This window comes from Pholis gunnellus (genome assembly GCF_910591455.1).
Source record: "Pholis gunnellus genome assembly, chromosome: 8".
Classification (NCBI taxonomy): Eukaryota; Metazoa; Chordata; class Actinopteri; order Perciformes; family Pholidae; genus Pholis; species Pholis gunnellus.
In genome coordinates this window covers 16960238-17243078 of record NC_136534.1, presented here as the reverse complement: position 1 = coordinate 17243078, position 282841 = coordinate 16960238, and the positions used below count along the sequence as shown (strand labels likewise).

Genomic DNA, 282841 nt, shown 5'->3' with positions numbered 1-282841 from the left:
AAGCAATGCTGAAAACTGCCAATCGGATGAGTTTGTGTTTTCAGAAATCATGCCCAAAAATGGTCTTCTGCACAACCAAACACTTGCATGTCGGAAAGAAGAGGAGGAGAGTTCAGATGGCCCTGCCTTACCTGCCAGAGGAGAGCAAACAGCTCACTTAGAGCACTCTCCTTCTGAGTCCACTCAGAGTGTTAAAGACTCCAACGCGAACAAATCGTTAGTTACAAATGAAACAGATGCTGTTATAGGGAATGGTGAGTTAATGAAAGAAGACCGACAGGGCAGCAGTGCAGAGAGAGGAGGTCAAACACCTGGAAAGACCGATACCACGTCATATGATCCTGATAAAGGAAAGTACCAAACTGACTCTGAACACATCAGAGCAGCTGATTTGGAGAATTTTGGAGAAGATTTGGGTTCTCAAAATAATGATGGGACGAAAAGAGAGAATTTACTTCAACACAATGACACTGGGCAAGAAAAACACTGTGACACTGCCGAAAAGGCACCCACTCCTGCTGCCACTCCAACCACTCCAGACTGGGACCCATCCTCTGATGTCTCACTCATCACCCCAACCGACTCGGGCCTGTCACCCATGACTTCCAACTCAGCCGACTGTCTCACACCTAGTGACTCATGGGCAAGCGGTGAAGGAGGAGTTGGAGGAGGCGGGTGGCGAGCTCTAGGAAATGAAACACCGCATCGAGACTCTGCCTATTTCTCAGACAGTGAATTGGAGGGGGAAGGGGTGAGCAGGAGGAGCAGTGATGGACTTTTTGTCTCCAGGCCGGGCAGCAGTCGAGGAGGCGATCGGGGAACACTGACAGGGATAGAGGAAAAAACTGAGGAGGAGGGAGAGATGGGAGAAAAGAGCCCCTTAAGAAAAATCATACAGCTGTCAGATAACAAATGTGAAATTGGAGAAACCATTGAACTGTGTGAGGAAACGAGGACTCCATATCAACATGCTACAGGAAATGCTGTCTCTAACTTAGGTGATGACAAAGATATTCTAAACAAAGGGCTAGAGTCAACACAGAGAGACGATTCTGGCATTTTCCAAAACGAAAGCAAAAAGTCAACACTGCTGTGTGATGATCCGCAGGCCAAAGACTGTGTTGACTTAATTGATGAGTTGTTCTCAAAATTAAACGACGAGCCACTGAAAGGACTCCCACACAGCGGTGGGTATCCGATTGACAACCACTTCAGAGAAGGCGTCATCTCTCAGATAACAGATTGCAAATACCAGGACTCTGCAGAGAACGATTTAAATCTACATTCCAAGAGCCTGGCTGAGACAAATATTTTGATCGAGTCTGTATCTGGCAGCCGGTCAAACGATTGTGTGTTGAGGCCCAGCAATAAAGATTGCACAAGTGTTGCAGAAACGGATATTGATCGCTCTGCACTGAACTCCCTCACATGTGGAAATGACACTGTTGAATATGTAACACCATCCCAAGTTGACAACAGAGAGTCGAGATTATCTAAACTTTACGGGATTCAAACCAGTGAGGCCACTCTCAGCGATGACACCCCGTCAGTAGTCGAGCCAAGTGATGATGGGAAGTCTGTCTGTGATAAAGTGAGTGATCCGACATGTCCTTCCTGGGCCGAGGAGGGTGTTGAAGAGCCTGAGGGACAAGAAGAGAGGCCTGGTCAAGACCACAACGAGCTGGGCCTGAGAAACCTGCGCTGCTCAGATGGAAACGAGCACAAGAAGGTCACTACGGAGACGGAGAAACAGCTGGCTGCCGCAGAGCTGAGTAATGCCATGAAGGAAAAGTCGCCCTTGAGAGGAGCAGCCAGTCGGATTGACGGTGCTAACAATGCAGATAAAGACTCCTGCGAAGGCCTGGATGTGAAGACGAAAGAGTTATGGAGCGCTCTGGAAGAGGATGAAGAAAAAACAGGATCTGGTGTCGTTAGGGGAGAGTTTGACTGCCATCGTTTTTCACAGTCAACGGACTTACGTTTGTGGCCTGATGAAAATGACCAGTGGGCCTCTCCTGAGAGGAGATGCCAAGACATTGAACTGAGATCAGAATTTTTCTCTGGGTTCAGTAATAAGGCCTGGGAGGTGGGGGAGAGGCTCGTTGTGGGTCAGGAGTTTTGGGAGACTGAAGAAAACGACGAACTTGCAGGAAGCGAACCACACCCTGCCATCTTGGAGGGCTGCGAAGAAACCTGGAACGATGAATCACAAGGACTTGCTGGTAAACTTGCCATTGAGGAAACATGGGACTCTGAAGGCGATAACGACCAACAGGCTGTCCAAGTGTTAGATGTACAACAGGAGGAAAATATTGAGAACATAGAAGAAATTGGCCATTTTAACAAAGACCTAGAAAAAGAAACCCCAGATATGGAAGTAGAGAATATAGAAATTCCAGAGCAGGAGTCCTTGGAGAAAGGAGAGAGGCAGATTTTGTCATCCACAGACACAGTCCAGGACAGGGAAGGTCTGCTAGACTCCACAGAAACAGAGGAAAATCTGAATTTTAACAGATGTCCTCAGAATCACCTCAGCATGATCCAAAAAGAGGGACAGACATCAGCTGAGCATGTTGACAAAGAAACAGGCTCTAATTTAGAAAACTGCTTCAGTCACACTTTGGAGAGCTCAAATGTAACTATTTGCATCACCGAAGCTCCTCATGAGAACTTTTCAGGCCTGGAAAATGTTGAATCAGGCGCAGATTCAGAGGCTGAAATGAGACCATGGATTGCTAGCGAATATATAGAAGAGAGCGTAAGCATTATGAACGAAGAAGAGGATTACAGAGACATGCCTCCTCCACCCAATCCAATGTCTTGTCCAAGTGACCTTGATGTGCAGGAGGAGATAGATCAGTCGTATCCACAGGTAGACAATTTCAGCTCAGTAGATTTTCCTAGTCCTCCACCAAGCATAGACCTTGATGTGCAAGATGATAAATTGGAGAGTTTAGACGACTCTTTTCCTAGTCCTCCACCATCTGTTACAGAGGCAGAGGAGTTTATTAGTCACATTAATCTGGAAGACTTTATTGCTAGCACTGAGACAGAGTCGTATATTTCCCCAACTCACAACGCAGATGTCTCAGAGCCACCTCTGCAAGAATTACCACCTGCTACAACTCAAAGTAAAGGGATCTCAGCCAATCTGAACCTTCCCTCTGTGCACATAACCCCGGCCGATGAGAGCGACCTTGCATCCAATATAGAAAAACAGGATGAACATAATAATCTCTTCCAGAAAACATCCTCTGCCTCCCCATCTTCACCCCAAGTTCCCCTCAAAAATCTCCCAGAATTACTGATTTCTGAGTGGAAAGATTTGGATGAGGAGCCCCTGGAGGATTTTGAAAAACTGGAACAACTGTGTTGCATATCTGGGGACGAGGAGGACTCTCTGGGCGACCTTTTTCTGGGGAACCTAGAGCTCCTGGAGTCTTTGAAGAAAACACCTGAGCAGAAGGGCAGCAGTGTTGGTGATAGCGATACAGTTGAAGAGACGACATGTTGCACCTCGACTCCTGAGGGAAGCAGGGTGGATTTGAGGGAGGATCGGATCTCTGATGAATCTGACAAACTAGCGGAATCTGCACCCCAGCTGATCCTTGACTCTGAAGAGGAGAAGAATGACGGACAGAGATCATCAGGCCAAACCCCTGATGTCAAAGATACGGGCTCTCTCTCTAAGATGACAACAAAGAATGGCCTCATGATGCAGGTGAGCATGTTTTTTTGTGGTTTGCTTGTTGTAAAGGTGCTCCTTATATTACCTGAATGTATTCAATCCTCCTTATTGGTTTGTTTTGCTGCTTCAGGTGTGTGAGGAGAGGCTGCAGTTTTCCCTCAGTGAAAATGTGAAAACAAATGTGCTCTGGGGGTCGACTGTTAAAGACTCAGTGACACTCCGGCCCTGGGGGGAACAAATCTCAGAGAGCAGCAGTGCGCTGGTCACTGTCTTAGAACAACAAGAGGATGAAAGGTATGAAGAAGTCTGAACTTGGAAATCTGAGTTTATGTTAAATGGTCGATTCACACAAATTACAAAAAACATCAGCACATATTTCTTACTTTCCACTGGTGGTATTTAAGGCCTCAAAGTCCTGAAACGTTTCTTTTATTCACAAAAACGATCCTCAGTAGTGTGCAGCCAAACAGATCATTTGGGTTTTATTTGCCCACCTTTTGAGATATTAGTTTGCCTTTATGGTGGGGATGAATGGACTTTCATTTGCAAAATCCACATCTCTCTTTAGATGCAGTGTCCCTGTTACTTTGGATACTCTAAAAGACCACACTGCGACATATTTTCAGAGGGACTCTTTTTTGTAGAAAGTAGTTCCATTGGAAACATTTGACAGCAACATCTGTGGATTAAACTAACAGGGATACATACAGTACTATTTAAAGCTGTGAGCACACAAAGGAAATGAAAAAGAGATGAATAATACAAAACATGGACACATAAAAAACAAAGCTATCTGCATGGCGAGATACCGCAAGGGGTAAGGGAAACAAATATGATGTTTTGGTGATCCACCCCTTTTAATATTCATGTTTTAATTAATTGTTTTGTTGTTGTTGAAGCCAAGAGAAGCATGAAAGTTCCCCCAGCATTCAACCCCACACCAAGTCTGATGAAACTGAAGCTGAGCCGCTCACTGTGATTGAACAACCTGAGGTCCCAACCCCTCAGCCGACTGCAAACCAGGCAATGAAAGGTACCTTCATATCGCACTTATTGCTGATATTCATGACTGAGATCATTGAATAAAATCTTTTACTTTTTTTACTTGATTTTGTGACAAAGTTTGTTCCGCCATGCCTAGCCACACATTAGTTTATGGTGAGTTAAGGCCTTACCCAAATTCTGGATGACAGCATGGTGGGAAACGCTATTCGAAGGGGAAACAGACTGCAGCAAAAGAGTTTTAATGACATACAGTACATTTATTGTGTTTTTTGTTTGCTTGTTTTAAGACCAGGAAAACCTTGCAAACAAAGAAAACTAAAATAAAAAACTGGAGTCCATAATTAAGATAATATCTTCAGTCTAAAGAAAAAATCTTCCTGTAGAGGGTCTGCAAACCTCTATAGAGTTTTCTGACTGGGAAGAGGTGAACACTCTGGTCAGGTACCTCTCATATCTAATGTCTCTTCTCTATTCTCATTTTCACAGCAAAACTAGCTCGTCTGTCTCTCACCCTCCCTCCTCTCGCTCTGACTCTTCCCCTCACCACCACCGGTAAAGGGGGTTTTGGGGACGGTGCGATTGGAAATCGGATCGGAAGACGGAGATGTTTGCCCTCAGGAAGCGACCCTGACGACGACGAGGAGGATGAGCAGGAGGACGAAAGCTCCCAGAGGATGATTGTTGTCACAGAAACAGATGTGGACAAACGTGTCGGGCTGAGGAGTCTGCTGAAATCACCCAAAGAGCCGATGGACAGAGAGAGGGACAGAGGAAGAAATGTGTCCTTTTTTGATGATGTCACGATTTATCTTTTTGATCAGGTATCTCCCGTTCTTTCAATGCTTGATTCATAGGAGACTCTTTTTAATATCATAAAAGGAGGCCTGACTGTACTGTTTCATTACAACAGGAAACTCCGACCAATGAGTTGAGCAGTTCGGCGCCCACAAGTCCAGCCCCAGTGTCCGTCAAAAGCACCAAGCTAGATTTGCGTGGTAAGATCATAAACATCTAATCATCTCACTTTCATGATGAGACGCAGAATGAGGAGGTGACATTTTTATGGCACTGTCGGTCAATCGTCCACCACTTCTACCATTAAATATTGTACAGCAAGTCATGGTCCCCAGAGGACAAATCCTACTGACTTTGGTGATCTCCTGACTTTTCCTCTAGCGCCACCAGCAGGTTAACATTTGTGTTAAACCAAGATCGGGAGCATGGTAAACATTATTCCTGGTCTAACCCTAACCCTAACATCAGCAGAAATGTTAGTGTGCGCCTTTTAGCACGCCAACGTTAGCATTTAGCTCAATACACTGCTGGGCCTGAGAGCAGCATCACAGAACCGCTAGCATGCTGTAGGCTCCTCTTATCAGACTACAGATAATGTGCATAAGTCTGACATATGTTTCTTTTTATACGTGTTATCACTCAGTCCCCACCTTGAGCCGGAGAAGGACAAAATAAAATCTGACAGCCACTAACTCATCCCCACCCACCGGAATGGAAAAACCTCAGTTCAACAATCTCTTCTCCAAACATGCAGCCAAAATTAATCTTCTATAATTATCCCCCTCGAAACTGTGACATGTAAAACTGAGCAGCGACATAAATCCTGCACTCAACAATGCAAGCCTAAGCTGTGTTTCCCAACACATTTTCATTTGCTCTCTTGACTTTGCTCTCTCCATTTTGGACCCTGATTACCTCATTTCAAAGAATAATGAAAGTTAGGGCTGTGTGCACACATACAGAAATGCAAAAACTCCAAAATTAGATGCTTTCATGATCTTTCGTAGCCTTAAGAGTTGAAACTTCAAAGCCTTGAAAGAAGAGGATGTGTCCCTTTGAGTTATTTTTAACTAAAAACTGCATCGCTTCAGTATGATTATATTAATAGATATAAAACATTAGTTCATTTTCTGACTTGTCATTGGTTTGGTGCAAATTTTAATATCTTACTCTGTTTGTTTTGAAGAAACGTGCCGCAGTCATTTATTCGATAGGGGGGGGGGGGGGGGGGACAACATGCAGCAAAGGACCACAGGTTTGATTCCAACCCGGGCCGCTGTGCTAAGGACTGGTACATGGGGGGCCCGCTTTACCATGTGACCTGGGTGCCCCCATGTGTCCCAGTCATGATGGATTATGAGACAACAGGCAGAGACATGCAAAAGGTCCCCCAAAATAACATTTATTTTTACAATCAACACTTGAAATGATGAAGGCACTTGCAAATGACAAGGTAGTACAAGATGTAAATCACATTTAGTTTTTTCATTTAGGGGTAAAACATGGACATATTCCAGACTTTCTATAGGTGAACCTGAACTCAGGTGCTGCTGTTGGTTTAAAAGCTGCACCAGAACGTGGCTATTTAGTTTATACTGGAGATAATTGATTCTGGTTTAAATAACTTTTCTCATTTTACTATATTTTAATGAGTTTTATGCTGTGCAGCTGCAATCTGATGGAAAAAAAACAATAGTCGTATTGGATCTGATGGGAAAAGAGAATAAAAATAACAATCAACATAATAATCATCATAATAATAATGATTAATATTCTGATGAGGATCTGGAGCAAAACAAACAGGACTTTCCATAACTGAGTTGTAATGAAGTGAAGCTGACTGGGGGTTCACATAGTGCTTGATTTTGTTTTTTCCTTTCCATCAGGGTCAAACATCAAGAGCAAAGATTCAAAAAGGAAAGAGGATTTATCAATCAAACCGAGGTCGCCCATGGGGGCCAAAACAGTGACATCATCGCGCTTCACTGTCAGCCCTGCCAACGACCCCCACTCGGCGTGATGTTTCATGTCGTGGGAACCTTTAGAGCTGAACCCTCTTGGACTGGCCAGTGAATTAACCACAACAACCAGCCATTCACCCAGAGGCTATTTTTTTATTGAAGAGGCATCTTAAAGAATGAGACTCCCGTTCTAAAAGCTGGACACATTCCAGGTTTTACCAGCGACAGGATTTTGTATGACAGGGGTTGTTGTGCTCCTGCCTGCCACTATTTACAGAGTTTATTCATAGCCTTCAGCTACAAAAGTCTTTGGAAAAGGCAGCATATGCTAGGAGAAGAGGAGCCCGGAGCTTTGTAAAATCGGAAACAGATTCGACAGCTATGCAGTGGGAGTCTTGCTGTGTACCAGCCTACCTTCTCTTTTTCTTCTTCATTCTGTTGTATTGTTCCCCAGATGTGCGGGGAATGCACTTTCTTTGGTCATTCATCTGTCTATGTAAACACTTGGATTCCAGGCCTCTCTTTATTAAAGAAGTTTTTCATTGCAGTCAGTCAGTTGTTCTTGTAGGCAGCTGTTTGAAACAGAAATCGCTTGACTCCTGTATTTGAGAATACTCATTTGCATTTGTACAAATATCATAATACAAGTGAATCCAATATCATTTTAGAGCTGTTTACTTTTAGATGTATCCTTAGACTGCACGAAAAATGAAACAAGCTATGCTTCTTTATACTTTTAGTTCTAAAAAGATTGCTCTTATGTTATTAATTTAAATTATAGATATTTATTATATTGTTTAAATTATTTATGTAAAGCCAGTTTTTATGCAATATTTTATTTATTTATTATTTATTTATTTATTTATTTGCTTTCTGCAATTAACATATAGTAGCTTAGCTATAATTTGTTTGGGACTGAATGCATCTAGGTTATACCTTCACTAAGATCTTCATAACAAATAATTCAAAATATTTTCCCAAACGTGTTAATTGCTAAAAAGGTATTTTGTATAATTTTACTTGTTAATATATGCCGATCTGTATCGAACTATGTGTAAAGTGTCATTCTTTTCCAATGTCTAGGAATTTTTAGCTGTCTTGTCATTATTTTACCTTGTTTAAAGACCGTTAATGTAGCTTAGCATGAAAAATCAAAGCCTTTCAACAGTAAATAACTCCATTTGTTTGTGTATCTGTTAATTTACCCCATTTTCTACTAATAACAGTTCATCCTGCAGTCGAGGTCCAACTAGTCCATTTGTTTAGTCTGTTTAAATGTTGGTTTAAAACCTGTATTGTTTAAAGAATGTTTTTCAAGGGGTAATGTATAAACAAGGGGAAATAAAAACTACAAAATGTGAACCTCTTGTTGAACTGTTTCATGAAAATAAATCGTTTTGTTTTGTAATCGTAAAGCGCTCTATTTATAACTCAGAAGACTCATGTATCTCCTGCTGCAACACCTGTTTGTGCAGCTTATTGACTTTGAGCTGTCTGGGTTGGGGAGTGAACATCATTGAAATATATTTATGCATCGCTAATCTCTGCAGGAATTGGTTATGACTGTGTGGTGCATGGTTCAGCGGCTAAATGTGTGCTGTCAGACCTGGATGATATTCAGGCTGGTGCTCTGAGGGTTTGCTTAGGGGACAGTGAAAATGGCACCAGTGTTCCTCAAGTTGAGCAGGAGAAACGCCCGCTGTAGCTCTGCAGGAAACAGCTGATGGCCAATAACTGGATAAATCTAAGGGGTCACAAAAATGTCATCCATCTAAGAGGTTCTTTGGGGCCTGTTGGTCGAGGGGGAAAGTACAACAACATGTTTTGGGTGCATAGGCAGGGATATAGCAGAACAAATGAAAGTTAATGAAATAGAGTTTTGTCTAACTGTCAACCTGTGAGACCGGATCGAATGCTGCAAAATGCTTGTGTGGATAAGGAGCTACTGAATATTAAGCACAGAAAGAAATCAGCAGATCTATTTCAGGAATATTACAGTTATATACACTGTACAGTGATTACATGCAGCTTTTTACAGACATCCACTCCAGGAGCTACTTACAAGGGAAAAGAGGCCGCAGTAGACTTAATGTCAGAGGAAAACCAGTTATTGTAATCAGTGTCAAGAAACGACAGAAGAACACGTCCTGGTTTCATGCAGGAAATATAAAGACGGAAGAAGGTTTGTGGTTGTAGGACTACAGAGGAGAGGTTGGGGTAAAGATGTGATTGAGGATGGGGACACGGTGGAGGGGAGAAAATGGGTATTTAGGTTTTTGAAAACAACCGGACTATGGACAAGGCTGAAAGAAAATAAGATAACGGTGGACGATTAAATCCATTAGCAGGCAGTAATGCAATTTAAAGGATACCAGTAGCCCAAAAAAACTAAACAATGAACAAGAATAAATGCGTTTGGAGGTGGAGGGGAATAGGAGAAGAAGCGTGGTCTTAACACTTCCCTCTGTGTTATTTGAAAGCAGAATAATGGAAAGTGGGAGTTTTGTGAAGAAGAAGAAACTGTGGATCATGTTTTATTGTTCTTTCAGAAGTACGATTCAGTGAGTTACATTAAAAATGTAATAAGAGAGAAAATATTATTGTATTGTACAAAAGAAAAGTTATATTGACAAATGATGGAAACTTCTTCTAGAGTAGCCTATTTAGTGTCAACAAGACTAATGAAAAGAATTCAAGATTATTTTTTTCTTTCATTGGTTTCCTTTAGTTTGGTTAATTATTTTATTTCCTTTGTTTAGTTGTCGGAGTAGAGAGAAGGTCCTGAGTCCACACTTCAGATCAGTGGGTGGCGGTAATGCACCCGGAAGCTGTTGGCCAACCGCCATTAAAAGCAAAAGAAGAATAAGAAGGAGGTGAAGTGTATTGACTTCATTTCCCATAAAGCAGTTCGAAGGTTTCTACGTATATAGTCTGCGTCAAACGGTAAGACCGTACGCCACAGCCAGACGAGGAAAACATCGCTTGAACAAAGTCGTTTTTACCTTAAAACCGAAGAAGAACTCGATGCCCTCATAGGGCATACTTATTTTAGGCTCTTTGGGAAACCAGAGTTTGAAGCTTAAAGGTAAGTTTGTGTTTCTTATAAAGCGTTTAGTAACATGACCGACTGCGTGTAGCCAACGTTAGCTAACGTTAGCTAGAACATCCAGCAGTCACACATGTTTTGCTCACAACAAATCTCATTTGAATATTTTGTAATAAGTTCTAACTACGATTAGTCGCATTATTGATTCGTATTTGCCCGTTAATTCACTCACCAACGTGGGGTAAAATGGCGAACTTGCCAAACACAAATAGCAAGAGCACAACGCGTTGTCTTGGATTGCTTGTGTTGTTTTGTGAAGGCCCAAATCATAATTAAACCAAGTAACGTTGAGGAGAAACTAGCAGTTATGATGCTGCGCCCAGTCAAACTGCAATTTCCCATATTTGTTGCTTGTTAACCCTTAAAGTTAAGCAATGTGTAGCTTAGTTGTGAGTTCGTGGCCTTAACGTTAGTTGTTAGCAGAACTAAACGTAAAAAAAAGGTCAGAAACACAAAAGAATTTGTGTAGAAAATATTTTTTCCTTTTATGAAACGTGTATATATCTGCTGGTTGCAGATGTCTCTGGCAGATGAACTCCTGGCAGATTTGGAGGAGGCTGCAGATGAGGGGGATGAAGGGTTGTATCCTCTGGAGGAGGAGGAAGAGGAGGGGGGGGAAAGTGATGGAGAAGTAACACAAGGAAGGACAGATGGACTGGAAGACATCCCAGAGGAGATGGAGGTGGACTATAGCAAAGCTGAGAGTGTTGCGTCCATCGCTAAGCTCCGCAATAGCAAACAGGTGAGTTGTATAATATCAGAGCACTTTTCAAGCAGATCTTCTGTTTTGGTCTTTCCCACATAATCTGTTAATTTTCGTCGACAGTTTTCAGAGATTATGGACAAAATTACGATGTATAGTGGAAAGCAGCGCAAGAACTCAGAGGGTGAGTGTGACCGGTTTACATGGTCTGTTGTCTTTGTTCCTCACAGCATTTAATCACATTTGAATATAAACCAAGAATCTGAATAAAGTTGGTATGATCTTGTTGTGTTTTCTTTTAGTCTCTGGTCCATTCGAGTCTGACCCAGAATACAGACTGATCGTCGTAGCCAACAACCTCACAGTGGAGATCGACAACGAGCTCAGTGAGTTGGGCGTTCACGCTTGGTTGACTGAAACTCAAAATATAAAGAGTTTAATGTTGTTCTGCTCCATATAACAACTTTTTTTTTTTTTTTACCTGGGTTTCAGGTATCATTCACAAGTTTACTCGGGACAAGTACTCCAAGAGGTTCCCAGAGCTCGAGTCTTTGGTCCCGGATTCTCTGGATTACATCCGCACAGTCAAAGTGAGAGCAGTTAAAATGTTTATTATGCTTTTATACCAAACATCCCCTTTTCAAAATGAAAGTACGACGACCAGAGTTGCTTTTGCTGCACTTTAGATTATTTGTACTTTTCATTGGACAGAGGACACTTTGTAGTTATAAATGAATGTATGGTTACACATCTGCAAGAGTTTGTGTCATCACAAGTGTGTAGTGTTGAAGAAATTACACTGATGACCTAATGGGTTAATACTATAATTAATAGTCATTTTGAAATGTGAACACTCTCAATTGCTACACTCTCAGACGTGATCATAATCACTTATACTTAGGAACATGTATATAATAACTAAAAGGCAGACCTAGTCTATTATCTCAAATGTAGTTCCAGCATCATGTATATATTCTCTGTTTGTGCTTCCTGCTCAGGAACTGGGGAACAATCTGGAGAAATGCAAGACCAATGAAACGCTGCAGCAAATCCTCACCAATGCCACTATTATGGTTGTCAGTGTCACAGCCTCGACCACACAGGGGTGAGTCCACAGACACCCGGGGTTCATCGGGTTCATCGCTCCCATCCACGAGATGTCTGAGCATCACCGTCACCATTTCCATGCTTATCATTAGGTTGACTTTGTGTGTTTTCATGGTTTTAGGACACTGCTGAGTGACGATGAACTGAAGCAACTGGAGGAGTCATGTGACATGGCTCTGGAGCTGAACCAGTCCAAACACAGGATCTATGAATATGTCGAGTCCAAGATGTCATTCATTGCCCCAAATCTGTCCATCATTGTTGGAGCGTCAACAGCAGCCAAGATCATGGGTGAGAGCTGGAAAAAAGATCCGTTTTAGACTGAAATTGTTTAGATTCTTTGATATTGCACTACAGCCATTAACTGTCTCGAATAAAATATTTCTTGTTATCACGCTCACGTTCTCTCTCTGGTTTCCCCTCCGCTGCAGGTATCGCTGGCGGCCTCACTAACCTCTCCAAGATGCCCGCCTGTAACCTGATGCTGCTGGGATCTCAGAGGAGAACGCTGTCTGGCTTCAGCAGCACCTCCCTGCTGCCCCACACCGGCTACATCTACCACTGTGATGTTGTGCAGTCGCTACCACCGGTCAGTAGATATATCAACATAAACATATTGCAGTGTTCTCTTTTTGTGTACGTTTGAATCAGAACGGGGACCTTGTAGCTCATGCTCTGCTTCCGTTTTGTGTCTTCAGGACCTCAGGAGGAAGGCAGCTCGTCTGGTGTCTGCAAAATGCACTCTGGCTGCCCGAGTGGACAGTTTCCATGAGTGTGCAGTTGGCAAGGTGACTGTCCAAATGGAGCACATACACATTATTGCTGAATGTACAAATGGGCTAAATTCTCTAACATTTTCGTGCCCTCTTTTACATATAACTAGCCTCAAGCGTTGCTATATAGTTATGATTACACCTCCCTGACACTGTCAAGAAATTAACAGTTTTTTAACATTTAGCTTTTGGATGAAGTTGTATTAAAGAAAAAAATAATACATTTTTGACTCCTCTGGTAACCTTTTGTGCAATTTTTTTTTTTTTTGCAGGTTGGCTATGATCTAAAAGAAGAAATTGAGAGGAAGTTTGATAAATGGCAGGAGCCTCCGCCAGTGAAGCAGGTCAAGCCGCTGCCAGCGCCTCTGGATGGACAGAGGAAGAAGAGAGGAGGACGGAGGTACACGTCCTGTCAGCTGAACAGGCCAACGATTTAGAGAAAAGCGTTGTGCAATGCTTGAAGTACAAATGATTAATGCAGCCTTTTATTTCACGTCACACATTCTGTAACATCCGAACACTGAGAAACAAAACGAAGTGCAAAGAGCAGGAATACGCTTACATAGCAGCGTTAAGAATGTCACCATCAACTAAAAATGTTTATACAGCATAACCAACTCCTCTCCTCTCATCACTTCTCCTGAAGGTATCGAAAGATGAAGGAGCGCCTCGGACTGACTGAGATCAGGAAACATGCCAACAGAATGACCTTCGCAGAGGTCAGTACTTATTTCTTATATCGCTCAACTCTTATGATCCAAGTTTTACTTCCATTTTAGCCAATAATATGTTTCATATCAACACTTGTCTGACTGTGATCAACAGTAGTTAGTCTTTCAAATCTAATACTCAAGGAATGTGTTTTACTTATATGCTCACATACTATACAATTTATTTATGATGTACTATTGACTTTTTTTCAAAGTATTATACTGTCACCATTTCTTTGATCAACATACTATTCTATGACTTTTTTTCCACACACTATTGTGACATTTTTCGACATATTACTTTTTTGGGAGTTATTTCATCATACTATGACGTTTTTAGGACTCTCTTTTTTTTTTCCACATTCAATACTAGGACTTTATTGACATGGTACACTATGACATTTTTACATACACTATATTCTAACTTTTAGGACTTTTTTGACACACTTTACTGTGACTTTTTTTTCAACATGCTATTATATTTAGACGCACTATATTTTGACCGACACACTATATATCCTGTTACTTTGTAATGCTACATAATGGATTTCATGAATATTTGAGTCATATTATTCTACAACATTTTTAGGACCTAATACAGAGCTTAATTTGTGATGTGGTTTTTCAGATTGAAGACGATGCGTATCAGGAGGACCTGGGCTTCAGTCTGGGTCAGCTGGGAAAGAGCGGGAGTGGACGTATCAGGCAGGCTCAAGTCAATGAGGCCACCAAAGCCAGAATCTCCAAATCCCTACAGGTAAACCTTCACTCCACTATTAATGGACCTATTTTAATTTATTTATTTTCCCCACCCCCGTCTCTTAAATCCCTGTACTTTTCTGTTGCACACAACAGAGGACCTTGCAGAAGCAGAGCATGACGTACGGAGGGAAGTCCACAGTCAGAGACCGCTCCTCAGGAATCAGCTCCAGTGTGGCGTTCACTCCTCTTCAGGTAAAAAGAGTTTAACATCATCTTCTGTTGAACGTCCCTTTCGCACTGTGCAGGTTTATATCGGTGAACTAACCGTCGTGCTCGTGTCTGCAGGGCTTGGAGATAGTGAACCCACAGGCTGCAGAGAAGAAGGTGGCTGAAGCCAACCAGAAGTACTTCTCTAACATGGCGGAGTTCCTCAAAGTCAAGAAAGAAGCTAAGCTGTGAACACCGACACACATCCGCACCCCGCACATGGACAGTTACACTCAACACTGTAACGTGATCGTATATTTTCAGTCTCGGTCAACATTGTGCTTTGTCCTGTATTTTGTTTTTAATCCTTTTGTTTTTTCCATTTTAATAAAACATGAAGCTTTCACGAAGCGTCCTGTCTTCCTTAGAGAAGGAAAAAAATTGCTTTACTGTACAAGTAAATGCAAACATCAACCCATTAGCTGGAAGTTAATACTCGGCCACCAAGTCTACTCTAAACCAACAGTTTATCAGAACCGATCAAAGCCAAGCTCGTCTATTAGTGGGAAATAAGTGAATCCATATTCCATTTAGGAATGACAGGACTTTACACCACACACTGACTTGTAATTTCTTAAAAGTATTTATTGAAATTTTACAATCCTCTTTAAACCCCCGTTTTATGACATCTTCCATGCAGAACTGTGATGAGAAAAAAATTGTAAATACGTCTTGAAATTCACATTTTAGCAATCTCTTAACTGACCATCCCTTTCTGAAAACCTTTAAAGCCCCAAAAATAGAATCTATAAAAGGCAAATCTCTCATGACTTTGCTGTATTTTCCTCTTTTTTTTTCACATCCTCAATTCACCCCCCCCTTCCCTCCCTCCCCAAAAAAGCCTGAAAACGAATCACACATGAAATCGTTAAATGCAGTCCAGACCTTAACTTTTCATGGTTGCTTAAATGGAAAAATCTGATTCAGTTTAACACTCTCCCCATTCAAACTGCCAAGAAAAGGTGGGATCTGTCCCGCACTAGATTAAGTCTTATTGTTCTTCAGTGGAGCACATGAACAACCACATTTCTTACTTGACCCACAAATCTACCCGCAGACTTTTAGGGTTTGTGTTTTCACTCTACATGTAAACAGTTTCAGTGCACATTCTCTGTATAGGGGTTCACTTAAAATGTCAGGTGGTAAATTCAACACAGTGGGTTTTTAGGATGAAGTGACATCAACAGAATAAAATCTTAATTTAAAGTGGGAAGTTGACTCGAACCAAGATTTGTTATCTAACGCTATCGGTGTATTTTGGGTGATTTGGGTACAGGTACATTCACTGTTACCGTGGCATTTTGCATTGAGGCTGATGAGAATTGCTCGATGGTGCACAAATCAAACATCACATAGATAAAAATGTCTCAAACCCTATTTTTTAAGATTTATTTTACAAGTTTATTAATTTGTCACAAACATGAATGCGCCATAATAATGCATTTTTTTTTTCCCGACAGGTTAACTTAAAAACATTTTATTTGTAAAGAGAGGGAGTCAGAGACCAGTTCAATTGCATAGCAATTTAATCCATGTCCAATAAGGACTCTTTCCCTGTCACAGGGAGAGGCCCCGTGGTCACTCTCAATAAGCGTTTTAATCGACCAAGACAATATCAATAAAAACTATTGATAACCGCTCACTATCTCTAATAGTGACCATATTCAACAGGCATTGTAGGGTCTTAAAAGAAGCCAGTCCTACACACCACGACTAAATGTCCACTGTACCTCCCCGTTCTACTCGACCAAATTACAGGAAATGCAAGATGGCCAGTTTACTTAATCAAATCCAAGGTTTGTTTTGTGTCAAGTCAAAGGCTTCCAGGCTCATGTTGGGTAGGTGGTATAGAGAATCTTGTTGAAACGGAAAAGAAAAGAAAACATGAGAAACATGCATGGGGTAGGCTTTCCTAATGCCACATACTGAGTGTGCACACAGACAGGCACAAACGCAGATCTCTAGTGAGAACCCTACCAACTCGAGCAGCGGGATGCATTCGATCAGGCCCACAGGGCATTTTTGTCAAAAGCAAAGCGCTACAGGAGCAGCGAGGACTTCACGTCGAGATGCAGCCTATACAGACGCCAGTCTCCATTTTAGGAGAGGGTTTCTACTACACATCACAATCTCTATCCACAGTTTGAAGTTCAGTCTCGGAATGTCAACAGCAGCACGTTTTGTCTCTCTCTCTGTCCTTTTGTGTCACTCCGTCCGTCACTGCAGGTCTCGGTCCTCGAGGTACCTGTACTCAAAGGTGAACCCCTCCTTCTTCCTCTGGCCCCATTTCTCATAGTCAAAGTAAATGTAAGTGCCCTGGAGAATCAGCAGAGTGGAAAGAAGAAGCATTAAAAACCTGAAACCACAAACCCTGTGCTTTATTTCAAACTTTTAAGAGAGAAATGTGTACTGTGGTGAGTCTGCACCTGTTCAAATTCATCAGTTATAGTCTTTGGCTCCTCGTGCCTCTGGAACCACATCATGTACTTGGTGTGAAACCTCCATGACTGTTTCTTCAGAGCCTTCGCAGACAAATACTGAGCCTTGGTGCCCTGAGAGAGAGAGAGGAAGGTCAAATACACCATCAAGCTTACATCATTGGGAAACAAACAAAAAGGTTGTCTGGGAAAACCTATTGCGGGGGTGGGTCGATTGTTTTACCTCCAGGTAGTAGAAGATGAAAAAGAGTGTTTCTGTGGACAGCCTCTGGTAGAACTCTATAGAGTCAGAGTGGTGCGGTGGTATCTGATGGTGGAAGGGCAAGGTGGGACACGGATTCCTCATCAGGTATTGCCTTTAGGACAGAAGCACAGACAATTCAAGTAAGGGGTACAACAGCACCATTAAACAAACCAAAGCCATAGCATGTTGAAAAAGGTCATAATATAGTGTGAAAAAAAGTCTGTAGTACAGGGTTCACTAATGGGTCGACCACCTCTTTTTTTTAACCGGCGCAGATTTTCCAGCCTTTACGGCACTCATTCAGCGGTCCAGGAAACACACCGACCAATTACACGCATTGTAAAACATATCACGTGATGCTACTCTAACTAAAAATGGACTCTTAAATGTTAATTCTTGAACGGGCAGTTCAAAACCAGTGTTCAGAGAGGTGACGATTATGTGAAACGCCACTAAGACAAAAAGCACAAATCTTTTGAGCAAACGTACCCGCTCACATCCAACATGAAGGCACAGAAAATAAACTTAAGAGCTCAATATGATCAGAATCCTAACACACGTTTAACTGTCCAACAATGATGTTAACAGAGAGGAATAGAGCTGAAACAAGTGGTTTCAATAACCACGGATAAAGTCCCTGCAAACAATTTGCTCTTATTAGAAGATGAGAAGAATATAACATCGAGATCACTTCACACCTGAATTTAAAACTGCAGGACTATTCAGTTCATTTTTCTAAAATGAAGTACTTGTATATATATATATATATATATATAAAATATATTGAATATGACTAGACTCATTCTTCAAACAGGTTATAACTGATGTGCACATCATGTAATAGAGAGGAGCCATGATGATGTACAGTAAAAAGGATATTTAAACTGGGATAAAAAAAAGAAATACAATATTGTTAACTCAATAAATCCGTACCAAATTATCAAAGCAAATTTGTGAAATTACAGATTTAAACTCCAGCTCTTACTTTATGCATTTCTCAGTATGAAAGACGCATCATATCACTGGTAAATGAAATATGTCGTCACCTGATCCTCTCAGAGTCAGAGGGGTGTGGCATGTGTGTCCATGCGGACTCCTGCATGGCCTGCTGGTAGAGCTGGTCTTTGGGGAGGGGGGTGGGGCCGAGTGGACAGACCCCGAGCGAGGGGGGGATGCTGACTTCCGACACGGACGGCTGAGGGGCGGCAGGTGTGCCGGGCGCTGCAGATGAACTAGAGAAGATATCTGCAGAACAAAAGAAAAAGTGAACGATTGAGTTGATGACACAGATACTGTACAGACTCTTCTGTACTCGTTCAGACTGCGTTTTGTCTTGCTAAAGGAAATATATTTAATAAACTTCTTTCAGGAGCACTTTTCTATCTACGAGTTGTACAGCTGCAACCACCAATTTTCATTATAGACTGTTTACATTTTGTCTAAAATACACTCAGTGTAGCTAACAAAGAGAATACCATTGAGAGAAGCAGCAACTCGTGAGGTTGTAACCAGTTTATGTGTTTACCTGACTGACAAACATTTCATTGATAATTGGAAACTTAAAATCAATTTTCTGTCAGTTGGCAAATAGATTCATAGTTTTAGTACTTTTAACATTGACTATTGCAGCTGTTACAATGTGCTGTGGAGTAAAAGCATCCTCTATTAATCAGTCAGTGTACAAGTGACAGAAGGTTTCCAGTGTAAAACTGTGAGCTGACTATTCTTCACTAAGTCAGTGTAATAAAAACAAAGAGTCTGACCGTTCCGACCTCTGTCTGTTAGGTGCAGGTTGGGAATCTCTCCGTCCAGGCCTGATCCCAGCGCTGCTCTCTCAGCCATCGCCTTCAGAGAACTGAGAGGTTCAGGGGCCTGAGGTGGGAACGAGATCGAGATAACACATGAACTGGGGGGTTGATCGAGGAAAACCTACAGTTATGGGCATTAGAGAGCAGAAGGACAATGTATGGGAGCATTAGAGATGAAATACCATAATATACCAATAACGTATACTAACCAATAATTCTATTATACATTCTGTACTGATACAGCGTAGAACACTGTCTGCTTCGTGGTGTCTAAATATATCTTGACATGATTTCTATCTAAGTGTACCATCGGGTAGATGTGGGCTTCTGTGTCCGGTAGAAATGTGGCTCAGCACAGAGCTTCGTGGGCAGTCAGGGAGAGTTTAATGATGCTATTTACAGCTGAGCTCATCAGCGTTCTCCACTAATTTATCATTTGGTAATATGAAAAATAATCCAGTTGCATAAATTATTAAGACTGGTGACCGCAAGACAGCGGCTCTTCTTCCTCGGCAGACGGGTGAGGTTCAACGTAACTCCAGGATACTCCGCATCGTCTACAGATGCATCATCACGAGTATCCTGACCGGCTGCATCACAGTGGTGTTGGAAGAGGGCCAACAAGATCCTCAGAGACCCCAAAGACCACACTAACGAGTCTGCCTGCTGCCGTATGGCAGGCTAGGGGACAGCTTCATACAATAATAAGACTTTTGAGCTCTTGAGCTTATTTATATTACTTTATTTTTATTTTAGCTGTCTAATTTAACAAACTATTCTATGCCTTTGATTGGAGCCCGAGGTCTTAGATTTTCATTGACAACTACGGCTTCTCTGTAACTGTTTGTGCATATAATAACTGAGTCATTATTAGGTCTTAAGCATCCATTTGAGTTACAGAAAGGGACACTGGATGCATTAATATTTACTCTTCAAGCACTGATGAGGAATCAGTGATGAGAAGCATCCTTTTTGCAATGTGAGGGCAGATATAATGATTAGTGTCGAAATCTTTTTCTCCCACAGCCTGACCCCCATGCTCTGGCCCCTCACCTTGAGAGCCTCAGAGGCCTGTGTGTAGGAGTGGGGCCCGTTGAGGAGACTCCCTCCTCCGGGTGTGCTGTCTGAGAACGAGGGGGACGGAGAGCTGGGAGGCAAGGTGATGGAGCTGATTAAACTGGGACCATTGTCCATCCTGCAGCAAGGAGAGTGGGAACAACAAAGAGACAAGTTAACAACTATCACGTACAAAGAAGAAGAAGAAGAAGTGATCAAGTGAGCGACAGAGAACTCACGGCTGACTGGTTGAAGAACTGAGAGATGAGGGTTGGCTGTTTTGTGACTGGCTCGGTGTGCTTAGAGCTGATTCTGTGGAGTTCTCTGCCACTACAGCACTGTAACCTGAGGGCAGGCGAGGACAACAATAGAGAAAATCTCTTATAAAGAAAGTGGACTTAAACAGATACGTAAAGAGTCACACATGGCCAAGCGCAACAAAATAACATACTTGTGCTTCCGTTTTGCTTCAGTCCACTGGGTGGTCTAGCAGGAGCAGCATTCAATCCTACTCCTCCCACCACGCTGACGTTCCCTCCATTGCCTCCCATCATGCCAACCACTCCGGGGATAGTGCTGACAGAACTCGGGGGCAACTGAGAGGCACCTGGGTCTACGTTTTGCCCAGGAACCAGTCCCAGAATACTCGCACTCAAAGAGCCGTGGGCCGGGCCGGAACCTAGCAAACTGAGCCCTATCACCGCCCCGTTGGTGGTGACTCCACTGGAGCCAGAGGTGGGTATGGAAGTGCTGCTCTCTACTGAAATGCTGGACTGGGTCGTGCTGCTCAAACCCAAGCCTCCCAATGCTGCTGCCTGAGCGTAAGGGGCCGGTGTGGAGCCTGAAATGAGCCCTGCCATTGTGTTTAAAGGAGACGAGTGGACACTCAGGCCCAAACCAGACATTTGGTTGGCACTGCTGGTCCCCATCAGGCCAATTTTGCTCAATCCCAGCCCCAGTCCGAGTCCGAGTCCCAAACTGGATATAGGGGTGGGCACAGATGTGAGCTGAGACTGAGAGTTGGTAGCTGATGAACTGGGTGTGATGGGCGTGGGGAGAGAGGGTGCAGTTGAGGCTGGGAGAAGAGGGTTGCTGGGCGGGCTGGGGGTGTTGTTTGAGGGGGCAGAGGGTTTTGTCTGAGGTGACTGCTGCTGCTGCTGCTGCTGTTGTTGCTGCTGCTGCTGTTGCTGTTGTTGTTGCTGCTGCTGTGGTTGGTTGGTTGGCTGAGGTTGTTGCTGCTGTAGTGCAGGTTGATGCTGATGTTGCTGCACCGCGCTGCTGAAGCTCCCTATAAGACTGCTGCTTGGGGGAACAACGGGAATGCCTCCGACAACACTTGCCATGGACACGAGGGAGGAGGATGAGGAGGATCCAGAGGTGGTGGAGGAGGAGGAGAAGGACGATAGCAAGGATGGGGTGCCGTTCTTCACAGGTGACTGAAAATGAAAAAGCACCAGAAAAAGAAATTTCAGACAAACTTTACAGATGTACAAAGTGTGTGAGGAGCAAAGTGAATGTACTGTGAACTAGTGACAGAAGTCTCCAACAATGGTCCCACAGAGAAATAAACGTCAGCTTCTGTGCCTCTGCAGGACCACGAGTGAAGAGCGCTGCACTAAACTGTTTATCTACCGGCATAGGACAGATGAGAGCCTCTCACCTGACCAACTTCACTGTCTGTTGATCGTCCTCTTTTCTTATCGTCCTCCGAGTTCTCCTATAGGAGGAGATACCTTAATATGACAATCCACTTTCGAAATGCTAATTCTTTAAATCAATTGTGTCAGAATGTACTTTTTCTACCCAGCATCCCTTAAACACATTGACACCAAGTTGTAATAATACAAACACAAGAACGTACAGCAGTGCAAGTGGCCGGGGATGGAGGAATAGGTGACGAGGAGGTTGTGGAAGTGGGAGTGCTGCTGGAGTGGAGAAACATCTCATCCTCCAGATTGCCCTGACCCGATGGAGAAGTAGCAACTAAGGCTGCAGCTACCACAAAACGACAGGACAGAGAAAAGTGCAAGATGCTGTCATGATAATCCACCTGATGTCTGAAATAAGCAGCATCGTAACGGTCCACAGCGCTCTACTCACGGATGTCTTCCAGGTCTAAGTCGTCGTATATGAACTCGTTCTCTTCAAAGTCCGGGTCTTGGGAGGAATCAATGTAGTATTCGACATCATCCTTGATCTTCTGGATTGCATCCACTGGTACCGAGTCATTATCCAGCATTCGTAAAATGGTCTCCAACATGAGAATGTGGAATCGATGCCTCTCAATCAACCGCTTGAGCTCCTCGATACGATCTTGCTTCTTTATGAAAGACAGAATACAAGCATGAGGTCTGTGACAAACATTTGACTCAAACTGTTACCAGACCACATCGGGCTACACTACGCTGCATATTCACAGGAATTGCACAAGTGTGCAGGAGAAAAAAAAAAAAAAAAAGAGTGTCCTTGAAAATAATAATGGTCGACTTACATCTTTATCGCCCTTCTTCTTTTTCGTCTGAACCGAAAGCGATTCAACCTCACTTTCAAACTGATCCACCTGCATATTTAGAGTGTCTATTGTAGTCTAGGGGTGAGGAAGAAGTCAGAAAAAAGAGCATTAATGGATAACCCTAGGTGATAAGTTATTCTTAGTCTTTGACCAAAATGTTCACAACATTATCTAGAAAAATGCAGGCAAACAATAAGTACAACAGGTAGAGACAATAATGGCTGTATTACTGTTAGCCACTGTCCCGTTTCCTCTTTTTCCCTCTGAGCTGGATCCACTTTCTGAGCGAGCCCTAAGCCTTCTTTAGAGTAGGCTTTTGTTTTTGTTTCCCGTTCCACCACCTTGAACCGCTCCATTTGCTAAGGAAAGAAAAATCACATACGCCTTGTTCAGTTAACTGCTTTGATGAACAAACAGTAATAGACCTAAAACAAGAAATGATGGAGAAGCATACCGTCTCTATAAGTTTGCGGTTCTCGACTAGCTGCCTTTTGTCTTTGATCTCGTTCGACGCCACCCATGTTTTTATCTGATCTCTCAATCGCTGGGAAGAGGACAAGACAGAAAGATATAACCACTTTATAACCACCAAAAACACACATTGTTGTTGAAGAGCACACACACACACACACACAGCAGATATGCTTGGTAACTTGACTTACCTGTAGTTTTTTAATCTCTTTCTTGAGGTCAGCTTCATATTTTTCCTTCTGGTTTGCATTGGCTGCATTGTGAAGCTAAAACGTAAACAAATAAATGAGATATTTTAGGTCATGCCGCATAATTTTTTTTTTAAATAGAGTAATAAGAAATGCAGGATGCAAAGATCTCGTACCTTTTGCCAGATGTCTTCAAACTGTTCTACACCTTCAGCTACTTTTTTTAAACATCTATCGATCTCACCTGTGGAGATAAAAGATGTGGTCCAACATTATTGCATACAAATCTGTGCAACACCAGAAACTTTGCTAGATGAAGTCAGTCTGAGTCTCTCTGCAAGATGCCAGGCTGGACAGTGTGATGGATCCTGTGCAACATTACTGATGAATGACACCAACAGTCTTACCTTGTAGTTTTCTCTTGTCAGCCATGGCTCTGACTACGACTATGTCCACATTCCGTCTGTCACAAAGTTAACTATGTAAAGAAAACCAAACGTGCATTCAAACATAACACAAATCCCTTCAACAGAGCATCAGTACATCGGTTTCCAGAGAGTCGAACTGACGTTGCCTCCAGCTAGCTGACCAGTTAACGTTAGCTGCACAAATAGCGTTATATATTCATAATTTAAGAACACTTTGAACCAGAACTTTTGTGTGGTGGTTTGTCTATAGTTATGTTTACGTTGACAAAGCTGATCTTGCTGTTACCAAAATGACTGACATGGTTATCTGCTAAAATTAGCATCCTAGCCAGCTAACGCTACTATTAGCCAGTATCTTAGCATGTCCACCTCGCTCGGCTACCAACTGGCCCCTTTCAAAACAAATAGCGCCAAGTATATTGATGGATGGGCGTTATATTCATGCATCACTATTTTGGGGCGCAGAAAAGCTTGTATATGGTGGATTTGCATGGTGAAAGGCACAATTTAACAGAACCCGTTCTAATCGTTAACCTGCTAGCTAATATGGCTAACTGTCTGACTAGCTAATGCATAAAATGCCAGCTAGCAGCTTAGCTAGCCAGCTAGCCAAATTTAGGTAAAAGGGAAACTGGGTCAACCCGAGCATCTAGATTTATAGTTGTTTACGACATTTACCTAGGTTATGGGCTTTCGTTTGTCTTTTTCAAATACAGCCAAAACTAATTCCAGAAAGTCTTCTTTACTTCCAAATTGTGTTTTCTTTTCGACAAGCTCGCTCACTGTAATGTAGCTGAAGATGGACGGTAGCTAAAATCCCACCTCCGCGTTTAGGCCCCGCCCTAAATTTAATCTACAAGATCTAATTGGTCAGAGCTCACGCCTGTCATTAACAGACATCCGCTGGTATGGGGGCCGTCTGATGAAGTATGATCGACACACAACAAAAGCTGCATCCAAAAGCAGACATTCCCAATATTCATATTTGGAAACATTTCTGTATAGTTTATCTTTATTAACCCCTGACTTCGTAGTATGGATATTTTTACTAAGATATTATAGATTTTTATTTAAGATAGATATTGAATTCCTCGTTATTTCATGGTGACAAGACATTTATAGAAATTGATCTCCATGACAAAGAAAGACTGTGAAATTAAGCTAAATGCTCCAGAAAAAACTAGCAAATCAACCTACAGTTTATTTTTAGAAACATAATGAATCACAGTTTAAATTGTTAATGCAGATGTGAACATGAATAAAGGTAGTTGTCAGCAAAGCCCTTTCTAAGCACCTTAAAAAGGTACAAATAAAATAATTCAAAAACTTAAATAAAAACATTTCATAATAAAGTCTGTCAAATTCCAGTATATTTCAGCATTTACTGAAATAAAATTGTGAACCATGAAATCCTTGATAGTATCCAGGAATGTATTAGGAAAGCCAATAATAACACAAGTTTGCAACCCCACAATCATTTTATTTAGGTTGCCAGATATTTACCAAACAAAACTGTCCGTGACAGTGTGCACGGTTTGCCACTGGTCATAATTACAAGTACAAAAAGCGACAACAGAAAATAATATATACAAAACAAGTGAATAACATCTAATTTTACCTTACATTCATTCTTTATATTCACAATGTTCAAGTAAAACTACAAACAGTGCAACACCTGGCTGAACAGAGGCAAAGTATATACTGAACAGTTAAAGAAACTAGATTGTCCATCATCATCATGTCCAGGGCTGCAATGCAAGCTTAGATTAATGAGACAGAGAAGTTGGGCTGGGCATTTCTCCAAACTGTGTCTCTGCCAACACGGATATGTCTGGTTCAGTCTGGTAAAAAACAAACAGAAAATAAATTATCCTTAAATCTCACTCACAGAAGACTCACACACTCTCGCACTCTCTCTCTCGCACTCTCTCTCTCGCACTCTCTCTCTCGCACTCTCTCTCACACACACACACACACACACACACACACACACACACACACACACACACACACACACACACACACACACACACACACACACACACACACACACACACACACACACACACACACACACACACACACACACACACACACACACACACACACACACACACACACACACACTAGCCGTACAGCAGAGTCCTTCCCCTACCTGTTGGTCTTTATCCTTGTCTTGTCGTGGAATTCGATGCCTCCTCCTCTTCGGTCCGGCAGCATGAGGCATTGCTGCAGACAAAGTGGAACCAGAGACACCGTTGAGACGTTCATCCTCCACTCCAGACGCAGGATCTAAATGGGCTTCGGGCTCATCCTTAAAAAAAAGAAACAGGTGAAAAATCCAAAATGTAAAGGAATTATATAAATTGAATTGAATTATGTTAGTATTATTGGTACATCAAACAAATCAGCAGACCTGCTGGGTAACTGCTCTTGTATCCTTAGAGGACCCAAAGCCCCAAATTAGCTGTGTGTGTATTGGGTTTTGGTCATCTGAACTCAAATATCAACTAAAGCGTGCATTCCTGCATGATTTCCTCATTTTGTGTCTCTGTCTTGTACAAGAGTTCTGTGTCAAAATCCAGAATAAGAGACCTTAATTATTTTAGTTTTCATTGTCCTCGCATGCTAAATTTCCTCTCAAGAGGGGCCTACATTTTTTGCCCCAAGCCCCGTAACAGGTTAATCCACCTCACCCATGATCAACCGCTGTAGTAAAACAAATTAATACAATCTTATCAGGCCTGAATTTAGAGATTATGCAGAATTTTTAATTTGAATATCAAAAATAGGAGATCATTATTTTCAAAAACTGGCCTGATAAGTGCATTTTTTTTCTTCTTTTTTTAAATGTCTCACATATAGCCCCCTGTCCGTCTAATTCTCACCTCTAGAAGTATCGTGAGCTGGGCGTTTCTGTAGTCATCCCCATGACCATCTAAAGTCTTCATGAGAAACCTGCAAGATTAACATAATTGTCAGATGGTCCATCAAAGTGGGAAACGCCAAAAATGTAGTTACTGTTCTGAGGTTTAGTACCGTCTTTCCTTCTTCACGCGCCGTGTAATTCTTTGTACTTGATGAAGACGACCTAGAATCTTCTGATTCACCTGAAAAAAAGACACAAATGGAAGTGAGAGAAATTAGAAACTAAATGACAATAAAGCCAAACATAACCCATATGCCAACCCTGACACACGTATATGCAAGCTTGCACACACCTGTTCAAAATCTTTACATCTCCTGTTCAGAGTCAGACATTTCCTCTTATCCAGAGCTCGTCTCTCTTCATCCTCCTGTGCCGTACTCTCCAGCAGCTCATTGCTTCCCGGGCCCAGCTCCACCTGAAGACACAAAAAAACAACCTAGTTTCTGTTTTGTGTTTGACCGTCTGTGTCAGTGTTCTCAGTGTGTTGCAACAGTTAAATGACCTTTAACCCCAGCAGATCCTTGCTCCATCCACTAAGCTACATAAAGTAATATTTTGAAAAAATGGTCCCATTCGTAGATCACATTCATGGCGCATGTAAATAGATAATGGGTGTGACTGCAGCTTCTTTCTTTAAAGACAGAGCTCATGACTTAGGTGGTGTTAAATCTGGTAATAATGTCTGGTACATTTAGCACTAAGACAGCTATGCACAATGTTTAACTATTACCATGATCATTAACATTAACATAACCATTACCATGATGATCATTAACATTACCTCTACTGGTCCCAGCTCCACACCACCAGGCTCCAGCTCTGCCTCCAGGATGTGTCCTCCAAATAGAGGAGGCAGAGCCAAACCAGAGAAATCCTCCATCATCTGCAAAGGGCAGAAGATTTTTATTATGACAAAAAGCCTTTTTAATAACATTATTTATGCACAAGTGGTATATGTAAGTACAATCTCACTATACCTATAATGCTAATTTTGATGATAATTGTAATCTATAGTGTTAAAAGTAGCAATATTACAGTGTAAAAAATACCCCTACATTCAAACTCTACTTTAAGTAAAAGTATTGAAGTAGTGAGTACCAAAAGTAAAAGTACTCATTATGCAGAATGTCACATTTCAGAATCATATCTTTATATTATTGTATTGTAATTAGTGATGCATTAATGTGTACGCACCACTAATGATGCAGCTGGTAAAGGTGCAGATTTAGGTTTTGTATTAAGAATCTTAATCTTTAAAGTACCTAGTAAAGCTATCAAAGAACTGTAGTGAAGTAAACAGTGTTTACCAAACGTAGTAGTGTAAACGTATAAAGTCACATACATTGGATACACTCAAGTAAAACATTACAAGTACCTAACTGACTATCATTCTAGGTCTCAGTATACACAATACTTACATTTCTTAATGTCCAAACACAAGGGTGTCCTGCGTGTTTAAAACTCCACCAACGGTTTCTAACGGTTAGTCTACTCCACAGACTGAGTATTAGTCTCGAGTTTACACACACAGTTAGCTTAGAGCATTTACTAACATTACATGTTGCTAAAATCGAGCGTAACGCAAAGCACAGCTTCACTGCCAGTCTCGTCGACTAACTAATGTTGTTTTTTTGCGACGGGCGCAACAATTATACGTCAATATAGTAGTTACTACATTTCCCATGAACACCCGCGGGATTGAAACTACATAAAACAACATGGCGGGTATGTTTCGATATATTCATCTTTTGGACAAACAGCTGGTGAAATTAGCTTTATAACGACCTCCAGATAGCATGAATAAATACTTAAACATTTTAAACTACGCTATTTAGCTCTCAGAGCTACTTTAACACATTGATATCCCCTCGAAATTAAACGAAAAACGTGACCTTGGATGCGATGCTAACGTCAGCTAGCCGTGTGTTCAACGGTCAGCTGTGGAGGATTTTAACCTGTCCTGTTTGTGTTTCTGCAGGAATAGCAGCGTTCCTGAAGAATGCGTGGAATAAAGAGCCTGTTATCCTGACAGCCTGTGCTATCGGACTGATAGGTCAGTACTCAGCCTCCTGAACAACACTGTGCTTAATAATGGCCATGATACTAAAGCAACATTTGATATGGAAGGGAATCAGAAGTATCACTTAAGATGGACCCGTGAGATTCCAGTGGCATGTATTTACTGTAACTCAGTTCAGTGCCATTCAGTTTATTATGTAACATATGTGTGCGTTACATTAAAAGAGTAAAACAACAAGACGTCCTTTTGAAAACACTATTTATTGTCTCTCCATTTGTCAAAATTCTTATTTCAAGATGATTTGGCTATCAGACCTAATCTCGAAATTGAGTAAATTTAGCCAAAATGTCAGCATGAGATCATATCTACATGTCTTTAACCCATGTTTTCCGTTTGATTGACCAATGTAGACACACAATGCAATACAAAGTGTAATTAATATATTGAATGTAACAATAACACAACTCTGTGTGTCCTCAGGTGTTGCTCTTCCATTAATCAGCCCCATCACAAAATATACAGCAATGATCAACTCGTCTGTACCGTACAACTACCCAGGTAAACGATGCCACACAAAGCTGATGCCTGTGACACAGCTCTGGGTATTTCAACCACTTACTTCTACACCCGTCTAATCGATTATTAAAGCTCCTCCTCCTTTCTTTCTTAATGCAGTCCCTGTGCGAGATGATGGAAACATGCCTGATGTCCCCGCTCATCCGGGTGATCCAAAAGGAAAAAACTTGGATTGGCTTAAAAACTTTTAACTTCATATTTGCATGATCGACACCTGTGCTTGTTCCTCTTGTTCATGTGTGTCTGCAAAGCTACTCCATTTACCAATGTCTCACAATAAAGATTTATTTACGTCTACATGTGTTCCACACTTTTTGGTTTGGATACATGTTCACATCACATGAACATTTCAGAAAATGTTTTCTTAGTCTATTTGCCTGAGTTGAAGAAGGCGTTTTACTATAACCAAAATCTCTTAACACCAACAAATGTTAAAAGAATCACTTTTTTTTATCACAAAACCTGACCTGGCGTTGAAACTTCTGTTTTATTTTCTAGAGCAGATCATGAGAGTTTTGAAACTAAGCTTGAACACAGGCCTGATCCTCTAAAAGAGGCTTACATTGACAAAGCTGAAATCAGATTAACACTGTTTAAATATGAACTTCTTGTTTCATACCAGCATTATTCTACTTGCATGAGTAAGAAAGGAAGTGGGACAAAATGTGGAGCTTAACGCCTTTAAAAATCCAGATCCAGCTGCTACAGTTAAAATATGAGACTGTATTATTCAATAATAAGATGTAATGCATTTTAACACCTGTTTGTCTCAGTTTGTGCATGTTCTGTATACTCCACCCCCATAGACAGACTCAAAAATATACATGCAGAGCAAATACGATTTCCTTCAGAGAACTTTTATTTCACAAAACTTCAATATTCAGTGATAAAGAACGTCTTCCTCAGCAGTATTCTTCATCTTAATATCTTCTGCAGTCACCAGGATTTGATGTTGATGCAATTCAGAGAACAGACTGACAGGTCTGTTTATGTTGCTTCATATTTTTCACAGAACCTAGGAACTGTGTAAAATAGGTGTGCGATATTAAAACAATATTTCACTTTGGAAGAAGAGTTTTGGACTTTGCACAAGTTCCTGTTTTTAGTAACATCTTCTTGCATAATGTTCCTCCATCTGCAGTTGATAATGCACAGATTCCAGGTATCTTTCAGACATCTACACACATCATTTCTGTATACATTTCCTGTTGTTACATATTCAGCAGTTATATTGTTTTATAAACTAATGTATTTCCTACAGCATATTACATACTTCAGATATATTGATATGTTGTACGTACACTACATTTCTCTGTGTCAATTTCTAAACAATTTTTCATTTTCTAAGGGCAGAATTGCATATTTTATTATAAATGCCACTGTATCACTTGCCCCAAACTCCGCTCATGTTTCATTCTATTTTATGACTCACTGATACACTACAACCAGTCACTGTGACTAAAAACTCTATTCTAATCAGAATTCTGAGTTTAAAACACATTCAGACCAATATAGGTGAATAATATCTTATATTATCACTGTGTCATTTCCTGTTCAGAGTCGGAGACAAAAGTTTGATTGCTAAAACTGACATGCGCAGAAAGGTTTACGGCGCACGCAGCTTTTACAAAGTCAAAATGTTCTACCAAAGTAAAATATCATTTTATAAAGAAGTCAAATAAAAGTCATACAATCACACACGTTTTAAGCCCTATTTACAAGCATGAAAAATCATTAGTTCTATCATTCTACGGTCACCTTTATTAATGATGCCGTACTACTTAAAGTAATATATTTGCTGTTAAGAGAGGAATTACTTCAAATGTTGTTGGCGTTATCTTGAATATTCAAGGTGCTAAAAGGTCACAGAAACGTAAGATAGTTACAACAGGAACATTAAGCATTTCAGTTTGTACAAATACAAAGTTTTCATCTTAAAACCACAGTATTCTAGAGCGCGACTACAGAGCTACAGAATATTACTTTGGATATCTCTAGTTTACCATAAACACTTGCTCAGGACGTTGGTCAACTTCCCATATACTTTCTTCATCACTTTCATAGATACTTTTCCCCTTTGAAACTTAATCTTATCGTCTGTCTCGGCTTTCAGATCTCTCTTGAAGATTCTGCTCAGTCTGATTGGTAAACGTACAACTATAATGAACTAGTCTGGATGTTGTCTAGCTTTAGATTTAGGACTGAATAGGAATCAAGAAGACATCAAATCCAAAGATTAAGCACCCAAATCTCTCATTCTTAACACGTTTAACCCTCCACAACTTGCTACTTTCTAAAAAAAAACAAAAAACACTTTCGGTAATAACACTGTCCAAACGTTCAACTATTAACTCTCACAGTTTGTGTCTGTGAAGCTCATAAACCTTTCTGTTTCTGTGTTTTGTAGGACTCTCCCTGTATTAAATAAGTATTCCACTCGAAAGCCAACATTTCTCATTGAATAATCAAATTTAAGGTAGAGTTTGAGTCCAGGTAAAGAATTAAGCTGATCCAAAAATCTACATCAACCAAACACTAATATAACTTTACAGCAGCAGAATGCATATTGTTAACTCGTATAAACATAAGATCTAACAGACAGGGACGTGAACACTTAAAAAGCGTTGCCCATGTTCAGTAATTTAAGGTTAAAATTAAACAAAAATAACTCACTGTGCCAATTTCATTAAATTATGTCTCTCTCTCAACCAAACAACCACGTTTTAAAATATAAAAGACACTCTGAAGAAATTTAAAAGTCCACCTTCACTGAAACCAAGAAACAATCTGGCATCTTTTCTAAAAAATACAATATTGTAATAGCACTTTTAGAGTAGGAGCCTGTCCTCTTTCCATAACACTTCACTACAGTGAAAGTAAAAGTTCACAACCTGCTATTAGGAGCCAGTCCCTAAATCAGCCCAACAATGAAACTTTTTTGAAAATGGCACAAGAAATAACTACAGCAAGGTTACGTCGAGAAAAAAAAATCACTGTAAAACAGTAAGAGATATAAGCGGCATCTTTCATTGGCCGGGAAAAACCTGAAAATGTTAGTTATTGTGGACAATACAGTATGTCGCTCTCAATCACTAAACTAAGTACAGTTAAACACCTTACTTCTGTTTCATTAGAATTAACCTAGACTTTATTTCAATGTCAGTGTTTCACTCACACAGAAGTAGTCTTGTTTCTAGTTTTGTCCTATAGACTACCTTAAAGTTGAATGGATTGTAATCATATTTATAACAGGTCAGCCTTTACACGCGATATACTTTGATACATTTATACTTTGATTTAAAGATGTTCTATTCCTGCACAAGAAACACAATCTGTATTTAATTCATTTGCGAAAAAGAACATCCAAAGTAAAGAATCAACATCAACCAATGAGCTGTTTCCAGGATTCAACCTGAGGTTTGATGGACTGACAAACCACAGAGAGCAAGGTTGCTGCTGTGGGAATAAATCTCTTACTCAATGATGGGAGCTGAGCGATCGTTGGTGACAGTTCTTCTAAGTCGGACGTGGGCAAATGGATTGGCCCTGAAAGGAGGAAAGAAGAAAAATGAAAAAGTACGACAGTTACACATTATATAAACTGGTGATTAAAGGGGAGCTTTTGCAAATAAGTATTGTACATGCAAACAGTAGGAAATGCAAGAAACAAGCAAAAAGAAACAAGAGTAGAAGTACAGCCATGCTAGCAGCTAGCATGGCTGTACTTCTACTCTTGTTGAGCACGCTAGATGAAAAGTCAAGTGATCACCTCAGTCATTAGGATTCATCCTCTTGGCACCATGAATGTCTGTACAACATTACATGGCAACTCATCCAAGAGTTCATTTTCCACCAAAGCAACAGACCCAGAGCCATGCCGTCAGCTTAGCTAAAAAACTAAATTGAATGCCAAAAACACTGGATTCTACTCGTCCCATGATGACGTATTCGAGCCCATAGCTTCTTATGTTAGACCCTCCTTGCCTGGTAGCTTCAAACTCAAAGCTCCTAGTTTGTAACCCTGCCTTCAGTTTGAGATTGGTAATCCCCAGACGTGACTAGCAAATTGACTGCGACATATAAAGCTGGAGGAATGCCCCTTTAATGACAAACAAAGCACCTTTGAATTGCTAAAAGTTACCTGGTTGGAGAGGGTGGTGGAGAGACCAATTCTGCGGTGATCTGAAATGTGAAGAAGAGATAATATTAAAAGGATATTTTGACTAAATCTCCATTAGTATGAAGCGTCTGTATCTCCTCCATTAACAGTGAGGCTCAGTTTGGAGAACACATTGACCTTTGACCTCCTCCCAAAGGTTTCATGTTTCTGACCTTGTTGCTGTCGGCCATGCTGTACGGGCGCGGGCGGAAAGTGCTGACCCTCTGTGGAGGAAGGGAGTGCTCCTCCTCTGATTCGGGGGTGAGGGCAGGGAGACCTGCAGACACCAGCTTGTCAAGTTGGCCCGTACTGGTGCTGTTAGCCTTAGACAAGAAGAGAGAGCTGGAGGGAAGGAAGAGGAAAGAATACACAAGGAAAAAGACAAAGGGAAACATGAGTTGAGAGATGTTGGTTTTGTGTTAATTCATCAACAAAGCTGTTGGCGTTGGAAGTGACTGTATGAGGGAAAGGGCGGTGGAAAGACTGAGAGGGCAAACAGTAAGTGTCATTCTGCAGTTTATGAGCTCCTCTGCACTTTCTGTGTGGTCCGGCTGAGGATGTTTTGATTTATTGAGAATACAGATGGAATTGGTAAGGGTGTCATATTATTCCCCACATGAAAATGACCCCATTACGTTTTTCTGTGAATAAAGCAATGGAATAACTTCCTACTTTTTGCTGATTGCTGATATAATGAGTTGTAAAACAACTGAAGGGAAGAGAAGGAAGAAGTTCTGTCACTAACAGTGTCAAAGTTCATCAACAATCTCTAAACCCCCAGATTTGAGTGTTTGTTCTTCTTTGACTTACCTCTCGAGGTGATCCATCTTACTGTGCTGTGACTGAGTGTAGGAGAAAGGGAACCAGCCTTTCCTGTGAGGGAAAATTGTATTCCACTGATGAATAATACAACAAGAGTATAAAGCAGCAAGTCAGGGGTGTGTGTGATGAAGAAAACTCTCCATTGTCCTATATAAATATATTTGTTAACCTGGTGACAGAGAGAAGCTTGCACACAGCATGCAATGTGAGAAGTAGTTCTACTTAAACTTGAAAGAAACACAAGGTTAAGGGGAAGTGGTGTCCTTGATTTATTTCGGCTATGGTGACGCCTGAACACACAGCCTTGTCTTATGGCATGAGACATTTCAGAGTCTTCTAATTTTGTGCATCACACCAGTGCAAGACATTACAAGCCCCCTCTCAAGTTATACGGCCGATCATTCTGTGGTTTTCTACATCAATGTGAGATTTGTAAAACATACCGTCCAGTTCGTTCATTTTGACCGTAGTGCCACCCGTCTCTGGGCTCAGAGATGAGCAGGGTGATGTTGTCACCAGGCAGGAAGTGCAGTAAGCAAGCCCCGCCTCCTAGGCCGCCTCCCTCCGATGCTCCGGGAGTGTGAGGGAACATGGCTTCCACACTGGAAGGTCCAGATAAAGGCAGCATCCTGGGGAGACTGGAGCCTTGGGAGAGAAGAAAGTGGATTAAAAGTTATTGTCACTGACAATCTCTTTATCTCACTGATATCAGCGTGACTTTTTAGTTTTCGCTCTCCTACAGCTGTGTCATAAGTGTATTAAGTTACTGCTCATGAAAACACAACATTGACTTATGCTGCTGCTTCACATTAAAAGTATTTTTGTCAGCGGATCACTTGTAAACATTTCTGGGAGTAATTCCTTATAAATACACTGTGAGTTTGTTTGGCATGAATGTTTGCCCCGCACCACAGATGTTGCCAAATCAACAGCTGGAGACAATCAAACATACAGAAGAGACTCGTCACATCTTACCCTGGAAGCCGCCCAGCCTCATTTCACTGACAGGTCTCCTCGGCAGTGGAAGTGTAGCTGTTGCACACATGTCAGCGGTCTTCAGCAGCCAGGGATTATGTGACGGGGATGACGCATTGCTTCCCCCTGGTCCCACCTGTTGGTGCAGTAGCTGCACAGGAGTCATGGCCCTGGAGAGAGGAGCACTGTGGGGCAGTGGCGGACTGTGAGGAGCGCTGTGGGTGATGGGGAGGGTCATGCCGTGCAGAGAGATGCCGGCCGAGGAGATCTGGCTGAGCGTCATCACCGTGGAGGGGATGAGGCTCGGGGAGAGGTTGGATGTGTTGGTGGCCAGGAGGAGAGAGCTTTGCTGGGCCGAGCCGCCGGACGTGGTGGGGGTGGACGCAGCCGGGCTGACGCTGCCACTGGCACTGCTCTCGGGGAGGGGGCTGGCTGATGCACTGAGAGGTGTGCTGGAGTGCTGAGGAGACGCTCCTCGTGATGAACCTCCAGCAGCTCCTCCAGTGGAGAGAGAGCAGAAAGTCTGGGGGGAGCCCTGAGAAAGACAGGCTTCACTCTGGGAGGAGGAGGGGAGTGAGCGCTGCTGGGAGCGACTGGAGTCTCCATTCAACAGAGGGGGGACTTCTTGAACAGAGAGCCTCTGAAAAATCGAGGACAGATACCGTTAACTACCACAAATTAGAAGCCACTGTTAAAAATCTAATATTGTGAATGTCTTATTAAAGTTTTTAGTGTTAAGTTTCCAGGTACCAAAAGTGTGGACTCAAGTCACCTGACTTAGATTTGAGTCAGACTTACAAATCTGTTGACTTTAGACTTATCTTGTCACTTCCAGTTGGACTTCTCTTGGACTTACAGAATATGCATCCAAGATTTTAAAAGCCTAAATGTTTTCTTTTAGAATCAATTAAGAATCAGCGATATCTTAGCTACGTATCGGTCATTGATGGGTTACTGTTCTTAATTCTATAATGACTAATACAGGAATTAAATTGTGACTTGACTCAGAACTTCCGAGCAAGGCGTGAGAGTTACGTGTAACTTGGAAAACAACGACTTTGTCCAAACTCTCTAGATGGTTTTGTGGGTTTTGTGGGTTTCAAGCCATCAACCCACCATGTAATCCTTCTGTGGGAACCACACACGATGCTGAGATTAATACTAAGTCCAAAGAACACATCAGACATCTGACACGGTATAAATAAAAATGACCTGACCTGTTCTGGCTGAGCGGAGCCGATCTTTGTGTGGCGGAGGACCTCGGCTATCCCAGCAGCCCCTGAGCCTTGAGGCGCAGTGTGACGCAGCAGATTCAGAGCGCGCTCTGGGAGTTTTGTGGGCTGAGAACATGACTGCTGCCAACAAGAGAGTTTCTGAGACAGGAGCTCTCTCACCTGGATAATAATCAGAAGGAGAATAATGTTAAAAGGAGAATACTTTAATACATCTGGATTTCAGAATGTTACCTGATGAATAAATAAGTAAATGTGAACAGATCACCTTGGAGTGGTAGTTGATGAGCAGTTTGGTGACACAACACTGTCTGTCCACCAGGAAGCAATATCGTCTCCTTTCCTCTGTGAGCGCGGACTTGTAACCCGAGGCCACCAGTGCGTCCAGCTCGCCTTGGCGACGACTCATCAACTCCACAAACTGAAGGAAACGCCAGAGGGATTTAACTGCAAACCTGAACATCCTTAAACATGCACGTACAGTCCTGCATTCACAACCACATGTAGCACTCAGAGACGGAGTGACCTTTAATGCACATTGTACGGAGAGGAATAAGTGAGGTCATATCCTGCCTGTTGCACGATGATAACCAAATCCAAATCATAAATCTTTATACTTTTTCCCTGGTGACCTTTTTGATCCGACATAACCCTCCAAGTGGCTAAACCCTTTCACCCTGTTATATCGTTCCTATTCCTCCAGTAAAGGCTTGTGCACTAAGTTGCTCTGAGGAATCAGCTGAGGCAGATTGTTCTTTAATCTTATTCACACTGGCCTATTTCTTACACAAATGCTCACACACCTTTTTTAATCTGCTGTTATGCTGAGTGTTACTAAATTGTGCATTTTATTAAAAAATCGGTGTATTAAATCTGTACTTCTTTCCACCACCCACGTGGAGCTCTGGGCTTCACTTACCTGCATCTCTCTGTCTCCATATTTGTTCGGGTGGCGACTGCCCTGGCTCTTCCTGCGGAGTTTCTTCAGCTGAGACTGGCAGCGCTCGATAGACTCAGATTTAGACCTCCGCTCACTCTGATACTTCTTTAGAGTGGCCTGAGAGGGAAGCGGAAAAAAAAATCAGAAGATGTATTCAATAAGTGTTGAATGAAAGGAGGTTTGACAGAGCTAATATTTAAGATTTAAGTGTGGTTGAGTCCACTTTTATTTATTACGGTGAACTTTTTTTTAAAAACCATTAATCAGATACATTTAACACAATTATCCTTCAGTATTGTCACATCATTTATTCAATAATTTCCATTATTAATTTAAATTTAGCTACACAAATAAACTTGCCTCCCACTGCCTTTGCCTTCCAGCCAACTAAACATTTCATATATCAGAAGTGAATGGATGTTTTAACTTACTGTGAGGTATTTAATATCCAGTTCCAGTTTCTGCTCCAACTGGGCGAGCAGCTCAGAGTGAAACAGCTTCAACTGTTGATGAAAGATCCATATGCAGAGTTTTAGAGGATACTGACACTGTGACATCACAATTCATAAAAAAAATAAACTAACTTTCTTAATAAACTAACAATGGTACTCCTGGTCACAAGATATATTTCAAAATGTTTGCTAAAATAATACTTTGCCGATAACATGAAATTATTTGTGCACACAGTCTTACCACGTCTTCCAGCTGCACCTGAATCTGTCTGTGGACCTCGGCCATCTGAAACAGTGTGTCTCCTGTGAGCAGCAGTGAAACACAGGACAGTGAAGGCAATCAGTATTATACATCATTTAGATCATCTGCGTTTATTAGCTACGGTGCATCATTAACCTGTGCAGAAAACCTTAAATCTGTGCTCTAATGATGGCTGTTCACAACAGTGTCAACATCTACAGAGATGCAGGACAACGCATCAGTAGAAATGTCATAAAGCGTGCTGTTTTAACACAGTTTCTCATGTACAAAGTGGCGGTCAGCTGTGTGTCCCTCCCTCGGTCACACAGCTCTGTAGTATGTGGTGGCTGGCATCTCGCCCTCCGAATCTCCTGCCTGCCTCCCCCGCTGTTTTCAGCATTACAATGAGATCATGTGGTGTTGTTAATCTCCCAACAATGACCCTACTCTCTCCCTTTCCCTCTGTTCTCTCCCTCTCTCTCTCTACATTTCCTCACTCCCTCTTGTCTTCATCTCCTCCCTCACCAACACAGGCTATTTTCAACTTCTCTCCAGCTGTCGCATCAACTCTCTTAACTTTATTAGGTCCATCACAAACTTAGTTTTATTTGCTCTTCAACCCGGTTCTTCTCTACCAGCCGCTCACTCACCCAGCTCTTTGGAGCCTTGGCTGTCGCTCGCCAGCTCTCCAAGTTTCACCAGAGCATCAAAGTATCCTTTGGCCGCCACAGTTACTCCTGAAGAAGAGAGTACATATTTGGGAAAACTGAAAGATATCCTGTTCAGTGATTCAGACAAATCAAAGGCCAGTGGCTCCTGAATTATCCCGTGTTTGACTGACCTGTCAGGGCTTTCTCATAGTGTTTCCCCATGGTCACAAAGTTCTTCAGACTGGGGTTGAACTGGTCCAGAATCCCCTGATGACAATGATACACACAAATAACAAGGATAGTTAAATTATTGCAAGCAAATTTGAGGAGCGTTTTCATATTTCAAACCAATTCTCTACACTTGATTATGTTTCAATGTTGGTGCAGACAAGAGAGAGAAATAGACGGAGGAGACATACCTTATAGACATTTTCTGTCATCTTGTTGACCTCTTCTGTTCGAGACATGTTTCTTCTCTCAGTTATATGCTGCCACAATGTGATTTTGTATTGTTTGTTTCTGTTGTTCAGGGCGTTAAGCTTTACAGAAGACAGCTACCCCCTAAAAGAGGAAACACAAAGAACAGATACAGTGAGTGATGATCTCTAACAATGACCCATAAGATTTACCCTAAAACTTGATGAGTATATCCAAATTCAGGTGTTTTTATCTTCATGTCAATAGAGGAAAGATGCTATCAATGCACTTATTTGTGTTATTTTATATTTCACAGCAAGTGTCAATTGTTGCTATTGTGCCACGTGTAAAGAGGACCTGAAACAACCGTATGATAAAATCATTGGGAGGTAGAAGAACTGACTGGAAGTTTCTCCTTTGCTCTTAAGAAGCAACTACAAAAATCTGAAATCCTCATATTCCCAACACAATAAGTGCCATTGTTATCTCTATAAATGACTGTAAGGGTGGGATTTGAACCAGCCAGAGGGTTTTTTAAGGCCATCGAACCATCACAATAAGTGAAGAGGATGTCAGACCGTCTTGTGTTTTGTCTGAGGTCAGCAGTGTTATTTTCACATGGATCTCCTCTGTGTCTCAGCTGCCAGTTTCTACATTATCGCTTCGCAACATTACGGCAACCTAAATATTTCTCCAAGATTTGTGTGCCAGACGAGTTATACCATTTCAGATAAGAACAATGGGCTCCTCCAGTCCGAGTCACAGGTGTCAGAGCACTGAACAAACACGCGACAACAACGTTTCCTCGGCCGAGAGGACGACCCTGTTGCGGGTTTGAAGGACTGCAAGTCTGGATTTTATGGCAAAATGCTCATTCGGTTTTCCCTGTGCAGTCCTCCTTTGTTACAGTGAGATTACAGAGAAAACGTTGACCCAGATCAACTAATAGTATATGACACAAAGAAAACATTTCCAGTCTCTTGCTCATTAAGGCCACCCTGGTGTATTCTGTAATATGTCAGAGGAGCTGTATTAGCTGCAGGAAAAGACAGAAAAGTGGGAGCTTTGTCCAAACTTTCTTTAGTTTGAAGGACTTTAAAGCTTTGCACATCAATTTAAATGATTAAATAAAATACTGAAGATAAATAAAAGATAATTTGCGTGTGTATATTCTATCTTAATGTGGTTTAATTCTAAGACATAAAGTGTCGCTTGTTTCAGGATGCAACAGGAACAGTCTGCAGGTGGTTGGGAAACCGATACAGAAGATGCATTCATGCGGTTTGGCCTCTTTAAATTTCTTCAAACGGTTTGGAAGCAAACATTGCATTTAAAAAACATTAATTAACCATTAATCTCACCTGAGTCTGCAACGGAATAATTATGATCTCCAACCATTTTGATCATTGATTACTTGTTTGAGTAACTTTTCAAGAAAAAATGTCCCCAAAAAAAACCTTTGTGAGGATTCACTGTTTTCCTCTGTATTACATGATGGTCAACTGAACATCTTTGGGTTTTAGATTAATGCTCAGAAAAAACAATTGATTGTGGAGCAAATTATGGTGACTTTCTTTCTATTTTTTGACATTGCTGAACCGAAAAGAAAATTGTATTTAAATGATTTATGCAAGAATTAAAAGTAACAGTTCATTTTGGTGGTTTTGAAAGTGTCTTGTTTTGTTTCATGGTTAAATGATGCCAGATATTCATGCATCTACTTCCTGCCTTTCTCTAGAGAATGAATGGTGCAACATTGCAGCTAAAACAGTACTCCAGCACTAAGTGAGCCTTTTCTTCTGCACCATCTCATCTTATTTCAACAAGTACATCAAAGTCTTTAGAAATACTGAGGCAAATGCAATATAACCCCCCCCAAAAAAAGCACAAGCACAACATGCTAAACCTGCGTGCCTGTGCATATGCACATGAATAAATAAGTTGGGTAATTACACAGTGGATGTTTTTACTTTACGCTTTTTCCTAAGCACCCTGTCATTTGTTCACACGGTGCAGCGCACTAACAGCTACCTGTTGATCTCTCAGCTCCACTTCCATTTCTAAAACAGTAACACATAATTCAGCTACTTTGAAAGAAAGAAAAGTTACATACCTTTTCCGATCTCATTGTGGGAAACGATAAAGGCTTCCTGCGCGTCTTTGAGTGCTAAATGAACAGTACAACACCCCCTCTTTTCTTCCCATTAGGCTACTTTCCCTCTCGGTTAGTTAGTGGGGGGTTGTTTCATCCAGCAGAGCACTAAATCTCCCCTCCACCCCTTTTTCACATGGCCCTCTCTCTCTCTCCTTTCCCTCCTCTCTCTGCCTCTCTACTCTCAGGAATCGGGGTCAGATATTTGGTGCCGTTCAGTACCTCTCCTCATTACTGAGCCGATTACAAACATGCCTCCACGCCCGCACAAACCGGCCAGAAAGAAAAAAAAACCACCGACAAAAACCCCCGCCCAGTACAACCAGCTCCCTGCAGTTGGAAACCACAGTCAGCCTCCCATTCTGTGTCTCCCTCTCTCTCTGTCACTCGGGCAGAATAACAATGAGCCAACGGGACCTCGTCTGAATAGGAGGCAGGAGAATAATGACTTGAACTTTTTAAGCCAAAGACAGAGCAGCACATGCAGGCCTATCGCTGGCCTACATACACCCGGACCTTCACATATTCCTGCTCCCCATTCTCAAAGGGGGGACACAAGTAGGAGGAGGAGGAGGAGGAGGAGGAGGAGGAGGAGGCCCTGCATGGCCCTTCATTTACTGCAATAAAATGCTAAGAAGATTAAAGGCTCATGTATGAATAAAGGTGCTGGAGAGGTTAGAGTGGGGGGAAGTCCTCACAACGTTTAGGGTCAATGGAAAGTAATGATGTACATTTACCTGAGTACTGTACTAAAGCACAATTTTGAGATACTTGTACTTCACTTGAGTACTTTCTTTTTTTCCATACTTTATACTTCTACTCCATTACATTTCAGAGGCAAATATTGTACTTTTCACTCCACAACATTTATTTGACAGCTATAGTTACTTTGCAGATTAATAGAATATATAAATATGCTCAGCCTATACTATTATAGTTTCAGCCACCCAGCAGTATATAAAGTAATTACAATTAGCTCCACCTTTACCAACTGCAACACTAAAGTGATGCACACATTGATACCGACATAATTTAAATCCAGTAATATAATATATATTACTCTGAAATGGGCAATTCTGCACATTGAACTATTTTACTTTCGGTATCAGTTTGACACTTGTGTACTTTTACTTAAACTTGATTTAGAATTTTGATTTACTAGAGTATTTGTACAATGCACTATTACTACTTTTTCTTCAGTAAAAGATCTGAATCCTCCACCCTGCTTGTAGATGATAGTTTTTCACACAGTGTTGGAAAGTATATTTACTCAAGCACTCAACTTTACCAGAGCTGTAACCCTGAGCTACTGATGTCACTCTCACAGGCTGGAAATGCTAAAACTTTGTATTTACTTATCTTATATATATGATATTTATTTGACCGTTGCAGATTCAGATTGATAAAGTTATGATATAAAATATGACAAATAGTTATCCAGTAAATTTAATTACCCAACAGTATAGAGAATGCATGTACTATAACTGTCAGATAATTATAGTGGATGTAAGTATTTCCATCTAAAATGTGGTGCATTGGTCTCAAGTACAGTGTCGGTGCTTTACAACTGCACATTTTGTGGATATGTACATAGAGCCCATAAAGCCAGAGTGGTGGACATCACTTGTAGTGCATTTAGGTGTCTCACTGAAGCTGTCTTTTGTTACAGTTGCAGGTTTTCCCCAGGTGGTGGCGATAGTGTGACATCATTTCCTGCAGCACCTCCCCTGCATCAGACCAACAGCTACAGTGGTGCAACACGTGAAGACTGTAGACATTAACTCTGTATCTTTAAGACCAAAACAGGCAGGTAGAAACAAAAAAATACACCCTTATAAACACATGTAATTCATAATGTTGAGAATTTACCTCAATGTTAAATAAAACCAGTAATGAAACATTCAGCACAGCTATGTAAATATGTTCTACTCAGGTGTTACTTTACAGGCTTCACTGTCCAAACCTCACCTCAGCTCAGTGTCTCTCATGACAACCTGCACTAACCTATTTTGTATGAATGGACACAACCAGAACAAGTCAAACCTACACCAAAAAAACAGATCAAAGTGTCTTTACTCAGTAGCAGGGCGTCCAGGACCTTCTGTCAATTCAAAAGACGAGACCTCATCTCTTCCCGTCATCAGAGTAGCCTCCAGTCTGCCAGCCGCAGCAGATGATCTTTTGGGTTCTGGGTCACCTCGGTGTCGAGGCGAACACATTGGAGTGTCTTTAGTCTGCTGTCCTTGGACCTGAGCCGTAAAGCTATTCGTGTCGGCTTGCTTCCACTCTGGGCCTAATTCACACGTGATAAGGAGATTGACAGACAGGAGAACCCAACTCACACTGACTTATTAAACAATACAGATGACTCATGCACACCTCTCACGTCTATCTATGTCCAAAGAGACAAAGACAGGAGTCAAAGTATCACCACACATAGAAGTAAAGCTCTCTGAGAGGTCAAAACCAGTCCAAAACGTACAAAATATGTCAGTTCTGAAACGAACTCTCTTCTGGGCACTGATGAGGGAAATCCATGTAAAAGTCACGATGCTCATTGATTTCCCCCATTAAACCTAAATAACAAATGAGAAGATGTAGGTAAAGGTGAGATAAATAAGGATTTACACAGTTTTAGATAACTGAGATGGGAAGATACTTTGTACGCTGAGTGTATGCACAATGGTAAATAGTACTGTTGTGTACTGTACTGTTATATAAATGAGTGTGTCTCTTTTCTTTGTGTTTACGTCATTGATCTGATGAGATGCGATACGACTATAACATATAGACAGTCCAAACTAACACAGAATATATCAACAGTTAAAACAAGACACGTTTTATGCCCTTTGAATTTTCACAGTTCTACAAAATATGACATATATATATATATATATATATATATATATATTTCATATTATGAATACAACAAATAATATAAATATCAAATATATGTTTGCAGGGTTTAGTAAATGTAATACTAGCTTTTAACAACATTTACGTCATGTTCAGACACTTCTGAGAAACGTAACTTTCGTAATTAAGATGTAATTACACATAAAGACAGAGTCACAGAACCAATTAATTTTGCAATTATTCAGGTTCTTTTATTGAGAAGGTTTTAATACCCAGAGGCCCGATATATGCCATTGTGTCTAAAACCTGTTGTCTGTCCTGTAATCAACATGCTGGCTCCATTAGCTGGTGTTGAGTGATTTTCTCTGACCTTAAATCAGCCATCTGCTGTCCTGCCGCTGCCTCTCTGGCTGTCAGTCGGACTGGAAGAGACGAGTAATTAATCAGGCCAATTACTCCCGTGCTGAGATCTAGGTGAGCTGTGTGACGTCTCGCTGGAGGAGCTGAGCCAATGATTGTGTCCTGTTAGAGAGGATAATTCTACATCAGAGGTCAAATAAAAAATACAAAAAGTGTTCATGTAGGTTGTCAGAGAAGGATAATATATAACAAATATAAGCACATTTCCAGGATAAAAATAAAGACGATGGAGCAGCGAGTAGGATGTTAAAGAGGCAAAGGAGTCTGGAAGGAAAAGAGGAGGGGTCTTCCAAGAAAAACACAACAAAGCTGAAGGAGGGGAGGAGAGGAGGAGGAGAGAAAAGAGAGGTAGAGACAACGAAGGAGGGATAGAAAGAGTTGAGCTCTTCTCTGGAGTAAATCTCTCTCAATCTGATCAGTGTGTGAGGTGGACTAACTCACTACAGTGGACAAGGACTCACAAGGACTCACAAGGACTCACAAGGACTCACAGGGACTCACAGGGACTCACAGGTACGGACGCTTTTATAGTGTTAACCTTGTCTTATATTAGTTCAAGTATTTCGACGAGGTGTAGCAGAGGACAGTTAACAGTCGTAGTGTTTACCTTTTATCATTTAGAAGCAAAGAAACATAAACATTTTTTCAGTAAGAAATATGAACATTTTGTAATTAGCCAGTCATTCAACTATGACATGAAACAACTTAGATTAGGAAGAAAGAAACATGAGTTTGGGGATTGATGATGTCAGTTATTAAAAGCAACTGCGACTAAATGTAACTGAAGTTGTCTCAATACAGTTACAGAGGTATCTCCAATGATGTCACTGTCCGTCACATTTGCATTTAACAAAACACTAAAATAAATGGTTCACGGAACAATGGATCCTTGCATGTTGATGAATGTATCTCTATCCAGCACTGATGGAAAATAGAGGTAAACTTATATATTTTCGATTTTCTACAAAATATGATTCTTTTAGTTTTCAAGGAAGATTAAGGAATTTGAAACAAGTTAACTGAAGGGTAAATGGAAGAGTTACACTTAAACACATTTTGTTTAATGGATGTTTAAGAGATCGGCTGCAGAGTTTGTTAGAATCCAACTAAGGGGCGATAAAAATCTGTCTTAAAATATATATTTCTACTCACTGTCTGAATACTGTTTGTGTAGCAGGCCATGAGAGTGAACTAGAACGCAGGTGGAAGAGACAACAGTTTCTCTCTGATTCTGAACAGAAATGCAATATATTAAGAACAACCTCTGCTGCCCATATATATCCTATAATGGGCGACGTGACAATCTTAATTAAGATGAAGTAAATAGCATTTAAAGCTTTTTCATGATAATTAATGCTCCATTTTGCCTTATCTTTATTGTCGGGTTATATTGTACATGTTCCAACTAGATTAATTCATTATTCAACATATAATAAAAATAATACAAAAAAAATACAAAATAAAATATAACGGTGATGAGGAGATGCTCTATGTGGACAGTAAACGTCCAAATCTGTTGTTTTGGCATCTCACAGATTTAAGTAAAAACACAAGAAAGACTATTAAGTAGATGAAGCACCAGCAATGAGAATTTAAGTGGATACAATTTACGCTGAGGAAGGCTTTTCTTAAACTTAAAAAAAGTGTCTCAACTAATTTTGGGAGAACCACTCCCCAGAGAAAACGATGTTGACATTGATCTTGTAATGCACTGGGACGTTTATAGTTTTACAATCCAGTCTAGTCTAGAAATAATCAGTTTGTTTACAAAAAGAGAGTTCTCCATTTTGTTTGTCAGAGTCAACAGTTTTTTTTATCAGAGGTCTAACTGCTGCTGTCAGTTTTTAATTTGGGACTAATCGCACAACTTGAATATCCACCTTGACCATATGGTGCAGGGATGTTGCACGAGCCCACTGCTCACCATGGATTACCCAAAAGCACGCGAGCTCACTTATCTCTGGTTAAGGTAGCCAACAACTGTGCAATTAGGTTAATTGAGTGACCTGTGGTAATAAACTCAGGGCTAAACTGTGTCGATTGGGTGTGACACGGTTTTGTACCTCGACCATCTGTCTCTCCTGTAAGCCCCGTTAATCACAACAGGGACTGCAGAGACAGAATGCATTTAAGTTCAAAGGCTGTTTCTTTATTATAACGATAAGTACAGTATAACACTGATGACTCTCAAGAAATCAAAACAAGGAATTATTTCTAAATGAATTCTGAGGCTCAATATCACATTTTTAAATTGGTCTTTGTTAGTTTGTTTGTATGTATTTTTCCACTCTGTTTCATTATTGATAAAGTACAGTGAATCACGTATGAACTTTCAACACACATTGTGGAGGCTGGTCACTGAGAGCAACAGGTGGTCAGTGAGGTTTAGCTGCCACATCACGTGTGTGCCATTTCAAAATGCCGACCCTGTATAATGAAGGACATGTTCCGGTGTTCAGAGGGGTCAACCAGGCTTAATGATGCAGAAATAGGGAATATAATGTGGAACCGCATGGACACATGGATGTTTAGGGATCATTATGGGATCTAGATTTTAAACAATGTACTGCTTTTAATCCCATCCTCCAAGTATAAGACTGAAATAACCACCACATTCAATGTGTGAACCTATATCATGAAAAGATTGAATGGGTCTCTGCAGCCTTCCTTTTGGGCTTTAAGGAAGTCAAAACCATCAAAGTATGTTCACACTACCAACAAAAGTCTCGTGACATTGTCTGGTCCAGTCAGGATGTCACACTTGTGATTTGGACTAATCCTTGTCTGGACAGCCTCTGGTAGTTTGGGCACATGCCCGTGTCATGTAAGGTCACTGGTCAGAAAGACTGCAGCTAACTGGGGCCAGAGACGTTTCGCCGAGGTGTTCATCCACCATCCCATCCTGCTGGGAACAGAAGACCGTTCATATGCACCAGCCTGGTCTAACAGTGTCTCTTTTTTGTTTGAGAAAATTGACTAACTAGAACGGCACAAATAAAGAACAGACATGTCTGTTAACTTGTAGATACAAATACAGGACTCTGGGACAAAAATATCAGATAAATGAAAATGTAATGCAAACCAAAACAACAGCAGCATTATAATTAGGAATAGAGCTGAATAAGCACATCGCTGACTCAATGAAAGTCTCCATAAAACGCTGCCTTTTAGGACACATGATTGTGCTGTTGTGTCCCTCCTATGTCGATGCTACTAGAAAACCATAATCTAAAATCAGATTTTTTGTTTTACAGGTTTATTCCATTCGTCAGTGACGGTGGGAGAGAGGAAGCATCCGAAATAAAAATAAACGTGTGACAAAGAAGATAAAAGACAAAACTGTGATTTCTTCTTGTCATGAGTGGATACTCTGCCGATGGAGATCACGCTCCCTAATGTCTCCTCTTCGACATCAAAGAAGTCAACACAACCTTTTCTTTAGTTGGCCTCACACATTTTGAAGTGAAGCCAAGCTCCTTAGACTTACCGGCTGAACTGCGGATGGAGATTATGAGGAACTCTCCGTCTCTAGACATGTTCCTTGTTCCCATTGGCTTTTCTTTACTTTCACTTCTCCTCTGCCCTTCAACTGCCAGCTCAGGGTCCGACTATGACTATGGAGCCCACCCCCGCTTTGTTTGCACCCCTATTCCCGTGGACGCGGACCCTGCCTGCTTCCCTACAGGGGGTCCAGGTGTAGGGGCAGCAGGGCCCGGTGGACCAGGCCATCAAAGTGCACCTCCTGCTGGCTGGTGGGGGGCGAGCGAGGAGGCCAAAGCCACCATCCTCCACCTCAGGGAGAGCAATGTCCAGCAGAAAGAGACCATCCTGGACCAGAGGGAGACCATTAGAGAGCTGACGGCCAAGCTCGTCCTGTGCGAGGGCCTCGGACGAGGCGCGGCGCCTCACGACGAGTTCCACGGCACAGCCTCACACCCCCATCACACGATCACTGACAACAGGCACTATGGCAACCAGCAGGGTCACCATGGAAACCTCATACCAGACTCACCGCACTTCACCTCTGTGGGGGGGCAACGAGCCGACGGGGGCCACAGCGTCAACCACCAGGGGAAGGATAGACATGTGACACCGGGGGACATCACATCATCACCAGAGCAGACGGAGAGGATGCTGCAGGCGCTGAAGGAGAGGCTGGACAATCTGCAGGTGAGCAACAATGGGGGGGGGGGGGGGACTTTTTCAACCGGCAAACAAAACTAAAGGAAGAAAGACATGGTGGATTAAAGAAAATATAATACAGTTGATGAATAGGAAAGTGGAAGTAGAGGGAGGCTTGTGATGTGCAGCGTGCCCCGATGTGTCTTTTCATTGTTTGGACACATTAATGCTGCCGTCACCAGATTGCTGAATAATCAAGTCCCAAAGTAGTATGCACACTAAGTACTTTAGAGAAAGGAACAATGAATTACTTAATTGCATAAAGCAACTCTCCACATTGGCAAGAGAGTCACTCTGATGGCCCTCAGTGGGCCCCTCAGAGCGACAACAGGCTCAGAGGTGGACGTCACTGATGTAAGATACTCTTACTTAATTCACCTAAGCATTGGATTGACTGGGGACATTTCACTTCAGGTGGTCCCGTTTTCCCTTTAGTTACTCATTGTTTTGACTCTCTTGATACATCTATTTGTCCTTTTTCTGCTCGCTCTTCTCCCTGAATCGTGATCACAGACTGATGTCAGGAGCTGTTGAGTGTGTAGAGGAGATGGGGGGGTGGCAGCACGAGTCTAACATCCGCAGTAATTATCGTAATCTCCCTTGACAGACTATTTAATCAGGGCATGCGCAGCGACAAAGCCTGGATTACCTGAGAGGAAGAGAAGCAGAAGTAGATACAGGAAGACACAATTAATATCTGACTGTTGCTTTTGAGATTGACAGATGAATAGGGAATGTAAAAGCAAAGAAGTAAGAGACACACAACAGACTTGCAGGTGACAGACTATGACACACATGATTCCTTGAGGTCAGTTTGTGTCTATGTCAAAGCACCACTGATGCCTTTTGTCCCCACTGTTGTAAATAGGAAGCACAGGGAAGGAAATACTCATTTTTACCAATGCTTCACCTGTGTGTTCTTCACCTTCCTCAGCAGAAGAGGAACACATCCATCACTTACTCCAGCTCTCTGAAGGAGCTGCTTCAGAGGAAGATCAGCGCTCTGGAGCAGCAGCTGCACCATCGCACCTCCTCCCTCAGCGGCCCGGACCACCACGATGAAGACAGCAGCCACAGAGAGGACGGAGACCATCACGATGGCGACCATCACGATGACGGACACCCAAATGACCACAACGACGACCACAACGATGGCGATCACAGTGACAACAGGAACCACACTGACCATCACGATGACAGCCACAGTGATGGCCATCATGACGCAGACGCGGACCACGATGACGGCCACCATGATGAAGAACACCCCAGCAATGAAGCAGACAGTTACCTTTCACACACAGGGTACAGAGAACCAGGGCCGCGGACTGGTTTCCACTCAAATAAACTGGAAGAGATGCTCAACCAGCTGCACTTCACAGGTACACAAGCAGGGTGGTAACTTTTTAACATGCAGTCACTCCTAACAGCCAATAAGTTATGACAAGTTTAAATTAATGAAGCATTGTTTGGTCTAAGTTGTGTTAGTAGCGTATTCTGCAGCTGCGTATGTTATCAAAGACAAAGGAAGAACTTGCAGTGTGTGGAAGAAACACACAAACAAAACTTGTAATATCTGATTCTTTGGGATATTACATTAGCACATTTATCGACAAATAAAACTGATTTTTGTCAACAAATTCTTTATTTTGGATGGTCAATATTTGAAAATAAGTGTTTCTGTTATTATCTTCTAAGATTTTTTATCAAAACCAAGATTGAAGTAGAGTTTTAAAATGTATTCTTGACCTTGGAAACGGCTGTTAACAAAACCAAAACAAAATGAGTCATGATCAGACGCTCCAGAGCAGCTACTAAATGGAAGTTTAAGATATTAGAAACTAAAATTTGAACATTTACAAAACAATTGCATGACGTCTGGGCAAACTCATTCTGCTGACAAATTCTGCTCAAAATTTCCGACCAGGAAAGGAGTTTCTAAATGAACCGTGACGTGACCTTTGGTGAGATTGTTTTGTCGTCATGGTACGATGTTATTTCTCTTCAAAAACAGGATCCAGCAGGACAAAGTTTAAGAGTCCTGATGCCTTCCAGATCAGCTTCCCCATGAGAACCAACTACATGTACGGGCGGGTGAAGAGGACGCTGATGCAAGAGATCTTCGCTCTGACTTTGTGTCTTTGGATCAAGGCGGGCGTGGGGCCCGGCCTGGGGACGCCCTTCTCTTACTCGGCACCCGGACAGGCCAATGAACTGGTGCTCATCGAGTGGGGGAACAACCCCATGGAACTGCTGATCGATGACAAGGTGAGGGAGGATATAAAGAAACAGTGTCACACATATAATCCCGAACATTTAATGATATAGGGAATTCCTTTAAAATGACATATCTTAAAAGACTTGCCTGCTGTCTAAGCAGCTTCACACCATCTAAAGTGTGGTTGTGGTAATTTGTTGTGGACTTGCTTGTACTACCCCAGGATGTATTTATATCATTGTCTCACCATCCCCAGGCTGTGACGCTCCCTCTGTCCCTTGGGGATGGAAAGTGGCACCACGTGTGTGTGACTTGGTCAACACGGGATGGACAGTGGGAGGCCTACCAAGACGGAGTGCAGAGGGGGTCCGGGTTGAATCTTTCCCCCTGGCACCCTATCAAACCTGGAGGGGTCTTCATCCTGGGACAGGAACAGGTAAAGACAAAGACATTTATTCTCTGTAGATGCACATTGCAGGACGGGAGCCATTGAATGCAGAAATGTATTTGCAAAATTTTACATAAATACCCAACAAAGAGCTCCGAGCTTGAAACATTTATAGTTTTGGTTCTTCATTAAGTGCTTGTATTTGTGCACAAATTGAACATGTTCAATTCTTGTTATGGAAAGCAATGATTACTGCTATTGCTCTCTCTTTCTCCTTTAGGACATTCTGGGAGGCCGTTTCGATGCCACTCAGTCATTTGTGGGTGAGGTGTCGGATGTGCACATGTGGTCACATGTCCTCACTGCCAGTGACATCTACAGCCTGGCCTCCTGCGGCAGCCACCTCAGAGGAGACGTCATCGCTTGGTCCGAGTCAGAGGTGGAGCTTTTTGGAGGCGTCGCCAAATACCCATTTGACCCCTGTCACTAAAAGCCCATAACATGAGCACATTTACCATAGATCAAAATGTGTGAGAGTAAAACAAAAGTCCCTTTTGGCTTTCAGGTATTTTTTAGGATGATCACTCAGCGGCACCAACTCAATGCCTTCCTCTAAACTTAATCAGAGACTGTTTCTTTAAAAAGGAAAATAACAACAAGTCTGATCTGTGTTTACAGCGACTTTGTAGGGACTTAGTGGACTTTGGCCTCAGGTTTTGGGCTCAACTGTAATCATGAGCGAGAGTTTTATTTTAAACAGACAAGTGCTGTATGTGACATATTGTCATATTGTTAATAAGACTTACTACTGTGGAGTTTGTGATGAACTTAGCTGACCTTACATGTGTTCCGTTAGTTTGGATGATAGTTATAGAAATGTGTTGAGAAATCAACTTGTAATCTGGATGCTCCTTTTTTTTAAAAAGGTGCCAGAAAATACAGCTAATTTACCAAAGAAAACTTAGAATTGAATTGTGTTACACGACTTTAAATAATGTATATGTGTCATAGATAGATTGATGTTTTATTTTGGGAGAAATACTGCGAAGCTTGTCAGACTGAACTAAGAGTTCCAGCCTCGTTTTGTGAACAAAATACGTTCATATACTCACAAACAAATCGCTGACATTTGTCCCTTTTTTTCTCCTCCCAATATTTTTGATTTATCCATTTGAAATTGTGTATTTTGTGTGATCAGGTCATTGCACTGTGGCTTCTTAATTCCTTACATGATCTGGCCTTGACTGTATATTTGTTCATGTACTGTATATAAAACACTGAATTTAGGAAAGGTTAGATTTTTGACTTTACAGATTGTGTGTGTGTGTGTGAGTGATTTTTTTTTTTTATGTTATGAAAATGTATATAAAAAGATATAAAAACAGTTGTTTGTCGTCACTTGAGGAAGTCAATCCCAAACCTGACACAGGTCAACTGTTCTAAACATGCTCACATTGCTCACATGCTGATGCTCGGCAGGTATAACGTTAGCGTTATTTCTATGTTCACCATCTTGGTTTAGTGCGTTAGTGTGCTAGAATGTCACCAAAGTTAAAACACATACATCATCATCTCTGTTTACCTTTTATTGTTACACAGTAGTTTACTGGCACCAATGTATCGTTTTCAGTTTGCTACATTTACAGATGATCTATCCATCTTCACCTCACAGTAAATAAAAATAAATAAATACAAAATTAACACTTTCTGAAAAAGGTGGAATCAGAAAAAGAGGTCCAGTTTCAATCTGATCATTTCAGTGTTCAATATTTAGTTTCAATGGAAATATTTGTTGTCCAGACTGTTTTTTTTTGGCAACTTTGCACTTCAAGAATACCCAGAAGGTGAAGGCCTACAGACAGTCCATGCTTTGTGTGGATGCACTCACATGGAGGTTTAAAGTTAGGCCCTTTGTCAGTTTGATGAAGTAGGAAAGTAAAAGGCAATCCTTGATCTGTATTTTAAAGACTAATCACTTGCTGTGTCTTTAAAACAAGCTCTACGTGTTCTGATCAGAGAGAAAAGACCTCATTCCACTTCAAACAACATGATCTTTATCAGGTGAACAAATACTACATGTTGTTAAAAAACAAACTGCTGAAGCTGGCCCTGACCAGGTGGTGGCGTTCTACAGTATTTCTACAGTTCATGGTTCATCCTTCATCATATTGCAGTGTGTGACGTCGCCAGTAGAGGGTGATACGGAGTATTGTCAGTCAAAGTAACAGCATTTTCTCCAAAATGCTAAAAATTGATAAAGTGCAGTTGACAAGTATTTTCACTACTATTTAAAATGCCAATTCAACAAACTACTAGTAATAAGTTTAATGAACTGGATGTCAAGCAAAGCTATCACTGGACACAAATCTAGACTTGTTACTGATTCATTACATCTGGAAATTGTACTATTATATAATGAATCAAAGCTTTCTTAGTGTTCCTTGTTTTTCTTGTCTCTTCATTTCTATCACTGTGGTATGACGGTAAAGTTGTGAACAGCTTCGTCACACTTCAAGTGGACACTGGGCAGAAAGTAAAACTGGATGATAGTTTAACAGAGTGTGAGACTCATCACTGCTTGTGCTTTACAGAGTCCGGTTTACTCCAAAAACCCCCACAGGGTGGTCCAGAGATAACTCAGACTACTAAACATCGCCCTCAATATCTTCTTATTTTCCAATGAAACTAATATTCTAAACAATTCACTCTACGCATAAATCAACCTCCATATCAAATGCAATTCTTCCGTGTCAACAGGGAACACTAACACTTTTCAAAATCAGTGCACTAGCATGATCAGCGACGCGTCAGTACCTACGACCGACACCTCAATTTATCAACATGCAGTCCTACAGTAGCTCGTACAAAAATCAGATTTTAACAAAAGATAAAGAATAAATTAAATCATTTCTATGTGTATCGTAAACAAATATGCTGACATCTATTTACAAAAAAAAAAAGTATACATCGTAATGAGCTGCCTTTGTGATTTCTTTAAAACTCACTCGAGCGGACAGACCGGGCTCTAACAGTTGAATGTCTGACAGAGTAATTGTGAGAAAGATGTCAATGTTCGTCGGCGAGCAGGAAATGATTCGTGGTGCGCTAGAACATTACGTACGAGAGGAGGCGACCGTTGCTCAGTAGAGTGTTGTGAAGGATCTGTAAACAAGCCTACGGACTGGAACTACAGTTTACTCTGCTATTGCTCAAACATGTAAAAAACAAAACAAAAAAAACATGCTGAAGAACACGTATAATATATATTGTCTCAGTAAAATGAAACAAGCAGCTGTCTGGAAGTTGAGGAACAGCTGTCTCCGTTAACTCTGCAGGTGAAGCAACCTTTCTGCCTCGAGAAACGACCATATTTGAAGATCAACAGTAACGAACAGTAATGAACAGTGACATTTTCCTCACATAATGGTTTCAGTATCTAAGTGAAGACGGGAGCAAGTTGTGTCAAAGCCAGTAGGAGTCCTACAGGAAGCAACGGGCACGTCTCTAATCATTAGCTGCTTTGACGGATTCCTCTCGGACCAACAATGGCTAAAAATAAATCTCGTTAGTGTTTGAATAGTGCGTTCACATTTCTTTCTGGGGTCAGCACCGTCAAGAAAAGGCAGTTTCTCATTCAGGCAGCGTCAATACATGTGAAAGACGACTTCACAGGAACCGAAGCTGCTTGCTCCCCTTAATAAGACCATATTCACACTAATGCAGAGAGATGTCAAAAAGAGACGTCGCTTCCAGATAGTCTAAAAGTCTGTCGTGCATAACAAGTAGTATTAAATGAATAAGCATGCACAAGCTGCTTCAGCCAGCAGCATCACATATGTCTGCTGATTTTAACGTTTTGTTTGTGGTTTACGGAGAAACTGCGAATGAGGAAGTAGGAAGTAAGATTCTCACAATTAAATTCAGAGACCGAAAATCATGAATCCTCCATTTCCCCAGCGTTTGCGTATTTGTCCACGTTGGGTAAGCAGGGTGGAGAATGCTTTTTTTGAAATCACACACACAGTGTGGATATGGTCAAAGACACATTTCACAGTTTACTTAAATGCTGAACGAGAGAGGGGAATGTGGTGAGAGGACGGGACAGACGGCGCTCTGGCTGTGTAGCACAGCGGTAGTGTAAGAAACAAGATTACAAGAGGCAGCCACAGCGGGCCGACGCGTCACTCTGGGTGAGGCTTTCAAGAGTCTAGTCGAGAGGACAGCAGGGAGTCCTCCTATCGGGGGAGAGGATGCATTCTTGGGGACGGAGGAAAGAGGGGGAAGTAAAACTGATGAACGGGTAGTGAGGAGCAGGGATGAAAACCTGTGTCCAGGGTTGGAAGGAGGGATGAGAAGGACAAAAGGAAGACAGGGAGAGGATGAAGGGAATACTCTAGGGTTGTTCCTCCTTCTTCTTCAGAGATATACGTTTCTTCCTGGCAGCGAGCATTTCATAGAAGGGATCAACACTGACAGCAGATCTGTATAAGTGACAAAGAAACACTATTGAATTGTGTGGATCATGAAAATATACAGTTGAAAAGACCAGACAGCATTTAGGATGTTTGAATTAAGAAGAGGGGACCTGTTCTTTGGCTAAAATGTCTTACTGGTCTACCACTACCCCCATTTTTCGTGTGACATTATCCTTCATTTGTATTTCCGTACTTGATGCTGTGGATCCATTCATCCTTCTCCTCGGGTGTCGGGGCGGAGATACGATACACATTGTGGTTTCCTTCCACTACTCTCCCATCGGCCTCCGTCTTACACGCCTTAATCAGCTGACCACGGTTGTTGGGGATGTACAACTCAAAACAGTTCTGTTGGGAGAAAGGAAAGGGAAATTTGATGAACAATCGCACACACTAAATTTGTAAAAAAGTACAACTATGATAATTACATATGGCGGTATAAAGAAAATGCAAACTTACAGGTTTTCTTGGGTCTTCTACCTCCCGGATGCTGAGGTTTTCCAAAGGAATGATACCTCGCGGCTCCTTATCCTGTTAGTGAAACACGCAATCACAGCAGATTAGAGCCGCAATAACGTTCAAGTGCCTTTGTTTAAAAAAGAGATAATCCTCTATTAGTCACAGCGGGGACATTTTGCAGAACTACAGCAGCAAAGGATAAAGTGCAACAACAAGAGGCATCAGTAAAAAACAATGAATAAGTAATCAAACAGTTAAGATTTAATAAATGAGTAAACCGAAAAAGTTAAATAAGATATCCTCCTGGAATATGAGTTTGTGTTAATGTTGTTATGGCAGTATGTTTGTGATATGTTGTCTCTCAGACCAGTCCGACTCGCGTATCTTTTGTTACTTTTGTGTTTGGGCCAAACCAGTTTGCCCTCTCGGGATTAACACAGTTATGCATCCAACTCTGGAGTTCAGTAACTTCCTTAAAGATACCGTAAAGTATTTAACCATCGGCCTCAAATAAGCTTTAACAGACAATCACAATTTCCCAGCAGCCTTGCAATTCTAAACATCAGCGCATTATATTGTAAGATAACAACAATGCCACTAATTATTTAGCTTTTTTAAAAATATAATTAGAAAAGCCAATGCACATACAGCAGCAACATCCTGTTAGGACAGTTTAACACAGACTTACTGTGGTGTATTCAAAGTAATAAAGGCAGTTGTCTGTGAGAATGAACCATCGTCGTTTCCAGGTTTTCACTCGTCCCCCTGAAACACAAGAACACAGTCATGTCGATGAGAGGAGAGAAAAAAGATTTCCTTTGGTGGTCAAAGTTGAAAGGATACTATTTCTACATTCTTATAGCTAACTACGGGGCTATTTATTAAAACTACAACAACTGTAAGTACATACCTCCTGAGAAAACAAGCAGCGGCAGTAGAGGGTGGAAGCAGAGACAAAGGGGACCAGAGTATTTAGAGGAAGACAGAGGACAAATAGAGAAAGAGAGACGGACAGGGAGGAGGAAGAGAAAGAGATTAATTAGTGACACAGAGATCACAGGTCCCGCCATGCAAAAGAAAAATCAGATGTTTGCCATGACGGAAGAAAGCGAGTCTCCTGTTCACCATCATGCTACGGCAATGTTCAAATGCCACAACACTGAGAGCGGTTAGTCCAAGTGGAGGCAAAGAGCCAGCAAACCTCAGACAACAGGGCCGGCTCACCATAGCACAAAGCCTGAAGACGGAACAAAGTACACGACTAGCATACAGAACACATCACTGTCTTTTCTGTGTGGAAGTTTACAGTCCCGACATCTGGAATAGTTGTAAGATCAGCGTCCATGTCAACATGAAGGGTAGAAGTACTCTCACTGGCATCATCTCACCAAGTTTCAGAAGCCAGCCCTCTCTGTCCGGGTTAAAGAAGGTGTGCGTCAGGTCGTTGCCGTCGTCTTCTGGGATCTTGAAGGGCTCATTTTTAATGCTGTCGTAGAGATTCTGTAATAACACATAAGATGATAAAATAGCTTCACTGGCTACATGTTAATTGTCACTTATCCATCTCCAAAGAGGAAAGATAACGTAGAGCTCATCGTACTCTGAGCAGGTCCTCGGGCAGGTCTCCTCCCTCGTTGATGCCTCGGTTCATCGAGATGAAGCGGTCCAGTCCGGGTTTGTCCCTCACGTTTGGGTTGTGGAGGCTTGTATTCAGCATAATGATGGCAAACGACAGCACATAACACGTGTCTGCGAACAGGAGAGACATGCACGGTGCTGAATTTATGGTCTGCACAAAAACTAAAAGTGTATAGCTGAACCTCATCTCAAACAATTTAAGTAAATAATGAATGAAAACCCCAAAACAACTGAAACTGGTACAACAGAGAAGCCATGTTTGCAAATTGTCAGTCTCTGCATGCTTTCATATCTGGTCATTTCTGGTAAGTCGTTGTTTGTGTGAGTGCACGCCTTACGAGAAGTGCCCCTTCCTGCAATACGTCATAGGAAAATAAAGCTCGATTCAAGGAGACAGCTGCCAACCACACACAGAAGTCGTCCCACATTATGTTGGTATCAGACTAGACCGCATGAAATGCATTGTAACGTGTTTGTGTTTACCGGTGCTCTGGAAGACACCGGGGTTGCAGTGGCAGTATCTCTGAGCAAAGGCCTCCATCATTCTGTCGATCTTCTGCGCTTCACCAGGCAAACGGAAACTCCACAGGAACTGTCTGCAGAGGACAGGTCGAGGTCAAGTCAGAAAAAAAACAAATTTGGCAATCAACGCAGAGTTAGACAGTCACTACAGCTATCTTGCATCCCCCCCCTTGCCCTGAAAGGACAATGAGAGTGGGACTTTCCATCACGGAGAAGGTTTGTTTATCAGAGTCAATGCCAGGACACTAGTCAAGAGATTCCATACACAGCAAACATAGTTTACCTGAGGGCCTGGACGAGGTTGAGATCCGTAAACTCATGGAGGTCAACGAAAGCCTGAAGAACTTTGATGTTGAAGTCGTCCCTGCAGAACAGCAACAGAGAGATCACAGTTAAAAATGGCTGATACAAAAAAAGAGGAAAAGGACGGGAGACATTTTTAGACCAATCACCGTTCTCCGAGGTAATCTCCTATCGCGGTCTTGTTGAGGCCTTCTCCTTTGTAGAGAAACTGGGAGATGTCCTCTGAAGTATGTCTGAGCAGCTCATTCTCCACCAGAAACACAATGCCCTGTAGAGAGGGGGAAGAGTCCGTCACTACACAGCCGAGACAGAGTGAAGGCGGAGGACACATGTACAAGTATCCGAGAGTTTTACCTTTTTGGGGTCCATATTGAATTTCTTCCTTCCCATCGCCACATGCCTACTTTTCTGAAGAGTTTTACTGCAGAGAGCAAAAAAGTGAAACGTAAGAAAGAATGGCCTTCGTAGCATTCATGTTACATCTCCTGAACAATAATTATAACTGCTCGGAATAACAAATCACTGAAGATCACAAGAAAACGAAACACCAACCAATAATATCCACAACAGTGAGAGAACCTTTCAAGTCACGTTGTCCCAGTAAACAAAGTGATAAAGTTGACAAACTGCCAGTGATAATGAATTTGGGAAATAAAAACCTGTGCACACTGTGGTGATCAAGTAAGCCGACTCTTGTCATTTTGTCCGGATCCGATATTGCTTAGAGTATTGTAGCAATGTTACTGTGGGCATTTTTGTCTTACCTGCCCTCTGTGCTGGTCTCCAGCCCCTCCACCTCCAAAATGGCCTCTCTTAATTCCTCTCGGAGCCTCTGGATCTCCTGCAGCAGGACGCCCTTCCTCCTGCGGATGTCCTCCAGCTCAGAGCGCTCCTCTGGGCTCAGGTCTACGGGGACTGGAAGGGAAGAGAAGAAGAATGACTCCACTACTGCTGCTGATATAACACGTGGTGACTGTGCCCTAACAACATAACAAGGCAGACTGTGTCTTTATTGGTAACATAAAAAAAAAACATCAAGTACAACTATTTTGAGAACTGCAATTGTTACTCCGTCTATCAATATCTTACAGTGGAGAGGAGTGAAAGAAGCGGTAGTAACTTGAATACAAAACGGAGTGGAAAGAAACTGGCCGAGGACACGTTTGTGAAGATAAAATTGCCTCTTAATTTGTAATCAGTCACACTACTACTACAGCACACTTTCAAACATTTTGCCTTCATCTGTCCCTTTCTTGTCCTTCCCACTCTTTCATATTCCCGTATCTCCTTACTGCACCCGTTTGTGCAATCTGTGAAAAGAATACAGAAAACCTGCAGCCTCCTGTTCTGTCGTCTCAATAACATGCATGAGAGCATTACCACTGTCTACTGTCTGAGCTGTGACACACTGATGAGCACGAGGCTACTATAAAGCTCAAAGTCAGAGTTTTAAAACACTTCTCCCACAAATACACGTCAATGAGAAACATCTATGGTTTGATTCAGAAAGCCGATATCAGCTCATCAAATAAGACATTTTTGCTCATCACTATCGGTATCAAGGCGGGGAATTAGTTTAAGTTGTATTTACTGAGTGATGAGACTTCAGTCACAACTTAATGAATCATTATAATTAAGGTGAATGGATTTGTACTTGTTCTGCTCACTGTGAACTGTTTTCATAGCAGCTACAAACCACTGGGGAAGTAGTCCCTTTTAAAAAGCGTTCAAAGTGGAGTACTGTAATCTGTCTAGACTGAATGCTGCTCCGTCACTCACACGATCACATTTTAGATGTGGGCAAACAGGCTTGTGCACCACAGTGCCACACTGGTAAGACAGCAGTTTATTTAGATGATCTCGACTGAAGGATTTTTATGGCATGAACACTTTGACACAATCAATTCTATCAAACCAGTTGTGAGGGATGTAGCTAAAGATAACATTAGACTAAGTGATACATCGACATAATAATCAGACATCTTCTCAGGAATTTCACCAACTGTAAAATCATATTTGTTGTTCATGGTTTCGAAGGCTGGATTATATTTGAGTTACATAATTGTACCCAAACCGGGACTGCCTGTTTGGTCAACGTATCACTTTACATTTCTAAAAATGGCTGGCGTATAAATATCTTCTGACAACTCAAATAAACTGAGATGGATTATAAACCCAGTTGCCAGTTTACACCTAGATAACATTTAAGCAGTATAAAAAGTCAGTCCTGCACTAAATCCCAGTTCTTCCATAATAAATATTGAAATATTCGAGGCCCTGTTAGAGAGATGCTGACTCTTCTGTACTGTCACTTTGCAGACTGTAGTTTGAGGATGTGTGGTATATTGTGATATGCTGTAGAGTTTTTACTATTGGGTCAATTCTTGTCACTGATGGTGGACAAAATATTAGAAACACATCAAAGCATAAAGCAATAGAGACTGTAGTCTCTGAACCATTAATCCGTGACTATCAACTTGAATCAACAACTCCAGTTTCAGTTGAACAAAAACATAACTTTCATATTGCTGAGTTGATGTAATAGACTTTAGCTAGGTGTACCATATAAACTAGCAACTGTGTGTGGTGTGTGTGAAAGCTCCATTATAAAGTTACAATTTTGCACAAAACATTGTGATGATTTATTTTAAATCAGATCACGAGCTCAAACTTGCACCCAAAGCCTCCCAGCCTCCTGTGTTTACTCTGCTAAACAAACAGCTGCTCTAAAACAAAACCAACCACGCCCACAGTCTGGATCAACAGGACGGTCTGATTCATGCAGCAGTCAGGGTAGTGATAGGAGGAGGGTGACGATTTCATTAGTAAAATAATGCCGACTTTAACAAGCTCTTGTGCAACCTGAAGGCTGGTCAGGGTGTTAGCACATATGCCCACCGACATTAGCTAAAACGTTAGCCCCGAGCAGTGAAACAATAAATATTTAGTTGTCGTTAGGCTAAGCTAATGCATCTTTATGGCTTATTTTAACCAAGTGTGGTTTGCGTGTACACCCATACTTCTCGGAAAAGATGGCAGAGGTATTTATATGGTCCATCATGTAACGTTAGATGTTAAGCGGAATGATCTCCGTGTCACACCTGAGCAAATAAACTGAGCCTTGCTACAGCTAGCCACAGTTAGCTTGAGGCAGCCTATGCAAATAGAGCTATTTAGTAACGTTCAGCCCACTTACTGTAGTCCAGGTCATCCATTTTTGGAGCTTTACTTTTAGGCATCAATATTTCAGAGTCGACTGTCATTCAATATCAGAAAACTAGGGATATATGTATAAATATATCCTAAAAACTAAAGGGAAAAAATAGACAACCCCTGGTGTCGAAATGTTGGGCCGGAGACAAAGAAGGTGGCGACACCGGAAACGCTGTCTGACTCTTCCGGTCAGTTGCTTTTCAAAATAAAACACTTGAAGTTGGACATACAATATAATATAAATACATTTTAAAAGTAAACTTTTACATTTGGTAAAAAAAAACACTCAGAAGTGTCTGGATGTTTCCAGCTAGCTGCACACCTCTCAAGGGGCACTAAGAAGATATTTTAATAATGATATAAATAGATTTCATTGTTAAAAAACAATAATTTAAGAATGAGGTCATTCATTGTAAAGAAATACAAAGGTCCAACCACAATGCCCACTCAGTAGCGGTTCTGATGCTTTTATATGTACCAGATTGTCCTCTTGATTTCCTCTGGGGCCATGGGACCTAATGTGTATTTACTCAGGAGACTTTGAAGAAAGGCCTTTTCCAAATGGCACACAAGTATTACAAAAATGATTTCTATTAGTCAGTAATTTACAAGAGTGAGACAGTAAAAGCAAGTTACAGGAATAGTGAAACTGTACTAAAGATATTCCTCTCCGTTGTTTTTAAGTGTACTGTGATTGTGAAAAGTGGAGACAAACTACGTCTTGATCAACGGCCAGTAGTTTAAACACTGCCATTAGATATATGTGGCTCCACCTCTTTATATCACATGAGCACTTCTCGCTGTATTCAGAATTAAAAAGACAAATTAATGTGACAAAAGTACAGTAGATCTGCTCCAGAAAACTTATCAAGTTACATTTATTCAAAAACGTATAACTATTAACTGTACATTGTGTATTTAAATATTTCATATATTCATATGATTTTAGTAATAATTACAATTTCATTACAGGCAGCCCACTACAGAGAACTTAATGGCATGATCAATTGAGGGGCTATACCCCGACATTGTGATATCAATTTGGTCTATAACACCAGAGTCCAAGCTATCGCCATCAACGACAAAATGTTTAGGATGGTAAACTAGTGAATATTGCGAGGAAACATTTTGGCAAAACAACTCCATTCAAAGTGTATATAGATCCTGCTATTTGGGACTGTTACAAGCCTCGACTCAAAATGTTGCATTCACATTCTGTAGCTGTGTGAGCACAGTGTAGTTGTGGTAGAATAGCTGCATTGTGTGCTCGATGGAAACAAAAAATTAAAGAAGCAAAATAAAGGCCTGGTGAGCAAAAAGTTTTACTCCGTTTTCTGCAGTCATGTTTTAACAGTTCATTATGAGCAGCCAGAATTTACAGGCTTATTATACAAAGGCATTGATTTGTCCAGGCATGACCAAAGACATACAGTATGTGGATGGCGATCCAAGCAGTCGGCACAAGACTTTGCACATGCGTATGATTTATCCTTTGTCCAGACCAAATATATCATCAGCTTTTATTATAACGTTTCCACAATTTATTCATATAACATGACAACTCCTAGTGCGGTCTCCAAGATCTGCTGTTTGATTTTAATAAGGAGCACATCGACAATCGGAAAAAAACATTAAGATATTTTCAATTTAAAACCCAATTTATCACTTAATTTAACAGATCAGTCGATCAAAAGTCTGATCTGACAGCACAGAGCTGCTGGACGTAGTATTGTGCCCTTGTTTGTATCTACGGCAAAATAATTTTGTAATCAGTCAGTCCTACTTTTCAAAAGTTTAGAGTGTTCAGATTGAGGCATTTAATTCATTTAAGGCGAGGAATGTAATGTGATCCATTTATTATAGTATCTGGACTAAGCTATAAATACTAGTGCATCCATTTCTAGAACAAACTGTCTCAGATTCTTTGTTACTCTGTGGATGTAAAAGCTACAAAGCCTTCTAGTGTTGTGATTTTTCTGTGCTGCCTCAACTCCAGTTATTGTGCAACATAAATGCACTACTTACTACTTAACAGAGGCATGTGAAGTGCTCTACGCTTCCATAGTCGATTACTCAGAGATAGTGATATTTTCTAGACATCTAAGTGATCTGAACCACTGACAAAGAAGCTCGCTTTGTTCAGATCATTTTATGTTCAATATGTTGCAAAGTTTAAAGTCATCGTCGTGCGGCTTTGAAAAACAGGCAGATTATGTAGAAATGTCAGTAATGGTCACCGTTCAACGGTTCCATTGCTCCTACTGACGTAATGACCCTGAAAAGCTTGATCTAGCTGCTCTACATGGAGTCCCTTCCATGAACAAAATGGTCATTGAAGTGTACGTTTGTCCAAATTTTCTCCACTGATGCTCAGAACAGTGGAAAGTAGTGTGCTCAAAGAGAGCAGTAAGTAGGCGGGTCTACCAGTTGTCTAAGTATACGAGTGTAGCTCTGCTATGATGTAGTGGACGGACACTATGACAGGTGGACAGAGACTCATGTTCCGTTCACACCACGAGCGACACAGGAACAGTCTTCATTTTCATTGGCGGCCTAATGACGCAACAAAGCGTCAACTAATTAACTGCTTGAGCAACACTTCACTGTCGACTCAGCGATAACGTAGCTGCTCACGCTTGGACGTTTTGTTGATTCTGCCGCTCGTAGTGTGAACCCAGCACAGGAATATTTGGGTTTCGTATACATGTAGGAGCAAGTAAGGGCAAAGGTACAACTGTACTGTCCAGTGTCAGATAAGGCATTCCTTTCATGGACGGAAGTTTTTATACTCAAACATTTAGACGTTGGGGTGGCGTTGAAGATAAAAGGTTGGGGCCAATCTTATTTTTTATAGCATTTCAGGTTTACACATATTTCTCTGAATTTGATCTGATTTCTTTCCATCTTATTAAAAGGCAAAATTCAGGTAGCGCTTCTCTGCATGCATACTGCTATGTATACATCCAACACATGCACTATCTGCACAAAAAAAATTCCATAAACATTCGATTGTTCTTCCCTCTAACTATCCCAGGCTGTGCAGTTTTCATGCTTCTCGGGGTACGCTTTGCGTAATCCAACAGCTGTGCAATGAGGCGCATTTTTCATCCATTTTCAAATTCGCTATTAATCCCTGCAGTCGTGCTCCAATGACGCGTGGCTCGGTGGGTTATCCCTTTCATTAAACCCCAGAAAAGCAGTTTCTGCATTCCCGTCTATTTTAAGTCTCTCAGATGCCCCGCCCTCTCTTTCAGGGTACAGATGACAACAGAGATTACATAATTTAGTAGAGCGCTGCATCTGTCAATCAGATAAACCAATCCCTGATTAGAATCTGGTAATCTTCACTCCGGAGTCACCAACGATGAGACGAGCCAAGGAAGGATGAACCTGTGAAATATAGAGAGATCAGAAAATAAAATGATTACCAATGATAAGTCTCACATCCACTTATTAACTTAACTCCACAGCATTAAAACGTAGCACACAATAGACAGAAAAGTTGACGTACCTGTGCTTGAAGAGGCCCATAGGGCACCAGTTCTCCATCCACAGTGAGAGTCCCCCGTGTAGACAGAGGCTGCAGCCTGAAGGCCTTGCAGGTAATATGGCTCACATACGGCGAGCTAACAGAGTGGTGGTTTCCTCTTTCCATGGCAAAGAACAGTCTCAGCAGAGTGGCTCTGGAGATCCCCGCCCGCACAAAGGTCAGGTGGATCAGCCCATCGTCGAACCTGGCCTGGGGCGCAGCATGAAGATCAGCCCCAAGGTGGGTCTGATAGAGGGCCAGCACCAGGACAAAGTCCCCTTCAATGGTGATCCAATCTCTGGTGGGAATCGGTTGGTCGAGGGGGGGTAACAAGTCATCCCGAGGGTTATTCAAAAGTGAGATAAAAGGACGGTTCTTCAGCGGTCCTGCTGGCTCAGCAATGTCAAAGTTAAAAGATGAGGACGGTGTGCGTAGAGATGGCGAGGGCGACGTGGAATTTGGGGTATTGGGACGGGGGACGAGGTAGGATGAAGAGTGTGGGGAGGCACATGAAGGGGAGGATGGGGGTGTGGGAGAAAGAGACAGGGAGAGGGATGGGAGTTTAGGGGGGAGGGAGTTTGAGTGGGAGTGCTGGAGGAGAGAGAGGGGCCTCGGACGAGAAGCATTCTGGTTTTGGTCCAGGGACTTGGGCTTGTAGGAGAAGGGAGTGTGACGAAAGGGAGAGGAGATGGTCAGAGATCGCTCACGAGCAACGTCCAGTTGGTAGGGTTCCTTCTGGTAGTAGGTCCCATTCAGATCTATGTCCTCCACCCCGTATGAAGGGCCCGAATCTGTGTCGGCCTCCTGACTGAGAGGCTGGTTGAAGAGAGTGTTGGCTATCTGGCTTGAAGGTGCTGAATTCTTTCTCAGGGCCTGTCTGGCCCCCTGAAGGCTTTCTTGGCAAGTGAGACAACCCTCTTGCTCTTCGTCAGCCGCTCGCCCCGCGTCCACCCCACAGCTCTCTTCCAGCTCTCCTGCATGCAACACTCTCTCCCCCTCTGCAGAACCACCGCTGCCTCCCCCATCCTTCCCCCTATCCTCCTCCTCCATCTCACTGGAGTCTTGCTCTACCCTTCCCTCATCTTCCCTTTCATCCTTGATCCCGGCCAACCTTTCCACCCTTCCCATATTGCAGTCTTCCCTTTCAGCTGATTCTGAACTCTCCGAACATGTCCCCTCCCTCTCCTCTTCTGCGTCCATCTCCACCTCCCCCTCCCTCTCTCTGTCCTCTGCCAGGCTGCTTGCCCTCACCACACCGCTTCCTCCTCCCCTAGCCCTCTGCCTTCTTCTCTCCCTTTCTCTCTGCCTGTCCTCTTTTTCCCTCTCTCCCTCATCCTTACGCAGGCTCCTCTGTTCACTGATGCCCATGTCAGAGCAGGTGCGATGGATGGGCGTTCGACAGAAGCCCTCCAGGCCTTCTGTGATACTGCGGGAGAGGGGTCTCCTCGGCAGAGGAGGTGTGTCATCTGGTGATGTGGCGCTGACAGACGGAGGCAGGTAGGACAGACGACCCTTGTAGGATCGAAGAGAAGCTATACGCACCAGGGTGCCCAGGGTGAAGCGAGCAGAGCCCAGGCCACGGTACCTGGAGAAATAGAGGATAACGTTTAGATGAGCAAAGCCAATGGTGGATGTTTGAACAGTCTAAGCAATTACACACCCACCTCTCACTCTCAATGTCCACATCGGACACAAAGCCCCAGGCAACCGAGAGGAAAGAAAACAGTCTCCTGGGTGATGCGGCACGGCTGTTGATGGAGGGAGGAGGGCTAGTTGTCACAGAAACCACGTCCATGGGTCGGACACCGCCTCGGCAGAGCAAAAAGCAGCAGTTCAAAAGGAGGGGCTCCCGAAGGCACATGTCATACCTGAGGGAGATACAAAGAACAGCACATCCCGTGAGGAAAGATAAGGAGAGAACTGTGCAAAACAACAGGTCAATACAGAGTCCTTCCACTATTTAGAGATATCGATGTCAAGATAATAAGTTGAGGACGAAAACATCAAGGAAGCGCTGTCTGTCACGTTCAATATGAATAAACTTTGAAAAAACAAGCAAACAGCTCTTTGCAGCCGTGGAGGAGGGGCTTCAGGGCTTCAGGGAGTGAGTTGAACAGGTCGTCTGCAGCGGGCCTTCACAGACCACGACTCATTGACTGTAGTTCACTTTTACAGCTGAATATCATAACATTACAACGGAACAGAACTCTTCTTGACTTCCCTCAAGTCAATGAGCAGTTGAGCAGTTCAAGAACAACATTCGGCCCGTTACGAACAGGCACGCGCTCTCACGATCTTTGAATCTTAATTCATGCTTTTCTGTTCCAGTTGATAAAAGTAACACTTTGGTTGTTGTAGTTGCAAAGTGTTCATTAAGAAATTACAGAGAAGATATATGATAAGATATCCTTAATGAATTTTTCTGTTCAGAGCTGAGTAATTGTCTGGTTTCACATTGGGCTGGAAAACCAGATTTGACTGATTCTCTGTACAGATATGAATGATGCATGCTTACCCTGCATGGTGGTTGATGGAGCCAGCCAGTGCATTCCCAGAGCCACACGGAAGAATACCGACGGGCGTTTTTATTGCTTGTTCCCAGTCGGGACGCTCCATCAGCCCATTAATTACCTGCAGGAACACAACACAATTTAACATATATGTGGTACTAAAACCAGACAATAAATATCTTCACTGTCAAACCATAACCACTAGATTCTACCATGCTCAGCCCAACAAAAACACGACTCACCTCGTGCAGCAGGCCGTCTCCAGAGACGATGATGATGCCATCCCACTCTGAGAGCGATATCTCTCTGATGAGCTCTCTGGCATGGTTCTGACGCTCTGAGACAGATTCATTAAGTTAACACCAGTTATGCATGCGTGTTAATACGTAAATATAGTATCTGACGTGTTACCTGTCTGTATAAGGTTGTAGCTGATGTTGGCCTCTCTGATCATTGGCAGGATGTGGGTCTGACACCACTGCATTGCCTGGCCCTTCCCACTGAAGGGATTGACCAATAACATTAGTCGCCTGGGACGAGGTAGCAGACTTCTGGAAAATTCTGTTTGAAAAAGAAAGGGGGAGGAGCATAAATAAGTTAAAACTCACACAGTTCTTGTCCAGAACAAAGAAAGGAACTAGAGGTTCACTACAAAGCAAGCCTACAGGGAGCTGTCCTTTATTTCACCTCACTGGATCTACTTCACACTGCATAATACTACCACCCGACAGCGTGTTTGTTGTTTATTTATTTATTTTGCAGGGACAATGCCCACCAATCAACAGTAGAACTGTAAGTGAGCCAGTGTGTCGGTCAATCATTTAAATTCAGATGCATGGTGAAACACAAGTACCATTCAGAATATAAGAATGAAATAAAACAAGGTGGTGAAATAATAATAAATCATTCATTTTCTGTCCAACTGGAGTGCAGAGGCAACATTCCCCTTCTCTGCTCTTTCATCAGCCCAGATATGACACTTAGAATAAATAAAACAGCTTTGAAGATCTATCTAAGATTCAGTATCGTACAGATGTTTGCCAGCGGTGCAGGGAAGGAGATGCACTCACAGATAATCCCAGATTATTAAACAGAACACTACTGAATCAACAGAAAACCCAGCGAACCACAGCTATGTTGTTCGGAAGCATAAAAACTCACAGACTCAAGACAGCAAGTGATTCAGAAATGGAGTGATTGGATCAGAGAAATATGACAGACAGATGAGGAAGAATGAAGGCCATGTGAGCAAAGTGGAGCAGACACTAGGGGTGAAACAAAAGGCTGGCAACACTGAGAACTGTAACAGAGTGTCAATGAGGAAGGAGCAGACAAGGGGCAAACAGAGGCTTGGGATAGAAAGACAAAATGATTGACAGTTTTACCTCTGATGGGGGAAGGAGACAGTGATGTGAGAGGTAAAGACTGAGGAAGACAAATTATGGAGAGTATCAAGAGTATTATATGTTAAAAATGAAGTCTAAAGAAAAGGAAAGAGACAGGAAGAGATAAGAGATTCCCGCTAAGTGCAGGACGCATACAGTAAAGATAAATACACAGAGAGAAAGTAAACACTGTGCAGGGCCTTGCTATCTGTTTGATTATTGAGGAAGGGGTGGCAAAGCAGCCTCACCCTCTTGGTCTCTAAATTTGACAGTGAATGTGATACGGACCGTGTGTGCAGGACAGATAAGGAAAACAAACAAAGAAGAATGAGCTAAAGGTAGGATGAAGTCGGGTGAAACAAACATTGAAATCCAAACTAAATATTCTGAATAATAAATCTCACATCCTCTTAGTGTATTAGTGTTAATCCCCCCTTTGTTTCCTACATAACTCCTAAAATGCTTAACTACTCTTAGTTAAATGTGTGTTCTCTGTGACAATATATGAATGCTGTACATTCAGAAAAGTCTTGGTTCACTGTGACATTAAGCTATAATTAGCAAGCATTTACAAAGGAGGCATAAATCAAGGCGGCATGAGGCAGCATTGTGTGGTTTCAAGTAGTAAACAGGAATTCAAGACTTATTCATAGACACAAACAATGAGGTAAGCCAAGGTAAATCACACATCTACGGTAAACTAACAATGTTTTCCTTTTGATAAAGCCTTTCACTGTAACTCCACCATAAATCAAAGGCCAGGATTATTATTGTTGTGTGGCTCCGCCAACCAGTCAAGCTGCAACTTACATCCACGTCTGTCCAAAATGTCATCGCTTCTTCTTTTATCATTTTAGACATTTGTGTGAAATTGTCCTAATAAGAATATAAATTCTTGAGTAATGACCAAATATGTGTTTTGTGATGTCACAGTGACCCCGAACAATTTCTAATCAGTTCATCATTTAACAAGTGCCAAATTTGAAGAAACTCCCTCCGTTTCTGAGATATCACGAGAATGTACCGGACGGACGTACAAGCATACAGATGGACAAACCAAACACATACAGCCTCTAGTGCGGAGGCATTAAAAGTAAATACTTGAAACTTTGACTGAAAAAATATGAGCAAAAGCAAAATGATGTTCACATTCATGAATTGCCAATTAAAATGTAGGCAAATTGAGGTTAATGGGATACAACAAGTATGGTCCTGTAACACCATCCGACAGCCCTCACACACACACACAACACACTCACCTGTGTCAGCAGTGACGGTCACACCTCTCAGTAGACACTGCACGGCAGCCGACCACCTCTCGGCTTCGCTCCTGCTTTCTGCCAGGTAGGCCCTCACTTGCCTGCGCCGAGACACACCTTTCCGTCGTTTGCCTGGCGGGTACCAGTACAGCACCAGAAGAGGGGGCGCCGGGGCACGGGGGCAGCTGCACCCCACCAGCTCCGACAAAGGCAGCAAGAGACGGGCTTCCTTCCCCGACCTCGGTGACAGCCGCTGGATATGTATGTGGGTGTGAGTGAGGGTCAAGGCATAGTTGGAGGCCGGAGTAGGGGAGGCCGCAGGGGAGAGACCCCCCGGACCACCGGGGCTGTTGGGGCAGCTGTTATTGTTGCTGTTGCTGCCTGAAGCCCAGCTGGCAAATTGGCCATGAAGGAGGGCTTCTGCTGTGGAAGGTGAAGACGGCTCTGGGGATCGCATCCTCGCTGCTGAAGCGGACCAGGCTGATCAGGACAACGTTGGTTTACAGAGCTTGAGGGTCGTATTTTATCCAGTGAAGAAGCTTGAAGGGAGGAATCTGGCAGCTCTTAAAGATTTGAAGTGATAATCAAAATGTATCTGAAAGTCAGTCAGAGCTTTATCCCGGAAATCTCCTCAAAATCATTCTCCCTCTTCAGTGTCACAAAAAACGCTGCTCCGAGTTTCTGTTTCCGTCTGTCCATTTAAGAAGTATGTGTTCATTTGAAAAGAAATGAAACACCTCTTCCAGTTTAAAGGTTCCTCTGGGAGAGTATTTATCCAGTGAACTGCTAAAGATCTGTCTTTGTGTCACAGTCAGAAAGCTCCCATCAAAGTTTGATCTGAAGAGTCGTCAGCTTCTACAGTTTACTGCCAGTGGAAAAACGAGTGAGCAACACTTTAACATATTCAAAGACAACAGAACAAGATCAGTTATTTAAACAAATGTTTTCTTCATAAGATTGCATCAGTAAAAAAAAAATATATAGTTTACATTACATCCCAAATCCTCCTATTGCGATAACAATATAAAGCAGCAGAGCAGCTCCTCCAAATTAACAATAAATCTTTAAATAATTACACAAATGGACAAATAATTAAATGGCTCTATTAAGTATGAATAAGACAAACAAACACACCTTGTTTAAACAAGGAGGCTGCAACAATTACATAAAATGAATGCAAAAGTAATGAATATTGCGGAGTGTGTTGCATGGTAGGTGCTGGACGAAATGTAATTAATGCCACAAAGATACGATAAGTGCAGGCGTTTTCAAGACCTTTGATACCTGTATTGCTATCTTTAATCTCAGTGATATAGGAGGCAGACAAGAGGAGTGACTATACTAATAGTCCTCTAGACAGTAGTGTCATACATTAATGTTTCAGCCAAACAAATACTACTTCATTATCTGTTCTCCACAAGAAGAGGGTGAACACCAGGTAAGACAGGTGGAGATTAGACAACAACAAAATTACATAACAGAAACAAAACAAAAGACAAACACGGAGACAGTTCCTGGTCGCTCCTCAGTTTATGTCATGGTAGTGTCCTTGAGTCAAGCCTCACGTTCCCTCCCGAAGATCTTTGTTCCTGTACCAACACAAAAGAGGAGCGGAGGACACAAGTCAATTGTAGAAGTGTAGAAAACAGAACTTTAGTGTATGGGTGATCCACTAAATGAATTGAATATATAATTGTAATTATCTGTAATTCACCTGGGATTTCACTGTGCAAAGGAGAGTATTTCTCAACCATATTTTGACAATTGGAGTCAGAGAAAGTACAGAGAAGCACCGTCACGATAAGAGGAAGAGATTACGGTTACAGGGTGAAGCAATACAAGACCTACCGTGCCTCTTGACCCCAAGTGCGTCTTTGTACATAATGACTAACAGTCACACATCCTCACCCGACTTGCTGAGACGCCACATTATTTTGCATTTAAGGTTGAATGTGGATAACCACATCTGGTTGGTGTTCTTCTTTTTTTCTTGTATTAAAAGAGCTTTTGTGCGACGGGATTTGGGGGAAACAGCGTCTCTTTCGCAATTCAAATCTAGGATTGAGATTTTTCAAATTGCTGACCTAAATGGTGGTGAATTGTAGAGGCTTTGCAATACGCATTAGCATGCAACAATCTTACATTGTTCCCTATAATAGGTAGCTTCATAGTGTGCCGGTTAAAAATGTAATGACCATTAGAAATGCATGTGAGATTAGGATATACTGTATACACTACAACAAAATAGTAACATAAGTGCAAATGTAGTAGTAACAAAGTGCAATTTACTATTATTGCATTTATATTATGCAACAGCTAGATGAGGATCCAGTTAATTAGACTTTAGTGCGTCAAAGTGCAACGACTGGACTATAAATTAATAAACTTGTCACATCTTTTCTTTCAAGTTTCATAACAGCCCAGACACATTATGCAAGATGTGGTGCAGACAAAATCAATACCTGGCTAATGTCCTGTTTTAAATTTTTTTTAAAAACACAAAACTGAGCTCACTGGTGTCCATTGTTGCACCTTCACGTCCTTGAAGTGCTGGGCGGGGACACCCAGAAATAATGTCAGCAGGCTAATTGTGTCCCCAACACAATGAGCCTGTTGTTCAGTGACTTCGGGGTATTTTGGGCAAGTTTCGGTTACCGTATACTTTGAATTCAGGAGCATTCACATACCAGAGGCATGTATACACTTTACAGCGTTGGTATCTTGGCTTATAACCCCGATGATATAAAGTGACATTAAAATGTTTAAACTTTAATACCAATGACATCCAGCGAGCGTTAGCTAGCAGGACGACAGGCTGTTAGCCGGCTGAACAACTTAACTATTGTAGCTTAACAGTCACCTTTACGGCACACCTAAGCTTTATAGATATTTGCATGAATGTTGCAGCCTTTGACATATCTATCAGAAACAAAACGCGTTTAAAGTGATGAATCTTTACGTTAAACAAACGTAATAGACAAACGCCAGCTAATGTTGTGAATACAGTAGCTAACAGTAGCTAACGTAAACTGATGCCTGACAGCGTTGTCAGTTACAATGCTAGTTAGCAGCGGCTAGCAGTGTGGTACTCAACATATAACCTAAGTTTAACCTAACTTACGGCATTGTTAAAACGTTATCCTCTTTGAAATGATTAAACACCACCACGGGTGTGCTGAAAAAGCCCCATGTCACGTTGTATTTACCGGTAGGTTTAAGGAGGTATAACCAAGTTAGCGCACAACGTTAAGCTAACAGTTTGGATTCTCTCAAGCCGGACTAACACGAGCAACTGCTAACATTTAAAGTGATATCTTTGACCAGCACCGGCTTTGAAGGAGTCAAGTTAAAGGTTATTTATTAAAGCATAATTACCTCATCTTGTCTCCCCCCCCTCACAGGTAGTCGCTTGCTCTGGAAACTGTAGCTCGCTGCAGGAAGTGTGTGGAGACGCAGCAGCAGCAGCTTTGAGCGGCGGACAGGAAGTCCAATGGCGATAAAGGAAAACATTGCGACACCCACCGACATTCTCCAATCATTCACAGACCACTTCCTGGGTAAGCAAGTTTATTTTCCCCTCTTGGCCAACTCGTTATCAATACTGATCATACGATTAGTGACGTCAGATATACGTTAAAATGGGCTGAACTGGAAATAATAGGATGTATGTAAAGTTGTAAATAAGAGATATTTTAACCTGATCTCCGTCCTCTCCGGTGATGTCAATCAGCGTGACATCTTCTGCTTAAAAATCAGTGACAGGTGTATTTGCAAGCTTTAAAAAAACACAAAAGACAACTCGTTTTGTACAGTCGCTTTGTTTTATTTGTATCAGATTGCATGGAAAACAGACACGGACTAGTTTTTGTAGCCACGGCTGGCTCTGCGACCACGAGCTCTCTCGAACTTCCTGCCCTTGGAGCGGATGTAGGGCCTGGAAAACAGAAGGAATAGGTTAGTATGACGTTCACATAATACAGTTATGCATAGCATAATATTCATGGCTCCATCAATGCTGCAAACTGAATCTAGCATATTATCTACAATCACTAAAATGGTCCAAGAGTCATCATTAAACACAATTTTCCTCTCTTACTTTGGTGCCAACTACTCACTCAGTGTGCGAGTTCAGAAATCATTGATAGCAACTCAGATACACAATAGCTCAGTGGCATTGGGTTTTATGTCAGATATGATAAGAGGTGTGTCACAAAGGTAAATTGTAAAATGAATGATGAATCTATAACAGAGACCGACATTGTTAATGTTATAGTAACAGCTGTGCTTTTCCAACAAGTCAAAATGTCTGCTCTGAAAACACCAGTTATCTGCAAAACTAATAACTCTACCTTCCTCCAACTACATACCTATGTATAACAGCACAACATACTTTTAAACTACATTGGGTTATCTTGGTGAACTCCCAGAATTCAACCGAACAGCCCGTCTCATAGGCTGATTGATTATAATTTTCAGCTGATTATACACCAAAGAAAACACTTATTATATTCCATTTCTACCAATATATAAATGCAACTCACTGTTGCTTTAAGTAACAAAGTGAAGATTCATGTTATTAGTTAAACCTGTGCTTTTCCCTCTGTGAAAGCTTGATTACTTGCTTCTTAATGGATAAAGATTTCATTGCCCAGGCAACTCAAAATGTTATCCAACCACATGTACACATCAAATTACACCTGTGACCTAAATGCTAAGTTATTTTTAGTGCCGTATAAGAGTAGGGACAAATGCTGTATATATTTAGTCAATATGGTATCAACTAGAACAGCAGACCACTCCGATTGCCGAATGTATAAACCTGACGTCTCGGTGTAGTTTCTATAAGAAAACCATCGCCTTCCATTTGGGCCAATTCGGTGCCTGGTAGATTGATCGATATACTGCTACAGTAAAATAATTTTCTGGGACAGATTAACGCAAACATGTTGCTTTGTGTTTGACAACAGAACCAACACATCAACTATACACATACTTGGTGTGGCTGTGGGGAGTTCCAGGGGCTTTTCCAAAGTGCCTGTACACCTCTCTGCCTTTACGGGGTCCTGAAAAAAACAAACAAAACCATGTTATGATTAAAATATACGAATGATATACAGCTGCTAACATGCCACATTTTGCACATTTGTATCCACTTGTGGCAAAGACTGAATTAAGCACACAATCCTCAAATTACAGGTTTGACGGAGTTTAAGAGTGGCGGAGTGATTTATTACAGTTCAGATCAGTAGATTAAAAAATCTGAAGTAATGTTAAGAATGAAAAGTTATAAATGTGAGTTTCCAATTTAGTGGTTATTCATTTCATTTTGATGTCATGTTTTGACAGTTTCTAAAACCACACTTAATGATTATTTCCAGTAATCTCACACTAGCACTTGATGCTGTAGTTTTTAGCATTTGTGACTTTAAAAAGGAGAAGCCTGTCATATAGAAAATAATGTTGAGACATTAAGGTCTCTTAAGTCTGACAAATTCAAATGAACAGTGCTCAACAAGTAATTAATTGCCAAAAATCAGTTCAGATCACAGATAAAACCTGCTTTCATAATGCTGCATTCACATAGAATCAGGTAGACGAACACCTTCTGGACAGCTTGAAAAAAAAAAAAAACCCAACAAAGGTTTGCCATCGGCTGCCTGATTTCATGTGAATGCAACTAAAATACATGCAGTACTCCACCGTATTATGACATTACAGACTAAGTTCCCCTTTAAGTGCCTCCTTAAATCAAAAGATGTGTGGACTAAAAGGGCAGTCCTCAAAATCCTCTCATGCAAAAAGGAAACGTACATGTTGCCTCTCATTCTTGCACACACACTTGTCTTAAGTGCTTAGAAGTACCTTGAGTACAAGTTAACATGAGTAGCCTTATTGGCAATCTTAACTGCTATTCCCAACTGACTGCTACAGGACTAAATGTGGGCTTTATTTGTAGACCACCATGGTGGACAAAGTTCCCCCAGCACTTACGGCTTACTTTATCTACTCTTATTGCATTGTGGTATATTAATATGTATAGAACCAATGTCTAGTTACCTGACAGCAGCACGGTGCCTTGTCCTTTGGGAGAAGCCAAAGCCAACTGGTCAAAGGTCATCACCTGACCGCCTGACTTTAGGATTCTGCGACGGGCACCATCAGTTACCCTCAAAGCGCAGATCTGTGGGAGAACAAACGGGACGTGAGAACCTTCTCAGAGACAACACAGCATTGAGGAATGATCCCCAGTCGACTGAATGGTATCTTTATGGAGGAAAAACAACATAATAGGTGAAGTTTGCTTTGATACCTTGAGCTTGGGGATATCCTGGATCCTGACATCATCAGTGACTGATCCCACAACAACAGCGATTCTGTTCTCACGGCCAGGCATCCTCATCTTACGGATCTGGATGCAACGGAAGCAAAGTCACAAATTCAGCAACCGACACTGGGCTGAGACACCGGCAACACTAGGACTTATAATCCGGGCAATACTATGCAATCAGTTATTTTAATATTTCTATTTTACAACCAGTTAAACTTTATTTCATACATTTCCATTGTTATCGTTAAGGGGTAATGCAACTTGAAAGCCAAATTAACACTGACTAACAACTTCTATCTAAATTTGACCCAATCCGAACTACATCATGAAAGTCAGACTCAGGTCATCTACTGCTACGCTCTTTCACTCCAATATAAATGTCTGTGTACCTCAATACACAAAATTCAATGTCGCATTTTGAAGTTCACATGAGGCCAGGGACACTGTGGCACTAACATCCAAGTAATGAGCCCACTTTAACTGAATTATACTGATGGTGGTAACACAATTTCATACACTGACAAAGAGACTGTATTTGATTTGTGGATCTATCATATCTGCACTCACACTGATCAGGTGGTTCTGATCTCTGCATCAATAAAAACAGTCAAACCAAAAATGCTTTTCAGTCCTAATATTTTAGCTTACATATCTAATAAGAGCAAACAAAATGACTCATAAGTGATGAGCAGGATGAGAGACAGTTGAGAACTGACCAGGCGGGAGATGGAGATGGGCGGCCTGTTGGTCCGGCTCATGAAGAGCCTCCTCAGGACGACCTTGTTGAAGGGAGCATTTGAGCGACGGGCCAGGAACCGGTACAACTGTAAGAACCCAACAGGACGGTTAGGAACATCATGCAAGACCGGAACGTCAACTCAGAAGTTACTGTGCCAAGATGACAAAATAAGATGCACTTGTAGTGTGAAGCATGTGTAAATCTAAGTTACCTTGACCAGCAGCCTCAGGTAGATGTCCTGGCTCTTTGGCTCTTTCCTGTGCACCTTACGGTCCTTGTTGTGTCTGATGTCGACTCCCTTGAAAAGTAAACAAACACATGAATACAATAAACAGCTATAATAGATTAACAACCAGCTCCTATAAGTATAATCTTAAACATTACACTGAGACTAAGGGCACACAGCCTCCATAGCTACTCTTACATTGAAACGTTACTTTCAAATCTATCACAACACAACATTTAACTACGAGCAGAATGTACATAATAAAATTAATAATAACGATAATGTCTCTAGAGTAAAAGCAACACGCAGCTCAACACGTAATATTAGCACAGGCCAGTTCACACGTTGACTCTACACAGCTAACTGTTAGCACGAGCGGCACATTCAATGAGTTTACACTTCAAAGTGTCTGAATTTTACATTTGGGAACTTGAGTTAATTTTGGGGCAAATTAGAAACCATGAACATAACATTCCGCTTCCTGGAGCGCTTTTATTGCTCGTTTCTGGTCCACTTTGAGGCGTGAAGCGGCTGCCTGGACGACACTACATCGGCATCCACCAGGGTAACGTTAAGCTAGTCTCGTTTAAATGGTCTAATCACAAGAAATCATGCCAGGACTGTAACACTAATTATGTTTAAAACACGTAAACAATGCCACTATGATCACTAGATGTTTTAATTCAGAGGATGACCGTGGATAGTTAGGCTATTGTATTCAACATTTTCTTCTAGCAGTACCTACCATCTTGGGCTCAGAGCGAAAAGGGAAAAGGAAGAGCTGAGGTCTCGCGATAAACACTGCGCTGAAATCTCGGGTTTCTGATTGGTTACAGAGGAGGCGCTTCCTGCAGGACATCGCCCCCAGTGGTTGAGAGGAGAAGTTCATTACTCATTTGACTTTTTGAAAAAAATTAATCTCTGTAATTGATTATAATGACAATTATAGATATAATTAGGCCTAATTATTAGGCTATTTTATTATTTATCCATTATTTTCTGGATCTGTTTATTTTAACATTATATGTTCTGTACTGTCCTGTTACGGACTGTACTGTAATGCCATTCCATTTAAAATGAAATTCATCCAAATATCCTATTTGCAGGCAAGAAATTCTGTCCCCTCTGTTAACCATCTTCTCAATCAATTTGAGGTGCCAAATCAGAAGGATCTAATTATACACAAGTATACAATTAGCTTCTTGATCAAATGTTTCAAAAGAAAAGAATCACCACATAGGAAAAAAATGAAACAATATCTTTTTATTTTTACTTGTATTGGTTAAAAATGTATGGCAACATCAACAAAGTTATTCATAGCACAAGGAAAAAACGTGATGAGGACTTAACAGCTTGGTTGTTACTATAAAATGAGTACCAGCAGGCTTAAATCTGTTGAATTTACATTTGGATACAGTATTCTGTTAGGAGACATGGAAATAACAATAACTCATAACAATAACCCATGCAGGCTGATTCACAGAAATGTGACCTTTATCTTATTCTATTGTTTTCTCAGTTAATGACTTTACAACTAAATTGTTCCCTTAAATAAACCTTTTCTAATGTCACAGTCATTCAAGTTCTCCAGTTTATTCAGGTTTGTGGCCACTCTGCTGTCTGAGGTGACACAGGAAGATAGTGAAAGCCAGTGCGATGAATCCCAGAAACACGGTCCGTGCCACAGGGGGGACCAGAGAAAAGTTCACTGCCTACAATGGTGGAAGAGATGAAAAATCGTCATTCTACATCTCTACATGTACTGTGTGTGTGCGTACATGTCTGTGAATCTGTAGCCTGAAAGTGACCAATGATGGGATGAATGAGAATATCTCACCTGCATTGTTGACCAAAACACCACTCCAGTCTAAAGAGAGGGACAGAAGATGGATTTATAGATAAATAGAGGGATGTTTTACATGGCATTAGGAATACTTAATAGTCTACGGTCAACTGCACCTTGTAAGATGTCCAGAATTTCTGTCTCCAGTCTTCTAGCGGGTCGTCTTTGTTTTCTAATAGACTTAAACCTAAAATGTAGAGGTGGCTATTAAATGTTTCACTGATTCCATTGATCCATCTCAGAAAGCATTCTTCAAACCCACTTTAAATAATATAAATCAAATTCATAGTTTTTTTTTTTATATATATATTCTCAGATGTGCTTGTAAAAATGAAAACAGTTTATTTCACATCGTCATCATTTCTGTATAATTTCTATACAATTTCCTGGAAAAACGGAATACATAGACAACTGTGTTCAACTGGTAAACAAATTAATCAATTGCTTTGTAACCTTAAGAGTGTTTTAGTCAGCAGGTCAGATGAGCCGGCAAAAATGTGAAATACAGGCCACCAATTCAGCGTTCAGTATACAGAGAGCAACGTTTACAATATTAAAGAACAATCACTTTTTACTGGGTTCATATGGAGCATTTTTTTCAAGGACATAACTATTTCCCCAATACTTAGGAACAAATCGGTGGTGTACCTACAATTAAGGACATCATATCTTCTGAATAAGAGGGGAGTTTAGTGACTCTAAGAGGACATTTGAAAATAACACACTTACACATGCAAACAGCTGCATCTTTTAATGGTGATTCAGATTTTTTGGGTTTTAAAATAAATGGGATTAATCAAGTGAAAACAATTGCAATTTCCTCAATGCTATTTGCTTAAATAGTAGTAGTATTTTATTCATGGCCTAAATAAGCTTTGGAACACACTTACCAATATAAAAGGCACTGATAGTGAGAGGAGCTGCGATCAGCTGATCCACCACTACTTTCCCTGTCACTGCCTTGACTCCGCCTCCGGGCAGCATCCTCTCCAGCCATCGGAGCCAGTGGTAGTTGAAGTTCGCATGGAAACAGAAGCCGACAGTCGCCACTCGAGCCGTCTGACCCCAGTTGATGCCAGCCGCATCCTCTGATGCGGATCCTGCAGCATGTTTTCCACCCAGCACACGCTGTTGTATGAGGTCAGCAGAGGCGAACAGCGTTGTGTATCCCAGGACGTTACTGATGTACGGATGAGCCTTGAACACAGCCCAGGCCCGGTTCATGGTGCAAAATCTGGTTAGAGACAATTCAATAAAAATGCAATAAAGCCACTGGGTATGACTGATTTACAATATGGTATTTGAAGTGAGGAATGCTGTAAAATGTTCAAATTAAGCAAATGCTGAGAGAAATTATCAATGATGGCCAAAATAACATGACATGTGTGTCACTCACTGTTACTGATGTAATTGACATGTTTAAAACCACTCTAATTTACAGCTTTTACCCAAGAAGAAGTTAAACCTACCTTTCAGCGTAGCTCTTTTCAACCCTCCTTCTATTTCCAAAGCTCAAAGAGACACAAAGCCCTTTTCTGATTGGTTCTGTTGGACGAGGAGGAGGAGGAGCTGAGATGAAGGTTTTCTCACCAGGTCAAAGTTCTGCCAATGTTGTAGCGAACGAGTGATAAGACCTTTATCAGCCCGCTGGAGAAGAATCTGAGAAAATAACATGTGGGAAACGGCAGCAGAAAGTAGAGAGGTCCTGTCAAGCTGTTTTACTGACACGTAGACTGATATAACTGACTGAATCTCCAGTAGCATTGTCCATTACCTTACCATGAGACTAAAAGCCACTTGAGTCACGTCTTTGTAGAACAATAAATGCAACTCACCATGGATTTTTCTCACTTGGTGAAGTGCTAAAGTTGAGACCACAGCAGAAGGTTTACCGTGCAGCTCTCTGGTCAGAGGCACATGTGGTGTCACTATAAATAGATGCCACTCCTGCAGCAACGCTGCCATGCTTTGAGTAAAGCACCATAAGATGCACAAAACCTTCATTTTGTTAGTGTGAAGAAGGAAGACACGTTGCGTTGTTGCATTAAAGAAAGGTGTTTGAGATAAAGTGTCTTAGTAGCGGTTAAAAGCCCTGGAAAAAAACAAGATGAAGAATAGTACAAGATGTGTGTAACACAATATACTAGTACAACTCACTCTAGTGGAAGGATTTAACTTAGTTCTTCAAAAACTCTTAGGTGGCCTGGAGGCAAACTATGCTTATGTTTTCTGGAGATGCACTAAACTAAAACTATTCTGGGAGAATGTAAAGGCAACTAAAGACATTATCTCATTACGACTAACTGTGCTGTGATGCATATTAAGGGAACATTGAGGAGGTTATTCAAAGAAGAGATGGATATACCTGAAAAATGTGGCTTGCAGCCACCAAAACAATATAAGACATTGGAGTAGTTTAATTCTTTGAATAAAGCCCTTTAAGTTTTTTCTGATGGTTGCACTGACAAAAATGGACATCTAATTTCTCATTTCAAATGCAATGAACAGAGCTTTAAAAAAAAAAAGAAGCCAATCCTCCAGGAAAAGAAGGAAATGTGTTTGATGGAAAAGTTGATCCATCGTTTTAGAAGGTACATTTGAGTTTTATGGTGGAAATGTCACGTGTTGTGGTCTGTTAACTAGTAACAAAAGCATTTTAAGAAGAAACATAAGGACACATTTCTCAGTGGGATGTCAGAAAAAAAAACCCCACACTCAACTGAAAATCAGGGCGAGGCCATTTTAAAAAGTGAAATGTGGAATAAAAAATTAAAAGAATGCACCTAAAGTTGTATTATTATTCCTCTTTGTGAAAAGGTCAGCCTCTTTCTGCACCCACCTGCTGCCATAGATATGTACAATTCTGTATGTGGAAGGTTTGCTATTGAATTGGAAAGGTCAATTAAAGCCAGTAGCAACCATCTTAGCTCTTCCCTCTGAGAATGTGATAATTAGGGCCAGAGTTTAAGCTGATCAATTAAGGGCTTGTTAACTGTCTCAACTGGTGCGTTTGTGTCTCCCAGTATTTAACAAGCTGCCTTTAGTGTGGCACACAATGGAGACGTGTGCCCACACCTCCACGAGCGGTTGACTTCTCAGATAATTGCCTCTTTCTTTTCAGAGCCTCCCATCGTGTCTCACTTCCTCTACCGCAATCAATTTGCCGAGTGGTTTTCTATTCATGCTGCTGGAAAAAAAATGAAGGTGAATTTACATTGGGCGCTTGTGTCGCTTGGACTTTATTTGCACACACAAGACACACACACAATACATGCAAAGACATACATCAGCAATTAAAATTACCACTCCTCTCTCTCCCTCTGAGGCAGCCCGCCACCGTCAAGCTGAGTCCTCAGTGCAGTTTGTAGGAAGATACGAAGACACACAGCCACAACCTGACGAGGAATAAGGTAAACAGGATTTTACTTTATTTTTCTATTGAGCTGAACTGAATGGAACAAAGAAAAACACAACAAACCGCAGATACAGCATGTTTTTAATGTTTCAATCCTCTAGTGATACAGTAATGATAGGCAGTGGGTGACAAGTATTCAGATCTTTTACTTAAGCAAAAGTAGCAATACCACAATGTAAAAATACTTCAGTACATGTACAAGTTCTGAATTCAAAATTTTAAGTAAAAGTTCTTATTTTTATAAAGAAAATGGCTCATATAGGTGTTATATTATTGTTTATGTCAGATATTATTGGGTAAGTATTCCCATTAATGTGTCAGCTGGTTGAGGTGAATCCGTTTTTTAAATACTGTACTTTTGAGTAGATTAATAGAGCAGAGCATTGTATTTTATAAACTCAGCATATGTTTTGTGTTAATCTGCAGAGTAACTAACTACAGCTGTGAAACAAATGTAATAGCGTAAAAGGTTTTACTCTGAAATGTGTTTTTTTAAGGTATAAAGTAGCCAAAAATTGAAATACACAAGTACGAATGTATAAAATGTGTAAATAAGATGACTATAAACTCATAACATGCTGAAACTAGATTATTTCCAAGACAGGGTTGTGTGCTGTTAGGTTGCTTTATATTTTTTATATTTATTAAATGCATAATAAATGTGAGATGACAATGGTATTTTTCTTACTCACTGCAAATCACTTGATCTGATAATCACAGTATTGTCTTTTCTCACCTTTTTTATCCTTTCATGTCTTCATCCTTTTATGTCTCATTCTCTTTAAACGTGTCTCTCTCTTTCAGCCATGCGACCATCGATCTCTGTGACTCTTGAGCCCGGGTTGGAGAGAGGAGTCCCGTGGGGTCGAGACCTCTACACCTTTGTAACTTCAGCAGCGGGTCACATGATGAGGACTCTTCAGAAACCCCGGAAGAACCGACCATCCAAACGGCAGGTCAACCACCGTCGCTTCCTGCACAACATGATCCAGAGGTGTGTGGAAGCATCAGACAAGCACTGAAATCAACTGATAGTAAAAGGAAAAACAGAAAGAACTCAACATTATGTTTAACAGTATTTGTGCTAAGCTAACCTGCTAACAGACACAAGAGTGGTATCAATCTTTTCATTTCAATCTCGGCAAGAAAGCCAGTACGCTTTTTCCCCCAAAATGTGAATTTATTCTTTTGAGGTTACACAGAAACTAGACAACTGTTGTTCAACATTTCCGTGTTTCCTCGTCTGTTTCTCTCAACAGAAAGTTTGCAGACATTGAGGCAGCGAACCATCGGCTGTCATCTGCTCTTTATTTCAAGGATGAGGAAAAAAATGTCTCCTCCCCGCCATCACAGCAGCCGGAGACACTTGACCGGTCAGGTAGCCCCCAAAGTGGTTGTCTACAAGACCCAGATGAATGCAGTGCTCACACAGATGTAGATGGCGTCTCTAAGACCAGGAGTGACGTCTCTGTTGCCTCACATGAAACTGAACTCAGTGAAACGAAGCCGCCAGACTCAGGACATCTTTGGAAACGACACCCCAAATCACAGCGCACCACTTGCACTGCTAGAAAGAACAAAAAGGGCAAAGAGAGACAGAAAAAAGAGACTAGAAATCAACTATCATCATCGTTGTCATCTATGAGCTCCGCAAAAAGTATAGACTATCACCACAGGGCACAGCTCCTTCATACTGTGCGTCGCGATGATGAAAGTCATCTGAAGTCAGCCAACAACCTTCCAGAAAACTCTCAAACAACTCAGCAGGACTCAGGTTTCATCCAGTTCAACCAGAATGTGGACACCTCTCCTTCCTTCTCTCCAGAGCTCTCTCCGTTGTCTCTCGACTTGTGCGACTTCTCCATCCAGATGTTCACAGACATCTCAACCTGCATGCAGGCCCAGAAGAGCATCGCTGGCATTTCAGAGAGTCAGTGGACAGATATCATGGATCTTTTTGGCGTCGGCAGTAAGGATTTAGGAGGCTGCACGGATGTAGAGGCCTATTTTGAAAGTATCTGTGCATGCCAAGGTGACGCCGGGCAGGAAGTCGATGCGGATGATGTGGGATTTGCAGCTCAGTCAGAAAGTTTCAGCAACAGATCTGAGCTGGAGGAACTACACTGTGAGACAGGTGAGTACAGATATCAATACAGATGTCATGGAGATCAAGGATTGTCCACAAACCACTTCCAGAGTGATCAGAGGAGCTCGCAGGCGCCGAAACAAAATGAAGACGCTGCAGAGACACAGTTTAACCATTTTAAGCCAAACCAAGAGACAGACATCCTTCAAAACGAGTCCCCCACATCGATCACCCACCACTACTACGCCTCGGAGCTGCAGACGTACCAGCATCCTCAGGTGGAGAGTCCCTGTATGCTGGTAAATAACCAAAACTTTATACCATTTCAGGGCGTAGCTCAATCATTCTCTGTCCCGCTTCATAATCCTGAGCACCGTCCCATACCAACACCGCCCAATGAGGATGAGTGGCTGTTCACTGATATCTTAAAGGACAGAAAGTCACTCGACTGCATGTCGTTTTAGTGAGAGGTTTGTTTCTTTGGTTACTTAAATGTTGAGGGTGATGGGGCAGTGAAAAGGGTACACACCATCTCTTCCTCATTTTAAAAGGAAAAACAATCCAGCATTTTTTTTATTCGAAGCATTGCTTGGGACTTTCTTAGTCATTTCTACTTTTTGCAGCATAATTTATCCAGAGGTGTTGTTTGCATTTTGCCCTTAATTTGAATGCCTGAATGTCTTGATCGTGATTTGAACACATTTCAGTACAAATCTGACAACGTGAGCTCAACAAGAGCCTTTCAGGATGTGCACTGCCTGTCAAAACATTCTGGTTAAATCTCAAACTGTTTATTGTTGTTGTAAATACTGTGAACAAAAAAAACAACTTATATTATTTAAAAAAAATGTAGCTCCAGCTGCAACATGATTACAAAGTATGTCGGTATCAAGTCCAGTAAAATGACAATCACATATATTCTATTCACTAATATATTTCTTAGTTTTAATTTTTAAAGACCATTTTATTCGGTATTGCATGCATGGTAGCAGCACTTTTAAATGTATTCAATTGTTTTATTGTGTTTCTATTGTTTTAAGCTACCGTGCTGCAAAAAGATCAGAAAGGATGGTATTTCAAATCAATTAGAATTACTTTGTGTGAGATTGAACCTCAAATTCAACACATTCACAAATGTCTTTTTAGTTCAAACACAATTGACTGGCAGTAAATGATAATATATTATTTTATATATATAATATAGACTCAAATACAGTATATCAAACACATTTTTATTTGCTCCATTTTTGCACCAAACCTTTTGTGTGAATATGTGAAAGCTTTCAACTGTTACTTGAGCTGTGTCTCAATGTGTGTATTGATTACAATGGTATTATTGCTTAAGTGTTAAATCTTAATGTTTAAAATCGTGACAAATATTCAGAATGTCAATATGTGAAAGATAAATGCTGTTATAACACTAAAAACTCCTCTTTTCTTGTGTGTTTGTGTGTAGAAGTAATGGAGGAAGTATTCAGATCCTTTTCTGAAGTACAAGTAGAAGTACTGCAATATAAAAATATTAAATTAGAAGTAATAGTTCAGCATTGAAAATGTCATACAAGTACATATGTATTACTGGCAAATTGTACTGAAAGTATCAAGTAGAAGTAGTGCTGCATCTGCATTTTTAGTGCAGAATAAAATGGCCTTTATGAGTGTTATACCACAACAGCGGGCCATACACTGCAGCATATTAATGGACTATTATTATTGTTGCATTAGTGTGTAGTATTATTTTAGAATTGTAGTTGGTGGAGGTATTTTATACTGTTTTGTAGTTTAATCAAAAATACATCCTTTCTTAGAAACTGATGATGTAAAATCTGAGAATGTAGTGCAATGCAAAGTACAATATTTCCCTGTGAAATGTATAAAGTAGCATGAAATGCAAATACTCTAGCAAAGTACACGTTCCTCCAGTTTGCACTGAAGTGAAGTACAGTACTTGAGTAAATGTGCTCAGCTTGTGCTCTCAAAGAAACACACAGAAACACAAAAGATCAAAACCAACGACATATATTAAAGTTAACCCCAGTCAGATGTTTTATAATTACAGCATCATTAACAAAAAGAGGCTCAAACAATAAACAACATTTTTTTCCAAAAATGTTTCAAGTTCCACAGTAGCCATAAAGAAACAAAAACGTGAGAAACAACACCTTAGAGAAGCACCTGCCTCATCTCTTGCTACAGGCGAACAGAAGCGATCTCGGTCCAGCAGTTCAATCCTCGTGTCTTCAGATTTTGGTCTATCAAGGCGTGAACAAAGTCGCCACGTTTAGACGTTGATGCGACATTCTGAGAATACGACATTTAACAGTTGAGTGACAGATCGCGTGGCGACGACACGTGATGTCAGCTCATTTGGCTTAAATGCTTAATGTCGGCCTCTTTGAGATACATTACAACCTGACAGGGCAGCCATGACGTACTGACGATGTCCGGCTCTTTTTCTATCTCCAGTGGTAATGTGTAAAGTGCAGCGTTTACACAATAATAATGAAACACACAGCTTCAAACTAGATCAATTGCATATTGCTAAAATAAAAGAATTGTACATAAATAAAAATCAAACCCTTTAATAGACATTAAATATATGTCGTCAGTAGTCAAAGTCTTTCTTGATCTTTCTTCACCCATCACTAACCGTGATTCACAGTAAACCTGGCATGGCAGAAACAAAGCTCAACATGTATAACGATACGGGGACCTGAGCACTGTACACGCTTACGGTTCTCCTTTTGCAGATGTTAGATTTGCATTGTTGTTTCATTAAAATACACACCGGTTCAATTTAAACAGAAGGAAGGGGAGGCAGCAGTGATGACAACCCTGATTGCCAAAAATAACTGGTTCTGTGCGTAATCAACCACAATCAAAGGTAAACACCAACAGGATCATTAATCCTTTGCCATCTAGTATATATATATATATATATATATATATATATATATATATATATATATATATATATATATATATAACCAGAATACAAAGAAAACATTCAGAGCAACATTTGTAATTTATCTTTATCTTCCTTTAGTTCCAATTGAAAGTTAAAGCTTCAGTGACATTCTTTATAGTTTAAAGAGATAGTTCTACACTTCGGAAATACGCTTATTTCCTTTTTCTGTCGAATGAGAAGAGAAGATCTAAATTATCCTCATGTCTGTAAATATGAAGCTGTACAGCTAGAAGACCTTTAGCTTAGCTTAGCTTAGCACAAAGACTGGAAACAGGGGTAAACAGCTAGCCGGGCTCTGCCTGAAGTAAACTAAACACAACTACCAACATCTCTAAAGCTCAATAGTCGACACATTTTATCTTGCTTAGTAGAAAAAGTAAAATCTAAAAGTGGTGAGCTGTGTAATACGGGCGGTTATCTGCTGGACTATTTCCTGGAGTCTCTGCTTACTGCGTCTTTAAACATATGTATCAGCTTTAATTAGTGAGCTTTAAAGATGCTAGTAGCTGGATTTTGTTTCCAGTCTTTATGCTAAGCTAAGCTAATCAACGGCTGACTGTAGCTTCATATTTACCTTAGAGGCATTTAGTGGTATATATCTCTCCACAAGAAAGCGGATAAGCACATCCCCCAAAATGTTTCACTACTTCTTTAAAACATTGCTATTGGTGTCTAGTTATCACATTGACTTCCTGGACAGCCTTAAAGATATGAGAGGCAAACAGGTGCTCATGAAGGTGCTCAAGGTCATGAACAAAATATTTAAAAAAAAAAGACTGTTAAACAATAAATAAAACATGCTGAGCAAAATGGAGATGTATCAACAAAAGAAAAACACATTTGAAAGCAGGTTTCACAAAAACATTGTCAATTTGACAGCAAGGTGTTTGGTCGACACCACACACGTTGAGTTGATAGCTTGGGTAAAAAAAAAGAATATTTTTGTTCTACTTGCCATTCGCTTCGTAAAAATTCATTCCTCCGTGCCTCCATTGTAATCTTTTAATCTAATACTACTCGTATCTGAGAAACGCTTTTGAGTCTCTTGCTCAGTTATTCTACACAGGAAGTGTCAGCAGAGACGGAGTTTATTCTACTGAGGAAAAGTAGAAAACCTCACCATCCTCTACTCCTGCCATCTATTCTACAGCTACTCTACGTTTACTTATTTAAGTCCCTTTTTCTCATCCATACGCCCACCATTTGGTTAAACACAAAAGCTTTGTTTGATCAATAATTTACACAGATAATCAGTAAAAATCAAAATTACAATGTACAAGATGCTTGTCTAAAACAAAAACAAACAATGTATTCTGCTTTGGATAAAAAGATCAATTAATAAAGTCCTCCAGGTTATTTTTTCTAGTTATGTTGCTGTGGTAGATATTCTTCTACACCAGCAACGAACCAGTAAGACTAGTTATCCACCAGAAAGATCTTTCATGCAAATTCACCTCCGAGACCCGACGCTGTAACACTGACCGGTTCAGGCCGACATCAGCACCAGCAGGGACGGCAGAGATCAGACTAACAGACGCACAGAAAGTAACCAGCGATCAATGACTTCACATTGGATATAAATTATACAAATTCAAATTTCTGAAGCAATATGTTAAGACTTTAGTTAAAGAAACTATCTAATACTACCTATCGCTTTGTCTAACAACAGACCGTTTTTCTAATCTACAGAGAAATTATTTTTTAAATTCAAAACAGCTTAACTGCATGTACGCTGCGTTTTATGGCCAAATGTTTGTCTCTCCACAATTCTGTCAAATTATATGAAAATGATATAATATATTATGGAAGTTAGTGCAACGCTTCCCAGTTTCTGATCAAACATTTACAATAAAAAGTTGAATTAAATATTGGTTACTAATTGCCATTTCTCTTTTCAACCAAATTTCTGCCACTGTGTTTTTTTACCTTTCTGTTTGCCAGATTACTCCAAGTCTCTCTCGTTTCATGTTTTTTAAAACTGACTTATGAAAATGTGAGAAATCACATTCCATGTGTGTATTTGACTCATCTTTATGTAACAGATTGTCTCAACACTTCTCCAGCAGCCCTTTATGAATAATATATATACAGCAGTAAAGCTGTAATATATCTATATATCTATATATAGATATATATTCTCATCAAAGGGGTAAACATGGCTTAGCTTTAGCTTTTAAATACTTCCTAATGTAAAATACGTGACCACCGTAATGTTTTCTGCCCTCTAATTACTGTACAGCATCATGAAATTAGTTGATAATAATTCACATTCCCCTCAGAACTCTGGGAAATGTAGTTTAGTTTATCAGAAATGCACTGTAGAGATGTGTTGTAAAAATTTCCAGTCTTTGTAAAGTCATTTTTTATGTCACAGTTTGTTACAAAATAAAAATGAATTCCAGTTGCCTCTTTGTAAAATCTCATTTTTACACTTTTTCTGTTTTTCAGCGAGGTTGTTTAACAGTTATAGCGCGTGATGTATTCATCTTAAATTTACTTTTAGGAACTACAGTGTTGTCGTGTGCTGTGTGCATGTTACGCCTTCACCCCTGAGTAGTTGAGGCTGTGAGAGGCCGATGTCTGTCTGTGTGTATGTGTTATGTTTGTAATTGAGTCTATGTGTGCGTCACTCTGTGTTGTTGACGCTGTAGGGCGGCGGCGGGTCCAGGCTGTGTTCAGAGGAGGGAGTCGGGGTCCCTGGAGGTCCAGAGGAAGGGGTCGGCGAGGCGGGGGGCTCCTCCGAGTCAGAGTTCTCCAACGAGAGGTCGTCGACCAGCGCTCTGCGTCCACGCAACGCCAGAGGAGCACGCCTGGACAAGAAGAGAGACGGAGTTACAGTTTGTCCGGCGAAGGAACCAGCCGAGTATTGGTCCAAATATCTACAGGAGTCCACACACACCTGATTTTGGAAGATGATCTTTGGAAGATACAAAGCACTGAAGACTTTTTTAAGCTACTCCTGTTTGTCCCTGAGATCCTGTTAGTCTAAGAAAGTCCTCATGCATGAAGTCTTTTCTCTTGAGAAAGTGAAATGTAGACGCAGAATGTAAATTCTACATGTGTGCAGCTCATCTATGAGGCACATACTTGCACACGGTAAACATGATTTTCTCTGGCTGTTAACCGGTCTGCTTCATCAGAAACACCTGTAGGTTAAACTCGGCTGACTTAACACTTTTAGGGCTGACTAACTATACAAGAGAGAAATATATTACGGTAGAATATTGTCTTGTATTGAGCCCAATACACTAGATCTGCCTAAAAACTAAGGCTGCTTCTCACAATTATATCCCCTAGCGATTATATTTCTCAATTAATTAACAAATTGCTCGGACTAAAAAGTAAAATAAAATAGTTAATTGCTGATAACAAGTTCAAAGTGATAGCCTGCTTTGTCCGACCAAAAGATTCTCAATTCAAAGAACGCAGAACATTTTCACATTTCAAAAGCTGGAAACAGAAAATGTTTGCTTGACAAATTATTTAAATAGTCCAAATCAATCAAACAACTGATTGTTTAAGTGCTATTAGTTCTTAGGCGACCAGCAGAAGAACAGTGGAATAATACAGAAGACACAAAAAATAAACAATAAAAAACACATGCACTAAATGTGCATGTGCATTAAGCCTCCACCCTTCCACACACATATGATAAAAATATGACACACACATTGACCTACTGATCTGGCTTCCATTCAGGGATGCTGAGTGTTGGAGTGACGGACACAGATGGACAGTTTGTTTGTGTTAGATGGACACAAACAGATGCAACAAAAGAGCACAACAAAACAAATCATATGGAGTTAATGGAGGGGTTAAAAACAAACAAAACAATAAATTATAATTCAAACAGAAAATACGTGCACACACACACACACACACACACACACACACACACACACACACACACACAGGGTTACCTGAGCTGGCTGCGGAGGGTGGCATTCTCTCGCGCCAAGCTCTGACTGCTGTCGGTGAGCTCCTCCAGGTCTCTCTGCAGCTTCCTCTTCTGGGCATTGGAGCGAGAGTTGTCCTCCTCCACCTCCTCCAGCTGCCGCTTCAGCTGCTTCAGGCGGACCATGGATTTATCCAGCTAGGAGGAGGATGGGAGAGGAAGAGGCAAGGTGGTTGGGGAAGAGGAGGGAAAGGGACGGAGCATATTGCAGAGGTCAGGGTGAGACACGGGATCGGAGGAAAGAAGGGGAACAAGAAGAGAAGGGGACAGATATATAAAAAGAGAGATTAGTCTGGGAACAGGAGGACTGATAGGGATCAGGAGTCAGATTAAACCTGGCAGATTATCACCGATGATGTTTTGGTAGGGGAGTGTGTGTCTCTGCTGTGGCTGATGGATTTATTCTTCAGAGTGGAATACGCTCTAGCTTCCCAATGAACACACAGATGCCGGGGTGGGATTAGGATTAGGTTGGATTGAGCCGGATAAATCACTCATTTTGGGATGATTTTTCAACACTCTCTTTGTGCCCTGGGTCACAATTAGAGCAGCGTTCCTAGCTGACCTGACCCCCATTAGATTCATATTTAATGGTGCGTCTCTGTCTATCCTCTTGTGGATAATGTACATTTTCTTACCTGTTCTCTGTACTGGTCTGCGTGTCTTCTCTCGTCTTCTGCCTGCATCATCACCTCCTTCAGTTTCTTCTCTGTCTTCCGCATCAGTTTGTTAGCAATGGCTCGTTCCCTGAGAGATGGAAATGTTCATTTTAAAATACCTGTTGCACCAAGCAATTCAAGACACCTATAAAATATTACCATCTAATTGTGTTTTAGAAAGTTTAATAAATTGAAAACCTGAATTGCATATTTACCACTGGGACCTTTTAAATATGTAAAACCATTGTACATTGTGCATGTTGCATGCAGCCATGTTTCTACAGCAGCCCAGAAGGGACAAACCAAACACTGGCTCTATACGGAACAATTCATGTTTTTGTTTCGGTCACTGTAGTTCTTCCACACGCCTGGCACAGCTGGTTGCAATCTGCGACCTCCCTGTTAGATGCCACTAAATCCAACACAATGTACCTTTAAAAGTGGCACATTTAATAATAAAAAAAGCTGTAATAGTGGCTTAAATTCACTCTCCCCCATTATGATGTTATTTCAAGTCTGGGTGCCTGTATAACATGACAGATTTATATGTCAATTTATAGGTACTGCATAAGTTAAATTAATAAAATGTATTTTGAAAATTAAGAAAGTAACATTTAATATAGAGTGAAGTTTTATGTATAAAGTTTGCATTGACCCTGGTGTATAACCCCTTATTGTTATTTTTTCAATTTGTATTCTCTTTTGAAGTCTGTCCCCCCCCCAAAAAAATTGAAATATAAAGTTAAAAAGAAAAGAAATATAAAGTTAAAAAAGGGCCTATCTTTGAATGTAATCATCTGTTTTTCTTACGCTCTCTCCTGTTCCAGCTGCTCGTCCATCGAATCTAGCTTGGCCTCCAGGGCCGCGACGCTGAGCTTGTGCTTGCCCCTCACTGCTCCCTCCATCTCCCCCAGTCGGGTCTTCAGATCCTTGTTCTGTCTCTCCAAATGCTCCCGACCCGCCTCAGCCTTTTGGGCCAAAGTCCTCTCTCCCTGCAGCTGCACGGTGAGAGTCTCCACCTGGAATGCGAACAGTGCAGCAATGAGGAAGCTTACATGCCACACATGCCATTTCATGAAGTGACATTGAGAGCGGTAGATGTGTGTGTGTGTGTGTGTGTGTGTGTGTGAAGGTAAATCTACAGTACCTGTAGAGCAGTCTTCCTTTGTCTTTCCGCAACCAGTTCAGAGTTACTCTGCTCCTCCTCCAGCTCCTCCTCCAGCTGACTGATTCGTGCGTCCAACCTCCTCTTTTCTTCAAACAGTACGTTCCTGGACAGACATTACATTTTAGTAAAACCAACACAAGTCCATATACCAACCGACAATAGTAAAGTAAAGTGGTACTAACTTTCCAGAGCTGCTGTTGACCATCTCATCGGCCACCTCGTCTCTCTCCTGCTGAGCCTGTCTCTTCTGCCTCTCCGACACAGCGAGCTCCTACACAGACATGAAGGCACACCCGGTTTTAAAGTCACTCAGAACACAAACACCATTCTAAAAGGATCATATCTGAATAGTTCTGTCTGAATAGTTCTGTTTCAGTTAAATATACGCACCTCAGAAAACTGCAGGACTTCCGCTTCCAGAGTTTGGATCTTCTTTTCGTTGTCTTTCGACTGTGAGATCACCTCATCCCGAGCCAACCTGCTTTCCTCTAGCTCGCGCAGAACTTCCTTCATTTGACCCTGTAACAAATAGACACTTTTTTTTAGAATGCATGCCATTGACAAGTACAGAAAATCAATGTTTATGCGTATGAAAATGTCTTTACCTGCAGCCTACGGAGCTGCTTCACAGCCTCCTCTTTTCCGCGGGTGGTTGTCTCCACCTGGGCCTCGGACTCCTGCAGTTGAGCTTCCATCTGCTTCTTGGTAGTTACGGCCTGAGACCGCTGACCCCTCTCCTCCTCCAGCTGGATCTCCAGCTCCTTCACCTGGCATAGGAAGGAGGATAAGAATACTTTGTGAGATTTGGAGAGAAGAACAGCAACACATTTTCTTCTCTCTCCCTCCTCTCTCTACCTGTTTGCTGAGCGCCCTCCTCTTCTCCTCTCCCTTCTCCTCGCTGGTGCCTATCTCCCTTTCAAATTGAGCCTTGAGCGCCTGCAGGGTGACCTCCAGCCTCAGCCTTGAGTTCTCCGCCTCCGTCAGCTCCTCCTCCAGCTCCTGCGCCTGAACCCGCAGGCTCTGGGCTTCAGTTTCTAAGCTCCTGCGGGTGCGTTCCAGCTCATGGACCTGATTCAGGGGCAGATAATATGCGGTGACTCACTGAGGACCGAGACAGAGAAATGACGAAGGAGTCCCAAGAGGAAGATTCTTACGCTCTTGCCGACGTCGTCCTGCTGGTTTACAAGCTGTTCCATTTCCACACGGAGCTGCTTGTTGGACCTCTCTAGCTCTTCCCTCTGATCCTGGGCCTCCTACACACACACACACACACACACACACACACACACACACACAAACACATTAATCACCGCAATAACAGATACATAACGATTACTGTCTGCTCTCAATTAGTTTACCTGCAGGGCTCGAGAAAGGGCCATATGTCTTGTCTCCTTCTCTCGGCTGTCTGCTTCTGCTCTGTCCTTTTCCTCTGCCAGCCGAGCGCTCACCGCCTTCTCCTCTGCCAGACACTGACGGGGTGACGGAGACAAAGTTAGAGGTCTAGGGAAGGAAATATTTTTGCTGACTGTGCATGGCGGCGAACCGATGAGGCGCTGACCTGATCAAACTTCTTCTGCCTCTTCTCCAGGGCCGAGCAGTTCTGTCTCTCTCTCTGCAGGGCAAGTGTCATGTCCTCTATCTCTTCCCTCAGTCGCTCCCTCTGCCTCTCCACCCGATCCTTCTCCTCCTCCTTCTGTCGCTCCCTCTGGACGGTGCCGTCAAGCTCTCTCTGGAGTTTCCTGCGTGTCTCCTCTCCAACTTCCACCGCAGTGTTCACCTCCTCTGACTGCTTACGAAGCTCTGCCAGCTGAAGCAGAGAGGGGTTAATAATTCATGATAACCAAATAACCATCTATTGTGAAGTATTAAGGGATGTGAGAAACACTTGGGAATATGAGAACGTGGATGTTTTTATGTTTGCATCTACTGTTTTTGGGTAGCTTTGATGTTTGATGCATGTTGAGCTTTGAGGACTGCTGTGGATCTATTTCAAAGAGATGAAGCAGTTCCAGAGTTAAACAAAGCCCGCGAGGGTCTTTTACCTGCTGGGTATGAGTCTGGATCTGCCGGGTCAACTCTTTTGCTCTCTCCTCCTCCTCCTCCAGTCTTTCCATTAGTCCGTTCTTCTCCTCCTCCAGCGCTCGCACCCTCGAGCCCAGAGCCATCTTTTGACGAGTTTCATCCTGCAGCACTTCCTGAGTGAGAAGAAGCGACAAGAGTGTCAACCAAAGTCCGGTGACAAGCTTGTGCATGTGCTTTTGAGAAGACGCTTCAACAAGCTATTGCTACTCTCTCAATTGCTAAAAGTGGCTAAACGTCACATCTGCATCAACCCTGGTGTCTGTGTGTGTTTCACATTGTTACCGTTGCATCGCGGAGCTGGCTCTCCAGGCTGCCGACCTCTTTAGTGAGTCGAAGGGTTTTGGTGTCAGATGAGGACAGATTGGCGGAGATGGACTCAATTTCACACTGAAAAAGCCACAGTTGGGATAAAGGTAAATTTACCAGAACAAAAACAAGAGCATTTCTTCACTGCAGAACCATAGACAAAACATACAGAGCAACACCTATTTGAACACACATAAATTTCACAACTAAACTATGAATTTAAGGTTTAATATCAGCGTGTTTGTATCCATTTTCACCTGTAGCTTGTGCACTCGCTCTTCCTTATCCTCCCGCTCTCTGTCAGCCTGAGCCAGTCGGGCGCTTAACTCCTGCAGCTGACCGTCGGCCCTCTTGCGGCCTCTCTCGCTCTCCGTGCGGCTCGCTTGGAGGCTCTTGAGCTCAGAGCCCAAATTCTGCCTCTCTTCCTCCAGCACTACCTTGGCCTTCTCCAGGGACTGACGTGCCTGTAAGAGAACATGGAGGGCACCTGATGAGTGACATGTTTACACATGCATGTGTGTTTTGAACGTGTGTGTGTGTGTGTGTGTGTGTGGGGTGTCCCTCTTACTCTCTTGCTATTGTCCAGCTGTTCCTGGAGGCTGTCTATAGCAGCGCTGTGTTTGACTCGGAGTTCTGATAGCTGGGACTCGTGGTGGCGAGTCTCGTCTTCAACACACCGCTGGAGAGCATTTAACTCCGTTTCCCGACGAGACCTGCGTAGACGGAAGAGGCAGGAGGTCAAAGAGGTATAATTCTTGCCCTTTTTAATAGACTCTCATTTTCAGTCCCAACAACAGAAACTGAAATATCAAAGTCTATATTTATGATAATTTATGTGGGTATCCTTTACCTTAGCTCCTGCTGCGCAGCTGTGGTGTCCAGAGTGTCCTCCAGCTCAGTCCTCAGAGCCTCCAGCTCCTCCCCCAGGTCTCGCCTCTGTTTCTCCGCCCTTTCCCTCATCCCTCGTTCATTCTCCACTTCCTCCTTCAGCTCAGAGACCTGTGACATGGCCTCCCTCAGCGCCCTCTGAGCTTCTGCGCGACGCGCTCCTTCTTCCTCCAACCTGACAGAAACAGCAAAATACAAAGGAGAATTAAGGGAGGGCTGTAGTGTGAAAGATCTACGACGAGCCTTTATTTGTGTCACTGCGTCTATCATATGTCGTCCTGTGTCTCACCGGCCCTGCAGGGTGGTGATTTCCTTCTCCTTCTGAGCCAGACTGCCCCTCAGCTCGCCAGACAGCATGCCCATGTCTGACAGCTGCTCCTGGGCCTCCACCGAGTCGTTCTCCATCCTCCTTCTCCACTTCTCCTGCTCCAAGCGCCCCTGCTCCTCACGCTTTAGGCGCTCTGCACACAGTTGTGGAAGCAACGGATTATAGATCGCAGTATTTGAACAGTAAAAGTTGGATAACAAGGCTACAAGTCTCCAGTCTCCACTAATGAATTATGACTGGGTGCTAGAATGTAAGATGACTCTAGCTTTGGCTAGATTATGGTGATCATTATTTTACTTTAATACTGAGATATTATTTTTCACAATAATCCACTCATTTTTGGGAGAAAAAGTGTTGTATTGAAGTGGAACAATTTAAAGTTGCTACAACTCCACATTGTGTAAACAACACCTTTAAATAAAAAGTCTTTCAAATATAAAAAATATTACTCAAAATACACATAAAATCAGCATATCCTCTGAATAAAATTGGCTGAGTAATTTGAATCCAATCATAGCGTGCAGCAGGGAACAGTACAGCTGTATGTTGCCTGTGGAATGACATTAGGACAGTTACCCTCTAGGTCAGCGATGACAGCCTCCTGTTTGTTCTTGAGTTTGTTGAGACTTTTGGTTTTCTCTTCTTCCTCGGTGAGCTGATCTGTCACTTCGCTCAGACGCTCCTCCAGCTGTTTCTTCTCCTGCTCAGACATAAATATCAACATTGAATTGGATCATGGAACATGTAAAATTATGGATACTATACAAAACAAACTCACACATGATACAAGATGAAAAAGTAATAATGTGATGCCCACCTTGCTGAGTCGGTCTCTCTGGTCCACTGCAGTCAGCGAGTCGGTTTCCAGACTTTTCACTTTGGTCTCCAAAGTAACCTTTTCCAACAGGAGGCGCTGTCGGCCACTTTCCTCCTCCTCTAACTGCTCCTCCAGGTCCTGACAAGGAGAGGACAAAATTTAAGCAACAGGGAATGGACAAAAGCCCCAAATTAACTTCAATATTCATGCAATGTTACAGATTTTCTTCTGTTTTTATGAACAAAGCAAATCTGGCAGAAAGATAAGATGAGTCAGTATTAGTTTAGATATTAGAGTTAACTTATTTCCTCTTGATCTCCTAACCTGAATATTCTGCTGCATCCTCTTCTTCTCATTGGTCAACTGCGTGCCTCTCTCCTCCTCTTCCACCAATCGACTCTCCATCTCACCCATCACCTCCTCCAGCTCCTGTTTCCGATTGGCCAACCTGGCCCTCATCTCCTCTGCCTCCGCAAACAGCTCCGCCTCCGCCTGCAGCTGGTCAGCCAGCACCGACTTCTCCTCTATCAGCTAGAAGGTGACAAAGAAAGGATGAAGAGGAGTGGTGAGTGAGGCACTGATTCATAGCAGATGGATGTCAGTGGGGTGGACAGGCAGCAGAACAAGATGGACGCTTATTACCTGAGCGTGTTTCTTATCCAGATCTGTGTAGTCCTGCTCCACTCGGGTGAGATTGTCCTTGGCCTTCTGGAGCTCGCTCTCCCTAACCTGGATCTCCTCGTCTTGGCGGGTCACTTGCAGCAAAGGCTTCACCTGGTTGGCACAGAATAAGGATCAGAGGTCAATGTGAGGGACGTCCTCATTCCTGCATCCCTTTTGATTAGATTTCCTGTATGTATTTTATTTTTCTTTCCCTTATCAGGGCCCTAAAGTCATTGTATTGATTTTACAACATATTGTTTCAAATGCAAGGATCTTACACCTACTACACACTTTATTTATTGTGAGCTGGGATGTCAGATTTTTGTCCTTCCTGCACCAACTAGTAATGATATCTCTCTTTCTACATTTGTATTGTCATACTACAGCACAACCTTTTAAACAATGCTAGTTTGATTTACTAGTACAAAGAAACTAAATCAAAGTTCTAAAAAAAAGCTAAATAAACTGAAATGATTCAGCTGTGTCAGAGATCACTTGCAGATGTGTTTATTGTATATTTGATGTCTTTGTTGTAATATGGTTTTGCGCTCAGTACCTTGGTGAACAGCCGCCACCACTGCCAGTTCCTGAGTTTGAGGTAAGCAGCGCAGTTCCTCTGCATGACCCTGAGAGCACTCAGCTGCTGCTGCTTCTTCAGGAAGGATCTGAGAAGTAAAAGAAATACCACAATAAGTCAACAAAACCACATAAGTGAGTGCAGATAATCTCTGAAATGATTCAAGGCAGAGCAATGACCTTTCAGAAACAGAAACTACAGAACTAAATAGATGTCAGGTATTAGCTCTTTACCCAAAACCAACGACAAGTTAAAACGCTGAGCGTTAAGTGAAATGTTTTAATAACATCTGTAGGCATTTGACAGGGTCATTAATCAACAACTTAATGATTACTTTAGTTTTTATTTACTGGTATCATAACATATTTCATTGTCAAGCAAAAAAGCAAAAGACAAAGAAGTTTTATAAGTCCAGGCCATTTAGGACACTTAGTTTTACTTTGCATTTTGATGTTTTAATGCATTATGTAAAGCACTCTGAATGGCCTTTGTGCATGACATGTGCTATTCAAATACACCTTTAATTAGTTAACCACCATTGTAAAAATATACCTTTATTATTGATGTCTTTTACAGGCCAACTAGCTGTCATTGCTGTTGCTATTCCTGAGTAACTGATAGGGGCTGACAAAAGATTAAATATTAACGCTCCTTTAAGAGTGAAATACAAAACTGCATTCTAAACAGCAGCAAGTGAGTGCTCCTTATAGAGAAACCCCATCAGTGTTAGATGTTTGTCTTCTACTATCCTTTTAGTTTCAATTAGCATAAAGCTAACGTTGACTGATAACTCAAGTTACATCAAGTCAATTAATGTTTAACAAACATTTAAACATTACCAACAGGAGCAATAATTCAGTATCTATCATACCTATCTCTCTCTCTGCTAATGTTTTATGTTTTATCTTAGTAATGCTCTTACTTGCGAGCGAGATAGCCTCTGGAGGCGCTCTGGAAGCGTATGATGGTGTCGGTGATCTTTAGGTCTCTTTCTTCTTCCAGATGAGCCAGGACTCCAGCTCTGAAGAAGACTTTACTCTGACCCACCCTGAACAGGTTGAGATCCAGTTCCAAAGCTCGGATCTGAACGAGGAAACAGTGGTTGGAGATTTCCACCGTTTGAATCAGTATGTTGAATTCTTTAAACTACGGAAAATTGTCTCACCATGAGTTCTGATGCCTGTTTGCCATCCATGAAGGTGCGAGGAATAGCATTCGGAGTCAGGATCTCGTATCTGGAGGACAAATTAGACCAAGAGACACAAGATTAAGCATGTGTAAAAAGGATCATTAGCAGGAAGAAAGTGCGTGATGAAGCATTTAGTGTGTGTGTTGGTGTCTGTTGTTTAGTCTATTCTGAGTTACAAAAATACAATCAACACACACACACACACCTCTGTCTGAACTCCTGGAATGGGATGCGGTTAGGGAAGCCTTGTCTGCAGATACGGATCCCCTCCAGAACTCCATTACACCTCAGTTGGTCCAAAACCAGATTGGGAGACAGTTTCCCGGGCTGACGACATGCAGACAAGAGAAGGTAAAGAGTGAAAAGAATTGAAAGTTTAATTCAGACATTTCTCCAGCTTTCTTGCATTTTTTGATCTGTCTTACCCTCTTCTCGTGGTTGGGGATGATGCAGCGCAGGAAGTTGGGGTTAGTGTTCCTCAGCGTGGCCATCAGCTTGGTGAGTGACTCCTTGTAAAGCTGACCAACGGTCCTGAACATTCCCTTCTTCGTCTTCAGCCCTGCCGATCCGAACGTGACCGGCCCGCTGTTCTCTCCCGACGACACCTGGTCCAGACCCACAATCCTGTCCACTGGACCAAAACATGGAGCAGGGCCTCAGTTTCAGCAGCAATTATCAGTTTAATGGAATGAAGAGAGTGTTTGCCAGATTTGGCATGATGATGTCTGTGTGAAGGCCACACTAATGCTATGGGCAGCATGATTTCACAACTGCTTACACATCTGCTATCAAGCTATCGACAGATGATTTCAGATGGTAGACAATGGAGGAGTTCAGTAGAGATGCAACGACATGGTTTGAAAGCCAATACCAACAGAATATATTTGCCCAGACATATCGGCCAGTAAGACACACATACACAGTCTTAGTACAGTGCGGGTGCCTAAGAAGTTGTCTAGCTTAACCTGTTTTTAAAGATTTAAAGTATTAAAGTTGTAAACATGTCACGACAGGCATGCCTGCAAGTGTGTCTGTCTGTCTGTCTGTCATTTAAAACAAAAGCAAGAGAAAGATAATATATTATGTTCCTCATTTGACAGTTGCGTGATATATTTGCCAATTCCACAATCAGCCAAACATCTACAATAATAATACAATTTGACCAATATCGTGGTTGCTATTTGAATGTTAGTACTGAATGCCAACGTGTTGCATCTCCAGAGCTCGGTCGGGATCACATTTCTGCCTGGCTGGTTTTCATGAAAACACCCCAGTGGCAGTTGGTTGTGGCAGTATTGTGCAACACAACCGTAATGTGATCCTGAATGTGGTTTTTTTTTTTTGTGACTAATAATGAGCATGCTGCTACCTTGACACTTTGAAATTTCTACACAACCAGGGTGGACTACTCCTTTATAAATGGAAAAAGCTACATCACACAAGCACGGCACTGTCACTAGAAGCAAAACACTCGGTGAAAGAGAAAAGCGACTGAGCAAACAGCACAGTGACAATATGAGAATCAGACAACATGTAACAGCTAATGACACTACAGCACAAATACAAACTAAAATATCACACTACATTCAAACAGCGGGCAGACAGAATACAGAGGAGTAATGTAAGCAGAGGTGGGAGTGAGGAATGCGAGTGTGACACACAGAGGAGGAGAAAAACCTACTGTCGGCGCCATTAGCCTGTAGTGTGGCATACGAGTCAAAGAAGTACACACGAGGAAGAGTTTGAATATCTGATGCAGGAAGGAAGGAAGGAAGGCACATGGAGAAAGAAAAAAAGGGTAGGAAAGATGGAGTCCAAGCGAGCACCGAATTAGTGGAGAGGGAAGAGAAAAGAACAGGAGGAAAAGAGCAAGAGGACACAGGAGAGAACCAGAAGGAGGAGAGATGAACAGAAAGAGAGAGAGAGAGATAGATAGAATAGTTGCATGATAAAGAAAGAGAGATAAATACAGTTAAATTAGTACATTATGAACCAGAAAGCTTTATTATTTAAACTTGACAAGCTTGAAAAAAAAAATACAGGGCATAAAAATATCTTTCAGTTAAAAGTACTTTTTTTTTTAATGCTGTACGCGTATCAAGTCTACACTTTAAAGGTTTACTGAAGATGGTGGTGAAAGAACGTGAGAGTAAATCAGTCTCACCCTCCTTCCAAAGCTCTGAGACAAAATTATCAGACGACTGGTGGAGAAGAGACGCCACGTTGTCGTTCAGCGGGTCCATGTTCTTCACTAACCAATCATGTGCCTTGTAGTTCACCTGAGATACATCACAGGGGAGGATTTTAGGTGATGAATGGGAACGGGAAAGATGGCAGACACGGAAAGATGTTAAGAAATGATGGGGTACCTTGCCAGCATAGTGAATGATGGAGAAATCAGATTCCCCGCGTGGCTGCTTTGGTTTGAAGAATTTTGGATGGGTGCCTTGTTCAGCAGACACTTTCTCCACAAATGAGCGGTCTGTCGCCCGCGGGAACCAACACTCTTCGTCCAACAGGGCCAGAACACCGGGCGGGTGGGCCTAACGGAGACGGGGACAAAAACAACACCATATGTTGTGATTCTTTATAATTCAAGATGACAAGGAGTCAAAGCAGAGTGTGTGTCTGCATGTTTTTGTTTTCTATTTATATTCTTTTATTCACTTCTTCATCTGTGGCTGTGGTGAAGTGATGAGGCATCACCTGAACCTGAACTTTAATCACCAACCAACGCATGCTATTTATATGGTAAGTAAATGTGGACTCTCAGCATCTATATTCTAATCATTTAACAGGTAATAATGTGTGATCCTTTAACCAAACAACATTTGTGTTTTTGTGTGTATTTACTGGTTTCTCTATGAGGTCAATGCAGGGCTGCAAGTCAAGGCCAAAGTCGATGAAGTTCCACTCAATGCCCTCCCGCTGGTACTCCTCCTGCTCCAAGATGAACATGGTGTGGTTGAAGAGCTGCTGCAGCTTTTCGTTTGTGTAGTTGATACACAGCTGCTCAAAGGAGTTCAGCTGCAGGGATTTTGGGAAAGCAAAGAAAGACTCAATAATTAACGTGATTTAAACTATGCAACAACATTGTATGCCTGACATTTGTTAAGACATTTCACTGGTGAAATAAAGGAAAATGCTCAGAAATATCCACCATCATCCCTCATGTTAAAACTGTATAAATAACCTACTTCAAACAAACACACAATCGTTACATGAACAAACCTCGAAGATCTCAAATCCAGCGATATCGAGGATGCCTATGAAGGAGGCTCCCTGTCTCTGTCGGCGGTCCAGAGCTCTGTTGATCCTGTGGACCAGCCATCTGAACAGACGCTCATATGTGGCCTTAGCCAGGGCCTCCACAGCAAAGTCAGCCTAGAGGAGGAAGGGTACACAGTTAGATACACTCCACAGGGACAAATGTCCGCTTATCATGATGAGAACAAACGTCTATGCACATTAATCCTACCTGTTCTTTCGTCTGGGCCTTCTGCACATACTCTCGACCCACTTTGATTCTAGGAGTGAGGATGGCCCGAGTGAACTCCAGCACATTGATGCCCAGCAGATGGCACAGCTTCTGAGCAGCTGTGTTATCAGGCATAGAGGCCTGGTCGTGATTCTTCTCCTTCATGAAGGAAATGTTCCCCAACTGGAGCACAGAAGACATCACCTTAAGCATGGCTGGGGAAGAGAAGAGACAGGGAGAGGGACGGTGATTTATAGCAACGATCAAATGACAGAAAGCAAAACTACTTTCTCTTTTCTCTTACAGAGCGACTCCTCCGGGTTGAAGCCCATTATAACCATGGAGTCCATGGTCTGGGTAAAGTTCTCTGAATCGCTCTGACCAGGAACAGGGATGGAGCCTCCGCTGAGAAAGCGGTACTCATCAGCAGTTCCTAAGAGCAGGTCCGCTGGGGATGGGAATAAAAACAAACGGTGAAACGGAGCGATCAATTTAAATAGAAAAGACATTCATTGTTACAGAACATAGAAACACTTCTACCAAAATAACATACCGTATGTTCTGTAGTATAGCAATATTTCATGATCACACTTTGGTCGACTATTGTACTTTACCTTTTGTCTCGTCTGAAGTTCCACACAGCAACTGGTAAAAGATGTGGAACGTCCTCTCATCTTTGGCCTGACGGGTGGCCCGGGACTTTTCAAGGAGGTCTGGATTTATATGGTCATGGACAAATACTATAATATATATATATATATATATAATAATTTGCTGTAAATGAAAGAGCGTGTGTATTCATTTTTATAAATTTGTTGTGTTGTCAAAGGATACAGGTCTCGATGTTGGCACCAACGATGTACCCCGCTACATCAAAATTAATGCGTATGAATTTACCCTGAAGAAGAAGAAAAAGTGGTTTCATGTTTCAGTTGATTTCTATGAGAAATGATCAAACTGAGGATAGATTCAGAAGGTAATAAACATGATCTGTTTGCATAATGTATCTTGTCCGCTCTTACAAATCTAGAGGAGTTGTCATTCTTGACAGTCTTTGCGTTGCCGAAGGCCTCCAGTATGGGGTTGGCCTGCAGGAGCTGTCTCTCCAGCTCGCCCTGAGACACACAGGAGACGTCCGATCAGATTAACAGCACGACAAAGACTACAGCCCCAACATAAACGCTTCCATAGGGCCTATCTGCTAAAATGCACCATCTAATTCTGCTCTCTTTGTAGTACCTACTGATAGGTTATGTAAAACAAAAAAAGTGTGACTCATCCTTGCAGAGCAGTGACACAAAATGGTGCATTTTAGGGCCCAAAATAGCATCAATAAACACGCACCATCCCCCAGACCCCAAAACAAATGATTCTCAACGTCAACAAAAGTAATGAGCCCTCATTAGTTTAGCAATCAATAAGAAGGGCATCAATATGGCAGCGTATTGCTGCTAAGCAAGAAAAAGAAAAAAACGGATCAGTATCATGTTATAACGCAGACGTTTTTTTGTTATAACAAGATGTTTTTCACGTTATTACAATATAAACTTATCACATTACAACATGAAGCCTTTCACGTTATAACAAGATCAGTAGTAGTATTTTATATTGTTGACAGAAAACGTTCCTTGTTATAAAGTGAGAAATATCTCGTCACATTATAATGTTACTGATCTGTTTTTCTAGCATATGCTAAGCAGCAATACGCTGTTGTATCAATCTTGTTTTACATTTTATTAATTAAAATGTTATCTTATTATCACATTATAAAAAAGGCAATCTCTAGAAACCAACAAACAAGAGTCAGTTGAGAACCACTGTTGTAGAAAAACAACGGCAGAGGGAAGCTACAGATTGCTAACACCATGCTGCTAGCTGCAATGCATTACTGCAGCTGTCGCATTGCCAGTGCAGCTCCTGTTGATGCAGAATCAGCACAGCAGCAGCCAGTGTAGGGAGTCACTGCAGCTTACAGTCGTTAGACTGTAGAAACTGTACAAGAATGACGACAGGCCATCCCCATCTCCAGATACACAGACACACATGGTCAGCACACTACACACGTGAACAAAACCACACATTTAAATGTGTACACTTGTTCACTTGCTACATACTCACGTAGATGGGGCAACACAGACACACTTGCACTCATTCTACATATACACACACACACACACACACACACACACACACACACACACACACACACACACACACACACACACACACACACACACACACACACACACTGTACAGTTCATGAGATTAAAACCGCCTCTCCAGCAGAAATGCATGTAAAAACCTGTGGCGTTTACAAGTCACTGGGAAAGGGAAGGGAAGGGAATACAAACGTGCCAAAACTAAAAAGACACAGAAAGAAAAGATCACTTCGCACGGAAGAAATGATTCTCGTTATGCAGCAAGAGAATCATTTCAGCTCTGGTAAATATTCTACAAAAGGTAACTTCCAATAAATATACCCCAAGTTACAATACTTTCATACTCACATATTGCATACTCTGACGAATTGGGGGGGGGGGGGGTGAAGTTTTAGGAGGGAGGAGAAAGGATGGATGGGTGAATATATGGATGGGATAAACAAACAAACAAAAAAAGACAAATAAGACAACAATAACAACAACAACAACAACAACAAATAAAGGAATACAAACAAGCAAACTCAAATATACTTTACAAGGCCTGACTGTTATGAGGAACCACATCAGCCCCGATGTTAAAGTTGAAGGCTACTCTGCATCGTTGGGGAGTTCATTCAGCAGGAAATAGGAAGGGACAAAAGCACAGGACAGGACAACAGGACAGAGTTAACTCACCCTGTTCACCAAAGAACAGCCTCTTGTTAAGGACTTAGAGCCGTCCATCTTAGCATGCAGGAAAGAGAAAGGGGCAACGCAGAAAGAAGAGAAAGAAGGGATTTAATGTTAGATTCCTACAGCTTCACCCTAAGCCATATTTCTTTCTTTCTCCTCAACGCTCCTTCACTACTCCTTCACCATCTTTCCTGTTGTTCCTCACAACCTTCATTCTTCATGTGCCTAGAGGGCCCTTCTATTTGTATGTTGTTTTTCCAGCTGCTCTGTTTAATTGTTTACTTCTGTGGTGTCTCTACTGCGACATACCTGTACAGCTTCCTTGTTTTTACCCAGAGTGCCACCCTTATGGGAGGAGGCAACATGAGCCAAATACTGGATGACTTTCTTAGTGTTCTCCGTTTTCCCAGCTCCAGACTCGCCTCTGGAACACACACAATAAATACCATTCTCTTTACAAAACGGTCCAGCTTAAAACACACACACACACACACACACACACACACACACACACACACACACACACACACACACACACACACACACACATATATATATATATCTATATATATATATATATACTGTATATACATATGCATTTTAAAAAGACAGAACACACAGGAACAGGGGCCAAATACTCATTCATCCAATAAATATAGAGCCCATGCAGTGCATTCAAAGCCACAGGTCTAAACAGAAAGCAGGTGGGGCGGGTACAGGCGGTGTCAGATTTGTTGCTTTTGGAGACGAACGAAGGAGAATGGAGTAAAAATAGCAGCTGTAAGAGATCTAAAAGAAGCAGACGCCTTGCCCCAAATACACTGATTTAAGAAGAGCCTAAAGTGGGATCCTTGACAATGACAGGAAGAGTCTGACAGGAAGACATGATGACAGGAAGACATGATGACAGGGAGACGGATGGCTGGCGCTCAGGCAAGCAGGTAGGCAGAGAAACCATGGCTACAACCAGACGGGGGGATGCATTCACATTACAGGCCGGACTTTTTTTTTGCTGAGATGTCATTTTTCTGGCCTGATTCTTGAAACCCGTGTTTCACAGTGGCCCATAACGGACATCAGTTTGAACATGGATATGTCCTGCATTTGTACATTTGCATTAAAAAACAACAGATGTATCATTAGCTGCATAGAGACGAATGAGAGAAGCTGAGCAGTGCTCACCCTTTCATTTTGATTCCATATGTTTTTGATCTAGTTACATTTGAATAAAAACAATCTAATTTGATCCACTTGAAATCTGAACGTGTTAGAATTACATGCACACCTAGACACCAGACAGCACACCAGACACATAGACACAAACACTCCAACAGAGCCAGACATTAGCATTCACAGACAGACACACCGGCGTCCTACAGCAGGCTACTCACGTGCAGAGGATTGCCTGGTCTTCTCGGTCTGAGAGAGAAAAACAATGTGAAGACAAATGAGTGACAGGCAGATGAGACGAGTGTTAAACATGTGCTTTAATACATTGCTGACAAGACAGCAAAGTCAACATCAAACAGCTACAAGGATCCCAACTATTTGAAAGTCCACGCGTGTTTGATGCCTTGGAATAACACACAGGCTGCTAAACCACACGACACTGGTCGCCAATGGGTGAACACTGTTTGCAACATTACCGTGTATTACTTAAGATTCCCACACTTTCAGTGTAGAATTCGTACTGGTCCTACAGGTTGAGTCACTGCGCTAACACACCTACAACCTGCCCTGAGGGGGACAGGAGGTGGCAAGTACATAGACACGGACTCAGAGCGTCATCTGGCCTGTTTCATTATCTCAGGAGGACACCCCGAGGCAGAGACAGTCCTCAATCAGATCTTAACTGCTTTTAGCTCTCGCATGAGCTCGACGTGACAGATAGGGCCTTAAAAAATGTCAGTCATGCATTGTCATAATATTTGCTCATTATCATCACCATAACAAATATGCTGTATCAACGTATCTGTGGGAGTGCCACACCTAGAACTCTCTGTTGCAAAAAAATACCGTCTTGCCTATTTGTTTTCACTTTTAAAAGGCTTTTGATAACAGCCACGAGTCAGGAATACGCCACACCTTCAAATAGCGATCAAAGATCAGTCTCATGTTTCAGGCCGGTTGAGCTGATAGCAGATGTGTAGGTTAGCGATAGTGTCGGAGTTAGTCAGGGGTCAGAGGCCACAGATAGTGTCGGGTACCTTGTAGCATGCTGCGATAGGCGGCCTCTGATATGGCGTAGATGTGGGGGGGCATCTCGTGGCGTTTCTTGCCCCGGTACATCTCCACGATGGCCTCTGTGTAGATGGGCAGGTTCTTGTAAGGGTTCACCACCACGCAGAACAGCCCTGAATATGTCTGGAAAAAACACACACACAGAACAGAGAGGTTTACAGTGACCTAATCGTCACAGTGCAGTCCTTTTATCAGGCCAGTCAGAATAAATCTGCATCACTTTGCTCTAGGTATGTTTGATAACCTACTGTTTTTGACAGAACTCTCTCTCTCTCTCTCTCCGTCCACATGCTCAATCACTTGAGTTAAGTGGTTTGCGCTCGATTCAAGGAGACTGTCAATAACTGTGGGTGGCTTGATAACTGCAGGGAGTAGCATATTGTTATTAAACTACTGCTTCAGCAGAAAGTGCAGCGGTAAACCAAGCGTGAAGCGCTCAATGCAACTCTGCCTGGTTCAATATATTACGCAGGCCAGCGGTATTGTTCCTCATTACATTAATTAACTTATTGTGACACAGGGAAACCTTATCGGAGCAGTCAGGGAATTTTAAATTAAACTGATTTCAGTTTATCATCCATTTCCAGACTGCTGCTCCATACACAGAACACCAATCACATCACAATGTAAATGGTCTGTATCCTCATTACACATTATCAAAATACAAAAAAACAGACTCCTGCATCCGTAAATGTTCAGATTTTTGTAAATTTATAAATGTTTATTCAGGCTCATGTAAATGCAGCCAGTGATTGTATGTTCTACACAGCACTACTCAGCACTGTTAGTCACATTCTCATAACGATACATAAACCATAAATCTTATCATATTGTAACACGCCTCTTGAAGCTATTCCAACAACCTATCCCTGCTCCTCCCTTGTTCTGTACTCCATGATCCTCCTTCATTCATCCCATTAAAAGGCAGCGTAACTACATTTCATTGCCTATGTATTATTCTACTTTATTATGCTTCCTGGGTATGTCAATTATCATTGGCTTACATCACTATAACTTCCACTCCTATATATACTCATATCTCTTCTCTGCGCTCTCCTCCCCCTTTTCTGCAGGAGAAACTGGAGATGCCTCCCACTGCCACCACACACAACTTTGTAAACGGACTCCTCACCTCTCTCACATCCCATATCGGTTACACAGGAGATGCCAGAGGAGCAGACGCATGTACTGTACAACACAGACTGAATGTGCACAAAAACATGCATGTATGTGAACATGTGCTTCGGCCTGAGAACCGTGTCCACAGGTTTCTTTATTCGTTATATGCTGCGAACGAGTTCTTCATCGATTCGTCGACTCACATAGATCAAGCCAGAGTAGTATCGCTCTCTCAGGTTGTGCAGCACCGAGGCTTCGTTGAGGCAGGTGAGGTCGGCCATGTCCTCCACTTTGCTGAAGCGCGGGGGGTTCATCCGCTGCACCTCCTCCCTGGACAGAGTCACCTTCCTCTGGCTGTCTGTCAGCTCGACCTCCACCTCATCACCGCGCTCCTCCCGAATACTGGCCGACTGGGGAGGGAGGCAGAGAGAGAGTTAACGAAGACAGTACGGTAGATGAAGGAAGAAAGTGTTTCTGTCCAATGTGAGATTCAATTTGCAGAGACTTTAAAACGTGCTTTAGTGAACACAAAGTCTGCATGTATCGCTGTCAAAGTGCCAATTTTACAATCGGGGGCCAAACAAGCAATGCATTTAGGAAATATGCTGTTTGTACATCAATTCCAGAATAATAAATAAATAGTAATCAATCTTTTAAAGCGGTTATCATGAAACATAATAATTCTTGCATTGACTCAGATCCTCTCAGACGTTTTAAATCTGGGATTTAGCATCTTCCTTTGATGCACCAACAAGAGTTTCGTCAGTAATTAGATTAAAAATAAAACAGACCGAACTGTGAAGCTGTGCTGAAGTTACAAGTCTCAAGATTTTGAAAAAGTTCATTCATTCAGCGCAGAACACAATAAAACCTAACAGCTACCCAGAAGGCAGAACATCGATTAAAAAAATGTATCAATGAAAAATGAAATTCGGTGTAGCCATAGTGTGTATTTGTAGGTACTGGGCTATAACACAAAAAACCGACTTTAATTCTACCGTAACCCAGCAGGCCTACATATAAAATGAAGCTAACATAAATGTATTTGTGCAAATGTTTGACAGAATCTCTGCCAGAGAGCTTTGGAGTAAGAGCAGTCATTGTAGCCGACAGCAGACGAGAATAGATGGCGACAGCAGAGAGGACCTCTCTTGTCCTGCTGTTGGTCTTGTGCTTGTTGGACAGGAAGTAGTACAACTCTGATTCTGACCAGGTCACAGGACTCTGATCTGCTACATCATGATCAGAGTCACGCTTTATTCTCTCTGCTTAACATGCACAACACGCAAACTATGTGCTTGTTTGTGTTTGCTCGCGTGTGGGTGTACATTAGTCACAGATTGAACTACATGCTCAGAATATTAAAAGTCTGTGTGTTATGCTGTATGAATTTCTATATTCGGTATGTGCGCGCGTTTGTCCTACAGTGCCATTCTCAGATCATGAGTGTGAAATGAAGTCAGTGTCGCTACAACGGCCTCTTAACATTAGGAGGCTGAAGGAGAGTATTGTTCTATTCATAGAGCTCACTGTGACACCAGTGCAGAAGAGAGAGGGAGCTTCAGATAGGACATCAAATTCATATGTCACATGCTACAATATGCATCAATGAAAAACTCATAACGTGCATTACACAAGTACCAAGTAGAAGAGGAACAAGCGATTATTACAACCCAGGCCTTGTGCCAGTCATTAGGCCTAAACGTGTGAGAGAGCATCACAAGGCATATTAAGGAATCTAAAGGACGAAGGAAAGCATGGAAAGCAGGGTATTGTCATGGGAACAGAACCCTCTTAAAATACGGTAACACACACAAACAAAACGCTCACACACCCTGTGCTGCTCTGCCTCACCTGTTTGACACGCCTTCAATTGAAGGCATGCACTTGGAGCTAATTATTTACCAGAAGATTAACACTAAGATAGTGGGGAAACGGGATAACAAGTTGTAAAAATAAATTACATTTAGCCCTGAAATTCAACATTAACTTAAGTTGAATCTATTTACATGCAATATGATTTGAAATTTGATGTTGGAAACAAAAAACATAAAGTCGCCCATTTCGCCCACTACCCGCCTTACCTCAAAGCCATTCTTCTCTGACGGCACCCACACCAGCCTTTTAGCCGCCCAGTCGGCCTGGCTGGCGGCAGAGATCGTGGAGTTGGAGGTGGGAGACCCGGGCATTGCCCCAGACGACAGGAAGTGGGTGACATCGTTGACGCCGCCCCCCGTTGGCTTGGACATGGCTCGTTCTACTGGCACTAGAGAGAAGAGACGGGAGACCAAAAAAGGATGAACAATAAAAAGTTAGCCCGTTGGTCACACGACTACTGTCTTGTGGGAGGCTTAAAACTGGAGCACGGAAGATGCAGTGAAGGACTGTCAGACAGTGACATTGATGTGATTCTGTGTCAAGACACACACACTCTCCATGTGCACCCAAACATAAAAGGAAGAGCAGTAGTAGCACGCAAGTAGCATGCAGGCCATATCCAGCTCAGAGTGGGTCAGGAACGGCCTAATTCAAAGACAGCAAATCAAGGAGAAGAAGGGAGGAAGGAAGACGGGGAGATCGGTGGGTGGAGAGGTGGAGGGTGGAGGAAAAGCGAGATCCATCAATCGACTGAGTAAACTGACATGACAGTGAGAGGGGGAGGGATGGCAAGGAAGAGGGGGGGGGGGGGGAGGATAGAGGAGAGAGATGGACTGAATCTATTGTTAACTGGATGAAAATGAAGCATGCTTCTACTGCAGGCCACTCAGTAGAGCTACAACTCTAGTGAGTACCAGTGGACACAGTGGATCCAGTATCCTGTGAAAGAGGAGGTGACAGGAGCTAGCAGTGGTTGCTACTCTGAAAACACAAAAGGCAACCTCCAATCAGAGTGACTGTAGCGCGACAACAGTTTATAGATTGGCTCTGACAACTAAGAAATTATGTTCAGCAGTGATTTGGTTCTTTTGACTCTAAAACTTTCCTTTGAGGCTAGCAGCAGTAGCATTGTTTCTAACGGGCTAATTGCTACTCGGCCCAGGGCGGCACATAATTACCGTTAAATTGTAACTGTCATCCATGCACAGTACACCCAGCATGAGCGATGGCTCAAGACATTCTATTTATTTTTGTTATGTACGTAAATATCTTTGGGTTTTAAACTCGCAGTCATTTTGAGACATCGCCATGGTCTCTTAGAAACCAGGAAAAGAAACAAAATAAACACATTTTACCATATTACATCATCCAAAATCATATATATCTCCCAGCCCAACATTAATGAAGCTAACAGTCTAATTAATGGACTCATTACATAGCAAGAAGACAGTTCTCACGGATAGGTTCATAATCTATGGAACCTGATGACCTGAATTTCATGTGGCAGCCAAAATAGACGCAAAAAAATGAACCCTTTAAGGCGTCCCACTGGAACTCTGTGGCTTGCTGTTGGATTGCTGTTGGTTGCTGTTGGATTTCATTGGCTGTTTGATGAGATAGCTGGTGATATCAAAATGACAATCATTACGGTGATCAAAATGAGGCTTTGTGGAGGAATGATTCAACAGAACGTCATCTTCAGTATATTCAGGGAATGAGAACGTCGACTTTAAAGAGACAGGTACGCTATTGTGCCGTTCTGGTAAATACTAGGCGTCTCCACGCCTCTGCAGGTATGTCATCTGGCTTGATTCCTGCTGTGTGTCTCAGTGTCTGTTAGGACTCTGGGTGTGGATACACGTTGACAAAAGAGTTGCCACCACCCAGCTACCAAGTATGGAAAATATGTGGTCCCTCAGTGGTACAAAACATCTGTGCATCTGTTCTTAATGGCTGGCATTACTCTGGATCTTATTGTCAGCAAATCCCTTGAAAAGACCAAAATCAACAATGCGGTAGTCCATCTTTCAATACTTTACAACTTCTCTACGTTTGTGGAACTGAATCCCACGCCCATTTTTTTCCCAAGACATTTAGAAACGGTGGTTTTGTGGCCTTTGATTTACTACAACAGTAGTGCATCAAGGTTTTCAGCAAATGTTACTAAAACTAATTTCATACTGCAGTGACTATTTACCTCACAAGGACAAGATGTAATATTTTAGTTCTTGGTATTGAAGAACCCCTGATGTGTGTTAGTTATTAGACTCAACAGTGGAGATGTACTTAGAAATGAAATAACTAAATGTCAGGCTTTGGTTACACAGGCAATACTTCTTCATCATTATCACCACCATAAACATTGTTAATTTCGGTCTAAGTTATAATCAGCTATAACAGCAATCATAAAAGAAAACTTTGCAAGCAAACACATAAGCTGCAATGCAGAATGCTGCTGACTCCCATAGATAACATGAATTCCCCTAAAGCAAGTATTCACACACACACACACACACACACACACACGTTGTCGCAGTACAGCCTGGACTGACCGGCAAACTCGTCCTGCAGCAGCTGGAGTTGCCAAAACCTGACTGCTCTCTACTCCATAGCAACAGTAGGCAACAGCCCACAGACACCACCTTAGGTCATTCAATGCGGGGGGGTCTTGTAGGGTGTGTGTCTGTGATTAATGTGTGGGTGCCTGGGCGTGATTGTGCGTGTGTTAAACGAGTGGAGGAGCAGGAGACGCCTTTTTTTTTCTTCAGCTTTGCATCGGTGATGATATTGTGTGATCGGCGCACTATAGCCGACTGTGAGGAGAGAGGTGACATTATGAAGCCACACTGGCTACGGTGATAAATACAGCGGCTGCAGGACAGCACAGCTGCAGAGTGACCCCTATAAATTACAGGCGTTTCAGGGGATGAAGCTCCAACACAGAAACTGACGAAGGCAACCACACCTTGAACATAAGACGTGAACAATCACGAGCCTTTAATTGACTCTGTGAACCGCATACATGTGGGAGTCACATAACCAAGACATTTCCACTGAAGAAAAAAAAGACTAAGTATGATTAATATATGACACAAAGATCACAGTAGGCCATTACCTATTAATTATATAGGTATAAATCCCTTCTGACGTGACCATTAGACAGACACCGTTTTCCTTGACTTCAGGTCTTCTCGATGTTAACATAAACATAAAGATCAGACCAGAATGAACGCCTCTAGTCCCACCAAACGTTTCATTTTTAGGCGTAAAGCCACCGCATGTAGCTTGACCAACCTAGCGAGGCTAGCCAGCTCCACTGAAATATGACACTTTCAGGATATTACACTGTCTATTTACGAGTTGGATTAGATTAAAAGGCAATTAAATGTCTCACCTTCAGGTTCCGCTTTGAGTCGTGGGTAAGGCTGCGGTGCTAGGAGAGCCGGGCTGAGGTTGTTTCGTGGGTATTTTCCTGCCTGATAGGTGTGTAGCCTACCGCATATGCGGCTTTTATCATTGCACCGCTCTCTCGGTGGAGCCGCACTCACACTTCTCGATGAGAATAAAACAGACAGCAGTGGGGGCAAGGCGGCGGCTTCAGTTCAGGACACTACTTCCTGCTTGGGGACCAATCAGGTGCGAGGAGACGGCTTTTAGTCAAGCCTCAGAGGGAAATACGTCCAATCAAAAACTACAACTGAGCACTACACCCGCCTCATGAATACGACGGGAACTTTCCGCCCCACGACTGGCATGACACGCGAGCGGTGACGAATGGTGTTAACGGTAGTGCAAGAATATCCTCCATTAGCCAATGCTAACGGACAAGAGGCGGGGCTAAGTGTGACTGACGTGTCAAACAGCCAACTGGAGCGCTGCAGCAGGTGCCTGTGCGGCACTCTCGCGCTAGAGTAGGGAGATTTGCGCGCCCTTTGTTTACCACTCAGTGGAGGCGAGTGTCTGCAGACACAGATCTGGGATCGGATTTGTTAGAATCCCCAATCAAACACAACCCACGGTTTGCTTGGTATGATCTGACTCCAGGCGCGTGATTCAGATCATACCACAAAATCCGAATGAACCCGAGTACCCGAGGTGCCAGGGTTCTGGTCTCTCTGTAAATATTTACACCAATATAAAATATCATGGAGTCAGAGCTTAATCTTCTGAAATGTTTTATATCAGCCATGATTCTAATGTTTGTTTTTTTGCACTTCTCAGGTAGTTTTCTTGGGCTACACATATTTAAAATGACCATTTGACAAATAATGGCAGGACTATAGTCCCATGTTATGTTTTTTTTACATAACATATAGATTATAAAGATTAGTATACGGTCATTATAATTTTTTTTGCACATGGTGGGGGTATATTCTGATTTATCAACAGTTTTGCAGAAGCGTACAGGTCATTTTGACAACACAAAATAAATAAAAACTTAAACTGTCAAAGTTGTACAATTCTGTCATGAATAGATTTATTTACATCAGAAGGGTTTTTAACATTCTTCCACATGTTCCAGTAAAAAAATAAAAATGTAATTGGTTGGTTAAGGTTTAGGCCCAGGCGGTGTTCTGTGACAGACAGGACCATCAGTGTAACATATAGTTGTGGATATTACACAGGAAAAAGAAAGAGTGAGGATATTATGAATATAATCTGCATCCACGTGTTCTTGTACTTTTTGTTGAGAAAATTAGAGCACTTCAATGTAGATACAAAAAAGTTGATGAGTAAATTACACTTGCCACCTGGATGAGATTTTATAAATGCTCAGTAGATATGACCCACGAGCTATGCAGAGAATAAATAAAGAAGCAACCAATAATTGCAATTCAATCCCCGTGTTTTATTTGCTCTACAACACAGTTCAGTTTCATTTTGAAGTGCTCTGTGCCTGAGGCAGTTCTGAAATTACATTTCAGTGTAAGAGGGTTTAGATTTCTCTTTAGAAGTTTAACATAGGAAAGGTAGTTACAGCTTTTACCGCCAGTTATATGTAGTATTACAGTGTACTATGTTTTTTTTACACTATGTGTATTATAAATAATATGATTTAAAAAATGTGTGCACTGCGGGGAAGTGAGTCCTAAACAACCACTGAAATGACCGAATAGTCCATATGTCTGTTTCTTTCTGGGATTTTTTAAAAAGCGCTATCGTATTTGAGGTATGTTCAAGTTACAAGTGGAGGCAGGGTGAATGACATGGCCCACCATGCAGCCTATAAATAGAACATGGAAGCCATAAAGGAGAAGTGTATGGGAGGACGCAAACATAAAACAGCATTAACACTAATTGTAATAGATAATATGTTAACAGTACCTCACCCCCCGAGCTTACTATAAAAAAAATCTTTCAATAACTGAAGTGAAACACTGCAAATGTGCTGATCCAGCAACACCACTGTGTTGTTGAAGAGCTTCATTAGTGATATTATTCTCCATATAATACTTAAGTGCAAAGTACAAAGAACAAGTTCCCAGGATGTGCATTGGATAAGCTGATTATTGGGCAACCCCTGACACTCACATGTACCAATACCTTCTATAATCAAACACTGAAATACTCAGGTGGCATAATTGACCGCAAATCATTACATGATCTAAAATAAACATTCCAAGTGCTTTGTAATATAACTACAAAGTGCAACTATTACAGTCTACAATATAATACGGCTAAAGCCTCTTTATGTTATCAGTGCATGTTCATATTGAGGCTACTCAGTTACAGAGCAGATTCACAGCATAGACATTTTTCTCCTTAGAACAACATCCTGCAAATGTTAAAGCGATTGAAAAAAAACCCCTCTCTTGCATAAGTAGCATTATGCAAATAGACACAATAAAAATAGCTTTAAGCACATTTCAAATGTGAAATTAACTGCTGCAGATGAAGGGCCAGTTGCAAAATATCTGGTTTGTTATGAAGGCACCACTCAATACACTGTTCTCACAATTTGTGAGAGAAACCAACTGTAACACATTAGAATTAGAGTAGGGTGTCACACGACTTTATGGGCACAAAAATACAGAATCATTTATATGACCGTGGTGTAGTTTCCAGTTCAATCCACGTCCGTCTATGCAGATGTTAGACTGATGTTTTATTCCTCAGAAATGCAGACACGGCGAGCCATCATCACAACATCTCTCCCACTCAGTTCAGTTATGTTCAAGGGATGTTGGAGGTGTTTTAGGCCTTCTGTGCATTAACAGAGTCACTGAGAGCAGCCCCTCAAACCTTGGATTCAGTCCGAACCATCTTCAAAGTGCCAAGACACTCAGAAGATTACAGTGTCATAGCTCAGTCGTGAAGTACTACAATCCAAAAGCAACAGAGCAAAACAATAGAGAGTGCTTGTATTTAGCAACGCCACACATGAGAAGATACTGTAGATCATAGTGCAAGAAAGAATGTATAGTAATTAGCTTATCTGGAAACAGCTAACATCCTCTGTCATTGTGTATCACTGCAATAGTTTAGAAGCACTACAATGCGTCCTCTGCCCACATGGCATTCAACTCAACACATGTTAGATTAAATTAAGCAAATGTTGGGGAAAAACATGGGAAAAAAACTGCTCAAAATCGCTGCTAGTTTTCAGCAGTTTCTCCATGTTCCTGTTGCTAGTTTGAGTTTATAGCCGGATAACTACATTATCAACAGGCCCCACCAAGCTCAGACTTTCACAAAATGTTCACTATCCATACTTACCATACGGAAATAAAACATTCACATTTTAAGTCAGCATCATAGTGGAAAAGATCCCTGAGCTGTACCTCAGAAGGTACACTACCTAACCTAACTATTTGAGGTGGCATCATACAGAAGCCACCGCAAATAGAGGTAAAAAGTGTCTGCTCATCAGTTACGTGTTAGAGCCACCATGGGGTGCTGTTGTATATTCTGCCAGTCAGGCATTAGAACCAGATGGGTTTGTTGTGGTAGTGATGGGCCAGAAGTGAGACTTAGCAGATGAGTTTTAAATGATCTTGAAAGATTGCCAGGACCAATCAGACAACATTAGCCAGTGGAGTAACCCGTCTCTACAAAAGACTGACCCCAAACCTCCTACGGTCTCTCTATCTGTCTACTTCCTTTATATTTATCTCTGTAACCCTATCTGCATAGTAGGACTCATCTAAATCTTTTAAGCGTGTCTAGTGACTTGCTTCTATTCTGGACTTTCTTTCCTGTCTAATCACTGTAAACAATATTGCTTCCTATCCTTTATCCCGACACTACTGTTAATCCTTTCTCACTTGGTCTGCCCATTCATACCTGCCTATCCCTTTCTTTTTGCCTGTTCTTCCTCTAAACCGCTGGGTTAACTTCCTGTCTCTTTTAACTTTAGGCCTCCTATTCCACAGGTTCAGTTATAGTGGAGATGTTCTGCCAGGGATTGCCTTCGGGTCGTTGGGGAGGGACACTCAGGGTCTTGGCCAGGCTCATCATCAGGGGAGACGAGCTGCAGAGCGACTTCGTTCACATAGCAGAATGACGAGCGTGAGCTTTGAATGTACTTCTGCTCGGCCAGCTCTTTAGCGCTGCATGAAGGTGTGTTTGGGATTTCACATGTCCGATGGAAGAACGAGTAGTCCACCTGGAAAAAGTACAGAAGAATTTTACACACATTTTTATAAGATAAGAGCCTTTAGCCATGCTAGTGGCTCTGTAAGGCTGTATTTGGGTTTAGCTATGCTTTCAGCTAAATGCTAACGTCGGCATGTATACATGTTCACAGTAACAATGCTAACATGCTGATGTTTAGCAGATTGTTGTTAACCATGTTCACTGTCTTACTGTAGCATGTTAGCATTCTTTTTTTCATTTGATAATTAGCACCAAACAAAAAGTACACCCTTGCAGGTGTTTGGTCATAAACCAAAGTACTCGACTTATTCCAATTTTGACCTAGGTGACAAGTCAGGGGATCACCAGAGTCATTGGGATACATCGTCTGGTGACCATGAATGTCTGTACATGTCTGTGCCAATCAAGCCTTAGTATAAACTACAGTGAAGTAATGGAAACCACTTCAGACACAGCATTAAGGGAAGGAAAGGATCCATATTATTTTTGTACATATCTCCATCCTTCCTTTCTGACCTGGTAGCAGTCTTTCCTCTCAAAGAGCACTGGTTCGAATCTGTGTCCCCAGAGTATTTCAGAAGCCAGATAGGAGCTACGGCACTGTGTGGTCATGGCTGTGGCCTCCACCATGCCCTCGAGTATGACCACCACCTCCAATTCAGAGTCATTCTCCAGGGACTTTCGGTCAATCTCAAAGAAGGGTGACTCGTCATTGATCTCGTGGACAACTGTCACTGGCGATACCAAGAAGATACGGTCGATGCCAGTGTCAAAACCCACGTTGATGTCCATATTGTCCAATGGGAGGAACTCTCCCTCTTCTGTCACCCTTGGCTGAAATTGGCAATGGAAAGTAAAATAAAGTCACTATTTAATATGTTAAACATTCCACTTTAGATGTTGTGATGTTGCAAAATTGATTTTCACATGAGGGATTTTATCAAAAGGAGACTAGCCAAAGGCAGGCAAAACACGATCAAGTAAAGTAAAATGCAAATGTTGCTATAAAATGCAACACAATGGTTTAGAAAATAGGACATTCATCTGTCATCTTTAATATTGTAAATGATGACACCATTTCCTAAGGTCATTTAGACATTAAATGTATCATGCTGACCCAAAAGCTTAGCATTTGGTTATTATATTCAGAGGAATTTGACTATGGAAGTTTTTAGTCATACCACCCGTGCATAGGCTTATCACTCACCCAACCCTTACTATGGAACAATATCCCGTCCCAGCGTTTAGAATTGCATTTCTTTGATCCTCGTAAACTTAATCCCATCTGCCCTGTCTGAACTTTGATATGGTCATGCAATTAAGGGAGATCATTGAGAACATTGCTGTAGCCCCAATGTTCCTAAGATTTTGACCCTTCGGACAACTCAGGAGACACATGTGACACACATGTGACACATGTGACACATGTGACACACCCACAGCATTGTTGACAACAAAACATTCACATAAATAGGAAACATGTTTAAAACCACCCAAATAAGGCCAGTCAGAAAGGTAAACATAAGCATACATACAGTACAATCACCTAACCCACATACAGCCCACATGAAGGAAAATGAGATGACGAAGGACAATGGTTCTCAGTTAAAGAATTGTGGGCAAGTTAATCCATGGTAAATCTTCCTAGCCCCTGAGGGAAAATAAAACAAGCTCTCATTAACTACAGCCCACAGAATACAGGCCAGATGGTCTCAGAGCTCTCTTTCTCTCTACTGCAACCTTTTTTTCCTCTACCGCTAACACTCACAATAGCAACCTATTTTTTGATACAATCATTCTGTCTTTCGGTCTCTTTGACCTTTTTCTCAAAAACAGAAAAGGTTTTTTCTTTTTATCATTGCCAAACGTTCTGACCTCTTTTTTTCTCATCATGGTCATTATCCATCTCACCCACTTACCTTCAGTAGTTGTGCTCGAACATGTGCCTCTACCAGGTGGCTCTTGCGTAGGTTTCCAACCCTCCACATCATGCAGAGTTTCCCGTCCCTCAGCGCCACCACAGCTGTGTTGGAGAACACCAGTGTCTCGTTGCGCTTCTTGGGCTTAGCAATCTTTGCCATTATTGCCCCGATGATGAAGGCGTCAATAATGCAGCCCACAATGCACTGCAAAACGACCGCCATCACCGCCAGGGGACATTCTTCGGTCACGCTCCTAAAGCCATAACCGATGGATGTCTGAGTCTCCAAGGAGAATAAAAAGGCCGCCATGAAGCTGTTTACTTGCAGGAAGCACGGCTCCTCAACCACTGCCTCTCTATCAGACTCTCCTCCAGACCTGGCCTCTCCTGATCCCGGAGAGGAACCCGAGCTGGGGGTAAGCCGAATGGAGAGGTCCCCATGCATAGAGGCAATCAGCCAGAAGGCAAATCCAAAGAGCAGCCAGGAGAGAAGGAAGGAGAGGGTGAAGATGACCAGCATCCAGCGCCAGCGGATGTCCACACAGGTGGTGAACAGGTCGCTAAGGTAGCGCTGGCCCCTCTCGCTCATGTTGACGAAGGTGACGTTGCAGCGTCCGTCCTTGCCAACAAAGCGTTGTCGGGGCCGGCGGCTTGAGCGCCTGGTGCGCCGGCGGTTGTTAGTGGAGGCGGAAGAGAGTGAATCCTGGTCTGAGGATGAACGGCCTTTTCCTCTTCCTACTACACTATTGCCTCTTCCACTCCTTAGCCCTGAGCACATTCCTCCTGCTTTCACCCCGCCTTCTCCTGCATCTCCCCCAACTCCAATGGCACTCTGCCTCCGTGCATTGTTGGTGTTGCTCTGGAGAGGTAGAGTTTTGCCGTTCAGGGCATGGGTAAGGGAGGGGCTGGTTGGGGTCCCTGACCCTGTTGGACTAACCCCTGCCCTAGCCGTATCTGCAGCACTCTGTGCCAGCCTCATGATCTCCTCCTCGTCTACTGGCCCATCCACCACAGCACTAAAGCGGCGTTTCACACGTGCCGCTCCCATCATGTACTATAATGTCACCTTTTGCTTACGGTACTCCGTATTCCTCAGTGGGCCTTGATTTGATTGTTGATGTGGCAATCAAGCACCTTGACAGTTAACACAGGCAGTCTTTTAGTCCTTAAAGAAGAGATAATTGTAAGTCCATCATGGTAAATGGTAACCAGAGGACAATTTCCTCCCAGACCGCTAATCAGTCACTTATTTTCCACACTTTCAATAATGATTCCCAGTAGAGTCTATCTATTCAGTGATAGATCCCTCAGCCAATAAAGTGGGCTTTCTTGAAGTAGGTCCACAGGGTGCATTCATTAACCAATGTCCTTAAGTCATACTCACTCAGGGAGTTGAGCTGAAAAGAAGGATGTCAGCATAGCCCAAGGAGTCTATTTCTGTGACCCCCAGTTTGCAATAATTATTTTGACAAGGAGTAGTAGGGCTGGATTGACCTCAACAGACAACACAAAAGCATGCAAGATTGGTTCTGTTTAGTTTAAAACAATCAAAGGGAAGCCTTGAGCATGGATCTATTGATAAAAGCTATAAACTGATAATGCAATGGAGAAGAAGGATGGAGACATGTAAAGGATATACAGCTCGTTACAGGATACCTTCTATAATATTGTGACAAGATACATCCAAGACAGACAAATGCTCCAAATTAACTTGGGGACGATATGATAATAACATTTCCAACATGCAGTCGAAAAAGAAAAAAAGAAACATGCCAATTCTTACGGTCAAAGTTCTCTCCAGTTTCACAACCCCTTGGCATGGGCATGAAGAAACAAAGAATACAGTGCTTTCAGTACATCAAACGCCTACTGTCATCATTGTACATAAATAATTCAGTGCCAATATTTCTTTCATAAAGCTTTGAATAAGTGTTAAGTTGCAGTTGTCACCTTTGCCCAACAAGAGGGTCCCAACTGAAAGAACGTTTTGTTTGCCATTTCCTGTTCGATCATGCCACTGCCTCAACAATTTGCCATTTCCTTTTTAAGGGTCGGCACATCTGTTTGATGGCCATTGTCAAATTTGTTGAAGACTTCTAATAACTGAATAATATTGACCTGGCTGTTAGAAATCACCCGCAACAGTTCCTCAGACCAGACATACCTCATTACAGTTCAGCATTACGGCTGACAAATCACCTATGCCTGACAAAAAATAAGAAGGGAGGAAAAGAAAAGAAAGAGTTTATTTCATCTATCTCCAACTATACTTGTGTTTTAGCTTCAAGTGGAAGATGCATATGGAGGAAAAAGGCAAGTACACAGGTCACCTGAGGAAGTTTTCTATATTTTTCTGGAGGTCCGTCTCCAAAGCAGATAGATCAGGTGTATGCCACAGAAGGAGAAGAGCTGAGAAGTGCTCAGAGCTAAAGTGGCTGAGAGTTTAACTTGGTTTGTGAATTGTAGTCTCTTATTCATCATCTCTGTTTGAATCAGATCACAAAAGACTACCTGAACATCAGAGATAGTTTCCACAGACAAAATAGAAGATTATCCTATGCAGATGAAATGTGAAAATAACACATGAGAATAACTTTAAAGTGCAACATAAATACTATCCGAGAAATGTGCAAATATATCTGGAAATTAAAAGGTATGCCTTTAGAGTTTACCTTTCCCAAGTATTTCCAGAGACCTCTACTGAATCCTGTCAAGTGTACAGAGTATCCACATCCTCTTTGGAACAGTAGATAGAAAGAAACCCTCAACAGTAGCCCTGCACTGTGGTGAGTACAAAGAGCTACTGCTCTAACTGTACAAATATAGAAGAAGCCATTTCATTCAGCCAGTAACAGCAGGGTAGGAAAACATCTACAACAAATGGAAATGAGGAAAGAGATCCCTCCTGAAGTGTGAAGTGACATAAGGGTTCATCTTCGCTTATGTGTTGACCTCTCTTTATGACACATGTTCAGTAAAAGCATTGAGCTTTGTGAGAAATTCGAGGAAAGCGTTTCTTTTGATTGTCTTTACAGAGATGTTGGTTGTCTGTGTTTATATCCCTTTGGTTTAGGACCTTCTTGTTTAACACACTGCCAGTCTTGAGAAGAAATGAGAGCAAAAAAAAAGAGAATGACAATTAAAGGCAAGGTAGAAATAACAAAACTGTGCTGAAACAGATACTTAAGTAGTTATCTTCTTGTCTCAATAGAAACGATTCTTAAAAGCATTAAAAGCATAAATTCACATGTGTATCAATTAAAATCTTAAGTAAGCTAAATATGATAAAATGCTAAATGGATGTGATGAGAAACAATTTATAGTGTACCTCTTAGGAGTCTTTCATGCAGTCCTTGAGTCGTTAATTCGTCGGTCAAATATTGTGGAGTTATTCCTTCAGACGGCCTTAATTTGAAGAACCAAACTCTATCACGACACAGGGAAAAACGTCACCCAAATGTACCCCTGTGAAGAGAAACAGAGAAAAATAATGAAGTCATTTTCCATTAGTATCTTCCGAAAATCATTTGGGTACCTTTCCGACAAAAAACAGTGTCTGAATATGGACTGAACTGCAGGTCCCTCATTTTGGGTCAGGAAACCAAGTGGTACAGGGTGAGTAATCTTTTTATAAATAAGCAATAGTGGATTTAAGCCAATAGACTGGAAGAATGGGAGGGGATTTTCTTGGGCAAAGGTTGAGACTGGGATTGTAGCTCAGATGAAGGACTGAGGTAAACCGGGACTCTGGGTATGGTTCAGGGTGAAGAGATAGTATGTCTTGCTGTGGAGATGGTGATATGCTTTGGATTACAGATGCACCCGTGACTTTGGTAATCTCAACGATGGTTTTGCTAATCCTTTGAGGACTTACGTAAGAGCCACTATTGCCATAGAAGGTGGCAAGAATATCTATAAACACGCACAAGAAATGTAATGGCATTTACAGGATTTGAGATAATATAGGAAAACGTAGTATAAGGCACCGAATCTAATGACACCCTTCACAAATTATGCAGACAGAGTAAGTAAAAACGGATCAATACTTTGATTCATGCTCCTTGCTATACTTTACTACAATCATAGATATAACCACATGTTCCACTTGGATAAATAAATAAATAAATAATGTAGAGCCTCCTTTTGGCCAGAGTAATTAAATTACAGTCTGCTGCATAGTTGTCCAATGATGTGGTGGATCATAATGCATATACGGTGTTATGACACTGCTGCCTGAGAGCAGAAATGACTGATTTCATACATGAAATTCATGTATAACTCCTCAGATCCATCTCTTATGATATTCCTGCTGTAGCCTCAGCATTGTGAAAATACCATGAAGGTGAAAAGAATGCAGGATTTATTGGGTTCAACTAACTAACTTCGTCATTATGTTAAATCAACTACTTAGGCTTGTAGTATGCTGCTAAAAGTAGTAAAATTGGAGATAAATGTATCAAGATACCTTCATAGACAACACAAATGTTGGAACAATATCAGAACTGAACTCAAACTGATCCATGTGGTCTTTTAAGGTCTTAATTTCCACAAAATACCAAAGACAGACTTTTTCAGGCTTGTGTTTCTCAATGTTCAGTTAATGAACAAAATGTGAGATGACGCAGTCCTGACCTTGAGGCCTCTACTGTAGCTCCTGCCAACTCTACCAAATGAACACGCTCTCACGTCTGCTATCGCCAAGATTGTGTTTAAGTGTCGCCGGACAACCGACGACAGTAGCCAGAGGAGGTGATGAGAGAAGTGTGTGTCTATAGGCATTGTGAGGGTACACTTGTCCTTGTGTTAGCAAACCTTATCCTAGTGAGGTGGCAAATGTCTCAAATAACTTCTCACAAGAGAACATGCAGGGGTGTCTGGGAAAACTGTGCATGTGAAGTTGTTGCTTCACACTGTCAGAGCAGCATCTGATCTGCAGTCCTGCCTTATATGATAAAGGCTGAAATATGTTATCGGACCTCTTATCTGGTGACCTTGTTATCGGGTGGTCCCTTAACCAAAGACCAGCGCCTGATACTGTAGGAACAGGTTATAGGTTATTCATATTCGCTATTTACTTGAGTCCAGCAAGATAAATACAATGACGTTGGAGAATTTCTGCCGCTGTATTGACCTAACAATGAATTGGTTGATCAAGTAAACAATCTGCAGATTACTTTTGATGTAAATAAGACGTAAATTGCAGCTCTGAAACCGTTCTATAATATTTTGTGTAGCTGCAAACTGAATGCTACATTTTGACACATAACAATACACACCACCTAGTTTAGAACGCAAACTACCTAGATTATAACCTAAGACCCGGTTTATGCAAATGAAAGTGACACAGCACACATTATTAAGTACAAACAACATGTATAGTCAGTAACTAAAACACATTTCAAGGTTGTTTGAAACAGCTTGAAGAAAAAGAGCTAAGTTTCTCTAAGTCTTTCAGATATGGGGGTGTTTTTATAACTAATTCACATTAGTTGCTAATTACCACTGATGACGAATGGATGAAGTCTTTTTGGGGTCAACAAAGGGATTGGTGGATAGATGGGGTTAACACTTCTATTAAATCTATTAAAAGCCACTCTGCACTCCTGTGTATTTAGTACCCCCAAAATGCCATAATCATTATTAACTAACTAATTTGGACTTGTAGACACATCTACATAAATTGAACAAACATCATCAGCATAAAATAAATCTTGCATAGCACATGCAAATAAAACATTGACTGGACAGCATCCATTGGCAAAATGGTAACCTAAGCCAATTGTTGAAAACATAAAACAGCTAATGTGCTTTATCATCCAGGGTTTGTGAATTATTTTAAAATAGCCACTGACCACAAGCAGCTGTAGGGACTTCACACACAATGTTGTTGAAGCCAGTCTAATTGTATTACAGCTCTCACTGGTTTGAATTAGCAAGGATTCTGCGTAGTACATTAACCCCCCACAAATGACAGCAAAACATCCACATTAATCCAATTCCACTACCAATCTTTTCCATTGTGGGTCTCCCACCATGTATTCTCTCTCTCTCTCTATAGCACCTCCCCTGTCCTCTTTCTATCCAGATTATCCGACCATATTAAGGTGTTATGTGGCCAGATTAGATTTGGACGGAATATGATTGCAGTGTCATTGAAAAAGGAACTGAATAAGTTAAGTTCTTCCTTTTGTCACTCTCCTCACCAACCGTGTCACATGTCATCTGTCCTATTTCCTGTGCAATTGTTCCAAAAACAACAGTTTTAGTGAAACAATGTTTACAAAATAATGTTGCTCTTCATGGCATATTTAATGCATTATTACATTTGACTGGATGGTTTCATGATGGGGAGTTTAATCAACACTGTGGATGCAGTGTATAGTAAAGAAACTCTGCAATGCAATGCCACAATGCAAATGTGGAGACATCGATACTTGTCATTGATCAATGGAGGTTAGAAACCAGGGCACAGATTGGATCTCGCTATCAGTGTCACATGGCTCTCTGTCTCAGGCCAATTCTCTACATCTCTATTATTTCAGACTTCATCATTGATGAACAAGGATTTTAATATTGTATAATGTGTATAAACGTGCTGCGTCAACTGTCGCAGCTGTGCATATCAAACAAATACGCTGCAGTGACCTTTTGCTGAAATCCTATCTGATCAATACTGTTCTAGTGAAGTGTTGATCTGGTGACATCATTCGTACGCTGCAGGAGCTGCACCACCAATTCACCAACCAGTAATGGACGTTATGTCAGAACTGAACATGAGGTGACATTTTCACGATGGTGTCAATATTTGAAAAATGTGCACGTTTGTATATTTTTTTAAACTTTGAAGTTAATGGACCATTCATGTTTGCATGTTTTAGCTTGTTTGTTATGAACTGCATAGATTTTTAGACAGTTGAAACATTTTACCACATTCCAGCCAGCCACTGGTTTCAGTTTGATGTAGTTTAGAATGGAAATACATTTAGAGAGCCAACTTCTTTAAGATAAGTAAATAAATGAAATACTATTTCTTGGCTAAGTGTGTAAGTCTTGATTATAATTACCACAAAACGTGTAGATGAATTGCAAATGTATGTCACGAAACAAAGACAATTATAGTTTTGAGCATGAAGTACAATCTGATTGTGTTTGGTTATTTTGTTACTCCCTTACCGTAACCATCACAACTACATGCCTAACCCAAACACTTGCCCTCACCTAAACCTAAACCTCTAACCTGAACCCTAAAACCAAGTTCGAACACTCAAACGGCCCTTTGAAGTTCGGTCCTAAAGTAAGGACTGGCCGGACTCAAATTAGTGCTCGCAAAAATAGATGTACAAGTACACACATGCACACACATCTGATAATAAGCACAAGTGCGGTGTCATCTTGGCACTGAGCCTTATTCCATCTAATTGAAACTTTTCCGCAGCCGGCCCTCCCTCAGCTGTGTGCTGTGATCGAGGTCATTGTGTGATGACGACTGACGGTTAATCTGGGGAGTTAAGATGGTGTGGTTTGGTTAAAACTCTGCATAACTCTTTTTCTAATTAAGAAACTACTCAGAACATTGAGAAGTATGCAATCAAGACCAATTAGATTATTTAAATTAGACCAAACTTCATTACTTTTTAAAGATTTCTGCTACTTCTTTAGAATTATTCCCATTCAGTTACACCATCTTCACTCAGTAAATGGGTGCACTGTCATGGTGGCTTCCTGCCTAATTATTATATAGAAACACCTTTTATTTAGAAAGTCAGTTTCTATATAATGCATCCCACTGACCTTTTTCAAAGGTACTATTACTTAACTTCAATTGTTGTGCTAGATTGCATTACAATACTTAGATGTTTCAGTTTTTCAAGTTAGTGTAAACTTTATGGAAAACAATCCCAAATTCATGGTGCCCCCTACTAATACAAAGATCACTAGTCTCCAGAGATCTCCCCAAAGTATTCCGCAAATGCATTTAACATCCTTTTGGAAGTAGAAAGATGGGTTTGAGAGTAGAGTTTGATGTTGTAGCACCATTGTTCCAGTCTTTAAGGGAAGCCTTGGCATTTACGTGTGTCATAATTTGTCATATTTGGAAAAATGCCACACGCGGAAATCAGAGCAAATGTCGTGAGTAAAAGGACACAACTATGGTGCGGTCGAATGAAATATTGGTGTACCGATAGTGTGACAGGGAAGGTCTACCAAAAATATGCTATCGAGTTGTATTATGGAAGGTGTAGGATCCAGGATTTTTGGAGCTTGACCCATAAAAGGGACTAAATGCAAAACATCTTGGCCTCTGTGTCATTTACTTTGGCCATATTTTCTGTCACTCTAATGTCCCCTAACTTTATGACAGTGCAACACTAAATTGCTAGAGTACCCTGTAATTTTGAATTATGGTAACCTCAAAACTATATCAACATTAATAAAGATAGCATGTTGGGTTGACTGAGGCTTGATTTATAATACAAATCAGGTCTTACAAAAATGGATCCATGAGCACCTTTCAAAAGCTCAGAATCAGCTAGAGGAGAAACAGCTGTCATCTTATAATCCTGCACTTTTGTCCGTCCTCTGTACCCATGCATGTGGCTCTCTGAAAAACCCTCAGCAATGTCTTTTTAAACTCATGTAGGCCTACTACCTACAGCACATTCTGCAAAAAAACTGCAGAAGAGCATCCTTTAAAAATGTGTTTTTCTCTCATTATAAACCTTTTTCAAACTGTTTTCTATCAGTTCACACAACTCACACAACCAAAAAAAGGATTAACGTCTCAATCATCAGGGCAAATCAAGCTCTCATCTGCTCAGTACTCTCTGTCAGTGCTTCATTGTTCACTTTCCCCCCCCAACAGTAACATCTTTTGATTTGTTTCCCCTCACCCTCCAGTCCAATAAATTAAGGTCAAATTCACGAGATTTTAATGCAATTCTTAACATTTCCACCACGTTTGAGCATCCTTTTGGTTGAGGAGCATTAATCCTGTTTATGTAAAGAACCATAACCTGGGCCCACACCCACTCCACAAAACTAAATTCAAAGTTACAGTAACGTTTCATAAATAGCATACCAAAATGTTTCAAACTGCATCACCTCTGTCAGATGCTTTTCAGAATAAAATGAAGGCTAGGAGTTCATACTTTTTAAAATTCCACTTCATGTTCTCGGGTTGCTTACGGAACACAAAATGCTATAGATACAAAAATAAAAATAAAAATGTTATAACCAAAAGTGATGCTTTTACAACTTCTTGCACAGATAAATTCAATCACTTACCGGCTGTTGACATTTTTTCTTCCCGTTAATTCAGCGCGAGGTGACGACGTCAGTTTACTTCCAGTCCCTTCTTTAACGGAGTTGCTGGTGGTCTATAAAAAAAAACACGGATTAGAAACCGTGCGCGAGCTGTCCCTTGCTATCGGTCCTGGCAACTGTCCGCGAGCCCTCAGGTGGTGTATGAGCGCCCACACGTTGCGACGCTATCTGTCCCCAATCAAAGGCACGCGCCTCTCTGGACTGCCAGACTGACCTTGTGACAACATCCTGTGTGATTCATCAAGGTTAAATTACAGTTAAAATGTGTAATACACACGAATTATTTATCCCGGATTAGCCCACTGATTTTGTTTATTAAAAAATACTTTAATTTCCAGTAAAATTCACATGTTACATGAACCAGACTTGTTACACATACTAAGTAGTATTCTTTTAAACTTCCAAATTAAACAATTATTTAATATCTGTAGTTTATTGTTGACTTTACTGAAATGTCTTAGATTCATTTCCCTTCATACAGAATAAAAACATTTTTAATACCCCTTTATTAACCTGTTATCTGTGTTGTCCGTGCACTTTTAAATGTCGTGTTACAGTTCTTATTGACTGAATTGTCATGTGAAATTACTGTAACATGATAAGAAAAATTGATTCTGGCTGTTATAAAACTGCTACAATTACAAATTCTTTCATTTGTATTGATAAATACTAATGTTAATATGTTTATGAAGGTCTTTGTCAGAGAGAGACATTGTGACGTTATTCCAGGTTTGGCCAATAAAACATAATTTGAATTTTAATGTATATTTTAAGGGCAGACAGACGGAAAGAAAAAGAGACAAAGAAAGTGGAGAAACAAAGTGTCCAGTGCCCATGTAGCATGATTACCGAGTTGTGTGTGTGTGTGTGTTTGTGTTTGTGTGGGAGAGAGAGTCAGAGCGACAATGTGTGTTTACTAATACTTAATCTGATTTAATCTCCGTCAAGGCGCCCAAGAAGTGACCGATGATGTCATGAGCTCTGTCATTCTATGAAAATAAAGATCAGTTTGAAGATGACCGAGGACAAAAAAAAAAGCAACGTAATGCAGCAGCCACAACATTCTGCTGAATCCAACAACATAATAATGTACACATCCCTGTGCATTTACTGTATAAAAAGAACATACACTGTCACCATAAATCAATGTGTTTGTGTGAAAACACAAATTGTAATTGACCCAATGGAAAATTGATCGGGAAGAGAGAACGTGATGTGGGGAGGCACAATGATGCCAGATGTTTTTGAATGATCAGACAGATGTGAGGTTTAGAAAGAACTATCAGAATGTTATTGATAAAGATTACATTTAGAAGAGGAGAACATACACTCAATCAATCCCTCTATGGTCCCTCCTGTTTGATCTGATCAAATCAGACAGACAAACTGTATCTGCAAATGCTTTCCTGGTTTGTTTTTATTTAATTACATCATTTAAAGCATTCATACTGGGGTCGCCCTGGTGGACTGGGGGTTTAACCGCTGACCATGAACTGTAATTATCCTGCAAGAGACCTTCGTTGAATGTTCCTCTCCACCTTGAATTCAAATAAGATGTATTGGCATTAATTAAGTTATTTTGTTGCCAAAGTTTACATTATTATCGTCTGTCTGTATCTCTCTGCTCATCTTTGTGCTATAAATTCTACGAAGAAAAGGAATAAAAATACATTTAAAATGTGGTAATCTGTTTGCTGTGACTGGATGTCCTTGTGTCATGTAAATACAATTTGACTTGATTTGATTGTGGTAAACCGGTGCAGCAAGCGCAGCTTAAAATAAGCAGTGAGAAATAAAGACTGGTAATGAACCCTAAAACCAACAGCAGCGCTCGTTTCTAACTGCTCAACAGTGAGCCGACATTTCCACTATTTAGATGCAACCATGGGCTACTTTCACAGAGTGGGATTTACAATGAATCATTTGATGTTCAACAGTAATTTGGAATCTTGATATGATGTTAACTTGACTTTGTTTTTTATAGAGGGAATATCTGCAGAGTGAGGAGGGGGATCATGCTTAATTTGGACACATAAGAGCAAGCTTGTGTGTGTCGTTGCTGAAGCATTGCATATTAGTCCATTATTATTAATGGGTGAGTACGTGGGGATGCAATACTGTTCCTGAGCCACCAGTGGGCAGATAGAAACAATGTTTGGCATCCATCAGTGAGCCTGCATTTAAACATCCTCAGCTAAGGACTGGAAAGTTTTCATTCTAAACTGGTGGTTAGCTCGTCAGACTGCAGGTTAACCAGGGGCTACACACCTGGTGTCCGAGGGCTTAATTACAAGCCAGGATTTAAAATCAGCAGCTCTGCAGACACTAAAAGAGCACGACTTCACACCTTAGGGTGTTTTACGACTTCAAAGATGCTAAACAGAGATGACGAGAGAGAAATAATATCTGCTTACACATTTGGTTTTATAGAAATGTCTTTAAAGTAAAAAGATATGTGTGAATTTGGAGTGTGCAACATGTTGAATTTAGTATTAATAATGTAAACTGTGTCATTTCACGTTTGTCTATTTCATTACTTAGTTTTTACACCTATTCCTAATAAATCATGGGAAGGGCATTACTAAACTATTCTGCTTGGAAAGCAAAAGTCCATTTCCCTGCTGGCTGCAATGATGACGCTCCATGTGTTGCCTGTGAAAGGCTGATCGGATTTTTGCAGACGGAGCAGCAAAGTCAGGCTCAGTGTCTTGTAACAGGTTCCAGATTGTGTCATGGTCACACAAGGCCCAAATATAACGCTCTGTGATTTTTAGGGGTAAGCGCATATTGGTTCAATGTGTGGTGTCTGCCATCTGCAGACTTACTTCAGGGGCCAACGCAGAAAACACTAGATATCAAGCTCAAAGTGTACGCAGGTAAACAGACACACCCACGTGAAGAATACTGCTGAATCAGTTCAGCTAAGGGCCATTAGACTTAAATCAAGATCAGTTGTCATTATAAGGCCGCATGTAACAATTACCTTTATTATCGATTAATCTGATTATTTCCTTGATTCATTATTTGATCTAAATGCCCATCACAAGTTCCCAGATGTCCTGGCTGGTCCCACCAGCAATCCAAAGATATTCAGTTTACCTTCATTTGAAATTATGAAACCAGAAAACATTGACATTTGAGAAGCTGAAAATGTATCAATGCTATTGTTGCTTTAACATTTAAGAGAAACTATGTATAGATTATCAAAATAGCACATTCTTTTTCTGTCCATCAACTGTCAATCATTTCAGCTCTGCTATTTTCTATCATCTTAAAACACATCTTACTTAGATCGTATTCAAAAGGCAGATGGAGGCATGAAAATGTATGTTTAAATGTACTTGTTTCAAGATAATGTAAGAAAATGACATGAGGAATGACTCGAGGTAAATCTGGTTGCACAACCGCGTTAAATCTCAGGGTGTCCTGACAAAGTACAGACTCTTTGCTTGGAGGGGGGGGAAGGGATCAATAACTCATCACAAGTTGCGAATCAGCCTGGTCCAACAACCGTTTGTCACAAACAAGAAAATGTCCGCCCATTTAATCAAGACAGCGATACGGAGGACAAAATGGGTAAGCTAATTAACGAAATGTATGAAGAAAGCAAGGACGGCCAGGAAAAGGTTAGAGAGCTGTTAATGTTTACGTGTCGGGGCGTTTGTCAAACTGCGACTACCCATTGATTGGACGTGCTACAGCCCCTTCATTTGGGTGGGCTGCATAAATAGATGAAGATATACAGAATAACAAAGACTGTTTTTTCAAGGGAGTGTGAGTGTGATCTCAAGCTCCATTATGTTTTTACATGCTCAACCTCTTGTGAACTCCCAGTAGCAACAAAGACACCTCAGGGACGCTTTGGCCTCATGATATCCTGAAACCCGAGGTGCAGAAACCCAGAATATAATATGTGGCAGATAACATTTGTATGTGACAAACACACAATTAGTGTAATGAAATGTCAGGTAGGATAGACTCCAGTGTAATCCATTCACTGTCATGTTCTGTAACAGGTTTGCCCCTGTGATACTGCAGCTGCTGCTATGTATCGAGCTGAATCAACTCATTGATTTGCTGATGAACAAAAACAAAACAAAAAGGGCAACAACTTTAATAACGGATTATGTAATTTTCCAAGCTGTAATACTAAACATTCCCTCATTACAGTTTACCAAATACTTCAGTTCTTTGTGTTCTGTCGAAGTAAACTGAATATTATGAGGTTTTGGACCGTTGGTTGAACAAAAAAAAGCAATTTAAAGACGTCACCTTAGGCTTTAGAAAAATGTGAATGGACATTTTTTTGAATTTTCTTAAATTGAATAGACTAAATGATTAATAAATACAATCAGAAGATGAATTGATGATTGAAACAATGGCTTAGGCCCCTGCAAATATTAATAACTGTTATTCCTGTATATGACCAATATAGTCAGTCGTTATTTAGTCCAATTTGAAAAAGGACTCAACAGAAATATGAATATAGATAAATTACACTGCACTTGAAGACTATTTGCAGAAAATAATAATTTAAAAACCTAAAAGGCAAATAAAAAAAATATCTAATCAATTATTTTAATATAATAATAATCTGAAAATTGCAATAAAGTTTAAGATTGGCAATTATGAATTGTACATAGTCGATCCCTTGTATACAGGTATAATCATCGACCCAGTCCTCGTTTTAAAAGCTTCATTCATAATCAGCACAGGAAAGCAATCGAGTAATTTTTCTACGCCTTCATCTTCACATATATATTTGCATACTAAAGATGGATGCAGGATAATTAATAGGGGAAACACATGCGCTGTAGGTCAAAGCACTAGAACAAAGCCCATAGCTCAGGTAAATGTAATTAGAAATTATATAAAGTGTCGGCACAGACTGAGATTGATGTGTTCGGACAAAGACAAATAAACAGCACAGTACTCAGTCTCCTTCAGCCCTCCTTCCTTTTTCCATGTTTGCATGTTGAAGTTAAGCAATATCTGTTTCCAAATGTCACACTTCATAATGTTTCTTGCTCCATTTTTTCCACTTCTATGTAAATTTGAGACCCACTGCACCCGATAACACTTCATTAAAACTTTTTGCCACCTTGGGACGGATATATCTCCTTCTCCATTTCTATCTAATAAATTGTTATACCTGTCCGTGTCCTTGTATAAGGGAGCCTGGGCTTCGCATGCCTCCATGCCCCCCACCCCTTCTATTTTGGCATGCCTGTGCCAGGTATTTGTTCAAATTCCTCACACCCCGTGGGGATAGCTATGTCCCCCCTCCTCTTCAACCCGGTCCCTCTATCATCTTTACAGCCTGTCTCTGTCCATCTTATGTACGCCAGCACATGTATGAAGCAGCAAACGTGGACTCCCCGCCACCAACATGAGGCATACAGCCTCCACATTTTACTGGCTAGTCACAACTAAATCATTTCCAAGTTCTTCAGCCTCTTGAAGCTGGCAAACCACAGCTGTGGGTCCTCCGAGGGCCGGGCCAAAAACAACCCGGCGGATAACAGGCAACTGTGAGTTGCTTTTGATAACTGCTGAAAGACCTGTTTATTCTGTGGTGTTGTCAGGCCACTTATTAGATCTACCAGTTAAACTTTTCTCTGGCATGGAAAAATGTTGATACAGGCAAGTATACTGGATAATTAATTTCCTCTATAATTTAAACACCAAATCATCGTATAAATCCCTTGAGGGGGTTTGAGGCGCCTTGTGGTTGAACATGATGTGATGAGCTGATGTGGTATTGACATTGGGTCAGAGTTGAAGTGCATTAGTTATTACAGTGCGTCATGAAATGACAGCAAATACCGATGATACGTTGGCTCGGTACGTTGGCCTCTCTGCCCTTCCCACAGAGTCTAAACTCTGCAGAGTCAAATTTAGTCTTACTGGAAGAATCAACCGGTGTTCTACTTACATTTTTCAGGTATCAAGCAGAAAATGAGATCTAGTCGCAAACGGGGTCGTGCCAAAGACAACTTGACATGGCTTTTTATTGACTGTTTCTGGTAGGGGAGTAACTCCTTGACCTTTTGGTTGCAGGAGTGATTTTCTTTTAACCACTAATCCAATATATACTGTCCCTATAGTTTATTCTCTGTTTATTAAAGAAGGAGATTAAAGAAAAACACTCCAGAGTCCAAAAGGGAACCACAGATCACTTGCCATTCTTTTACTAATGGGACCATCATGGTCTTAACCTTTGTATCGCCTCCGTATTCACTACTATTATCAAGGGTCATGGTGATGTCATGGTCAATGCAGCATTTTGTTTTTAGTGCCGTTGGCATCGTAACAACCAGGTTTTCTTTATTGCTGAGAGACTAAAATAGAGGTCAGTCAGAGAAATAGGAAATAATCATATAATTATGTATTCCATAGTTTATCTACTTCACTACATTCTTTAGTTGGAAAAATTATGAATCAAAGTACTTTGACAGCGCTTTTACGGAATAAATCCAGGTTTTATGAATCCATCACAATAAATTGGTGCTTTCAAAACCTGCCCATATCTGTGACTTATACAGCACCCCGTTATTTGCCAAAATATGGTGTTATGATACCATTTATGGTCAAATTCTTGACTTTCTTGGAAAGTAGTTCCAGCAAGTTCAATGTGTGATTTATATTTGGATCAAACTTACTGTAAATCCCCCCAGACGTAGCTATAAAATACAAGAATTTAAAAACACACACTAATATTAGCTGTATTTAAAATTCTTATACTCAGCACAGTTGCGGGCTGAGCAGTGTTCATGATTTAAAGTAACTGAAATTGCTTGACTGTAATTACCATGAAGTGAATGTTTTTTAATGTTTCTCTTCCTAGATTGTACATTATTTTCATGACAAGTACATTTCAACCACAAACCCCATTCGATAAGGCCAAAGAGACTCTTCCTGATATTAATTGTTGGACAGTGAAATGTATGATTAGGAAGGACATCGTTATATTTCTGTTGCTGTTCGGTTTCACATGAATGAAAAAGTGTGGGCTCCCAGCACCCCATTTCAAGACAACACATCTTCATATTAATATTCAGTAGCATGCAGGATAAGCCCCCTCACTCAGCATCCCATCCCACCCCCTTTTCTAGTCACACACACTCCTCTCCCGTTGACTCAGACACATCAAAGACTACAGCAGGACAGACAGCTGGGAAGTTTGGAGGCAGATAATCGCCACATATACTCCTCCAGGAGATATAATCCTAATCTTGTCTCTGAAGTATTCAGACGGATATTTTAAAATGGGAACAGAGTTTTTTCACCAAACTAATCCATGGAATATTATTTTTTCAGTGCCTGGGATTAAACTGTTTTAAGGTAGGCCATTTAAAAGCATAAATCTGCCGAATTATTCACTGTCATAGCCTATTTACGATTAAATCTATAGAATTAATGTGTGGATTGTTGGCCTAAAGGCCAACGGCACGTTTTTCTTTCTGATTTGGGCCCAAACAGCAACAGTACAGGATAAAAGGTTTTACTCAGGCGATTTACATCTCACTAGGAAACCATTGTTCTCTCTCAATATTTTAGGCAGTCTAAAATTGTTTGTTTTTCTTGTTTCTTTACTGCTAACAGTGCGCCCTTGGGAAAGTTATGTTGAATTTGCCTGTTTACGGAATTATTTAGCGCTGGGGCTGTAGTAGGCCTCGTTTTACGGAAACATTATGAAACTAAAATGCATAGACCGATTTGCATTCAACATATTAAATTAAATTTGGTGGAATTAGTCTAAAGGCCCCGTTATGAATAGGCTATGACACAGCTGTTATTGAAAGGGAGCCGGTAAAGTATGGAGGCGCGCGGCACCGCGGGGGTTTGGCTGCCCCTCAACAGTTCAACAGTAGCTCTTAACCCCGGTTCAGCCAGCAGGGTCACCATGTGTCATACAGGCCATTTCTGTCAGGCACCCCGCGTCTGCTTTGATGTCTCTGTAAACTACATTTCTTCGGAAAATCAGTCTTCAAAAAGTATTACGCTTGTCTCACGACTGACAAAATAATATCACACAACATCGTAAAATATATTGCATTATGTTCTTCTGGGGCTGCACTCGCTAAAATGTCAGCTTATCTTTTAAAATAAATAAATGTAAAGTCAAACAGTCCAGTCCAGTTCGCTCTATTGCACCACGGACCCGGTTTACGCACCGGTCCACTTCCAAACCACCAATGCGCAAAAACACGCAATATGAACTCAGAGATCTCAACTATAACTTGACAATTTGAATTTCATTTGAACGAAAAAAGATGTTCTCTCTTTTCATGTCTTCATCTTACACTTTGTTTGTCCCAATTAGCCTAATTGTTGTCCAACTGCTGACCTTAAGAAGGAACAGGCTTTGGAGGTTTCCAGATTTACAGCCTTCAGTCGGAGCCCTCCTACTCTGAAAATCCAATTATTTTACTAAAACCACGACAGCCCCGCCTGGCTCCCATATAAAACTGTAAACGCTGTGCCAACCAGAGCAGATTTCAGCTAAAACATAAACCATCCTGGTTTTGCTGACATTTTCATTTCTACTGCATGTTTATGTGACTTTATTTTCTTTATCTGGTGTCATGATTCACATAAATCACTTTGCAGCACCCTCAGAGATCCAAATCAGTTTCAGCTTTGTTGTTCTTAACCCTTGAGTCAAACAAATAAGAGCTCAAGAAACCAGAGAATATAAGAAGAAAGTATTTATGAAAACTAACAAAATGACTTTTTGTTCTTCTCTCCACCAGTTTCTTCCTTTTGACCCAACCCACCTCCCTCCTCTTCATCTTTTACTTTGCATCAACAGACCATCTAACATTTACTGGCTTCCATATTTGTAACATTGGAACCGTTTTAGAATTTCACATTATGGATCTCTCAGGTTCTTTGCCTCCACCGTCCCCGTACACCTTTTCTATTATTCCCAACTTCTCTGTGCCCTCCTCCTCTCCCTCCATCTCTCCATCCCCCAGCTTGGCTTCCACCGCTCTTTTCTGCTCCCTCCTCTCCCTCCTCTCCTTGCTGGGCATCACAGGAAACCTGTACACTATGGGCCTCCTTCTGAGGCGCAGGAGAAGTAGGAGAAGACGTGGAGCAGGGCCAACCTGCTGCCTAATGAGAGTACCTGTACCATCCTGCCTCGCCAACTCCTCCCCTTCCTCCTCCCCCATCTCCTCTTCCTCCCCCTCCTCCTCTCTTCACCTCCAGGTGCTCAGCCTTGCTTTTGCGGATCTGCTCTACCTTTTCACCGCTCCCTTCATCGTGTACGACAGCCTGGCGTCCGGCTGGGCCTTTGGTGAGCCGGGCTGCCGTCTCCTCCTGAGCCTGGACCTCCTCACCATGCACGCCTCCATCTTCACTCTCACTGCCATGAGTCTGGACCGCTACCGGGCTGTGGCCCACCCCCTGCTCACCTCCTCCTCCAACTCCTCGGGCCTGCTGCGTGTAGGCCTGGCCTGGGGACTGGCTGTGGCTCTTAGTCTGCCCATGATGATCACGCTGCACCTGGAGGATGGGGAGAACCAGGAGGGCCAGCTGTGTGTGCCTGCATGGGACGAGCAGAGCTCCAAGGCCTATCTGAGCGTGCTCTTCTGCACCAGCATTCTTGGTCCTGGGCTGGCCATTGGAGCACTTTATGCTACCCTAGGCCGGCTTTACTGGGTGTCTCAGACAAGGCCAGCCTGGGCCAGTGGGAGCAGCACTGCTTGTCCTCCTCGCGCCCCCAAACCCAAAGTCCTGCTCCTCATCCTGGGTATTGTCCTGGCCTTCTGGGCCTGCTTCCTCCCTTTCTGGATCTGGCAGCTGCTGCCTCTCTACCAGCCCGACATGCTGCGGACGGTACCAGTAGGGACACAGGTGACAGTGAATCGGATCCTAACAGGGCTGACGTATGGAAACTCTTGTGTGAATCCATTCTTCTACACACTATTGACTGGAAAAAGAAGACGCAACCGGCAGACGCTGACATCTGCAAATCAGCTCTGCCGTAAGAGCAGTCCGCTGCAGTAGTGTATGCGGATCCAACAGTAGAGGCAATAATGTGAGAGTCTGCATACATGTGTGACAAGGTACTGTATATGGAAGCTTTATGCGTTCCATTATAGGCACCAAAGAGCATTGATTTATCTTTAGCCTACAGACTAAAGAAATACTAAGCAACGATAGCACTTTGAATAAATAAATGCTTTGTGAAAAAACTTCCTGTTAGGAGACAATCAAAAAGACAATCTCTGTAAGACGCGTCACCTAATGAATGCTTTATCTGAAAACCTTTTTCAAACTTTGCTGGTTATATCAGATACTGTGTCTTTAATTGCTGTAGTAACCAAGTTTACATATTGATTATTTGGTTTTAAATGTTTTAATGAGATTATAATTGCGGCTATGGTGAAGTAATATAATGCCTACTACAGTAATTACTTGTGCAAAGTCATTTACACAAATCGACAGATTTAATAACGGAGCGGTATGGTTTATTAAGTCAACGGTAAACCTGAACTGTTGTGCACGCAAAAGCATTTAGAGTAAAACCCTGATGCACTTCTGCTTGATTTCAGAGAACTATCAAAGAAAATGTTTGTTTTTGAACAACTAGCTGTAACCGGTCAGAGCCTCTTTGGGACATTTTTCTAAGACATTGTTTGTTGACCTAATGATTTATGTTTGAGTGGGTCAACAGTCTTTTGTTTGCCTCCCCTGAACCCCGACATATCTAAAACATTATAATTTTTCATAATCATGACCTGCATGTTGGGTTTGAAAATGTACTTATTATTTTTGATTCGTGCAATGCTTTGCATGGCTTCAACTTGTGTTGATTGTAACTGATGTTTATAATAATGCATAATATATAGCCTTGAATAAAGACTATTCTTTCTGTAATTCAGTGTGTGATTGGATCTTTAAATGGGAGAAAATAAGGAGAAAGTGACAACAACTTAATGTTTGGTGATGAACAATAACAGACATAGAAAAGAAGAAAATAAGGAGAAACAATAATTATGAAGTGCGGCAGAAGAAGGCTGAGAAGGAGATGTAAAAGGTGAGGTATGCTAAAACAAAATAAAAGAAAGAAAAACGCTTGTATTCATACTTTTGTTTGTGTGTCTGTGTCAGCATGTCAGTGACTCTGGAAGGTCTTCCCCGTCCTTGTGTATACACTCGCTGGCTGGTGTTTCTGTGTCTCCCTGTAGCAACGGCCCGTCTCTGTCTGTCTGGCTCAAAGGCTGCACTGTGCTGTATCGCAAACCCTGCTGCTCTTTGACGCAGATGAGCAAATATTGTTGTTTGACAGAAAGGAGTAAGGATGAGGAGGGAATGGTGGGACAAAAGGGGGCGGGTGGTATCACAAGAGCAGACATGGTGTTCCTTGGGGGGGGGTTCCTTGAGGTCTAGGGGTTTAAAATGCTGAGCATGTGGCTGTAAGGTCCCTGGTTCAAGTCATCTCCCATCTCTCTCTCCTTGTTTTTTCTCTCTTTATTTCATACTTGTTGGCTCTACACTGCATAATTCTAATTAAGATTTTAAAAAATCTGTTAAAAACTAACAGCAAAAGGTTTAGAATAACTAGGAAACCTGCAGAAAGTTAACCAAAATGAAGACACAAGCCTCAAGATTAAATGTCAGGACAGACTTCAGTGTGTCATAAACTAATCAATCACATCTTGCAGAAATCCAAGTCGTATCAATAATGGCTCAGTCTAACTTACAGTAGATGTTATGGTTTGTAATTAACATTAAATTCTGTTTAGGCTCACTTTCTAAAGCTTTTAGCATATCTGCATCTGTGTTGATGGATGTCAACTTTTCCTTAAAAAGAGTATGCACCTCCTCATGAATAAATAAACAAACCAATGAATAAACAAACCATTAAAAAGTGCGTGAATCGGTCAAATTGTTCCATTTAACATTTTCTTGTTGAAGGTGAAGGTTGATTTTTTGTGTGAATTTAAATTGTATTAATTTTAAACAGCACAAAACCTGAGACAACAGTAAAAACAAATACAATGCTGTAAGTCATTAGTATAAAAATGTGCACAATGTATTCATACTCTGAATAAATAACCCTAACCCTCCAGAAGTAATTTTGAGACAGAGCCGATAAAGAGGTGGCAGTGATCCGTTAACGTTTTTTATTTCATTATCGGGTAATGGTGTTTTTCTTTGTCCACCCGAATCCCACAGTAGAAGCATTAGGCTGTGGTTACCTGTGTTTTGACTTGACATGCAATAACGTCTGCGAGTACATAATCCCCAGGTAATGGATCATTTTTGAATGAGTCCATATTAAATGTAATGTAAAATGAGACTTGAATTATGTGAGTAGAGCTAACTTAAAGCGATGCTTTATTTATTTGCACATTAAGTGCACAGAAACAATAGCTGAGGAGAGGAAAACCTGAGAGCAGCAGGGGAAGCTGCATTGGTAATACCAACAGGTTGAAGAGACACATACCTAAAGCATTTGTCAATGCAGCTCGTGTGCTTCTCTGCACTGTGATGCCATTATTTCTGAAGCCGTAGAGCCCTTCTGCAGACTATGCTGACGACCATGTGTTTCCATTTACCTGTCCCGGCTACTACCTCTGAGCATAACGTTCCCACTGCAGTTATTATCCGGAGCCCTGTGCGGTCACACTACAGGGGGCCCTTCTGTTGTGAAGTTAATGCAATATCCATCCACCTCTCACAGACAACTGAGGCCCTCTCAGTACATTTGTCCATTTCAATGGAATTTCTTGCAGACAAAGAGCCAGCTCCGTGTAAGTTTGAAATCGTGAGCCCTCATATGAGACTTGGTGATTTTTGGACCCCTGGGTCGTACCAAAATGACAGAAGATTGAGGGTGTAGCTTGTGTAAAGAGGAAGCCTTTCCAAAAAAGACACTTAGCAATGGATATTAAAGCACAGAGAGCTTGTTGTTTGGTTTTCTGAGTCTGCATAGTGGACAGGTTTTAGGTGTCTGCGTATTCTAAAACTCAACATATCAGATGATTAAGTCCTCCCTCGGATCTGCGGGGATGACTGAGTGTTTGATAAACTTCAAATACGTGGTGTTTGGTCAACCCAACCAACTGGATGGAAAATATTGTGTCAGTTGGCAGGCTGGTCAATCTATAAACTCTGTGCCGTTTGTGTTGGTAGAGTTGCCAGCACCAAGCCGACTCGCTCCAATCATAACTTTTGTCCTTCTGCGCAACAGACGCTTTTTTTAATTTCATCCTGAGATTGCAGGCAGTGTCCTCCTCCTCTCTAGTCCAAAGGGAAAACACAAGGACAAATATTTTCTTTTCGGAGCGTCGCTCTGTTCTACCTGAAGATTTCATAAATCCAGCACATGTCCGTTTCCTGGAACCGCCAAGCATCTTTCCATCCCAGCACCCCTCGCCCCGCCTCTCGGCCTCTCCTCTTGACCAGTGTCTGAGGCTGCTGCAGGTGCCCCTCCCCTGGGCAGCCCGCTCAGGAAAGCACCCCGCTGTGTAGACGAGACGAGCCCGGCGCCCGGGCCAAATTCACGCTGTGAGGTGTATAAGAGGCTCTCATTCTCTCCAGACATACACAAAAAAGATTCCCTTCGCACTCCTCCTCCGCCTGCCCTTCTCTAAAATTCAATCTTCCCATCTGTTTTCCCTCTCTCAATCACTTTTTGTCCCCTCTACACTTTCTGCCGTGCCTCATTCCTCTGCACGGCCTCACTTTATGTGGCGTTAACGACCATAAGTTTCACGACAAGTTTTTGCATTATGAATAACAAAATCTCTCAAGTGGTACTAAAGTGTCCCAGAACTAACTCCGTCAACTTAACAGACTTCCTACTTTCAACATCTGTAACATCAGCTTACATCAAACAAATTCAAGCTTTACGATACCGGCACATGTAGTCAACACAGTATTGAAAAAAACACGTTTGTAATTGCTGGTTTGACAGCAAACACTGAAAGCTAGGCGCTCACAGTGTTTCTTTGTTCAACCCATGGCAAGCCCACCATGAGGCGCCCCTCTCCCAACCGCCTCCCCTGACTTCACACCTCTGTGTCAGCCGCCAGGATCAGGCGAGACCCAGGCTTGCGTGGCTTGAAGGCCGGAGGTTACATAAACCAACATACACATTACGGTTCACACTTGGGCTCTTACTAGGAAAGACAGTAAATATGGCACGTCTGCGCCTCTCGCTCCTTCTCGTTCTCCCCGTGTTTCACCGCTTCTCTGTGCTCCTCCACCTCGCTGCCAGTAAACAGTCGTCCCTGTCAATTCAGGCGTCAAAGCTCCCCTGACCTCTGACCTGGTGACACTTCACGTATGTGAACCCCATGGTTAGTTCATGCAGGACGCCCATGGCTGAGGAGGGACATTATGCACTTTACATGACACATGCTCAATATCAGAACAAAAGCCTGTGTAGAGTAAGAGGGAACGATTAGTCGATAGGCAGAAAATGCACAACATAATCTGCAGATTAATCGATAATCTGAAGAAAAAAACTGTTTGTTGAAGCCCTATTATGTATATGAATACTAGCGTCATGACTTCCCAAAAGACTACCAGCTTGCTGTGCCAAATGTGCATTTCAAACAAAAGAATGTTTGCTGTGAGCGATTTCATTCAGTAGTATTGAAGTACAATGTAAAAAGCAAGTTGTGGCCTTAAGTATAAACTGGTTTGGACAGCTGTAACATCAATACCACGTCCTTATGTGGGAGTGAACAGCATGGTGTTTAGAATTAGAGCACCACCTGCAGGAGAAATATAAGAACTAAACTTCATATTTCAAACCAACCATCGTTACTCGCTGCTGTTCAGTAGATTCCAGTTCAGACATAGTTGACACCAGTTTGTTGTCACACTCTGCACTAACAATACAGAATAAATGGATAATTTAAAAAAAAGCAAACATTACTCAATCTGTTTTGCATGTGTTGGAATAGTGTGTTATAAAAATGCCAAGTAACCAAAGACAGGAGGACGGTACCCATAGATAGACTCGTCTTCACATTGAATACAATGGTTGTATATTTATACGTGGACACAGTTACTCTTTCAGAGTTTTCTCTGCCTCACTCAGTTCTGTGTGTAGACATCATGTACGTACAAACTTAGTGCTTTGGTTCACTATTGTCGTGGTACAAATAGAATACGGTGTACTTGAACATTTTTATAAGCAGTTGCTATATATAGCAACAGCTATAAAGTGGCTGCACGTGTTCCTCGCTACACAACATGTTCTTCCTCTTGTCCGTCTTTGCACTCACTGGCTGACCCTCCAGCTCAGGTGGCCCAGTAACTGACCCATCCCAGTAACAGAGACGCCTCCCATCTCTCATCCTGAGGGCTCAACACTGCAGAACAAACTCTGTCCACCCAGTAAGGAGCAAACATCCTGCAAAGAAATATGACTTAATGCCATACTGAGCTATTTACGTCTGTGGTTTATGACCAGGCATTTCACAGCACAATGTAGAGTGACAAATAAAAAAAGCTTTTAAAATATAATATATACAAACTATTTTTTACCAAAGAATCCTGCAAAGTGTCCATCACATTGAAGGGTGAAAAATAACTCAAATGAAACCCCACAAAATGAAGTTAAACTTGATGACACTTAAAACAATACAAATGTCTCCACAGTTGTCAAGTCAAATTTCTTAAGTGAACTACTTACGTAAAAATATACGCAAACCGTAAAATGTATAAATTCAGAAATGGCAGCTTAATTTCTGTACTGAAAACAATTCATTACTTCCACTCTTAAATTAGAAAGCAAACCAGAAACCACTCCAGTCCTAATAGATGAGCATGAACAGAGCCAGTGCTGTGATTGGAAACTAATACCGAGTTTCTTTAAACAAGCCATTCCCTCTTACGTACACATGACAGACCTCGATCCTAATCAAAAGTTTTGCAGACCGTTGTCAACACCCTGCAACAGGGAACAAAAGAAATCCAACTCGGGCTGCTGTTTGTTCAATGTATTGATCCATGTCGCCCCCACACAGCGTCCTCACCTTCCACAGTAACCTGCACCTCCTGGCCATGTCCCTGAGCTCCTGGGTGGTGAGTAACTCAACACCTGTACATGATGCTGAGGTCTGGCCTTCAGGGCCGGGCTGTCATCGCTAAGAAAACTGTGCTGCAAGTCTCCAGCTCGGACAACTTTCAACAACTTCAATTAGAGAGGTGAAGAGGTTTGTCATCTATTTCCAAGAGCGATGGTGACCATCAGTTCAAAAGACAAATGAAGCCAGTAAATTAAATCAAAATAATGTGACGGTATCATGAAATGTATTGGCCTTTTTAGAATTTGACATTTTGGTCCACAAAATATATATATTGTTTAGTTTATGTTTGACTTTCTAGTGTTATAACTAATCTAACGAACTAAACTTGCTTTTTTTAAAAGAGATTTTTTTTTTTTTTTAAATGTTATGATATGCCAAAGTTGTTGTCTGTATTGAGCAAATAAGCAAACAGTGGGTCACATATAATTCAAAAGGATTACAGTAAAAACTTTGGTCATGAAATCAAAAATAAAGGCTTATTTGGCCAAATGCTAGCTTGCATTTGTTTGCATTTAAAGAGTGACGTAAACAGCAAAACCCCATCTGTCAAAAACTTCAAGGAGCCACATCACAAATCAACACACACACACACACACACACACACAAATCCTAACACATGTTTTAAAAGCCACACGACACATTTTACAACACATTTTGAGAAATATGGAAGTTGTAGTGGCTCAAACCTACCTTGGACCGCCATGATGCATGTCCTCCAGCTAAAGGCTTCTTCCTCCACTGGAAACTTTGATGCCTCCTCCTCCGGAGGAACTCGCCAAGGAAGTGATGACAGGTGGGACAGGTGGGACAGGTGGGACAGGTGAGGTCGGCAGCACCATACCTGAACCCTCTCGAGGCCCAGCAGAAATATGTGCTGCTATCTGGCGCCCCCTCGTGGGTACGACAGCGAACTGACACAATTAACCGGAGACGGAAACCGTGAGCTTCTTAGCAGAGGCTTGCAACCATCACTGCCTACTGTTCACACGCCAGGGGAGGTCTCTCACCGTTATTTGAACACTGAGAGGAACATTTCCATTTGCTAAGACATTGATGTCATTTTGTGGAACCCAAAACGGCGGGTGAGTGTGTGAACACGGTCTTTTTATATGTTTCTGTGGGATTTGACTCGCCGTTAAGATCCTTTCCGTTAGCCGGCTAGCTAGCCAACGTTAGCCAGTTTATGTAAGTGAATCATGGCGGAGTGTTGTTGCTGCTCCGCACTGGTTCCTCCTTATTTATCTCGTGGTCACATGTAGTAACGTGTTATATGAGATATTTCAGATGGGTGCGGGTTTACAACGTGCCTGTGCTTCAGTACACACGATCACAATAAAGCAAAAATCAAGAAGGGGAAAGTAAGTGAGTCTTGGTCGATTTCTAAGACATGTACAACAACAGTCAACGGCGGGTGTTTTTCGGGTAGTTGCGTTTATACCTAAATAATCAAAGTGGAGTTGGTTTTCTTGTCTTTGTTCGTGATCATTTTCTCTCCCTGCCAGTCGCCGCAGCAAGTGGGACCAGCCCGGGCCTGGCTCCGGTGCGATGAGGGAGGCTGAAGCTGCTCCCACCGGGGCTCTGGATGCTGCTGCTGCGGTGGCTGCAAAGATCAACGCTATGTTGGTAGCGAAGGGCAAACTCAAACCCTCACAGATAGGCATCCCGGGACCTCCCGACAAGGTAATAGCATACTATAGCTTACTATATGCACGGTTAGTCTTTCATAACAAAAGCAGCTCTGATGCAGGACCATCTCAATATGTTGGTACGGGTGAGATTGTACACATTCATCAAGCAGAAGATTTCAAATGCTTTTAATGCAATGTTTGAAATCTCTGTTTGTTCTAATCCTTCGTCTCTTGATTCCCTCCCTCTCTCTCTCTCTCTCTCTCTCAGGCTGTAGGTGTTGGGAAGCCTCCAGTGCTGTCAAAGGCCAAAGACGACCTGGTCGTAGCCGAGGTGGAGATCAACGACGTACCGATCACCTGTCGGAATCTGTTGACACGTGGGCAAACGCAGGACGAGGTCAGTAGCCAATACGGACAATCGTGTCTCACAGAATAAAGTCCATCACTGGCCTTTTATTGACGCGTCTCCCTCGTTTTCTCTGCAGATCAGTAAAGTGAGCGGTGCTGCGGTTTCAACCCGAGGGCGGTACATGGCCACAGAGGAGAAGGGCAAAGCGCTTCCAGGGTGACTTCTGTCGCCTCTCATTTTCAGACACCGATCATAGTCGACTTTAATTATTATATGTTAACACATCCTTTCTGCTCTTTTAAATGCAGGGACCGACCTCTGTATCTGCATGTCCAAGGACAGACTAGAGAGCTCGTCGACAGTCCGTATTTTTCAATACGTTTTTTTATAAATGAGTGTGTGTGTCTTCGTATATCATGTGATTCGACTGATGGTTTTCTTCCCTCGTTCTCCAGGGGCAGTGAATAGAATCAAGGAGATCATCACCAACGGTGTGGTGAAGGCTGCGACCGCCTCGTCTTCGTCACCTTTCTCCCCGAGCGGGGCTTCAGTCACAGTGTACCAGCATCATAACCCACCTCCTCCCTCACTGCCACCCATGATCCACCACAAACCACACTTTCAGTCCGGAGTAAGGCGGTTTCCTGTGGCTTTTTAAACCCCGTGAACTTAGATCAAACGACCATAAAAAGCTGATAGAGCGGACTATTTTTGTACTGACCTACAGTAACGCATGTGGTTGTATTATTGACATTATGTCTTTTATATTTCCTTTTATAGATGCATTATGTTCAAGATAAAACCTTTGTGGGCCTGGAGCACGCTATCCTTGGGTTTGTGGTCAAAGAGCGCGTCGAGGGCCCCGGCTGTTCGTACCTGCAGCACATCCAGGCTGAGACCGGGGCCAAAGTCTTCCTCAGAGGAAAAGGATCAGGCTGTTTAGAGCCCGCCTCTGGAAGAGAGGCCTTTGAACCCATGTACATCTACATCAGGTGGGTGTCGTCCTGTGAATTAAGAAAGATTAAGAACCTGCTGCTTCTCAGAGATTATTCCTGCTTGTGTAATAACTAACAAATGAACGAGCCTGAACGGTTTCTGCAGCGTTGTGGGCTCAGAATAACTAAATGAAGTCGGTTCTCTCTCCAGTCATCCTAAACCAGAAGGACTTGCAGCGGCAAAAACCTTGTGTGAGAACCTGCTTCAGACAGTGAGTGATTTCTTGTTACTGGGAAAAGTTAAACCATGATATCAACATCAACATGGTACAATATATTCTTGACTAATCCAGATTATTAGCCATGAATTAGTAATGAATCAAGAATATTGCTAGTGGCCACCACCGACATTTCCAAATCGTGTTACTCTGTCAAACTAAATCATTGTTACCAACCGACTGGGCAAACAAAGCTAAGTCCGTCTGAAAAAAATACTTCCTTGTGGCATGAATGACATCAATGACCTGAGCTTTTACAGCTGTGCCGGGGAGATAAAAACCTATTGGCACACATCAGTTATAGATAGTAGTGGAAGTATTCTGTATATTTTAGGCCACAAGTTTAAGCTGTTATTTCTTCAGACACTGCTTCCTGCAGGAAGTACAAGAACAAAGTAGAAGCTCAAAGGGAGTTTGTTTCTACCATTTGAGAATTAATAGTTTGAATTGTTATACAGTAGTTTTATACAATATTCTCTCCCATAACATAGTGGCAAGTTAAATTGTAGTTTTTGCTGTCTTAATTAGATTACCTACAATGGTACATTTTCATATTTTAGTTCCTTGAACCACTAATGTACAACGTTTCTCCCTCTCCAGGTCCATGCAGAGTATTCTCGTTTCCTCAATCAAATGAGCTCAATGATGCCAACACAACAAGGTACGATATCGCCGATATCAATACAATTGATCGTAGAAGTCATCGGAAGAGCCTGACTGGAGCTGTGTCCTCCCTCCTCCTCCTCCAGGCTTTGCACAGCCTCCGATGGTGAACGGGATGCCTCCGCAGCCTCCTTACTACCCGCCAGCTGGATACCAGCCAGGCTACGCGATGCCCGTACCACCACCCCAGCCACAACATGTCTCTCTCCCTTACACTGTCCCTCCTCCTATACATCCCACAGTACCTGCAGGTGTGCCTCCTCAGTACTCCCTCCCACTTGTCCCCGTCCCTGCTCCCGCTCACATCCTCGCTCCATCGCCTGCACCCGCTTCGGGCACGATGCCACAGGTAGGACCGAGCCATCAAAGCCACATGTGTATTGCATGCGAAAGCAATAATACTTACTATATGTCCTTCCGTCCCTGCAGACTCTTCCTCCTGTACCTTTTCCTTCATCAGCTGCAGCACCAACTCCCGCCGCTCCAGTCCTACCACCACAGAAGAGACGCTTCACAGAGGAGGTCCCAGACGAGAGGAACAGCGGCCTGCTCGGATACCAGGTGATGAGCAGCTCTTCCACCATTACAACCCCTCATTGTTCTGCAGGGTTTTTGTTTTTCACCCTTCTTTTCTCCACCTTGTTTTGTCTGTTTGCCTATGCGTTTGCAGTGTGTAAGGAGTCACTGTGTTTCATCAGCCAATCATTTCCAATCTGTGTCTGTAGCTGCTCTATTACTTCCCTGTCTGTGATTTATCGACTACCAATTCATCCTTTCTTCAAATGTTTTAAGTACATCGGTTGAGATGGCATGGCTTGCTGTTTCCTGTTGTTCACTTACAGTTTACCTCTTTCTTCTGGTAATAAGGAGTTTCAGAAAAAGGTATTATTAATACTGATAAGCTTAAGTATCCTTTATAATTGCTGGGGAAGTTGTCAGTAATCAGACCAGTGGTAAGCTATTCACGAGGACAGTTTTTCTTCTCACTTTAGTGCTGATATAGTTGTACATATATAGTCATATTAGCTAGTGTTAGGACAGGGTTTAGTAGAGGATGTGTGCTAATCGCGCCTGTGTGTTTTTCTGCTCATAGCATGGACCCATTCATATGACTAATTTAGGTGCAGGCTTCCCAGTGGGCAGCCCAGAGGCTACAGGACCCCCACCGCAGAGTTCCTCTGGCCCGCCGAGTGAGAGGGACAGGTACACAGAGTTTTGTTACATTTGTTAAATGAAATATTAATAGCACGCAAGGGCCAGTAGGCAAAGTTATCTCACCCCGGTTCTCTCTGTTTCTCCAGTCGGCAGCTAATGCCTCCACCTCTGCTGCCTGTGAATGGAGTGAGACCCAAGATGGAGGAGAGAAGGGCAACGCAAGGCCCCGTGGGTAAGGGCATTAACCTGTGGACTCACAAATCCCTGCCCAAATCCAGATCTGCAGTTCCTGACTGTGGACTGTGCCCTTTAAAAGCTTAGCCTGGATCTATTCACAGCCTTAATGTGAAGCTGCAAAGAGTAAAATATAAATCCTCTCTTGGGCCACTAGACTGCGTCTAGATTTAAGTTGTTTCACTTGAGATTGAAGCGGAATATCTGTGACATAAAGGCCAATCGGATGTATCAGGACGCATAGCTGGTCCAAAAAGGTTGTTTGTTTGGATTTCAGTAATGAAGTGTGTGTGTGGCAGATTATATAAGCACTCACTCAGCTTCACACTGGTCTTTATGCTTCCTGTGATTCTTTCAGGATTCTGCTTATGTGACTATAAATCCACAGATAGTGAGGCGGAGCTATGACTCAACATCTTGTGTGCACTGTTCAATCGTTTGTAAAAAAAAAAGATGAATCGAGTCCACCTTACCGTCCCATTCTGATGACATCATCAGTCTGGGGTTGTCTGGTGTTTGTTTTCTTTCCTCACTAACGAGAATCTCTCCTGTTTTTGTGTTTTTCTCTTTTTCTCTGTGTTTTTCTTCTCTTCCATGTGTCTCTGGGGTGATGCTGGATTCTGATTGGGGGTGGGGCACGACTCGTCCTGTGACGCTGTCCTCCCGCTCGATTGGACGGCCACGAAACTGTCGCTCCCCACCAACCAATGTCTGCTTTCAAATGGCTGCCCCCCTCCTCTACTCTTGCAAACTATGATTTGAATCTATTAACTATTTGTTTCTCCCAAAATGTGTTACGAATAATTAACTTGCACCTGTCCTATTTGAAACATGTTGCCGCTGTTGTTTTTTGGTGTTTTTTTCTCTCTCTCTCTCTCTCCATATTTCTCTCCCTTCCTCCCCAAATGTCCCACCTCTTCTTTTTGTCTGCATGCTTCCCCCTTTCTTCTTTCAGAGCCCTCAGGGAAGCGATTGAAAACTGGTTTGGTGGCGTACACCGGCGACTCTTCAGACGAAGAGGAAGACCACTTCGCCTCCAAAGCCTCAGGGCCAGGTAACCCTGGGACAGTTCCCCCCAACTCCTCAGGCTGGACACAGGGCTACCGCTGCCCTCCTCCTCCACCACCCACTCGAGCTAAAACACAGCAGCAGCCACAGCAGCAGCAGCCTATGCCTTTCTGGATGGCACCCTAAAACAGGAAAAACTCCCTCAGTGCTTTGTGCCGAGTCTTACGAGATGTTCACCCAAACTGAGCCTGTGTTTTTCCATCACTCATCACATGGATGACTCTTAACAGCTACGTGTTGGTTGCAGCATAATCTTAGTGCTTCGGTCCAAATGGACAAACTTGTGTTCTGTTACTTTTCTTTTGGTGCACACATTATAGTTTGAAGATGAACATTTGCAGGACTGATACTCAAGCTATTTTGTGGATGTATAGATGGTCAGATGAGAGACATTCTGCCTCCAGTTTTATTTGGAATGGTTTGAAAACGGATGCCAGGTGAAGTGTTTGAATATTGTGTTGTCACAAGGCAATGATCTCTGACCACTTTTCGTTTAATCCCTAGTACAGCTTTTTGTACTTTGTCCCCTTTCCAAGTCACTGACATCATCCTTTCCTATTCTGATCTTTTTGTACAGATCATACTGGACTAATACGTAGTAAACCTATTGGATTTATTCATGCTTTTATGAAATAAATAAACTTAATTTATTGCAGTGTTTGAGCTTGTGATTCTTCCTTTATTTTACATTTTTGCCATATTTCATCACAAACCAAGTCGGTCACATCTGCAAATTAATTGTCTGTCAACAGTTCTGCCTTCCAAAATACATCGTGGATTGAGTGACAACTTTGCTGCAGAATTTATGACAAATAATAAACCACTCATTCTCTTAAGAACATTTTTGAAAAACATGCTGCCTGTAAAGGTTTTGCAATGATGATGAATTTGAAATAAGTTTATTTTTAAGCAGTAACACTGCTACACAGTGCCGTATAACACAATGAGCTGTTACTACTGTTATGAAGGACTGAACGCTGACATGGACACCTGCACAGTCTCAGATCATCTCGATCGCTGGCTCTCTTGGAGGGTTTTTCTTGTTATACTGAGCGATGCGGCTCTCCATGACTGGACGGAAGTGGCGGATCAGTCCCTGTAGTTACAAAGTGAAGGGTGAAGAGAAACAAAAGTTCTTGTTAAAATGTAAATTAGTACTTGTTTGAACTTGTTTCATTGACAGCTTCATGTTTTGGCGACTGGTTTAAAAAAAAATAAGAATCCAGAGATGTCACCTGCACGGGCCAAGCTGCTCCGTCCCCCAGCGCACAGATGGTGTGTCCCTCTATCTGCTTGCTTAGCTCCCAGATCATATCAATCTCTGAAGCTGCCGCTTCTCCTCGAACAAACCTCCACATTATTTTATCCATCCAGTCGACTCCTGAGGGAGGACAAACAGAGGACCCAGTAGAAAAAAGTATTCACACTGAAGAGCATACTTAAACTTTGAGCAATGTTTTGACGAAACACAGATTTTCTTCTGGTAAATACACACATCAAGGGAATTTACAATACTTTCCATTTTGTTTTTTATACTTAATACTAATTTTAAGTAAGTTAAATATTGAATGAGGGGCTTTAACTTGTACCAGAGTATTTTACATTACAGTAGTGTTTATTTTTCCTATAATACTTCTCTCAGCACACAAGTAATATGTGGGTAGTTAAAGCTTAAAGGAGCTCTAATTCCAGTGTGCAGCTACTAGTAATGTATTCATGACTTTTCCATCCCCTGCTAACTCACTAAGGTGTTGTGGATGTGCACTTGACTATTCTAGCCTATTAAAGAGAGAAAAGGCCACTGAAAAACATATTGAGAGTATTAGTTTTTAAGAAGCATCAAAGGGTGAGGTGATGCATTTTCAAACCATTTCACTGCATGGTGACTGTCTTGTATGGATGGATGGATTACTGAATGGAGCTACCGGGTCAGCCTAAAGGCCTTCACCCCTGGCCTTCACCTAAAAAATGTCACTCCAACAGACAAGCACCAACCAGAAAGAGTCTCAAAATGACCACAAATAAACATACAATGACCTCAAGAAGACTACAAAGAGACACAAAACAACTACTAAGAGACGAGAAACGACTATAAAAAGGGGGAAAACATCTATAAAGTCTATGTGTCATGCTCCGATGTAGGAGAGGTGGTGGGGCCTGTTAAATGTCGGTGCCCAGGGGCCCATTGTCTCATACACCGTCCATGCGGTCTCTTAAGTGGTGAATACATTGTGCAGTTCCTTACCCTCTCTGCAGGGGGTGCACTGGCCACAGCTCTCGTGTTTGTAGAACTCAACCAACCGTGCGATGGCTCTGATCACATCAGTCTGGAGGAAAAACACAATTCTCAGATTTATCTCTCCAGACTGATTGTTACTGAAGCTGCAGTGTATTCTCTTATCTACATATTTCAGGGATCTGTTTACCGATTTGTCCAGGACGATGATGGCAGCTGTTCCCAGCGCAGTCTCTGCACGGACCAGGTCATCGAAATCCATCAAAACATCGTTGCACACATGCTGAGGGATGATGGGAGTGGAGGACCCCCCTGGGATCACTCCTAATAGATTGTCCCAGCCGCCCCTCACTCCTCCTACACCAACCGCACAAGAGGAGACAGGAAGTCATGTCAGCATCTCTTATAGTAAACCAGCATCAACACAGCGGTGGACCGTAAACACACACACACACACACACACACACACACACACACACACACACACACACACACACCTGCGTGTCTCTCTATTAGCTCCCGTAGAGGAATAGACATCTCTTCCTCCACCGTGCATGGTGTGTTCACGTGACCGGAGATGTTGAACAGCTTCGTCCCAGAGTTCCTCTCCCTCCCGAAGCTGGCGAACCAAGCGCCGCCTCGACGACAGATCGCGGGCGCCACAGCAACCGTCTCCACATTGGAGACTGTCGTTGGGCATCCAAACACACCTTGAGGTGGAGAGGGATGAAGGAGGGAATAATCACTCAAGAACTGTAATTACAACACAATTTTGTAGTTTCTCAAACCATAATTAACTCCAGTAGGAAACCAGATGTATGAGGCTGTGGTGCTTTTACCTCACCTATGTCTGCAGGAAATGGCGGCTTGAGTCTGGGTTTCCCTTGTTTGCCCTCAAGAGACTCGATGAGGGCCGTCTCCTCCCCGCAGATGTAGGCTCCGGCCCCCCGCATCACAAACACATCAAAGTCAAACCCAGAGCCACAGGCGTTCTTACCCATCAGCCCTGCTTTGTATGCCTCATTAATAGCCACCTGTTTATAGAGTAAAAAACAAACAGCATGAATCACACAGCATCTATGGATTGACGAGTCACCCATCTGGACCTTTGTGTACCTGCAGATTTGAGGACTCATTGTAAAACTCTCCTCTGATGTAGATGTACGCAGCACGAGCGCCCATGGCTCTCCCAGCGATCAGGCAGCCTTCTATTAACTTATGGGGGTCGTGACGCATTATCTCACGGTCTTTACATGTCCCAGGCTCCCCCTCATCAGCATTCACCACCAGGTACTTAGGTCTAAGGACACAGGGAAGAAGGAAACACTCAATACACTGATAGTGTCATTAGTGGTGTGAGTGAAGTGTTTCTTTCCTTCTCCTACCTGCCGTCACTTGGTTTGTTCATGAAGCTCCACTTCATGCCGGTGGGGAAGCCTGCTCCTCCTCTGCCTCGAAGCCCTGACATTTTCACCTCATTTATGATCCAGTCCGATCCCTTCAGCATGATCTCCTTTGTCTTGTACCAGTCTCCTCGTTTGAGTGACCCCTTGAGTCTGTTAAGAAGAGAGAGAGAGAGAGAAATGAACAAGCATGTCGACGGAGTTTCAGGTCATTAAAGACTTCAAACTTTTATGTTTTTACCTCCAGTCATGCCGGCCATATAAGTTGGTGAATATCCTGTCTTCGTCACTCAGAGGACCAAATGTGGTCTTTTTTGGCTTCACCTGGTGAGAGAGAAAGATAAAAGAGAAGTGTGATTGATGAGGCGGCATTGATGGATGCATGAAATTTAGAGATGTCATCACTTAAGGGCTGAAACCATTGTTTTCATTATTGATTGATAATGAAATGATGATTAATCAATTAATAATTTTGTGTATATAATGTCAGAAATTCGTTAAAAGGTGAGTTCTCCAAATGTCTATTTTGTACGTCCAAACAGTCCAAAGATGTTCCGTTTATTCATGTTTATGTCACATCTGAGAAGCTGGAACCAACCATTTTTGGGTATTTTTGCTGAGAAATGACATAAATGATTATTCAATCATAGTTAGCACTTCATTTTCAGTTGATCAAATAATCGTTGCAGCTCTGCATCACTTGTAATTACAATACTGACATGATAGTGAAATCTATGAATTATATGAAATAGTATTCGAATTTCAGAGGCCTCATGTATTTTGTTTCGCATGTCAATATGTGGAATTTTGTGTTCCGACTCAGGAAATATGCATCTTTAGAGTACATGTGAATTAGTACAACTTATTTCTGTGAATTGACTAAATTTGGGTAATTTAAAATTCATGGTTAAAATGTTTTAAACAGTTTTAAAATCACCACGGTATGTTAAAATAAATGAAATCACTTTGTGACAACATCTGAAATCACAGTAACCAAACTGATCTGAATAGCTCAAAATAAAATTATGAAAATAACATTGAAGTAATGTGGCTGGTGGGAGTCACAAAGCATATTGAAATCACTTTGTGTAATATAAATACATGTAATATAAATACATATTACAGAACATGGAATGTGGTAATAACATGTTTAAACATTTAATTAAATATAACCTACCCCTTTAACACTTTCTGTGATCACAAACACTTACAAGAAACCTAAACTCTATTAGAATCGTAATATACATATATACCTGTCACATCTTTTTATATCATATAGAACAATGGGAAAATACTTAAACCCAAACACCGGTTGACACAAAATAGCTAATTAAAGAATATCATCATGTGTATCTCTGTAGCTCTGTTGGCTAATCTCCTTATTACTTGATGCGTGTCAAAAATGTGTCACGCATGTATTTGAAAGTAAACATGTAGGCCAGTGTGCTGAGTCGTAGAGTGTATTGCGTGCTACCTGTTGCAGTGCGTGTGTTGCGGTGTGCATGCAGGCCTACCTGCGACTGGGCTGCAGTGCTGTAGGTCAGACGCGGAGCGACATGACGCGCCACAACGCCCCACGGCATCCGCCGAGGCAGCATCCTGCAGGAGACAGACACCTCCAACCCTCTTCAAACACGTGTATACCCCCAAAGCCTTTTCTGCCCACAGTCTCCGTTTGACTTCGAGTGCAATCAAATCGATTTCTGAAACAGAGCTCCAGTGTGGGCCTGCTGGTTCAGCCTAATTAAAAACTAAGAGGATTAACTAACGAACTACGTCACATCCTATCCCAGCTGCCCGTGCGGCTCCCAACAGGTGCCCAATCTTTCACAGGTGCGTGTGCGCGCACACACACACTTAATTAATTGTTGAGTGTCAGGACCACTACTAGGGCTATCATAAGGGACTTTGTGCATGATTTACAGGCTTATAAATGGATTGTTAATGTGAAGATAACCACTAAATATATCAAAGGTCCACAACTAGTCATTGATTAACTCATTTGACAACAGGCCTTTTTCACAGCAGACATTTTGACTTGTCATATAGGAAAAGTACAGGTGTTACAGGCCTGTTCTTTTCCTTCTGGGACATGTCAGAGTAGCTGTGAAAAAGGCCTACTTCTTTCTATTATTATTGTATGTGTTCCAATACAGATATTTAGTGTGCCAGAAAATTAATTTCAAATACAGTATGCAGCATGCAAGCCAGCATGCTTTTCTGGCTACTCTGACCCACAGTCCTTTGTGCAGCAAAAATATGAACAAGAGGGTCAAGTTCAAGGTTCCATGTTGTGACAAAGTAGTATTTCCCAATTGAATACATACTGCATGCAACAGTGCATACTTTGTCAGGGCAACTGCAGTATGTACTAAAAGTGAAAACAAAAAGTAAGTAATTTGGAACACAGTCCGTGTGTTTAAGATTAAGAAAGCAGTAGTGGGCAGGAAGTGAGCAGTCCAAAAAACTATGGGGTATTTTAAAGACATTTCAATTTAAAGAATGTATTCTACTTTCAAGGGGGGCTAGCATTAATAATGATGTATGTAAATCTAAGTTTATTTCAGAGTCATATTATCTTAACTTACTAGTTTGTCCACCAGAGAGCACAAGTCAACTGTAAAATGTTACTCTGCACACATGTTGGCAACTCTTTAATTACCAAATCAACTTTTTACTAAAGCCCTGAAAGAGTTGTTTTTGTAAAAGAAATCAATAACAGAAACATGGAAAAGATCAAGCTTAGATATCTTTATTTTCTTTACATTAACTGAAACAAATGATGGGAAAATGAATTCATATCTCTGAGAAGGTTCCACTAAAAACGGAAAGACAAAAGTGTATCCCTGATAGCGGGGTCTCTACACAGACCGGACCCCATGTCCCTTCACCAAAGCCAAGAAAACAAACCGCTCACATAGAAACACACACTTCACAGCTGGCATCAGTTAACCCTCATTCATTCACAAAGCTCCGACCGGGAGCACCAACACCCTCCATGAACAAGACCAACCGTCATACTGATATTCCAGTAGGACTAGTTCCAGTAAGGCCAGCAGTTTACTGTCATGCCGATCATTTACCTATTTTTTTTAATCCCACAATAGGTTTAATTAATTTGGTTTTCAACTGTCTGTCAAATGATAAGAAATCTACAAAATCTCGTATTTTCATTCATGTTTATTGCCAAGTATGTTCACACATACAAGGATTACAGACACTTTAATAACATATATATTTTAACATTCTTATATTTCATATATATATATATATATATATATATATATATATATATATATATATATATATATATATATATATATATATATATATATATATATATATAAATTTCCATTTTACTATTGTTTTTTGTTTATTAAGTTAAATTCCTTGCAAACACACTTGGCAATAAACCATTGTGATTGTGAAACTACTGGCCTTAAACTTTCATGAAGAGAGTCAATCACCTGACAGCACCAAACAATTGCTTCCCATTTTATATTTTGTATAATCACTTAGTGCATTGCTCAAGAATTCCTGAGAGTAGTTGCAGCACAAAAAAAATAGAAATTCTAAGGCAACTTCATCCCAATATATATCATATTGACTATTAATTCTGTACTACTATGCAGGAGGAAGAGTATTCAATGTATGCAGGATTTAAAGAAGCATTTCAATCACAATCTTAAATGTTATCGAGTGAGTTAATGGACTAGATATGGAAGGTCAGACAAAAAGGCTTGAAGCTCTCAAATCTCATAGTGCAAATAAACTACAAATAATAAAAAGAAAAAAGATTTACTACACAACAAGGAGCGGATAGTGCACACAAGGCCAGTACAGCGCGACTGCTACAGCATGGTCTGTCTGCATGGGTTTCAAGAGATTTGGGAATAAAAAGACAACTGCCGTTGTTTAAAGCCATTGATGATTGCATCACACACTGCGTAAGGCCTTAATGTACTGGTCTTGGGAAAGCATGATGAAACTAAAAAAGGTTTTTGGTCAAAGATAGATTAACTCAAAGGATAATGGCCCCTTTAGACACAGCGGTGGCCGATCTAAAAGAACTGCCATGTTAACATGTGATACAGTACTATACATGTTAAAATAACAACAGAAAAGCATGCTGAAAATGTCAAACAAAGTCATTTTGTGTTCCAGTTACATCAAAAAAGGTTTTAAACCCCCTGACTTTTTCCTTGCTCAGTTCCCGTCTCTTAACCCCGGATGGAATGTGCCTGTATTATTGCAGTACCTGACAGGGTTTAATGTGCAAAGAATGCATTTGAGGAAGAATTCGCCAAAACAAGACAAGCAGCCCATAAAAAAAGGCGGTAAGTCACATGGAGATGTTGAGTCAAAATCTTTAGCGCAATGCAATGTTTTGTAAGACTTGTGATCTGTGTCCCCTCCTTGGATTTGGTCTCACAAAAGAGTTTCAGCAGAAGAACCATAATAAATAACAATAAATAAATAAGTACAGAAAGGGGGGGGGCGCCATCTCATTCATCCCCTCACCTTTTTCCCCCCTTTTCTATTTTTTTCTTTTCAAACAAGGAACCTAAATGAGCGCATTGGAAGACTGAAATCCTCAGCCTTTGGGAAAAGCAGAATCGTCTTCAACATAATCAACATCAACTCATTGACCCGGACTTTGTCTCTTTTGGTCAGGCATTTAACACAGAGCTCTACGGCTCTGAAACACTCAAACATGGAAGCAGATTCTTTCTCATGGCTATCAAAACCGTTGGGAAGAGTCTTCTCTTCAAACCCAACATTGGCTACAATTCACCTCTCTCCTCTCCTGTTAACTTAGGATTTAAGAAAACAGTTCAACTAAAAATCTTTGGTTTAAGCACCAACTCAAAGCAGAGATTACCACTAACAAGAAAAGACACAACGAACATTATTGCTTTCAATGTACAGAATGAGTTTGATTAATTACACTGCGTTTCCACTGATAACCACCAGAGGACAGCGGGCACACAAACTCATTGTTGTGATCTAGGTGATATGACTTCTGAATTACACCTGAATCAATACATTTAATATTGTAACTACAATCTAACATCTTCAAAATTCCCTTCATGTTGCAGCTCTGGATTTTAGTTTGCATAGTGAAAAGCATCCCAGTTACCACACACGCAACACACGCACGTCCAGCTAGAAAAATCAAACCAAACAGCTCAAAACTGAAGTACATGAAATTAAACAGCAAACGAGAAATAAAATCTAAAAGACGAGTGAAATAAAAACGCCAAGAGCCAGAAGACAAACATTTAAAATATCTAAGAAAACCCGTTTTCCATTTTTTTCTTTGAATATCATTTAGTTGTTTTTATTTTGTAAGCGCTCTCTATGTGGGAGCAGCAGGTCATTAGTCCAGCCACCTGAGTGAGATTTTTTTTTTTTTACTGTGGATGCTCAACCACACAGACACGCACACATACATACATACACACACACACACACACACACACCCTCTTTTTACTATTCCTCTTCCTCTACTTCCTCTTCTCCAATTTCCTCTTCAACTTCATCAGCCCATCGGTCACGCCGCGCGGCCGGCGAGTGGGTTCCTCCTGGATCTTCTCCCTCCGCCTCTCGGCCCCCTCGCAGCTCCAGACCTCGCAGGAAGATCTCCGGATAGCCGGCCAGCCTGTGAGGCCCAAGTTGAGCCAAAGCCTGAAGGGCGAGGGATCGATCCCTCTCGACGTCAGCTGGAAACATCAGCGGGGGGCCGACACCGGATCCGCTCCCACCATCCAGCACCGTGTGAGGGAAGAACGCGGAGGAGTGGGCCTGTAAAGACAAGGCCTCCAGAGGGTTGGACTGCTCCCTCCCGCCTTCATCTCCTCTCCCATCCTCCCCAAGCTCAGCCCCACGTCTGGGCCGACGCGTGCGCAGCTCCAGGCAGCTGTGTCCCTTGCGGTGACGCTGGAGGTGGTCCTCTCGGGCAAAGGCCTTGTGGCAGAGCGGGCACTCAAAGGGCCTCGCCCCGCTGTGGAGGGACAGGTGGTTTTTTAGGTCGTACGAGTGGAGAAAGCGGGCAGGGCAGTGAGGGCAGGGGTATGGACGCTCGCCTGTGTGTTTCCTCATGTGGATCTTCAACTTATCATTCCTAATGAGGGGACAAAAAGGGAAGATGAAGAATGAAGAGAAAGGAAGGGGAAAGTGAGAAACAAGATTGCAATACATTGTAAATCTTTGTGCACATTATATGCGAGTAGTAACTGTACCGGGTGAAACGGACTCCGCAGGCCGAGCACTGGAAGGGCTTCTCTCCCGTGTGTGTCCTCATGTGTCGGGGCAGTTTTCCTGCTCCGTGGATGATCTTCTGACAAACTGGGCACTGCTGGGGCGTCTGAGACTTCCTCTTTCTCCCACCTCCCGCTGCCGAGGCCGCCGCTCCTCGATCAGCTACAGAGGTAGGTACGGAGGTGCTCTCCATCAGCACACCGTCGTCACCGAAAGCCTCCATGTCCTCATCCTCTGACAGCCTGTCATTCGAGGGCGGGACAGCAGGTGGGTGGGCTATATGGGGGCGCTCATGCAGCCAGTGAAGGAGCCCTCCATTTAGTGTGGCCCCTTTCCCTGGCTTTCGGATCGCCCTGGGATCTCCGTTCTGCCTGGATTTGACGCGGAGCTCCTCCTGTTCGGGGCTGGGAGGCTGGGTAGACGGCAGGGAGCGGAAGCTGTCGGACGAAGGTGAAGGGTGCGAGACGGGAGAAGCAGGTGGTGGGTTAAAAACTGAGGAGTTGATGTGACGCGACGCAATTTTTTTCATCTTCTTTTTGTCCATTTTTCTTCGAGACCCTCTCTCCACCCCACTGTCACCCCCCGCCATCCTCTCAGTAGCTGTGTTTTGGGCTCTCTGCTCCTCTGTTATCTCCCCCTCCACCTTCTCCCCCAGGATGTCTCTGCACGCGTCGGTCACACACTGGATGCCCAGAAGCTGAGCCCCTCGCAGCACATCTCTCATCCCAGAGCTGGGGATGGTCAGAGTGGCAGTGTAGGCAAACTCCAGCAGGGCGTCCAGGGCGTCGGGCGCCACGCAGTCGAGCTGGCACACGCTGAAACCTCCTCCGCCCTCGCCGCCTCCCTCCTCCGCCCCGAACAGCCCGCGGAAGTAGAGACTGACGGCGGCCATGACAGAGCGGTGAGTTGGGTAGCGTGCCCCGCGGGATGTCAGAGTGAGGTCACAGAGAAGGCCTGTCCTCCTCTGGTTATTTAGGTGGGACAAGAGCTCGTTGCTGTGCTCCGGGAAGGGGATCCCAATCAGACCGTCCTCTCCTGGAGACATTGCCACCTACGGGAAAGAAAAAGGAAGATCAGGTAAGTGGAGGGAATGAGGTCTGAGCAAACGAAGCAATTGACAGATTTGTACCACAATCAGCATTTAAAATGAATACAATATTTTCTAATGAATTCCATCTTTGCAGTTTCTAACATTGAAAGAATACCCTTCTTCTTCTTCCTCTTTCAGAGAGCCAAGCATAGACCGAAAAGTACCGAAAAGTAAATCTTCCGTAGCGTGACTGACACAAGGAGTTTCTTTCACGTGAGGGACAATTTAAACCGGGCTTAGCAACAACTCTCCCCCCTTATCCTACCCCCCCGTACTTTCCCTCCAGATTACTAAATCAGGAGGCGGTGATTTTGGCCAGCGACATGGGGGTTGAGGCACCGGAAGGCGAATGCGATGGAGATGATGGAGTCAGCAGGAGAGGCAAAATATAACAGCAAGAATGAGAAATAACCATTAGAGCAGAGAGAGAGAGAGAGAGAGAGACAGATAAAACCAAATGATCGATAACGACGTGGAAAGGATGCAGGATTACGCAATGTACGGTATGTGCTGTGGCCAAAGGGCAGTAGGTTAATGCCCGTGTGAAACCCTTATAGCATTAGCCGTTTGATTAAAATACCTGGAGAAGACAGAGAGGGACAAATGGAGGATAGAGAAGAAAGAAAATCAAGCGGGGGACAGGGAGGAAGTCACTGCGGGTGTGGGTGAAAGGGGGGAGTACCAGTGAAAGAATGAGGAAGGAAGAAACAGCAAGATAATGATCACAATCTTTACGACGACTGGAATAAAAGTACATCATTCACAAACTTACTTATAAAAATATGGACAGTTACTATATTTCAATCCTCTTAGTTTTTGTTATCCCAATAAAAAAGATCTTCACCAGTAAATTTGACGACGCAGAGGTACGAGTGTTGGGTCGAAGGTGAAATATCGTACTGCGAGTCAAAAGGACAATAACTTTCTTTATTTCTCTTTGTGAGACACAACAAGGTCTGTCGGTAATAAGACCCAACAACTCTCTTCTTTGACTCCCTAAGCTCGCACCTCACCTTGGCCACACTATACCTGCTCAACAATATCTCTCACACACACACCTGAGCAGACCAGATTTTCCACAAACAACTCACCCTCCAGATTCCCCCTCCCTGCCCTTCATCTCCCTTCCATAGAAACTGGCAGCCCCCTGGCCATCCAATAACAAGTGTTCACACAGTGCCCAGAGGGCTCTGCACGACGACGGTACATCCACCTGACTAACCTGCTCCAAAACACACCTTATTAAATACACACAGAGACAAGAGCACGCACACACACACACACACAAGTAACCGTACACACATTGCGTGCCGATCTGAGGCTCCCCCTCCCACTATTGTTACATTTAACCTGTTCTGTGATGAACTTAACGCCTTTTTTAAAACACATACTTACGTACGTATAAATGTACTCCACCCATTAAAAAAAAAAAAAAAAAGACACGAAAGTACAGCCAGTTAAATAACTACCTAATTTGCCAACACTTCCCATCGCGCAAATCGATATCAAACCTCCCAAATGTTCCTTTCCTCACCCCCAGGACGAGATAAAGTACCCAAATGTTCAGCCTACCTTCTCCGTCTTCATGGGCACGGGCACAGTCAGCCGGAGACGAGGCAGCGCGTGTCTCACGGCATCCATCTTTCCGCGCTTTACAACTCTTCTCCCTCTGCTGTCTTTGAAAACCACTTTTTTTTTCTATTTCCTTCAACCCCTTAGATGTTTAACTTAAAGGACTGATCTCTCTGTCAGAAGTCGGGGTAAAGCGTTCATCCTTGGGGATGTCTACCTCTTTGGCACAGTCTGTCACTCAATCTCCTTCCTGTTGTATCAAAAAGAGGGTTCATAGTGACGAAGGCAGATTTAGAGATACCTCTCCCTCCCCCCCAGGTCGCCTACGCGCCCCTCTCTCGCCAAAAACCCAACGGCCCATTTTCCGAACACTTTCCGATAAACACCAACTCCTCGTCGACCTCTCCCTGTTCAGAAAGAGGCCGACAGGTAGGTCAGGAGCAGTCTATCTGAGGTCATGTCACTGTGGATGGTCTAGAATAAATAACCTTCAGGCTTCAGACCAAACACGTGAATTGAACTGGTTTGACAGGAAGGAAACCGACACAAGCAACCAAAGCACCTCAGAAATACCAATATTTCTTTAGTCAACTCACAGAGTGTCAAAGTTGAACAATCATGTAAGAACCAAAATCATATTGGCATTATGAGTCATATTACACCCAGGAACAAACATTCAGGTAGCTGCAATATGAGAGCAAAACCATATTGCGTTGCACTACAGAGACAAACTGGTGCAGAAAGCTCTTCCTCTGTAACACGGGCTAAACGTCACCGAGTGCTCTTTACAGATAAATAAAAAAAAACACCACGCTCTCCATAACAGACATTTACTGTTATTTTTCAAGCCAAAGCAGTTTCATGAGAGTTATCTCTACAACTTGAGGCAACAAGGACGGCGTGTGCTGCTGCAGCCGCTGACACAGAAGAGTGAGGGAGTTAAGGGGCATGTGTTTGCTTTGTCTCTTGCACACACACACACACACACACACACACTGTTCTTTTCTTTTTGTATTCACACCACATCCCATTTATACTAGCCAATATGCTAATAGATCAATCAAAGACTCCACAAATTCTCTGGTTCCAGATTTTCTGTCTTACATGATTGTAAACTGAATATCTTTAGATTTGGGATAGTCGGTTGGTCAAAACAAGATGCTTAAAAAACTTGTGATGGAGCATTTTTCACTATTTTCTGACATTTTATGGACAAATATTTAACAGAGAAAAGAATGTGTAGATGAATTGTTAGTTGCAGCCAGCTGCATAGTACACAGATGTCCAACAGCATGCTGGAAAAGAAGCATCACAGGGAGAAAGAAACCCACCAGAAGGTCGCCACCTGAGCCTCAGTAGGACAAAGTGTAAAAGCATCCCTTGACCTTGCGTGAGTACAGTTTGTCTCAGTGCAAGTAGACACGACAACAGACCTGAATGTCTCATTTAAGGAACACCATCAACGGTAATCATTGTTTAAATGCATCCACAGGAAAACAGTATGGTTGATAATAATTACTATGTGCATAAATACACAATATATCACGTTTGGCCCAATTTCTGAAATCCCCTCAATGAGCGAAACGTCACTAAAACACAAAAAAACTGAAATCTCAAGCAAAGCAGTGCAGACAAGCGAGACACAAAGGGGTTTCAGGAGGAGCACACAACAACGCACGTTAAATTTCCGGCGCAGGGGAGAGAGAAAAAAAAAAAAAAAGCATCATGGGTGGTTGGTGGTTCGAGCTTGTTATTTTAGGCATATTCCTTAGAACACAGGCGTGTTCGGAAAATAATAAGATTGCAAAGAATTTGCAATGATTCCCATAAATTTTATGTCTGTCAGTGAGTCACTTAATACTGACACAAGATGACACACACACACACACACACACACACACACACACACACACACACACACACACACACACACACACACACACACACACACACACACACACACACACACACACACACACACACACACACACACACACCTCTTTTCCTTCCTTGTCACCTTGTTTCGGTATTTTTGTTGCTAGCCAAGGACATGTCTGCATAAGTTGCCGAATCTTCCAACATATAATGTTAAAACAGCCCACAGGCAGATAACACAAACACATTTTGTCTTTCAAACTAAATAATGTTAGTTTACAAGCCTGTATTCAACTATGATCATTACAAATAATTACTGTCATGGTACAGTTATGTTTATTCCTGCTAATGAGGGATCACTACCTTAAAGTGAAATAACTGATATCGCCTTTAGGTGTCATTTCAAGTAATTGTTCATCTTTCCAAAACACACAACCACAAAAGAAGCTCACTTAAATAGAGTATTTTATCTCAACTAAATTTGCCATTTTATCACTTTTTACGCCCTAACGCTACAGATGTTAAGATATTATCCTTTCAACTATTGTCTCTCATCTCTTTGTTTTCACCTCCTACTCTTTTTGTCAACGGTGGAGGAATTCACCTCCTCTGCAACTCTACGGTTTCCTCATCCCTTGCTTTCATTATGTGCACACTCTTCCTCTCTCTTAACAACAAGGATGTAATATGTTAATAACTACATTTTGAAGAACTGCCAACAACATCTGGATATTTTCTATGATTTTGTCTTCATCCAACTGTCAGCCCAAGTGTCACAAACCTAAAGAAAGAAGTAAGTTGTACGACTAGACCGTAAAAAGTGAGAAAACTCAAATGAAACATTTAGAAGAGAATCCATCGGGGACTGCTTTTTACTGACGAGGAAATGGAAACTTAAATCCACCATTACTGTCCACTTCCACGCCTCAGAGTAACTCACTTGACATAAATATGGTTAGAGGCCAGGAAACTTAGAGCAGCAGGATTGACCAAACATGCACACAAAGATGTATTCTTCAGTATAAAAGCAGGTTATAGGTTTGCACCGTCTATATCATGAAATCCCTCTGCTCACACCCAAGTGTGCGACGACTGGAACTAGAACCGTTAGTGTTGTTTTTATGGGTCTTATTTTCCGTTAAAGGTTGTACGTGTTCCCAGTCCACCTCAATTATATCAGGCTCCAGAGCTAAAGGGGGAAAATATGACTTTACACTATTCACAGAAAACTGTGGCGGAGAGGGAGAAGGAGAAATGCTTTATGAATTCTGATGTCAGATGTTTTCCAAAGTGCCCGTTTGTGACTGTGTGACTGTGTGTGTGTGTGTGTGTGACTGTGTGTGTGTGTGTGTGTGTGTGTGTGTGTGTGTGTGTGTGTGTGTGTGTGTGTGAGAGAGTGCGTGTGTGTAAGTTGGTTAATGTGAGCTCGTACAGTTGGTTGCATGTGTTGCAGCTTTCTCAGTACTTAAATAAAGTTTAAGGATAACTCTTAGTTTTGAACAAAGTCATGAATTAATTTGTATGTAAAAAGGTAATAAGAGTAACATTTTAAAAGCAAATGTAACACAATTTAGCAACAATATTTCATGTTTTTACGTCCAACATGTTATGTTGTAAATACCTGTATGGAGATACATTTCTACATATTGCAGGAGCTCAAATACATTAAAGAATGTATTTATAACAGCAAAATCACAAATAAGGGGAAGTTGTCTATTCTGTACAGCAAATGAAACAAGTGTTTTCATTCAGATAAAACCCACTCCTTGAGAAGTTATTCATAACCACAACATAACAAATGATGTTGCTGAACTACCACTGTGCAAGAAAAACAAGAAAGCGACCAAACCCATGGAAAGTAAGATACAAGCTCATACCGTAGCTCCTCCACACAATCGTCTTCCTCTCACCACTGTTCTTCCTGGCGACACACTGATTTTAAGGGTTAAGAAAGAAGGTTTTCACCCTCACGTCACTTATTTGGGGTAGTGAGTGTGGTGCTGGGACACCTTCTCTGAGGAAGAGTAGGGGAGGAGGAAACGTGGGGGAATGAGAAGAGATGGGAGTACACACATCTGCCAAACCAAAGCTGCCCAACAGAGCACTCTCACAGGACGATCTGCGGGCAAAACTTTCTCGTTTAAGCTACAAATACAAAACTACACTAGGATATACACAAAGCTGACACATCCAGGTCTTCTAATAAAAACGGCTCGTCTCTGCCAGGAGATAAAACACGAGCTCCACCCGTTCTGCGTCCCAACAGTTCCCCCTGGACTGAACATTTGCATCCCACCAGGAGATATAAAAACAGACGCAACCGGGGAGAATTTGAATCTGCATTTGAATTTGTCAAAGACCAGACTTGAGACACCATCATGATAATAAGAATGATTGCAGCCGGCCATGACAGGACATAAAGAGGAATGGAAAGATAGAATAAGGAGTCCAGCGGGCTGATGTTACTCAGCAGAACTTCAGGTCTTTTATTCACGAAGACCCTGCAACCAAGCCCTCCTCTGTCTTTACAGCAACTGGGGCATTATATGTTGTGTGTGTGTGTGTGTGTGTGTGTGTGTGTGTGTGTGTGTGTGTGTGTGTGTGTGTGTGTGTGTGTGGGCGCATGCGCACTTTGTGGTCTTAGTTCCAAGAGCACATTACATTATTCATTTGGCTGGCAGCGCGGAGGCCCTTATCCCCTCGCCCTCACACACCACAAACTCTCCACTGCGAGCTACAACAGCAGCCAGTTTGCATGCCAGACCTGAACAGCAAAGTGAGGATTATCAGTTTGTCCACACACGGGTGAGACGCTTGGCTGCACATATACGCTCTGTCCCGTAAAATTCACCCACTTCCAACCTGAAGTTTAAATAAATAAGAAATAAAACTCTTTGTAAGGGTATCAATTATCCTAATAATGTTAAATAAACGCCTTCAATTTAACAACTTAGTATATTTTTGGGGATGAATATTGGGGCTTTATGAAAGATGTTTTCTCACAAGAAGACTTGGTAGTAATTCTACTGAACTTTAAGGGTTGAATGACAGCAGAGAACAATTATATCTTATTGTAATAAAGCCTTTAGGACCAGTAAAAGAATCTCTACACGATCCCAAGCCTCATATTACAATAAGATATGTAGATTATATTGATATATTACCCTGGTCTATGTGCAACCCTACATACTGTACCATCAATCTTTAATTTACTGTTTTTTTTTACTAAGATATGGTAAAGTTAAACACGAGTGATTTTGCTCACTAGTCTCCATGTTTGAAGCAGGATGCATCCATTCGTGATTATTTGCCCACTTTTTAAAATCATTTTTATACAATGTAAAGCTATTTCTTCTTTACAACTTTTTGACGCTGAAGAGACATTGTATATTTTTTGGTAATTTTTTCTCAAATTAGTGTAATATGTCATATTTCTGCAGTTTGCCACTGCGAAAATATGAAAGAGCAGGAGCAGGAAAATAAATAAATCTGAGGTTGGAAAGAGGAAAAGATTTGAAAAAGAGACAACAAAAAGGAACCCGAGGGAGGTACGTTTTCTAAAAACACACACGTTCTTAGAAATCACACAAGAAAAAGGAGGTATGGGGGAGGAGAAACACATGAGAGTGAGTGAACGGGGAGTGGGTGTAGAGATATACTCGGAGATAAAGCAAAGAAGAGGTTAAGACAGGAAAATCTAGTCCCGGCCTCGAACAATCTGTGTTAGCGAGGAGACATGAAACAAGAGGAGACAGAGTTAAGTTACAAGGGGAGAGGGGAGAGGAAGGGGGGAGACAGAAAAAGAGAAGGGAGAGAAGCAGTGACATGACGACTGGGACATAAAACCCATGCACGCAGTCACAGGAAGTAGCAAGAGTCCTCGCAGGTGTGTGTGTGTGTGTATGTGTGTGTGTGTGCAGATGTGGTAGAAGCCACCTCTATCATTAGCGTCGCCAAAAGCGAGTTTCACCCTCGGGTTCAAAATCATAATCCAAAGTCATTTTACATCGAGCATTCACATGGAGAGGAGACAATGTTAATGTTTTGTAAATACATTTCATGATTACATTATTTTTTGAAGATTAACTTGAGAAATATTTTTATTATAGACCGTAAAAATTGTACATTCACGACTAGAAGTTCCCTGTTCAGTCAGAATTAACATCAAGGCCAATATCAGACTCTTAGTAACCATTAATAATATAAATATATCATTTGTATTCTTAAATACACTTCTAATTATCTTGTTTTACACATTTGATGTAGCTATGAAAATAAAAAGAGTCACAGAGGAGTAACAATCTGCTTTTTGTCTATTGTTGTCTATAGACACTAGAAACAAAACGGACATATTTAGCTGCACTGTCCCTTTAATTAACTTTTTGTGTGTGTAGAGTGATATTAAAGGCCATGATGTCATTGTGTGGTATGTAAGTAGTTGCAAAATTAATTATTTTGAAATATTATTTTATTTATTTCAAAGATGAGCGATGTTGAGTTTAATGAATTACTCTAAAATTATATTCAGGTTTTTTCGTACTCTGATCTGTTGCCATTTTCTACAAATGTTTTGATGAATGCTCTCTTTGAAATAAAATGTAAATAAGCAATTCATAAAAGAACATTAATGAATTCCACATGAACATATACCCATAAACTGTGAAGAAACATTTAAAGTAGCATCAGATTTGACCAAATGTTTGCATTTGTGCATCTATGTTGAAACTGAACATAAAAACAACAACTGACAATATAGTCAACATAATGTAACTATACTATAAATCCGTTTGTGACACTTAAAATATATATTTTTAAATATGTAACTATACAATGCAGTCAAACATAAACTGCGAAAATTACTTTGGAACTGAATCTACAACTCTCATCATTTAAATAATAAAGTAGCTCTCAGAAAAAGGATGTGTGGAGGTTTTAGCCACACAGACACTTTAAACCTATGAACGTGTTCACGTGGACTGTATTATTATTACTGTAGGTGTTCTCCTGTTCCTGTGTGGGTGAATGCGGAGATGTTCGGAAGACACAACTCTCAGTACGTTACGTTTGTTATTATTTAGCCCTGGGTTTGGGTGGTGGGCTGATGTTAATAATGCGTGTTCGTTGTGTGGTGCTCACAGTTTCTCAATGTCAACTCCTCTGCCTGAGAATATATATACATGCAAAGAATGAATAAAGCAAATAATAGCAGCGGTAGCTGCAGAACACAACAATATCAGTTTTTGAACTGAGCTTTTTAGTTTAGAACACGCATTTAGATTAACTTATATATTTTTATAATATTATGATATGACAATTTTGTTTTTCTGAAGTTGCCACATCACAGGGAGGGTCTCAACAACTGCTGCTGTTCTCCTACACAAAATACTGCTATTGCAAAAGCACTGGACACACACACACACACAAACAGAGCGAGAAGTGTCGCAAACTAACTGATCCTGATCAGTTTCCTCTTCCTGTGTCTCAGTAAAGATGGTCGAGCACTAGAACAGATGGAGAGATAAATGGAAGACAAAGTGATACAGAGAAACAGCTCAGACAGAGATCAAGAAAGAAGAAAGCAGAAAGCTAAATAAAACATTAAGATCTGTAGAAGCAGAGAGAAGTAAAAAAGCAAATCGGAGGTCATGAGTGAAAGATGCGTCACCTTCCTGATAAATCAGCTTAACGGCGCGGTAGGGAGGGGAGGAGACGGTTTGATTTTACTGTAACTACAGTCCATGAATTAGATCACAACTTCAGAATAACTTCCACTAGTGCACAACTGCATCGCCCACTGCTGTGCTGTCAAAAAAAAAAAGAGTCAAGAACCAGACAGCTGCGTAAGTAAAACACGACGACAGACATGAGGTTAAACTGACTGATGACTTCTCTCCCAGACGTCTCATAGAAATCATGAAACTCTATTTCACACTCTGTATGATGGATGTTTGATCAGCATTTCTTGAGGAAGAAGCGAAAAAATAAATGCGTATTTTGTTAAGAGAATTTTGGTTCAAACAAAAGACTTTAAAAATATGAATCTGTCCTTTCTGCAACAAAACTAATGGCATTTTTTAATATATTAACGAAACAAAAGTGACTTTATTATTCCAAAAGGGAAGGTATGCGGCCTTTTTGGAATAAAAGCCTCCATTTGCTGCTGGAGTTCCCCTTTGAACATCGCACATGAAAGGGGTCACTTTCAGCAGCAACGACTCCCTTTGCCTGCTGATGTTTGGGTGTTTGTTCTCACTTTCCCTGAAGTGTTGCCTCACTGTACCTATTTATGATAACCGCCCGCTCAATGTGTACAGAAACAATTGCACTGTTACTAGAAGAGCTGAATCATGATCACTCCTTGAGCTTTTTTTATTTTTTTTCTCTCAAGCCTGTTTTTTCTCTCTTCTCAGACTCTTTACAAGAAGAAGAAGAGTCACGGCCACCTGGCGATTGGTTAACGCTGGGTGGCGTGGGATGCGAGGCTGGTGGTCGAGAGCGAGGGAGGGCTGTCAAATGCTACAGAAACTCATGACTGAAAAGAGGAAACGGCAGATACATAACTTCCTCTATTGACACAGATCGAGTGTGGGCAAGACTCAACTGTATCAGCAGCAGACTGAATTACGGACACAGTGGAGTCACCCCTGTGCCCTGCGCCATTACTGCCTCGAAGTGGGGAAACAACCGCTATATATGGTGAAAACGGGCCACCGGTGCAGAGGTCACGGATTTTGCACATTTTAAAAATAAATGGGACTCATAATCATAAAACTAATAAGTTACAGCAGTGAACTAATCACCACAACATCCACTGAAATGTATTGTTCTTTATTGAACTGGAGGACACACCAGTCTGACTGCGGAGGGGAAATGTCTCCTTGTTTGTTGCGTGAATGTGAAAGTAAGCGTAGGGAATAGAGAGGTTTTCTCACAATAAAGATTGTTGCAACGTCGACGAAAAGCCTGAGAAAAAGGGTGAGACACCTCAAAATATTAGGGGCAAAGGGAGAAGCCTTTACTTTCTTCAACTCCTATTCTGCCTCCCCCGTTCGGTCTCTCTCTTCCCACCTCTCACTCTCTCAGTCGGTTTGTATGAAACTGAAAGAACCATGTATGAAAAGGGGGAATTTATATGGGCTCACATGCCCCAATTAAAGCATTTCCTGGAACTGTGTGCATGCATGTTTATATATATATATATATATATATATATATATATATATATATATATATATATATGCATGTGTGAATGTTTGCATGTGTTGGAAGTGTATACGTGTGTGTGCCTCAACTGACAGACCACTTAATGTCACTTCCCCCTACCCATCAGATCACGGACACATGGTTGTCACTAGTGTAGCAAAGCCAAGGTCACATGATATGTCACACCAACTTGCCGACCACGCACGCACGCACACACGCGCACACACACAAATTCAAACTTGACTCAAATGAAATCCAAGCGCCGATGACTTTATGTAACGTATCATCCGTTTTTATGCTTAAAAGAGAGGAATGCACACCACAGCATGATACTCTAAAAAAACTTTACGGTCTATAAATGATAAAGTATTTTGAAATATAACTTCGAAAATGTTTTACAACTGAAATCATTGCGTTAAAAAGCTAAAATCTACTAATTCAGTGTAGTTGGAGATGCTCTTTATAGTCAAATGTAGTATAGTAAATACTATATACACATTCACATTAAAGAACTCGATCTAGATATTCATTACAGCAGTTAGTTTTAGGGTACAGTCTTCTCAGCAAGATAAAGGAATATCAGAAATATGAATTCCTTGTGGTCCAGTTTCAAGTCTTAAAACTTGGAATCATTTTTTTTGAGTTATAGTTTTTCTCGGTTGAAGTAACTAGAATTTTATATCTGGTATCCGTTTAATGATCTCTAATAAAGTACACTATTCATAAATTGAGCTTTAGACAGTCCATAAAACTCACGTTTTTCATTGTCATAATTCATATTCTCTCTCGGTGCATTTTAATTGCAAGCTTTTATTAATTATCCAGCATAGCTTCAGTCTGAAGCTGAAGAAGATGTTAATGTTGTTGGCTTTGGAGAAATGGTCCTAGCTCAGCCTGTTACACTAACATCAATACCTTTAAAGCTTCTCAAAAGCAGCGTTGCATTGTTGTGATTGTATCACATACCAAAAACCTATAAATATCATAAGCCCGTTTTAAACACAAGAGTGTATTTTTGGCATCATTCCCTAACCTTCTTTAAAAGCCAATTGTAGTTTGTCTGCTGCATTCGCTCTATAACTGCAGAGGAGATGACTTCCAGGTTGCCTATAAAATATTCAAAAGTTTGACCACTTTATTCAGCTCATATTTATTGCAAAGACAAGGAAGTTTTCAAGTAGAGCCTCCTCCATCATTTAAAGAAAAACTATATTTAATCAGGTTTGACCCCCGCAACAATGTGTTTGTGGTGTAAATTGCGGTGTGACAGACTGAATAAAACAGATACACATCGCCGTTCTGGATGATTCGTATCAGGAAAATCAGACGACCTCTTTTCTAAGTACATCTCTTCTTTGTGTTACACGGACAGGACGTGCTGAGCTCCATGAACTCAAATGAGTCAGTCCATTTCTTATCATTCAGGAATTAATTTAACTTGTTTTTAAAATCTCAAATGTTTTCATTAATTCATTCTGTTAAAACACACTGGGCATTTAGTGTGGTTAGAACAGCTCATTATACAACGCAAATGAAAACATCACTGACACCTACAACAGTAATGAGATGGCATGTCACTGCATAGCAAACAAGTTGAAACAACTTCAAAGTTGCAAAACATTACGCCTTCCAGCATTTACATTATGGATGAATAGAGAGGACAGGAAACAGCGTTGGCTCCTATTCATTCCTGTACAAGTTGCCAAGTATCGGGCTCCCTTCTTTATCATCTATTTTACTCTAAATAGGTCCATCATTTACTAAATGAGCATCATGTTGTATTAGCAACTAGCGATTGAGACCATAAACGTATAATGTTTTCTGAGGTAACAAATCAGGTGAGAAGTACGGTCATTTTCTCATCGACTTCTTTACGATCAGACTTCTTTGTACAACCAGAGGAGTCGCCCCCTGCTGGCCATTAGACAGACTCTCTTTCACTTTCACTCTGACCCGGAGGTTGCGTATTTTTAAGAGGACATATTTATATAATGAAGAATAAGAAAGACAAGCAGAATCAAATGTTGGGACTAATCACTCCAATACTTTGACAGTGAATTAGTTCCGACCTTCTTTCAGATTCGGCTGCTCGTAGCCACTGAATGGTTTCTCAAAAGTATCTTAAAGACATCAGTAGGATTCAAACAAAGCACCTGTACAATCAATCACATCTTTGTCGTCGTCCCCGACAGCATGGCCACCTTCGAGTGTGGCCATTTGGAGCGATTATTAACACCTTTGCCTTTTGATGTGACACTTTGTACCAACTGCTTCACTTGAAGGATAACACACTCTTAAGATTATCTATGTCCCATTGTAACAAACACAGTATATACGATGAGGGATTCCTACCTCCGGTCCATAAACCCAGGAGAAGATGGGTGCCGGGTTTCTTCTGCCTCTCGCTCGTCCCCCTCCTCTTCGGTCCTTTGCTTGGAGGTCAGCAGAGCTCATACACCTGAAAGAAAAGGCACAGAAGTGTGAACAAATGAACCCAGTTTGATCTCTGAGTCAGGCCTTCACCCGGTATGTGAACAAAGACATGCCGAACTAATTGAGTTGTCTACGCTCTTGTAAAATAGGTTAGATTAAGTTCATGTGAACACACACACACACACACACACACACACACACACACACACACACACCAGGTGTAATTTGGGGTGGAGTGGGGGTTCTTGTAAAAGAGCAGAAATAAAAAGACGCAGATAGAAACCGACCGCTTCCTACTTTGACTTCTTCAGAAAATAAATTCTCTAACAGTCAGTGAGGTTATGAAAGCACCCCCCCACACACACACACACACAAACACACACACACACACACCCACACACACCTCTTTGAGTTGAATGTGATGAACAGCATACTGTACGTACTGTAATGTTATGATTTCCACAGATCTCAAAGAAATATTTTTTTAAATGTAGGAAATGATGTGGCGAACGTGTCTGAAGTGCAGACTCAGACTAAACGCACAACGATGAAGCTTCACGGGGGAAACCGCAGGTATCAGCTAGCAGAAGCATGTAGCAGAAGCATGTAGCAGAAGCATGTAGCAGAAGCATGCCCGTAGAAAGCAAGAGCAGGACGGAGGTCGTGTCAGGACAGCGGGAACGAGGGATGAAGCACAGATGTCTAATTATGTTGCAGACAAAGCTCAGGCAAACAGAGCTGGCATTAAGAATTTATTTAAAAACCCTGATGGCTCCTCCGTATGTGTGGAGTCGTCCCAACACGAGAGAGCATTAGAGGGCCACTCACATGATGGCATGCACCCAGGGAACAAAAAAAAAAAAAAAAAAAGCTTTGAAACTTGTCTTCCTCTTCGTCCACAAGCTCAGGCCGTAGCTGTCAGCCCCATCTGAAGTCCAGAGCTGAGGACAAAAAACTAAAAAAACTCCCAACAACACTTGAGACTAGAGGGCAAAAGGCATTAACTACCTGCATGCACAGCTAAAGATTTAACCAAACAGGCTGTGTCCAACAGAGGGAAACCAAACCCAAGCCGGTTGAGCTTGTTAGGCCGGTCTGTCAGAGGGGCGAGTCAGCAACATATCTACCTCTGTAATCACACACATACACACAAGCCCACTTGCATGACAGCCCTCCCCACCCATGAGGCAGAAAAAAAGCCCTAACCTAACATTACAGCCTGAACACATCCTATTGTAACAGTGACAGGATTAAAATAAAACACTGGGTGCGCCATGGGGAGGAGGATGATGATGAGGATGATGATTAACAGACCACTGAAGGGGGATCATTTAGGTGCAGGAGGCTAAAAAACCAACAGCTCCACTGCGTGCTCTGCGTGCCCATGAGCAGCAGAGAGGCAGGTAATGTGCGTGAGAGCAGGTTAGGTTTTGGATGTCAGCCGGTGTTCTCGGCTATAATTAGCAGCAGAGTCTCCAGAAATGTACCCGCCGACCCTGCTCTCCCTCTCTCTCTCTCTCACCTGGCCAATACTGACAAACATACCAGACAGCGGCTGCAGCACCTGCTGCAAAAAAAAAACACACTACCACACAGCTTACGTTTCAGGTTGTGCATTTAAAAGCCCAGCTGTATTATAACTGGGAATGAAATGTCGACGAGAGTTAGCCTGCCGAGTAGGCTACTCGTGACGTAGTTAGTCCTCCCGTGACCCCGATCGGGAAAGGAAAGGAGAGGAGGGAGGGAGGGAGGTTGAGGCAAACCGGCACTGTCATGGCAAACGGACTTGTCACTGAACCTACATCACATATAAACTTAAAACGTGTTTGTGTTATGATTCACAATTTAAATCAACAGCAGGCAGGTGAAGCGGTTACCTGAGTGCCGGTGTGTCACCTGTTCAGACTCGTCGCCTCCCACCTGACCGGCCTCTACACTTCCTGGATTACTCCGTCCCACCCTGCCTACTTCTTCTTCTTCTTCTTCTTTTTTTAGTGCTCGCAGCTCTTGTCTTTTTCTTCTGCACCGGGGGGTCCTGTCGTCCTCAGCTCGACACCCGCGAGGTTTTAATCTTCGCCAGCTCGTGCGTCAGCGTTTTTTCTTCTTATTGCGGGTCTTCTCGTGTCTTGTCTCTGCAGACCGCAGGTTTCTCGGGGCTGTTGTGACCCCCCCCCCTCTCTCTCCCTGTCTGTTGCCTTCGCTGGCCGACTCCGGCTCCCAGCTCCTTCTTTCTGAGAACCAGGAAGCGGCTTGCCCTACTTACACCCAGCCGCGGATTGGCTCTGGCAGGGCTGGAGAAGAGACCGCCGGGGTGGGCAGGGCACATGGGAGGGAGGGAGAGAGAGAGAGGAAGAGAGGGAGAGAGAGAGAGAGAGAGAGAGGACGGAGGGGGTCTGGCTCAGATGCGATAGGCCAAAAGCGGTGTCTGTCGCCGTAGCGGTGGCGGAGGGAGGAGAGAGTGGGCAGGTTTGGAGACCCCGCTCCTCCTCCTACTCCTCTCTCCCTCGGGCATCACCGCGCGCATAGGTGGGTAAGGTAGGGCGGGCAGTGAAAGCGAAGTGAAGGATATCTACCTATTGCTCACCTGTCCTTAGTGCCCCCCCCCCATACACACCCCACCCCCACACACACACAATCCTCATGGCTCAGCAATATTCCCCCCGCAGCCCTCGTGAAGTGAGCACGGATGGAGAGACGGAAGTGCACTTGATGGATCAAGTTAAACGGAACCTATTGTGATAAATGAAACTTTTACGGAGGATGTGTCACATCCAGTGTGAAGAGCAGCAAAGGGCAACACCAGGGACTTTTTAAAATGACTTGTGGTTAATCGGTGAATCATAAACACGTATCATCCATAGTTTGCTGAAGAGAATAATGCAGTAGATGAGTAAACTCTTTTTTTTCTTTTTTCCAGCGAAAGAAAAGTGACACAGACACCAAACAGCAGCCCTCATTTCACTGTAGAAAAAAAAACTTGAACACTTACGTATATAGCCTACCTCCTGTTTGAAGTGGTTAGGGTATGGGAATCACCTCGCTTTTTAAAATCTCATCCTCGTCTACTGTAGCTCCAAGAGTGTGTGTGTGTGTTGGTGGGATTTTGAAGTGAGGGTGCAGGAAGTCTATATATAATGTTGCGGTGAGCTCAGCCAGCCCACCTATTGCCACCCCCCTAACCTTAAATCTGTGCTTGTTCTGCGGTTGTGCTACCAGACAAAGACGTAAAACTACATGTGCACCACATGTTCCATACATGCAACTGATTCCTCATGTTTGTATTAAACCGTTGGTTCCCAACCTGGGGGGTCACGAGACGATTGGATAATAAAAGCAAAGAGCTGCTGCTCCACAAATTCTGTTTATTTTACTCTTTTATTGGGAAATTCTGGATATTTCATTTATCCTAGCCTCTAAAAATGATTCGTATAAAACAATCTGAAAACTCACTATGAATCCAGTGAATACAACTTGCAGAACACGTAGCCTACACGCGGACTGTGTCTATTACCATATAATGCAACACTAGTGTGATGAGGAATACGATACTCATAAATGTCCGTTTGTAGCCCAAGAAACTCCCTGGCACTCTAGTTTGTTTCCATCGCGGCCCCAGAGTAAAGACTTCCATCTGAGTCTATTTCAGAGCCAGAATGAAGGGCAGCAATTACAGTTTTGTTTATCCCCCCACCTCTTTTCATGGTCTGCCATCATTAACCTCTTCTCCTTGCTCCACAGTGGCTTCTCCTCCTCACATGTCCTCATCAATTAAATGTCCCCCCTGATCTCGCAATTTACTGTAAAGACCCAAACTTAAGAAATATAAAAGGTGCTATTGTGCAAGATGCTCCTTCTTCCTGCTGTGTTGATTATTAAAGTGCCATCGCCATCTAGTGGTCACCATGCAGCCAGCACTCCTGGGTCCTGAAGAGGAAACACTCCAAGCGAAAACATTTTTCATGCACTGGTAATTTTTGAGATTTGGGGTTATTTGCTTACATAATTTGTCTCCTTTTTAGACTAGTGGAGAGAAAACACCAAAAATACACATACTCCTCTTTGTCTGATTGTGTCTGTAGCGTTCTCCTAAATTCACCATTAGCATTACATAATGCCTAATTTACATTATTTGCAAATATAAAAATAGCATTTCGGAAACTAATCCACTGAGGAAGTTTCATGGTGATAATTATACGTATGTTTTTTACCCTATTCACCTGTAGTGTCTTCCAAAGTGTATTGAATTTTACAATCAATATATTTAAAAGCTGTTTTCTCAAGATACATTTTTTTTTCTTACACTCTGAGCCAGAAATACACCAAACCTCCCAGTTGTATTCCTATCTACTAAAGGTTTTTACAGAACAGTTTGTTTATATAGCATTCATAGCCTGATTTATATAACATTTTAGTACTAAAACCTGGCAACATTTTATTGTGTAATGCCTGTTGAAATTTTCTGATTTGTGGAGGGATGAAAAGAAATATCCCAAACTCCCTCCGTAAAAACTTTTGACTCCAATGTTTCAACAAAATGACACAACTGGAATCTACATTCCAGAGGAGCAGAAAGACACAGCGACACATCTAACTGTGAAGGAAAGGCTACAGGAAACTGAGTTTTGATGAAAAATGACATGCTAAGCTAACATATGTTTAATATTATGAAGAGGGCTTTGACATGTGGGTTTTGGACCTTCTGTTGACCGCCCTCTAATACTAATACTCTAATACTTTAAGGAAAAATGGGTTTGGGTTCTTATGGGTTGAATCTACTACAATCAATAACGCTATAGTGGAAATGTAGAAATATGTTTAGAGTCTCTCTTATGTCCCTACTTAGAAATGTAAACGTTTACTTACCTAAAAGCAAAAAACTAAAATATTTGCAGCTACAAGGCAATCATCCTCTTTCAGACAAATTAATGCTGCTTTGTGAGGCTCAGAAGGGGCTATTCAAACAGTGTGCAAATAATAACAAGTGTGAATCCAACATGGTAATGCCTCTTAACTCGTCTAAGAGCTGTTAAAAACCCTTTGGACATTAGTGAGAGAGGAGAGGTAAAATCAATTTGTGTGAGAGAGGCGAAGGTACAGTTGGGAAGGGGAGGCAGGTGTATCAGCCAGACAGTAATCTGCCCTCACAAAGGCGGATACTGACTCAGTTCCAGTGAAGAGCAGGAGAGATTTAAGTGTCCCCACATTCACAAGCTTAACCTTGTATGGATGTGAGTGTGTCTGCCCTCTACCGAGAGGTACAGGATTAGTGCCCGGGATGCAGGAGCAGCAGCAGAGCTGGGATTGAGCAAACAGCTGTAAACCACTCGAGCAGTCTCTCACACAAGAAATCATTTTACCACACACCAGTGTTGAAGTCGAGTCAAGAAACCTTTCGAGTCCCAAATGCTCCGAAGGTCACGAACGAGCCCAAATCATCTGAGGCACCAGGTCGTGTCCAAGCGATGATCAGTAAACTAAAATGAAATATGCAAATAAAAGGATCAGATTACAGAAACAACACAATCATTTTAAGATAGAGGTTCCCAATAAAGGAGTGTTTAGTTGTTAAATTAGTCAAGGCCCAAAGAGTATTTTACAAAAAAAGAGTATGTGCATACAAATTTGTACAAATTTCAATTTGTTCTTCAGGATTTCTTCCAGGGCCGCGTGATGGTTTCCAGCCATGCAGATAGTTTTGGTTTTAAAGGTTTCTCTATTATAGATTACTGCCACTGCAGTACAATAGAGATGAATTCAATTTTGTTCAATTTAGTTTGAGGTCATATCCTCAGGAGGGTTTTTTCTGAGGGTTTTTACAGCCCATTGGGAATTTACACTTTATAAATTACACATGGTGAGTATTTCATATGCTGATTCCTTATCTCTGGATCCAGATAATCCACATTGTTGTTTTATCAGAACGACTTTTTTTCTGATGAAAACTGAAAAGAGTGTATTTTGTGGATACCACGGAAGATAATTATTCCCTGTAAAAAACAAGCAACCTTGTAATCTACTGTACATTTACAGCTTGTAAAGCAGTGTTTTTTGGGGGGATGGTTAGTTATCGATGGCGGTTTTAAATCTCAAAATCCAAAAGTTCCAAGTCATCAACATTAAAGTTTGAGTTGAATTAAAAATCTACATTTGCTATCTTGTCAATACTTGCAAACATCCTCCCTGTGGTTGATGTAGCAGCATTTATATATAGGCTTTATATATGTAAATATATGTTATATACATGTACACAGGACAGACACACAAGCACACATAGGAGCTCATGCCTGAACATACTCAACAAGATGATATCTAAATCCGCTTTATTGTAACATCCAGATATACACCTTCATCATTACCATCGTGGTTGTCAAGAATATTGTCATCATCATCATCATCATCATCATCATCATCATCGCCTTAAACACCACGCTCGAGATCATCATTGTGACAGCATTATTGGCTATTCTTTTCTGTTCAAAAGCTAAAGCTGTGATAAATAAAAAAGAAAACATTTGGTCCTTTAATTGATAGTCTAGGCAACATGGTATCAGGGGTTAAGACAAAAATGTGTTGTTGCTACCCACACAAAACATCAAACATCACTGGGAAATGGTGCTGAAACAGTGTTGTAGGCCGACAGAAGGAAGAGCCATTTGAACATGAGGCTGATGGCCGCACAGAGCAAAGTGTCGGGCAAACCGAGAGAAAGGGAGTGAGTCTGTGAGCGCCAAAGAAGCAGTTAGCGACGGGGGCTGTGAAATCAGATGAAAGGCGGCGAGACAGAGAAGAGATGAAAGACAGCGAAGCTGAGGAGTGAGGAAGCTTACAACAGACCCACAGAGAGGCACGTATTTACAGTTCAGGGAGCCGGGTGAGCCATGGTGCACAGCAGAGCAGTATTGTCTTTCACACACAAAAAAACATGTAGGTTTAAAAGTTTTGTCTTGTTCAAAAAACTAAACACCACACACCTCAGACAACAAAACTACCAGTGAACTGCTCCTAATTGTTCAAATTCATATGAGCATCGACTTTACAGTGATTTTATATTCTTATCATTATTAATATTCTGATGAGAAAATATTACACTTTGGTGTAAAATGGGAGGCAAGAGGGAGCTGGAGCTGGGAAACAGGAAGTGTCTGCTCTATTGCCCGCGTTTGAAACTGACATCATCCAACAGCAGAAAGGTGATTGATTTCTCACATTTATCATTTTGTCATTTCCTGTCTCATTCTGAGAGTCTCAAATGTTTCACATGTATAGAAAATGGATACTTTTTTTTCTCATCTATTGCTTCCATCCCATTTTACTGTGCATACTGTTTCCACTTCAGCTCCCCTGCTTGCTCCAACAATCACTAACAAAGATATGTATGTATACATTTGGATGGTTTTTCAGACTCTACCATTGCCTGCACCAACCACTCAACACACCAAGAAAGTCTCCTCGAGCGATGGCTTGGTTAAGAGTCACACGAACACCTGATGTTCTAAGACAATCACATCCTAGAGTGAATGCAAACAAGATGTACCTGTCGACACGACATCATTGGATATCTGATGCCGACTCTGACACAACTCTGTATAACCCAGGCTCTGCTAATCAGCAGCGGCCACAACATCCTATGAGAATGTCTTACATGTTGGAGGAGGGCAGTTTGTGTCTTAGTCCCTCTGAGTCTTTTCTGGCGAGTGATAGCTGAGGGTCTTTTTTCCCACCTTTAGGGGAGGTGGTGTTGGCAGGGGTGGCTGCATGTGCTGACTGGGTGGATGAAGTGGTGGATGCCTGAGAGGTCTGGGCAGGGGTAGAGGGTGTATTGAGTTTTGAGGAGAAGGTAGGGGCAGCTGTGGTGGTTGGCGTTTGTTTCTGGGGGTGAGCAGAAGCAGATTGTAAACTAGAGGAGATGGTGGAGGAGGAGGAGGTGGTGGTAGCAAGAGATGAGGGGCTAGTGGAGCTTGTGTTTGGGCAGGAAGTTGTAGAGGTTGTAGCTGGGGTTGGTTTGGTGGAGAAAACGGAGCCTGGAGTGGGGGTTGGAGTAAGGACAGGAGGGGTTTGCTTTACAGGATGAACTGTGAAAGTTATTTTATGAGGAGAGCTAGTGATAGCTGGTGTAGGGGAAGGGGATGCAGTTTGGGTTGGGGTCTGTTTTGGGATTTGGCCCAATGTGGGGCCTCTGGTTGAACTAGGGACAGAGGGCTGGAGACAAGGGGTTGGACTCTGGGATTTACTTATGGAGGGAACAGGTTTAACAGGGATGGGAGAGGGAAAAGGTGTAAGGATTAGGGTCTGGGTAGGAGTAACAGGTGTCAAGGTTTGTGTAGGAGTTTGGGCTGGGGTAGAAGTGCGAGAGCGGGTTGTCTGAGTGGGAGTCTGTATCGGAGAAGGGATTGGGGTTGGGGCAGGACTGGGGCCAGACAACGGAGAAGCAGAAGGAGGTGTGTTGGATGCCTTGGCACGGGGGCTCTGGGGTCGTGGTGGGATAGAGGTGATCGAGGGGGAAGGGGGAGAAGAGGAGGTAAAAGATGTCTTGGGCCCATACGTTTGAGGTATTAAAACAGGGGTAGAAACAGAAGATGGAGGCGGTGTGGAGGAGGGAGAGGGCGAGGAGGAGCGGGGAGAGGTTGTAGAGATTGGTTTGGGACGAGGAGTTGATGAGAGCGACAGCGGGGTTGTTCCTGCTAAAGGTGGGGTTGAGCAGGGAGGAGGAGAGGAAGAGCGAGAGGGGGTCATTGGGATTGGTTTAGGACGAGGTATCTGGGGGAGTATAGGTGAAGGTGACGAGTGAGTGGGTACAGGTGAAGGGGTGGAAGAGGAGAGCGGGGTCTGCTTTGGAGTGGAGGAAGATGGCAAAGAAGCTGCAGAAGGCATGTATACAGCTATAGGTATGGGCACAGTGGCAGTGTAAGGAGCAGATTGTGTGGGCAGATTGTGTGCCAGTGCAGCCTGAATAGGAACTGCGGCCTGTGCTTGTGCATTAAACGGTATATTTGTCAACAGCTGTACTGGAACGTTACAGGTCAGCATACCTGCACTGCTTCCCCTAGCCAACTGGCCTGCCAGGAAAGGAGCCGGCAGTAAATTACCACCAGAAGCCTTCCTGTGGAGAGGCGGGTGAGGCTGCACTCCAGCCCAGGAGCGGTGAGGCAGAGTGGGCTGCGAGGCCGACAGCAGCCTGGCCTCCTGGGTGAGTCTGCCAAGTGCAGGCAGACCCTGAGAGCTGTTTCCTCCATGACGTAACAGAGCTTCTTTTGCTCCCTGCTGGCCCGTCACAAAAGTGTTGAAATCTGACGGGGCACCACAACCAGCAGGGGGGTTGGCGGCAGGTACCTTGTGGAGGGGTAGAGTTTGTGGACCTCCACCTGGTGATCCAGCAAACATTGAGGGATGATCAGCCTGGAGGCAGAGGCTGTAATGAAGATTCCTTTCTTGTTGGACAGACGTCGGGACAGAGGAGGCGGGTGTGGATGGTGTTTTAACAATAGGGGGCGATGTCAACCCACCAGGAGGGCCCATGGATGAGGGAGAGACAGGAAATCCTCTTGGGGACAAGCCACCCATGCCACCCATCCCTCCTATCCCTCCCATCCCTCCCATCGTCATCATCCCAATGAGAGAGCTCACAGAGGGGCGGAGGGGCTGTAACACGGGAGGTCGAGGGGGAGACAGAGGGAAAGAGGAGGAAGGAGAGGGAGAGACAAGAGGGGAGGGCAAGAAGAAAGCACCTCCAAGTGCATGCTGCTGCTGCAGCTGCTGTAGCTGCTGCTGCTGTTGCTGCTGCTGGTGCATGAGGGCGATGGCTACATTACTGGTGGCAGCAGCAGCCTGCAGAGGGGCGTGGACCAGCGGCGCCCAGATGACCGGGCGTGGCCGAGGAGACACCGTGCCACTTCCTCCGATGACTCCACCTCTTCCTGCAGCAGCAGCCGCAATGGCATCTTGCATGGCCGACATGCTGTCATGTTTGACAATCTGCTGCACCAGCATGCTGTCACAGGAACCCAGAGTGCTGGCTGCCAGGCCTCCTCCGGCTCCTGGACCCCCTGGACCACGGCCTCCACCGCGACCCATACTGCCCCCCAGAGAACCGCCCTGGGATGACTTCCGCAGGAGCATGGAGTTCTTCCTGCCTGTAGAGGAGAAAATTCATTATAAAGCTTCTGGGATGTTAAGTGTGAATTCCGTTCCAGAATACAAAGATGGGAAAGAGTAATTTTTTTTACTTGAAGGCAAAGTTGTTTACTGAACACAAAGCAAACATCTTTTCTTCACAGAGAACATTGCTCATCCTTTAGTATTTCAGCTTTTTATTTTTCAAAGAGGAGGACAAGGCGCCTGAGAAATTTAGCAGTACTGGATGGATAATTACAAATATTGTGCAAGGTCGTTGCAGATAGAGCTGAATGGAAAATTGCAAGTCCCTGTATAGATAGGATTGTGAGAGAAATTTATGAGCTATTCAGGCATCCACACTTTACCGATTCGGTCCAATCGGTCAACAGCGACAGTTTCGAAGGCCCGCCTCATCATCGGATGTTCCTCCAGCACCTCGTTAAAGTTGTCCACACTGAGAGAGTACACGCGACAGTATGTATCTGCACGGACGCTGGCTGTCCTCCGTCCATGAGTCAACAAACAAATCTCTGAAATAAAAAGGAATAACCTGTGAGATAAATCAATCCTACAGTATACACTTTCATCACCTCCATCTCTATACCTTCCTACACAACTTGAGCTATCTAGACAACGTTATCACCTCCAAAGTATGACCCATCGCTCAGCTTGGTTTCCTTGTTGCCACGGGTCAGCACACTGACTCGCCCATGCTGGATGAAGTACATCTTCCGTCCAACTGTGCCCTCGCGGATGATGAAGTCTGAAGGTTGAAACACTTCAAATCGGAGCTTGATCAGAACGGCAGTCACAAAGTTGGGATCAGCGTTGGCGAACAGCGGCATGTTAGCCACAAGGCTGCGGCAGTTAAAGCTGACTATCTCCTAGAGGAAGAGGATGAAGAGACAAACAGAGAAGTGAAGGAAGAGATTTGCTCAAAGGCCAGAACATTTGTGGTCTCTACGTGTAGATGAGTGGGTGTTTGTGAATTCATTACCTCTTTAAGCGGCTCGCTGAGTTCTCCCAGGATGTTCTCCTCATCAAACATTTTCCCCTGGAAGCGGTGCTCATAGTACTCGTGGATCTTTTGCCGAACGTCTGCAGGAAGCTTATGGAACGACATGTACTGCTCCACCTGCTTGTACTGCAATAACACACAAACACAAACATGCACAGGTCAGGGGTATGCAAACAAACACATTCACTTTAAAAGAAAAGAGCAGAAGAACAATGATTAGTTAAATTGCACTTTTCTTTTGTTCTTTTATGGTAAAGTTTCGGAAACGACCATATGGCATATATATTTTACACTCAGAATTTGGACACATACACAGACAGTGATCGCATTATATGGAAAACAGGGAGTGATTTTGGACACAGTCTGAAAGTTGTGAGAAGTTTGACGAAAGAGATTTTCAGATTGTTGCAAAAATCCACTGGTTCCAGCTTCACAAATATAAAGATCCGCTGTTTCACATCATTGTAAATTGAGCGTGTTTAGGTTTTAGACTGTCGGAAAAAAACAAGAAATTTGAAGATGTCACTATGGGATTAGTGAAGTGGTGATGGGCAATTTTTACTGAAATTTGATTGGTTGATGAAAAAAACAACCCCAAAGCTTCATTGATAATAAATATTATCGTCAACAGAAATTGATTGAATCAGGTTTGATGGCTAAACTATAAAAAGTATAGCAGGACACATGGACGAGCGTCATTTTTCACCTTTTCCTGGTATTGTCGCCGTGAGGAGTCCAGCGACTGGATGAGAGCGGTGGCGTGGCCAATGAACATGGCGTAGCAGGTGGCACCGACGATCATACTGAGCATGGTGAGCCACACATCGGTCATCCCTTCTGGAGCCTGGGCACCGTACCCGATACACAACATGTGGCTCATGGCTTTGAACAGAGCATAGGAGTACTGCAAGCCCCATGTGTCATTCTGTGAGTGGGAGGCAGACAGAGAGGGTGACAGGACGAGTAAAAAGGAGTGTTAATTACCAAGGCGCTGCAGTATTGAACTGTTCTTATTTTAGTCGTGTTACAGGAGGCTTTTTTCCTCTCAGACGCGCTCAGCCACACCACTTCAGAAACTACAGCTGAGATCATAACATGTTGCAACAGAGCAATTTAACTGTCAAAACCCACTTTGCTTTAAAACAGAGCGTCTGCAGAACATTTTAATAAACGACACAGACAATAAAAAGGCAGCTAACTTGCATTATTAAATGAATGTCTAAAGACCGTAGAGACCAGCCAGTGTGCGTGTGTGTGTGTGTGTGTGAGTGTGTGTTTCCTTCTGTTTTAAGCTGAGTCCAATTATACTACGATGTTAATAGTCTGAAGGATGAGGGGACTTTCTCTGGGGAAAATCCCAGCATCAGCCTGCTTAGCAACAGTCACCCTGGCAACTGCTGAGACATGAGTCAGCTATCCATACAGCTGTGTATCTGTGTGTATCTGTGTGTATCTGTGTGTATCTGTGTGCATTCATGGGCGTCCACGTCCATACGCCTGCATGCACGGAGACAAAATCTCCAACAGGGTCCCCGAGGCCTTCGACTTGCGTGCGTTCACACCTTCACCTGATCTCTGCTGAGGTTTTTAATTGGAAAATCTTTTATATTTTCATGATGATGATGATATAGTCAATCTTATTCCAACTGGACATGTTGCTGCATGAGCCAATTAACACAGATAAGGAGCACACAATGTCAAATCTGATAAACAACCTCACTCTGCGCACACACACAGATAACCAAAAACCAAGCTGCTTTTTGAATCTGTGATTTGCATTCATGTGAAATAAAAATTGTGCACACTGTTCAAACAAGTTGAGAAAGCGCTTTGTACTTTTCATTCAACCAGAACTGAATGTCAGGTTCTTTTTTTGTTCTCTGCACAATAAAATCACTGAAACATATTATAAAATAACGTCACGCACACACAGACAGCTGGTTAGAGACTCACCACCATCAGGTTCTTGGAAACCCAGCAGTCAGGAGGGAAGTCCTGCAGCATTGGGACCAGGAACTGGAGACAGCCGTCCCAGTGGCACAGCAGCAGCATCATACCGATCAGATTAACTATCCTCACCATGGCACTGGCAAGGTCATAGGTCATATGGAAGATCTGAGGAGGCGCAGAGGGAAAGATGAGGAGGAAATTAAGAATGCAAGTGAGATGAATAAAAGGTTGGAAGGAGGTGAGGTTTATCTTTTCACAAGGATTTCATTCCAAAATTGTTCAAAATGTATTTCAATGAGGCTTTTCCTCCAGCACAATATGATTTGATTCTATCCGTGACATAATATTTCAAAAGGCTTGTCATACCATACATATTAAATAGGTTTTGAACTATCTCTTCAACACAACTATCTCTTTCCCTTCGACTTTGCTCTCTGTTTCCAGCCTCTGTTTCTCACCTCCTCCCACTGGTGGATGTAGCGGATGAGTCTGGACAGGCGGAGCAGTCGAAGCAGGCTCAAGATTTTGGTGAAGCGGACGATGCGCAGCGCCCGGGCTGTCCGGTAGACCTCAGTGTCGAAACTGTCCACCATCAGGAAGATGTAGTCCACCGGGATGGATGACACAAAGTCCACCAGGAACCAGTTTTTCAGGTACTTCTGTCGGATCGCTCTGAGTTGGTGTAGCATGGAAGAGCAGTGACATTTGTAATTTGGCAATCAAGCATTGTGGAAGTGATTCCAACATTTGGCTGGCATGAAGCAATTCTCATTAATATTCAACAGGAACACGACTGGAACGTGAACAAAGCTCTGCCACCAGCTGCATGGCACCTTTTTTTCCCCATTTCACACAAACCCGCAGCAGACAGCCAGAAGAGCTAATTTAAATGAATGGCGACAGAGCAGCTGTATTAATATTCTCAACCATGCAGATACACATAATGAATGCAACCAGATATGCTTCTGCTGACCTTGGGTCCAGCAGTATCTCAGTGTTGTCTTCCTTGATGATGCCGGTCCTGAAGTTAAGAACCAAGTCGACCATGAAGAGCGTGTCAGAGACCACGTTGAAGATGATCCAGGAGGGAGTGTTCTCATCTCTAAAGAAAGTGATGCCCACTGGCAGGATGATTAAGTTCCCCATCATCAACATTAGCATCAACAGGTCCCAGTAGAATCTAGACAGAGAAAGAACGCATTGATCTTTTTGTTTTCTGTTTCCGTGTCTATAAGGTTGGACTGTAGGTCTAATATACGTGTTTTTTTACTGGCTTTTTATTTTATTTTATCACGTTTCTTGTGTTCTCACTGAAAAGGTGACAAAATGTCTCCCACAATACAATGCACAAAAGAAATGGGAGGGGCTGTTCACAGCTGGAAATGTTTCAGTTAATTGTGGGTGGTGGTGAAAACAACTCCAGAAAGATGGAAAAATAAAAATGCATTAGATCTTGAAAATATTTTTGTGTCTGTGTTTACATATATTTGACTGTGAAATTCAAAAGTCCAACGTCACACATATCCTGGTGCAAAATGGAGGAAATAATCCTGGAAATCTACATTATCCAAAACGGTGGAGCCGAGCCAACAGATTCTCCTGAGGTCTGCCTCATATATATCTCCATTAACTGCTGGTCATCGCTCAACCAACAAAGGCAAACAGTTGCTGTTTCCTGCTCTTTTGTGAGCATTTGCTTACTTCTTGACACCTTGATGGGATTTTTAGCATAAACTTGTCATGATTGTGGGATTGGCACATTCCTCACCGTCTCTGACCAGAAACCGTCTGTTCTGGTGAAGTTAAATGACGTACGTTGTATTTATCTGACTCACTTCTTCATATTGATAGAGCAAGTCAACTGCTTAATAGCCGGAAGTAATAATCAATATTCTAGTCTTTTCTTCCATTTATTCAATCCAGTTTTGTGGGACTGGCTGACATAACTAAATTAAGTAAAAGTAAGATTTAATTTCTAACAGTGTAAGACAGAAAACATTCATTCTGCTGAAGTATATGAGCAACAAGTGTGAGGCCCAGGGAGCCATCAATCAGTCCAATCAATCAAATGAATGCAGGTTTATTCCTTGTTACTATTGGATACCAGTTGTTTGAAGGTATTAATAAATTATTTCTAACAATTCCTAAAATAGGACAAGGAAAGTACACTTTAGGTTAGCGTTACATGGATGTCAATACATTAAACATCTTTGGGTTCTGGGCTGTTAGTTGGACAAAACAAGGACTTTGGGAAATTCTTATGGACAATCTTTAGCTATTGTTTGACAAATTTAAATTCAATTAAGATGCAGGTCTAGTTCTCATAAATAGAAACTAAACTATCTTTTTTTTCCTATTTTAAGATATCATTTCCTGTTGGTATAAATTAGAAAAGAACATAGATTTCTTTTTTTGCTACTCACGAAAGAAGACCATGCATTTTACTCCTTTGTGATGAACATAAAAGAGAGATTTAAAGGGGTACTCTTGAGATTCAGCATCGTATTTACATAACGTTATGAGAGACAGATTCAGGAAAAAAAAGTCAAATTTGAGTCTGCAGAAACTGAGATATCTTTTAGAGTATAGTAAGGCTCCAGCTGCAAAGACACTGGCTCAAATCCCATAATGCATCTGGATTGCGACTTATCTTCCAAACTGCAGATCTCAGTTTGTACACAGGCCCAAGTGGAGATAACCCTGATGACATATCAAGGTCCTTTTATAAGACTTTATTATGAGACAGACAGAGGGGGACAAAGAGAGGCAAACGATCAGTAACCTTGGGAGGCTTTATAAATCTGTATTTCATGCTGGAGGGTATTATCGCCCTCTCATAAAAATGCTGTTAGTGATTTAAGTATGACAGAAAAAGCAATCCAATCATCTGGAGATGATGCCTGTCATCTTTCTGTCTTCTTCCCTCCTAATCCCTTCATCCATCACCTTAACCCATCAATGACTTGCTTTCTACACACTCGCTCTCCTTCTGTGAGAAAATACACTCAAGCTCTGTGGTCGATTGCTATTGAGCTCTAATTTAGTAACACTACCTCATGTGGTGTGACACTGCCGCTAGACTGATGAAGATTAAGTATGAGTCATCACTCGGCTACTTCTCCCTGACTTTGTCACTTACACTGATAGATGTATCACTTCATAATCACTCACAATAAATGCAGGAATTATTTACAGCAACACAGATGCAGCAGTTCTGCAGCTGTTTTTCTTCCTCTGATTTAAGGGAACATTTCTGTAAATCATATGATATTACACATGTTGTTTATGTCTGTCAGTGCTAATCATTTACAAGATATTCTTAAAAATCCAGTAGTTTACAATGGTACTTAATGACTCGGAGCAAAGAGCTTAATGAATTGAAGAAGGACTTTGTTTTTGTTTATTGTACTATAAAGCTGAAACGATTCCAATCTGTTAAGCAACATAGTCTATCAACAGTAAACTCTTTAAGAACTTGGATGGTTGCCCGGACAAAACAAGCAATTTGGATATTTTAACTTGGACTTTAGATCTTTTAGATTAATGGTTAATAAAATAAATCGTTTGTGGCAGCGCTATAATGGCAGAACTGTACGACAGTTTTGAGGTACATGTACTTTACTTGACTTACTAGTATACTTACTTGTATTTGAATTTTATTTAACTTGATAATTCAACTCCGCCACATTTCACAATGACATATAGTACTTTTTTACTCCACTATAAGACTACTCTATTAACTTTACATTTTAAGTTTTTACACAAAAAAAAACAACATACAAAAACAACCTTATTGGCTTACAAAAATGCAGTGTGGTTGGGGCCCCTGGTTAACCTGTTTGAGACCCAAAGTTATCCATTATTTAACAAAATAGCATAGACCTAAATGAAGCCATTTAACCTGTAATGCAGTATGTTTTACATTTTTTTCATAGAGATTATCAACTATTATTTAAATGAGGGTTCAAGTTGCAAGATCTGAGATCGGGAGCATTTCGATTGCCTCTCAACGGTTCTCAACATGTCAGGTACTACACGGTCCGGACGGCATTATCAGCCGTAAGCGCCATATGAGAGCAGTGAGCTGTGAGCTAACCAGTGGGACACGCTCACATGCACTAACATGCACCAAAAGCATTAGCGGCCGGCCCGGCTATGTCGCCGAAGTTTGGATAACCACACATGCAGAGGGAGAGCAACATCATTCTCTGCTCAGGTAGACATTAATCCACTATGTCTTTATATAGTTATTTCTTTAATCTAACCTCAATGGGCTACACATTGTACATGTGACTGCACAGTAATCAGCCTGTGTATACTAGATTTCACTGTTGTCATTGAGATGTGAGGCCAAACAAATGAGAACAACCAAACAGACAAGAGAAGATGTCAGACCCAAACTGAGAAGGATGTGAAGGTTTGTCATGCTGCCTAAATACCTGACAAGACAGAGGACTGATCCAACACTGGCTCACTGTGTGTGGTTGTACGTGCACTTGTGTGTACTCGTGAACACACAGATAGGAATTGCAAATGCAATCAAAGGCTCTCCACTGCCTCATCAGTATTCCATCTTGAACATGAACAGGTGCTAGAGGAGAACTGACCTGCGTCTACCTGCTCAGCTGTTGTCCAACAAAACACTAATTCTACTGTAATTGAGGCCAAGTGTCCCATGAGCGAACTCTGATTGGTTCCCTGCTCGCGGTTGGCCAGATGTCAGTTCTGAACAAGTTTCCACCCATCACCCTGCCAGACGTACAGACAAACAAGCACACCAGCAACCGGCTATTACGTAATAGATCCCTGTTACTATGTAATGCCACCAACCCTGTCTCAAAGCGACACGACTGTGGTGACAGACAAACCGTCTTTCTGTTTTCACCTCTCTCTTGCTGTTTCAGTGTATGAATATTCTCCTTCTGACTCTTATTTTGTATTTTTATAGGTGCAGCAGAAATACATCTTTTCTTAATGAGGTGAGAGCTTATCAGCAGACTCAATAGTGACAGACCCCCCCCCACACACACACACACACACACACACACACACACACACACACACACACACACACCAGCATACATATTACTGCACAGCCTCTTGTGGTCAAGGTCAATACAGGGACAAAAACACAATAAAGGGGCTTTAGCAGTAATCCGTCTTTCCCTCTCGCTTGCTCACAAAGTTCCTCTTCAGACGTCTCTTCAGACTACAGGTACTTAACTGAAAAGTTAGATGACTGAATTATGCATAATGCGTATACTCAATTTGCATAATTTAGGAAGTCATACATAATTAATCCAAATTCAATTGTGAGTCCCCGACAGGTTAATTAGGACTATTAACATTTTTAGATATCTTGCATGAATATCAATATCCACAGCCCTTCATCTATCCATCCTTTTCTCACTGACCTCATTCATCGTATCTCCTGTGAACAGACTCATAAGCAGAACTTGTGAGCGATCATTAAATTGACAGACAATAGAAAACGACTCATTCTTTGTGTGTACTATGTGTATGTGTGTGTGTGTGGTTGATGAGACAAAAGTGGGCCAGGAGCCTTGGGGATCAAGTCATCCATTGTTGCTGCTGCCTGTCTGGAGATTATGAATGCCGTCTCTCCCTCTGCGCTCCACCTGCACATTTTGCATTAACGCAAAGTCTCTAACAGCCAATGACCCGCATGTCTATGGGTTTTAGCGTGTTCGTCAGTAAATATGACATTGTAAAAGTAGGTGAGGGTGAAAGCAATTTGGCCTTGTGTGTTTAAGGCTGGCAGACATTCAAAAAATCCCACTCCCATACTTATACCCATTAAAAAAAGCAGTCCAGAGAAAGATTCACTACAGCAATTAACCACCAGGTCTTTATCTTCATTAGGAGAGTTTCACTCAAGAAAACCAAAAATGAACAGCCTCAATTGACATTTTCATCTCATTCTCGTGCTATTTGTTCCTGCACGGAGCCACCAGCAGGGGGTGCTGTGCTGGGTTCATCCACTGTTTAATAAAGTGAAATACTTGACATTTCACTTTATTAACATGGGAGGCATCTCTCGCTGATCAACCAAACGTCTTGAATAAATTTGTCCTGCTAATTTGCATCTTCTCACATTCATCCTGCAACTATTTTTTTCTGGAAACAATCAGTCTCTGTCGAGTATCTATTCTCCTAGTTGATTAGAGACCTGCCATAGCTGCATGGTGTCCACACTGGAGGCCTTGTCACTACCCTTTCCATAAACACCTCTCCCTGCCTTCATCATGCCCCCAAGGACTTTAAATACACTCCCCTCTTTTCATTCTCCATTTTAACCTTTCATACAGGCTTTGCTTCAATACCACCTGTCAGTTATTCTCCCATTGCAGCTTTTGCTTCTCCTCACCTAACCTCCTGCAAGTTTCTCTCTCCTCCCAGATGTACTCCTCCCCATTTCCCCCAGTTAACTGAGGAGGGTGCTAAATGTATGATATGTTTCTGTCTTTTTCTTCCTTCCGTTACTTAAGTGTCTGTCATTATGCTTCAAGTGTGCTCCATAAAGTGTGCGTGACTTCAGTTTGCTTTGATCCATAATTCAACTGAAATAACTTTAGGTGTCTTTCATGTGCTACAAGTGGCATTTATTTCACAAACCAACAACTGCAGCTCGCTGTGGAGTGTGCGTGTGTGTGTGTGTGTGTGTGTGTGTGTGTGTGTGTGTGTGTGTGTGTGTGTGTGTGTGTGTTCATACCTGAAATCACTGTATGGGTGTATGATCCACGACCCTGCTGATTTCTGTCTCTCCTGCTCCAGTGCCACGGCTTTGTGGGATCCAAACATGCGCAGGCTGAACTTGTTGACCCCCGGCTGAAGCATGGCTCCAAACTGTCTCTGGATGAAGGTGCTCTGGTTGGAGGTGCTGTAGTCCTCTCCGTCCAGCCCCATGCCAAAACCACCCAGTCCACACTGACCCATTAACTCAGGAGAGCCTGCAGCAGTGGTGTTACATGTAGTGGTGGTGGTGGTCTCTGGGCCGGTGGCCACCACCATCACTCCGGTCCCGGTGGAGGAGGTGGAGGTCAGCGTGGCGCGGGTCGTGGCAAAGCCCACTGAGCGCGGGGGAGGATAGGCTGTGGCAGAGGAGGAGGGCGGCGGCGGTGGCAGGGGCACCGGGGTAGTTGGGGTACCCGCTGTTCGGAAGGGAAGGCCATCCCTGGTGGAGCTCATGATGGAAGGGCGGCGGCCGCGTCCACCTAAGGAGGTGCTGTCCGCCCCGAAGGAGCCCCTCTCCCCTTCCAGCGAGGCCTGGGACAGCCTGTAACCCGGAGAAGGCAGGCTGCCCTTACTGCGTCGCTTTGAGTCCCCTCCTTTACGTCTGGGGAGGCTGTCACACCCAGATCCCCCGGTGCCACCGGGGGTACCCACACCTCCCGCCACCCCATCCATCCCAAGTCAGGGATGAGGGTGAACTGGTGACCCTCTGGAAGACTACTGATTTGCGTAGTCGACTTACGTAGATTACATAGGCTATACAATGTCAATGTCAATCTGAATGAATTAAATTGAAGAAGCAAAAGAAAAGTGGTCTCGTATCTCCAGTCATTGTCCTGGAGCCGGCAGCTCACACCTCCGCCCTCACTCCGCTGATGTGGCCATGCTTACCTCTGTGTCCTTGGAAGAAGCCCCATCCAGACATTAAATCCTTCCCCCTGTCAGAGTGACGCCAGCAGCTTCACTTTCCCCTCTTTTCTTAAAGTGCCTCTTTTGTCCTTACAGATGTTTCTGTATCTTTCCTCCTTCCTCGTCCTTGAAACGTTTCCCTCCCCCCGAGGCCCTCCCTCTCCTCTCCACAGCCGCCCTCAACGCTCCAACGCCGGTCATTTTGGCACCGGATTCCCGGTCTTTAGATAACGGAGCTCGCCGCTCATTGGCGTTCGTTCCCGGTCTGTATAGCCAATATATGCCCAGGCTGCTCAGCCAATTTTCTACCTATATCATTATGTACGAGATGAGCGGTAGGGTGGAAGAGTGGGGAACATTCATCCACGGATGAATGACAAGGACACTTGATCCTCTGTCAGGAGGGATGGATTGTTAATGGACAGACGGGACGCACATTACAGGCACACATATAGGCGCTCGTGCTCCAAAGCGCACGGATTCATTCTGACACGCACAAAGAAGAACGGACCGACACACAAGACGGCGAAAACAAGTCAAATGACCCCAAATCGAGCCCATGATCTCACTGAATCCGCGGCACGCTTTCATTTTCAGTATCCGAGCGGAAAGACACTCCTCGTGATGGAAGGCGCGCCGAAATGCTGCCTGTGACAGAAGCGCTCAGACAGCCAGAGAGACAGCCGGGCTCTACAACAGCGCTATTTTGTAAAAGTGATGCCAGAATGAACCTGGTCAGGTGTTCAGAGTCTTCTATTCTGTCAGCCGATGCCATCTATTCCCACTTCTGCCGACTTTCAATGACATTGTGCACAGGGACATTGTGCTCTTTCCGCCGTAATGACACCGAGGACAGACACAATATTTCAATAGAGTCTGCTGCTCCGAGGTAAAAGGATGCGCTCAGTTGAATTATAAAAAATAAAACAACTTGTTGAGCGTTTAAGGTGGCTGCTCCTTCGCAGACTGATTAGAGTAGATGGACTTTTAAAGCTGAAATTCACTTCTCACTCTCTGACTCAGCTCAAGAGGTCGAGCTGGCACGTCCACAGAGGCGCGCATCGCATGCAAATGACATATTAAATAAATAAATGTGCATATAAAGGTCTGGAGCTAATCGGCCTGTTGCCATGGCATCCGCATCACCATCATCCGTCCCCCAAGGCCGCGTGCCCGTCCGGCGCAAGACGCACGCATCCCTCGCAGGTACAGGTCGCGCGTCATCGTCTCTCCCTCTCTCACGAATACGGCGAGCGCGTGCTGGAGAGTATGATGATGAAACTTTATTTAAACCTCGGAAAAAGAACAAGCCTTTTTTCTTTTTTCTTTTTACAACGGTGACAAATTACAGGAAAAAAATAAATGAGAAGACACGAGAGAAGAATACAAAACAATATTAGTGAATGAAAAACTGTAGTTCAAACTAACGCTTTTAAAGGCTATACTTCTGATGTAATAAATGATCTTCCTTCCCATCAGAGCTGATAGTTCAATTAAACGGACTAGAAATGGTTGCCAAATACACAATTAGGTCTCCAATGTGTCACCTGTGAGATGTAAATGACAGAGGAAGCTGCATATACTTCAAAATCCAGTCATGGAAAGTATAGCTAAAAGGTAATACTACCTCAGAATAATTTGTACTTCTCTTCAGAGACAAATATTGTACTTCACATATTTGACAGTTGTATTAACTTGTTACTTTGCAAACTAATATTTAACAGGTTATTAACTGCATGATGCATTTTCATCAAACAATAAATCCAACAGTATATAAAATCAGTGAATTGAGTTGAACGTTTTGAAAGATAAATTGTCAAAACCCCCGGATATTTGCTCATTATAGACAGAAATAGAATCTAAAGGAGGAAGATTAAAGGCACAATACAGCTGGAAAATAAATACTAAAGAAGGAGGAAGCCTGCTGAAGAAAGGCAATGATGTTACATAAAGGATCGGACATGCGAAAGCCCCATGCAGGAACAGATATAATTAGTTTAAGAGAAAACAGTAGGCAGATGTTGGCATCTGGGTCATCTCAGTGGACAAAAGGAAGTAGTTCAATACCCGTCATCTCTGCATCTCCCGGCACCACTCATAATAGCCAAAAGAATTGTGCCGTCACAGAGATAAGCTGAGGACTATACGGTCAGGAATGAAAGCCTCATCTTCAATGGTCACCAATAATGATATGCTTTAACAATGGTCCCATGCAAAGAGAAAATGTTCATTTTTAATTCAATATTATTCCCACAAATAACAGATGAAAAAAAGGCGGCTCATTTAGTGAAGCTAAAGTCCCTACATCAAATAAAAGAACAGTGTGTTAAACTTAATAGTTCAAGTTTTATTTGGAGGGAGTCATCGCTTTCAAGACACATTTAAACACAAATGCAAAATTCATGAGACCAATTTCAGGGGCAAGTGTTTCCCAATCACAATCCGAGTTTAAATAACAACGATGATGCTGCCAAAATGCTTTTGTTAATCTATAAATGACAGTGGTTATTTAATTTTAAAGCGTTGGTTCTCAGATTTCCATCACATTTATACATCAGCTTGTCAGTCAGATTGAGAGTCAAGTAAGGTCGGGTTGTTACGGGACACTGACTGCCCTCATAATGTTAGTGTGACCGGACCCTGGGATCCAGCCTGTCACCACAATCACCATGTCGCCCGACTTGAAGAATCCTCTTGCTTTCCCTGAGGAGGCGGAAGGAAAGAAACAGAGGAGGGTGTGTGAGTATAGTGTCATAGCATATAGATGAGCAGACTCATGGAGTAATACAATCAGACAAACAGCTCACACACACACTGACCAATGTCCATGCCAAAAGTGACCCTATCGTCAACATCATCGGCCCAGACGGGGGCAGGCAGAGGGTGGAAGAGGACAGGAAACACTCCTCTTAACAGCTGAGCCTGACGGGCCACCTGAGGGAGAGGACAATGTCAAGGTTTTGTTACAGTGAATAATTATATCAAATAACTACAAAATGTTTGGTATGAATAAATTGGTATATTTTTCAGACTGCTTGGTTGGGCCTAAAGGCAATACATATCAGTTCATCTGTCCATTTAAGACTTTGACAGCCCCAATGACCCCCTGACCCATCGGTGGTTCCCAAATGTTTCAGTTTGTGACAACATAAAAAAAATGTAATCTCTACAAGAGTTATGATTAGTTCAACCAAAGAGGCATTTTCTTTTTGAGATTGTTTCATTTGATGGGCTTTTAAAGACATGAAGATGTGCAAGTATCCAGTAGCTACTTTTTATTTTTTTAAACAAAAGCAAAAATATGAATATTATTTTGTGTAACAAATGCATCTGGTTTTGAAAGGTTTTCTTGTGACCCCTCTCAGGAGTCCTCACCCACAGTTTGGGACACATTGATCTAACACCTCTGCAAAGCCAATTCACTGACATTTATAAAAAAGGATTATAAGCATCAACTCCACATGACTTTAAAACCATAGGTAATCATAATCTACTTTAAAGCAGTTTGTGACACATTTGGTTTTAAAACAGTCCCATTTAAACGGAAACACACTCCAGTAAAATATCACACATTGTAAATAGTGACAGCAGTAGACAGCGAGAGTAAATATTGACTGTATCACACTCTTCAGTTTTGACAGAAGTGAGTCATCAACAGTAAAGTCATGAAAGACAAATGCACTGCTGCTTTATATGGCAGACTGTACCTGAGGGTTTCTGGTGACGGAAATAATAGGACAGCGAGGGCGATACCTGGACAGGAGATGTGCCGCCCTGGAGAGACGAGGAGAAAATAAGGATATTGTCAATGTATGCAAAGCACTTCCATGTACACATAGATGACCAATTAAAAAGGAAAATTAAACATAAAGTGTCTTAGTTGAGTGTTGTTCCAGCTGCCAGAATGCTCCTTGGCATAGATCTGTCAAGTCTCTGAACTCTGCTGAAGGGATGAACAATGGTGGCGGAGTCCTACATGTCCTCTTTCCCATACATCTAAATGCAGATGTTAATTAAGACACTGGGTCTATTAAGACACTAGTCAGTTGACCAGTTTTTTCCATAGACTGTATACAAGAATTGGGCATAGTCACCGCAACGTCACCCATTGGTTTGTGGACTACCGTTTTGAAGACTTGAGTTTGGCATTTTAGCTGTCGCCATCTTGGTTTTTGACTTTACTCATGTTTTTTTGCAACCAGAAGTAATACAAGAGGGTCGAGCCAAGTACAACTAAACGCTGAACAAAACATTTTTAGGCGACCAAAGCAGAAGACTTAAACATGTAAACCCATGTTAACAATGTTTACTGAGGTAGTAAAAGTAGTGAGGTGTACGGTCGTTTTCTCATTGACTTTATATACCATCTGACATCTTCTTGCAACCAGAGGAGTCGCCCCCTGATGGCTATTAGAAAGAATGCAGGTTTAAGGAATTTATGCATTGGCTTTACTTTTCAGACCGGGACGTTGACGCCTGTTTTTATCTTGCACAATCATCAGGTCAAAATTGTAATTCAGCCTTTTTATTTGGTTAATGACCAAATTCATGTAAAACTGATGGCAGTCCCATCTAATTGGCAAATGTGAGCATGCGAACATACTTTATACCTGTTAAACGTCAGCATGTCATCTTTGTCATTGCATGTCTATATTAGTATTCAGCTCAAATACAGCCTCACAGAGCTGATGGCATCGCTGTAGACTCTTAGACGTTATAATCTTGATCCAAACTCAAGGTCAGCTGCCTTTGCTCAACCAGTCTATTCATGTCACAGAGCATGAGATGACGTAGCATCATGCAGCGCGCTTGTGTGGAACAATTTGTATTTGTTTTGTTTTCCTTTCATTTGTCACCTTCTGTATGTGTTGCCTGTGTATGTATGTATGTAAATGACTCCATGCATATGCAGTAAATCTGTGCACAATAGACAAATCTGTATTTTGCAGGTTTAAACAGCAAGCAGTCAGAACACACAAAAATACACAAACATAAGGGGAACGTAATAAACATTTCAGCAAACATAAAACTCCACCCTGAGGATGCTAAAGCAGGAAACAGTACTGCAATATTCAATCTGTAGCTTTGCTCTCTGATTAAAAAATACAAAAACAAACATGTGTTGCTCCAGCCTTAAAGGGCCTGAATGTCAAGGGGAGGGAGAGGACCAGAATGAGTTTAAAAGTCTACAGTGTGCATGCTTTTGAGCGTATAGAACATGAATGTTAGCCATGTTCTAAATTCATATTGGATGACTCAGCCCTTCGAGCTTTGTGTCCAATGCCACCATTCAGTGGTAAAGCAGGGAGTACTGTGGAGGTCGGGTTGTGGAGGGGTGTGTAGAGCACCTGACTTCCATTCAGGAGTTTGTGTCCTGTTGCAGACCTCCAGTTCACATTCAACTTTTTATTAACGGTAATCACAATCTTTCCCTTACCGTCAGAGAATAATTTGTCATTGAGAAATATGCTTATTTGCAGAGCATTAGGTGAGAAGATTGATATGACGTGCGATACTTTGTTTTTTGTGTAGTAGGCGGACGTTGTTCCCGTCGCACATAGCTGCATATTTACGGTACAAATATGAGTGTCGTATAAATCTTCTTCTCCAACTCTCCAAAAGAAAGTGAATAAGCATATTTCCCGATATGTCAAACTATAAGTCGTTCTTGTCTCAAATACACACCTGCCGCTGGTGGTGAGGACTATGATGGCCCCAGCACAGCATTTGAAGGAAGACTCAACAGCTCCAATGGCTGTGACCTCTGTTGGGTCAGAGGAGAGAGGGGTGAGGCGACGCAACTCCTCAAACAACTGCTGGTGGTAAATGGCCGCCTCTGCCTCCCTGCAGATCTGAGAGATAGAGAGAGTGGGAGAGCGTTATCAGACGGGAAACTATAAGTCAGATATAACATAATGGACATCATGCACGCGCACACACACACACCGAGTGCATCATTGCGACTGCCTCCACAGGAAACAGTCCCTTGGCGGTCTCCCCAGATAACATTACACAGTCGGCTCCATCCAGCACGGCGTTGGCGACGTCACTGCCCTCCGCTCTGGTTGGCCGAGGGTGGGCCACCATGCTCTCGAGCATCTACAAACACAAACACATTAGTCTTTTTGCAGCAACCAAAATGTCTCCACAAGGCTCTTTAAAGGGGATTCGATCAATTACTCCATTAAAACAAGCCACTTGTATGTCCAAGATAGGAATGTAATGTAAGGCAGAGAATGAAGAGAATAATGGCTTTGTGGTTGGTTGGACAGTAGAGGAGGAGAAATGAGAGATCACTTAGACTGAGGCAGGCGAGTAAGACTTTGCAAGATCATTATTGACGTGCCGGAGACTCGGTATTATGAGTCAATAAGCAAGGCAGACAGTTGGAAAATGAGACGCAGCGTTGCCCGAGAGACTGCATTTTTGTAGTAGTTAAGAAGCAGCGGCTGATAAGTGTATGTGAGGGTGGTTTGTGGGCTCATGTATATATATATATATATAATGCCGTCAGTCTGGGTCAGAAGCTGTAGCATAAGCAAGATAAAGCACTGTGACTCAACATGGCTGCAGGCGTGTGTGTAACATGAGGGGTGTGAATGGGAGGAAACGTCTTTGAGGATGAATTCATTCGACAACTGAGTGTGTGTTTATGCGAGTATATAGTGCAAGGTTAATGTGTGCCTGTTAGTTTTTAATCTTAGTTTACTTTGACCCCTCTGACATTTGATTGGACAACACTGTAGTGGAAAGTCTAAATCTGCATATTTTCTAATTTCTGCATCCTTTTTTGTATGTGCTCGTCCCTGACCTGTGTGGCACAGATGACCGGCTTGCCGGCAGAGTTGCAGCGTCCAATCATCATCTTCTGGGCGATGAAGACTTTTTCCGCTGGGATCTCGATCCCCAGGTCGCCCCTGGCCACCATCACGCCGTCGCTTTCAGCCAGGATCTCCTCAAAGCTGACAGACAGATTAGGGGAGGATGAGGAGGCACAGGATTGAGAGTTAGAAAAGAGCACAAAAGAAGGAGTGAGCAGGGATGAAGAGGCAGGAAAACGATGACAATACTGGTTGTTTCTGTGCATTATTCTGCAAAAACAGGATTTTGCTCACAGCCTTTGGATCTTGAAAACAGAGGATATTGTTGCATTGTGATCTACATCCAGATGAAAACCAAATTCATGTGTGAGCAATGCAAACAAGAAAAAAAAATACAGCCGAAGGTGACTTTACACGTCAATACATAGCATCATAATGGTGTAACAATAATCCTCATGATCCGATCTTAAAGACATCCTAATTAGAGCCATCGTTAAACACTGTCAGCATCCAGCGAGCAGCCGGCGGAAGCCAGAGATGAGTAATGGAGATGAGAGCTGTGACATAAATTGTATCAGATATATTAAGTGGCAGCCATAACTCACACAGACAGCCACACAGAAATCGTATCATAGTGTAACATCCAGAGCTGACGTGTCCATCAATCCCTGACGGCTGGCGGTCCACAAGACGGTGGATGAAGTCCTGTCACGGCCTCATTATGAAATTCTCACTCCCTCCAGCTATTCAACCCAACTGCGACTTTGTAATTATAATTCATAAAGGTTTTTCCTGGACTCACTTCTGAACCCCTTGCCGGCTCTCCACCTTGCTGATCACTTTGATGTCTCGTCCGTGTGCCCCGAGAGTTCTCCGCACATCTTTGACATCCTGAGCAGAGCGGATGAAGCTGGCGAACACAATGTCTACGCCCTGGGACACCCCGAACCTCAGGTCGGCCTCGTCTCGCTGGCTGACCGCCTGCAGGCCGATAAGGTCGCAGCCAGGGAGGTTAACGCCTTTACGACTGCACAGCAGCCCGCCCGACTCCACTTCCGTATCTACCCAGTCAGGACCTGAAGAAGAGGGGGTCAATACATGATCCTCAGAGTTGTGAAAACCCTGAAGTGAGATTTTGTAAATTTGAATAATCTTGCAGGAGATAATGCAGATTTAAGCATATTATTTAGTTCAGACTTACTGGAGGAAGATCCTTAAATATATTTGGGATTTCTCAAGTTATGGTGACCCAAAAATCTCAGATATGATCCCGACAAGCACAATGTGGGGAAGCAGATTCTTTTTTTTAAAAAGGGGCTGAAAGACTCCAGAGGAATAATCTTTTCATGAACAGGCTATTTATTTATAAAAAAGTTGCCTCGTTTGACCAAATCTCATTCAGAATGGCTATCATTATGTATATCTATTATGCATTAATGGTACAAATGAATGCATTACAGCAACAAAATAGAGCATAGCACAACATAATTCAATCGTTTAAGTATGTAGTACTAGTATATAATATGTATAGTATGTCTTTATTTTTTCATATTAAAGTTTTCTCTTTGAATTCCTGAGAGATTTTCTGTATTTATTTACACTGCAAAAAAATAACAAAATATATATCCAAAACGAGAAAATAAAAAGGTTACAAATTCAAGCTTGTATGAAGGTTTATGTAAGTCTATCTAATGTGTATTACCAGTTTCTAGTACTTTGAGTCCAATGAGGCCGTCATCAATGTAGATCTTGCCTCCCTTCTTCAGGACTTTGGGCAGGCTGGGGTAGTCCACCCAGATGATCTTCCCGTCTGTCTCGTCCTTGTCACTCTCGGCTGTCACCACACGGACATGGCTGCCCTTTACTAGCACCACTTCCTCCTCCACTTTCTAAACAAAGACACACATACACGCAAAGTGGAAAGAGAGAAACACCGCCTTTAAATAAACACCATTGCCATCTCTATTAACAACACGTTTTAAAGGCAACTACCGACTTCACTTTTTAAGCCAAGTAATGCATTAAATTATTTTTAAGTCAACACACCTCTTCACAAACACATAGAAGGCGTCATGTGTGTTTAGGTGAAAACCTGTGGTGCAAGTGGCCTTTCAAGAAAGGTTTGCAGGAACATGTCTACAGACAGTTTTAGAAGCTGTTGTTTACCATGATCACAAGAACCAACAAACTCACTCATCATCATTCTCAAAAAATAAACCCTCCACTGTCTTTTAATGAATTACAGTACGGCAACCTTCCAAGTTCTGATGCTGTCATCTATATAGTACATTCATGTACCTCAAACTATTGGTGCTCACACAAAAAAAGAAAAATAACGAAGATCAAATATTTGTCTCTCTCATACTGGGATAGAATTTTCCTCGTTTGCTGTTGCAAAACCACAATCTGAACCTGAGCCGGGCTGAAGCCTGCTTTATCCACCTTCACACACTGTGCAGACACACGGCTGTGTGATTTAATGGCGTGCCGAGCTTCAACAAACCTGTGTGTTTTATGACGGCTGAGTAGTTCTGGTAATTCACATCAGAGGTTGTGACGAGATTCTCCCAATGACGATGATAACTTGACAGACCACTCAATTGTTGACAGCTATTTTTGTCTTGCTTTTGGGTTAAAAAGATTTTTATGATTTCAGTTCATAAAAACTAGTATGAGTCATCCTTCCTGTACCAAATCGACAATATTTCTATTTTATCTTCCTACTACGCTACTAAAGAGACTTCAGAAGAGACACAACAAGCAAGAATCAGCGTCATGCAGAGCATTTTGTAAGCTAATCAAGACATGAAGAGATTTCCAAGAGTTTCAAGTTATTTGTTCGATAAAGCAGACGGCAGGCAACAACAACACAAAGACCAACAAAACAAGATGACGGAAAAGCAAATGAGGACACACAACCGGTTGTTGTTTTGTTGCAACAACCTGTAAGAAATGATAAAGATATTTTCAGCATCTTACAGCTGACTGAACGTGACTGGTTGAGTAGGTACAAACAGTTTGATAGATGAAGAATAACATGTTTACCCCTTTCACTAATCCAGTGCGGATCTCTGGACCCTTCGTATCCAAGGCGATGGCAACCGGACGATAATACAAGGGGTCGGGGGTTATTGTCTCCACGGCCTCTCGGATGTTTTTGATGGTTTCACCGTGGTACTGACAGAAAACAAGGAGGGAGATCAATACATGGCTGAAGGAAAGACCAAAACGTGTGTGTTCAAGTACTTTAATTGCATTCTGTACATACCTCATGTGAGCCATGAGAGAAATTCAGACGAGCAATATTCATTCCTGCCTTGATCATCTCATGGAGTTTGGGGATTGATCGGGATGCAGGACCTGAAAGAAAGACATTTTACATTAAAACCCATTTGCTGATTGTTTTTTTTTTCACCAAACTGAATACCTTTTAGTGGTTTTGGACTGTTGATAAGAATTCCTGATATTTTATCATCCGAGAAATGAATTGGATACATTGAAAACATCACAGGCAATATCTGGAATCAGAGCTCTGCAAGAACTTAAGAGCAATTGGCATACAGTCTTTCATTCTAGTTAGTTTCTATATTTTTCTGGGCAGAAGAAAAGCGGAGCATGCTCCACAGCCAAGATTCAAACCACGCCAACAGACTGACGGCCACCCAGTACCAGGAGCTGCCAACGATGACATAGAACAGTTGCCAAAAAACCCAACTTGAAACTGAGACTCACTGTCTGCAACCGGTTGTCACACTCACCGATGGTGCAGATTATGCTGGTGTTGCGTGCTGTGATTGGCTCTTGGTCAATGTTCAGCAGACAGAGATGCTCCAGGAAAGTGTCAGCCATTCTGGCATCCAGCTGCTGGCGTTGGATGAAAGAGTCGGGCAGTGTCATCGCCTCGGAGTAGCGCCTGATGCGAGCTGTAGCAACAGAGAAATGTTGACAGCAGGGTGAAGTCAGTCATGAAAACTCTACTGCCAACTCCAACCAGCGAATACACATGAACTTAACACCTCAAACTGAGTAAAGTGTTTATTTCTGTGAAAGCGATGAGGAAGAACAACACTTAACAGCATAAAAACGGCAGCTTATATCCACAGATTTTGAATGTATAGTCACAGCACCGCAGAGACCTGATGTCAGTTAAAGCGCAGGAAGGTCAACAAGATTTACATGCTGACATTCAGCTCTCAGGTTGAGTGAAAACCAAACACTGGAGTTCTTTGACAAGCAAAACAAAGGAAGGCTGATATTAATGCCATATAGAGGAATTAAAAGGGCTGTGGGTTGACATTGGAAATACAGAAAGGGGTCTCTACACCAGCAATCCGTTAATATAAAGAAGGCTGTAGCCTATTTGAAACAACAGGAGGAAGACATGTAGTTTAATAAGAGATTACCTCCCCCTCCACTGGAGATAGCACTGCTGGAATAAGTGGGCTACCAGTGAATGAAACCAAATGCAGACTACTGATTCATTTCAGGGCTTTATTGATCAAATAAAGGTATAAGAGCTTACAGAATCATGGGCCGGCAAAGGTCAAAACATTGCAGTCTGAGCAGGCATCAAATCCAAAAAGGGTTCGAATCAGAAGTCCACGACAGCCAGTAACAGAAGCTTGAAAGCAAAACTAAATTTCTAACAAACTGGCAGAGAGAGAGAGGGAAAGGGCTGATGAGGAAAGTGGGAACAGGTGTGTAGACTGGCGAGGCAGAGAGGCGGTGAGGAAGACAGAGACAGTCAGAGGGCATCTAGTGGATGGATGGAAAATGGCAATGAAGGGGACTGTGGGATTAAATATGTGTCTGAGGAAGGACAGAGAGAAGGAATGAAGACAAAGTGACATGTCTTGCTTTTCAAACTGAAAGGAGGCAAATTTGGCTGCATTTTTGTTGTTGTCGTGCCAGTGTGCGATCTATGTTCTTCTCCAAACCAAAGTGCTAAAACATTCTCCATGAGGAAATGACAAATTACTAAATGAGAGAGTGGAAAATAAAATTATTATCTTGTATGATACCAAGTTTTAAGGCATGCTTGTTAATCCTGAATTCATTTGTTTTCAGCTCAACAAGTTGGAAATATGACTCTTGAGCTGCTAAATGCTCCAATTTGAGTGAACCAAAACATTAAAATTTCCGGTTGTAAAACCAAAACAATGAGCTGGAACATGCTATAAAAGCTGTGTAGAGCTGCAGGTGATAATTATCTGTGGCTTCATCACAACGAGTGACCCCTTTCAGTCATTTGATGAGGAAATATTGATGAGAGCAGCTTTAAAATAAAAATGTTCAGGTATCTAATAATGTAATTGTTTTGTCAACTAATAAGTCATCTACATTCACTCACAATTTCTCACAATTCTCTACAAATAAGCGAATTTATATATATCTTTTTTTATTTATTTTATGACCTTTCCCCTCTTAAAGTCTTGGACTTAATACTCTTAAAGCCTCTCAACACCCAGGGACACAACCTGTCACTGCTGCTGCATAAACCCTGAGAGCACAAACCAGTCAATGGAGCCGGTGTCTTTCATGCAAAGCATTGTGGGACCTGGTTGAGGGCTTTGAGCCAGTACAATGGCATCCATTTTAAAGGATGACACAATCAGTCAAGCCTGCAATTTCTGCCACCACGGGGGAGGAGAGAGTAGAGACCATGCAGCCAGGAGGACGAGGGCGAGAAGAGGAGAGCCTGAGTCCGACAAGGTCGCTGCTAACAGCACAGCAGGAGCAAAGACGTGAAGACAGAGGAGAGAGGAGAGACTGGAGTGTGAGGATTAATCTGACAAGGAAGATTTCTATTGAGAATGGACATGCAGAAACACAGAAGGACGTCTGCAGAGGAAACTCCCTGATGAAAATGGGGACTTTTGCACGATAATGTGAACCTGCACAGCTCCTACATCCTGTGGATTCGGTAGCTGTCAGTGTGTTCTGTCTCTTTCTCTTCGTGTCTTTTTCGCTCTCTCCACCTCCCTGTGACCCAGTTCTGCCGCACCGCTGCACACATCATTACGTATCCCACTGAGAAATCCTCCTCTGACACCTCCCAGAACATGGGAACACACACACATACACAGATGCAGGCACCTGTTACTGGAAGGCTGACTATAAATAAAGCAGGTCAAAGACAGATGCAAAATATCGGTCGAGGCACAGCTTTTATGGCTGATAAGAGAGGTGAACCAGGTGATGGGCGTGGCCTGTTCGCAGCAGGTCACATTGCTGCATGAACGCAGGTCAGTGTGACATCGATCGGTGAAATCAAGCTAAGAGGGCAGATGTTTGTCCAGCTAGGACTCTGCTCGAAAGTTCAAAAGCACCAGTGAGGGATGCATTATCTGAAGTACAAGTTACAACTGGGTCTGTATGATGAAATAATTTGATAATGCATAGCCATTCAAAAATTTCAAAAATGACAAATGATCAGCCACTAGACTAAGATACACTTAATTAACAGCACACAAAGCTCTTTTGTCCTTGCAGTTCACTTTAACAGTTAATCCAGGAAGATCAATCTCTCCCTAAAAGGTCATTTTGGATTTCTAATCATGCTGAAGTTGTATGATAATGTACAAACCTTGTTATATCTCTGCACCCACAATACAAAGCGAAATCATTGGTCCACTTACCCCTTTTCATAAAACCATCCATTTTCTTAAAAGATCCAAATCAGTTCCTCCTCCTCTATTGGTTTATTTGAGGGGTTTTTTTCTATAATTTTTCTATGTTTCCTCCTCTGTCTCTATGCTCGTCAGTGCCCTTATCATGTTCTAAGTCTTGTGACACCTGAACAAGTCTGGTGCAGTCTCTTTCCTTCATTTTCACACTCTGATCCCTCTGCTGCCCCCTCATCTCTCCTCCCACCCAAACCTTTTGGAGTGGGGCCGCACCGCTTGCTGCAGGCGGATGATTTTAGATGAATTAGTAGCCTGACTGGGCCAAGATGATGCTAAAAATAGAAACAAAACCTTTAAGTGATGGCACTAAACTATCAGGGTGCACTAAATTGATGCATGTCTATTTGCTGCATCGCTGCAGATTATGTAAGCCTGAACCTGAGTTTGACCAAACCAGACACACAATATCTTCGCAGTATTTTCCACACAACTGTCTGTTGTGCTGAAACGATTTCTTGATTAACTGAAAGTTGATCCACATAAAAATAATAAAAATAATAAAATGCCAAATATTTGCTTTTATTTACTTTTTTATATTCTATTTGAAGACACAACTTTGTGCAAAAGGCGATGGACTTTTTTTGATTAACTATCTTTTTTAAGAAGTAACAATTTATTAGTTCAATGTAAAAGAAGAAGTAAATAAAATTAATCAATCATGAAAAACAAAAGTCTTAGTTTCTAATAGGCCAAGAGTAAGTAAATCTATAATTATAAATGTTAATAAATCAGTAATAAATTAACTTTGGCCTTGATGGCCTGCAGCCGAGGTCAGACCGTGGAGGAATCCACATATTGAACTACAGAGATAAAAAGACAAAGAAGGTGTTATAATAACACAATGAATAAAAAAAACTCCGCCTGCAACCTGGCAACCCAAAATAAGTTTTCGTTAATGAATTATAACTGCTCTATATTAGTACAGTATTTATTAATCATTAACTAAAAGCCATTATAAACCAGCCTATGACCCCTTTTTAATAGGTGACTTACTAAAGTGCATTTCTAGGTTAGGATCAGTGCAAGTTTGTTGCAGATTTAGTTTGAGGTTATTGATCTCAGATGATTTTGAACCTTTGAAATAGTCTGTATCATTACTTATTGAACTATAGACTGAAGAGCTGATGTTGTATAAGTATTAGACTTTGGTAAAAAGAGGTGATGTGTCTTCCACTCTGTGAAACAGTTTATTCAGAGTTTCTAGAGGGTTACGCTGCAGAGTTGTATCTATGCACAGTCACGCATGAACCCAGACTGACAGAAGGTGTAAATCGTTAGCCAAAGGACAAACAGACCTTTGTTCCTGAGTTAACGAAAGAAACCCAGCAGCCCTTTGCATGTGGCACATAACTATGATATAATAGCTCTCAACATAATTACCAGACTGGCGTAAAGGTCGGTTTTACGCATATAGAGACTGGAGTGCAATAATATGACAAGCAACTTTAATTTCCATGCTTACAACAATAAAAAAAGGAAAGAATACAAGGAGAGGAAGCACAAGTATTAAAATGTTCACCAACATCAAGCACTTCATCTCCACCTGTGACTTACAAAGGATGAAGTTGCTGTTTTGGGGGAAAATTAAGTCTTTTTAAGTAGTTCGTCGGCAAACAATTGACAAAAGGAGGAAAAGTAAAGTGAACAATCAATATTTGGCGGAGCCACAGTAATAAGCAGCAGAAGAGATTTTCTGCTGAAAACTAAACAATCTAACAGAAAAAGCATGTTACATAAACAGCAGGGTGCAGAAAGAAGTGTTGTCACACTGCATACAGTCCACAAACAGTAGGTGACACAGACACAGCATAAAGCAAAGTTGTACAGTTTAGATCCTTAGAAAAGAAACGACCAACCTGTTTGATGCACGATGCGGGCCAAGACCAAGAGTGGTGAGGAGGGACAAGCGCGTCAAATGTGCATGAATGGGTTAGTGTGAGATTTAACGCCATCTGGTGGACAGTAGTGCTAATGTGGATTTTGCAAGCGTTGCCACAATGAAGACAACAGGAGGACACGATTCAAGTTTATTCATCAGCAATATGAATTCATGGGTTGAACACGAAGCGCATCAGGGTGCAAAAAAGCTCAGTATAAGCTTGAGTGAGTATCATCAGAATATGGTTGTTAAATTAGGGTTATTAAAACAAGCTATATTGTATTGTATTATATTGTATTGTATTGATTAAACATGCCAAATGTTGATGGCATGACTGTCTTCTGTGTGCGCATGTGTGTGTGTGTGTGTGTGTCAGAGTTTTCTGAAAGTGATCCTTGGCGGAGTCTCGGGCTGGAGGATGAGGGTGCATGTGGTTTTGAGGTCCTCTGAGGATGACACGCTGAGATGGAAGCTCAGCAGGATCTAGACAGAGAGAGGGAGGAGAGAGAGAAAGGGAGGAAAAAGGGAAGCAGAGGGGGAGGAGGGGGAGGAGGTGATGGAGGCGTGAAGGTAGAGTGGAAGGGAAGGAGAAGAGCAGATGTTAAGAAGGATCACATTTATGCTATATTCAGCAGCAGCAGTGGTGTATCTACTCAACAGTACTTTACTCCACTACAGATATTTAACAGCTTTAGTTACAGATTAAAAATGTAATTAAAAAACATAAGCCTATAAATTCAACCCAATGTCAAATATTAAACCAGGGATCCTGAAACTTTTGGGCCTGTAACCCCGTACAGTGAAGCAGTCTCTTGGGGCTCGTTGTCACATTTCAGGAGTTGTAGTAGATCCACGAAAAAGACACACTTTCTCTAAACTTTGAAGGGTTTCATTTAAATAACTGTTTGAGGCCCAAAGAGGTAAAATTGTCCAGTATATTAGAGAAATGTCTGAAAAAAATGAATTCAAATGTGTGCAGCAGAACTCTCTTTCCTCTCCCATTCATCGTCTCACGACCCTCCAGATTCATCTTGTGACTCTTTGGAGGGGCTCGACCCCAAAGTTTGAAACCACTGAATTAAACGACCTTATTGTATGTAAAGTAGCTAAAATGCTCCACCTCACCTAAAACAGAGAAATGCTGCTTATGCATTCAGGCATCAGTATTAATACTTAGTTTTCCGTGTAACACAGTATTTTAGCATTGTGGTACTGGTACTTTTACTTAAGTGAAGGATCTGAGTACTTCTTCCTGCCCAGCAAACACAGATTAAGCTCATCTAATCACCCGCCCGTCTGTCCTTCCTTAACTTCCTTCACTCACATGCATGAGCAAGAGCTGCATCTCGTTCTCAGCGATCCTCCTCCCGACGCACTGCCTCGCCCCAAAGCCAAACGCCAGGGAGCGAAACCCCCCCACCCCCTCTCCTCTTTGGCCGTCCTCTCTGCCGCTGCCCCACCGGCCGGGCTCAAAGCGCAGTGGATCCTTAAAGACCTCTGCACTCCTTCCCAGGGGGTACAGACAGGCCTGGACCATCGTCTGAGGGGAGAGTTGATGAGCGTCAAACAACCTGAAGTCAGCGGTAGCAGTCAATGTATACCTGAATGTGTTTGTACAAGTATATGTGACAATCTGATCACTCACCCCAGCAGGAACGTGGTAATTCTGAAGAACAATATCTTTGACCGGATACCGCTGCACTGTGGTTCCCACCGGATATAACCTGACACAACCCAAAACACACACACACACACACACACAAAAAGTCCTGTTTTCGAGATGCTATCTTTGATTTATGACTCATTCCAAACACTAAACACAGGATCACTGGTAATCAATTCTCATTGTTGATGAAAACACTTGTGATGAAAACAGACTTTTAGACATCTGTTCCTCAGCTCAGAGCATGATTTTTCTTTCATGATATTCTATTGATCTGAAGGAGAAAGGAGTTTTTTTTTTCTCCTCTTAAGGGAAGTTTCATGTAGTGTAGCTTGTGTCAGCTGGTTGATTAATTGCATATTTGTTTGGGAATGTGCACCACTAAAGCACAATTTCAGCTGACGCCCGCATTGTAGTGTTATCTTTTGGCTCTATCCTCTGTATGAAAGTTCACTCTCAACCTTGGTCATAGTAGTTTGACAAAACATGCCTGACTCAAGTTCCACTTACACCCATTTTCCAAGGATTGTGACCGCCTCACACAGTCTTCATCAGCTGATGGAGTCTCATCAGTTAATATGGGAGCTCAGTAATTTGTTGATTCCATCCATAGCACTTTTAAAACATCTGAGCTTGCATGTCAGCAGATCCATCTTTAGGACAAATGAGCACACTCCATCCACTGATGAAGACCAAATGATATGATTGAAAGCCCTGGAAAAGCGTGTAAGTGGACCTTGAGTTGGAAATGTTTTGTCAAACTACTATTTCCAAGGTCAAGAATTAAATTTCATGCTTAACATTTAAGCTAATACAGATGAGAGCGTCCTAAAAGTGCTACTGGGGGGAAAAAGTCACAATATTCCAGTATGTGATAACTGGTTGCATTTCTAGGGTTTCTGTGCATATGTATAATGAAGGTGGAGCATGCTGGCTGCTATGTACTTGATAGGAACTGGGAGGCAACAGAGTACTTGCAGAGATGGAGCAAAGTGTGTGCATGTGGTCGACAGATTTAAAAAAAGGGCCCACTAATGAGTTAATCAGGCCAAGAGCAGATGGCTGTGTCTTGAGTATTATGTACCTGAGAATCTCCTTGACTGTGCCTTTTAGCAGTGGCGCACCCTGCAGGGCTCTCTGAGGATCGCCACCAGCTTGTGCCCATGACGTCCTCGCCTGCTGCCTCACCCTCTCCTGCACCTCCGGGTTGCGGCCCAGCTCAAACAGAGCAAACTGCAGGGGCACCGCAGTCTGCAGAGAGGATGGGACCAGAGATGACATGGAATCAGTTATGCTGAGGTATACAAAAACACGCCAAGGAAGAAACACACACAACACACACACCGTGTCGACCCCTCCAGCCATCAGCTCAGTGACGTTGGCTTTGATGAGGTCTAAAGATAACTGCCCTTTCTCCATGAGTTGGCCCAGAACCCCGGTGTACTGGCCCCCAGCTGCAGCCTCAGAGCCCCGAGCCTGCGAGGAAGACATGCGCTGGTACCCCTTCTGGATCCTCGCCTCCGCTGGAAGACGATCAGGACAGGGTGACAGAGTCAGGTGAGATGGGAATAGTGAAGCGGGATACTGAAAAAGTACTGATGAGAGTTGCCCAAGGTGTCCAACGAAGGCTGCCTACCGTGGGCGAAGATGTGGTCCCATGCGCTGGCGTGCTGCGTCCACAGGGGAGCGCCGACGAGGAGCATCAGGCGAGGGGGCAGGTAGAGGAGAGGAGGGGTCGTTGCCAGCATTCGCTCCACGGCCCAGATGAACTTCTGGGACTCCAGGGAGGGAGAAGAGGAGAAGAGGCCAATACGCTCCCCGTAGATCACATGGCAACTAGCTATGGTGGGGGGGGGGGTATAGGTGGGTGAGGGTGAGAGTCAGCTGACATCATTCAAGGTGAGCAAACAATCTGAAACAATAAGGCTAAAACAACTGGACACTGTTTTTGAAAATGTTTTAAACTAACCTAGACTTCAATGAATAAACGAACTTCAGGTTGACAGTTTGTTGAAGTAGATTATAAAACTCATATTTCCATGTTCAAATTTAGGCTTTGAAGGATTTCATGGCACTGTGGGTTGAATATATTCTAAAATGAAGCCCAAAAAAAGGTCTGTAACTGTAACGGCAAGAAAATATTCTATGTTTTTCAAATGCACAGATGACCTTTTTGTTTTCTGAGTGCATACGTTGCCCCAGAGGACTGCCTCTCCTCCACCAGACATCCATCACCTGTCAGAAACGCCAGTATTATATCAATCTCACATCACCGACTGGAATAGAGTTGCTTGCAGGTCTATTCCTATCCCGGCTTAGCACCTGGCTTCGTGTGCTGTGGTCCATTAGGAGCAGGCTAGCATGACTCAAAGTCATCAACTCTCCCTTTTTCACTCTCTCTCTCTCACACACACACACACACACACACACTACACACTACACACACAGATGCATACAAGTGTACGGCACACTGAGTCACACAAGCATTCACACGTGTGAATGTGGCATGTTTCAGATTTAGGCGGATGAAAGGAGCAGACCTGGTGAAAGAATGCTGGAGCTTTGATCGTGTTTGTTGGTGTTTCTATTTTTAAAGGTGTATGTTCTCCTTGACCTCCTACGGCTATAATATATTAATGCAGATATGCCTCGGGTTAAAATGAGGTTTGGCTCTCATGAGAGGTGAGAACATTTTGAATTAACAACAGAAAGAGCAGAAGCAGTGAGCGAGAGGGAAAGATTTTGTTCGTGCAGATTGTGTATTTCCTCTGACGTGAGATGCTTTCATGGCCTACGTCAGCATTTGTGACTCAACTCAAAGAGCTGATAGTTACGGTGAATGAAGGCCTGGCAAAGAGGGAGGTGACAAGAGGAGAAACCCCGGGTGAATAGGGTAAAAATCTTAATAGATATCACCATGAAACTTACCCAGGTGATTACTTTTGTTTTATAAATGTGTGCTAATTTGCACACATTTCAAGAACAGAAGTCTGAACATTGGATAAAGCCAGGTTCAGATCTCTTGTGTCATTTTGTCGACACATTAGAGTCAAAGTTTTTACGGCGAGAATTTGGGATCACATCTGTTGTTATTTTAAAATACTGTCAACAGTCATCAATTTTCGCCATGGTTTTATGAATAAAATGATTTACAAATTAGGGGTTAAATGATGTACGAAAATACACTTCTGTAAAAAGATTATAGATAGGAATGACACTGGTAAGGTTGGTGTATGTTAATACTACTCACATGGAGATTTCTAGCTCACAGTCTGATTATAAACCTCATGAGAAAACAACCTTTAAAGATATGTTTAAATATGCAAATGAGGCATCTAATGCTAACTTTTTGTGAAAAAGTTCTATAGATCAAATAGACAAAGTGTAGTAATATAAACACCTAAAGGTGTATTTTGGATGGTTTTCTTTCCACTGCTCTAAATTATAAACATTAAATGGAAGCAAAATAACCCAAAATCAGTGTTGATCATTGCTGGATGAAACAGTTAAGACCCTCATCCTTCTACTCCTCTCTACAATTAACTCACTTTTCCTGGACAAAAAAAGAGCCACAGCTTTGTGACGATGATGAGTAAATCAAACAGGAATTAATGTGCACTTCAACTGTGCAATCACACACAAGAAAACACAAATAAATCACAGGTCACAAATCAGTGGGGCTGATGACCTCTGACCTTCCAGAGCGAAGTGGAAGAGGTCAGGGCTGGGATCCACGGTCAGGGTGCGCTTCCCCTCCTCGCCTCTCCCCTCCTTCTCAACCTTCGCCCGCAGCATTCGGCAGAAATCCATCGCAACCTCATCAAGCAGGGGGACAAAACGCTTCACGGCCGCACTCATCATCACCTCCTTGTTGAGCAGTAGACGGTCAGCTCGCCACTCCTCACCGTTCCTGTGGAGAGAAGATGTGGAGCGAGGGGTTGAAGTGACCCGCTTCACTTCTGCTCAGTCATTGTGAAGCAAAGAAACTGGGTTGGAAAGACATTTATAATACTGTCCTAGGCAAATGTGCTGTTCTGTTACTTGAATATATATACAGTATATATATATATATATATATATATATATATATATATAAAACAGTAGAGGTGATTTGTCAAAGTCTGTTTCATTATCAGTTTGTGTTTGTGCTTCTTTATGGTCGTTCTGCAGTTGTTTTGCATCTTTCTGTGGTTGCTTTGTATCACTTTGTGATGATTTTGTCATCATTTTGTGTCTCTTTGTGGTCTGATTCGTTCACAGAAATTGTCTGATTTTTTCTACAAACACAAACTCCATCAGAATAATTTGAATGATGCTGCAATCACATTAATATTCTAAGAGCTTTAAAAAGCTACACCAACAAGAGACTAGCTGAATACTTTCCACAACTGATTGGATGACCCAAAAAAATGAGCAGGATTATGATGACACAAGTGATTACATGCACTTACACACACACACACACTCACATTTCAGGGGACATTATATTGACTTACATTCATAAAAACATTTCCTTGAGACTTGTCCTATCCTTGATCATGATAATTCCATATACCATATACCCAACCCTACCTTTAACTAACCTACAATTTATGAGTCCCCACAGCGTGACGGCTGAACAGTTTTACATTCTATTCTCACTGGTTTTAACAGACAACATCACCTCACCCCAAACCTGGCTTCTCTCCATTGGCTCCCTGTTCGTTCCAGAATAGATTTTAAGAGTTTAACGATCACTGTATGAGCCAGCTTGCATCCTTAGATCCTCGGGTGAGGCCCTTCTGGCTGTTCTAAAGTTGAGGCTCAAAACTAAAGGTTATGGTGCTTTTGCCAAAAGGACCCCTCGACGACCTGCCAGAGGAGATAAGGCTCGGAGAATCAGTAATCACTTCTTCAAAAAATAGTTTACAAACTGGCTTTTACATGATGTTGTCTTTTTAGTTTTTATTTTATTAATATTTTATTTGATAAAAAATTTTTTTTTTTTTGCTCTTATTGTATCGATTAGTTTTATTGTTTCATCTATTGTACCGTTTCATCAGTGTTTTTAGTGCTTTTGTTGGACTTTCTGTTGTTTTATTGCTTTGCTTTTGCTTTGCTTTGTCTGTCAAAGCACTTTGTAAACTCTGTTTTCAAAGGTGCTACATAAATACAGTTATTTTTATTATATCACCACAACATGAGTAACACACACACACATAACACATGCACACAGGAGTGGTACCGACTTGAGGAAGACTCCCTTGCTGTGCTGCCGTGTCTCTCGGTGTGTTGCCCAGGGCTGCAGGGTCATTCGTCGGGGGTGCAGGCCCTCTGCGCGAAACAGCTCAGCAATGTCCAGCGGCAACATGATGTTCACACTGCTGTGGGTGCCCATGTGCTCCCTACACACACAAATACACACAGAGAGGCGTAAACTCATATGCACTACTGCATCATAAACATATTAGAAAACCTTGATGATCAAATCTTTCTCTCCTCAATCAAGCGTCAATGCCACACATGAGGCAATGACACCATCCGTCTATCTTCCTACTACCTGTAGATGGGGCCGAGGGTGTTGAAGGTCCTCTCCATGTGCTTGTGGAGCTGCCGGAAACGATCTTCTCTCCAGAACTTCACCAAGTTGATCCAGCCGCTCCTCCCTGTGTGAGGGATCTCCTCAAAGCTTCGCACCCGACCATCCACACCTCTCTTTCTAACTCCTGTACTCTCAGCTCCTTTTCTCCCCTCCAACTTGCCATGTGCCACCGTCCCAGCTGCTGTCATACAAAAAGCTCTTTGTGGTGCGACACCACAAAGCCGATTTCTGGACCCGCAGGTTCCCTGTGTTCTGACACACACAGTCACTCGGATGTACAAGCTCCTCATGGTCCAAAACGAGACGTGTCCTGTCAGCCTCTGCCAGAGTTGTGACACCGCTCGTTGGCGTTTCTGCATGACCGGTTATTTCCCTCCTTCATCCTCAACCTCACATCCTTGAATCTGCTCCATCGCTCTGACGAACTGATAGTGGATGATGATTTATGGATGTGAAGATCAGAGTTCAAGAGAATCACAACAGAGCCAAAACGTCAGCCTGATCCAGAACACACACACACACACACACACACACACACACACACCATATAAAGGCCCAAAAAAGAGAGAGTCCAGCTGGTCGAAGATGTCTTTATTACAAATATTTTGTCAAAGCTCGTAAAGTAAAAATAAAAGGACCATTTTGTGGTGAGTTCTTTGTTTCTGCTTCCTGTTGTATAAAAATCTTTGATTAGGCAGCAGATAAACTAATAAAAAAACTAATTGCTTAAAGGTTCCCTCAACGATATTCAGAGCATTAATATAGCATCAAACAACTATTTGCTATATAAATATAGTGAAGTATTGTCTACCTGAGCAGAGAGCAGGAAGCTCTTCCTCTGTCCCTCTGCACTACCCTCATACGGCGGTTACAGCTGATTACGGCGCCCTAACCGATGGCTTAGCGCCCACCCTCCGGTTCCCCCTCGGGTAAACACTGTTAGCTCTGTCAGCACTGTTGCCGTTGTTTGCGCTGTTAGCGCTGTTAGCTGCGAGCTGCCGGCTCGGCTGTCGCCATGAGAGCTGTGTGGAGACAATAGATAAGCTCTGAATTTCGAATTGAGCATCTTTAAAACCTTGCTTATATACTGAGATACAATTTATATACATGTGATATAGATCAGAGATCATTTACAAAGAGATAGTAAAACAATTTTCAGTTAATCATAAAAAATGAGCCCATTAAACGTCATTACTTGTGTGACAGTGTGATGAAATGTGAACGTGTTTCCCTGAGGTTCCTTACTTGTGAATAGATCACTTGGATCTATGTCATTTAGAGAGAAGTGACAGTATAAAAGAAACTAGCTACAGCAGCTTCTAGATTGCATAATACATAATGTCATGAACACATTATTTTAATTACAACATTAGGCTCTAAATGGGGTGAAATTGTGATCGTCCCTTATACAGAAAATGTGAAAACCTGATTTTCACTGAACGTATCGACCCCCAAATATAACACCTCATTAAGATAAGAACTTCAGTCATTCTATTAGTTAATAACATTTTTAAATCATAACTTTAAACGTAACATAACACTACTTTCCCTGACAGATGTATTCACCAGACTATTATCATTTGCAGGATTGATCACTCACATTGACATTTATCTCATATAAGATTATAAAACTATCTGGCATATTAGTATTATTGCTACATAAGGAGCGTCTGAATGACATGTTTGTGTAACAGAAGTTTGTTTAAGATGTTGAAGCACAGTTTGCGTGTGAGCAGTAATCATGTATGAGGGTCTCCTGTTGTTCCCCTGCACTAAACCAACACATTGAGGAGGTGGTGTACCGATCATCCCTTTGATCACATGTTGATCACATGACTTTACAAGTTGCTGGTGCAGGAGCGGACGTCTAGCTGCGTTTCCTTCCTTTGAGCTCCACTGTGCCAAAGCCGAGGCCTTGAAAGGCGCTCAGCAGGTTAAAGCCGTCGTCCTTAGTTTTGGTTTTAGGATGAATGATCTTCGACAGCTTGTGGGGGAGCGACACTTTTCCTCCAGCAGAATTCAGGTGGTTCGTGTCCTTGGGGCTCTAATCATGAATAAAAAAACAGAAGAAGAAAATAACTTCATGTCCTGAATTATCTCTGTATTTGTCGACATTGCTCTTGCCCATGCTACATTAACAGGCAGCATTGATAGCAAATAGAAAAGCAGGCCTATTTGTTTATGAAGGTTTGACATATGTGAGCTTCAACACAAAAAACACACATACCTATACAAAGACTCGTCTAAATGGATTGTGTTGAAGCTACGAGGAGCTTAAACTTTGTGTTGATTTTGGCGGTAATGTTCCCGAGTACCAGAGTCCCTTTGCCAAGCCTCTTATTTTACTGCAGCAAGGTCTGACAGTCTGACCCGCTCAGCCCTGGTTCTGGTTCTCTGGTGAACCTGCATGATTATGTGTGTTTGCCGGAGTCCGACCAGCACCGATGACAATCATCAGGAATAAATGGAAATAGCCAATCTTCTCGCTGATGGTCACGTTCACTTATGTAGGTCAAATAACGGGATCAGTATTAAAGGAGACATATCAGGCTCATTTTTAGGTTCATACTTGTATTTTGGTTTCTACTACAACATGTTTACACACTTTAATGTTTAAAAACACAATATTTTTCTCATACTGTCTGAATAAACTTGTATTGCCCCTCTGTCTAAAAACGCTCAGTTTGAGCGCCCGTCTCTTAAAGCTTAAAAAATAAAACTAGAGTAAAATCAGTGTGTGTGGAAATGAACATGGGTATATTAATATATACAGTACGTGTTGGACCAAGAAATATTGGGAAAATATTTCATATAAGTGCTTTGTAAATATAACATCACACATTATTTCTTCCCCCAAAACTCCTTCCTTGTTCCATACGCTAGCTCAAATGACCATGTATCTCTTAATGAGCCGTCCCGCTGACTAAACAAACTATAGCAAAAACATGAATTATTAATGTTTTCTCTCATTCTATTAGAAACATTAGCACCGACCTCAGACAGCTGATATTTTCTCCTGAAGTGATCTCTCATCGCTGCTCTCTCTGCATTCTTCTGAGCGTTCATTGCTTCCCGCAGCTTTCTGTAAACACGGCAGACAAAACACAAATACACCTGACATATTGCAGACAGAATATAATTAAAGCAACATCTCTGCCACAGCAGTGACTCAGGTTTGTGACTCAGAATTAATTTGATTTCCTTCTCTAATGAAAGCAAATACAAGCAGCAGCAGATGGAAACATTATGAAAATGTCATATTTAAAAACAATGTCAATATAAAGCATGTGTTGGTTTATTTGCCATGAAGTATTTCAATTTACAGGTTCTGTAAATCTATGTGTGTTTTCAGTATCTAAGTACATTTACTCAAGTACTCGATTTCCATTTCATGCCACTTTGCACTTCTACTGCACTACATTTCAGAACGGAATACTATACTATAATACGAATTTGTACAACATTTTTCAAGGAATACTTTTACTGAAATACCATTTTTAATGAAGGACTTTTACTTGTAATAAAGTGTTTTTACAGCGTGGTATTGTGTACTTTTACTTGAGTAACGGCATGATGTGTTTCTAAAGTTGTCCACTTGCCTCTCCTTCTCCAGGTCCGCCTGGAACGGGCAGATGATTGGCGGGTCTTTGGGGCGTGATGTTCGGAGAGGAGGTGTCCTCCCCAACCGGTTGCATCCTCCTCTTCCTCTCCGACCTCTGGCCCTCTTGTTCCTGTGTTTGGCACACAACTTGCTCTCCTTCACCCGTGACACCCAGCTTGTCAGCTTCCTGATGGGTGTCTTCAGCAACCTTTTCACTCTCACCACAGACTCCATGATGCACCGGGACTCTCAGAATGGGAGGGAATGACCACAGCCCTACTTCTTAACCAGATTGTTGGGTGAATATATAAACGTTTTCTCCTTCGCTCATGTTGCTCTGAGAGGACAAACTCAGGACACACACACAATCTCAGGTCCTGTGGCGGCTATACCTCAGATTGAGACCTGCCAAGGACAAGGACGTCAGTCAGACAAGGCTCAGACTCACAGACTTAGTTAACTCTTTCACAGATGAAGTGTTTGTCATCTTGAGGAAAAGGGAATATACAAGAGAAAGATGGAAACCACATGGGGACAAAAAGTCTGACTCAAATGTACAGATTCTTATTCGGGTCACTTATCACTATTAATCTACACACAACATTAACATTAATCATGTTTGTCCAGTCCACAGTTTACTTACCCATGCAGGTGGTCACAGTAGGCCAAAGGCTCACAGCGTAAAATCCTGATAAAGCTCCAGCCAGATGGCCTCCACCGCAACCAGACAATCCCCCAACGCTTCAGAGCACATCAGAGACAACCAGAAGAAACAGCAGAAGACTCTCCACAAGATGTTGTTCCTGTGCTCCTTGGCCCTCACAGGAGAAAATGACTGTTTGTTGGTCCAGGTTTCATCCTCTTCTTCTTCTGCTGCTTGAGTCCTCCAGACTCACTCCACTCATCAACAGCCCCAACTCTCCCAAACAGATCGCTACTTAAAGGACTTAACAAAGGGAATCTCGTTAGCCTTTGCAGGTAATGAACCCGATGACTCATGTGTTTGTGATGAAGATTTAGAGACATGAGCTGATGTCATGTTGAGTGACACACGCATGCATTCACAGGCGTGACGTTAGTGTTGTTCCTGTTGGATCTCAATTGTGCTCTTACCATGCTGCATTTTGGGGGGTTTTAATTAAGGAGCAGTTCAGCACCTCATTTGGGAAGGTGACAAAAGAGGTAGTGGATAACGTTCTTCAAACTCCAACCAGCCAACCAGAAAGCCATTCAATTCAGACAATTATCAAGATATAACACGCTTTCAGTTCCTTATAAGAACATAATCAGTATTTGGCTCTCTGGATATCCAGAGAAGAAGAGATGATCACAGATTTGGGGAGAGGAAATGAAACAAAGGGACACCTGCATGGAGAGAGTCTGGCCTGAGACAGCAGCATCTGAGTCTATTAAAGAGGAAGGGACAAAGTGAGATCATCCCTGAAAAATGTTTATAAATATATATATATATACATATATATATATAAAAGAATACACAAAAACATGTCAGAAAATGCCACCTCTTCTGACGCATATCTTATTTTTTCTGGATTTTATGCCTTATATCTGTGCCAAAAAGATCTAATTAAAAATAAAAAGTACTAAATGAACATCTAATAAAATGTTTGTATTTTCAATGGTTTTACACTCTATGTAGTTGTAACCAGTTATACAGATATTTACAAATTTACAAGACATATGTTATATTGTTACACCTGTATTTCACTATATTGTCATTCAATCTAGTTGTTTCATTAATAAACACTTAAATCTGCTTGCAGCTACATAATAGTGTGTTAATTCATTCATTATATGTTTACATGATGCTAATGAATTCTGAATTGGGGGAGTTAAAGTAATGTGTTACCCATGTGTATTCCTTGATTCCCTCTTTGCCCATTTTCTGCATTGTGCATGTCTTTGAACTCGGTGAGTTTTGTGCTCTGTGGCCTACTCTAATGCCCTATTTGGCACTCACATAGCCTCTAAACTCTTCAACCAAACAACTTAATATCCCTCGATCCCTTGTTTCCCTCCTTTTCTTTTCCCTCTACCGCCCAGACCACTTTGGTTTCTGGCAGGTGAGGACACTTTAATGCTTTAACAGGATCACCAAGACAAGCCACGCCTCCTTCAAGCTCATGCTCAGAGACAGATCTGGGATCAGTTCACTCATCCAACCATCGTTTCCTGTGTCAATAGTATTTCTCCACAGAAGGGAGAAATAGAGGTTGAGCACATTACTGACCCTAAATCTGAGATATGGTAATATTCTCCAATATCTTGTATCTTATATCAGAGCAACCAAACACACAACTTCTGTCGATTATTAACATACTCAAGCTAATCTTTGATGAGCAATGCACACTTTGTAAAATCCAGTGTGGGGGGAATTAAAAAGGGACTACTCAAATTACATTACAGTCATTTCTTTTGTGTAATTGCTGATCATATTATTTCATATTATTGCAGACTGATATCAGAGCAGTGAAGTGAAGATGTGGTCCTGCAATGTATCATTCTCACATTTCCTTTTACAGATAATGTCACGTAATTTGAATTTGAAGATAATAAATAGGAATAAATGTGAAAAATAACTTATTTTCGTCTTTTAGGTTTCAGGTCTATTGCAGAGAATGGTAGCTAAACTAGGAGACACTACACCGATGATTTAAGAGACGTTTTGGCACTGACACGTTTCCACAGACCTTATGGTACAAAGCTGGTGCACATGCAGTCAGCGCGCATCACATGAGGGCGTCTCAGCCTGTTAAACCACCTGTTCAAGCCCCATTCAGTGATGGCCACAGCTTCTAGGTCTAGCTTCTTAAAAAAGAAGAATCTGTTTAAATTCACCAGACTCCCACTCATACTTCAGTAGTCCTTTTCTCAAATCCCAAGATTTAACAGTACAATTATTACTGTATTCTAAGTATAGTTGTAAAGACACTATACATATAGCATGTAAAATATTTGTTAAAAAACTAAGTTCTGTATTAAACACAAAGACATTGATTTACTTTCCTTCAACAAATCTTCATTCACATCTGTGATGTTCATGTCTTTTGACAGCCAAGGAAGAAGATCATATACACAAACGTATACGTACCCTCATTATACACACATACAAGTGCACACAACCTCCCACACAACCACACACATACTTCAAAAATAAGGTCTCATTCAGTCAAACACACATACGTTGACAGTAAGTCTCTCTCCGCTCTGCCCAGGCTGAAAATGAAAATTGGCAGGCGCACACGCTCGCTCAGCCTTGTGACCGTGCTCTCTGCTGAGCTGCACTCCGTCAAGATGCCAGAGGAGGTTCAGCCAGTAAACTGGAGTTAAGTAAGAAGTGTGAGACATGGATGGGCCGATTAAAAACGGAATTTATTTAACTACTAAAGAAGTCATTCAATAACAAGTGTATTACAAAAAACACGAAAAAATATTTTTATAACGTGACTGAGAGCGTAACACTGAAAAGATCATTTTAAAGGTTGCATATAAGCTTTTGTAACTACTTCCTCAACATTTTAGAGAGACCTTTTGAAGCTGACTTGATGTACTTACATGTGACGATCAGTCAGACAACACCCACTAGTTCTGCAAGTTTTGTATTTACAGAACCAACTAACTCATTTCTGTTTGACACAAAAATCTATCAGCAGACTGTTGAAACGTTTCAGTGAAAGTCAAGGATTGCAAGTTACATTAATGTTGTGATGTATTTTTAAATCAATCAGCAATTAATGTAACATTTACAAAAAGTAATGCAACTTTTAAAGGTCTGCTAAAAGATTTTCATACCGATCATGAATAAAAAGACATCAATCAAGCTGTACTTTTTTTTTTTTTAGATGAACAATTGATCGTATAATAACTTCTATGTGAAAGGGATCACTCTCAGAGATGAACCCACAAAGAATGTTCAGCTGACTTGTAAATTCCCCCTCAGCTCTATAAAGTTTCAGCATTCATTTCAAGGTGAACGTTGTGGAGAACTGAGCATCTAAAGAGAGATATTTTCCTCCGAAATCAATAATTTGTTCTGTGTCTGCTGGGTGTGTAAACAGGCAACTGTTAATAAATTAAAGATTATATATCAGAAATGTGTTCACAGGTCAACGTATCCTCATACAATGGTTCATATGTGTCTTACAGAGAGTTGCACCTCATTTTTACGTGCATTTTCCTACGCAAGTTACTTGACAAATAAATCAACGTTAACTTCTCCCTTCACACGGAACGAACGGTGGAGAGACTGTTTTTTGTTTGACCACCACTCCCACACACCCTGTGTGGGCATTTGCCATCTGGTTCATGATTACGTGGATTACATACAAATGTAATCTGTGGGATATCTACGAAATTGCAGCGTGATATTTTTCATATAGCTTTGAACACTGCATGAGAACAGCCTGCACAGGTTGTTTCCAACATGCACAAAGTGGCCAAAGAATCTGCGTCTTTATGAAATCTGCTGTATAGTGTGAATATAATTGCCTTGACTTGCCTCACTCTAATTATATAAATTGATGTTGTCTTTCCTATTTATAACTTAATCAGCTGACTGAGGGCGTCACCAATCATCTGGTTGGAGTCAAACAAATATTCCTTTCTCTGCTGCTGTCAGCTGTTCAGTATACGATTTGACATGACCCACCTCTACCCCGTTCACCTCCGGTTTGATCAGAAACACCCGTTTAACGCATCCTTCCACTTCCACATCCTTCACCTTTTGTTCTTCACCCTTTCACCATCACCCGACTCCTTCGGGGTAATATTCCTGTCGGGCTCACGGCATGACTACCCCCATAAAATCGGTCTACTTGCCAAAGACTCTTCACAGAAAGTATTTCTTTAACTTTTCATATTGTGCACTTTATAACAAACATAGAAATGTATAACTTCTTTAGCCCTTCTTTCAGTTAGTCTCTCCTGATTGAAATGTAATATATGTTTTGCAGTTGAGAAAGTAGTACTTGCAAACACACCGGTATGGTCCGCACATGGTCAAGTGTCTATTCAGGGTCTCATCTGCTCACATCACAGCTGTTCCTCCAGACTTGACTCCTTCCTGGATGATGAAGAGGCAGGAAGAAGGATTGACTCAGAGCAGAGGAAAGAGGGATGCGTGTCGAGGGCTCGTACTCCAGCATCCTCTCCAAGAGGTAAAACAACTGGTGGTGTTCTGTTCCATGTGATAACAAGTACTTCTGAAAAGACACAGAGAGGAACGTGTTGTTGTAGGGAGTTCATGTGGCTCATGATTAAAAGTTTGCACCCGCCACAGCTCACCCTTAATGGTTTACACTTGGCTTTCACGTAGCGTCCGGCCTTGGAGCACTCATTCCAGTCGAGACGCCCACGGTGGAAATACTTCTGCTTCCTGTGAAGAAAACAAATCATGTTTGGTCCGGTAAAGTTTGTTTCCATGTGTGTTTTTGTGTAACAGTGTACAGGAGTGTGTTACCTGCTCCTTTGGATCATTCTCTGAGGAACCGGTCCCTGTATGCTCTCCATCATAGCAAGATGCTCCCTATTGTCATGAGTCTAAAAGCAAAGATCATGTCAACAAAATCACAATCGTACTACTTTCAGCATGCTCTGATTTTACCAATATATTCCCACATGTGACCTGGTACAGCGTGAAGCCTTCATAGTATTCAAACAGGATGCATCCGATACTCCACACGTCACATGGGTGACTCCAACCCAGCTCTGTGGGAGAGAGCAGAGGGACAAAACCTTCAACACAAGTGAATAGGACTGACAGCTGGTTACTCCCAGGTCTTAATCAACATCTATTACCCAGTATGACCTCTGGGGCTCGGTAGTGACGTGTGGAGATGACGGCCGAGTGGTGTTCGTGTTCAAAGGTGGCGCTGCCAAAGTCAACAAGCCGCACCGTGGTGTCATTTATTCTCCGCTCATTGCACTTCTGAAGGAAGACAGAACATAAACAAGCCAACCCTTTAGTCAGATACACAACACTTTACTTGGTAGTAAGTAAGCACACCTGTGTTGGTAATAATCCAACGCAACTATCCTAAAGGAACAGTTTTAACAAAGAGGGAGATTGGAGAGAAATAACAGAAAGAACCAGAGTTCAGTCAGAGGCCCAGCTGAACACAAACACACAAGCACACTCCCACAGACGGTCTGTTGCCGGCTAACTTAAAGCTAACATGTAGAACTTTGCTTTTACAGTTTTTTGCAATTGCCAAGACAGAAAAACTTGTTCTTGAGCACAATTATTGAAACCACTAACTCATCTATTGACCAGGTATGATGAACCATAAGCACATTGTCGGCTTTACACTAAGTTAGAAATTCTGAAACACACTTTTTGCAAATAACAACACACAGTTATCTGCTTCAAACCTGCAGCCTGAATGTCCGGTGAAAACACAAATTAGATCACTTAGAAATCAGAGCTGGAACACTATGAATAGGATTCAGGTCTGCTCTTTGGTGGGCACATCAATGGAGGCCAATTTTGGAGAGAGAGTTAGAGGACTGTAATTGTAATATACAGTGTATTTTGTTTACAGTACAGTAGCCAAGTTCATGGCATCTTCAGTTAAAGTAATTATGCCTGTAACTGTTAGTTAGTTAGTTAGATTAGTATTGTGAGAAGAAACATATTTGTTTGTTGCATTTGACTCCATTTACATCATGCTCCCAATGGAAATACCAAAGACTCTCGATAATAGTGATTTATACTTTGGTATATTTGGTGTTTGTGTGTGAAGTTATGTAAAAATTGCATTTTTAGAAGAGTTTGAACAGATTTGAATGAATTGTTTGCTTATGCAAGAGATGACAGATATTTATTGTATTTTGTGTGTATGTTTTGGGGCTTTTTTTATGTAGAGTTTTGACATAGTGTATGACAGTTTTGCCTGAGTTTCCCTAATTGTGTTAGCAGTTGCAAAAAACTGTAAGTAATAGGTCAAAGTTCAACCAGTAAGTCTGCAAAGGATGTTTACAATACAGAAAATATGTGCATTTATAACTCAGATACATTTAGCTAACCTAGAGGGTTTGATTAAAAGCTTTGTGATTGTCTCCCTGCTCATGTCTCATGCCCTGTCTACCTTATACAGAGAATTAAAAAAACAAAACAATATCTCATCAAAGATGCCACACACTGTCCCACTCAGGTCAGCAAACACAACCTGTGCCTGAACACATGTGGGTGGTTCACAGGTTCCGCTGAGCAAAATCTGCATCCAAATGAGCAACGGCAAAGCAAATCTCCCCGGTTGCTCCGCCTGCATTAATCCCTGCTTATTTAATAACCTGTCCTTCTTTCACCCCCAAAGGTCCCAGTTTCCTGCCTGCAGCTGTTTACCTTCTCAGCGTTGTATATGAGCGAGTAGTCTGAGTTGACAAAGAGGATGTTCTCAGGCTTCAGGTCGGTGTGAGTCAGCTTGTTGTCATGGAGAACTGCAGTGGAGACAGAGGGAGGAGGGAAAGTAGATTGGGACGTATCAGGAGAGAACCAACGCCCTCGTCTGGTCGAGTTCTTTGTTGGTTTAACAGTCAGACTGTGGTAGATTTGTAGGAGGAAAATAAATACTGCGGGAAAATAAACTCAAAAATCCAATACATCAGAAATCCTGAATGTTTGTGTTTGTCTTTCACTTTAATCTGCATGGGGAATCGGGAGTACTCCTATTATCCTCAGGTGACCCTCTAAATATCTACCTGGCTTGTTCGCTCCTGCACGGGACAGCTGTTATAATCCGCTTACTGTCATCACTGACATTGATCCTGAAGTACAAGAGAAAAAGCAAAGTGGTACAGTTGGTGTGATGCATGTTGGACTCACAGCTGACAGCGTGGCAGATCTGGAGGGCCATGTGTCGGATCTGGTTAATGGGATAAGGCAGGAAGTTGTTTGCTTTCAAGAAGTCAAAGGTGCTGAGAGACAGCAGCTCAAAACAGATGCACATGTGGCCGTAGTAGTTAAACCAGTCCAGCATCTGCACACAGTGGCTGATGGGAAAAGAAGATGGTGGTAATTGTTTGGTACAAGCATGGTAGCTCAGTTCCAGTGCAAATGAAACAAGACCAGTTAGAGTACAGTTTAGAGCACAAGGTGAGCTAACAAGGAGAGTTAAGAGGTCTGATTGCTGTAGGAAATAGAGATGAAATGAAGAGTCAAAACTACAAACTACTCACTGTCTGTTGTCTGGATCTCTCGTGCTGATCTTCTGCAAAACATTGATTTCCAGTTTGGCTGCTTCTCTGTATTTCTCCAAGTTCTTAATGATCTTCAGAGCAATTCGATTTCCTCCTCTGTGTGTTAAAACACTGTCGTTAAAAGCACTAAACACCCATTGCATTGTGGTCCCACTTTCATTATTAGATGTTGCAAAGTATACCTGCTGTGGTCCGAGCATTGCACAACCTTCCCAAAGGTTCCCTCACCCAGAGTGTCAACTATCTCATCTGTAAGACAGTTTAAGATGAAATTACAGCTGGAGCTTTTTTACAACAGCTGCCACCCCTTACAAGTGATACCTACATCTGTCTTCGAGGACATCCCCACTTTTGTAGATCAGGTGGCCGTTCTCAGTGTCCCTCTCATTATCGCCTGCAGCCTCACTGCTGCTTCGCTGGAAGCAAAGGCACATTTATGACAGCTGGAGCAAAAGAAGAGAAGTCTGGGTAGGGATCAACCTGCCTCTGTGCCTTTCTCTACAATCCAACTAAAGGCTGTGACAATGTGAGTGACACCTGACCTAGGGGGTCTTAAAGGGCAACGGTCATCAGGTGGATTTAAGACTGATGCATTCAAACTTACGTGCAGACAAATGCACACGTGGAGAAAACAAATCTGCATTAAAAGGTGCTTAATTTCTCCAAAATCGCAGACTCTGAATGCAGCCGTGATGAAAGAAAAACAATCCTCGAGAATGCGAGCTTTTGCATCGAGTTTGATCCTGACGACCTGAGTTTGTTCTGAAGGAGGTTAATAAGAAATGTCAAATGACTTCTGGCCTCTTTGGAGGAGCTGAGGCTCTATTTCCATCCACATTCTGAGACTGTTATTAATATCAGAAGCCCAGCCTGTGCTGAGGAGACACTTACTGCAGGGCACGGGCCACGAAATAGACCATACACAAACGCATGTAAACACACACAGACTGCCCATGATGTGTGGAGCTGGAAAACTAAATTAGGAATTAAACTTCACCACATAGTGCGGATGATTTCAGGTTAAATGACCCTGATGCAGAGGTGACTGTTGGTAGAAAGAAATAGAAGCAAGAAAGCAGCAAATGCATGCACAGAAAATAGAGATACTCACAGAGAGGCAGAGGCAAATACAGTCCAGAAAACCCTTATAGAGAGAGCACAGTTCTGTCTTCCCCATTATGCAGAAGCACAGAGCTACTCGGAGATGAGAAGAGGATGGAGGTGCGTAATAAGGTGAAGGAGAGAGGCAGGTGAAGCAAAAGCAGGAAAACTAGACGAGTTGTGAAGAGAAAAAGCAAGGACGGGACAATACAATATTAAAGGAACGGCACAGAGAGAAACTGCAGGACATTGCGTTGTGACAAAAGTAAAATATAGCTTGCGATGCTGTCAACGGAAACCAGAAGTGAAGGTGAGAAACTAAGCCGATAGAAGAGAAAATAGCTGAACAGGAACAAAGAAAAGTAAAAATCAAACGGACGTGAAAAAGAAAGCTAAAGACAAAAACAGAAAGCGACGGACAGAAATGAGACGAAGAGACAGGAGGAGGACAGATAGAGAGGGTGAGAACGAGAGAGCTGAGACGGATGCTAATAATACACTTTGGTCACAACCCCCTGAGAAAGTCTTCAGAGGAGAATCAAGATGTGGTCAGGGGGAGGAGAGATCCAGTTTCACTCATCTTACTTACTTTTCTCCTTGCACCTCCTTAACCTCTGCAGCATGTTGTGCCACGCCTGTCCTGTCCTGCTCGCTCTACACATACCTTTCAATTTACAGTACATTCTTTACAAAGAATAACTGACAGAGCTCTTATAAAGACTTTATTTTGGAGTTCATATGAAGCAGCAGGTAAAGTGTTTTAAAACCAAAAAAATAATTTCAAATAACAAGACACACCAATAACAAATCTTATGAAGTGATCGGTAACACAATATTTGACTTATTGACTATTATTTTGATCTGTATAAAATTGTTTAAATCACAATTTTTTTTCCCTCTCTGATGAGGTGAACGGTAGGAAACAGACAAATGACCTTCTATCAGGCTGAACAATGATTTGATGAGGTGCAGTACCTGGTGGAGTGGGAGGGAGTCACTGCCTCCTAGACACTCCCTCCTAGACTTGTCACTGTCGTCATCACTTCCAACTTTGAACCAGCGCCTGCAAGAGGTTTATGGCTGCTAAGGACATGTGTTCACAGCCTGTATTCAGAGCATTAATTGATATATGCCTAGACAGGAGCGAGGTTTTCCTGTTACTGTGAAGTCTACTGGATCAGTGCACATTTAAACATGTCTGTTCCTCATGTGTTACAAAGATTACAGTTCTTTGATGAAGGCATTGTCATTATACCACACCATATTTGTGTTATTCTGCTTTTAACTTTCATTATTTGCTTTGAATGTTTACAGCAGCCCTGTTTATTCAGAGGCACATAATTGATCCGTGCACTGCATCTGTAGGCTTACAGTGAATCATTATTGTGCTTCATTTTTAATCCAGTTATATGCTTTTTATTCCCAGACCAGTTAAGTATGAAACTGTGAGTTTTCTTTGACGGAATGTGATTGGTCGGGCATTAAATGGCAAATCTTGGAGGATAGGAGAGACACATTCAAAAGAAATTCATTAATTTCACTACTGCAAAGACAATTACATAGTTATGTTTAGTTACATTTATTTTCTTTCTTCTTAAATATGTATCTTTATTTACAAAAGTGTCCCCTCCTCCAGTCCCAGCTACGAGTCCATCCTGTTGCCTTGGGCAGAGATATCCTTCAACTCAAAACAGAAGAGATGTGCTGCTGCAAATATTTAGTTTTACATAGAATTATACTACATTTTATTATTACCTTTTCCACTAGTCCTTTCTCATAAGTATTTTTTTCTGTTCAGCATTTCCTTTCTTTTTTTATTATCGGTTGCACATATCAAATTATACCTTTTTGGTCAGATAATTTGAGCTTTTTAGCTCCTACAAGGCAGCATTTTCATGGTAATGTTCTTTAAGCCCCTTTTATGTTGGTCACCACTCCCAGTTTACATTTAAATGAGAGATTCTGAAAAATAACCTGCAAATGACGTGTAATTTCAGTGTTTAAATGTTCAGAAGGACTTCTAAAAAGAAATGCATACATTTTGTTTTCATAGTGAAGATTCTTTTCGAGTGTCAACTGCCATAGTCAAAAGTTATTATCCTTTTAAAACATTTGTATTTGATATTGATTAAAATGACTTTAATGGTCAGTATTTTTATATTAGGTCCTCCATTCTACTTTGGACCATATGTATGTAAATAACATAACAATAATAAAAATACAAGCGTTCCGAGTACTTTGCCTTCCAACACGGGTCTCCTGGAACGTTTTGTTCAACTTTAAGTTTCAAATACATAATGTTATGCTTTCATAGGACCACGACGACAACATTTTAATACTTATTTCAAACGTAAACGTGGTCTGTCCGGTGCTTTGGTAGCTTATTTGGCTTTTATTAGAACAATAATGTGAACTAGCTACCCACCTGTTGATAGAGAGCACCTTTGTTTACGTTTAGCATAGCTAGGCTAGCTGCTCTTTTCCCAACATACACACACACGTTGGACGTGTTGCTTGAACAACCGGAAGCTAACCTCAACAAGTCAAGACTAGTTGTTGATAAACTGAGGTCAACATGTACTCATTAAGCTTATGTTTGAGGAATATGCTTCGACTGATGGAGCTCAGTCTGCAATGTGGGGGACAGAAATTGAGGTGAGCTAACGTTAACTGCATGACATTATAACTCACATTCACACAGTGAACCAGCTGTTGCTAGCCAGCAGTTACAACACCACTTATTGTACCACAGAGTGAACCTACAGACATCAGTTGAGGACATTTCAAAGAGTTTCTATGATGCTGTATTTGACCACTTATCCTCCTCTCTCGATTCCTTCTTCACCTATTTGTCTATGAACACAATCCATAGTCAGTCAGTTGAACGTGATTACAGAGGTGAGGGTGAGCAGAAGAGTCCTGAGATTGCCTGAGTTTACAAGACCTGCAGACACCTGATGTTCCTCCATCACAGTGAGACTGTGTTTGCCAGGAGAGGCCTCTTAGTGGGAAGGCTCAGCAGTCTCAGCCCACCTTCCCCTAACTCTAAGGTGAGAAAGAGAATATTTGTGAGTTACATAATAAGAAACAACCATCCAGATATACTTTACATCACCTATCACATTGTCTCGTGTTACAAACTATGTGTGCAATAGTTTAAAACTAGTAATTGTTCTCTTGACGAAAAACATTGATGGGTAGATAACTTAAACCACATCTTCAGGTTGTTGTGTATTTACATTGGGTATGTATGTAGGTTATCTGTAAAAACTGCATCTCATAACTAAAACGTAAATAACCAAACCATACAGCCCTTGCCATAAACTGACACACCTCTCATCCACATCCCTGTTCTCCCATCCTATTCAGCCTGCCTCATTCAATGCCAGGTCATTAGGGATGGAGTCTTATTCTTCGAGGAAGAAAGGGGGCTGAGTGCTTCAGGAGAACGCCTGTCTGACCATGCAGGATGAGCAGCTCATCGGCAACCTCGATGCTATGCAGTATGAATTGGCCACCTCCAAGTCGCAGGTATGACGATCATCCCTCCACAGATGATTTGGGCGAGTAAAGGTGTAATCTTTAACCAGTGTATCTTGTGTGCTGCAAGTAGCGTGAAGTCAGAATTATTATTTTTCAGTGTCTTGTTGAGACATTGGCAAAAGAGATCTGTGATATTAATAAACACAAGCTGTTGTGGATAGATATGATGTGTGTTTTGTTTTTTAGGTCCGCCTCAGAGGCCCCAGGATAGCGGTTAAAAATGGTGTGGCAGTCATGAGATTCAGATTCGTTGTCTTGAAGCAAAGCTGGAGACTCAAGCCACAGAACTAAAGTAACCCTATTGAGCTCAGCATAGAATACAACCAGTCAAACAAACAGGTCATTATCCATCACAGCCTGCTCTGCCTGCATGGACGCAAACACACGTTTTTATGTCTGATCACATTCAAATGATATCGTTACCGGCCTGTTTAATCATCTGGCTTCATGAGACCTCAATTTGCCAGTTGTTATATTATTTAAAATCAATTTCGAGTTTAGGCATTATTTCCTGGTTAGTCGATCTCGAAAGGCCACGCACGCGAAAATGTAGCAGTTAATTCAAACCCAGGTTAATATTTTACAACGGAAGTAGTGTTGCAATGAAATCTGCCCGACCAGATACTACTGTGCACTTTAGTGTTGGATGTATTGTTGGCATAACTAAGTAGCAGCTACGGTAAATGATGTTAATGCTCTGTTCTGTTCATAATTATTACTTTTTCAATGATTTTCTGCAAAAGAACACATATTTATGTATTATTACCAATAAACACTGATTCTAAGACCCACTTATGGAAAAGTGTTGGTTCACCACGTTAGATACATTTTAGTTCACGATTTAATATTTATATATATAATCTGTTTGTCCATCAGTGGATACAACTATAAAAACAATGTTTTCTATTACATTACAATATCTATTTAATGGGAGTAATAAGCCAAGTTGATTATCATTCGATCCAGGTTAGCATCAGTGTGTCTGGTTTTATTTAAACGGTGGCCCGTTCCCACTTGCAGGTTGGTGAGAGCGTCCACACAGGCTGCTGCGTCGCTGTCAGAGGAGCTGTTCAACCTGCAGCCCCGTGAGGAGCTCCGGCACAAGCGTTTCAGCTTCTTGTGGTAGTCTACGTGTAAGGACCACCAGGACCTCAGTTCAGCGTGTAAATGTTCTACAATAAAGTATCTTTTTCTGTACCTCATCCTAGTTTATTTTTTCAGTTTATTGAATTTCACAGCATGCATCTAATGGAATATCTACTGTAACGTGGTTACATTTACACATGAGGCAAATATTAGTGCATTGTTAAACCCAAAAGCAGAATAAGCTTACATAATGTATTAAGGAAACGGATTCATTTATGGCAGGGCCTATTTAGTGCTTTTGATACCCTAATTTCGCAGGAAAAATCATACAGGACTACACTGCGTGTTTAGAGCCTGAACTCAAGCATCCTTTTTTGGGTGCATCATCCCCACCTCACATCAAACAGCTTGTAAACTCAAAAATCGACATTTTAAATAGATAATTTGAATGTCAGCCATCCAACTAAAATATTTTGGTAATAAGAACACAAGCAGTTTGATCACAACTTTTTTAATTTGTAAATTTTACAAAAAGTTCAAACAGCAGAATACTGTAATACTAAAGTGACTTGTTAATTGAATTAGCATTAAAAGTCAGTGTTAGACGAGTCAGAACACGTACAGCTCTGTCCTCTTGTCAGTTGTCTTTTCTCCAAAGACCTGTGAATAGCCGACATTACATTTGAGAAATGAGTCCTTCTGGCAAGCCAACATTAGACCTTTCAGTCAGCAGGATCCTGGCAGGTTCCGCCAGTGGAGCCACTGCAAACAGCTGCACCACCGCTGTTGCACATTGGACCTGAAACGAGGCAGTAAGGCGTTTTAAGTCAGCCAGGTTGACTGAAGCAGTAACATGAGGGATCGACTGTTTAATACTTTACCTGAGAACTGAATCTGCCTCAATCACTGCCATCTAAATCTGAGGGGTTCCACTGATAGCCAGTTCACTCTAAAGAGAGATCAAGACATGGATTAAGCCTGGTAGTCCAGTCTAATCACAATATGCATGCAATCCTATTAGAGTCTGAAACTCACCACTTATTCATATGCAAGGGTACAACAAAAAACTGAATACAGTCTCGACACCTTAGACGTCAATACGGACTGCTGCGGGGCATTACTGGAGCAAGTGTGAGGACTAGTGAAGTGAAGAGAAGTGAACCGAGCGCAATACTACCCATGACTTAGAGGCGAATGCTTTTTTTGGTGGACTCGGGAGGATGAGCACTACAATCCAGAAGCGCTTCGTAGAAACATTTTCTCAATGAACTTTTTCCAATCGGGGAAGAGGCCATGGCATGTTGCAGGCGACATCTGAAGCAGAGGACTAAAAACAACGACTAACTTTAAGGCACTCATGGTTGCTGCTGTTTTTTTTCCTCATGCGGCCTTACAGTAACAAGGGCCTACAGCTTTCACCTAAATTACCCCATGCAGTAGTTTTGAAAGGCAAAAGAATCAAGATTATTTTCCACAGTCTGTTTAATAGGCTCCATGAAGCCAAACTGACAAAGAAAAAAAAAAATGTTGATCATACAAAGAACATAAAGTACAAAACTGTTCCCGGTTGAGATATTACTCAACAAAGTTACATTTTTCGATCACTTAAACAAGATTGGTCCAGTTTACAGCACATTTCAAATGCAGATGTTGAGCAGAGCACAAAAGATACCTTGGACAGACTGTAGCATGCTGCAATTTGCAACTTCATGACAGCCGACTACTTTGGCTGTGTAGTTCGGTCTGAAAGGATTTCACTCGTTGAACACACAGGAGCCTCAGCTAAGTTTTTGAATAGTAAAAGGAATTTAGCATAAAATCCCCCAAAAGTCTGTTTGAGTAATTCGGATTTCTTTCCTCACTTTGAAACCTGGCAAGAGGTAGGTCAGCCAATGAGACCGACGTGGAAATAAGTAAAGGAAACAGAACAAGCCCATCGGATATTTCAATAGAAAAAGAACTCCAAAAAACGAAGGAATCAAAATCAGGTAACACTTTACGTGCTGGACAAAGTCTACAGCGATGGTAGTGGCCGCGTGGAGAGCAGTTGGTCGGTCCTCTAATTGGGACTTGCAGTATTAATCAGATTACACAGATGCCTTTTAGTTAACAAACAATTTTAGGAATAAAGATGGCCAATCAAGCAAGGTAAGAGTCTGGAACTGTAATTCGTAACATGGTTTGTTAAGGAATGACCAAAAGATTTTTTTTAAGATGCTTGAGCTACTACAACAGAACTACAAAACTAAGGTCAGCAATAACACGTGGACATTTTTCTTGAGGAGCGCATCTTTGAAATACAGCCAGCCGAGTGATGATCTTGAATCGGGGAGATGTTTACTCGTGTGAAGCTGAGGATAAGAAGTGGGCACACAGGTAAAGACACTGAAAGTTCCAACACTCGAGTTTCACAACATCCCCTCAATCCCACCAGACAGTCCTTAAACCCTCCCTCCGTTTTTCCGCACCAGTCGCTGAACCATGTCAGAAGTAGTAACATTTGTTAAGTGATTCAAATTCTTGCCTGCCTCTGTATTAGAGTGGGACTGTGGAAGGAGTGTGTGTGGGGTGGGGTGTGCTAGCAAAATTTGGCAACCGCAGAGAGGCATCATCTTGGGCTCAGGTACAAAACTGAGGGACATACATTATACAAGTCTTCATATGTTGGGCTGTGCAGTTTTAATTAAGTGTGATAACCCGTGGTGTGCTGGTTCAGTATCTACTGTATTTAAATGGTGGTGTGAAGTCAGCAGACAAAATATGTTCATATTTCAACTGAGGTGTAATGTTGCAATTATTAACCCGTTTATTAAAATAATCAATTGTCTTATGGCAGGTTGATTTTAAAATTTGAAAAGGACAGCCCCAACATAAGTCCACATGCACAGTAAAAAAGTATATCATATGCTTACAATAGCTGTTGTCTCTGTAGTATCCACCGCCGCCGCCGCCTCCACCACCACCTCCGCTATTCCTGTACTGGCCGCCGCCGCCACCACCGCCATCAAACCTCCCTTCAGAACGGAAGCCTCTGTCTCCTCTATCACCGTAGCCCCTGTCTCCATTGTATCCACCACCTAAAAAGACAAGGGCAACATTGACCAACAGAGGAAGGGGCACGTTGTTGCAACCACAACACATGACTAATACTGCGCAGACAGCTAGTGTCCACCTCTCTCACCTCTCTGTCCCCCTCGGCCACCGGAACTGAATCCTCCCCTGGAGCGGCCTCCCTTTCCTGCTGCATCCACGCGAATTGTGCGTCCATCCAGAACCTGCAAAAAAAAGAAAAAAAAAAGATTGGAAAAAAAAAAAATGTGTTAAAAAAAAAAACTACTAAACGTTACCGCGTTGGTTGATCGTGATGCGTCATCTTACCTTGGCGTCCATTGCTTCCATTGCTTCTTTAGCATCGTCGGCGTTGCCGAATTTCACAAAGCCAAACCCGCGAGATCTACCAGTCTCTGTGTCTCTGATCACATCCACTAGTGAGGGAGGGAAAAAAATATTCTTTTAAAAAAAGTGCGTCAAAAGACTTATAAAACATTGTGAGCATATCAATGACTTCTCTCCAGAAAACAAGACGCTACGAAGGATTTACCTTTCTCGATGGATCCATATTTGCCGAAGGCCCCGGCTAGAGAGTCCTCGGTGGTATCGAAGCTCAGTCCTCCGACGAACAATTTACCTTCGTCCGACATCGTGTTAACTGGGGGGGAAACAAATAAACGCGTGAACAATCCGTTTAATTACATTAAAGAAATCTGAAGAACAACGTCCTTTGTTAAACATCGACAAATACCGTGCAAAAGTAGGTCACTGGCCTTTAGTGTTAATAAACACTGAAATAAATCCTACTAAATCGAAATAGTTTAGTGTTAAGGTGCATTTACTGTAAATGAATCACCGCCATTGATGGACTATTACTGCGAAAAGCTAGGCCTCGGGGCCTATAAACGTGGTACCATCATGTTAGCAGATTCGGCAGCTAACCGTTATTCTTTGGGCGCCATTTTGTTGCAGCGAGCTCGTGGCCGACTCTCTGGCCGACATTAGCTTCACATGCCTCTGGATGCCATATTATCGTGGCTGCATAATGGTTCCAATAAATAGAGTATGATACCGTACACATTTTGTCACAGTTTCGCATTATCCCTCTTAACTGCAAAACAATGCACGTACAATTGTTTCGTAATAAAATGGACATAATAATCATGCCTTGTAAATGGAGGCATGCGTAAACATGTATAATTACCACCAACTCTAGTGTGAAAACAGAAAAGAATGTTTTACAAAAAATAGCAATTACCTTTAGCGAGCAGGAGTCCGACCGATGAAGAGCGAGGCAGCGGATGGAGTGAGAGAAGGAACGATGGCGAGGCGGGTTCTGCTTTTTAGGACTCTGCGCAACGTCTTCTTCTGTTGCTTTATTGGCGGTAGCGTGGCGATACCTACTGCCACCTACTGTACCGGGTGGTGTAACGTCTCTCCATGAAAGTACTCTGATTGGATTAGCAATGTGAGTTTGTTATCCTATATATATATATATATGCCATATATATGGCAAAAAAGGTATCAATTAAGAGGCAGATAAAAAAAACAATGTTTGGTGCAGGTCTAAAAAAGGAAACGGAAATATCCCACTGTTTCTTTATGTATTCCTATTTTATTGTTTACCTTCCTTGTGTTTAGTATTGAAACATTTCAAAGGAACATCCTCAGCACAGAACTACATGTAGTTTACATTCAAGATATGCACATGTAAGGCATTGGAGTATTTCAACAACCATACTGTAGAAGATCTTTGTACAAAACACAAAGATGTAGAACATGAAATGCACATTGGAACCTTTTATACATGGATATATATATGTGTGTGACAAAAAAGGTGTATAAATTAAGAGGCAGAGTGTTCCAGGTCTAAAAAAGGAAACGGAAATATCCCAAGTTTTCTTAATGTATTCCTTTATTGTATTTTTTCCCTCCTTGTGTTTGATATTAGTAATATTGAAACATTTCATAGGAACATGTACATTTAAGGCATTGAGTACTACAAACATACAATTAAAGGTTTTTGTACCAAACACAAAGATGTATAACATGAAAATGCACATTGGAATCTCATTCACATGAACGGAGGAAGGAAATAATATTAGTGCATTTTAGGACCTAATGATTTAATTAAGAGCTATTCATGTGTTCGTACTGGAAAGTTGATTTACCAAAACAAAATTAGTTACACTGAGTAACAGATGTCTCTCTCTCAATGTAAGTCTATGGGGGGGGGGGGGGGGGGAGTCTTTTTGGGCCCAATGACATCACATGGAGAACCTGGAAGTTTTAATTCCCCGGTTTGGTTGCTAAATTAGCTTCCACGGTCTCTTCCTGGGGGTTTGGGAGTCTAATACTAAATAGCAACAGTCCAGGAGTCAACAATCAGCACAAAATGTATGAGCACAATTCTTGTTTTCGGCGTAGACAAGGTTTGAATACAGCTCCCACTGGCAAAGGTGAGATTGTGTGAGCCCATGTGTATATGAGATGAGACGTGATCGCTCGTCGTCGTCTTTGAATTGGAATTTTGACAACTACACGAGAGGACAACATGCCATTCGGTTAGGAGTGATCACACAATGCCCATGTACAGTAATTATTACAAGATAAATCAATGCACACTTACATTTTAAAACAAGTGGGCTCTGTAGGTTTTGTATCAAATATTTCTGGAATAGGAATAAATCATGTTTTTGTTGAGAGCTGTCTACAGCTGTGGACTAATACACAAGTGGTGCTTATTTACTGCAGCAGGATGTTTGTGTGACATTCAAAATAAACTACAGTGCGCACATTCATTGCGTTGAAGGAAAATGTCACCTGGTGCAACTGTGTGGCTCATTAATGTGTTCTTTTAAACAATGGAGTATAAGATATGCATAAGATAGGCTCACCGATCTTATGCATCCCCACCTTCACCTGCCTCCGACCCCGTGTGACCTGGAGATCCTCACCATCATGGAGTGCGACTCAACAGAGAGCAGCACCGTCAACATCAATGAGACCGCAGCTCCACTATCTACCAGGTAACTTGTGACTTATCTCACTAATGTCACCAAATCCGGTTTGTTTCCTCATTTTTGTTTGATTTCTCTTTCCAGCCCACTGAGAGAAGAGTCCCTGACTGGGTGGGAGTCAGCCTCAGCGGAGGTCTGCCTGGAGACCCCGCACCACTCCACCATACTGGACCAGGGCCCCAGACAGGCTTCATCCGCCATGAAAGCACAGCAGTCATGGTCCAGACAGTGAGTTGAACCTTTTTCCACTTCGTGAAAGCTATTAAATGGTCATTGCATATGACAGGTCAATACGTTTTTAGCCACACTAGCGGCATTGGAGGGTAATGTTGCTCTGTTGGTTGGTCGGTGAACAACTTTCGTCCAGACCATCAACTGATGCTGTGCCTATAAGTACAACCTCACACCGCTGCAGACTCTTAGTCTTTGATTTATCACTTCTTTATCATCGGATGATACGCTCAGTGTTTTTATTGAAGTTTTCATCCTGGTCTTGTCGTCAGTGAAACGTCAACATTTCAGGTCACAACCCCCTGAGAAAGTCTTCAGAGGAGAATCAAGATGTGGTCAGGGGGAGGAGAGATCCAGCTTCACTCATCTTACTTACTTTTCTCCTTGCACCTCCTTAACCTCTGCAGCATGTTGTGCCACGCCTGTCCTGCTCTGCTCGCTCTACACATACCTTTCAATTTACAGTACATTCTTTACAAAGAATAACTGACAGAGCTCTTATAAAGACTTTATTTTGGAGTTCATATGAAGCAGCAGGTAAAGTGTTTTAAAAACTAAAAATCATCTCAAACAACAAGACACACCAATAACAAATCTTATGAAGTGATCAGTAACACAATATTTGACTTATTGACCATTTTTATCTGTATAAAATTGTTTAAATCACGATTTCTTTTTTCTCTGATGAAGTGAACGGTAGCAAACAGACAAATGATCTTCTATCAGGCTGAACAATGATTTGATGAATTTGTTTCGGAGGCTTTTGGGGACTCGAGGGACCGCGTGCCCCCCTCACAGAGTCAGAGGCACCTCTTCGTAGTTGGTCCCAGGGAATATCAGTATGTCACCATAAGGCTCGTCCTGCTCCGCACGCACCTTCCTGGCCGATAAAGCCTCTGCAGACAAGACACAAACACAGAGTTTAAAACGTACACTTACTGTAATTAAAAACAAAAACATTATGTAGGACTTTTACTGGAACTAAAAGTGGATGAAATATTTTCATTTGAAATCAAATTCTATGAACTATTGAACGGGACTCCAGTGTGTTATTGGTCCCTCAGTTCCTCCATCTCATTATTAAAGCTTCCACTCGGGACACCATTTGGTATTTTCAGAAGATCTCACACAGAATTATGCATTACAGAGTTTCCTCCACTGTCAATGCTGTAACATTAACACCGTTTCAACATGTGTAATGAGATGATTGGATGATAACTGAAACCGAGTCCTTACCCAGAAGCCCCTGAAAGGTGTTGCTGACAGTTCTGCGGTCGGCGTCCGGCGGCAGAAGAGACTGAAACACCACGGGTGCCTCTTCATGCTCGTCCAAATCCGGCAGCAGCCTTTAAACACACAGGCACATAATCGCACTCTTATAAAACCAAACTTCTCAGCTCGGAGTTTTTACAGGTTGATAACGGTGTTGCGTTCACTGTCATTACCCAGGAGACTCCGCTGCAGCAATCCCCAGCAACTCGTCCTCCACCTCTGGGATGTCCTGCAGTGCAGAAGCAGACCTGGAGACGATAGACCTGCCAACACACATCTGCACGTAAGCATCGTCTGCACTCACACTCTTCACGTATCTTTCTTTTATTTAAAGCTACCTACCCTTCTTTCTCGGATGTGTATATGGGGGAGATCTCTCGAGTCGCCTCCCTTTGGTCGGAGCCCTCCAGCAGCAGTGAGCCGTGCTCTGGACAAACGCACACACTTTTGAGGACATTGCATTGGCTTGTATTGGTTCCCTGGAGGCTTGGCCTAACCCTCAACCATAAGTGATACACGCCTAACCCCGACCCCTGACCCCTGACCTCAGCTTCACCTCAGGGAAGACATAAAACCACTTCAGCTTGTGCTGAATGCAACTACAGTGGAATCATTGGGGAACAACTTCACCCCCCAGTTTAACACAAACTAGCTGTCTCATGGTGTACCTGAAATATCAAACAACTCTGGTTCTGCCACATCTCTGGGGACCTGCATTCACACACACACACACACACACACACACACACACACACACACACACACACACACACACACAATCATTTTGTCAGTCATTCATTTTGTGACATTTCCCATCTTCTCCCAGCACCAAAAAAAAAGAAAGCAAGCGAATAAACGTCCCCTCCACACCTCCTCTCCTTCGAATGCCTCCGCCGCCTCGACCATCTCGCGCTCTCTTTCCTTTTCTGAATCAGAGGACTCGGGCCCTCTCTGCCCGGCCTGCAGGTCCGAGCCGGAGACGGGCGTGATGGTCGCAGCCCGTCTCCATAGAAACAGCACCTCTTCGGCCAAGACTGCCGGGAAAAAAAAAACTAGCTTTGAGGTTTATTTTTGAAAAGGTAACTTGAGTCAGATATTTAAAAGTCACAGTAGTAGGAGCAGTTTTTTTTACAGGTGTGTTACTCACAGGTGCAGGGAGTGTTGAAGAGCTCAGCAGCAGTGGGCATCCTGTGAGAAGGCGACGGCGGGTAAACTGCTGGTCTGGTCTCAGTCAGAGGGTCGTCGATCTGCTGCTGCAGCACCTCCTGGTCGATCTGCGTCTGCGCGTCAAAGAAGATCAGCTGCCTCTTCCTCCTCGTCTTCACCTTTGGAGAAGGCTCATCCTGGGCATGGGAGGGGGGGGAAGGGAAGTAAGTTAGTAGTCTGGGTGCCTCGTTATAATAAGAACAACTTTTGGGTTGCCAGGTTGCTGGTGTTTACTCTCCCTCAGTTTGACATTTGCTTTTTTAAAATGTATTTATCAGAAAAACACCTCCAATAGACCTTTCAACCACTGGACCACAATCTATGTAATAACACTGTATTACCAATTACAAGTGCAGGCTTGATAGACTTCTGTAAATAACCTGTATTTATCATTTACTAACATTTATAACTGCAGACTAAACAGGTTATTAGAACGTGGAAGTCCTGGCCATTCATCAATCTGTGAGTGCTTGCACCTCCGACTGTAGCGTTGGACTTCCACGTTCCTCTGCTGCAGATGGCGGGGACGGGACAACGGGCCCAGAGACGGGGGTGAGCTGGTCTGACGGGGGTCCAGGCTTCTCCGCGGACAGGTCTGGCTCTTCCTGAGGCAACAGCACGGCGTCCTCACTAGAAACCGTGGTGAGCTGTGACCTGACACATGTAGAAACACAGTCAGTGTGCGCTTGTGTGGCTCCCTGTGTGTTTGTGCTGATGTCTCTATGTGCAGCTGGATCATTTACTCAATAGAGGATCCTGGGGGCTCTTTTGTTCTGTCTTTCTCCAGGTCTTCCTCACTTCCGCCCCTTTCCATCTCCCTCTCTTGGTCTCCCGGTGTCACTTCTTCTCTCGGCATCTCGATCTCCTCTGTCGGAAAAGATTAAAGAAAGACAAAAACGTCACTATGTCAATGTCACACTTGTCTCTCGAGAGAAAGGAGCTCCTGGTTTTGCCACACACCTTCTGGGAAGTGATCCGTTTGGGCCATGAGCAGGTCAATCGTGTCTGGATGCTGATCGACGAGCTCCTCGCCCTCAAACTAGCAGAGAGAAGAAGTGCAAGTGAAGACCAGCATGGTACAAAAAACGTGAAATGAGCTTCTCCTGACATTCGTACCTCTGCAACGGGGATAGCGACAGGCTCCGTCTCTTTTAGGGTAATGCTTTCTTGAGACGCAGTTATGCCTGGGGAAACTGTGGGTGACATTAATGAGGAAAAAAAAAAGCCAATTACTTCAACAGCAGGACACAACTAATCAAGCTGCAATTAAAGTGCTCTCTTCTGCAGAGTGAAATGCAGCGACACGCCACTTCCTGCCACCGCGGCATCTTCCTCTGCCAATTAGGAGGATGCTGTTGGAGGCCGTCTGCTCTGCTCTGCCCTGACCTGACCTACGGAGGCTCTCCGCTCTGTGCTGCTCTGGATTTCCGCCTGGATTGGCACAATCCGAGCTCCGTCTATTCCTGTGACCTGTTGGTATTTTCTGTGCAATGCTGGACATGATTTTGCATGTGTAAAGCTGCACAGCTGACATTTAATTAATGCTGATAATCACAGAATCAAGACAGGCCTTGCGTATTCCCTTTCACTAGCATTTCAAACATGCACGCTGTAATCATTCCTTCTGTCCATACGGGACATTGAAAGATCTTTTCTTAATGTGCTGCCAAAGGGAAGCCGTGCTGATTTTTAAACTAGCTCTGTGTCATCGCAATGAGCGCCTGGCCTCTCCCATGTTTCCTGTGCCGACGGAGGTTTGCTGAAGGAAGCCAAACACCGTTCATCTGCACATATTGCGGTGACACGGGGCTGGTTCAAATGCTACCATATGCCAATTTATTCTGTTTTCTGGACCTGCAATGATGCCCTGATGGGATCATTATTTTCATGTCATTGCAGCACATCAAGTCATCCTACCGCTCTCTAGTGCAGCAGCAGCAGGACTCATTTCAGGATGCTCAGGCGACGTTTCTCTCAGATACTCCTGACCCATCTGAAAGACAGAAGAGGACACTCGTTTTATCAGCGCAACAGTGTTGGCTACGTGTTGAATCTCCTTCATTGTCTGGGTATTTGGGTACCTGTATCAGTGTATTGGGACTGGGTATGGGCTCCCGCATGTACATCACTCCGAATAAAGGGTCAGGAGCTCCTTCTGCCTCCTCCAGGAGAGACATGGCGTCACGAAAGTCCACAGATTGTCTGAGAGACATCGGGCGACCCAGCAGCGAGAAACAGGAGTTACTTTGTGTTTTTAAGTGCAGACAAATGTATGAAATGTTGAGCACCTGTTCTCACCTGCCGTCACCATCCATATCAATTTTCTGGGATGTTTTCTGTTTCACCAGCTGGCCCACAACGGCCTGAAGTTCCTCTGGAAGGACACAAGTCTTATTACTTGTTAGTGTGTAGAACCGAGGGAAGGCCTAAACTGACATCTGTTTTCACCCCTAAAATTGTTATTTCTAACAACTGGAAAGCTGTCAGTCAGTCTGTTCTATGAGGCTATAAAAGTAGCAACTGTTAAAGACTGGAAGCATGCCGTTGGATTTACCTTAATTTAAACAGACCATTTCTATATAATGTGGGAACCCTTCCTGAACTAGAACCTGTGAGAACCAGTGCTCATCTCTTTCCTCCAGTCTGTTGATGGCTTCTTACCCAGGAAAATAGCACACTGTCGGTGGAAGACGAGGACGACGCCATACTGCAGCTGGGAGGAGAGGTAGAGGGAGAAGCGAGGTCGAGGCAGACCAGGTTGAGGGGGCGGGACCTGCTCCAGCAGGTAGTTCATGATGTCATCACTGTATGGACATTAGCTTCATTGTAACTGGACAGATTCACAGTTCAGCCAATTACAAATACGGGACAGTGACTACAATGACTTCTTACCAGGTTCTTTTGACGTTGACTTCTAGGAAATCTTGGCGACGAACTCTGATTCCTTTTGTAGCAACCAGCCTGAAATGGACACGGAGCATTTCATATTGAATCTGCAACCCGTTGAACTGTACTAGCAACGAGTAAGAACTGTGATTTAGAGTCTCTGTTACCGCACTCTTTTGCTCAGCAATTTAAAAAAAATAATTAGAAAAAGCACACAACTTTTGTGATCAGAGCACTGAAGGAGAAAATTAAAGATGCCCAACTATCCAAAACACCACCCGATCTGAGACAGCCTTCATCCATCAAAGCTGAAGCAGTATAAGATTTTATAAAGTATATTTTTGTCATTGTATTCATATTGCTGAATATTCATACATTTGCTATTACATCCATGCTCTCTCTAAAAGAGTTTCACATTATAGGCCGAGAGCTCAGTTTACCATTGTACGGGACCAAAATAATGTTTGTTTTTAAGCCTAAACTGAACAAAATTGTACCCAATGTTGAATGCTAAAATGTGCCAGAAAATTCTTTGATGCCATATTGTTCATGATATTATACAGTGTAATAATGTGCATTCTTTGCTGCCTTTTTTTCTTAAATCCTGAATCATTATGGGTTAGGGTTTTACCCAGAAACCTCGATCCGTCTGCCCTGGCAGTACTGTGCTTAATTATGGTAATGCAAATAAAGCTAAATTAAGAAGTAAAGAGTTTCTCATCTCAGCAATAATTGCTACAAGCCTACATGCCTTTTTGTCCTCTTTTTCTCATAATGTAACCTTTGACCTTTACCTCATCTTCAAAGCTGCAGTCTCAAAGGGACTTCAAAGCCTCAGCCTTGTTGTTTTGCTTGCAGTCTGTGTTGCCAGATCTTTGTTTTCTTTGCCACTGGTGCACCTGCACTCTGGGCTTTTTTTCAAACTGTATGTCTGTGTCTGTGTCTGTGTCTGTGTGTGTGTGTGTGTGTGTGTGTGTGTGTGTGTGTGTGTGTGTGTGTGTGTGTGTGTGTGTGTGTGTGTGCCTAAAAGTATTTTATATGATGGTGAATCTAAGTTTTAAAATTATATATTTTAAAATACAAAAATATGTGCGTTGGCTATACACGCTGGGCAGTTTTTCCCTCAGGAACAAAATCTCAAGAGTGAAGAGTCACTTTAAACCTTTAAACAGAAATACGAAACATGCATTTAAATCAGCCTTTACATTTGTGTTATTTATTAAGATGTCCGTCTACTTAACTGGGATTTACTTGACTTCTTTTGTATTAAATGATGGTTGTGACAAAAACTTCCAATTAAAGTGAGCTTGATTTTATATTTAAAGTATTTGAAGGACGATGGACGCATTTACGAAGGTTTTAATGTAATATTTAAAATATATATATATACACACACACACACACACACACACACACGATAGTCCCAACTTCCAGTTAACAGCAGTGTTAAAGTAGAGTCTCTAAAACCTGATAATAAATCATAAACCCAGTGAAAGATATTTCCCATTACTAACATATAATACATTTAACACCCGGTGACGAAATCAACCCACGAGTCATTACAACTTCACTAGCTTCACATCCAGTTAAAATACTCAAGATATTATTTTTACTCACCAGATTGTAGAGAAACATCCCGAATGTCGCTTCAAAACTGTGGGGTAGTAAAACATTTTAGAAAAATCTTTCAATGAATCGATAAAAGAGCTGATAAATGTAATGAATCTACTCCAGAGCGGGTTCTCTGTGCGTAGTGGCAGAAGACCGCGTGTGGGTTTATTTATTGTTGTTTTAGAAGAGCCGATTGGTCAGTCTCACCAGAGCGAATGACAATAAAGCTACAGAATAGAAAAAAAAGATGCATTCAATTTGATGATAAATTACAACATCATAATTTAATATTTGTTACCAGATGCTTTAGTTACATAAAACAAAATGCTTGTGTAGCATTAGCGGGATTTAATATCTTTTATAAATAAGGTGGTGAGAATTACATATATATTTATATAAATTATATATTTGTGAACATACCTCTTCATCTACATTTGCTATTTGACAAAAGAACAGCTGTGAGAGCTTAGATTCCTTGAAGAAAACTGCATTTTATTTAGATGAAGAGAAACGTCATGGACAAATCAGGAAACATCACGTTCATATAAAATAAAAACAAAAACAGCTGTAATAAAACACAAAGTTCAACTTAAAAAGAAGCAACGTCAGGGTGCTAAAAGAGATCCTCTAAAAGGTTCCTACAGATACAGTAAAGGCAGTGAAGTCAATGACGGCTGCAGATCACAGCAGTCTTCCTCTGCACTCAGTGGATCCGCAGCAGCAGAGCAGCACCTTCCCCTCCACGCTGCCCACCTCGTAGTTGTAGTCCCAGGTCAGCTCTGTGCCGGCCCGGATCCGCCTGCACGACGACACAAGCAGGCAAGTGAGTGCAGGACAAGAGCTCATCAATACGTTAACTTAAAGCTAATGTAGTGCATTAATAACTGCCTTCTCCTGGACCAACAGGTGAAGTTAATACTGTATAAACACCCCATAAAGTCTAGCATCATTCTCCTGAGACAAGTTGTAATAAAAGGAGAAAATACTCAGGACTTTTAATTTGTCAAGTATTTAATTACTGTACAAAAATTGGCTTTACCATGTAGGTATTTCATATAGACTATTCGTTTATTTAATCACCAGAGATCATACTATATCGTGATGTATATTGTTATCTAGATATATGAAATGACCTATATCAGGAGATAAGACTTTGGCCATTTGGCCCATCCATAATCTGTGACAAACTTAAAATTTGTTTCCAAACTCACTTGCTGGCAAAGAACGCCACCCAGGGAAACCTCAAGTCATGTGTGTCCACAAACACATTCTGCACGAAAAGGTTGGGACTACAGCTGTGCTGTAATACCAAGAGGAGATAGACACGATCAAATAAAAGATATACACACACATATAGGAACGTAATCAATGGTTACACATTTAGATTACACGCTTACATTGAGGTAACGCCCAAGGTTGCCTTCCAACTTGGCGTCAATGATGTAGCAGGACTCTTCACCGTCAAAGAACAGGCGGGTGTTTTTGGAAGCGTTCTCCCCACCTCCTCCAGTCTGACCCTGCTGCCCCGTTTTTCCTCCCTGCCCTCCCGGCCCTCCCCCGCCTCCAGGGGTTCCCGTTTTCACCATCATCCCGTGGCCGCTCTTTAGGGCGATGCCACGTGTTGATTTCACCGCTACCTGCTTCTTAGTCACACCTGAACCAGAAAAGCAGCAACAGGAGCGAGAAAGGAAGGAAAGTAAAAACAGTCAAAACCATGCAGTCATCATCAGTGCAGTGTAAATTCAAGTATTTTCTCCCTGTTCTTCTCCTCACCCAGGTTGACTTTTTCTCTCTCCTTGTTGTCTTCAGATCCAGAGCTGATGGTCTGAACCTCATCACTGTCGGAGAGAGTCATCACTTCCTGCTTCTTCACCGTTTCTGACTTCACTTGACTGCAAGAAACACAAAGTTAATCTTAAAAGCAATCTAACGTTAGGCGAGGTTCATGATCACAGAGTTGGTGAATTATTGTTAAAAACAATATGTTGAAAATCGGGAAAAACTAATAATCCATTTCAGAATAATTTGTTAAGTACAACACACCTCTTCACGTCTCCGGATTCCTGTGATGGAAAACAGAAATTGAGGGTTATCGATCGTTGTGCAAGACGATCATGATAATAAAACCTTTTACAATCAATCCTCTTACTAAAGATAACGGATCTAAGATGAGAGTTCTAATGAGCAGAAACAGCAGGACTGTGTTTATATTTATGTGTGAGACACTGCAATTATTGTAAAAAAGGCTTTGCACACAGAGCTCAAATCCATCACACATTATTCTCACTTTATCTCCTCTTTACTCACCTTCTTCATCCCCTGGCTGGTGAGCCAGGAAGCCACTTTGCTTTTCCCCGTCTCTTCTGGCATGGACGGTGGCTTATCGTCATCAGTTCCTCTGGCTGACGCGCTCAATTCATCTTTACTGTCTTGACTCCCTGAGGCAGGAAGGACACAAAACAGAAGTCTTCCAAACCCATCTTTACATTTACTACATCAATGCAGAGGAAACACTGTAGATGTTCCCCATAACACGAGGTGTGTTGAGAAAGATAGAAACAAGATATAACCTTTAACTCAACTACATTTGGCATTCAAACTAGGCCTAAAACTTAAACACAATTAAAGACTTATTATTATTAGGATTATTAAGGAGCAAGTAAAAATTACTTTCATTATCAATTAATATAAATATATTTTTGGAATAACTGATGAGGCATTTAATCTACAAAATGTCAAACACACTAGCAAATGCCAATCAAAAGTCTCAAGAGTCTTGTATTTGCTAATTTTGTCTCAAAACATTTAAAATGATAAAAAAGCCAAACTTTTAAAAGTTATAAGCAGCAAGTTTCACTCTTTTTATTTTATTAAAAGGTTAAAATGTTTTATCACTCAGCAAAATTGTTATTAATTTTCTGTTGGAAGAGGTCTTTTCATCACTACTGCTCAGCTGCTGCCTTGTAAATTAATTTAACGTGTTCCAATAATGCAGTAAGACGATGGAAAAGGGTTTCATACAGCTGTGGATGAAAGTACTGGTATTAAATCACCCACTAGTACGACACATGTAGTACATATACAAAGCAGTCTCACACCATGGACACTACAGGTCTTTAAGTTCTTTTTTGGAAATGTTTCTCTCGCTTAGCTTAGCATAAAGACTGGAAACAGTTCGCCTGGCTCTGAAAAAAATGGATCAACATCTGCCTGTCAGCTCCTCTAAAAGATCACTAATAAACATGTTCTATCAAATTTGTACAACAAAATTGTAGTTTTACAGTAATTATGTACCGGACTTTCTTTACCGTTAATGGATAATTTAACGGCATTTGAATAAGCATAATCCCATAAATTTCTAACCATTTGTTTCAATCCAAACACTGAAGATTGACCTCCACCCACCCCTCATGAAGAGGCCTCCAGCTCACCTTCCTTGTTGCCCTTGACCTGACCACGTGTGGTGTAACTCCTCCACACAGAGCTGGAGCTGAAATAGTTCTCCTTCACAAACGTGTCGTCTGAACTGTCGCTTTCCTCTTCGCTCTTTGAATCCTTGTCGTCGTCATTGCTGTCCCCTGATGAGCTTTGGCCTTTAACAGACGAAACACAAATAGATAAATAAAACTATAAAATCATGTGGAGAAGGAAGGAGGATAAAATGTGAGCTGGGATCAACAAAAAAAAGAAAAAACCACACAGCAGAGGATATAACCCAGTCCATTTGGGACCTCCTTGATCTCTCACCTTTGGACTTGGACTCACCCTTTTTGGGCGGTCTCCCAACAGGGTTAGCTGATGCTAAAGCAGAAGGTTGGATTTTTATCCTCGTCATGTCCACACCGCTCCCCTCGCTGTCCGAACAGTGAGCCTCGCTCTCGTAGCCCTCTTTGAAGTTCTCCACACTCTCTATGTGGTCCAGATTGGCGAAATACTCATCGCCCATCTCTAGACCTTCCCTGTCGGCAAAGTCGTCTGTCAAGATTTTACCTGGTAAAAGTGGAAGAGAAACAGAGTTACTTTGCAAACAAGTCATCTGCTGTTGTATTGCAATGAATGAACGGATGAAGATGTCTGCATGTCTGTTTTCCATGATGTATCTTCTCATAAGTCTGGTCCTTTCCTCACCAGCATAGATGCAGACAAAAGAGCCCTTGGCCACGTCATCCAGACAGCGGATGCCCCAGCCTTTGTTCTGGGTCTTGAAGAGCTGGAGGCGCACCTGCAGGCCGTGTTGCACCAACCGGTTGGTGCACATCTCAGCACAGCATTTGCACCGCTTGTTACACTCATAGATCCTGAGAAATGGAGGGAAGGAGAGATGATGGCCAATTAGACAACCAAAATAGAAATTATATACAAAAGTAATTATCTCTGTGTGTGTACAATGTCTGACCCTGTTGGGAGGCACTCCTCTAATCGTTTGTGCAAGAATCCAGCATTTGGGTTGATCTGTGCCCCGGGTGTACAACCTGTAGCCTGAAGGGTCAGCTGGTGGCAAGAGCATTTGGATCTGTAACAAATACGCAAAGACGTGTTCAGAATATTTAAAGTGGGAGAAATATGAAAAACCAAACGGGTCAAATATTTCACTCACTTGTCGCGACAGCCGTCGGTGCAATCGCATCCGACCAGGAAGTCTGGGCTGGTGTTGATGTATACTCCGTCTTCAGGAATACGCTCTTTACCTTGAAGAGAAGAGAGGGACAGATAACTTATTACACAGCGATGTACAAACTGCATTTATCAATGCACCCACTAGAGCACAAACCAATGCTAGGAATACAATATCAGCCCAAATATAGTCCATGACAGAAGTGGGATGTTGGGAATACAAATCAGCGTTGAGCACAACAATTTTATACTGTGTATAGTGTTTGTGTCATAGCGGAGGACAACTGAGACAGTATTAAAATGAGAGAAAAGGACTTGCAATGTTTTTAGCCGTCTCTCACCAAGTTTCATAACTTCTACGACGTGTTCTGTGATGTTGACCAAAAGGAGCAGACTGCTCTTTAGTGCACAGTGCGAGCAGCGCTGATGTGGCCTCGAGCGGCTGAACATCTGGTGTTGTGACTCAACCGACACGCCGACACAAGTGACATCATGTGAGGCCATTTAACAGACTTTGCATAACTCCCTCTGGAGCCACAAAAAGCGTCATACTATTTTTTTTGCCACATATACACTTATCCTACCCAAGAGATGTAAACAGACTGATGTTTAAAGTGAGTCATTTCAAAAAAATATTGCGTAGTCTGATCCCAGCACAAGCCCTGTGAATCTTCCTTTGTAAACATCTCAACGTAATTCTTACTGTAAGCTACTTTAGGAGGCGGGGTGGTATCAATCTCGTTGACGCAGGAGAGTGGGATGTCCTCTCTTCCTCGAGTGATGTCGTCATAATAATAGATCGGCCTCTGCGGCTGGAATGGCCGGTCCACGAGCACATAGGGGTCTAGACAGAACATCTCTAAGAATATAAAGTCACAGCGTGTCTGGAAGAGGTAGTGCTGGATCTCTCCCATGTCGCGCAGGCAAAGCCCGCACGGAGCCTTGTAGATCACGTGGAAGGACATCTGAGGGGTGGACACGCAGAAGACAAGAGTTGTACAAGTCAGTTTAACTGCAGGGATGTTAAAGGAAAACTGGCTATTTGAAGGTAAGGGAGAAACTCTAGGTAAGGGTAAGGCCTCATATTTTCGCTACATTAATCTAATCTTCCTTCAAATTTACCTTGCGGTTGACTTTTCGTCGTCCCGTCATGCGTCTGAAATCGTACAGTAACGGTGTGAGGAGGGGGTTCTTTCCTCGGTGCAAGTCGGTCGATGCAGGTCGGACACGATTCAGACATGCGGGCTGACAAGTGTGTGCGAGGTAGAAGATGCGGTCCGTCGGGGCTCGGTATGAGGGCTGGTGTGGGATGGTGGCCATCGTGTGGGTCACAGGAGGGGGTGCGGCAGCCAGAGTGGGCAGTCTCTGATACGACTGAGTGAAAGCAGGTGAAGCAATACTTTGGACACTCACAATCCTTGCACTATGGATTGACAAAAAAAACAAAAAGGAAAAAGACGAGTTAACATCAAACTTCTAAGATGAGATCATCTGCGAAAGCACTGAAAAAATTCAGTTGTCATGAACGCGGAAATCAGCTGTAGAGACCAAATCCTATTTTTTTGTAGCAGGCTGTTAACGTGTTTCTATCGGTTGTAAAGTAAAGGGCATTCTAACATGGGGGTCTACAGGGATCGACTCGCTTTTGGAGCCAAATTTTCCATTTGAGGATCTGTAGTTTTTGTCACTTTCGCATTGGCTTCGTTTCTCAGCACCGTAGGTCGATGCTTGGCAGCAACGTATTAGACCAAACTATGGAGGACTTACCTAGTGAGGTCGCCGGGACTGGAAGAAAGAGACTGCATCATGATTTTGGAGGCATGAGTGCCTCCCACCCCGGGGACAAATGGAGAAGTACTCTTCTTTGCCATCTGATGTTTATTGCTTGAAGACAGCAAGGAGAGAAATGACAACATCAAGTCTCCACTTCCTTTCAAATCGTCTGGGTTTAAAGCGTTGGACTTGAAGCTGTTGGAGCTGACTACAAACTTTGTAAACAAGGCGACCGTTTGAAAATCAACATGTTTTGACTTTATAAAGAAGGGAAACTTGTTCGCAGTTTGAGGAGGTGCTAAAAAGTAAATGCACACAAAATGAAAAGCAGTAATCACGTGTAATTTTGTAAAATGTAGTGTTGGTGAGAAACTTGAATAAATACATTCGTTTTCACAACATAAATAGATATTAGAGGGAATTCTGACCCGATTACACTCAGCAGTTTATCATCAAAACTACTCATGACAATATTTGTTTTAATCAATAAAAATACAACCTTTTATTTCCTTAGCATTTGAATTGTCTGTTTTTATGAAGAAAACAAATTAACTGTATATATGTTAATACCATTGATGTATCATATTATACTATAAAATTACTATAACAAAGTCAAAGGATAACATTTAAAATTGTTGATGGTTTACTGACTTCAGAGCAGATCCTTTGAGTCTGGAGCTGCTATAATCAAACAACAAAGGGATCTGTATCTGTCACTATGGATCATCAATGATTGACAATCGGTATCGGTGGCAAAAAAGTGTGATCGGGGATCTTTAAAAGCGACTGTATAGATGCTCCTTTTTTTCTTTTGTGCTGATCCGATCCGTTTTATGACCACTACCAATTTTACTTTGAGGTAAAGGTAACTTGTTCCTCAGCTTCAGCTTTTCTTTGCAAAGTACACACCTTCGAACAAACTGCCTTTAGTAGTGTTATTGCTATAGTTCAGTGAACATCACTTACTCAACACGAGGAGGCTGTGGAGGCTGAATCGTCTGTTGGATCTGTTGGATTTGTTGCATTTGTTGCATTTGTTGTGGCTGTGGGGGCAGCGGGGGCAGAGGGGGCTGAGGACGTAGTTGTAGTAGTTGTTGTTGTTGTTGTTGTTGTGGTGTCTGTGGCTGTGGTGGTGTCTGTGGCTGGCTGGGTGAGCCTGGCTGCGTTTTGACGGGAGAGGCTCCAACATGTCCGTCACTGGTGTATTGAACTACTGGACCTCTACTCCTCAACGCCCCTGGACATCAAAATGGACAAAAAGAGATAAAGTGAAAATCAAATGACTTAAAGTAAACATGAGTGAGTGTAGTAAAACATGGTATTATAATTAATTTATAATTTTTTCATATTTTCTTCTTTTAAAACACGAAGTGACAGTGGTTGAAATTAGGCTTTTTGACTAGATTAACGGTGCAAAGATGTAAACGTTACCCATGTTAGGCCGTGTCCTCTGCTGGCCGGCCAGCTTCTTCTCCTGGGTGTTGGCGGAGGTCATCTTCAGGTTGAACATTGGCTCCAACCTGGTGGAGCCTCTATAGATCCACTCACTCCTCTTGTCATCCTGATCCACATGAAACAAGAAAGTTTGCTCTCCCTTCTGAACTTTTAGACAGCGGTCTAACGAGGTGAATGTTTATTTTTTACGTCAACGTACCAAAAAGAGGATCTTGACCAAGCTTCCATCCACCTCTTCCACTTTGCTCTTCCACCAGGTTCCCTCCCACTCTGTCTTGATGATCTGCCCAACCTTTAGGAGCACCATCGGCCTGCTGGGATACGCAGTGATGTACTCCTCGATGAAGTCTCGACACGACGCGTCCTCTATGTCCTCCCAGGTACGCTTTACTGTGAAAACAAGAATGCTCTCAGTTTCTCAAACTCAATTCAACGCAGCATTTAGCCTAACAAGAGAGAAGGAGAACAGGGCCACTTACATGGTCTGCAAACTGGGTGGAGGTCAGGTAGTGTCACATATGAAGCATAGCCATCGTCAAAGAAGATCAAAAACCTGAAACACATACAACAGAAGATATGAACTACAGTCCGACTGATTCACTAGTGTGTGTTTGATATAAAGTGTCTATTATATAGTTTAAACCACCAATGGGCGCTGGCAAATTTAAGGGATGTTTATTTAACAGAAATAGTTGATCCATTGGATTTTGTAACGCTGATTGATATTGGACTAACAAATACAGTATGGGTAGAACTCTGATGTCAACCAATCGGCACATCCCACCCTTAGTTTAGCCATTCTTTAGCTTCGACTGCCCACCTCATACGGTTCTTGTTGTTGGGCATCTCTGCTACTATTCCAGCGTAGAGCCACACCAGGCTGCCGTCCTTGTACTTGGCGACTACCCGAGCCCCGACGTACAGGATCTCCAGGGTGGGGTTATACTCGAAGGCCACATGATTCCCAGACAGCAGACTCTTTCCTTTGTCAAACTTCACTTTGTACTTGGATATACCGTTCCCTGAATATAGACAGAGGGTGAGTTGCATTAAACATAACACATCAGGGAAATAAAGCATAGAATACATCTATACAACATATATAATATCAACAAAATGTTTTGGGAACACACCGACTGGGCTGACAGCAACCAGGTCGCCTTTGTGCCAGGTCTTGGTGCGCTTCTTTCCCAAAATCACCATGCCGACTCTCAGCTCATCTTCTGTCGCGTTCGGGTTGGGCTGGGTCATGGACTGAGACTGAGACTGAATCTGGGATACAAACACTGCTGGCACTGAAGAATGAATACCTGGAGGGTAGGACAAGCCACACATACCGTTAGCGTCGCATATACTTCCCCCGCAGGTGCGATGCATTAAAGAAATACATGTCTGCTCACCTGGCTGTGACGGAGAGCGACGCATTGGAGCACCTGGTGAGGGCTTGCTGACCATTTGGACCAACGTCTGCACCTGCTGGGATGTTTTCTGCAGCGCTGTGGAGGCCTCATTTAACTGGTAAATAAACAACATATACATCATCATCTGCATACACCGAGCAGTGACACACTTCCATAGATGTTTGCTATAAAAACCTAAATATAGATGTCTTCCCATGTAAGCATTTCCACAAGTCTGTCTCACAAAGCAGCAGTTCATTTAGATGGAAAACATGTATATATAGTGTACTAAAATGTGTAAATTCATTTAAAAGCTACTATTGGGTCTATAGCAGTAGATACAAGGCGTACTTTTATATTCTTGTAGCATATAATATCTAAAGATATCACAGGTTTTGACAAAATTAGGGCACATCATTAAACCAACCACAAGATAACCGTGATATTTATAAGAAATGTTATCATGTAAATGCTAATAAATCACGCTTTTGTACAGTTATGGTTACAGATCATCTCTACTGTTCTCACCGCTGAATCTTTGACAGGAGTCTTTGGAGGAACCACTGAAACGTTAGAAAAGAACAGAAAAAGACTTAACAACCCGATAGTTTTCATGTCGTAGTAGCGATGAAAGTGTAACTGAAAGGAGCCGGACTTACGACAGCCAACAGCAATGACATCGTCGTCGTCGTCGTCGTCTATCTCGATGACCTCAGAGGACAGCACGCCTCCCCCGCCCCCCTCATCCTCTGAGCTGCTCTCTTTGTAAACCAGACCGTTCTTCTGGTAAGTTTCCTTCACGAGCTTCTCACACTCCAGCAGGGACCTGAGGAGTCATTCAGCATTAACAGTTAACACCGTGGACGTACGACAGCGCAGCCAGACTGCTCCTGTCTGAGCTTTTAACTCACACACTCACTTATATCACGTTCTCTTTTAATACAGTAGATAACAAAATGTAGAAACGGTATGATATCTGCTAACCTGCACAAATATATCAGCCAATCGCAGGTTGTTTTACATTTCACCACACCCTTTTACCTTCCATAGGAATCACTCCAATCAGTTACACACATTAAAAATTGAGATTTAAATTTGGGCAAAAGAGAATATTGGTATGGGATTAGTTCTAAGTGTTCGTAGACACCCTTAGTTGAAGTATTGGCATCTGTATCAGGAGAGAAAAATGCTTTGTTGCGTCTCTCATTCCCTGTCATCCCTCTTCTGGTGTTAACAAATAAAGGAATAAAATGCTCCAAACAACAAAGCCCACTGTCACACATTACACCCACAAGCATGGATTATTATCTGTTTTAACGGGAAATGGAAAATAATCAGAATGTGCATTACAAAATGTACAGACAGTGTAATCATTTGTGTCCCCAGCAGAGCCACATCTGTTGGATGTTTGTTCGAGACCTGTGTGGTGTTGTTTCGGCCTGCTTGAAGCCGTCATCCATCATGTTTGGTTAGAGAGTTCTTGGTCGGTCCCTTCGCTCCGTCAATGCTACCGGCTACATTTCCCTGTTATACAGGAGCTGATTGGAACAGCTGGCTTCTACACAATAATCCACAACTTCATCATTAGTTGTATAGACTACTGCAAAGTACAAAGAATCTGCCGGTTCTGTATGTTCTGTATGTACTGACGTTATACATCGTACCCGTTTATAACAGTCCCCTTTTAGCTAAAGCCTCATGCTGTTACACACATAGTTAAAACGCTAGCAACCCTAAAGATATATAAAAAAAATCAAACATTTAAATACAGGAGTATAAGTATATGGGTTAGTGCAGCACAATTATGGCCAAAATGATGATTAATTTAATCAATGGTAACACTCCAGAGAACCTAAATAAGCGGTTAATTTATATGTTTTTACATTTTAAAACCTGTATCTGTGTAATGTAATCAACATAAACAGACTCATGTCATGCTTACTTGTTGGCATCGTTGAGAAGCACGTCTGTCCTCGCCTCCTCCTCTTCTTTGTGCTCCACCCATTCCTTGAGCTCCATCAGATGAGCCTTCTTCTTCTGCACGATCTCGCTCTTCTCCACGGCTTCGTCAATCCACTTCTTCAGCTCATCCAGAGAAATGCCCAGCTCTTCCTCCATGTTAGCATCCCAGCCATCCACTTCCATTCTTAGGACGAAAAAACAGCATTTAAACATTAATTACATTAATTTCTTTGATGATAAGCATGTCCTAACACCAGTGGCGGCTGGTGGAAAATGTTCTAGGTAGGGCTGTGCCACATCCAATCAATTTCAGGAAACATCCCAGAATGATTTAATGCAAAAAAAATGTAGGTATCAAACACGCATAACTACTTTGCAGTTAAATATTTAACCTTTATTCCAACACAAAAAAAAGCAGTAAATAACACTTTGACAAACATGTTTATTTATTGAGATGGTGAGGACACCTGCATGTTTTTCATTATTTGTAGAGGAATTTTGCTCTTCTGTCCTTCTGAGTGGCAAACCTCTCAATGACCTTCTTATTGAAGTCAGGAATGTCCCTGGCAAGTTTCTTCTCCATGGAGAGCATAGCCAGAGCGTCGAGGTGATCCTGTGTCGCGGTGTTTCTCAGGAAGCTCTTGATCCTCTTCAAAGTAGAGAAGCGCCTCTCGGATTCAGCGGTCGTCATGGGCGTGGTGATGAGGATCTTGAGAAGACTGACGGTCTCTGTGAAGGTGCTCTGAAGGTTGTTCTCCATGAAGAACTGGTACATGGGCACTGCACCACTGCACGCCTTGAACTCACTGTTCTCATAGATGAGGGACAGTTCTGTTTTGAGCTTGGCCTGGTTCAACATGGGGTACGCCTGCACTGCGGTTTCAAGCGCCGAGTCGGGGAACCTCGCGCTGTGTTGTGGGAACAACTCTACGTGCAACAGTGTCGCGCTGATGAGGTGCTGGGTGAAGGAGAACCGCTCCTTGGCATGCATCAGGATGGTATCGCATACCTGTAAAAGACACATCATCAGCTTCAATTTGCAATAAGCTGATTCTGATAAGTGATTCTGATTGAACACTTTTCAAGTCAAGTATATGACTACTAAGGTTTTAACACCAGTATTCCTAATTGCACATTACAGTATGTTTACTTCTCCTGATCTTTAACTCCTTATTGGCTTCCCCAACAAAACAAGGTCGACGGGGGATTGGTTAGATTCTGGCAAATGTTCACTGAATATGAGATGTTTCTAGAATATTATAACATAGCACATAATCAGTTTTATAGATACTTGCAAATAATACGTTATTTAAACAGATAAAAAGGCATACAGAATATGCAGCCTCTTTTGAAATATGTCATGAACAATTTAAATGGAAAAATCAAAAATACAATGTGTCAACACAATGTATCAGGTCAGTTACAGCTTGTCCTCTTTTCAAGGAGACAAGACGACTATGTTACTGAACATTTGACTAGTTCCTGTAATTAGCATGAACGCTCGGGCTGTGCATACACACACACCAGTGTATATACACACACACACACACACACACACACACACACACACACACACACACACACACACACACACACACACACATATATATATATACATAAACACACACACACACACAACTACATCACAACGTACCTCTGTAGCCAGCCTCTCCTGCTCTCCTGGTCCCAGCATCCTCCGTTGCTTTTTGGGCTGGGGCTGCTGGTCAGACGCACTGTCCCCACCCGGAGAGGAAACTGAGGCTCTGGTCCAAAAAATAAAGTGTAAGTTGCTAACTTGCCATCTTCAATAACAACTAGAAATTGACATGGTGGTTTTTACAAATTGTGTTGAATAACTACCTGCATTATTATACAAATCTTCCCTATAAAATATTTAAATAAATATTGTGATGTTCTCTATGATAATCATTCACGTTGGTGACTAGGCACAGTCAGGCTTTCTAACAACAAAAGCTTCATCAGCCAGTAGTAAAGATAGTTATGTACCTGATCGTTAGAATGCTCTCTGTGAACCTCTGGACAAGTGCTTCAATGAAGACGCGGTCGATGTTCCTCATCTGCAGCTGGTTGAATAGCGTGTCCACATTTGGCATGATCTCGTGGAACAATGCCAGGAAAAAACAGAAAGTCTCGTCTTCGAGCATCCTCACGAAGCCCCCTGCCTCTCGGACAGTCAGGGGGTCAAAGTTCCCAGAGTCCCGGATGGTCTGGAAACACTTCAGGAGGTCATCCTTGTGCTCGTGCACAGTATTTACAGCGCGACTGTGGAAGTTCCACCGTGTTGTGGCGGCACCGGGAAGTCTATTGGCGACCACCTGGTCGAGCACGGTGGTTCGCTTGGGTGACCTGGAGAAGAAGGCAGAAAATCCACCGAGGTCCGAAAAGAAAGTGCGGATCCGGGGGATGCGTGACGCTGCCTGCTGCATGATGAGGCTCAGCTGATGCGCGTAACAGTGGACGTAGTGAGCGTTCTCGTAGACATCCGATATCTTACGCGGCACGCCGCCGGTGGCTCCCCTCATCACAGCAGCCCCGTCGTACGATTGGGCGATAAGTTTGGCATTTTGTCCGTTTGGGAGGATGGCGCTCAGCCTCTCCATCAGCGCTGCGGCGATGGTGTCAGCGGTTGCGTTCTGGACGGTAATGTGCTCGAAAAACCGCTCTTGCACGTTACTGCTGGCGTCGATGTAGCGTAGCACGAGCACCAGCTGGCAGTGGGTGGACACGTCAGTCGTCTCGTCTGCTTGAATGGCGATGAAATCCGCGCGCTTTACTTCCTCCAGAATGTGATCCTTTATGACCGACAGCATGCAGTCCAACAGCTCGTTTTGTACGCTAGCTGTCTTAAGGTGCTCCTGCAGCGCGCGGTCCAGGGAGGCAACACATTCCACCAATCCCCTGAAACCGCCAGGGTTCTCCGAGGAGCCAGTCTCGTCGTCGTGCCCGCGCATGGCCAACTCAAAAGCCCCACACAACTTAACACAGTCAATTGTTTTGGATAAAATTTGCCTGTTTCTATCCACCCCCTCGTTGTGTTTCCTCACCGCAATCCTGTGTCCGTCGGTCAGCTGGGTAGCGATGGTCACGTTGCCCAACGTGGCTAACTTGACGGAGTTCTCCATGTGTAACCTGGTGTTCTCGTGTTTCTTCACTTTTTCAGACAGGTGCTTCATGTCCTTCACTCCCGTAATCGTCCATGCTGGATCGGTCCCCGTTGTTTTGAAAAGCAAGCATGGGAAGCAAAATACGGCATCAGCATGACTGCATCCGGCAAGCCAACCCTTCCTCCAGTACCAGTCTCTGGAGAAGCTTCGCATGTGCTGCTTCCCTCTGTCGCTCGTCTGTTGTCTTATCGTGAGGCCAGGCTGATCTGGGCCCAACTCTTTTACCTGTAGTTTCTCCGCCAAAGTTCTCCCCTCAAACGGGTGTTGGAGGAGAGATTTAACCGAGTTAGGGCTGGGTATTGGAGAAGTAGTGCTCGTGCTCGCCATTGTTATGTCGTTAAAATGGCGCTGGTAGAGACTAGTCTCGAGGAGGACGCGCAGTTTGGGGTGAAACGAATCCTGCCCATCACTGAATCTATTTGAGGACGCTGATTGGCTACATTGTATGCCACACGTGTATATCTTTGATCAGCAATTGTCTAAACTGCTTCATAGACCCGCCTCCTGTGGGCGCTTCCTCCATGGCCCCAAAGCTGCTGACACGTGCGGCGGACAGGCACGTGGAGGAAAAGCATCTATTTTGCGCAGATATAATATTTTACAAATATGACTGGGTGATTCTGTATTTCCAAAACACACGACGATACTGTTATGGCTCAAGGGGGGGGCGGCGCCCTATCGCCCTCTATTGGCCAGCCACCACTGCCTAATACTCTTTTTTTTAAATACACATTTAAAGAGTTTGATCTGATTCAAAACCCTGAAAGACAAGTAATTGTTTTAGACACCAGTGTGATTAGCTAGCAAACCTTATCAATCCATATCAATATCATAATGAGGACTCGTAACATATCACGCAACCCTTGTTTTAACCCTGCATGTAATGTCTGCAAAGATGCATTTCTATCAGCGTATCAATTCCAAGAAGAAACTCTACTGCATCCCTGATTTCTGTCGTGCATCATCATTACATTTAAAGCATCAGTGCGTGCACTGCAGACTGAGATCGTTGCATACTAGACGGGGGTCACACATGTGTAACGTTACAAACCTCTGCTTCCTTTATTCCAGCTTGACTTCAATATGTTAGATGTGTTTACCCACGCGCACAGAGACAACGTACCGATGGTAACGGTCTCCACCAAAACAACGATATGATGTAGAGTTGGTACTAATGTGGCACATGGCTTGAAATATAACAACCAGACAGGGTAAAGGTAATGTTGAAGCAGCTGCAAAAGGCATGACTTGCTAACGTCAACGCTACTGGTTAGCACAACAAGGGAACGTTTGGAAAACACAAATACCCTTAATTCAAATTGGATAACATCCAATTAATCTCTGCAAACAGAGTGGCTGCTCATTAAACCCACACTATCTTCACTCACACTTTAACGAGACACATCCCTGCAGCTAACAGACTTTAAATTGACGCTTGTTACAAGTGAGAGTAGGCTAGCTCGTTAGCCTAGCATTAGCATCGATAAAGTCTCATATCTTGACTGACTGGTGCGGGTGTCTGAAAAACCCCAGCATTGTGTCCTTTCTAGTTGTTCTAGTCAAACACATCAGACGGTAACAAATAATTCAAAGACAGCACTATATACTCACGCATCGCTGATTTCCATCCTGTCTGCTCGCAAATATGAGCTTAGCTAGCTAATGCTACCAGCTAGCTACAAGAAGGAGTGCATGCATTGAAGACCGGGGTAACTGAAGAGAGCGGAGGGATGCTTGGTTTCAGTAGAAGACCGAAACTCCGCTCACGCGGGATATGCAGGTGTTCAAAAACGTGCAAATGAGCTACACGATATTAAATCAATAAAAGTCAAGACTATTGCATGAGGTGGGACTTTTCTGAAGAAATTAAGACATTAATTTATCGATTGTCCTTTAAAAAAACGCTTTTATGCTTTAAGCGTTTTATGTTTAATATATGAATATAAAAAAGTCACTTTTTCAAGCAAGTTTTCAAAACGTAAGTAGAAAATGTCCATCTGACTGAAAGGGACAGTTCTGTGAATCTCACTTTTTTGCATTATTCCTGTCATCAGTAATCACTCATATTCACCACTTGAGGGTGCACATGAATAATCTCTCCTGATTCCTTCTTGGCTCTGCTTATTATCATGAATACGCCTCTATTGAACGACTTACCCCTGTTGAATTACTAACACATGCTTCATACTAAAGAGTTTATTTAATTTGTTCAATAACAAGCAACTTGCATGAAAGTTTGTGCAAAATATCCAAAACATTGTGTGACAGAATTTGGGGCAAAGCGCAAAACATCTGTTCTGCGTTATGTACATCATTGAGAAAACATCTGTGCTCTATTAATGTGGAGGGGAAGGCATTCGCCTTTGACTTCATCAAACAACTTTTCACAATGTAAATTCTGGTATGATGACTAAATCACACTTAATCTCTTGGAGTCAGACACTCTGTTCTCTGCAGTGCAAGTGAAAAGTTTTGCAGTTTGTATCGTGCAAGTAATGTTCTGGTAATGTTCCCACCTGTCATGCTGTGTTGAGAAATTTATGTACAAATTGAAATGTCGAAAAAAATGAATCATAAAGGCCTTAAGCCAACACAAAGTGATACAAGGTTTTCCTCTTGTTTTGGAAACATTGGAATAAATGTCTTTGAACTGCAATGCTTATACCAGTCTTGGTGTCCTAGTATTGTATATTGTATTTCTTTTTTGTTGTATTTCTTTTTTATATGGACTTATGTGTCTGAAATTAAGTTGAGTATATATATATATTGGTATGAAACAAGGAGAACGGGGCCGGTTGTCTCCTGTAAAGTCATGGAATTGTACATTTAATTAAATGCACACTCTCTGACCAGAGACCAGTGTTTGCTGATGAAGTGTTAAATGTTTATTTACCACTTGAGCTAAACAAACACAACACTATATGTACTACTTTATTTTGATCTTCAATATATTAATGTTTCAATATATGGACCTGCAGGTATGTTTATCACACTATAAAGGCCTACCTGGATGCAGTAATTAGTTTATCAAATGTCTATATTCATGTGGTGAAAATATTTAATCATGTATAGATCATACACCACTTACAGTTAGTGATTTTAAATAACTCAATGTAAACATTTTAATGATATTCAAAAAATGATTTGCTCTATCTCTCAGTTTTGTAAACCACAAATACCTTGTTATTCATATGCATTTACAACACGATATGTTAAGTATATTTTGTAATTTACATGCATACTTACATCATTTGCAGTTGGATGCTGCTGGTAGACTTCTTTTCTTGTACACAATTTTGATTTAATTAAGTAGAAACTATAGAAAAGTTGAGAAAGTGTAAGACAAAACTCCACCAGACTGATTCTGTCATAAAAGAAGCCTCAAAATATTCTTTGGCTTGAGGCAACTCATAACTTTTGTTATCCCATTAGAGGAGTTTGAATAGCTGGCTTTACTGTAGGCTATAAGTCATCGGTTCATCACTCTGTTTGTGCCTCCTGGTATGTCGCGACAGAGATGTTACTGTAAGGGTCGAGCACCATCTGACCGCATCGAACTATGGTCACCAACAAGAAGAAGCAGAGCAGGAAGAAGAAGAAGAGGGCAAAACCAAGATCCACATCCACATCCAGCCTGGACACGGAGACGGCCGGAGGGTCCATGTTGACAAATCCACAAAATAAAGTATCGATTCCTCAAGCGTTATCTCATCTGGTTACTTCCCTTTTGTTGGAACTACATCTTCAAAGTAGTTCCACTAATGCTTAAATTATAAAAAAAATTCATTTAAATGGGTTAGCAGCTCCTTTGTTGATGCTAAAATACAATCCATCAAGCTGCTGCAGTTTCAAACTGAGTTACCAACTTGTATTCTGTTTCGTCTGAATTCGCCATTCCTCTACGTCTTGTTCTGTTATAGTTTCTCCCCACATTGACACCTACTGTCCTCCCAAAGACGAGACACACGGAGCGCCGTTTGGCACCCGTGTCCCCCATGAATAGTTAATAGGGAGTTTGGTAACGACCAGGCCGTTCCTGAGATTAGAACACCCGTGCATCTCTCTGGTCACTTCAGGAGACGAGACCTTAACCGGAGTCACTGGATCTCTGGTGAGTAAAAGGAATGGAAACACGACAGATACATCTGTCTGTACACAACCTTCTGAGGCTTTAAAAAGCAAATGTGGTGTGCAGATTAAGATGCTCCGACTATACTCAATCAATCAGTTCACCCCATACATACCCCTGCACACATGCACAATCATTAAATATGTATAGCCTATAAGTTGTGGAAAAATTGAGAGTAGAGTGGTCAAGATGCAGAAAGGAAAACAAAAAGGTTGTGGAAGAGAAAGAGGATATGACACCTCAGAAGCAATCCACTTGAGAGGGGTTGGAATCTGATCCTGACCAAAAAAAATGCAGATTGCTTGTATTCTGATGCCACTACAGCAACACAGACACACGTTAAGAGTAAAGTGACTCGATGCAAAAACACCTGTGACAAGAGTCTCGTCTGTGTTGAGATGATTTTTGCAAAACAAGATTGACAGCACAAGGATTCACTCAAGTGCAACCGAAACAGGTCACAGTAGTAAACCTATCTCAGACCTGTACTAGAAATTAATGCCGTCCGTTTTCACCCCCAGGCTGTGAAAGCGAGGACAGGACGAAGGCGGAAACTGATCCCAGGAGATAACCGCAGATCTCTTCCGAGTCTTCACTGATAAACAATGGAGAAAGAAAACGGATACAGTCCAATCAAAGTTGGCTTTTGTTTCTTCACTAATGAAGATCTTAAAACTGTTTAAAGAAAGTGAATAAATGCAAGTATGTAACTAAAAACAGCCTCGACTCTTGCATGTGTGATCAGTAGACTGCTACAGCCAACATGAGCAACACAGGAAATATATAGGACTTTGTAATTAAGGATTAAATGATGCTGTGTGTGGACTAACCCGGCTATGACCTGCCGCAGCTGATAAGAAGCATGTGCAGTTCAAAAACAGTCCAGCTTCTTCACTTTCAACAATTTAATACAAAAACCAAACATTTATTTCTCTCGTTGAACTTTTCATGTACAGAATATTTATATAATTTGTGTTTCAATGAGTGATAAAAGTTCACCTCATTGAAAAAGAAAACCTGGATACAGAGCAACCGATAACAAAGACAACACAGTCACCAACACAACATCCTCTTGAAGATGAAAACTGGACAATTATCGACATTGGTTTACATACAATTACATTTGTAATCATAAGTGTACGAGTGTTTCACACAGACAATGGACAACTGTAACAAAAAGAGTCAAATTCAAACTAATTCCACATATTAAGAATCTTAATATTTCATCCCACAACATTCTTCTACAATACAAACTCACCAGAACATGATTGTAATACACAGGTAACAGGACCGTGTTGGTGAAACATCCACATGTTTGTCACAAACGAGAGGAAACACTTTTAGGGCATTCTCACCAATAGATCACATCGTATCAGTTTATTCCATTTTAATCCTGAATACCCTGATCAAACCATTAATTAAATACCAATCAGAATAGGGAGAAAGACGGAGTTTCAAAATAACAATAAATCAAACATTACTACCATATCTCTCCATTCTAAAATAACAATAATCAAGGGAAACATTTGACAACAAATATGGCTGTAAAAGTACTTAATTCCTGCTGTGTGATTTCTTTTCTTTATACGTCTTTTACAAAAGGAGTAGAAAAAGCCCATACTTGGTACAGGGTAATGCAGGGCGACAGAAAGAAGACCAGCAAGTCAGAAACCCTCGGACTGAGTTACAGTTGATGATACTGTACGCATCCATTTTACACACATACACACGAATACTGTATACATGTTTATGTAGGCAGAGAAAAATAGATTGTATACATTTCCAACAGGCACCGAGACAAACAGTATTTCGCCATTGTTAACACTGCGCGTCTGTTGGAGGAAATCATTTAAGAAGGAAAATGTTCCTCCAGAGGAAACACAACGTGATTAAATGTATAAGTGAAGCCACCGATGTACTGTACATAGAAAACTGTATTCAGTACAAATCTACACATCGTAGAAGTGCTCCATGAAAGCGGTGCCGACATGCAGAGACATGCTGTGGATTTAAAACTGTGAGCGAGGTTAGCACAGGCAGTGGTGGTTTGCGTGCAACAGCTGAGAATTACAACAACAAAACAAAATCACCAAAGCTGCATATCCCTGCAAATTCCTGAGAGTTTAAATCAACGATTGGAGTGATTAGTCTACGTGCTAAAAGGGTAAAAACAGCAAAATACACTCTTCATCAATGCCTGAGAGAAATGAAGAACATTTCAGAATAAAAGGCCGTTGTGTGCTTTTACTTTCTGTGTATGTTTACCAGAGTCTAAGAGTGTTTTTGTTTAGTCTATTCAAGTGTGGTTGGGCGATTGTGCGCTTTTATATATATTTATATATATATCACATATCTACAACATGGGTTGTTGAGCTTTGGGTAGTGCTAGCTAGATAATTCTCTTACAATGGTTGTAATATTGTGAAAACAACTGTCTTATTGTCAGTAGCAAATCCTTGATTTTCCTCCCCTTCATATCTGCAGTCAGATATATCCTTCCTTCTTTAACTGGCTTGTGGCAGTGCAATGTAAGCCATGCATAGCAAGGGAAGAGTGCTACTCTCAGGAGCAGGAAGAAGAGAGGAGCAGAGAAGCTATAAGAGCTATATAATATATAGGAAGCGTGAGGGCAAAAAAGACTCAACACGACAAAAAGGGGCTGGACCGGCTGAGAAGAATGGACCGGGTCACTGGTCAAACGCCGGGTACATGGCAATCTCAAAGTCATCGCCGTTGAAGTTGGCAGGCTGGTCCAGCATAGACAACACGTCCTGAAGCAGATTGAGATGTTTATTTTAAGTGACAGAGAGAGGGAGAAATAAGTGCTTGAGAAAGAGAGAAGAGGCTTGTTTCACTCACAGGAAAAATGTCTTGCTGGTTGCCCTGAGCATGAGGGTGCTGCTCCGCATTACTCTGAGAGTGCTGCTGGCCTTGCCACTGGGGCCACACCGCCTCTGCTGCTCGAGAGGGGAACTGCTGCCCGGACCGAGAGCCATCTGGGGTGAAGCACAGCGGGGTGAGATGATGCACCGGTACGACACAGAGACACAGGTTCACTATATATGCACAGAACCTACCGTAACCATTGCCGTTGAGGCTGGCATGTGCATTGATGGGCGGGTAGTTTGCATTGATGGTCGGGGTGGGAGCGGCACCGGTTGGCATCTGGCCAAAAGAGTTGGAGGAGCCACCGCCAAATCCTCCCATGGGAGCAAACTGAGGAGACATGGTCTTTGCAGCTTGGGGAGCCACCTGCTGGTTAGAATCGGAAGAGTGACTCCGTTTACTGACACAGCACATAGTCGGGGGTCAAAAGGTAAATAAGTGTTGATCAATAACTGGGTGGGACTCATAAAAGTATCGTTGTATAAATGATCATTTGTGAATGAAGATTGACTGCCACCAAAGGCAAAACAAAGTCAGATAATGGATCTTGGCGTACCTGGTTGTTAAATTGTGGTCGGACTCCAGCTGCAGCTCCAGGCCACCCTCCTGCTGGTCCTCCATGAAGGGGGCTGCCAGTGTTGGAGGGGGGGACTGACTGCGGGGCTCCATTCTGACGAGACATCTGAGCCAGCATCTGCCCTGCCGAGTGGGCTGGCGGTGCCATCTGTGGAGTCATGTTGACTGGCCTGCAGACAAAAGTGAAGGGAGTGCGAGCTCGGTTACCTGGCTGTCAAAAATCACTTATTATGGAATAAAAACCACTATAAATTCAAGAAATCGTATTCAAAGTCAGCATAGCACTGAGTATATACTTGAAATATACTTTAAGGATCCATTCTGAAGGGACCATCATCTTTTAGAGGCAGCATCTGCAGCCACTTAACGCACATGGGAGAAGCCTTTATTCTCTTAAACCCTTCATGTGGCAGACTCACATTTGAGGGAACTGGGGGGTTTCCCCCATCTGCTGCTGTTGCACACAAACCAATATCATACAAAGATGTGCCTCTACTAGCTCTGCTCTGATAGGCAAAACCTGTAGACATGCAAACCAGTTGGTAGGTCACATAAATGTGTCAATTCACTCACGCTCACTGCAGCAAGGAGTCGCTGTGGCTGTTCACGTAGTAGAGTAGAGAACTATCCCATTACTAGATTTTCTTTAATAAGCTTTAATAATATAACCTAATTAATTAAGTATAGCCTCCAGGTTTAAAATGTAACCCCATGCACAGACATGTATACACACTGAAGACCTATTCCCACCTGTATACATCGTTGGAACGACCAGCAGCGAAGCTGTTGGCTGGAGGGTAGATCTGTGCGGTGGGAGTGGAGGTGGAGGGCAGGCCCTTGGTCTGATCTGAACCTTGGAAAAGGGATGGGTAGAGCTCTGGCTTCTCGAGGCTCTTGCTGTGGTCGGGCCCCGCCGCTGTCACTGGTTGCACCGGCATCTGAGGACCACCAAAAATAAAAATCAGTCAGGGGCCAACGCTTTGTCATTTCTGTAATTAATCTAAATGGCATTCACAACAGATGGAGGAGGCTGAAATCATGAAAGCAGGTGACTTTGAAATAGTTTGCATATTTCATATGCACTTTACAATTTGTAGAATACAACCTAAATATCCTAACGGGGTAGACAGAAGCAGCAGTCGAAACATTTAAAAGAACAGAATAATAGGTAAATAAAGAGTACATCACATATGACGTTAAGTAAACATTAGGTGCTCTGCTATTAACAAGCACTACTGGCACAGTTCCACAGCAGTTTAACTGACATTTTGATACACCCACCATTTTGTCATATGTGTGCAAAGGAAACTATTAACACGCATCTATTATTTACTCCCCATACGACCTTGTTGTTTAGTGATTGTTGTCATGTGAGATATTAGTCTGCACACAAAGGAGTGAGAGAGCTCTAAGATAGCTTAATATCTGTCTTTTATAGCACAGGTTAGACGAGACTCTTGTGAGTATCTTTTGGGATTTTGCATTTTTCTAAAACTTTTCCAGGTCTGGAAAACAGTTTTTGAAGTCCAAGACTTTTCCAGGTTTTTCCCCGACCGTACGAACCCTGTGTGTTGCTCAAAGGCGAGCCTACTGAATAGGTTTGCACCTAAATGAATAGTGAAGGTAAAAGAAGAGTTTAAGTCACGATCGCGACCAAATGTGGCACTTTTAAGTCATGAACCTGCAAACGAATCCAATTGATTTTTGTTGGGAATACTTCCAGGCTTAAAATCTCCTTCGATAACAAAGTACTCCAGAAAAATGAACAACAGGCGGTCATGATAATGGGTCTCTCTCAACATCCGGTTCTGTTTTCCTGCAGAGCAAATAATCAACATCCTGCCACAAAAGCAAGGGACAAAGGACCCAAGAGAAACAGGGCGTAATCAATGCTTCAATCAAACTGGACACGTACTGTACATTCATGTGACCTAACCTGCGAGAGGGCGATTGGTCCGGCCTCATAGAGACCGTCTCTGGCTCCGCCTCCCTCCAGCTCGGCCTGCTGCTGCTGCTGTAACTGCCTGAAAAAGGGAATCACAGAGAGAAGGTCTAAAATAGCCTCATTTCCATCTCCATGCCCTTCCACCGTTGAGCGAGACGCCCAAAAACACCTGCTGACAAAACAGCACTCAACCCGCCACCATGGCAACATAAACGAGAAGAGGAAGACAGAGACAGGAAAGGTCTGTTTTTCAACTACATACTGCTAACATGCTACCTACCCGTGTTAAAAGTCCAGATTCACTACTCACTATTAGACATGCTTCTATTTTTAGAAAACAGCACTGTTGTTCTAAACGCTACAGAGACAAACAGCGGAGAGAAGAATCACCCAGAACAGTAAATGAAAACTAAAACAGGACGGCAGTGTAGTCTCCCATGAAGAAGCAGCCCCTGTTCTCCCATGCAGGGGGAGGATAGTCAGGCCAGGCCTGGTCTCACCTGGCGGCCACCTGCCCAGGGCTGAGCATTACAGGAGGGCAGTTTGGACTGCTCTGACCCAGGGAGGGGGGCAGCGAACCCACTGGGGAGGAGATGGGTGGGAGGGGGTCCTGAGTTGAGTTTCTACTGCCCCACAATCAGAGATGGGTGCAGAGGAGAGGTGTAGGGAGAGAGTGATCAGTGGGTTGTGGTAAGGGCCGTAAGAGGAAGTGGGGATGGAGGGTGCTAGGTTAGCATTGAGACACGGGGGATCTTTCACAACAGTCACATTTCAAAACGTCAATGCTTTCATTATGTACGGTGTTTGATTGTGTAATCCTGTTACATAATCAGCGGTATTGGTCAAATCTGCGTGCGAGTGACTCACTTGACGTTGACGTTGGTACAGATGATATATTCGATCTCCTCTGAAAACGGGTTCTGGAAGGTGAAGGAGCTGGTTCTCATCCAGATCCATTCTCTCGATTTGGAGCGAAACCGAAACATCACCGACAGGACCTGACCCTTCAGCTTCACCACCTGTGGGCACAAATCCAGCACGACAAACAGTCACAATCTGGTGTTTTCATAACCAATGCACACAAGACACAGAGTCATAGGGAGATATCAGGGTACACAGGTAATTGGAGTCTTTAGTGAGAGGGAACCGTTTTCTTTCCAGCGTGAATGTGCGTGAATTGAGACTTAGAGGCCACTTCGGTCAGTTTTAGTCTGAAATTGAATACATTTATTCGGTCTACAGCGTCGCTATAGGTAGTCATCTTCTCTTTCATTCTTGTAAGTGCATGTAAACTCATTAATGTGATCGTACAAACAACAAGAGATAAACTGTGTACAGTATAGTACACATATTCAGATTGTCCCACCTGTTGGAAGCTGTCTCCCAGTAAGCCCTGGTCTTCAGGGTAGGCGAACTCAAGAATATTCTTCCCCAATAATTCCTGCAACACACAGCACACAATAAAACCACGGTTAGCTCAGAAGACATTAACGCCATCCTCTGGCACAAAGGTAGTTAAGAGGAGTCAGGAGAGAGTCTTACCTGTGGCTGGTAGCCGACAGCGGCCATGCAGCGGTGGTCTGCGAAGGTGAACATGCCCTGACAGTTATGGCGTGAGATGAACTCCACTGGAACACTAATACTGTTGACGTCTGTATCACCGGGGCAACAAGTTACCTAAGGGGAAGAAAAATGACTTACATTCACATTTATTTATATTCTTATATTTTGAATTTAATTTGGCTAGCTACGTTTTGAGTACTTACACAAAAGGCATGAATATTATGGATGTTTTACAATCAACTGCTTGCAAAAATGATTTAAAAAACACTGTAACAGTGCAACTGTCACAATCCACTTCAGATAAGACCAGAGATTGTGACCAGAAGACATTGCCTCGTGGTAGAAGCATTTCCAAAAGAATACTTTTTTCCACCACCAGTAACGGTCATTTTTTTCTTAGATTGTTGATATAAAGATCAAATGCTACTGCAGTTTGTTGGAAATATAAATTTGCACTGAGGATGTAAACAGCCATACCAACACATAACTTGTATTTCATTGTAATAAACATATATACTACTCAATAATGAACTTACATGATCAGATTAAAATGATTTTTTTTCATTGCATCGACTTGCTTCAGCGTAAACGCCACATGTGCATATCTCTACACGCGAGGCATCCATCATACCTGTAATCGCCCGATTGCAACCAGACAGTAGCGACTCCCCTGAGTGTTGTCTGATTCATCGTCTGTTAATGACACTCCTAAAACACACAAAAAAAATGTGTTAACATGTGGCCACAAAGAATAACGCACAAAAAGGATTGATCAGACTGAGCATCATTACGGGGTCTAGTCATATTAAACAGATAGAACATAAATAACAGATAGCTGTATACAGTATGGCTGACCCTAGTACAATGACGAGTCTCACCTGAAGGGGGCCAGGACTTGATGTATCCGGTACAGTGGACCACTACATACTGGGGCTCTCCTTCCTTGGCTGTACCCAAACCATTCCTGAGAATCATAATATATACTTAAATGAATCAGTCCGTATGTGCATTTTATTGCTACTGGGCTCGTCCAGGTTTGTCTATTTCTGCACAGTAATCACAACTCCATTTTAAATAAACAAAAGAAAAAGAAAAAACGTTTAGTTGTGGTCACCTGTTTCTATTCCTCAGGAAGTTCAGTCTGTTCATGGACAACGGTTCCACGGGACAAGAGCCACACCTGCAAATATACACAATATACACAATGTATGAATCTGGATACACATCAGTATCAATGATGAACTGGATTAACTAACAGTAGTAGTCACACCTCATTCTGCAGATGAATGATCGACGGGCTCCCAAACTCATTCTGGATGACGACTGCTGGCCTTCTTTCTTCACTGTTCCTGTTTTCAAGTCCAACATTCTCCCTTTTAGGGTGAACAGAGAACAGACACAATCAAGGGTGTGATGAGCGATCGCGTGCAAACATTTTGTCTCTTGACGAAGACACTTTGGGAATTAATAATGACAACAAATCTACTACTGTCTGCAGATTTAGTGTCTGCCCATGCTGTGTACCTGTGTTGTTGTTCTCGGCGGTAGAGAGCTGCTCTCGGAGCTTTTCTGTATCATCCGGGTGGAGCTGATCATACAGGGAGGAACCGAGCCATTCAGACTGTGCCTGGTTGAGGACGGGTGTCAGGGAGTCAGAGACGTAAACAATGCGGCCAGTCTCGCATGACACCACGAACAGGAAGCCGTCGGCTGCCTCCAGAATGAGGTGCTTCAGTTCCTATAGACAGATGGCAGCAAAGAACAGGCTGAGCAGTGCAGATGAGAGAGCCGTCATGGAGCATGAATCTAAAGTCTGTGTTTATCCTATTTTTGTGATGGAAAAAAAAAAAAGGAGAATACACAAATCCCTATATATAAATACCTCCAGCTGCTTATTTTGTATGTCTACTGCCTACCATGTTCATAATGACCATACTCTGTTTTGAGAGAGACACACTCACTGTTCTTACTATTCATATCTAGTGTATTCATACCCCTTACTGTTCAATCCACATTTACAGTCTCCACAAAACACTGTACATCACTCTGCATCTAACTGCTTTTTGCACTTCTGTGCCTCAGTACCTATACTCTGTGCAGTGACAATTAAGTCAGTGAAAATAGTGACTGCCCTTCAGCTACTCTGTGAGAAAACTAACTTGCAGGCTTAAAAGGTGTTACGTTCACTCTATTTCCATTGAACTCAGAGGTTTCATGAGAAAAACATTGCGACTGTGAGACTTTGCTGACTTCTACACAAGTAGTACTGGCGTCTCCAAAATTGTTGCCTTCTCTGAACATGCCTTTAACCAGTTTTAAGATTTCCCTTGAGGGGGACAAAAGTGTACTTCACACCTCAGTTTCTACATTTCTCACTCTCTCAGTTACTCATACCTGGTCAGTGAGAAAGGAAGGCTTGTACGACCCATCCGAGTTGGTATTGCCACTTCCCCTTAGAGACTTCATATGGGACACGGCCATTCGCAGGATGGTTAGTTTGTCTGGCTTCCTCGCTAGTGCACTGCAGGTGGGCACCATGTCTGACAATTCTGTGATGTAGGCAGTCATCTTGTTCCGCCTTCGCCTTTCAATCTCACTGTGGTTCTCCCTGAAGCGAGGAAACGACGACGGGAGGCAGAGGTGGACAGGATAGGAGGGATTGAGATGGGGGAAACAGATGGGCCGGTGGACAACATGGGGTAGAGTTTAGAGTTAATGCTGCAATGTAAGTATGCCAACCGGCAAAAAGAGGTGAGAATGACAGAAGGTGAGAGAAATAATGGTCGCGCAAAACTATAAATCAATTTATCTGTAAAAAAATGAAAGCAAGAGGCTGGTCTTTCAAGCCCAGCTGGTGACAAAAGAGAGCAAGTGCAGAGAGAGAAAGACCACTTAGATGTCCTGAGAGGGGGGGGGGGGGGAGAAAAGACAGAGGACAGTTGCTCAAGAGGAAGGGATTACCAAAGTGAGATAAGTCCCAGAGTCACACATAGCGTAGCAGTTAGTGACATAAATCAGAGGTGGGTTGAAAAAGACAACAAGCTGCTTGGGGTAAAGAACCATAAAATTCTGACAGGCGCAAAAAACAGACGCATAGAGCGGCGAAACACAACGGTAATTTATGTGCTGTCAAAATAACAATGTGCTGGGGTCCCACTAGGACAAGATAGTATTTGAACAGAGCATTCAATATTGATACAAGCAGGAGAGAGAGCCTTCTACAGTGGTACAGGCCATACCTGGCTTGTTTTCCCTTATCTGCAAAACCCTGATCTTCTTCCAAAAGCCTGGAAATAAAACCAACCCACTAAAACACAGGCCCAAAAATCTCTACCAAAATAAAAAGGGAAGTGTAGGAGAGGGAGTGCAGTGTGGGGGAAGCTGTTGTATAAATAATGTTGCTCCCCTTCACACACACACTCTTAATTCGTCCTCCTACCTGGCAAAGCGCTCTTTGTCATTGCCGCTTCCCGTTTCATCATCACACCTGAGGAAAACCAGAAAACATTGCTCGTTATCGCAGTAGCCCAGACAATCCAAAACACTTGATGTACCTCAACTTGCTTTATAACAGAACAATCTGAGAAAAATCTACCTGAACAACTTGTTTCCTTCATCGTCGTCGTCATCATCATCAAAGTCTGGCCTGTGATAAGGAAAAGAGAGACACGTGTCAAACAAATATTCTCACAAGAATGTGTCAGAAACAAAACTAAACCAGTCAGCAAATACACATACCCCAATATGAAATACCACCACACAAGTTACCACTACACACACACTTACGCAGCTCTTCTTTTGTTGGTCCCTTTTGGTACAACAGCCCCGACACCTCCTTGGGTCCCACTAGCCCCCAGACCCAGATCTGGGTCTGTTAACTCTATTAATAACAGAGGCACAGAGAGACGAAATGAAGCAGGGGTGACAGTTGATTTCCCATTGAGCCTCAAGCACTGAAAAAGAAACTAAACCACTGACAGGAGCCCATAACACAGACGACAAATTGACATTACCGTTACCGCACGCAGCTGACATTGGGTTTATTTTGCAGCCAGTGTATTCAACATTAAGTTAGCTCCACGTCAACTATTCGTAGGTCGTGTTTGTAGATCGTAGAGCGCAAAGACAACCACGACACGACGCTAATGTTAAAGCTAAATGTAGCATAACGTTACAGACACATTACCCAACAACAGAAACACATGAACCGAGGTAACCAACCACAGCTCGGTAGTCAGCTAACATGTTTTTTGTTTCTTAACTTATTTGGCCTTTCAAAAGTATCACAACATAGTTAATTTGATAGTCAGCTAGTAGCTAATATAGCTGGCTAGCAAGCTAACACTTATGCATTAACCAGCTAGCCTTGCTACAGCATTAGCTTAGCCACTAAGCTAACTGAGCTGATGCTGTCACGCAATCTTTAGGAAAGTGTCCGCTTTAGCTCTGCGTAAAGAAAACGCCCATAACTCATCAACAGTTGCACAACACTAAGCATATTAATCATCGCGGTGACTTGTATTGCACTTTACCTGGGTTAGAAGAGGACATGTCTGTCTGGAATAACATAAACAAACAACTTCGGCTGCGGGAAAAAAAAAATCCCCCAAAACCCCTCGCCCCTCCCCCTTGCTAGCTGGGTAAAGGCTAACAAGTTCCTAGCCGATTTCCTCACGTATCCGCCTCTACTTTGTGTTATAATCGCCCGAAGCCATGACTAGAAGTGTTCCAGGACGACCCGAGAGGACTTAAAACACAGACCAAAGTAACGGTTTAACTCCTACAATTCCTATTTTTTCCTGTTTTCTCGGTTTAAATCCCCCTTTCCATTCAAGATGGCGCTTCAGGCTAGCGGAGCAGAAGCTGTCTACACCGTTTTCTCTTCTCCTCTTTCTATTGGATGTCACGCGAGCCAGATACAAATGACGTCACATGTTGGGAAATCCGTGTTTAGCCCCGCCCCTCTGACAGCGGAGGGACATGCAGGTCTGTAAAGTAAATACATCCCCAGTTTAAGTAACTAGACGAGATCCAACTCGAGTAGTGTATTGAAGAACTATTTGAAAGTTTATATGCGTATTTCAATTTACTTAATACTCCTCTATTTCATAGGGAACTATTCAACTTCCTACTTCACTTTCAATACAAAGAGATTTTGAATGATTGAGCTTGTCACTTATATACTAATGTTACTTAAGGAAA

The 282841-nt window shown here is 42.2% G+C and overlaps 26 protein-coding genes across 42 annotated transcripts; 6 read left to right on the top strand and 20 right to left on the bottom strand.

The window, feature by feature from the left end:
- Positions 1–598: 598 nt before the first annotated feature.
- Positions 599–7508, top strand: lmtk3 (lemur tyrosine kinase 3; the record flags this gene model as incomplete). Its single annotated transcript, XM_079165492.1, has 6 exons — positions 599–3721; positions 3819–3982; positions 4588–4721; positions 5180–5514; positions 5604–5688; positions 7375–7508. 6 exons carry the CDS (start codon positions 599–601, stop codon positions 7506–7508), a joined length of 3975 nt encoding a protein of 1324 aa, XP_079021618.1.
- A 2882-nt stretch (positions 7509–10390) lies between these two features.
- Positions 10391–15163, top strand: prpf31 (PRP31 pre-mRNA processing factor 31 homolog (yeast)). The gene is made up of 14 exons (XM_079164499.1): positions 10391–10534; positions 11073–11297; positions 11382–11442; positions 11561–11644; positions 11751–11848; positions 12257–12363; positions 12487–12656; positions 12797–12954; positions 13064–13153; positions 13411–13538; positions 13785–13857; positions 14477–14605; positions 14704–14802; positions 14896–15163. The coding sequence occupies exons 2-14, from the start codon at positions 11073–11075 to the stop codon at positions 15007–15009; spliced, it is 1536 nt and encodes a 511-aa protein (XP_079020625.1). The 5' UTR covers positions 10391–10534; the 3' UTR covers positions 15010–15163.
- Positions 15164–15443: 280 nt separating this feature from the next.
- Positions 15444–24761, bottom strand: cnot3a (CCR4-NOT transcription complex, subunit 3a). 7 transcript variants are annotated; one of them, XM_079164486.1, is made up of 18 exons: positions 24641–24761; positions 23942–24012; positions 23711–23778; positions 23538–23612; positions 23330–23419; positions 23106–23234; positions 22855–22950; positions 22464–22683; positions 22225–22352; positions 22024–22080; positions 20815–21799; positions 20603–20708; positions 20361–20502; positions 19263–19428; positions 18546–18744; positions 17479–17611; positions 17244–17369; positions 15444–17133 (listed from the first exon to the last, which is right to left on the bottom strand). In XM_079164486.1, the coding sequence occupies exons 2-18, from the start codon at positions 23964–23966 to the stop codon at positions 17035–17037; spliced, it is 2844 nt and encodes a 947-aa protein (XP_079020612.1). In that variant the 5' UTR covers positions 23967–24012; positions 24641–24761; the 3' UTR covers positions 15444–17034. The 7 variants fall into 7 exon arrangements, with proteins under 7 accessions (XP_079020612.1, XP_079020616.1, XP_079020611.1 ...); XM_079164490.1 differs by having other exon boundaries at positions 19272–19428; XM_079164485.1 differs by having other exon boundaries at positions 15445–17133; positions 22225–22358.
- A 660-nt stretch (positions 24762–25421) lies between these two features.
- On the bottom strand, positions 25422–28412 carry tfpt (TCF3 (E2A) fusion partner). The gene is made up of 7 exons (XM_079164504.1): positions 28310–28412; positions 27673–27774; positions 27184–27306; positions 27002–27072; positions 26851–26920; positions 26118–26276; positions 25422–25803 (listed from the first exon to the last, which is right to left on the bottom strand). Exons 2-7 carry the CDS (start codon positions 27772–27774, stop codon positions 25729–25731), a joined length of 600 nt encoding a protein of 199 aa, XP_079020630.1. The 5' UTR covers positions 28310–28412; the 3' UTR covers positions 25422–25728.
- A 171-nt stretch (positions 28413–28583) lies between these two features.
- ndufa3 (NADH:ubiquinone oxidoreductase subunit A3) lies at positions 28584–29784 on the top strand. The gene is made up of 4 exons (XM_079164507.1): positions 28584–28616; positions 28870–28944; positions 29392–29469; positions 29587–29784. The coding sequence occupies exons 1-4, from the start codon at positions 28610–28612 to the stop codon at positions 29676–29678; spliced, it is 252 nt and encodes an 83-aa protein (XP_079020633.1). The 5' UTR covers positions 28584–28609; the 3' UTR covers positions 29679–29784.
- Positions 29785–32913: 3129 nt separating this feature from the next.
- LOC306699766 (BAR/IMD domain-containing adapter protein 2) lies at positions 32914–39425 on the bottom strand (the record flags this gene model as incomplete). The annotated part of the gene is made up of 14 exons (XM_079164493.1): positions 32914–33033; positions 33629–33669; positions 33820–33988; positions 34457–34519; positions 34912–35106; positions 35437–36083; positions 36661–36837; positions 36944–37096; positions 37595–37732; positions 38047–38118; positions 38309–38370; positions 38959–39045; positions 39150–39225; positions 39378–39425. The coding sequence occupies 14 exons, from the start codon at positions 39423–39425 to the stop codon at positions 32961–32963; spliced, it is 2001 nt and encodes a 666-aa protein (XP_079020619.1). The 3' UTR covers positions 32914–32960.
- An 8879-nt stretch (positions 39426–48304) lies between these two features.
- On the top strand, positions 48305–52078 carry LOC306699769 (neuronal pentraxin-2; the record flags this gene model as incomplete). Its single annotated transcript, XM_079164497.1, has 5 exons — positions 48305–48973; positions 49920–50364; positions 50997–51250; positions 51457–51636; positions 51869–52078. 5 exons carry the CDS (start codon positions 48305–48307, stop codon positions 52076–52078), a joined length of 1758 nt encoding a protein of 585 aa, XP_079020623.1.
- Positions 52079–53171: 1093 nt separating this feature from the next.
- Positions 53172–62309, bottom strand: cyth2 (cytohesin 2). The gene is made up of 12 exons (XM_079164501.1): positions 62182–62309; positions 59750–59900; positions 59340–59406; positions 59135–59253; positions 58966–59046; positions 58644–58756; positions 58123–58271; positions 57911–58022; positions 57211–57287; positions 56523–56594; positions 56257–56411; positions 53172–56069 (listed from the first exon to the last, which is right to left on the bottom strand). The coding sequence occupies exons 1-12, from the start codon at positions 62246–62248 to the stop codon at positions 55982–55984; spliced, it is 1251 nt and encodes a 416-aa protein (XP_079020627.1). The 5' UTR covers positions 62249–62309; the 3' UTR covers positions 53172–55981.
- Positions 62310–63058: 749 nt separating this feature from the next.
- On the bottom strand, positions 63059–74296 carry sphk2 (sphingosine kinase 2). Its single transcript, XM_079164492.1, has 8 exons — positions 74257–74296; positions 70882–72470; positions 68649–68798; positions 68480–68574; positions 68243–68358; positions 67392–67595; positions 65710–67312; positions 63059–65588 (listed from the first exon to the last, which is right to left on the bottom strand). Exons 2-8 carry the CDS (start codon positions 71336–71338, stop codon positions 65526–65528), a joined length of 2688 nt encoding a protein of 895 aa, XP_079020618.1. The 5' UTR covers positions 71339–72470; positions 74257–74296; the 3' UTR covers positions 63059–65525.
- Positions 74297–74682: 386 nt separating this feature from the next.
- rpl18 (ribosomal protein L18) lies at positions 74683–78955 on the bottom strand. Its single transcript, XM_079164505.1, has 7 exons — positions 78920–78955; positions 78160–78246; positions 77926–78033; positions 77192–77290; positions 76939–77062; positions 75875–75944; positions 74683–74815 (listed from the first exon to the last, which is right to left on the bottom strand). Exons 1-7 carry the CDS (start codon positions 78920–78922, stop codon positions 74740–74742), a joined length of 567 nt encoding a protein of 188 aa, XP_079020631.1. The 5' UTR covers positions 78923–78955; the 3' UTR covers positions 74683–74739.
- A 503-nt stretch (positions 78956–79458) lies between these two features.
- On the bottom strand, positions 79459–81597 carry LOC306699778 (mpv17-like protein). Its single transcript, XM_079164506.1, has 5 exons — positions 81487–81597; positions 80908–81251; positions 80134–80204; positions 80012–80041; positions 79459–79886 (listed from the first exon to the last, which is right to left on the bottom strand). Exons 2-5 carry the CDS (start codon positions 81239–81241, stop codon positions 79767–79769), a joined length of 555 nt encoding a protein of 184 aa, XP_079020632.1. The 5' UTR covers positions 81242–81251; positions 81487–81597; the 3' UTR covers positions 79459–79766.
- Positions 81598–87521: 5924 nt separating this feature from the next.
- Positions 87522–116187, bottom strand: myh14 (myosin, heavy chain 14, non-muscle). Of its 2 annotated transcripts, none has more exons than XM_079164483.1 (44): positions 116063–116187; positions 112875–113056; positions 110994–111200; positions 109638–109794; positions 108822–108849; positions 107740–107854; positions 107107–107118; positions 105622–105714; positions 105434–105497; positions 105214–105312; positions 104904–105047; positions 104600–104814; positions 104353–104505; positions 103975–104148; positions 103491–103664; positions 103286–103400; positions 101547–101752; positions 101327–101448; positions 101098–101167; positions 100855–101015; positions 99912–100020; positions 99335–99466; positions 99017–99223; positions 98693–98830; positions 98452–98575; positions 97837–98008; positions 97510–97722; positions 97228–97372; positions 96917–97123; positions 96636–96740; positions 96314–96466; positions 95830–96078; positions 95627–95740; positions 95423–95521; positions 95124–95336; positions 94874–95035; positions 94659–94787; positions 94451–94539; positions 94248–94371; positions 93911–94119; positions 93080–93188; positions 92407–92579; positions 92167–92190; positions 87522–91296 (listed from the first exon to the last, which is right to left on the bottom strand). In XM_079164483.1, the coding sequence occupies exons 2-44, from the start codon at positions 113037–113039 to the stop codon at positions 91113–91115; spliced, it is 6057 nt and encodes a 2018-aa protein (XP_079020609.1). In that variant the 5' UTR covers positions 113040–113056; positions 116063–116187; the 3' UTR covers positions 87522–91112. The 2 variants fall into 2 exon arrangements, with proteins under 2 accessions (XP_079020609.1, XP_079020610.1); XM_079164484.1 differs by having other exon boundaries at positions 91154–91296; positions 92157–92190.
- A 3856-nt stretch (positions 116188–120043) lies between these two features.
- On the bottom strand, positions 120044–123236 carry kcnj14 (potassium inwardly rectifying channel subfamily J member 14; the record flags this gene model as incomplete). Its single annotated transcript, XM_079164498.1, has 3 exons — positions 120044–120274; positions 120781–121098; positions 122184–123236. 3 exons carry the CDS (start codon positions 123234–123236, stop codon positions 120044–120046), a joined length of 1602 nt encoding a protein of 533 aa, XP_079020624.1.
- Positions 123237–140386: 17150 nt separating this feature from the next.
- Positions 140387–141526, top strand: uts2r3 (urotensin-2 receptor 3; the record flags this gene model as incomplete). The annotated part of the gene is made up of 1 exon (XM_079164503.1): positions 140387–141526. One exon carries the CDS (start codon positions 140387–140389, stop codon positions 141524–141526), a length of 1140 nt encoding a protein of 379 aa, XP_079020629.1.
- A 7008-nt stretch (positions 141527–148534) lies between these two features.
- Positions 148535–154537, top strand: khdc4 (KH domain containing 4, pre-mRNA splicing factor). The gene is made up of 14 exons (XM_079164494.1): positions 148535–148655; positions 149076–149253; positions 149470–149598; positions 149687–149766; positions 149859–149911; positions 150006–150181; positions 150331–150542; positions 150697–150757; positions 151364–151424; positions 151513–151775; positions 151856–151987; positions 152520–152629; positions 152728–152813; positions 153771–154537. Exons 1-14 carry the CDS (start codon positions 148627–148629, stop codon positions 154007–154009), a joined length of 1809 nt encoding a protein of 602 aa, XP_079020620.1. The 5' UTR covers positions 148535–148626; the 3' UTR covers positions 154010–154537.
- A 10-nt stretch (positions 154538–154547) lies between these two features.
- On the bottom strand, positions 154548–159237 carry LOC306699772 (NADH dehydrogenase [ubiquinone] flavoprotein 1, mitochondrial-like). Its single transcript, XM_079164500.1, has 10 exons — positions 159037–159237; positions 157764–157846; positions 157505–157675; positions 157236–157419; positions 156964–157153; positions 156617–156829; positions 156310–156476; positions 156129–156210; positions 155119–155264; positions 154548–154979 (listed from the first exon to the last, which is right to left on the bottom strand). The coding sequence occupies exons 1-10, from the start codon at positions 159118–159120 to the stop codon at positions 154884–154886; spliced, it is 1416 nt and encodes a 471-aa protein (XP_079020626.1). The 5' UTR covers positions 159121–159237; the 3' UTR covers positions 154548–154883.
- Positions 159238–160839: 1602 nt separating this feature from the next.
- On the bottom strand, positions 160840–180257 carry zbtb7b (zinc finger and BTB domain containing 7B). Of its 2 annotated transcripts, none has more exons than XM_079164496.1 (4): positions 179853–180257; positions 177876–177981; positions 163765–164834; positions 160840–163646 (listed from the first exon to the last, which is right to left on the bottom strand). In XM_079164496.1, exons 2-4 carry the CDS (start codon positions 177975–177977, stop codon positions 163016–163018), a joined length of 1803 nt encoding a protein of 600 aa, XP_079020622.1. In that variant the 5' UTR covers positions 177978–177981; positions 179853–180257; the 3' UTR covers positions 160840–163015. The 2 variants fall into 2 exon arrangements, with proteins under 2 accessions (XP_079020622.1, XP_079020621.1); XM_079164495.1 differs by having other exon boundaries at positions 160841–163646; positions 179834–180257.
- A 5337-nt stretch (positions 180258–185594) lies between these two features.
- LOC306700465 (uncharacterized protein) lies at positions 185595–198465 on the bottom strand (the record flags this gene model as incomplete). The annotated part of the gene is made up of 9 exons (XM_079165487.1): positions 185595–188086; positions 188435–188599; positions 188713–188953; positions 189067–189213; positions 189794–190012; positions 191041–191202; positions 191496–191709; positions 192011–192217; positions 197771–198465. 9 exons carry the CDS (start codon positions 198463–198465, stop codon positions 185595–185597), a joined length of 4542 nt encoding a protein of 1513 aa, XP_079021613.1.
- A 2564-nt stretch (positions 198466–201029) lies between these two features.
- Positions 201030–214088, bottom strand: pklr (pyruvate kinase L/R). 2 transcript variants are annotated; one of them, XM_079165410.1, is made up of 12 exons: positions 214063–214088; positions 209279–209443; positions 208789–208880; positions 208566–208697; positions 207223–207409; positions 206323–206596; positions 205511–205661; positions 204646–204798; positions 204385–204551; positions 202407–202473; positions 201519–201633; positions 201030–201402 (listed from the first exon to the last, which is right to left on the bottom strand). In XM_079165410.1, the coding sequence occupies exons 2-12, from the start codon at positions 209415–209417 to the stop codon at positions 201296–201298; spliced, it is 1584 nt and encodes a 527-aa protein (XP_079021536.1). In that variant the 5' UTR covers positions 209418–209443; positions 214063–214088; the 3' UTR covers positions 201030–201295. The 2 variants fall into 2 exon arrangements, with proteins under 2 accessions (XP_079021536.1, XP_079021535.1); XM_079165409.1 differs by lacking the exon at positions 214063–214088 and adding an exon at positions 212159–212252.
- Positions 212978–225164, bottom strand: cyp11c1 (cytochrome P450, family 11, subfamily C, polypeptide 1; the record flags this gene model as incomplete). The annotated part of the gene is given in 14 exon segments (XM_079165486.1): positions 212978–213006; positions 214437–214467; positions 214470–214568; positions 215410–215625; positions 215731–215809; positions 216833–216999; positions 217093–217271; positions 217385–217588; positions 219444–219658; positions 220977–221132; positions 221288–221510; positions 223232–223373; positions 224324–224407; positions 224925–225164. Coding segments are annotated over 14 exon segments (2064 nt in total).
- Positions 225165–228301: 3137 nt separating this feature from the next.
- clk2b (CDC-like kinase 2b) lies at positions 228302–234686 on the bottom strand. Of its 2 annotated transcripts, none has more exons than XM_079165035.1 (11): positions 234256–234686; positions 233470–233587; positions 233327–233393; positions 233124–233240; positions 232771–232937; positions 232291–232385; positions 230745–230874; positions 230572–230654; positions 230407–230486; positions 230232–230322; positions 228302–230149 (listed from the first exon to the last, which is right to left on the bottom strand). In XM_079165035.1, exons 2-11 carry the CDS (start codon positions 233576–233578, stop codon positions 229967–229969), a joined length of 1122 nt encoding a protein of 373 aa, XP_079021161.1. In that variant the 5' UTR covers positions 233579–233587; positions 234256–234686; the 3' UTR covers positions 228302–229966. The 2 variants fall into 2 exon arrangements, with proteins under 2 accessions (XP_079021161.1, XP_079021160.1); XM_079165034.1 differs by having other exon boundaries at positions 233470–233560.
- A 5652-nt stretch (positions 234687–240338) lies between these two features.
- On the bottom strand, positions 240339–243290 carry LOC306699665 (cold-inducible RNA-binding protein B-like). The gene is made up of 6 exons (XM_079164362.1): positions 243184–243290; positions 242476–242583; positions 242253–242359; positions 242056–242149; positions 241787–241951; positions 240339–241225 (listed from the first exon to the last, which is right to left on the bottom strand). The coding sequence occupies exons 2-6, from the start codon at positions 242573–242575 to the stop codon at positions 241212–241214; spliced, it is 480 nt and encodes a 159-aa protein (XP_079020488.1). The 5' UTR covers positions 242576–242583; positions 243184–243290; the 3' UTR covers positions 240339–241211.
- A 2678-nt stretch (positions 243291–245968) lies between these two features.
- On the bottom strand, positions 245969–252213 carry LOC306700463 (meiotic recombination protein REC8 homolog; the record flags this gene model as incomplete). The annotated part of the gene is made up of 17 exons (XM_079165485.1): positions 245969–246072; positions 246413–246522; positions 246622–246711; positions 246791–246875; positions 247117–247159; positions 247319–247482; positions 247596–247791; positions 248131–248308; positions 248398–248521; positions 248615–248693; positions 248771–248838; positions 249572–249647; positions 249736–249856; positions 249953–250028; positions 250316–250458; positions 250547–250615; positions 252158–252213. 17 exons carry the CDS (start codon positions 252211–252213, stop codon positions 245969–245971), a joined length of 1782 nt encoding a protein of 593 aa, XP_079021611.1.
- A 390-nt stretch (positions 252214–252603) lies between these two features.
- setdb1b (SET domain bifurcated histone lysine methyltransferase 1b) lies at positions 252604–268229 on the bottom strand. 3 transcript variants are annotated; one of them, XM_079165059.1, is made up of 25 exons: positions 268152–268229; positions 263336–263539; positions 262053–262219; positions 261922–261956; positions 261394–261508; positions 261127–261303; positions 260814–261015; positions 260473–260546; positions 260193–260383; positions 259970–260099; positions 259505–259775; positions 258533–258649; positions 257888–258188; positions 257469–257730; positions 256749–256839; positions 256548–256664; positions 256280–256449; positions 255899–256141; positions 255583–255744; positions 254459–254589; positions 254195–254214; positions 253925–254043; positions 253549–253805; positions 253363–253451; positions 252604–252950 (listed from the first exon to the last, which is right to left on the bottom strand). In XM_079165059.1, the coding sequence occupies exons 1-25, from the start codon at positions 268166–268168 to the stop codon at positions 252833–252835; spliced, it is 3780 nt and encodes a 1259-aa protein (XP_079021185.1). In that variant the 5' UTR covers positions 268169–268229; the 3' UTR covers positions 252604–252832. The 3 variants fall into 3 exon arrangements, with proteins under 3 accessions (XP_079021185.1, XP_079021187.1, XP_079021186.1); XM_079165061.1 differs by having other exon boundaries at positions 255917–256141; XM_079165060.1 differs by lacking the exon at positions 268152–268229 and adding an exon at positions 263823–263938.
- LOC306700140 (zinc finger MYM-type protein 1-like) lies at positions 263715–267257 on the bottom strand. Its single transcript, XM_079165062.1, has 3 exons — positions 265363–267257; positions 265010–265118; positions 263715–264364 (listed from the first exon to the last, which is right to left on the bottom strand). Exons 1-3 carry the CDS (start codon positions 266865–266867, stop codon positions 263837–263839), a joined length of 2142 nt encoding a protein of 713 aa, XP_079021188.1. The 5' UTR covers positions 266868–267257; the 3' UTR covers positions 263715–263836.
- Positions 268230–271562: 3333 nt separating the features above from the next.
- On the bottom strand, positions 271563–282241 carry arnt (aryl hydrocarbon receptor nuclear translocator). Of its 5 annotated transcripts, none has more exons than XM_079164403.1 (20): positions 282172–282241; positions 281426–281519; positions 281235–281285; positions 281079–281126; positions 280034–280247; positions 279164–279377; positions 278910–279012; positions 278754–278819; positions 278518–278603; positions 278271–278347; positions 277619–277753; positions 277443–277517; positions 276944–277095; positions 276577–276702; positions 276068–276155; positions 274882–275069; positions 274112–274301; positions 273747–273924; positions 273529–273665; positions 271563–273440 (listed from the first exon to the last, which is right to left on the bottom strand). In XM_079164403.1, exons 1-20 carry the CDS (start codon positions 282206–282208, stop codon positions 273357–273359), a joined length of 2343 nt encoding a protein of 780 aa, XP_079020529.1. In that variant the 5' UTR covers positions 282209–282241; the 3' UTR covers positions 271563–273356. The 5 variants fall into 5 exon arrangements, with proteins under 5 accessions (XP_079020529.1, XP_079020531.1, XP_079020530.1 ...); XM_079164405.1 differs by having other exon boundaries at positions 273747–273921; XM_079164404.1 differs by having other exon boundaries at positions 276577–276699.
- Positions 282242–282841: the final 600 nt, after the last annotated feature.

Coding starts and splice junctions, on each gene's coding strand:
- myh14 (XM_079164483.1), bottom strand. CDS start 113,039: ATGTCCAAGCCAACGGGGGGCGGCGTCAACGATGTCACCCACTTCCTG. Junction 107,855..108,821: donor GACCAGGCAATCCTCTGCAC/GTGAGTAGCCTG, acceptor TGTGTGTTCCAG/AGGCGAGTCTGGAGCTGGGA. Junction 96,467..96,635: donor GCCAGCTCCGCGATGCAACG/GTAACAATGTGA, acceptor CTTCTCACTCAG/GAAGTGCTGCAGGATGAAAC.
- pklr (XM_079165409.1), bottom strand. CDS start 212,180: ATGGATGGTTTTATGAAAAGGG. Junction 206,597..207,222: donor ACTCAAAGTACTAGAAACTG/GTAATACACATT, acceptor CCTCTTCTTCAG/GTCCTGACTGGGTAGATACG. Junction 204,799..205,510: donor CGGTCATCTGTGCCACACAG/GTCAGGGACGAG, acceptor TTGTGTTTGTAG/ATGCTCGAGAGCATGGTGGC.
- prpf31 (XM_079164499.1), top strand. CDS start 11,073: ATGTCTCTGGCAGATGAACTCCTGGCAGATTTGGAGGAGGCTGCAGAT. Junction 11,298..11,381: donor AGCTCCGCAATAGCAAACAG/GTGAGTTGTATA, acceptor TTTCGTCGACAG/TTTTCAGAGATTATGGACAA. Junction 13,539..13,784: donor AAGAAGAGAGGAGGACGGAG/GTACACGTCCTG, acceptor CTTCTCCTGAAG/GTATCGAAAGATGAAGGAGC.
- clk2b (XM_079165034.1), bottom strand. CDS start 234,321: ATGGGGAAGACAGAACTGTGCTCTCTCTATAAGGGTTTTCTGGACTGT. Junction 233,394..233,469: donor GGATGTCCTCGAAGACAGAT/GTAGGTATCACT, acceptor ACTGTCTTACAG/ATGAGATAGTTGACACTCTG. Junction 230,655..230,744: donor AGCCCCAGAGGTCATACTGG/GTAATAGATGTT, acceptor TCTCTCCCACAG/AGCTGGGTTGGAGTCACCCA.
- cyth2 (XM_079164501.1), bottom strand. CDS start 62,248: ATGACAGTCGACTCTGAAATATTGATGCCTAAAAGTAAAGCTCCAAAA. Junction 59,901..62,181: donor AATGGATGACCTGGACTACA/GTAAGTGGGCTG, acceptor CTTCCCTTCCAG/TCCCCGTAGACCTGAGCCCA. Junction 59,254..59,339: donor TCAATATGGACCCCAAAAAG/GTAAAACTCTCG, acceptor CCCTCTCTACAG/GGCATTGTGTTTCTGGTGGA.
- LOC306700140 (XM_079165062.1), bottom strand. CDS start 266,867: ATGGCGAGCACGAGCACTACTTCTCCAATACCCAGCCCTAACTCGGTT. Junction 265,119..265,362: donor GAGAGCATTCTAACGATCAG/GTACATAACTAT, acceptor TTTTTGGACCAG/AGCCTCAGTTTCCTCTCCGG. Junction 264,365..265,009: donor AGGAGAGGCTGGCTACAGAG/GTACGTTGTGAT, acceptor TGTCTTTTACAG/GTATGCGATACCATCCTGAT.
- rpl18 (XM_079164505.1), bottom strand. Junction 77,291..77,925: donor CCATCTCCATCTCCCGCCTG/GTCAGTTCTCAA, acceptor CGTTGCATCCAG/ATCCGTAAGATGAGGATGCC. Junction 74,816..75,874: donor ACTCCCCACAGCCACACCAA/GTATGTGTATAG, acceptor TCTGTTTTCCAG/GCCCTACATCCGCTCCAAGG.
- zbtb7b (XM_079164496.1), bottom strand. CDS start 177,977: ATGAGCTCTGCTGACCTCCAAGCAAAGGACCGAAGAGGAGGGGGACGA. Junction 164,835..177,875: donor CCTGGGTTTATGGACCGGAG/GTAGGAATCCCT, acceptor TCTTTCCCGTAG/GTGGCAATGTCTCCAGGAGA. Junction 163,647..163,764: donor TGCGGAGTCCGTTTCACCCG/GTACAGTTACTA, acceptor TCCCCTCATTAG/GAATGATAAGTTGAAGATCC.
- tfpt (XM_079164504.1), bottom strand. CDS start 27,774: ATGATGGAGGATTTCTCTGGTTTGGCTCTGCCTCCTCTATTTGGAGGA. Junction 27,307..27,672: donor TGGAGCTGGGACCAGTAGAG/GTAATGTTAATG, acceptor TTGTGTCTTCAG/GTGGAGCTGGGCCCGGGAAG. Junction 27,073..27,183: donor GATGTAAAGATTTTGAACAG/GTGTGTGCAAGC, acceptor TCTTTTTTTCAG/GTGAATCAGAAGATTCTAGG.
- cnot3a (XM_079164485.1), bottom strand. CDS start 23,966: ATGGCTGACAAGAGAAAACTACAAG. Junction 23,235..23,329: donor ACCGCAAACTTATAGAGACG/GTATGCTTCTCC, acceptor TTCTTTCCTTAG/CAAATGGAGCGGTTCAAGGT. Junction 17,134..17,243: donor TAACTGATGAATTTGAACAG/GTGCAGACTCAC, acceptor CTGATTCTCCAG/GGCACTTACATTTACTTTGA.
- khdc4 (XM_079164494.1), top strand. CDS start 148,627: ATGTCATTTTGTGGAACCCAAAACGGCGG. Junction 148,656..149,075: donor TGTGGAACCCAAAACGGCGG/GTGAGTGTGTGA, acceptor TCTCCCTGCCAG/TCGCCGCAGCAAGTGGGACC. Junction 150,758..151,363: donor GTGAGAACCTGCTTCAGACA/GTGAGTGATTTC, acceptor CTCCCTCTCCAG/GTCCATGCAGAGTATTCTCG.
- arnt (XM_079164403.1), bottom strand. CDS start 282,208: ATGTTATTCCAGACAGACATGTCCTCTTCTAACCCAG. Junction 277,754..278,270: donor TTGCAATCGGGCGATTACAG/GTATGATGGATG, acceptor TCTTCCCCTTAG/GTAACTTGTTGCCCCGGTGA. Junction 277,096..277,442: donor TGGGAGACAGCTTCCAACAG/GTGGGACAATCT, acceptor TTGTGCCCACAG/GTGGTGAAGCTGAAGGGTCA.
- sphk2 (XM_079164492.1), bottom strand. CDS start 71,338: ATGCGATCCCCAGAGCCGTCTTCACCTTCCACAGCAGAAGCCCTCCTT. Junction 68,799..70,881: donor GACCGTCACTGCTGACACAG/GTGAGTGTGTTG, acceptor TTTTTCAAACAG/AATTTTCCAGAAGTCTGCTA. Junction 65,589..65,709: donor ATGGGCCTCTTCAAGCACAG/GTACGTCAACTT, acceptor TATATTTCACAG/GTTCATCCTTCCTTGGCTCG.
- ndufa3 (XM_079164507.1), top strand. Junction 28,945..29,391: donor CTGTGCTATCGGACTGATAG/GTCAGTACTCAG, acceptor GTGTGTCCTCAG/GTGTTGCTCTTCCATTAATC. Junction 29,470..29,586: donor TGTACCGTACAACTACCCAG/GTAAACGATGCC, acceptor TTCTTAATGCAG/TCCCTGTGCGAGATGATGGA.
- LOC306699778 (XM_079164506.1), bottom strand. CDS start 81,241: ATGAACCGGGCCTGGGCTGTGTTCAAGGCTCATCCGTACATCAGTAAC. Junction 80,205..80,907: donor TATCAGTGCCTTTTATATTG/GTAAGTGTGTTC, acceptor TCTACATTTTAG/GTTTAAGTCTATTAGAAAAC. Junction 80,042..80,133: donor AATTCTGGACATCTTACAAG/GTGCAGTTGACC, acceptor CCCTCTCTTTAG/ACTGGAGTGGTGTTTTGGTC.
- LOC306699665 (XM_079164362.1), bottom strand. CDS start 242,575: ATGTCGGACGAAGGTAAATTGTTCGTCGGAGGACTGAGCTTCGATACC. Junction 242,360..242,475: donor ATATGGATCCATCGAGAAAG/GTAAATCCTTCG, acceptor CTCCCTCACTAG/TGGATGTGATCAGAGACACA. Junction 241,952..242,055: donor TGGCCGAGGGGGACAGAGAG/GTGAGAGAGGTG, acceptor TTGTCTTTTTAG/GTGGTGGATACAATGGAGAC.
- setdb1b (XM_079165059.1), bottom strand. Junction 261,304..261,393: donor TCGCTCTCCGTCACAGCCAG/GTGAGCAGACAT, acceptor CCTACCCTCCAG/GTATTCATTCTTCAGTGCCA. Junction 256,840..257,468: donor GCCTCCTAAAGTAGCTTACA/GTAAGAATTACG, acceptor CTTCTCTTCAAG/GTAAAGAGCGTATTCCTGAA.
- LOC306699772 (XM_079164500.1), bottom strand. CDS start 159,120: ATGCTGCCTCGGCGGATGCCGTGGGGCGTTGTGGCGCGTCATGTCGCT. Junction 156,830..156,963: donor GCCATTTCCTGCAGACATAG/GTGAGGTAAAAG, acceptor CTCCACCTCAAG/GTGTGTTTGGATGCCCAACG. Junction 155,265..156,128: donor GTGCACCCCCTGCAGAGAGG/GTAAGGAACTGC, acceptor GTCCTCCCTCAG/GAGTCGACTGGATGGATAAA.